Source organism: Diadema antillarum, unplaced genomic scaffold, assembly GCF_040938485.1.
Source record: "Diadema antillarum isolate AM-2024a unplaced genomic scaffold, OU_Dant_1.0 seq00001187_RagTag, whole genome shotgun sequence".
Lineage (NCBI taxonomy): Eukaryota > Metazoa > Echinodermata > Echinoidea > Diadematoida > Diadematidae > Diadema > Diadema antillarum.
The window spans coordinates 413,926-677,065 of NW_027271986.1; the positions used below are offsets into that span (position 1 = coordinate 413,926).

Here is a 263,140-nt window from a genome sequence, read left to right on the forward strand (position 1 = left end):
TTTTTGAACAAAGTGCAGATTTCTTCGACTTGTTACTGACTTATGTTAGGGGTAATATTATTCCCCCTGACTTCTGAAAGAGAAAAGTCGGGTGGTCTTTTGTTATGTGAGAAAGGTGAGAATATCTTGAATTTTCTTTATACTTTCTTTATATAGTTGTACTCATATGACATCACAAGCTATAGTAGTCTTCTCATCCAGCCGTGACTGAGCAGAAACTTCAAAAATTCATAACTTTTTCACGGATTGTCCGATTTTCCTCTAAGTCTCATTGATGTGTTCTACTAATATTGCTGCATTCACTCAACCCATTATTATGACTATGAAGGTGAATTTGTCCTTTAAGGTGCACAGAACCCTTGCGCATCATTGAGAGGGAAAGAGAATAAAAGTGGAGTCAATAGAAACTTTTTTGTATCGCGCCCTCATGAGGAGAAATCAGGAAAACAAGGGAAGAGGAAGAAAAGAGAAAGAAACGTCTTTATTCTGCTATGTGGTACATTGTAATACCATGCTGTTCATAATGACAGAATTGGTTTTGATTTGATTTGATTTTGTTTTTGTATTTATACAAAAATGTAACAGAAACCCAACTGAACAAAGATATTGAGTAATATTTAATCAGGGTGTAAAGGATTGGAGAACTTAATACACATGTGCTCATAGTCATGTCTCCTTTAATGCGACTGGTATAACAGAGAGCGTCCGACAAAACAGATGTATCATTCCTAATTCCTGCCTTGATCATTAATTGAACTTGGAAACATAATACCCCTGCAAACAGCACGTTCCACCGATCACGAGGTCAGAGGTCAAATAGATTTGTCTTTAATGATGCCAAGAGGGCGGGTTGAATGTACTGCCTTCCAGGATGGCATGCGGAGGTAATCATCCGATGAAACATAGAATGGTATCAAATTGCTCAAAACTCATATCACAATTGAGGGGAAATAGGCATCCTCCTTGAGACCAAACTGTTGTTATTTTTTTGTTTTTTTGCATATCTGTTAACACTACGAGTATACTATAATTATGAATACGTATATGTAGATATATATATATATATATATATATATATATATATATATATATATACATGTATATACGTCCTATATATATATACGTCTGCTTCGACCAGGAGCAGACGTATACCCTTGTGTGTGTGTTCTGCTTCAGAAACGGATTTTTAATCTAACATCACATCGCATCCTGGTCTCTGATGAAGAATGCGATGACTAACCTGTTTGGTGTCTTGTTTCTAAAACATGCGCTTGCCTCGCCAGGATAAAGCGTTTTAATGCCATTTTAGGTTTTAATCTCATATATATATATATATATATATATATAATCATATCTCTTCATACCAGACGAATGGACAATTACTGTATGTTAATCACATTGTGATGAAGATCAACATGCTGTGAATTAGACTTTGATATAATACAATACAGCAACCAGGGACAGTGACTGCATTTACCACATAGGCTCCTATAACTTTCGGACATGAGTTCAGTGAAATTCCGCTTGTTTGGTCTGCGTGACTCACATTCTTCTGCAGGTTCCAATTGAAGAGTTTTCCATTCTTGTTAAGTTAAGATATTTGTAATTAAAGCTGCTAAAACAAAGAAAATGAAAAGAAAAAAATTGATACAGAATATTTTAAGTCATAACTTCTAGAATTGTTATGTCACAAGTGAGATATTAGTGTAAAGGTTTAATTTTGCTCTATCTGATGATGGACTCACTTCGAAATGTTTAAAAGTGGCGCTGAGCTCATTTTGCGATAGGATCTTTTCAATTGTATACTACGTAGTTGTTGTGTCTATACTGTCTAAAACAGGTAGGATAAAATATATTTCTTTCCGTATTTCGGAAGAGACGTACATACTACATGTATATCGGTATATTACCACGTGAACTGGATCATGATTTCCAAGATTGAATGAAAAGAGTCTCTAAATTTTCTTTGCGAATGAAACGGCGGATAGACAGACCTCCGAATAAACACACATCTTGCACAGACTGATACAGGCACACGCGCGCGCGCGTGCGCGCACACACACACACACTGACACACAAACTCACACCTAGGCCTATCCAGAAGCAACTAGTACCTGCTAAGCGTGACCCTCACAAACCTCAATGAAATGCACCCGGGAATTAAGCTGTCCTCGATCGGTTATTATGCTTATCATGCTTATGGGGCTCACACCTGTAAATAAAATGGAATGTCCCTGAATGTATCTCAAAATCGTACCAAAGACACTAAAATCAGTGAAGACAAAAATTAATTAAAAATTAGAAATGCAGTTTGGCTTAAAAAAAGAAATAAATAGCTGCAGATATTGAGTATGAATTTCTCTACAAACTGCATTTTGGTTGAAACATGAAAACTTTTCTCATGGAATTCGAAGGGACTATATTTGATTGGGTGCGTGTACACAGAATATGTGAATTTTTTGAGTAAAAAGAATTCGTAGTCTGGCTTTCCGAACCCTTGGACAGAGTTTGGGCAGAAGAACTGCCCTTGGAAATTTGAAGGATGAAAGGATATATCTCACTTTTTCAGGTTAGTGAAGATGAAACACCTCATTTCTCCAATCTATTTTAGAGATTTTTTTTTTTAAATTTTAACACACGTCTCTATGGGCAAATATTTGCCCTTGTGAGCCCTATAAGCCACACGTTCCCAACGCCAGCATTAGTTTATGAAGGGAAATTCAAATTATATTGACAAGAACATGACAGTAACAATTTATGACAATTCAGTGATTATTCCGTTGATTTATTACGACTTCTCTGAGACGGAAAAGCAATACGATAATCTCATTGTTTACTTGAACTAAAAAAACACAACAAAACAATATCTGTACACTGATATCGATTGAAGATAATTTGCAATTTGAAAAAAAAAAGACAAGTACGTAATTGTATAATGACAGAGATTCTCATTACATGCACAGATCTGTAAGTCTAGAAGTTTACCTTAACTAAGCTGGTTGATTGCATAGTCAATAGTTTAAACCTAATAAATAACACAGAAACAAAATATATACATTATTCTATGTTTTCCTAAGTCTCAACTGGATTGTGCTAATCACTGAAAGGCGTAAGTGACAGCAGCACCTGTGGGTGTGTATTACATAGAATACAGCAGTTTAATGATTATGTAGACAGATAAATAATTTGATCATCACCATTACTGATGACAAGAAAAAAAAAGAAAGAAAGAAAAATGCTTAACTCGAGGCTGCTGTCACGATCTCATCTAGGTCGAAGCAGAACAGTGCTGTAGAAACACTTCTTTGTAGCATTTTTTTTTCTGTCCTCTGTCCAGAACATTCTTTTCTACACATACTAGACAGCACTAGCATTAATAAACTACATTTTAGAAGGCTCTACAACAAGTTTTGCACTTAAAACGAGTCATTTGACGTCAGAAAATGATATCAAGTAAAATTCTGAAAGGCACGATGGTTACGTCATACTATGTACATAATACGGAATAGCATCTAAATTGTCTCCTTTCGGCAGTAAAATTGTCAACACTGGCGTGAATTACTAGCAGATTAATTTCCTCGCGAGTTTGTGGCCATTCCATATCTAGCTCAGAGCTCGATGTTTGACATTTGTAAAACGATGGTATTTTGCCAATAGAGGGCGCGAATGTTTCCATTTACACAATTCGGTCAATATATTCTCCCAAATAAACAGTGCCCGATAATAGATAATAAATAATGATAAAGGTCAGAGCTCTTCAGGTGTCAATACCAGGCTTCGCAAAGCCAAGAGGAACAGAAGATAGTTTAGCGAGAGGACTATGTTTCAATCAAACAAGAATATAATTCTATTGTATGGGACTACTTTTTTACAACACATTGCCAACTACCATAGAAGTTTACGATTTCATTTGTCTTTATATGTGCAGCATCTTGATAAATAGTGTAAAATGGCGGCCAAGTTCATGGAAGAACTGAAGATGAAATTCAACTTAATTTTGGTTGAAAAGAAAAACAAGTCTCGTCACCGATCTCTTCCATAATTTATGTTTATCACACAATTAATCTTTGAAAAACTAAGTAAATTCGATTAGAGGGCAATAAAGCAATATATGTCAAATGTGGTGAAGGTGGAAACACAAAAAAGGAAATCATTAAGTATTTGATCTGTCTAAATATGTATGTTCATGAATAGTTATTAGCAGTTGATAATGAGTCAAATACAAAATTAAAACCATAAGTGAATCAAATATAATTCCGTATAGCCAATATGTCTGCTATTTATTGAGCCGGTAGGACAGGCAGCATTTTGCATGATGGTCGATTTCACACGCTTTTATTAATTACATGTAACCCTTGTCAGAAGATCATGAATATTCATTAGATTCTGAAGTTAGAAACACGGGACAGTTTATCAGAAACACGAAGCAAGTGCTGTACAAGCCGCTGCCTGCAAAATATTTTTTGTTAGGAATAATGACTGGTCTTAAAGGTCACCCGAACCCTCAAATGGTTCCTCAGTGAACAGCTTGTTGGGCGAAGTGTTCTCTCCCGGGGAGGACGATGAAACCGACGATGAAATATACTCCTCGAGCTCGCAGTAAGGTTGATAACCGCTCCAGTCACCACATGGCATACATACTCGACGCGAACTGCCGTGGAGGGCGTAATCTGGGTTGCAGTAGTACGTGACTTCGGCACCGTAAGTGAAACCGCCAGTACCGCGTCGCACACCGTTCTGAATATCTCCGGGATCTTGGCAGCCCTGGTTTGCGGTATCTGTAATGGTGAAGCAAGCGAGTTACGAGTTTTAGAAATAATTGCAGGAAAAAAGAGAGATTCTGGGGAAGTAAATGATTATTTTAACAAAGAGGTACTGCAGCTGGCTGCAGCTAAAATGAAATGAAATGAAATGGTATATAACAAGCAGGAATTGCTCGTACATGTCTTTCATTAATTTTTCCAATACTTTCCAACACTATTTCTCTTTGGCATTCTTTTACTTTGATTGAAACTGACACCGCTTTGTTCTATGTTTGTATTTTCCTTTGAATATCCAAGCTAGACATCATTTTTATCATAATTTGTTATGCTTTATGTATTTGCAATCGAAAATAAAAATAAAATGAAAATGAAAAATATTCTAGAGGTTTGCTGCTTCATGTTATGTTTTATCATTTGCTTATTAAGAGAAAGCAATCTAAGTTAAGAAAAGTAAAGATATAGTATTCAAGCAAACTATGGTTACATATTCAAAGATCGATGTTGAACAATTTTCTCCTCCTGATAATTGTACGAAATGCAAACTGTGCAACGTTAGCAGATTCTATCCAGTATTTGGGATTTTTTTTTTTTGTCATATTGTTCTGCTGTAATTCAACTTTTAAAGAAAACAGAAGATGCTGAGATGCTATTTCATTTAAGTACGTGGTACTGAGGGCCAGTGTCTGAATGCAGACGACGTTGAATAACAAGATAATATCTGTGAAGCAGTATCATTTGCCACCACGTCCTTATTCTGTGACGGATGAAAACTGACATACAATGAGAGCGCCGAAGAGGGCAGCAGATAGTATTATCTGTGTGAAAAGTTGAAGCCCGGCTATGTGCAGGTTTATCGATGAGAATTTTGGTCACTTCGACAAAGGGATGCATGTACAAAATGTGACTGTACCTGTGTGTACAGGTAGAGCGATATAGGAAGATGAAAAATGAAAGCATGAATATATATAAGATATCCGATTCATGACTGCGATCTTATTATTGTACAACATCTAACAATAATTCTTAGTACTCGCACTCCCATCAATCAGCAGTGCAATGGATAATTAATGTGAATGTTTACGGACAAGATTTAGCGTGCTGTGCAGTCTGGTGTCTAACTGACTAGCCACTTGAACTTCTGTATAGATGATAAAAATAACTATAGACAATGATAGAGCGGAAGATAGCTAGGTATGTACGCAAAGCTGGATTTTGTTTAAAATTTCTTCGTTTGCGTGTGTACAGTATATCATGTTCGAGCGTTGTATCTTCCATATCTTTCCTGCATGGAAAAAGTCATTTCAATCTAGGTTTAATTTCCAACATCAAATAAATTCTTTTATTTTCTTTGTAATATTCTCCTTTCACATTTCTTCCCCATGTGCAACGGCCGAGGCACCGATAACCTATATAAGAAATGCTTATGGTCTTTAATTATAATCATAAGGCAGTTCGGAGTTCAGCTCATGTACACATTGGTACGAATGACCTCTTTTTTTTCTTTGTTGGTAAGGCACTTCATTCGTTTACAGTGACATTACGCAAAGGCTTGCTCGACGTAACAAGCCCTGATGGAATTCGTCAATCATGTTTAAACTAATGATGAACTTGCGCAGACCAGGTGACCAGAATGATCCGTCAATGAACATTTGGGAAAGCATCAATTTCACTATTTTGCATTGAATATTTCAAATTTTTTCTAGCGATATTACCAAAATCCACCTTTCAAGGATTATCTGAATAATCATTACATTTCAGATGCTTATCTCAGTAAAAAAAAAAAAATTCTGCTCATGCGCAAAGCGGAACCCCAAACTGGCTTCTTTCGTTTAAAGGGCAGGTACAGTTTCGGTTGAGATGGAGCAACAGATTTCTAACGGTTTGGGGGTTTTCCCTTTTTTTTTAAAGAAATATGAAAGAGCATATATATTTTTTAGAGATATTCAGAGTTACTTTATTTGATGAAAATTGGTTTTGAAATGACTGAGACATTCAAAACAAGTAATACTGATAAAAGGTGGGACCTATAGCTTCTATTAAGATCGCTTTGTTTTACTTTGTTTTTTGGATATCTAGGCCATTTCAAAACAGATTTTAATCGAGTAAACTTTCGATTCCTCTTAGAGTTATTATGCTCTTTAACATTTCATGAAAGTCGTTTCTTAGTATCTTGCAAAAGTTAAAGACCGAATCATCACCTCGAACAATAATATATCATGGATCCTTTCAAATTCCCTGCTTGAAAGAGCACAGTGTCTCACAGTGTGTTCACAGTGTGTTCACATAGTCCACTATGCGAAAACGCTCGAATTTAACAGTGTGAAGACGGTTTCACACTGTGGTGCGCATGTGGTTTTCACAGAGTGTGCACATGGTAATGCTGTATTTCACACTGTGAATTGATTACTCACATTACGTTTACCCTGTTAAAACGCTCGAGTCTAACAGTGTGAAGAGATTTCACACTGTGTTGACACTGTGTTTCTCACACTGTGGAACATTGTGTTCTTTCCAGCAGGAAAGTTTGACCGTCCAAACATCAACGAAGGAAGGTTTTGATGGAAGACGACTTACCTGGGACTTTGAAGATGATGTCGGTAACGTCTTCGGTGATGTCGTAGTCGGCGAATTCGCCACTGCATGCGTGGATGATACGCATCCTAGTTAATGTCTGCATGATGGCCAGCGCTGATCCATCCTCTGATGTGGTCAGCTGAAGCTGGTAGTAGAAATTTACTCCCCAGACACTGAAAAGAAAAATATACATGAGTTGAATAATCATATAATATTGACTGATCTTGAGGGAGATACCAGAAAATATTGCCCAAACTGAAAGAATATTGCCCGAGTCGAAGACGAAGGCAATATTCTTTCAGTGCGGGCAATATTAATCTGGTTTCTCCCTCAAGGCTAGTCAATATCATAATCATTACCTATCCTCTAGGTAGATTAGGAAAATATGTGAATACGTCTATACACTATGATACAGATCAAGCCACATTTGACTACCTGTAGATCATCACCAACATGTCGAATAATTGCAAAATTGTTCATCAATGTACATCATTCAACTCCAACCGCAACGATACACGTTGTACATTATGTAGTTGTAACAGGCGAACTTCAAACATCTGAACGTATTTACACTTCGTTTTTGCTTCTGTTTCAATTTGGAGAGTTGTAATAACTGATGGTCAATGTGCAGTTCTTGAGCAGAATGGACTAGTTATTGTTTGACGCGTAGTGCTGCTGGAAGTGATCGACCTTGTACCAGTTGATTTATTGGCGTTCTTCTGTGGTGCGTGTGTCCCAAATTTGTGAATGTCGCCTCTTTGTGATTGACCGGAATGTTTACATGTTTATGGCGAGACCCGGAACGACGCACTAATATCGCCCCCTGACCGCGACGACCGATCAAAATACCAACTACAATTGCCCCGCAAAACTACCTCATATAGGTAATAATCAATGGTTACGGTAATGATGATAATGATAATCATACTACTACAGCAACAACAACAACAACTACTACTACTACTACTACTACTATTGCTACTACCACTACAAATAATAATGATAATGATGATGATGATGATGATGAAGATTATGATGATGATGATGATAATAATAATAACAGTAATAATAATAATCGTCATCATCATCATCATCATCATATAGTGGTCCCAAGACATTTGTTTGTAATAACATCATTTAATAAAGTGGATTTTACCCCGCAAAAACTCGGGACAGCCAAAACAAATAATAAGCGGTGATCTCAATATTTCTATTCTTATGAAAATTAATCTAAGGCCAAATTTACTATAATTACTGTAAATGACAACTAAATATATCAAATTCATGCCAGGTAGGGCCTAAAAGTTGCTTATTCCACTATTCACATATCGGGAAAAAAAAGCACTGAAAAAAGTTCAAGGTCTGGATGATTACTCTGTATTGTATATTGAATCTACACGATGGATGTTCAAACATATCAAAGACACTTACACAACGCTTGTGTTGGGAGCAACAGTGGAGCAGTCTTCAGTGAAGCATGTGTGTACGGTGACTATTTGTGTAACAGGCCAGGGAAAGGCGGCCGCCCACCATGTGAAATGTTCGGTCTGGTACACCCAGACAAGCCCGCCATCAGAGGTCTCCTCGATCGTTCCCATTCCACTCTGTACCCAAAGACCTGTGAGATTAAAGTATTCAGAGAACAAAAAATACAAATAAAAAAAGGATACGAAAATAAGACATGCACCTTCGTTTTAGTCGCCATATCTGCAGGTTTTACAACATTAATTGGATCCAATAATTAACCTTACTGCGACGAACACCGCACTCAAGCGATTTCCATAGCTTTAGTCGATAAGAGCACGGACCTAGCCATCCCGAGGTCTCGGGTTCGAATCCCGGTGGAATCTCTTTGTTCCTTTTTCACAAGCTTTAACTATAATTCCATGTCGAATAGAATGTGTCATGATTCTTTTGCGCTGGCATGAATTTTGTACCAGTGATATGGATGAAAATATGGAACTGAAACGACAGCAAAGAACAATTACATGTTTCTTTAGTTGTTTCGATGGCTCTGAAAACTCACACAGTGTAATCGATATAAAAATCTTTGCTTAAAACTTCGTTTACGTAAATATTATTCTTTTTTTCTCTCTCTAACAAAGGTTAGCCCATTGAGGACAAGCAGATTTCCTTGTAACGACACTTCAAATAGACACCTGTCAAAGCGTGCAGGTCTTTAAAGAGCAATCCCACAATGTAGCCATGTAATGTGAGGGGGGAGGGGGTGGGGGGGGGGGGGAGGCAGGAACAGGGTGTGGTCATGCAGGCCGGAAAGGTTGGCGGAGAACTGAGAGACACACCCTAACTCTGTCCTCGATGGATTGCTATTTAAAGAGAACGCCCTCATTGTTCACTATTTTACACCTCCTAATGTCTCATATACTCAGTTTGAACACCTAGTCTCTGAGACACTGTAATTCCCCGTAGTGTTGATACAAGGTAAATCTGGTTCTAGAAGCACTAGGGTTAAAGGAATTGAAACCTTGTCTTGACGGAAAGCGTCATAAGAGGATTATTTGTTTAACAACAAATGAGAAAACTTACGAATACGAGCCCTAATGTTTGATTATGATGAAATGAGAATTGAATTGAATTGAATTGAATTGAAATGAAATGACTTAAATCAAAATAAATCAAATTGAATCGAATTGAATTGAACTGAATCGAATTGAATTGAACTGAATTGAATTGAATTGAATTGAACTGAATTGAATTGAATTGAACTGAATTGAATTGAATTGAATTGAATTGAAATGAAATGAATTAAATTAAAATAAATCAAATTGAATCGAATTGAATTGAACTGAATCGAATTGAATTGAACTGAATTGAATTGAATTGAACTGAATTGAATTGAATTGAACTGAATTGAATTGAATTGAACTGAAATATCGATAAACTGCGAGTAAGTGTGTTATAAAAATCTTTAAAAGCTTTGGTGGTATCTATTATTTTTGGTAATCTTTAAGAATTACTCTCTGACGCTCTTCAATTCCTTCGAAAAAAAGAAATCTGACCTAAAAAAAAAGATAATTTGGATGATTTTGCAGGGATGATTATGCTACCTATGTAGTGACGCATGGGTTGGAACGGTACCATGATGGTAAAGTCTGTATAGGGAAAACAGCGCTTACTGAAATCTAAAGTAATTAAAATCACGATGAGTACTGATTATCATATTTCTAATTTGTGTTTAATTTTACATTAAATTGAGATATGTCCAAATATGTATTTAATGCGCTTTTAACAAAGTTCAATGTAAATGTGACCAAAAAAAAAGCAAAACAAACTGGTCCTTATAAACGATTGGTCCAACTTTTTTATTAGGATCGCTTTGTTTTGGATATCTCAGTCATTTCAAAACTAAGTTTTTCATCAAATAAACTTTGAATCCCTTTTAGAATTGTATGCTCTTTCATGCTTAATTTTCATATCTGTGCTTTGTAATTATCTCCCAAAAAGTTAAAATCTGAGTCCCCATCTGAACCAAAAACCATACCGTCCATTATGACTATTGTGAGCGATATAAGAAGCTGATGCAAGAAAAAAAAAACAGTTAACGAACAAACAACCAATATACATCTTAAGGTATCTTAATAACGTCATTCTACATGACCTACCAATTGATGGCTTTTAAACATTTGAATTGCTAAACAATTTTACTATGTGACTTTCTCTTCTTATTTGCAACACAATTCTCTCCCTGGTCTTTACATTTCTTTTTCTTTCCTCCTAGATTCTAGCTCAAACCATAACCCATCTGTGACTCTATCGAGAAAGGAAAGCCTAATCGAGAAGATTTTATTTGATCGATCCTTGTAGGTACTCTTCCAGCCTTCTTCAAGGTTCAAGGTTCAAGACACTAACCGATGGCCTCGTCGAAGTACCAGGCAGGCACCTCGTCGCCGACTTGGACTGAGGCGAATCGTTCTGACACGGGAATGCGAATAGTAGCCGCTTCGGTGAGATCCACCTTTGAATTGGACCCGGGCTCTGTGACAGCAATCTCGGCCACTGCCAATGCGGCCAGCTTATCGGCTTCTTCGCCTGGGAAGGTAAAACGAGTGGAGAGTGGCGAAAATGAATGCCTCTCATTAGCACACAAGAAAATAAGATAGATTATTGCATGAAAGTAAAAAAAAAAAAAATCATATTTGAATGAGAAGGATATTGAAGGAATAGCTATGCTCTTAAAGCAGACAGACCAAAAGAAAACGAATTTATATTCTGATTCTTCAATCTTTTAGAACATAATCTCTATGGGAAGTTCAAGATACAATACTAAATCTGGTTCTCGACATAAATACATGTTATAGATCACCAGAAAATTAGCGTGCTGATATTTAATGATACATGAATCAACACTGGGTGAAATCGATCTTCTGCAACTTTACAAGACTCTCGTTATTACGGATTAGTGGTCCCAATTTTCTCTTCTTTTTCATATACTTAATGTTTTCCGTTTTCGTTTATATGCATCTTCGTTTTCATCGTCTTTTCTTCTCCTTCTCTTTCTTCTTTTCCCGTCTTCATCTTATTTTGCTTCATCTTTTTCATTCAGGAAGCGATCACCGCGCGATACTACTGTCGTGCTTACCGTCCCCTGTGTGAACGTTCAATTCCGGTACGCTCTTGGAATTGTCCGGTTCGGACAGGTCGACGGTGAGGACGTCGATAGAGACGGGTCCCTGTGTCATGTTCAGACCACCTGTGAGAGACAGACAACGATTACAGTGAGGAGGAATAATGTGGAGCAGAACAGGAAGAAGAGGTCATAGGTCAGATGACACATTAAATCAAATTTGCAAGAATAATAGGGTATTAAAGATGCATCTTTTATGTTGCATTTTTTTTTGCGTACGGCGTATTTTTTTTTTATATCACAGTGTTTACATGATATTTGATTTACATAATATAAATATCTAATAAATTCTCACTTTTCAATTATAACTGTACTCTTCATCTTATGTTTTCCATCTTTGTGCATTTTCCTTTTTTATTCTTTAATGTTACGTACATACTCTGTGGTTGTTATACGTGTAAGTCAGAGCGTGTTGTTATCTATCAACCAGCTCTGATGTAAAGTCCGCAGGCGCCCTCGGTAAAACATTGGGCAAACTTAAGCATACACTGCTAATAGAAGATTGAATGACTAAACAGATAAATTGATATATGTTATATAAGTTAATCAATGTGCGAATGTGAATTTACGATGAACAATGTAGTATGAATGTCAGGGGAGGGAAAGTTGTCAAAAAAACAATCATAACTGGCGGAATGCGCTAATCAAAGGCCAACATTCTTGAAAAAGTGTGATACCATCCATATATAAGAGGAACTATACAGCAATGAAAATTCAAGAGTGGAAACAGAAACAAATTTGGAGTTAGATACTATGGAATATGACGCAAAAATCACAGTAACTGCTCCAATTTGTCGGTTTGTAGAATTGAAAATGCTACATTCAAGATCTTCTGAAATAATTTGAATTCTATACCTCTTTGGCAGATATCATCATAAATGAGAGTTTCAATTTAGGGACGAAAAAAAAATCTCAGGGCTTGGTAGACTTATGATAATCACATTTAAGAACCATTAAAAGATTTAATCAGCAACAAAACATCATAATACTAAACTTGCCGATTCGATTTCTAGCCATTTACATCATAGTGTTAATATCTTGTATCCATCAATTCATTCAAATAGTGAATTAACAAGACATGTCTAATAAAGGGCAACACAAGAATCTGTAAGAATTAAATTCTCACTCCACCCCCATCTGTCAATAGGAGAAAGCAAAAATTAAGTTTATAAATTTAAATTTACCTGTAGGTATTTCCACTTCGAGGGTTCCAGCGTTGGGGTCAGAAAAAGAGAACGTACGAGTTGTCGGCAGCGGGTATGGGAAGACTACACCGTCGTTGTAGTTCGTTAGGGTCAAGGTTACCAGATTATCTGACGAGGCAAAGAGGTGACATATAAGTCAATCATTCCAAGGACTCAGATGATAGCTGATACTCATGTCGCATCTTAGAATTACGCTTTCTTTACCAGCCAGAAGGAATTAGAGTTCAATCAATAATCCCCATGAAAAGGGCTTCTCAACTTGTTGATTTCGGTTGATTCTTATTACGTTTTTTCGAACATAATATGGAGTTATAACTGAAACTCTTAATGGTACCAGTTTGGTCAATCTATAGAAGGTACAAGACATGAGATAGCAATATCATTCAAAACTCGCTTCGCACTCACGGTACAGTGGCCAAGTATTCTCAATGAGAAGTCCAAAGGATCGAGACCTATCAATGCAATCGTGCCCCTGAGCCAAATCCTTTACCCCTAAATCTTTTCTTTTCAATGGGGAGGTATGAAAGGTTACAACATATGGGAAGTGTGGACATGACTAAGTTTGGTTTTAGGATGTCAGTCAGACGGGGAAAGTGATAAGTGTAGTGTATGTGGGTCATACGAGCCTACCTGCCCGAGTAATAATGTGTTAATTTTTAGAATGCTTTACCATCAAAACATAGAAAAATACCCCACTGTCTTCATCAACATCATTATCTCTTGAGACACTAAAATTTTATCATTAGTAATTTAACGAAGGAGATCAATTTCTCTTTCGTCAGAGATGAACTTTAAACCACTAGAAAGTACTCTATATTTTATGATAATAATTTCATAATTCGAAGCATGGTCTTTAGATCATCCCTTTAAAAATGGTAAGAATTCTTTTTTTTAATCAATCACCATATTTATGTTGCCTTCTATATTTGGATTTTTTTAGCAGACTTTTGGATAGCTGTTGCAATTTCCCTCTTCGTCTCGAATTGAGAAGTTCAATGCTTCCCTTTAATCCTTTGCCCGGGTTCCCCTCCCCCCTCCCAAGTCATCTGTCTGCTCTTACTCATACTTATAGGTTTATAAATCTTTACTTTCAAATGGGGAATTACGATAATAATGATACGTGTAGTACATGTTCATCGTCAGCAAACTGGTTCTAATTCGAGTCCTCTGTATTTAACAATGAATTGTTCATGATGGCTAGCAGGCGTGAAAACGTCCCTCCCCTCCCCCCCCCCCCCCAAAAAAAAAAAAAAAAAAAAAACTGTCATCCTTTGTTGGTACTGATGTCAAGAGTACAGTCTGCGCTCTTCTGATAACTATATGCGTTCACTCCCACTGTCTCGACGGGTGCTTAAGGGATAAGTCTCTCCGCTCAAGATATTGCTAAACCCCTCTTTGAGCAACAAAAGTCTAACATAAATTCGGGAAGGATGGAAAATGGAAAACTGCCAAAATAGAACGTAATCTTTCGAATTTACAACTGAGAAGAGACTGGTAATTCCACTGCGAAGATAGATAGCACGCACCCAGCCATATGACTGTTAGTTCATGAACTTTTGGTTTGAAAGCATCATTTCTTTTGGACAGATGCTGCGTCCTCTCCTATATAAATAGAGCACAGAAACTAAATGTATTAGATTGGAAACTTAATGTATTAGATCGGAATTTAAACGGAATTTAATGTAATTTAAAAGAAATTATAAGGATGGCCATGATGAAAATATAATTCAAACTAGCTTCTATCAATACCGTTACCATTATCGACGATGTAATTGTCATTTTGATTGCGATAATATGAAACAGTAGCAAAAAGGGGAAATCTACTTAACAGATAGATGGACGCAGATATTAGTGCTGCGCAACGTGTTGACAAGGGAGAGTAATATACTAGGTGTGATACCTCAGCTCAATGAGCTGTTCTATGAGGATCGCACTAATCAATGCTTGTAAAAATATCATCCCAGCAATTTGCCTATTGTTACTTCTTTAGCATCTAACAATGTCATTTAATCCACTGGTTTTGTAATGGGAGCCGCGTGTGCCATAAAGCACAACACTGTCAGAATCGAGCTGGTAAAGATAAAATGGAAATTAATGAGAACATCGTTCCTGAATGGAGACCACTTACGAGTTAAAGCTCATAAAATGAATAAGTCAGTTGATATCAACGCCACTCCCCGTTTTTCTTTCTTTTATTTTCTTTATTTCGCTCTAATTCTCTTAGTCTTTCGTCATCTCCGTCCCCCCCGCCAACTTATTTCTCTTGGCGTTTAATTGTGATGATTGTAAAATGACTCACGAGGATAAACTCAACGTTACATGATGCTGGTAGCAACAATATCGATGATAACGATAATAACAATTATGATAATAACAAAAAATGATATCAATAATAATAATAGCAATAGTTATGATAAGAATATCGATAATAATGCTGCTAGTAGTAAAACATAATAATGGCATTCGTTATAAAGATAATAGTGATATCAATAATAATAATAATAATCATGATTATAATTACAATGATAATAATAATAATAACAAAAATAATGTTAATAATAACAATGATAACTTGGTAGAACTTGGACAAATCTTTGACTGCAAATTAGCGTCAACGACATATCATTGCAGTCAAGAATATTCCCCACAATCTAGGCCAAACAGGCACAACAGTCGTACAAGAAATCGAAAACCTCAAGAGAGGGAGAGAGAGATATAAATCTCGAATTGTGAACACTGAACTTTCCCGCCAGTCAAGGGGAATGGAATGCTTAAACGCCATTTGCTTTACACCTTATATGGAATGCCAACTCGGAACTCCCATCTCCATAGTAAGAGTGAGATCAAGAGCTAAGAGGAACTTATCATCGATTAAAGAACAGTCCATATTAGACAATACTCAGCTCTTGAACTTTACTAACATGGGGTTGAGGTCGTAAGAGAGTATTTTAAGAACGTGTTCATTGAAAAACGCAGACGTCCCTCACGAGACAGCAGTAATCCACCAACAGCACGCGCTGCTTTTGTTTCTCTTCTTCGGTACCTTATCTCTGTGCCCTAGTCGGCGTTGCATCTTCACCTATCCGCTGATTACCTATCATAGCATTTTACCACTTATAACGAGTGTCATTAACCTCGTTCGCTGATAACTCATGTTGTGACAGCTTGCCGATTTACATGCATCTTTCATGAGTGATAAAATCTTGGCGTGCATGCTCTTCTGCTCGGCTATTATATCTCTTCTTCTCCACCAATTTAAAGGATGATAGTGGATTTTCCCACGTTGTTTGCATGTGCGTGTGAGATTATTGATTAAAAGCAAGTTTTTTTTGTATTTTTTTTTTGCTCATTTCATCTCTCTCTCTCTCTCTCTCTCTCTCTCTCTCAAAAAAGGAGAAATTTGGATGTCATACAGAGAAAAGTTGTTTGTTTTTGTTTTTTCAAACGAAACTGTGCTAAATTCTATCTCGTACGTGAACAACGCAAATAGACGCGTATCTATACCGTATACGTTAAAGTTCTTATTTTGCAATTATGAACTGGACAGGAGTAATTGATCGTTTCCTTTAAGCCAAACCCAGCACTTGGAGACCGTTTAAGACATCGACAAGCTCGAACCACCATGGAATAACATAAAAACAAAAGACAAACCAAGATTAAATTACGTAATTCTAAAGAAGTCCTGTTGAATGATTTATTATGAGACCGATCTCTTGAGCTATTAATTTTATTACCGTTTCATTACTGAGCGAATTTTACACATAATGTCAGTGGGCTTAGTTCTGGGCCCCATTTTATAAAAGATGTTAGGATGGCAACTCTTGCTGGAATGGCAACTTCCTATAGCAACAGCCAATCAGGTAGCTGGATTTTTGTCGTTGTCATGACAACTGCCATTCCAGCAAGAGTTGCTATCATATCAACTTTTTATGAAACGGGACCCTGATGTGTCTGTCAGTCAGTCTGTCTCTCTATCTATATATTTTACAAACCAGTATCCATGGTATATCTCTCTTTGTTTGTACCTCTGGGTTTGTCTGTCTACCTGTCTCTCTTTTTTTTCTGTCTGTGTCTTTTTGTTTGTTTGACTGTAAATCTCTATCTTCTGAATTTTCGTCCATTATTATGAACATTCAGTGCGCTCTGATCAGGTTTTGTAGACCAAAACCTTTCATGTTTTGTGAGCGTGTTATTCTCCATTTAAATTTAAGTCTTTCTTGCTAACGTATTTTCTTTTATGTACGTTTTCATCTGTCAGTATCTTGATCGAATACATGACTCCCCCCCCCCTTAATGACTGCGATCTACCCCTTTACATACTCTATTCACATGATCCTCCCCCCCCCCCCCCCCCCCACCGTGATTCTACATTAGAAGTGTCTTTTGATTAGTTTGTCTGCCAATGTCGTTTCGCCTTAGTGATGGCGGTGGTAGGGGAAGAGAAAACAATTGTATCTGAGACCATAGAACTAAGCCGAGACTAACTATTATATGACAGGTTGTTGGAATATGGCCCGGGCTGGCTTTATTAATCACATCTTAACGACCCATTCACATCGAGAAGGACATGAAATAGATGCTGATGATTCCGTCGCTGGGAAGCGATCGATCATCAGTGATTGACGATGATTACGAATCATCCATCAGGATGATCCCGCTGAGATGTATTGCGGATTTACTGAATTCCCTCAAGGAGTATCAGCACAGTGTTCGGAGTAATAGGCACCGATGTACGTCATAAACGACGATGGTTATGAAACCATTGCATCATGCATGATATTTCTAAGCTCCCCTTTCAATCTTTCATCACTTATTTTCATATTCATCAATAGTATATCGTGGTGGACGCAGCGTTACAACTTTACTTTCAATTCGTCGATAACTGCACAAATATTTTTCATGGCTTCAGAAATGAATTCTTATTTTTCAAATAAACTCATGGTAATCATTCAACACGGTTTCCTCTCATATCAGACTAGCGTTTAATCGTAACTTATCATTGTGCACTTTTGTTCAATATTCTTTTTTTTTTCAAACGAGCAAGTATAAAGAGGGCAACGGCATCTTTATTTTTAGTATTAATGATCAACCTTTCCCGAAAGATAAAGAAATAATCTTTTCTCGCTGATTTAATGTGTTCGTACCAATTTCCATAAGTACAGCATAATCATATCCCATTTATAATAAATATTTCATCATTTATTCAGGATGAAAGTGTTGATAGCAACAATAATGATAACAATATTAATAGTACTTATAACGGTATAAATATAAAAAACAACGATATTGCTTCGATTAGAATATATTATTGTTATAGCTTGTTTTGTGTATTACCGTTTCATTACGACAAAGAACTTTAAAGGGATGCCATAGTGTTGGTTGGGATCATAGATTCAGCTTTACTGTTTTTTTTACGAGGTACAATGAACCACTTATGAAATGTTAAAGATCATACAATACTACAAAGGGGAATTCAAAGTTTACTTGATGAAAATCAGCTTTGAAATTGCTGAGATAGCCAAAAACAAAGTAAAACAAAACGATCCTTATAAAAGATGGGTCTCACCTTTTATCAGGATCGCTTTGTTTGAAATATCTCAGCCATTTTAAAACCAATTTTTATCGAGTAAAGTTTGAATTCCTCTTAAGATTTGCTCTTTCATATTTCATGAGAGGTTTCTCATTATCTGACAAAAAATGTTGGAAACATAAAGCCCCATCTCCATCAAAACTCTACCATCCCTTTAATAAGACTGTGACTTACTCTCGTTATTGCGGACATCAAATGACGTCGATGTCGTGGGATGACCAGGCTTAGAGGCGACAACGATGATGCTGGCGTCGTTCGGTACTGGAATCTTCGCCACGCCGTTGAGCTGGGTGAAGACTTCGTTGAGGGCAGCATCCCCGCCTTGGCGGATATCGTAGGTACGGATCCTGGCACCAGACACCGGCGCCCCACCGACTTGCTCCAAGACTAGGATAGTGACGTCAACATTCCTTGCTAAAGAACAATAGATACATTGACCAATCGACATCGGTTATTCAATCTTGTTTTAAAAATGATTACATCAAAGTATTGACGATAGTTTGTTAGAGTAGGAAATACAACCTTGCTTTCATGTCACTTCCAGCCACTGTTTCAATCAATACATATTTCTCAACTCAAAATATTTGTTCACTACGACAGTATGAGTATCGGTTACAAGAGTGACTTTATTATTCTTTTTATATATCGTCTTTGATTTTCTTTTTTCATTACAGTGTGTAATCACTGGCGTAACATTACACAGAACAACTTAATAGTTTTATGACGAGTTTGCAGAAATCATCTTTTCGACATTCGAGATTAAGTTCTTAAGTATGAAAGGCAAAATGAGCAGCATTTGCTTTTTGCTTATTAGTTTCCATTAATTATCTGTGTTTTGCGTAATTGAATGTTTTGAATGTTGGGTATGAATGTATTTGCCAAAAGCCAATAGATATTCAATTCTCGTACGATGTGTCTTGGCAAAAGTTAGTTTGAATCAATGAAATGAATTTCGATAGAAAATATCTTCACTTCTCCTTCAATGGAAACTTGGCCGTATCGTGCCATGCGATTAAATAATTTACTTGCGCGGGAATAGTTGAGAAGCCAGTTTACAGCTTATCGTTTAGTACTCCATCTTTAGTGTTCACCCTCCTACCGTTTACAGGTGTCACCCTCTCATACCTTATCTCCACAGATGGTACCACTGGTAATGTCGCATCCCCTTTAACTCCAGATTTAATACCATTGATACCCTTCCGTCACTTACCTCAAGAGTTGACACCACTGGTACCCTCTCATCTCCATTCAAAGACTATTGATACCATTGGTGGTACACTCTTATCTCATAACCTCCATGAAATTGTTGCCCCTGGTGCCCTCTCACCCCCATAAAGAGTTGATACCAGTAGTACCCTCCCATCCCCTCACCTCCAGAGCTGACACAATATTGGTACCATCTCATCCCATTACCACGACTGTGGATACCATTGGGGATACGTTCTTATCCTCTTACCTCCACAATTGTTGCCCTTGGTACCCTCCCACCCCCTTACTTCCAGGGTTGACACCAGTAGTTGCCTACCTCCCATCCCCTTACCTCCAGAGCTGGCACAATTGGTACCTTCTAATTCTCTCTTCCACCTCCCTGTCACAACTGTCGATACCGTTGGGGGATATAGGTTCTTATCCCCCTATACCTCCAAGTTTTTACCAATGGTACCCTGTCATCTCTTTTAATCCCCAGAATTAATACCACTAGAATCCTCCCATCCCTTTACTTCCAGAGCTGATACAATAACGTGGTACCCTCTCATCACCTTACCACAACTGTCGATACCACTGGAGGGTACGCTCTTACCCCCTCCACGTCCGTTGTTAGTGTTGGCACCCTCTCACCAACCGCACCTCCACAGTTGATACCATTGGTACCCTCTTATCCTCTCACATCATTTAAAGATTTCAAATTTGGTATCGTCTTATCGACTTAATGCCCTCCAAAGAATGATGATACCACCATTGGTACCCTAACATTAACCTTAACCTCACACCCTCCCATCTTCACACTTTAAAGCACTGGTACACTCTCAGATCCTCAATTCACAATAAAGGTGGTGTAATTGGTACCCTATCACTCCACCTTACCTTCACAGTTGATACCATCGGTACCCTCGAAGCCAGGGGGGCAAGGACCACACTCGTATCGCTTGGCGGGCTCTCCCGAGTCGTAGTCCAGGGAGTTAACATCGATCCTAATATTCGTACACCTGACTCCTTCGAAACAAGGTTTGTCTGCGCATGTGTCGAGAGCTGCAGTGACCAATAAAGCAATGAAACGATTAATAGGGGGAAAAAACAACCTATGCATTGTTTGCGTTACAATGCACAAAAACAACAAAATGAATTACAGAGTCATGACAACGTTAGTCTCGTCCTTGATTGAAAGAGTTGTTGTTGTTGTTGTTGTTTTTTTATTGTTGTTGTTTTTATTGTTGCTGTTGTTGTTGTTGTCGTCGTCGTCGTCGTCGTCGTTGTTGATGATGTCGTTGTTTGTGATGGGTACCAGCTGAGCAAGACATCCAGTATCTTTATGACCAATTCGGACTCCTACTCTCTACTGGCTTGTCATTAATATCATGAATATGAATGATCATAACATCCGTCGCACTGACTTCAAAGAGTTGAAAGTAGATAGCACGCCATGACATGAAATGGAAATTCGTATTGTCTTCTTTATCAGTATAGTGGCCATGAGTCAACAGCAAATACTTGCAAAATACTAACAAGTTGAGAAATCCCAATGCTCAGAGTTCCCATGATTTATCATAGACGTATTATAAAGCATATCCACATGAATTTTCCCGACATTAAATTGCTGGTGTTCATTTTTGTTGACATTATTTCTATGACGAGGTACAAGAAGGTGCATAGCTTTGACACACAGTCTTTCATTACTTACAAAGTGGTAGACACCGTTCGCCCGTGCCTACGTATCCCGTGTTGCAGACGCAGCGGTATCCTCCAGACAGATTCTGGCAGTAGGCGTTGGCGTCGCACTTGCCTCTGTTGGCGGCACACTCGTTGTCGTCTGCTCGGCAAAGAAGATCAAATCAAAGTCAGTCATAATCAATTAGGATCAATCAAAATTTCTCACGATTTCGTTTCTTCCTGTAATTATCGTATGCTCGATCGGTATCATTGTAAACATCCATTGCCAAAGAAGGAAGCTGTCTGGTACTTGAACACGCGTCACCTACCCATGCTTGCCCGGCACTGGCACTACAAACTGAGCTGAAGCCACTCATTCATTCATTCATTCATTCATTCATTCATTCATTCATTCATTCATTCATTCATTTTTCCTATTTCCAGCAGAAACAGTTAAAAATTTTACAGAACTTGAATGCATGAAATACATCACATTGTATGATGTAGGCCTATTATGTATAAGTTTGCAAAATTTTGCCAGTATACGGGAATTTCATGGCAGTAATAATTACGATGAAGCTAAAAGTAATAATCAATGCCTTACCTCTGTAACATTATCTCTTGGTCTCATTCATAATCGATAAGTGAGATATAATACATTAATGAGCGGGATTTGGGCGAAAAAAAAAACTCTTCGTTCAATAGAAACATCGTATACCTTTACATCTGTCTACCAAAGAAATAAAGAATCACAGATCTGGTACATCGCCCAAAAATGATACTGGAAACAGAATAAATTCATTTTGGCATCCCGGTCAGCTGGACCTTGATCAAAGGGCTTCAAACATCCGGTTCGGCGTCATTTGTTCTCGAGAATTCACAATAACGTAGCATCAAAATAATGCCTACACTCCAATTATCAAAATCTATCCATACGAAACAGAAATTTCACGTATCTCAAATCTTTTCGACAACATTGACATGATTGAAATGATGGTGCTGTGCGATTGGATGAAGCACTTGTAAAATTTACATATCTATGTGCTTGCTCATAACGCTACTTTTTGCCTGTACCTTTTATTCCCCCTCCATTACTGTCCATGACAAATGTTTCGCTATGATATTACTCTACATGACAGATTTCAGATTCCGCAGTGTGAATTCCCCAGAGTCGTGCGAAGAGTCGACCCAGATCGAGTAAAGTGTGCCGGGGTAATAATTTTCCTCTTTCCCTCTTTCTCTTTCTCTTTCTCTCCTCTCTCTCTCTCTTGGCAGCTTATTTGTGTTATCATTTCTTTCGTTGGTGTTGACAAACTTAATTTGCAAGTCAAAACAACAACAGCGGTACTGCAATTTCAAGGAAATGTGCATGAATGGAACTTTGACACGCAATGGTGATTGATAACAAAGATTGAATCCGAAAAAAAAAATCCCCAAGTCTCCCTTAGGATGAAATCTGTATTGCTGCCTGTGTATCACGTAAACCTTAACGTAGATTCTTTCATCAGCTAATTTATGAGTTTGACGCCACGGTCAAAAGCATGCACGTCTTCGTCATCTATTCAGCGTCGAAATCGTCATCATCTTAATCGTCATCATTGTCAACATCATCTTCATGATCATTAGCAGCTTCTTGATGAGGGTCGTTATCATCACCATTCTTACTTCCATCATCACCTTCATCAATATCATCATTATCCTCAAAATCGACATCATCATCATCATCATCATCATTTTCCTCATTATCACCATTATCGACATCATTATCATCATAATCAGCCTCATCATCGACATCATCATCATCATCATCATTGTCATCGACATCGTCATCATCATCTCCATCTTCTTCGTTACCATTTGTACTCTATTCACGTATAGTCATTATCATCTACATCATTATCATGAACACTGACATCATCGATGTCGACTCTGACATCACCACCAAGACACGACACCGCGACACGACATTGCGACACACCTTCACGCAGGCTCAAAACAAATATTCACATCAATAAATCGTGCATCTAATCTTCATGTATACCAAGATTAACACAAAGGATAATATAGGAACCATTCACAAATATGTTTCGAGTTTTCTTTTGTTTCTTCTTGGTATGATAAAGTATTACACACACATGATGTACAACCTCTCTTCGATGAGATCGTCGACAAAGTTGATAAGTGAAACCTCTACTGTCCGTCCCATGTCAATGCACTTTCCTGCGCCCATTAGCGTATGCTTCTAATATTGTAGGTTTGAGTGTTTGACGTATACGCCCTCAATGGCGGGGGCTTCTGCACAAGCTGCTCGAGTGGATGTGAACCTAAACGTTGGCCCGAAGGGGTGACCCTATTTACGTTTTCAAATGAAATCCTGCTGTTCCTATATGAAGACTGTTCTTTGTACATTTAGGGACTTATAGAGACATTAAAGGCTTCCACGTACTAAGAGTCACAACAATAAGAAAGAGAAAGTTTGATTAGTTGTGATGTACAGATATGGGCGAATTATGAAGACACTATGGATGATAAACAGTTATTTACTAAAAGATAAATCAATAACCAGAACGTGAATATCCAATTCCTTAGCCAGTTTCTTGTTCATTACCATACGAATAAGATTTGTCGTCAAATATCAATACATATAACCGGAGGGCCAAACCCCAAAAAGTCGCTTACTTAACGAGTGAGTTGCACTCTCTCTACAAACTAAGTAGACCATGCTTATTTTCAAGTTTTTATTGTAACAAACAACATTCCACTGGTCTACCTCAAAAAATTTGTTGCGAAAGCCTCCAAATCCAAGATGGCGTCCAAGATGGCCGCCATATTTACTAAATTTGTTATTTGAAAGATAGAATTTGAGTGAAACATCAGATTTCAACAAATTTGATGTCATGTGAAAGAGAATAAAATTTTCTACAAGTTGATACCATTTTTGTGGGTTCTTGTGATAATTGGATTGAGATTTTAAGGAAAAAACCTTCATTTTTTGATATTTTTCTGAAAAAAGGAAAATCATGAAAATGCTTGATTCAGCATAAATCAGAGAAAGACTGAAGGATTATCTTGAAACGTTTCAAAAATTTTGTTTGACATATAATTAATATTTGGAGAAAATTAGGGGTCAGCACCGTTTTCGGTTCAGGAGTTATAATGTCTCAAACTTGAAAACTCACTATGTAAAAATGGCCACTTTAGTTGTGACAAGACCTTGTTGGTCGTAAAAAAAAGCCTGCGCGCTCCAAGACTACTACATGCACCACTGCCACTGGCGCTTGTAGCAGTGCCGGTGGTGCGTGTAGTAGTCTTGCAAACGCAGACTTTTTCTTTGACAAACAAGGGTTTGTGCCTGCAAACTAACTTTTCATACCAAGTGGTAGCTCAGGTGACGCTGATTGCTATTATTTCTAAGTAGATTGTTCTGAAGCAGATGAGACGAAGCAAAAAATATCTTTCAAATAGAGGTAGAAGCTTGAAACAACCTTGCTATAGAAAGTTTAAAACAAAATTTGGATCAATCACTCAAAAAATTCAAGATTGCAGGCCTTCAAAGCTGACATAGTGTATTGCGCCAAAGTAAATGTATCATTTCGATTTTGATACAATTTTGTCTGTTTTGCTGTCTATTTATATGGTTTTTATATATTCTGAACATTTTAATGCCATTTCAAACCATGTTAGGTATTTATGGAGACATTTTCAGAATGCATCATGAATATTTCTCTAAAAAGTTAAAAAAAAATAAAATTAAAAATATTTATGAAAACCATGCAGAAATTAACATCTTTCCCATATAATCAATATTTGGGGAAAATTAGAGGTCAGTATTGTATTTGGTTCAGGAGTTATAATGTCTCAAACTTGAAATCCCATTTTACATAATATGTTATTTACACGCATCTGTTCCCAAAGACGTCACAGAGGGTCAAATCCAAGATCGTGCTTACTTTTCGAGTTCCACTCTCTCTATAAACAAGACCATACATAATATTAAGCATACTAAGCAATGTTCCGTAAGTACACCTCAGTAGATTTGTTGCAAAGTACAGATGCGGTCCAACAGGGCCGCCGTTTTATTGAAATTAACATTTCAAACATAAAATTTGATAGAGACATTGGATTGCAACAAATTTGATGTCATATGAAGGAGAGTAAAACTTTCTAAAAGTTGATACCACTTTAGCTGTGTATTGCGATAAATTGGGGGGGGGGTGTTTGCTTCTCTCTTTTTTTTTGGGGGGGGGATCCATATTTTTATATTGTTTTGAAAAAAGGAAGAAATGTAAAAATGCATGATTTAGTATTTATCAAAGAAGAACTGAAGAATTATTTTGAAACCTGCGATTGAGATTGAGATTTACTGAGATTGAGATATAATTCATATTTCTGGAATTACAGGTAATATCATACACTGTTGACAAGTTAACATCTAAAACTTGAAAAAAAAATTATATTTATGCATTATAAATTTTGCTTACAATGTGTTTACATGGTCACATGTAATACTGTAATGGTCTAATGACTTGCAAGTACCTGCAAACTAACTTTTCATGCCAAGTGCTAGGTGACGCTGGTCGCTATTACTGTAGCATTTCATCATAGTAGATTGTTCTGCGGCAGATAAGATTGAACAGAAAGTATATTCCAAAAAGAGATAGGAGCTTAATTTTTGGCACAAATTTTGCCAATGTGTAATATTTAGCGATAAAAATAGTATCCACACAAAATTCAAGATGGCGGTAATTAATCGAGGTTGTCGTTCAAGGCATTATTTACCATTGTGCAAGTAAAACAAAAACCCAGCTTTACTTAATTCCTCAAACTAGTTCTAAACTGTGAGTTAGAGATTAATGTACAAACTTAAATCAGTATAATTAATGCTAAATATTGTTAGATATACTAAATAGATCTGATAAGAATGTTTTTTTATGTCAACAGTTATCATGGTTATGGTTTCTTGAAAAGAAATGGTGATATCTCCGTATGTTTTAGGCTTTATTATAATTTTTTTACATGGTAGAATGTTTTGTATACAACTAACCTGCACATATAAATCGAATGTGATGAACAATACCTTTAGTGTGTTGCGTCAAAGTTAAATCTCAACTTATAACTTATAATTTGATATGCTTTTTTAATCTTCTTATATTGCTGTCTATTACATGTTTCTATGCATCCGAACGATATTGTACTAGTGTAAACCTTATTGAGGGTCTTTTTTTGGGGGGGGGGGGGGTGGAGCTCATTCCAGTGTTTGGGTAAGGCCCAATATTTGATAAAAAAAGAAATGCTTCTGTATCAAAGATATGCTTTTTTACTTGTATGTTACTCTGCTGTTGTAGAAACGTGAATGATGATGGTTTATGTGTAATAATGTCTGATCCGTAGATGTCCTTGAAAGCCCTTCTGATCCGACCCCCCCCCCCAAAAAAAAAAAAAAAATCCAACATGGCGGCAATTTCTCAACTTTGCTCTTAAATGTGTTGTGCGAAATTACTTTTCAGTATATAGTTCGAATAAAATTGTCCAAATTGATTATTCGTGCTGTATATTCACATTTACAAATAAGCATGCTGAAACTGTATTTTCCGTTATCAGATTTTTCTTACATTGTTTTTAGGCTGATTTCATGTGGGTTATAGTGTCACAATTGATCTGAACTTATGCCTTTGGTAGATGCTTTCCTATATTAGATATCAGGATCACTCGAGAGTGAAAATGTTCATTTTCATTCATTTTAGAGTGACCTCGGGGATCACTCGAAGAGTGACGAGTGATCCCTATAAAGGCAGGGCTCGACACTAACGGTGGTCCGGTGGTCCGGGGCCACAAAAAACGCACGTCGGGCCACCAAAATGTCAGAAATGAAGAATTTGGTGGCCTGATCGGGCCACCAAAAAAGGTCGGATATTTGCCTTTGGGCCACCAAATATAAAAGTTAGTGTGAAGCTCTGCCTAAGGTCACTCTAAAATGAGTGAAAATGAACATTTTCACTCAAAAGTCACTCCAATTTTACTCTAAATTCACCGTTTTCTGTTATTCACTCCTCACATCAAGAGTAAAAACTTCCACTCGATTTGTTTTTTTTTCTTTTTGGGAGAGTCGATATCACTGGTTTAAAAAATATGTCCATAAAAACTTAAGACGGTTTAAGATAGCACAACAGACAAATTTGTATCAAAAACGAAATAATACATTTAATTTGGCGCAATACACTATGTCAACTTTGATGGCTGTCATCTTGAGTGTTTTTTTTTTGAGCGGTTGATCTAAATTCTGTCTTAAATATCTATAACAAGATTGGTGCCACGTTTCAAGCTACTACCTCTATTTGAATTTTTTTTTTTTTTTGCTTCATCTCATCTGCTTCAGAACAATCTACTTTGAAATAATAGCGATCAGTATCACCTGAACTACCACTTGGTATGAAAAGTTAGTTTGCAGGCACAAACCCTTGTCTATCAAAGAAAAAGTCTGCATTTGTCAAGACTACTACACGCACCACTGGCACTGCTTCAAGCGCCAGTGTCAGTGGTGCGTGTAGTAGTCTTAGCGCGCGCAGACTTTTTTACGAACAACAAGGTGTTGGTCACAACTAAAGTGGCCATTTTTACATAGTGAGTTTTCAAGTTTGAGACATTATAACTCCTAAACCAAAAATGGTATTGACCCCTAATTTTCTCCAAATATTAATTATATGTCAAACAAAATTCTTGAAACGTTTCAAGATAATCCTTCAGTTTTTCTCTGATTTATGCTGAATCAAGCATTTTCATGATTTTCCTTTTTTCAGAAAAATATCAAAAAATGAAGGTTTTTTCTTTAAAATCTCAATCCATTTATCACAATAACCCACAAAAATGGTATCAACTTGTAGAAAATTTTATTCTCTTTCATATGACATCACATTTGTTGAAATCTGATGTTTCTATCGAATTATATCATTTAAATAACAAATTCAGTAAATATGGCGGCCATCTTGGACGCCATCTTGGATTTGGAGGCTTTCGCAACAAATTTTTTGAGGTAGACCAGTGGAATGTTGTTTGTTACAATAAAAACTTGAAAATAAGCATGGTCTACTTAGTTTGTAGAGAGAGTGCAACTCGACCTCTGTTTTTAGCTTTTGGCCCCCCGGTTAATAAGAAAAGTAGCATTTCATAATGTAAGAAATAGGGGTGTAGAAGATTTCACTGAACTTCATTTTTTCTTATTTGACCACGTGGATTAAATTCTAGTAGACCGAACCTTGCGATTTTTCGTTTGCTGTGGAATTAATAAATACATGTATTGTGGATAAACTGCCTTCGCTGTTGTCGAGTCGTTATCAACAAACTAACTAAGTCGATTGCTGCCGTAGACAGCAATAATCCGCATAACCAATGGTGATCTCCTTTCAGTACATGTCATATTGCAATATCAGTATCATAATGTACGATGTTTGAGGTAATGATAGCGTGTGTGACTCATAGCAATGGAGGAAACACTTTATATCTCTCATCCAGATATTTCCTTCGAGATACAGAGTTCAGTATGGCTCTGGACCAAATTTTGTCAGATGGGTTGGAAGCCCTTTGCGATCTGTTTCAGCAGATTTGTGAGGAAAGCAGTAAGTCAGTATTATTTCCGGTCTGTAAAACGTCTGAGCCAGGTTTAAAGGGGAAATCCATTTCAAATATAACTTAGTCTGATCAGAAAGAGTAAAATATTTCGAGTTCAACGGTAAAACTTTGATCGAAATCGGACGAAAAATATGGAATAAGTTATGACATTTTGAAGTTTCGCAATTTTTTTGGGGAAACAGTTCTTGAACAGTCAATATGAATATGCAGATGGCAAAGAGAGCATGTCATCCCCTCATAACTTACCATATAGTTTGTACGTAAAATTTTAAAATTTCCAGTTTTTCATTCAAACGCAATTATGCCCGAGGCTCAAATCTTCGTATACGTAACTGATCACTATTCTGAAGTTATGCAACCAGGAATAACATCATGTGTCAGACTGCAATGGCAGAAACACTGAATTTTCGTCATTTCTTGTACACGATCAATGGAAAATTGTGTGGGTCAATTAGACATGGTCAACTCACTCATTTGCATATTCATACCCACTGTACAAGAACTGTTTTGCAGAAATTAGCAAAACTTCAAAATGTCATAACTTCCTTATTTTTTCATCCGATTTCAGCCAAAGTTTTACCGTTGAACTCGTAAGATTTTATTCTTTTTTTATCAGACTAACTTATTTTGGAACTGGATTTCCCCTTTAACAGTAGCGTCTTGATCAAGATCATTGCGTCCTTTTCAATACGAGGGCTCCCTCCGCAGCCAGCATAAGCAAGTTTATCATTAATCCTGTTTGGCAAGAGACCAAAAGGTGCCATTATCGAAATTCACTTGTAAACTGTGGTTTTGAGAAGAATATTTTTGTCACAGATTTCACTTTGGCAAGATCGATCTAGTTGCCATGGGAATTATGGGAAGTGTTTACCACATCACTGTTCATGTTGTGTGAGAATATAGCTTGTTTTTTGATATCTTTTGAGGGAACCTTATAAAGAGTCTGATGGCAAAACGAAAAGAAAGGCAACGAAAGGAAAGGTTTTTTATCCTCTATCTGATGACGGACTTACATTCAAAAGCTTAAAAATGACGTTTTACCAATTTTGCAGTCAAATTTTTCTTATCGTAATTGACATATTTTTTTTTCTTTTCGAGATAATTATTTCTGATAGTGTATTTGCAAGAGAAATAGAGTTAGACCTCTAATGGTACATAATTCAATGTTACGATGAAATAGGATCCTGAGTTTTAGCTCTGCTTGCTTTTACCCTTTTCTGATTTTTTTTTCCTGAAATGTTGTTCAACTGAATTCACTGTCAAGTATATTATACTATCAAGACATAGTTCAATCCAGTAAGGAGTCGATTATTCGAAGTTATACTACACAACCTATGGCAGGCATTTCCGATTATCCACCTGGCTGAAAATGTTGAAATGCGGTGCATAAACCGTTTGGGCACGCATTACCCATGTGTATCGAGGAGAATTGAAGCGGATGATGGTCCGAAGGAAATGGATAGGTATCCGATCCGAACTTGAGGCGGATGGTGGCTCACCGACGTGCAGACATTGCGGAAGTGACGGTTATTGCATGACTCACGATCACAGACATACTCACGGATATTTCCCTCGTGCCCGCAAGGTGAATTCCACAGGGCAGGATCGTTACCTTGTGCTTTGTATTGCCGAATGATAACGAACACTTGTAGCTGTCGCAGTGTACAAAGTGTATGGTCATGATTTTGATATGAAAATTGTATCAAATGTATTGCTACAATACATAACTACTCCTCCTGCTGCAACTACAACTACATCTTTATTTTCTTGGGCTGCTGCTACATCTACACCATGAAGTACTACTATTTCTTTACTACTGCTACTACTAATGATAATGATAATAATGATAATAGTAATAGTAATAATAATAATAATAATAACAATAATAATAATGATGATAATAACTATGATAATCATCATAATAATAATGAAAATAATAATAATAATAATAATGATAATAATGATAATGATAACAATCATAATCATAATCATAATCATAATAACTATAATAATCATGATAATAATGCCGCTACTATTTCTACTACTACTACTACTACTTACCTACTACATAACTCGAAACTCGTTGCTAAGCAACACACTACGACAATAACAACAACAACAACTACTACTACTACTACTACTACTACTACTACTACTACTACTACTACTATAATTACTTCCACGCGTGCCTACTATTACTGTTATTGATGCGAATCCAACAGGATAATGCCAACTATGGGTAAATAGATGATATTCACTTAATGACGTGTATCTATTATTCTGCCTTTCGAATGGAGAGCAGAAGTTTGATGCTGGCATCTCGAAATTACGTCTGTACGTTGTTTCTGCATTGTTTTATTTGCTTTGATTTAATTTTTGCATGCGTTTGTTTTTTATGTATTTTCCTTTGCTCTTGTGAAATCAAGATCCATGAAATGTCCATACTACATGGCTTTTTTAATTTCATGCTTCATTACAAAGTCATACTGGAGACAATGTATATAAAGAGGAGAATGGATTTATCTTCACATCAAAGATCATCAAAAAATGAAAAAGAGGCAAAAATCTCTTATAGTTTTTAGATCATCAAATTGCTTAATGGTGCGTCTATACAGCTTAGCATCCCGCCAGACTTTGGAAAGATATCGCCACTGAGTGAAAACCAAAAGTTTTGACGCAAAATTAATCAAATTAATTCTGATTATGACAAAACGACGAGCCCATTATTGACGTGTCGCTAAGTACTCTAGTTGGTTATGTTCAAGAGCCGCGAGTGAGGTAAACGCATCAATCTTTGACATAATTTTTGACATAATCTTTGTTTCTCCGTCATTGGCCAATCGAAAAAAGATGATTAATTTAAATGTCTTCTTGGATTCAAGGGTTGCATGTCGCAGGGGTACTTTTCTGGAGTGTTATAAAAGAGTGGCGTGTCACGAAACTATACTGAAGGGTTTGATCGTAAAACTGGTTGAGCGCCATTATCTAACAATTTTAAGTAAGTCCATCATCAGATAGAGCAAAATAAAAACCTTCCAGCAATACCTTACTTGCTAAATAACAAAGATTTTTTGAAGTTATGATGAAAAAAATCCCATATTTTCTTGCTATTTTCTTTGTTTTATCAGCTTTAATCGTAAATATCTCAAATAAATAAGAATGGAGATTACGCGTTTCGTGACAAAATTCTGTATTTTATGCATTCACTTATAAGCAATCGGATAAAAAATAGTGAACTATAAACAAAAATCTATTCCCCCTTTTCTTTTACTTTTCTCTTTGACAGAAAGGATGCTTACATGGCTGTCGAAATTGCAAGAAATATTACATAAGAAAGATTATTTAGTTTGGTAAGATTCACTCACACGATACGTATGCGTGGTATAACCTCACACAAACGCTGAGACGTATGTGGGCATTAGCCTTGCTCAGAAGGACTGAAATTTGTGCAATTTGACAGTTTTATGATCCGTGTTTTACTACAGCCATTTCCACGGTAAACAAGTTGAAAAATTGGATGAGGATTTTTTTTCTAATTCATGTTATTCCCTGTTTCACAAATATTATTCCTTTTCCCCAGAAGGCCCTATTCATTAGGCCCCCAACCCCCATTTTGGTTTTAAGCGACCTACGTAGAAATCATGGAAGGCTATGATGTTTTGGCTAGACTCTTGCATTCAAATTTCCTTTGTGTGATCCATTAATGACTCCATTTCTGAATAGGTATCCTTGACTGAATTGAGAAATGGTCAATTGATACTAATTTGCTCCCATGAAAACAATTAACCGAATTAGATTTTTTTTTGGATGTCATTATGTATGTATTGAGAGATAAGTTATTAAAGTCATAGCATTAGATCACCGCCGCAGGGTAATTGAATTCCTGTCAATTTAAAGTTGAAAAGTCTCCATGCATTTATCATGCGATTTTTGTTACTTGTCAAGAAAGAAGGGTTTGTTTTGTCTTTGTTTTTGTTTTGGGGGTTACTTTTATATGATAAATAATTGAACAGAGTTTATTTTTTCTGGTTATTCAGTTCTGACATTCAACCTAGACTTTAGAGTGTGAGCCTATTATAAAGAGTCTGTTTCATGTGTCGTCTCATTAAAATACGCACTACTAAGAAGATGGAGTTCATTATAGATACGTACTATAATACCTCCGATGAGAAGATGCTGGAAAGAGAATGAAAATAAGTGAAATGAATTGACTTGACTCGAATTGAAATGTAGTTTATATATCCTATTCAAAGAACATTTGCGCGTATAATCATTGTACACAATTCACTTCGACAAGGGTTACTGAGATTTCCTGACAACATCCAAAATTCAAGCTTTCATTTCTTCTCTTTTTTTTTTCTTTCTTCAGTTTTGCAAATTCTTCTTACAGAGAGAGAGAAAGTTGGGAATAGATTGCACGATAACTGCACGAGTTGAGTTAAAGTTACACTGTTACTGACTGTAAATAATGAAATCTTGATATTACCAGTGAAAATGCAGTTAAAATTTCTCCGAATCACGTACATCTCAGACCACTATTGAGCCGAGTTTAACCTCAGCCTTCGCTGTTCTGAGGATAGTTATTTCAACTTGGTAATTAAGTCCGACCCAGGATTTCCTTGTTATATACGCTGACCCACGCAGTTTAATTTGTGGAGTGAAGGAAATTAGTGTGGTCTTGAAATTTCCGACAGTAATTTCCGAGAAAAGGGAAAACGTCAATATACCTTTCACTGCAAGTTGTAAGAGAGTCTAAGGAGGGAAAGAGAGGAAAAAGCGTGAAAGAAATGTGACTTTCTCAGAAGCTGATATTTTGCCACAAACATGTATTTTTAATCATCATCGAGGTGAATGCTTTACCTTGAAAATGAGTTTGTGTCTATTTTCTTTTATTCATACGAGATAGAAAAGTTAATCCGTCTTGAGCCAATCTGGACTTGACATTCATCGTGTTCATGTGCCTCAAATATATCCAATCTGGACTTGACATTCATGTGCCTCAATTATGTCAATGAAGAATTAGACCATTGATGCTTTTTTTTTTGAGTGAAAGTAAACGAGCACCTATTCATAATATCGATGTTAATGTTGAATAAAAAAGCACACGTCACACATGGTTCTCGTTGCATAGAATTTCGTATCCAATGGCCAGTAATACTTGACTGTGTGCATTTATAAGTATCGTATATAATCACATACACCTGGACATTATGAAAACAGACTTGTAGGTTCTGTGGTAACATGGTATGAATGGTTTCTGTTGAAAGTTTTTGCCTTTTGCTCCATTCTTTAAAGTCAGTAGACTAGTCCTCTTTCTGGTTATGAATTGTAACCGTACAGAGCGCCGCGCTTAATTACTGTTTTGCTTGTTTACATTCTGTCTGTTGTCTGTCTTTGGGGAGGGCGAGCGGTTAATGGGAGCACCAACGGACAGATACCTCTCATACACTGACCTGGACATTGACGTCAAAAACTGCTATTGTGGTTAATTGCGCTTCCTCGGATCCCTCCCGCGGGGAAATGATTCCGGTTCCTTTTCTTTTTGTTAAAACTTTGTAAAGTGTCTATAGAATATCGCGCTTTCAGGGTTTGAGGTAAGTCAAGATGACAGCAATGATATTAATTGACTCTGCCAATAGCGATTAAAGTTACTAAACGTTCGGTTCAAACAGAAATGTAAAGACATTAATTTGGGGTAATGATTAGAAGTATTTAGGCGCTTACATCGAAAGTAAACTTGTTGTGTTGAAGTTGTTATTTTTTTCCTCTCAGTGCTAATTCTATCAACACTTATAATAGTCATTGTGTAACGTACAAATGTATGCATCTGCTCAAACCATATAGCGGATGGTGGAGCAACTTTTTATTCCTCGTCTTGCGTCTTGCGTCATGAATAATAATCATAATGTATCTGTTCACACCTGGTTTAAGTCTTATTTTGGTTTTAGAGTCAGCTATGATAGACGTGCTGATGTAGAGATGGTGTATGTGTTTTGAAAGATGCACGACAAGTGGAGAAATGGAGGAAGGTGTTTCACGGGAAAATTCTGCTGTTATATCACGGGTTTGTGTTTGGGTTGGATAGTCGACGTTCGCATCTGCCGAAGATGGGGGAGGGTGGGACGGGGTGGGGTGGGGGGGGGGGGGGGAGGAGGGTTGTAACCCGCGCGATAGCCTATTAACACTTTAACGTATCAGCATTTGAGTCATGAAAACGGCCTAATTTGCAGAATGTGTAGTGATTTGTTACACATTCTTTTGCATTGTTGAAGTTGTAATTGTACTTGTATCTGTAATTGTACTTGTTATTGCGCTTGTAGTTGCAGTTGTAGTTGTAGTTGTAGTTGCAGTTGTAGTTGTTGTAGTCGTTAGTAGTAGAAGTAGTAGTAGTAGTAGTAGTAGTAGTAGTAGTAGTAGTTGTTGTTGTTGTTGTTGTCGTCGTTGTTGTTCTTATTGTTGTTGTTGTTGTTGTTGTTGTTGTTGTTGTTGTTGTTGTTGTTGTTGTTGTTGTTTTGATTGAGATTGTGTCATGAGTCCCTTTGCTTTGTCTCAAGATTTGCTTCGCCCTTTTTACAGTACTGTGTACCAGTATATGGGGCAGTACGTCGAGCAGTGGATTATGTTCTTACCATAGCAGGCTACATTTTGTCCGTATGGTTTTTAAAATCTGCCTGCTGCCAATTCACATATCTTTTCCGACCACCCACAAATGCACACGTGGTATATAGGCCTACCACGTGATGTTTAGGATGATTATAACTTGCAAGAAAGAAAGTTATCTGTACGACACGAATTGTCAGCAAATCTTCTTTAATTCTCACCCATACAAGTCTGAAAGTTCTATACAACAAACACGCAAAATGAGTATGTATATACATGATGTGTTATAGGCAATCTAAAGAGTTCAGTTTTTATTGTAGTACTTTTCCTTTCATCGTAACATATTCTTATTTCTACAACTTACAGACAAGGATACGTATGAAACGAAATCTCGTTCACTTTTTCGAGGGTAGAGAGAGGCTCTTATAAGGTGTAAGCATACCAATTGGTCTACATTACGGTGGAGAATAACGCATCTTCAATGGAACTTATGATTAGCCCCTTACATGGTGGTTGATAATAATAATAATTGATACAACTGTGTCCTCGGTTAAATCAGAAACATGACACGGTATAACTTTTCTTGTCAAGAAATTGAGATATGTGACAACTGACAACACTCCTCAGTTTGACTGGGGTCATCCCACGAGCCCAACGCCCACGAGTCATACAGCCCATGAGCTCGACATTGAAAAAAAAAGTCCATAAGTCATACAGCCCACGAGTCATACGGCTCACAGCTTTCTGCCCAGTGTTGGACTAGCGGACCTTGTTTGCCTAGTGTCAGACATGTGGGCCTTATTTGATTAGTGTCGAGCTCGTGGGCCGTATAACTCGAGGGCTGTATATGACTCGTGGGTTTCAGACTCATGACGTTCACCCATTTGACTTTAGGGCAACAATGGGTTTAGTTCTTGGTGTCAGCATGGATGTAATGCCGACAAAAAAAATAAAATAAAACACATACTATGTTTCCGGTAAATGAATAAATAACCCTCCTACCTGGTCTACTAACATTTTTCATTATGCAAAAAATATTTTGCCCTCTCTGGTAAGTATAATACTTAGGATGTTATGAATGTTCAGTTAAACTAGATCAAGTTAGCTTTGAAACTGTCCTACAACATAAAGTCGGCACACAAACTATGGTCCATAGTCACTGTATAGTGTTTGATGGGATATATTCATTGACATTTCATTTATCCCACAATGAGAACGTCAACGTTTTATGCATGACAAAAACAATACCACACTATAAACAAGGCATATCACATCGTTTGTACAGATCGAAAAGAGTACGTTTACGTCTTGAACTCGTTTTAACCTTTGAACTTTTGATGCTCCATGACACTTATCAGGCGATTTGGAAATAACACGGCAGAGGTGGTAAAGATATTGCAGACTAGAAAAAAAAAGCATTAAAAACAAAAAGCTGTCACAGCATAAGCTGTTTGTTTTGATGCATCACGTTTTTATATACAACCAAGTATTTATTTTCTCATAAAGGGAACGTACACACAGAAAGCAATTTGTAAAAATTACAACGATTCAAGTTACTGGTCCCTGGCTATTGACTTCCTCAAAATCCCCTTACACCTACAGCTGTGAATGTTTTATCAGGCATGGGGATAATCGTATCAACGGGTATCACAACGTGAATCACGAGGGGAAAAGAACCAAATTAGAGCTATGAGATCTTAAGAAATATCAGATATACGAGTCGCCTGTTACACCTGTCCAAGTCTATGAATTAGATTGGAAATAAGTATTAGAATTAGAGCTTTGAGAACTTGTGGAATATCTTAAGAAAAAATTATATCCCGTTTGTCTGTTACACTTGCCTACGTCTGCTGATTAAATATTGAGATATTTTCTCTGGCAGAATATTGGGAACTTCACGAGCAGTTACCATTCAGCAATAATTGCTAAAAGAAAAACAAATAGAAAAAAAACTGATAACTGTTAACAAGGTAGCAAGCGTTAGAATGCACAAATCAGACAACTCGCGAGAATGGCAGTTTTATAATGATTCGTTGTGAATCTGGAAACATGCTAGAGAACACGAGTTATCCACAGATTCTTGGTGGTGAAATATACTATATAGATTAGCAAATTATCTTGTTAAGTAATTCACAGCGTGTATAAACTCGCGCGCATCAGAATATACAGATATATTGACTTTTTAGAGGTGTAATATAACACTTGAACCCCTCGGGAATTGTATATTCCCTAAGAGATTATATTTTCCCGTAGAACATTGTAGAAAGTAGGGTTGAGTGAAAATATTGTCTCGAGGGGAAAATATAACTCACAAAGGACTGTTAAGTGTCATATAACAGCGATAGGCAAGGCAATATATGTAATATTATGGTCCACATAAATACATATTATTTTATTTTCTCCCCATCGGCAGCCATTCAAATTCCCAAATTGTATTACCTGACGCAACTGCTCGCACTTTAACGATTTTGATCCTCGCTGCATCGGTCACGTGATACATTAAGACCAATCACAGACCGGTATTTATGTAGACCATTTTGATATAAGCAAGTATCAGTCACACGCAATTAACTTTGATATATGTGATCCGTTCTATACTTTGAAGGTATATATCTAACTATCTAACTACAGTAATCAGTACAAAGTGTTTTTATATCAAGCTTCTAATAATGATAACGATTCACCGAAAAAAAAGCACGAGAAAACATATCAACACAGCTCACACAAGCAAGAACTGAAACAATCACTGCAAAAAACAAAAAACAAAAAGAAGCAAATGCTGAGGGCAGGTCAAAAGGTCACAAGGACTGCACATATAACCTATTGCAGGAAACAATAAGGGAGAAACCATTTGGCTTGGCATAGTACCAGTGTCTGTAGACAGTCAAATACAATCTTCTTCCGTTTGTCATGGACTTTATAGAGGAGGAAGCTATTGTCACGTGAAAAGCTGACAGGTGTTCGAGCCAACGACAAGAAAAAAAAAGGTTTGTATACATTCCATGTTGACATATTAAATGAATATGTAGCATTTAAATCTCTATTCTTCTTATGTTCCCGTGTTGAGAATTTCCTTTGGTTTCGATATGACCCTTGCCTATAGGAGAAAACCATTTTTACTTTTCGTGTATTGATGTTAGTCTTAGTAGAACAAAATGCGATATTAAAACTAAACTATCATCACGGAAATTTGCTTCAGATGTTAGCGTTCTGAAATAAATATCACAGACATATAATTTTCCAATATTGCAAATTAATGAAAATCAAACTGAATATACTTGAGTTGCAGTTGAAAACTCTATAATCCATATGTTGGAAACAATGAATCGATACGTTAGAGCGCTCCTAAGGCATTCTACCTGTTAATGTTTAGAGCAGATTTTTTTCATCTTTAGTTTTTTTTTTTTGTTCTCAATTCTCGTGCCTGATACATAATTTCTATGCAATATTTGAGGTATAAGGACCTTTCTTTAGCATGTAAACCATAAGTTGTAAATCGCTGCAAAATCATAAGTTTGCAGGAAATCTATAACTCTACACTTTGTAAAGCAGCTTCCAACATGCACTTTACTTTATATTGAGTACAATCGCTTTGTTTTAGGGGAGAAGTAACGATAACATACGTTCTTCCAAGAAGAAAACGAAATGAACACAAACAGAGATTGAAAGGGTTGCTACCAACAACAAAAAATTAAGCTTTTTTATCACAACACAAAACGATAAAGTTGAGATCAAAGTTGTTGCAGGTGAATAAAACGAAATGTAAAGATAACCGTTAAAGTTTGTACTGATTGCGTGTTTTCCTAAAGAGCGCTAAGAAATCAGAAATCTTGACTCTATCGACGGCTCTCAACAGTAAGACACATGTGTTCCACAGTGTTAAATGTTGAGTCCTTATGACTTTGGGGTTAACGTTCAAACAAGCGAATTTGTCACGGCTGTTATTGTGTTCTACGAAGCGTGCTCGTCGTTAATATCGAGGAAGGCTCAGAGGCCTCCTTCGACCCCCTCGGCCAGGAGCTCGAGGCCGGTTTCTGACCTACCGTGATAGTCGCTATCATTGTCACTTTCACCGACTGAGTGACGTCATTTATCCATTAAAGGAATGCATTAAGAGAAAAAGGGGCAAAGAACAATCATAAAAATTTAGAGATGATGAGTTAGAATCAAACACCACAAGGTCGCCTTTACCACACATGCAACTTGCAATATCATACACGCACAATGAATTACATACACAAGCACTCACACGAAATACACACACATTCATATAAAACCATGCAAACATGCGTATAAAGATCTGTGATTGGCCACACTAAGCTATCTTATTTTGTTTGCAATGGAAATTATGTCTTTCGCGGTCACACTTCGTCAGGTGTTTTTGACGGACAATCTATGGCTTAAAAAGGGATAAATATACTTTGTGGGTCACAAACGATTGGCAAACAGTGTAAGCTTTTCACTTTTTCTTCCACCCTTTTTATTTGCAATTTTTTTTCTAGAGAGTTGTCAGCCATGATTGATATCATAAATTTTTCATGACTGGCACTGTTTTTACTTTATTTCCAGTATCATGTTGTAATTGTGTCAAGAATGCTCCTGACAACACATTTTCACTAGTCAAAACTCCATTATACATATTCCAGCTAAACCCTCTTTGTCACACTAGAAATGTCAAGACACATCGATTATGTGTCTTGTGTTTTGTGTCTTCATCGTAGCTCTTCATATGTATGATTCATCTCTGTCAGCGTAGATTTAGTTGTATGTCTGCTTCCTAGACTCCAATCTCCTCTAATTTCTTCACTAGTGCTAAAAGCATTTATTCCACTGATAACCGAGGCTACCTTGAGGACCATACGACAAGCTGGATAAATTATGCATTAATCCATCAAACGCCAACGATAAAACCATTCTGGATGGGTCGTTAAGGAAACAGTTTATGCGTCGTATCACAAACATCATGCTGGCTTAGCTTGGACAGAAAAGAAAAAAAATAGATATACATACATAGATCATTCTAACCTTAAAAGGATATTGCTAGGTGCTAAATGTATCGAGTTTTGTTGTTCTTTATTACTGTTATTTGGGATGGATTTTTCCCCCTTTGGGCGATAGGGCAAAAATATTTCACCATCAAAAATACAGATTCAAAAAGTAAAACATCATGTCTTCTGTTGTGATTTGATGACATTTCTGACAAAAATACAGTAACAAGTACACATAAGCAAAGTCTTACACACACAAACACACACAGACACACGCACACACACACAAACACACACACACAAACACACACACATACACACACACACACACACAAAATGTGACAAACTGCACGCAAGCACTGTACACACATAAACACATATTTAGGCCTATGTACACGAAGTACATACTTTGTCATAACTCAGATACATTATCACCCAAACTCCCCCACCCACATACTGATAGGTCCGTAGTTTTTACAATCACAGTCCAGCCTTTCCTCCTTAAAGTTTTGTGAAATGAATGCCCCCCCCCCAAAAAAAAAAGAGAATTAATACCTGAAGTCGATTGAAATCACAAAGATCATTTGTCTCATACCGTTGATAGTGAAATTATTTATAACTACGCTCCCCCACCCACTACAAAAAACATTAAAATCACACATGCTCTCACATTAGGATAACAAAGACCATTTTACCAAAAGAGAGATCCCTTTCGATTAAAACCCAGATAAACGCGAAGAGGCAAGCAATAAGTGAAACATTGATGATTGCATAAAGAACGTCGCTTGTGAAGGATTAAGGATAAGATTCGAGAACACTAAGACTGTTGTTTCATAGGAATACCTTGACTTCCTCTTCTTATAATTGGAAGTCATGATATCAAATTCACTTGAAGTATTATCTTTGGGGGAGGAAATATTCTCATTCAGTAAGAAACTAAAATGAGTGTTGTAGTACTTAATATGACGTCATAATAACGTGATCCAAAGAGGTACGAGGAATCCGGTCATTTGAATTCTTGATATTAATGAAACGATTAAGAATTTCGTTATATGTGTCCGATTTTGATATGATTGATGTCAAGCTTTTGTGTGTTTTTTTTATCGAAGCTTTTTTTATATCCCTTTGATTTACATGACATTGATTCGATTTCGGATGATTTCATCGTTAAAAAGTTCCCTTTGCATCACTCATATTCTCACACGAGGTATAAAATGGGCATCAGCACAGTGACTCGCACGCATGCACCCCTCATAGTGGAAGGCTTGGCAAAGTACTACTCACCTACACACGCTAGCTTTCCATTCACGTACTGGAATTTATAACCTTCCTGGCAAAGACACAGATAGTTTCCGTAAGTGTTCGAGCACCGACGTCCCCTCGGACAGTTCGCAGTTCCTTCCGCACATTCATCGATATCTGCATACACAAAGAAAATATTCAGTCTTTAGTTCTTCATACATTTCTTTACCATTCAAATTGACTTCTATATAATCTGTCTCAAATACACTCTCAATGCCAAAATAAACAAGTGCAAAAGTAGATCAAAAGGTAAAATGATACCCATGGTGAATCGTTGAATTAACACAATGCTTTTAGTAGTTAAAAGATACCAGTGAATTATAATCTTATACTTTTCCTAAGAAAAGAAAACATGAAAATATTAATATGATACTTTCTTTACACTATGACTGAACAGCACCTTGACAAAAAGATTTTTACTTGTAAAAAAAAGACCAGAAGCAAATGAAATTTCAGCGTACCGTAATCAAGAAAAATTTTATTGGAATAGGCACGGCGTATAATAGCAGGTATATATCGGCACAGTCTGATTCTAAAGACTAGTGTGATGTCCCTGGAGTCGAGCGAGACAGGTACAGGTGACCAAAATTACCCGTCACGCCCTGCCCGCTTCATCGAATCTTTCCGGCCACAGGGTAATAACGGTATGGTGACCAGGTTAGATCCGGGGTTCAAAGTCAACTTTGTCTCCTTGCCTCGATGCCCTCAGTTGGACAATGTCATGGTGACTAACAAACCTTTTTTTTTTCAGGAAGTAGCCCCTCTGATGTGGGCCTTTAAGTGTTAAAAATATCAGCAGAATTTTATTCACACCTGACATTTTGCAAGACAAGGGTTTGACAATATAGATCAGTGTACCCTCAAAGAACATTACTCATCAACGAGGTTGAAACTTCTTAATCAAGAGAAGATATAACAAATTCTAAAATGACTGCATACACGGGGTCAGACGTTGGTCGCGAGTTGGGTACGTGAACGTCGATCGATTTTTTTTTTTTACCTCATCCTTTTATTTTCTTTTTATCATCAATTTTCCTCCTTAGTGTAGCAATGGAAGGGATACTTCGAATTTCTCTAGATTTATGGAATATACCTTATCCCTCTGCCTTTACCAAACGAAGCTAAGAGTGAACGGCACACCATCAGCCTATAATGTACGGTTTCACCACATTGCCTGGATCTTTTTGCTCGTACTTTTTTTTTTAACACAGTTTTGCTCTCTGTTCAGTATATGATAAAGTGCACAATCTTACGCGACAAATCATTAAGAGGATGCATTCCTACCACCTCATGATAACTAACATAGTAGTTGTTTGTTTAGAAGCCTGGTCGGATGATGTAAATCGATTAATGATACAGGCACTACCGATGAACGTGCTGGAATTATTTCGTTGCTCTCAATTGAACAGATGTGAATACTGACAACGGATATACAATAGACAGCGGGATGACTTGGTGTGTCTTGAGAACCACTACATTCATCTACATCAACCAGACCCTGGGAATTAATAACCGTAGACGAATAAGTCTCGAAGCCTCGGAAATATTTTTTGCGTGATGTCTGACACTGCTCTTCCACACGGCATCCAGAGCGGCGCCTACAGCCGCTGTGCGAATTCGCTTCATCACGACTAACCTGTCGCTAAGCGTCTGGCGGTTTTCATCAGAGTAACAATGAAACCACCTGCTTGTACAAGGATTTAAAGAAGATGAGAAACGCCTACATCAGTCTGCCTCACGAAGACATGTCTGAGCTTCCTTGATTGTTCTTGACATATTCGTGAGTCTGCCTTTGATGGATCATTGTCAACTGATGTTGAATACGAGCGAATATTCACGCGGATCTTCCTCATTACAAATGGTAATTGAGGAGAACATGTCAATTCTCTAACGTGCTGGGCGCCATCATGAGACGACTAATAATCAACTTTATTTCCAAACGCTCTCCGAACGAGACAATTCCACCCACCTTACCATGAGGGTGGAAACTAATACAAAGGATAGCTGCCTAGAATCAAATCATCATATTTTCTCCTTTATCAATTTATTTCATTGTAGTGTTTCAAGGTCTCATGAGCACTGGAATTTCGATGAATTTTATTACCTATGATGTCAAAGACATTATATTCTCATGATTTTTCCCCTGACTGTTTATACCAATAAGAATAAAACAAAATGAGATTCTGCCTGTGGCTGAATGATCAATATGGTTTATATTCATACCATTAAAATCCATCTACAATTATTTCTAGTTCCAAATCAATGGAAAAGACAAATTATGGAAATATTGGTTCCATGGTGGTCAGACGGCCGGGATAGAGTGATATATCATTTAAGAGCGGCATGATCCGCATTCACAAGCCTGATTGCTGTACGGGTATATGGATGAGGGAATAGCAGGCTTTAGGTCACGTTAATGGTCAATAATTCAATCGAACCCCACAGACTCGCTAGATGAGGTTACGTGACGCATAGGTCATGTACGTGGCAGACGCGAGTATCAAAGGACATTTTAGTACACTCACTTAGCTTTGAGTCTTCATGGCATTTGAAAGGACGACTCTATAATCCTTATGCTAAAATTTGAGGAGGAAGAGAAACTCTTTTCTTGTGAAGAGAATACATGTATGAAATCAATTCCGATCTCCGTACAGACAGCATCATACCACCTTCTTTTCTCTAATTTGAAAGTGCAAGACCAAGCCATTAGCCCTCGGTACTAGTCTCTGATACTTCTGCAGCGTTGTTGCAGATGACTGATACTCAATGAGTCTTGCAAAAAACGGGACGTTGTACGTAATAAGTGTCATTAATGGCCCCAAAACGCAGCCGTTTCATGATGATTTGTTTGATAAAATGCTGTTTATAAAAAGTGGATTCGAGAGGTAATGACTGATGCTGCACTCACTTTTATACTGAATCATTGGCTTCCACTGCCTACAATGTCATACTCGTGTGTTGCGTGCCCTAAATGCATCAGCCGTGTACTCTTCGCCATTGAAAACCCCTGGATATCTCATAATGACGTCACCAACTATGTCATGTTGATCACTCGACGTGCAATGGAACAAGATTTCGTTGTATGGAAGGTCTCGCCTTTCACCTCGTGCAGATCTTGTGCCATCCCACTCGAGACAGTTCATTACAAATTGCATACTCATAGGTCCTACCCCGTGGCGTACACTTACGAAACTACTTAACAGAACCTTGAAGAGGTTCTTCTGGCGTTCATTTGTCGTTACGACTGCCCACTTTTAATTCACCAATTTCGACAAATGTTTCGCATATCTGTTGGCTTCAAGAGTTTTGCTTCCGTTCAAATGACTGCACCTCACGTTGACTTTATATACTCTTTTATGATTCGCTTGTGATTGTAGATTCAGTTGCGAATACAAACCAGTAATGTGATTGACTTACATCGAGAAACTTTAGAAGGAATGAGAGATCTTTCACCCCATTTATACAGGGCATTCAGAGCGCCCAAAGAGCGCTCCTGGACCCCTCGAAGCTCTCTACGAGCAGACAATTGGGCCCTCGAGCACTCTAAAATTATATGCATCTCTCGAGACTAGGTTCGGGATCGCTCCTGGGCCCAACTTTGTGCATAAATGTGGTTTTTGACTACAGGAGTGCTCACGAAGCAGGAACCAGATTTAGAGAACCACAGGGTGGCGTGACGCCATGGCATGATATCTGGGGGATGAGTCGGTGAGTTAGCTAGCCCTACCTTCACACATAAGGCCATCTGCGGTTATCCTCAGCCCGTCAGGACAGAAGCAGTTAAAGCCGTCTTCGTACTGTACACAGCCGAAGGCACATCGAGTCGAGTAGCACCTGTCGTCACCTGTACGTGCATGAAACAAGAACAGAGAGAATTGTGGTCGATCAGACAGTGGTGTGTCATTATCATCGGATTCTCAGTAACCACATTAGGTTTGCCCACCGGTGTTCATCGCATCTACATGCTATTATTGTCTATCAACGATATCTGTAACATGAAAATGCATAATCCTTCACCTTAACCTGAATGCTGTTCAGTGGTGCTAAGCTCAATAACACCGGAAGACCTCGGAATATGTGGTCATAATGACCTCTATGGTATCATTTACGAATCATGATGGAAAGTGATGCAATTCCTACAAACACATTTAATCATGAATTTGACATTAGTCTGTTACAGATTATACATCCTTTATCGGTTTCACCATGAAATAGATCGAAGGACAAATCGTGTGTCCGGCATATTATTTTGTGGTTGAACTAATTATCAAAATATACTTTGGTTCTTAGTCAGTTCTGTTGGAGGCTAAATGCTTACAGAATAGGGATTGTTTTTCCAGTCATGACACTGCACATGATACACTAGATAATATATTCCATCTCAAATTAAAATGGCATAAATTGTGGAGTAGAATAACAGCAATCTGTGTTCTCCAAATTATAGCTTTCATAGTGTTGCAGTTTACTAACTTGGAGTGAATTTACGACTTGTCTAGGGGTCGCAGGACAGAATTCAAGCAGCAATGAGAGACGTCATAACAAGTTTTTAATGAAGACATTACAGAAATGATTGAATCTAGCATGCACATCGAAGATGACTTAAAATGACCTAGTGCAGTCCTTCAGAAATCTCTACAAGACTTTTGACATGGTCGCCGTGATGGAATTTGATGAGCAGGAGGGGCGCACGCACGCCCCCTTGGTACCGCTGGCCTAACACGGGTTGCTTACACAGTGACAGAGGCATGAGAGGGAGTCCAATATTGTAAATTTTCAGTCCCTTAGCCCTTAAATGCAACAAATGAATTCTGTTGAGAGGAAAAACCTGAAAGAAATTGTACTCGTTCAGGGGCTCTGAGATGGTTGGAGTGAATGATACCCTGCCCACACCGGAAACGGTTTTTCCGAATAGTTTAGGCCTCTGAACGTTAAAATGACACCCAATCCATTTAAAGGCAAAGAATACGAATTTACAGTCTCCAGCAGAAGGGACAAGATTTTCCCAAGAAGTAAATATTCGATGTTGACGAATTCAATATCTATATTGTTCCCGTTTTGACGAAAACAACAGGTTTGGGGAGCCGTCCACGTACGGTCCACCCACAGGTTCATCCCTGGATCCCCGTTCCGAGGTTCTGACAGAGCCTAATCTTCTCCCTAAGCACCTGGATATCCCACAGCTTCAACGCACCCTCGTGTGCCCCTGTGTCGTTGGCATGATGTGACGTAGTTTGTTGTTGTTGGTGCTGTTGATTTTCTTACAATGTAATGTACCAAATTTAAGTGACAGGTCAAATTCTTGACGTTGACGCTGTTTTCTTTTTTCTTTCCTTCGCGTCAGCTTTCCAATCGCCTAGAGAATGACATCTACAATGTGTCATATGGGCGTTGGTTTAATCTCTTACCCCGAGTCGTTGGAAGAGTAGGGAAGAACGTATGATTATCATTGTTGCTAAAAATGGACGGTTTTTCACAACGACGTTTAGTCGATTAAAGGCAGCGTCACAGTTTAGAGATGAAAGTGATCGTAGAAGTCGAGTAGTCATTAGTTAATTTCCCTAGCTAGTGCCATGGTTTACTCCACCTGAGTTATGATATCGTACTTGCGCCTACGAATTTATTTCTTGAATGTGAAGGCCACACAATGTAAGGAAGACAAACGCATCTTGAATGTTTCATGAAATATATAGTTTTTTAAAGTTTTTCCTTTTTTTAACCTTGCGGCAGAAGTGATCCTTACAGAAAGTGTGCGTCATTTATCGATTTTGCAATTTACCAGTTTCTTTGGAGATTCTGGGACCTCCAGAGGCTTTGAACAGGGTGTTCTGGGTGCTCGAAGGCAATCTGTTAAATTGGCAACGTGGGAAGTTGTTGGTCTAACATAGATGGATATGTTCGCCTAAAATTGCAATTATGAGCAGAAAGCATTAAAACACAGAAACGAATTGATATAAGAATATCATCACGGCGTGTGTGCTTAGGCGTGAGCTAAACTTTTGTTGGCTTGTTTTCTCTCATGTCCATACTGAGCTTGTATATTGATGTTTGGTTGTAATTCCCTTTGTTTGCTTGTTGTTGTTTAAGGTTTTTGTCTAGACCGTACAGCTCATCTGAATTGGTTAAAAATTTGTTTGTGAAGCACTCGAAACATGATTTTATGTGAGCTTTGTGATTTTTATTTTTTTAAAACTTCTATGCCAATTCATTTGGGACTCAGAGCTTGCATTACACGTGAAAGAATCCAATGGAATCAATGAAAGAATCAATCGATTTTTGCTTAGTCACCCAGAGAAGATGATTATGCAAAAGTCGATTTAGTCATATTTCAAACATAAACTTCATTGTTTTGTTCTCATCTATTGTCCATCTTCGAAGTAGGATATACCAGATTAAAACCCCTCTCGCACGCGTCGAGGTATCAACTCCTATGTGGATGATCCTGTTATTCATAGGCTCACATACAGGTACACCCCACGGGAGTCGAGTACTTTCGGCGGCATGACAATCAGAATGCAGTGAACACGATGACTCCTGACATTTAGTGTTCTCTAGAAAAGGGAAGGAGAAGGGTGGATCTCAAGAGAGCAGGCGGTGGTCAACTCTTTTCATCTCTTCCAACACCGACGGTTCTAGTTTCGACTTCCATTCGTCAAAAAAACTCCAATCAGAGGAGTTTTGTCTGGACATGAAGATGACGGAAACAAGAAATGCGAGGCCGTCACGTTTGGGGTTTTATTTGTTTCGTTCACGATTCTTCGTTGCCCTTTATCACTCGATGTGCATCAAAACCCGACCGAGCATTCTTCGTTGCAAGCAGAATCGTTGGGATATTTAATTTGCCCTTGAATGCTCGATCGATAGCTCAATCGATATCTACAGCATGGGTTGCGTGGAGGTGCGATATGCATGCACTTATCCCGTAGATGTGTTATTTGAGTCATGTGTGTAACACCAGTTGCGGGGGGAAAAGGGTGATTTTCAGAATCATCTGGCAATGGTTCTTTCCCTTAGTTAATGTGCGGCATGGTCATAAATACCGGAATATATAATTTCGATGCCTGCATGGATGTAGTCTTTGCAGTAATACTGCAGTGATACTGTTGATACTGATATTCTTTTTCATATAACATATAATCAATCAATTAAGCGTCGTTATATTGACTCTTTATTACTCAAATTTTGCGGAATCATTTTTTTAATGCTCAAGTTTGCTAAAACATGCGCAAATTATATATGTTTTCTACCCTTTTTTTAGGAAAGACTGTTTTAATTGCCAGAATCCGACCATCCCAACATAAGTTTACCTGAATCATTTCCCTACACGTTAACATGATTTCGCCCTTTTATTGAATGGAGAAAATTATGTTTTCACTATCCAATAAAAAAGGCGAAATCCTGTCAAAAACTATACATACGAATATATTTTTCCTCAAACCGCCACTGCTTCTTACCGCAACTAAACTGGATATGGTCGCTTGTGGGGAGAAAAGTGATTCACCGATTTTGTTTTGTTTTATTTTATTTCTGGCCCTGTCTCCAGGTTTAATATTATCAGGCAATTAAAGTATTTCCGAGTCAGTGCCAAGATAATGAATTATAAAGGACCTTTATATGAATACATTCATATCTCACAGGCATGAAACATTGCTTCAAACAGGATATCCTGAGGCTTTACAATTCCTGTGAAACAGTCGCATTGATTTACTACCTTGTCGAATCAACCATGTCAGCCTGAAAGTTAGCTTTCTACATGAGCGATGTCGAGTTTTGCCACGATATTTGTGTTGATCGATTGTCTTGCGGTACAATTCACCTGCTAGTTGAGCCCAGAGCGATGGGGAAACTGTCCAATTAACCCGCTAACCTCTAAACTCTGTTCCCTTCTTACGCTTTATATTTCTGAATAGGATGAAGTGGCTTAACTCCGAACCACCCGCGAGCGGATTTTGCCCCATTTCTGGAAAAACGACGAATTGTGTTTATTACCTGTTTGTGGCCAGAAAATCTGGCGCCATAGATTTCATTCATAGATTTCGGGTTAATTGATCGCTGGTTCTGAACTGTCTGTAGAAAAGAGATGTTCAATGAGTTTGTTTTGTAAATTCTAATGAATAAAATAAATGATGGTTTGTTATTGAATTTTCCTTACCCTATCAGTAGCAAGAAGTCAACAAACAAGTTTCAGTAGGTCGTTCACCCGGTATTTTTTATAGGGGGGGGGGGTCTTTCGTGTTTTCCACGTGTTACTTCGTTCCCACTCCCCCATGTTTTAGTCCAGAAAATGTTAAAGTTTGATTTCTCTGTGTCTGTAATGTCTTCGCACATATCATTCAAACATCTTCAAAATGAATAGTTTAATGCATTTGTGTGGGTTGAAAGGATGTATTGTTTGTTTGCTTGTTTTTTTCGATTAATTGCTTGTATGTTTAGTCACTTTCTCTTAGTGTTGGTATGATGTAACTCTTTTTAAAGGCTAGTCTACAAGTCGAAGTTTTCATCAGTGGTATAGTGAAAAGCAATACCTTACTACAATTTTTTTGTCGATATATCAATAAGTCTCAAATCGATCTGAGTTTAATGACAACGTGTACCTACGGGTGCAAGTGTGCCCATCATTGAGGAGAAGAAAGCCGTGGTCGCAGTAGCAGCGGTAGGATCCTGGCGTGTTCATACAGCGATGTTGACAGGGCCTCACGCTGCACTCATTGTAATCTGGAGAGGATGAGAGAAGAGGACAGAATTGACACTTTATTTCTGTATTTTGTAGATCTGTGGTAATTCACTGCGTAATCCTAAATACCGACTGGAAAGCAAGCTGGCAGAACTGGAATAATGATGATGATGACGACGACGATGATGTTGATGCCGATGACGACTACGACTACGACGTCGACGACAACGACGATGAATACGATGATGAATATAGTGATGATGCTGGGGATGGTGATAATAATAATGATGAATTTGATAATGACGATGATGATGATGATGATGATGATGATGAAGATGATGATGATGATGGCTATGATGATGAAAATGATAATGTTGAACAGCACTTATATAGTGCCATTTATCTATACAGAACATTCAAAGGCGTACAGCTCTCACAACATGTCACATAGTTATTGGTCACAAAGTTCCTGGAAAAGATGGGTCTTTATATCGGCAAGAAGATAATACTTTTGAGTAGGATGGGGAAACGAGGTCTCAACGTATACTGCTGAACTCAAATCAAACATTACGATTACAATTACGATTACGATAACGATTTCGACATGCTGGAGATGATTATCTATAGCTCCTGGATATGAATGTTTTTGAGTATGCGATGTGCACGTATAGTGAGCAGGCTTTGAGAAGTTGAGAAGATCTTGAGTGGACTTTGGATTTGCTTCATTTTCTTGTTTTTCTTCACTTTTTATTAGAAATATCCTGATGTAATTCAGTTGCATTAGGAGATTAGCTTAAAAGCAAAACTAGATGAACCAGATATTCTTTTTGTCTTGAACAATATTTCATTGCTGTATTCTTAAAAGACGGTTACAAATGATAAAAGTAATTATGTACGGAAAATAGATGAAGACTCGCTGTCTGCATGAAATGTCTACAAGCAGCTGATAGCTGCTTTCAGGAAGGTATCCCTGGGAGATTTTGGTGCGTGATATTGAAAACCACAGTTATCTAACCTCTAAAAAGGGCAAATTCAAAAGCAAACAGAAAGAAAAAATACGAGAAGTATAGGAGAATAGCAGAAATCGACTAAATATGAATGAGTCGCGCACATGTTCTCAGTCGTTTAATATGTCATTTGCCAAGAGTGCAAAACTCATTACGTTGTTTTGATTTTAGAACACGCTATGGGATTTGTAGACGCGTGTACGGCGGGAAATCTTTACTCTAAAGGTTATCACTACTTGAATACTGAGAAAACTGGAGGCACCTTGTCGCCTTGTTAGCATCCAATATGGCAATGAACTAAAGTTCAGACTTTTGGACGGATACTTAATCAGCGCTATCGCTTCATCTCGCAAGTCTCGAGACAGCAGTGAAACTGGTGGCCTTTCGAAGCGGTAGACGATACGGTGTAAGTGATTTCTTCCAAAGAGAAATATTGTCTGTCTGTTCACTGTCCGCGGGGACCTGAGATGTTTTCATGTGGTGAAGCCCAGTCAGTCCCGGGGCCTTCTGTCTAGTGTGGGCAGATCTTGATTCAGACTAACATTGAGAACTATGACTTCCTCAGCCCGAATGTGCCCTACTAGCATCACATGATCACGAACTCTCAGTACTTCTTGCGTTGGCGCGTTTCTTGATTCGACATGCCAAACGTGTAGTTCAGCCCCGCGATAAGAATCGATTGTATGCGGATATTCCCATTACTTAATTCCGCGCTTTCTTTTTCGGCTTAGCTACACACTGTCTGAGAACATCTTGTTTTGATTATTCAAGGTTACACGAACGTTCTGTAGGGGAAATTACAAACACGACCGTAGGGGGAAACATTAATTCTCGGCAAAGTTTTTAAGGCCAAGGTCTATTATGGTGGCTGTTCATATGCGGTTGGGGTAGTGAGAGAAAGAGTCGATTGGTAGGGTGCGCAACATCATGAGGACGACATTTCAAATCGTGCCCTTTCCATGGTGGCGTCCTCACTTTCTGACGGATGGCGCCTGGGAGATGTAATCTCGGCCTCCCCCCTTTCCGCCCCCTCTTCGCGTGGAACCAGGAATCGATGTTCCCTTGAGCATCATCAACAGGCTATGGGGAGGAATGCGAGACTTCGGTAGACATAAAAATAGCAACAAGTCTACAACGAAGAATGACTGGTTGCTCCTCTTGTCGCAAACTGAATACACACTCGGATATTTTCACGCTAAAGTTCATTGTTTATGTGTTTACTAGCTATTAAGATTAAGATCATATTCCTCAGACGCAGTTACTAGTATTAGGTTTGTTTGGTAGCCATTCTTTTTTAAGCTAGCATCTTCATATCATCCAATATAATACTCTTAGGTTTAGGTGCAGCTGCTCTGTTCAGAGTCGTCAGCAGAACTTTTTTCTTTGTAATGTTGTGTCAGCTTTTACGCATACACAATCATGATCATACGACAATCATATTATTTTCGTTCATCCGTGAATCAATCCATCAAAGACACAAAACATCCTTTTCAATTCTAAGATCATCTTGTATACAAAAAGGCTTTAGTGTCCTTTATGTAGTGACTGAATGATTATGTGAGTAAGGAAAAAAAAAGATCCCTTGATCTCAAGTCAGCTGGTTAAATTCTCTCCGGAACGTGCAATGAATGCAGGGAAGGCGACTTTTCAATATGAGGATTGCATTTGAAATGCACGCCACGGATTCGTGCCAGCATTACAATGATTACAACGGAGTCCTCCATAAGAACATTATATCTGTTTTGAAAATCTGTACATATTATTTAGATGAGATCATGCCGGGCAGTTTGATGTATAATCCATAACACTGAAATATTCATAACTTTTTTAGGTGATCCGAGAATCCTCTCGGATCACCTTCTGTATCTGTACGGATTCTTTATTCTTCTTCTTTATTTCTGGACAAAAGTTGTGCAGAGGTTAGCTCAGAAAGTCCACTTCCTATCAATGTCAAAATTATACCATATATGTATCATGTCCCAAAAACGACGGGTCAAGTAAAATCGTAGTGATCAGTCGACCGTGACGTCACTATGACGTCATTATATGAAAACACATTTTCAATCATATCTCATTAATGGAATGGAATTTTTCAATAAAATTTACGTCACATTAATTTCACTTCAAGGGAATTCTACTCATATTTTCAAAATTCATCGCATTGTTAAAACGTGCGCGTACGCGCGCGTTGAAATATTTGTATGCTCAAATCGAGCTCAAAATTTTTTTGCACACGTTTCAGACCATTTGGAGCATTTTTTGAAAAATTGAAAAAATCGGACGGACGCGTACGCGCGCGCGCATATACGCACGCACAGCTCATATGCAATAGAAATTTCCCGTTTTTTCACTTTGATCGGATGTCTAAAATGTCAAGAAATATTTCTACCAAGTTTCAAGTCAATCCGACTCAAAATGACGTCATACGGGCCCGTCAAAGTTGAAATTCCGCGCGCGCGTCAATGGCGATATACAGTGCAACAATACCAAAAAACTGCCAATTTTAAATCCGATTTTACTCGTCAGGATGGACGGTGACCCCCCATTTTCTTTACATATTCTGAAAGCTGATGAGTTGTACATGTCATTTCATGGGTTGGCGATGCTGAAAAAATGATTAAAAGGTATCAAATTTCTTAATAAAGTAAAAAAAGTAAATTTTCAAAATGACGTCATCAAATTTCAAGTTCACTCAGGCATATCTCACTTAATCTTTTGTTGATTTCGTCCAAATTTCAATATGTTGTAGCCTAATCAATGGTCTTTCAGTCATATAATAACAACGTTTTGATTGGATGACGGCATCACCTCGTAAAAGGGGATTAAAAGTAACATTGTTAAATTTGACCAGTTTACGTGTTATGTCTATGGGAGTGCAGTTTTTCTGGAAATGAAAATTGACATGACTATCTTTATCGAGCACTAGCTCACTTATGCTTCGGTGAATTTCTCCCAGATTTAAATATGTTGTAGCTGAGACTTTGGGCTATCGTTATGTGCCCTTCATTTTTTCATACAATGTCAGCATTACGTCGAAAAACTTGGTTGAAATTAAAACTTATCTTCGATGTATTGAGATATTTCTTTCTTATTGCAACTTTCTTTGCAATAACTCAAGAAAAACAGCCTCTATCACCCCCATATTTTGCACATGTTTAGTTCGTGTCACGTACATTATTTCATAAAATAACAGCTACTTGATCGGGCACCATCTTGGGTATGTAAATTAGGGTCAAAGTTCATATATGTTTAATCCTGTATCTTGGTGAATACATGTCTTATCTTTACCATATTTTGCACACGCAAAGGCCATGTTACAAGAATCATTTCACAAAATGATCACTTTTTGCTCAGATGCCATCTTGTCTGTGCAAAGTGGGGTCAAAGGTCATATGTACTTTTTTTCTGTATCTTCGTTATGACGTGTTATCTATATGGGAGGGAATTTTTCTAGATGTGAAAATTGACACGACTGTCTTTATCGAGCACTAGCTTACCCTTTGGTGAATTTCTCCCAGATTTTAATATGTTGTAGCTTATTATTTGCTCTTTCTGTTTTGTTCAATCATAATTTTGATTGGGTGACGTCATTACCTCGTAAAAATGGATTGAAAGTAACCTTGTCAAATTTGACCAATTTACGTGTTATCTCTATTGGAGTGGAGTTTATCTGGAAATGAAAATTGACATGACTGTCTGTATCGAGCACTAGCTCACTTACCCTTCGGTAAATTTCTCCCAGATTTTAATAGGTTGTAGCTGAGACTTTGGGCTATCGTCATGTACCCTTAGTTCTTTCATACAATGTCGGGATCATGTTAAAAAACTTGGTTGAAATTAAAGCTTATCTACGATGTATTGAGATATTTCTTTCTTTCTGCAACTTTCTTTGCAATAACTCAAGAAAAACAGCCTCTATCACCCCCATATTTTGCACATGTTTAGTTCGTGTCACGTACATTATTTCATGAAATAACAGCTACTTGATCGGGCACCATCTTGGGTATGTAAATTAGGGTCAAAGTTCATATATGTTTAATCCTGTATCTTGGTGAATACATGTCTTATCTTTACCATATTTTGCACACGCAAAGGCCATGTTACAAGAATCATTTCACAAAATGATCACTTTTTGCTCAGATGCCATCTTGTCTGTGCAAAGTGGGGTCAAAGGTCATATGTACTTTTTTTCTGTATCTTCGTTATGACGTGTTATCTATATGGGAGGGAATTTTTCTAGATGTGAAAATTGACACGATTGTCTTTATCGAGCACTAGCTTACTTACCCTTCGGTGAATTTCTCCCAGATTTTAATATGTTGTAGCTTATTATTTGCTCTTTCTGTTTTGTTCAATCATAATTTTGATTGGGTGACGTTATTACCTCGTAAAAATGGATTGAAAGTAACCTTGTCAAATTTGACCAATTTACGTGTTATCTCTATTGGAGTGGAGTTTATCTGGAAATGAAAATTGACATGACTGTCTGTATCGAGCACTAGCTCACTTACCCTTCGGTAAATTTCTCCCAGATTTTAATAGGTTGTAGCTGAGACTTTGGGCTATCGTCATGTACCCTTAGTTCTTTCATACAATGTCGGGATCATGTTAAAAAACTTGGTTGAAATTAAAGCTTATCTACGATGTATTGAGATATTTCTTTCTTTCTGCAACTTTCTTTGCAATAACTCAAGAAAAACAGCCTCTATCACCCCCATATTTTGCACATGTTTAGTTTGTGTTACGTACATTATTTCATAAAATAACAGCTACTTGATCAGACACCATCTTGGGTATGTAAATTAGGGTCAAAGGTCATAAATGTTTAATCCTGTATCTTGGTGAATACATGTCCTATCTTTCCCATATTTTGCACACGCAAAGACCATGTTATAAGAATCATTTCAAAAAATAACCAATTTTTGCTCAGATGCCATCTTGTCTGTGCAAAGTGGGGTCAAAGGTCAAATATACTTCATTCTGTATCTTCGTTAGTGTATACGGAATTCGGTACCAAAGATGGCAGGTCTTACTCCCTTTTCTAAATGAGAATCCAAACATCACACGGCCAATGTCCCCTAAACGCAGATGAAACATTTATGGTCATGCCTATTGGGATCAGGACGTAAATCATTGATTTCCGAATAGATCGGATCACCTAATTTGTCAGTGTTGACAAATTCCAAGTCTAGTTTTGCTTTCATTTTCCAGGGTTATTTTGGCTCGTGAAAGACATGAAGAATTTTTACCATGAGAGAAATCTGGCAAGAGATGCCTGATGTCAACATTGTAGCTCGCTACTGGTTGGTTTATTGAGGGACTAAATAAGAGTACAAAAATTTATTGTCATGAAACGTTACAAAATGTCAGCTTTTCATTACATTTCAATCTCATACGATATATGCATGATATAGTAAATGATTTCCATATGACAAGGATTTCAATCGATCTGTTTCCCGTATGATAAAAACATTTCAATTGCTCGTAAATAAATAAGTCATGACTTCTAAATTCGTCCTATACATTACATCAGATTGTTCGCCTTGAACTGAATGTCGCATGATGAGTACCAAATGGTTGAATGTGTCAGATAATCACGAGGCAATATCGGCACATGGATAATAAATGTGAATTAGAACCCCTTGGAATACTAACACCCCTGTCTACAATGCTTTGGGGAACACGTATTTCTATTTGCTGGTGTCCATGTACTTGCGAAGAACTTCCCCGCTCCTCGCGACTACGTGACTAGACGGAAAAACGACGAGCGACACATTCCTCGCACGCCGGAGCCCTGATCGACAGCGTTGATGATCGTCGGAAGTGACTCGTAGTTCAAGGATTTGTTAGGAGAGTGATGTGCGCGCCAATCATACCCTAGACGAAGTGTTACCTTTTTTTCCTCCAACGTCACAACTATGTCGCTTGGTACACAGGGACAAAGTAACCCGTTACTCTTTATAGTATAATTATGATATACAGGTGTACCAACATAGCTTACGATAATGGCATTTATACAGCGAGCTGAAATCTCTATTTTAGGCTGGATTTTGTGTGTTAAATGTATAAACGATAAGGTGGGCTGCCCTGGTGTGTGTGGATGAGGTTTATTCAAACATTGCTACCCTCACGCCATCTTCCAAGCCCTACCAAATATTGTATCTTGATTTACAATAACATAAAAGTACCTATTTCAAACGAAACAAGTCAATACGATCCCATCGTCAATGGTTACCTCTTAAGAGTGATCTGATTCATGAGAAGGATTGTCAAAAACAGAATATCCTCGACTAAGTTTAAGAAGAAGGTAAGAAAGATTTTACAATCTGTAATATCGACCATCGGTTTGAAATGTTGGAGGAAGTGGGACGTTGTTCACTATTCCATCAAGCTCTATTCTCGATTTTTTTCGCGTTATTATGACTATAGGACATCGACGAGATCAGTAGCGACTTATATGGAGAGAGGCAGGGGGCAGCAGCGGTTTCCAGATTTTAACTTTCTAAGTTTAAGGATATTACATTACTATAGTTTTGAAGTTGCCGAGACCTACGATTATCGAAACCAACTCAAGTAATCCTGACGTGTTTTCCTGACATTTTGTAAAACCGTACGCTGTCAGGAAACATAGCCTTTTTGGGGTCATTTTTGTTGTTTGCTGTTCGTTTTTTTTTTCTTTGTAAAGCCTTTACAGGTGCATAGTGGGATCCGCAGAATAGTGATGGCATTATGGAATCTGTTGAATTTAAGTGACTACACGCGTGCTATGGGTTGCAGATATTGTAACTTCCAGAAGTCGTTGTATACCGTTTATCTATGTAGAGATCAATGAGCACACGATGTGTGATCTGTGAGTAAGTTTACTGTAAGTGTCGTCATCTGGATTACTGCAAAGAGAAAACCGTGACCTTAGATAAACGTCTTATTAACATTCCCGCCATTGCTAAATCAAGGGAAGGTCTTACGAGTGGAACCTTCATGAATATGTATTTTGATGCAAATCAACCCTGAGATCCCTGACCACGATGGACAACACATCCTTACATAGATACGAAGTTTGCAGAGGGTAATAGATGCATCATTACATTCTTGGTAAATTTAGAAAGGCACGTGGATTATTTCAAACGTTAGACAAACGCCGTCTCGGAACGGACTGCGTCAATCACGAAGCGCGGAAAGGGCTGTGGATTCCTGCCATCTGGTATTGAAGAGAACCAAATATTCTCGCTAGTGAATGACGGATTTGCGCGAACTCCTTAGTTCCATGGGGGCGTGGTCTCGGAAAAAATGGATACAAGTATCTAAAACCACTAAACATATTGACGTCATAAACATAAAAGGTTTCAGAAAACTTTTAGAAATGCTAGACCTAACACTCATTTCTTTTATGATCCTTTTTTTTTTCAGTTGAAAAGTCGTTGCTGTATCATTGTATTTAATTTCAGTCTCTGCAGCATAAAGATTTGCACACCGTCTTTCTCATCCTGTAGTTTGGGGAAGAATCGGCGAATGAATGCGTCTTTTAAATGAAATACAGAAAACCTCGCCTTAGTAACCCTCGCCTGAGTCCAGAATTGACAAAATAAAAAGAAATCAACCCCGGACTGATATAAACGTGTGTAAGTGCAACTGTGTAAGTTGAAATTCACATGAAGTTGAAAAATTGTCTTCAATTTTTGTTTGGACTTCACTTAGGCGATGCTGACCCTGTATGCATCTAGTGCGTAAGTTTCTGAATGCCAAGAAGTGAACCCACACTGTGTGTGAATTGACGGAAGCACAGATCAGAGCAAGAAGGTACCAGGGCGAGCCCCTCTCTGCCACTGGTGTTCCACGGGGGAGGTTAATTCCACTTATTGCTTGGGTTCTTCAGTCACAACGATCGATTCATTTCTCTGACATCTCGAGATCTCCAGTGTCACAGTTTGTGGAAGAGATCACTCCTGCTTTTCATATGGACATCGGACATGTCAAAACAAAGTGGACTTTTCGTGAAACCTGCTCGCCAGAATTCGATCCAGATTATTTCCTGGCTCGCCATGAGGTCAGCTCACTCTTGTTAGACCATCTGGCGTCCAGACGTTTCGTGACATGATGTCCCGCTGAAAGTCATGAGGGTCACTTTTTGGAAGACAGGTAAAAGAGACGAAAAATTACCCTAACCTCACTTTTTCAATCGTTCTTCTCCTCCATTTTCTGATGTTATATGTACATCAGATACACGAGAAATATACGGGGGATGTTCGTCATTTCGAACATTGCCGAAGGTTTGTAATTCCGAAAATGAAATACGATTCCTTATTACAAAGGGTCGTTATTCAGAAGGTTCGTAATTCCGGAAACGAAATAAGGTTCGCAATTCAAATATAGAAAAGAAGCTGCGTATTATCGAATGTTTGGGATAATGAACTTTAACCATGTTATACAGGCCTATTAGCACATTTGTGATAGGCGAGGAGCACAAACAGAATGTTCGGCGAAATAAAATGAACTGTGCTTCACTATCATGGACAGGAAAAAAAGGCATGCGAAGGACCTGGTTGGTTGGCGTACTCATAGAGACAAGGTATATCAAGTTATATGTGACGGTTAAATGGTGAGAAGGGAGGATCAAATCGCCTGAATTATAAATGGCCCATATCTGCCCTTCAACAGGTACGCAGTCCCTCGGCATCACAGCGTGACCTCCGAAATCTTATCGGTGAACTTCCGGTTTTTCCGGTCACGCATTATCGAGCAGAGAGTTAAAGCGTAGTCTGACACGCGATGAAGACCGTGTATATCTTTTTTCCTAGGCTATGCGCGCGGCACCTTCATATCAGTCGTCCTATACTACAGGTTTGAATAAGATCTATTTTCTTGTGTACATTCCAAGCTTTTGAAATCGTATTTGTTTATCTATCCCGTCACCTCTACGATGTGAAACTGATGACCATAGAAATTCGTGGCTGGGCTTTGTGTGAAAATTATGAAGATATAAGTGTCTGCTGACGAATATTGACGTTATTTGAATTAGAATTAAACTCTATGACAATCAAAAATAGAACCCATAATAATTAGATAAAGATAAAATTTTCAACTGTGTTCTATCGAGTCAATGCTTTGTGTCAAAAATAGATAGTAATAGATTGATGATCAACAAAACATTTTATGAGACTTTGCTATTTTTTTTCTCACACGAACGACTATCATAGGGTAGCTGCTTAAGGTTAGAAACATTTAACTTCTATCAAGAAAATTTAATGATTTCGTGATACGAGAGAAACAGCATTTGATTTTTCATTGCTGGGTCGAAACTTGAAAACAAGGTGCTTATCTTAGCCCTGTGACTGACTGTTTGATTCAAGACGTCGTTACGATTTGCAGTAGTTCATTTGACAGTTTTGCTTCCAGGAGTAAATGTTTCAATTGAACTTCACGTCCAATGTACATCAAATATCAAGAAACTGAAGGCTGTCCTTGAAGCGAAGCACAAACCTCTTTCTATGCAAGTAGCTCGTTTGGACTGCGGGGTTACGGAGGATGTAGCTATCAATCAAGGGCACCTCGCGTTGAGGCTGATTTTTCAGGGGAGGAAAAAATCCCATCGCACCCCGATTTGATGTCGCCAATCGAGACGAATGCGAATGATATCCATGGCCTCGAGAAGTGATACTCAACGACGCTCCCCAACTTCCCATCCGCTCCTTCTCTTGCATACTCTACTTCTGATATAATACAGAAGGTTTTATGCGTTTGATGTCTAGAAGACCAATGAACATACTTTTGGCACTGGTTTCAACTTCTAAAATTGTCCTGCTAGGAACATGGTCTATGTTACATAATTGTGTATGTCTACCTTTGCCGTACGCCTGAGTTGTAGATTGCATTGAATGATAGGCATAAAAATAAAATCATAAGTTTATATTTCGGGGAAAATATCAACGAAGGGCGTCAGTACAGAAACATTGATTTCGTTATCGGGGTCTGCGCTATACATATAGGCCAAAACATGGCTAAAAATCTGCAGAAATCACTGTCCAAAACCTGACATTAGACAAAAATCACCTTGAGAAATGTTACTGAGAAATGTTTCTGTTTCTTTTTCATTTTTTTATCGCGAGCAATGTCAGGAGATTTGCCTGAGTTCCATACTGCTGTCAAACAATTATTTGCATGTTTGACAAAAGTATCACAAAACTATAAAGCAAAGTCTATCTATATATCTATCTATCTATATGTATGTCTGTCTGTCTGTCTGTCTATCTATCTATATGTCTGTCTGTCTGTCTACAATCTTATTATACGTAATATCATTACTTTTGGTACAACTCACTAGTACAAGGACAGAACTAAATCGACAAAGTTCAGTTCAGAGTCAAGCTCAAGGCATTACCAGACAATGGGTCTCATGTGGCAGTCTGATTCATTGCACCAGTGAGCTCTGGGGTAACCATGACAACAGGAAGCGGAAAGGGGATGTTTATGGGATGGTTTAAAGGAAGGGAGGGGTGTGGCGGGGAGGGGAGTGCAGTAGGGTACAAGGAAGGGTGAGTGGAAATTAGAATACTTGAGTCATGTTAACTTACCTCCAGCCTTATCGTCAGCGTAGATCGTTAATATAGGAATAAAATGACGAGGGGAGGGGGTGCTCAATTGGAGGAAGGGGAGAAATTTTAGGATCTTGTAAATCTCGCGGTGTTTCAAATTGAAATGCCAGTCTCAAGTAGAATGCGCATTTCCTTTTTCTTACATAACAATTTTACGCAAACAATTCAGTGCGAGAGCTTCATACAACATATTGGGGCTGCTGTATCAGCGAGTATTTGTGATTGAGTGATCAAGAGTTCTGGGGATTTTCTTTTTACACTTGTTCAGTGACTTTGCCGACCCCCGCCTCCTAGTTTACGAGGCCGTAGTCAGTGAATGGATTTTGATGGGTGACTAAGGATGAGCTGATGACGAGAAATTGGGTGGAAATGTAGGACATAATCGAATCATTCATTGATCTGAGGGAAGCTGAGGAGCTGGATGGATGAATGAGGACAATCGGAGTAGTGGTTTTACATCAGCCTTCTTGTTAGCGACGGTGGGGAGGGAGTAAAAATGATTTAGTTCGGGGGGACGCCATATTAGAGGCAAAGTGAGCGAGATCATTCACTGCGCACAACCACAAAGACATTTATTTCTGCGCACAAAATCTACAACTACTTTTCTGCTAGGAACACGAAGGCGTGAGATCACAACATTTGACAGTAAGCATGGTGCCATGGATGGGGAAACTGTCCTTGCTCTTGCTACTGTTGTTGTTGCTGTTGTTTCATGTTGACGTCATTTTTGATGGCCTTAACATGAGGCCCATGGGTTCTTGACTCAGACTGCAGTCTCCTCCGTTTCTCCGTAGTCAGAAGACACCGCGTGTCGTGAGGAAGAAATACAGCCTAATTAACCCAATATCAGGGGTGGTAATGCTTGCTTGTGGCATTGACCATATCAGCAGGTTTGATATCGGGGAATCTAATGGTGTAATAAATTGAGCAGTTAAGATTTCATTTCTGGCATAAAGGAAAGTAAATTATCGGCGTTTTCGTCTTCTATTGACATTACTTTTGGATTTAACGAATTATCAAATATCTGAAATAAGCTGGTAAACATCTCCATTAAAAAGCCCTATTTCTTACTACAACGATTGATTGGGTTTATAGAGAACTTTGTCTCCAGGGTGGCTAATGGCGCATAGAGAGGCAGTTTGAGACTAATGAGATAAATGGGAGAAATAAAAACAGGGCAAGGTAATATGCTACCAAAATTTGACAACATTGAATGCACACAATGGGAGCTGTTAGCGCTTTTCCGAGGGGTGAAGATGGGGTCAGGTCTATCATTGGATTTTCGCTTCAATAGGAATTACTGATCTAACTACAATCTTGACCAACTGTTTCCTACCGCCAACGTAGAGCCAAATGGTCATTAATGCGGGGTACTTCTAAAGACCTTGTGGCATTGAGTAATACTTTTAATACTTTGTTTTGTATATAAGCCAATTTTGGACAGGTGTTGAAAGGTCATGTTATCAATATAAACAAGCATCAGCATGGACCAAAGATAACCATAGAATTGGCATTGGCAAACGAAGTCGGGATCAGAACATTATTTTCAATTCCTCTGAAAGAATGACTGCTCGTAAGAATTGAAATTACTGTTACTGTAGTTAGGGGTTTTCCAGTCAAGTCCTGTTTTATTTTCTCTTCAAATTTCGCTTTCTTTTCACATTTGGTTTTGCCTTTGCCATTTCGTATTATTTTCCGATTGTGTGAAAGCCGCTCGCGGGAATATCAATGAATATCGCTCGAGCTCTGCATGTCGTCTTCAGCACTTTTCCATTCGTGTATATTTCATGGGTAATGTGTGACGATTATTGTTATAATTTGTGAGCATATAAATTATATGGCGACCACAAAAGCATTCAGTATCCTCCCTTCATTGGGTTCGATGGATGGTTGGAATGGTGAGGGCCACTGAAAAGGGAAAGCCATAAACTTCAGGTTCGTTAATCTCAACGTCTACTAGTTGTTCCAACAAGAAACACATTAACTCGATAATTATGCAGTATGTAGGGAAATTACATTAATGTACAACATGAGCAGAGAATATTGCGGTATATTGGTGTGAATGATATTGCCTAGCTGTAAAAAAAAAATGTCAGCCGGCGAACATGAAAATGACTATCTTTGGACCAATTCATGACACAAATCATGACCTAGCATGGGCAAATGATGGGTGTGTCTACTGTAGAGAAGAGAAGGTATCTACCAGTGCATCCGCCAGTCTTACCTTGTGAACATGTTGGCCCTGTCCATCCAGACTCGCATTTGCATCGGTTTGGTCCCACGCACACACCGTGTACACACTCATCTTCACAGATGGCTGCATATAAGAGGGAGAGAACGCAAACAAAATGAGAGATACGATTACAGGAAGGCTCTGGGGTATCACCACATCATAACGATTTCACATAGAGATAGGTATGTGGGTATAAACCCAGGTACTCTAGGTCATTCATTGATGTAATATGATCCGACAGGTTACATGGATTGGATTTACACTGAGTGGCGTCAACAGCAGTCGGCGAGCTTGATGGCGTGATACGTAAGTACATCAGTGCCACGGGAGAACATTTATAATTGACTCAGGTTCGAGCGCAACAACAATTGGACACGCCATTACCGTAGAATTACATTATTTACACATGAGGTACAATGATACCGCAGGACTACATTAACAATACAAACAAGATCATCAATAGTATGGGAGTGCATTAATCATGCATACAGGTGCATCGGTAACGGGCTACAGGAAAACCACTTCTGAAGAAACAGCATAACAGATAGAGTAATGGAAGCAACACCTCGGTAAAGCTTTCAGCGAACTCAACCAACGGATGATGGTAACTTTCTGCCCCGTGGCTCCCTAACTAAACTGCTGCCCTGGAGGTGTCTTCAAGGAACTACGGCGATCATGTGGTTGTGACGTCACAACCAGAGTTTCCCTCGCTTGCTTTATTACACAGAATGCTCCAAAGTTTGGTGTGTTTTTTTCGAGAAACATTAGACAAACTGTCTTTGTTTGCATTATAATTTCCCTCACACAGGGCAAGTGATACCGTCATGCAACGTCCAGAAAGATTTAACGGATCCTTCTTTGCGTGCCGAGTACAAAGTAGAAAAACGGTATAGCTCGTACGTGGACGACGCAAATCAATATGAAATCACAGGATGCCATGCTGATTGATTTTCTGACTAAAGCTTATATCTGATTTCATATTCGATTTGTCAGATTTTGTTTAGATTCCCTAGAATTAGGAAGTGCTGCTTTTCACTCTGGTGAGGAGTAAGAAACACTAATAACTTCGAAAAAAGGGACCAAAGAACACAATCTTACCAGCTACGCCCCTTTTCACTGTAATATATGACAAATATACTGACAAACAGGTGCGAATTTGTTTTCTCGTGAAATGGCCACTTTAAAGCATGGCACCCTGATTTTCTTGTATGAAATTTAGTCATTTTCCCATACTGTTTACTGTGGATTCTTCAGGTCAGGTACTCGGAGTCATGTCGACAATATACATACATAAGTGACCTGTCACAAAAGTGGAAATAGGAAAAAATATAAATATGTATTCGCCAAAAGAAGAGAGGAGATTCCAAATGTAGGGGACATATCTACAAATGATACACTTGTAGCTTTACAAAACCTAAGACAAGCAAAACAGTCATGTACATATCGTACATGTAACCAACCAACTATGCGCGCGCGCGCGGGGGCATGTGTGTGTGAGTGTGTGCATGTAGTGTTAGCTTATAGAGTTAAAGACGACATACAAAACAAGACAATTATAAACATACATATACAACCTATAAAGTATATTTGACTCGGGTGGACAGTCGCCGGGTTTCTAGACTATCAGCCCTGCTAAGTCGATCACACGGGAAGCAACTGACAGTAATCGTTTCCTATTGCTCTCTGTCTATCTCTCTCTCTCTCTCTCTCTCTCTCTCTCTCTCTCACTTTATCTATCTATCTCTCCACCTCCCTCTTTATCTCTCTCCCTCTATATATCTATCTATCTCTATCTCTCTCTTTATATATATCTCTTTCTATCTGTCTATCTCTTTATTCATCTCTGTCTCTGTCTCATCTCTATATATCTTGATCTATCTCTCTCTCTGTATGTATATCTCCCTATTTATCTCTCCTCTTCATCTCTCTCTCTCTATCTCTTTTCCTATAAAACAATCTTGGCAAACATTTATCTATACACCATAGTTGTGATAGCAATGATTAAAATGGTATTTAGTTATGCTAGGGTATATCGTAATTATTGTAATTGCCATTACAATAAAACCGTATCATTTCTTTTTTAATTCTCATCACTACGGACTTAAGTAATAGAATCATTATTGTTTTAACTGGATTGTATCCTCAAGTATTGACAATTACCATTACAGAGAAACCTAATTTTACAACTGCATTTTTGTTTCCATTCTCATCACAGTGGACTTAAAGGACAAGTCCACCTTCATATACATAAGGATTGAGAGAATGCAGCAATATTAGTAGAACACATCGGTGAAAGTTTGAGGAAAATTGGACAATCCGTTCAAAAGTTACGAATATTTTAAGTATCTGTGCAGTCACTGCTGGAAGAGAAGACTACTACAGTGCATGATGTCACATGCGTACAACTATATAAGGAAAATAAAAAGAGAATTTCACAAAACTTCACTTTTTGAATAAAGTGCACATTTCTTCGACATGCTACTGACGTATGATAAGGGTAATATCATTCCCCCTGCCTTCTGAAAGAGAGAAGTCGAGTGCTCTTTTGTTATGCGAGAAAAATGGAAATTTGTTGAATTTTCTTTATTCTTTCTTTATATCGTTGTACTCATGTGACATCACAAGGTATAGTAGTCTTTTCATCCAGCCGTGACTGAGCAGAAACTTCAAAAATTCATAACTTTTTAACGGATTGTCTGATTTTGCTCAAACTCTCACTGATGTGTTCTACTAACATTGCTGCATTCACTCAACCCACATGTCTATGAAGCTGAACTTGTCCTTTAAGTAGCAGAATGATTGTTGTTACTGGTTTCTATCCCCACTTCTGAGGTGAACAGAAAAATCTGTGACATGTGACATGAGATAATTACTTCTACCATCTAGATGAAATGAAGTGATATTTTTCCATCTTTACACCAATGTATATTTCTTTCTTTTTCGGTACAAAAGCTTGAGTGGAAGAAAATTAACGTCAGCGTTCAAAACGCAGTGAACATCCAGATGTTTGGAAGTATGGCTCTATAAGGAGCCTCTATATGAATTCAGAAGGGATTAATAGGAATGTGTTGTTAAAAGAAATGTTATGCGGCTCTTCGCCACAATATGGTAAGTTTGGAACATCTTTTACAGAAAGAAAGGAGTGGTAGAGAGGGAGGATCGACAGAGTTAAAGAAAGAGATAGATAGAAATAGAAAGAGAAAGATATAGAGATAGATAGAAATAGAAAGAGAAAGAGATAGATAGATCAATAAAGAGGGAGGAACTCACATAGAAGCATTTAGCAGGTTTCTATTGTTAACTGTTACATAATTTCAGTGTCTCTAAAATCGAATGCAAACGACTTCAAATCCTTCAACTGCTTTGAAATCAAAGAATGATTCAGGAAGATAATTGCTATGGGAACTGATTTTTGACATGTCCAGGATGACCAGTGTTTTTCTCTATCCTCGTGACCACGCCTGGGTGCTTGCTGATTAATCACACAGGATTTGGCTGGTCAACACGCGGACATAAGGTCCTTCACCCATGGAAGTCACACCAATGGGGTTTACAAACAGCAGAAAAAGAAGCGTCGCGGAGGCAGCAAATTCGACAAAATCGTTCCGGATGAGAGAGCTCACTCCCTGGAGCCCGAGGACACAATTAAATACATCCACTAGTTTGTAATCGCAGTTCAAACTTTGGTTGAGTGTTTCAGACGAAACGCCGTAGGGACAGGTCGCGCGACCGTTGCGTGCACGAACGGAAAGCTATTACTGAAGTGGCGTAAAAGTGTCCTGCGATTGGAGACCTCAAGTCATGTAAAGATTTGTTGCTGTTGTTGTTGCCGCTTCTTTGTTGTTTATGTTCTTGATTATAACTCTAAAGCAATGCAGCAGAAATTACACACTTGAAGCAAGGAGTGTCTTCAGTCAGACGGACGATCCTATCAAGACACGTCATTGAACAAGGGAATACACTTTTACGAACAATCTGACTCAAATCTGACATCACTCATTGGCGGGTGATTGTTCGTCATTTCAAGAGTTTGTTACTCCAAAGATGATAAAGGATCGTTATTCCGAAGGTTCGTTATTCCGAAACACACGCGTTCCTTACATCTTGATGTTCACTTGTTGATTATTCGATATGAAAAAGGGTTCATTAACCCGAACACTTCGTTACTCTGAAGATTCGTTAATCCGAAAATGTTATATGGTCCGTTATTCAGAAGGTACGTTCATCTGAAAATGGATAACAAAAGTGCGTACTAACGAACCTTCAGAAAAACTTTTTTTTTCCCCATTTTCGGATGAACGAATCTTTAGCCTTCGGAAATAACGAAACTGATTTCTTTTTCACATTAGCAAACTTTCCAAATACCGAATCTTATTTCATTTTCCGAGTAACGAACTTTCGGCATAACGAGCCTTCGGAATAACGAACTGTAATCCTGTTGGCAACCTGCTAGTGAGGGTTAATGGATGAGGAAAACTAGATGACTACCGCATTCTAGGCTTCCTCATACCAAGCTGTCTGTGGGTTATGTTATCTTCTGTTCCAGTTTGGCAAGACTTTTAACTAAAAATCGATTAACCCAACCAACACCACTCGACTCTTTTTACTGTTACACCTGTTTAAAGAGACATCTTATATCGTGGAGCAGGACAAATTCTAACTCCCTAAACCTATAGTGTGTGGCCATCTTGTGTATTATTTTTTTCCTGCCTGCTTTCTTCGTTGGTCAGGTTGGAGAACTTTTTTGGAAAGAACAGCGGCTTTCTAACAGTGTGTGTTGTTTGATTTCTGTTTAGCGGGGTATAAAGTCAAATATGAATCCTTACCTCCTTACTGTGTTGAGGTCTAGCTTATAACTTTTTTTTTTTCACTCTGACCTCTGAAAGGTCATTGAGGCCAATTCGTTCTATACAGTAACTTCAAGCCTGCAGACCTCAGGAAACTCAGCAATCAATTGTCATCACTGAATACAGCGTAGTGCGGGGACTGGAGGGAGTTGTGATCAGGACCACTCTCCTGCATGTGTGTCCATAGCCCGTTCACAAGTCGAAACAAGACCCAGTGTTAGCATTTTTTTAGAATAAATTCTTATCTTCTCATATTAATGAAGACACAATCCATCCAGCCACACAAAAAACAACAAAAAACGCAAATACAAATCATCGATTTGCGCGAGTACGTTATGAGTGGCTTATCTTTTCAAAATCGGGCCAAGGGTGTCATATCATAGATTTCTTTGTCCTTTCGACTCATCTAAATCTGTAGGGTTCAAAGTAGAAAATAAGAATATTGAGGATGAGTCTACATAAATGCCAGTCGAAAGGGGTGTGCTTAAGGAGAATCGTAGGGAGGACAGAGGAGAAGAGTACATCGCCCCCCCCCCCCCCCGGAGGTAGTGGTCACATGTTCCCTCAATTCTCTCCCACGGACAATCCCATTTATTTGTTTGTTTGTTTATTTGTTTTTCGGTTGTCTTTACCTATGGCCAGCAGAAAGTGCGATAGGTCTGTCCGCTCGCCCATTCTATGCGCGTAGAAAAGAGCGAATCTCCTGTAAGGGGAGGCGAGCAAGCAAGTAAGAAAATTGGACAGGGGAAGGGAAAATATGCGTTGAGCTAACTCTAGTCGCCTGCGTTCGGCAAGACGCGATATGCCATTCTCCTGCGAGGCGTTAAGCCTGTTTCTGCTCAAACAGCGCTTACGGAGCAAATTACGAAGTGTGCCCGCTAGGCTAATGTAACGGATCCAACCTCAAATTGCTTTAGCTTCCGCCTGTCTGTCACCTTGCAGCTTACTTAATGGATGAATTCCTTCGGGGAAATGCGCCTCGCCAGTTGAGAATTGGCGAAGCTGTGCTCCAGGGTAGGGTTATGCAATAGAAAGGCAAAAGAATTACCAGTGTAAATATTTGCTTTGAATTATTTAGCAGTCACTGTGTACAACGAGGATGCGATGATGTTTAGGTAGCAAAAAACTAAACAGCCGCCTTCACTTAGGCTACGAGTGGTGATAGACGCGTGCTCGAATATTGCCTTTCCTTCAAGAGTACTCCGTAATGTTTCATCATTCCTGCCATTATTTTTATGGGTCGTGGGGGGAAAATGCTTGAAATTAATTTTCAGGTGAGCGCAGAAGAAAGCTCGCACAATTTTACCATCTTTCACACTGGTTTTTCCTCCGTGAAGACGGCAGAGAAAAGTGCACGAAGTTCAGATCTACTGAAGACGAGACATACTTGACGGATTTCCGCTGGGGAGGGCGGAGCGACTTGGGTCAGGCTTTGTTCGCCAGGCTACTAGAAGTGGTTGAATAAGCAAATCTTTGGCTTTCTTTCTTTACTTCAAATCCCATCTATCACTGTTTTGCAAAATTTCGAAGCTTGTCAGTAGTTATTTCCCTTTACCATGTTGTAGATATTTACATCAGAGATTCAATTAAGCATACAGACACAAACAATGTATACAGACACTAACAAATGCACACACAATTGTGATGTATTTTAAATCAATATTAGTGCAAAAATGAGCAAAGAAAATGGGATTCCAATAAATAAATCAATAAAAACTCAAAATCAATATTGTGAAAGCATGATAGTGTTGGAGTCTGTGGGGTAGCATGAGATAAGTGATCAATGTTGGGCAATGGGCTTTTGACACTTTTAGATACACACAGACAAACGCATACAGCTTGTGTGCTTACGCAATCATCTCTCTCTTTCTCTCTCTCTCGAGATGCGATATTGTTTCCTTGAGCAAAACATCACAAATACTTCCGGTCATCAGATGGAAGGTTCAATCATCGCAGAATCTTTTGACGAATTCTAGAAAAGGTGTTAACGGATAATTTTAATGGGTAATAAGAACACAGAACAATGCCTGTCGGTTTCAGTGATAACTACCGCACAAACCAGCCGGAGATGGAGTGAAAACCATACCATATGAACACGCGGATCTCTGCCAATTCCCTCGATACAACCTGCGCTGTTCTCTCAGCAGCTCGCTAACATTCTGCACCTGGTGCCTAGGGCTTGATGTCAAGTCTGTACACACCCCCAAAAAAGGGCAGAAAATGCCTGCAGTATCTACCCTGGTGACGAAACAATAGAGAATCTGTGAGGAACATAAGAGAATTGTCATGGCCTGGCTATATGTTCCCCGCTTTTCATCCGTAAAGTGTATTTGATATGTTCCATCAACTTTACGAGCGTTTTCTGCTGGCAATTTGCCGTAAAGAAACGTTTGATTGTCGTTACCCTCTCAGTTGCGTCTGTCAAGTAGAAAAGAATTGTAAGACACTGCTGTTGTGACATCCTTTTGGCAGATCCATGTGTGTGAGCGCGCGTGTGTGTCTATGCCTGTGTTTACCTGGCAGAGGGGCCTTTTTATCTTGTTGCACTGGACCCCACCACCCCCCCCCCCCCCCCCTGGCATAAACACATGTACATCCTCATTTCGCTGTTACATTGCTGTAATTCGTTACATTCAATCTCCAGTTTTCAATCGCATTACACCACAAGGTCGGGCTACTCGCAATTTAACATGATACGCCCTAACACAGATTATGGTAGGAGATATTTTGCATACAAAGATGCTTCTCGGTGCAATTATTTAGTTCGATATGTTCCATTTGATATTTTTCTAGATACATTAAAAAAATAACTACATGATCATAGAAAATAGGTTTGAATGTATTATACGCAATCCGATAGAATACCCACCCTTTCACTTGCACTCATCAATACACTATCAAGATATTAGTAATACCGATTTTTTTCCCCATTTGAATTCTATTCCGATATGCCCATATTTTTCATTTTCATCTTTTTGTTGTATCTTAAATTTGGTTGGTAATCCTTTTCTTGTGTGTTTAAAGCTAAGCTAGTAATATCTTCTCATATAACCGGTTATGTGTATGTAACTGTATTTATGTGAATGCACTTTATGTACGATGATTTTATTTTTAACCTGTGTGGACCCCTCTGAAAGCCAGCCTTTGGTTGATGAGGGTGTTCCATCACACGATTGGAACATAATTAAATTGAATTTGAGCTGGACGAACACGAAATGCGAAATTCTCGTCGTTTTATTTTCTTCTCCCTGCTCTTGGTCTTCTTCTTCATCTTTACTCTCTTCTTTCTCCTTCTTTGTCTTTTTCCTCTTTGTCAGTTCATTCTCCTTTTTTTTTTCTTCTGTTCCTTCTTCTTCTTCATCTTTCTTCTCCTGTTTCTTCCTTCTTCCTTCTTCTTTCTTTCTTCTTCTATCTTTCTGCTTTTCTTTGAAGGTTTTGACCTTTTGTCAATTTGGCCATCACAGTCATATCGGTCTCCAATGGTTTTCCTTTATGGGTTTGCATCTATTTCGGTTTTCAATCCTGTGATATATCCCCGAATGATACGACTCACTGTCCTTCTGACGATCCCTGCTATTTTTACCACAGTGATATTGAATATTTGTGCTGGAAAGGCAATGATAAAAAGAAGAAAGACACGAATTGCATTGTCTTTCCTCGAGAACAAATTGCTGACATTTTTGTGCTTCTATTCGCAGAGTAATTTATCGATGTCGTAAAAGTTGATAGAATCTTTTACCGAGAAATAGAAAAGGATAGTGGGTGCATTGTAACCTAGAGATAGTACTCAAGTAAAGAAACACTATCTCTGACGTGTAGCATGGCTGGAAAAATTCTTTGTTAAAAACACTCAAATATTTACTCTGTTATCCTTATGTGCAAATAATATTGTAGCCATTATTATTATTATAATTACCTTTATTATCATATATTACTATTATTATTATTACTATTATTATTAACATCATTTATTGGGCATTTCAGACTTCTCTACATAGACACAGCGTGCACAGCATAACACAGCTGCATAGCAGAAATGGAAAAATAGGTCTAAATTGTGACGAATCAACAGGGCTGCCCAGGAGCAAGAATAGGTAAACTTAATTACCATGACTCACAGGTCTTTTATCCGACACCCCGTCAACTATGTCAAAATCTGTACATGAGATTGCATAATATAACACTCATAATGTTAAATGAAAGAAAGATATTATTCAGAGGGGTGAAGGCTCATAATGTTGAAGACTCATAATGTTGTCGAACAATTATTGTTGAAATCTGTACTTTAAATATGACTGATATCTTATTATACTCCGTAACTCGGGCAGCGTAAATCTATAATACGATGCCAATTAAATGACAAACACCAACCTTATTACAAGCAATAGATGACATCATTGAAAATAGAGCCATCCCTTGATTTTCGATTGTCTATATTGGGAAAATAGGATAGCACCACAATAACGCCCCGCCCAGCAAAATTATGCCGAAAATGTCAGGGAACTTTGTTTATTATGTTCAAATTAGAAATGCATCGCAGTCATTTTTCTACACTACGTGAAATAATGTTTTCCCCTTCTGTTGAGAGATTATTTCAAATTTTTACATTGCTCTGCACTACCACGTTTTTGGCATAGAATCGTATGCCATGATACATTACATCATAAAAAATCAACTGGGATTATAAAGACAGTGCATTTTGGCTGAACCATGATTCCGAATTTGATTTCACTCCTATATCGACTTCATCCTAGGGTTGGATGGTGGAACTCAATGAAAATTGGCAGGTATGATCCTGGAGAAGAGAAAACGCCTCGGAAGGATCGATGTACACTTCAGTCAGAGTATAGTATATACTTGCACGGCTTGACATTACCGGTGGCTCAGTGGTCCAGGGCCACTAATCATCGGCGGCGGGCCACCAAATTTCCAAAAAAAAAAAAGGCTATAGCGTCTGGTGGCATTTAATATTTGTACTTTATGGTTATATTTCCGCTTATTTTTGGCCACCACATTTCTTTTTTGTGCCGCTAAATTTTCAGCTTTGTTATTTATGTGGCCCGAGCAGGTCATCTTGCAGAGAAAAAAAAAATAGTAGTGAGCCCTGACTTGAGATCGAATAATAATTGTCAACAATCGTTTCTTCATGACTTATCACTTGTACAGCACCCTGGACCTACGTTCACAGCACACGACACTTATCTCATGACCTGGGAGAGAGTAAACAACCATCATATTAAAGATATAACTGCTTTACTTCATGTCCTCCCGAAACACAGAAGAACAAAAAGTGCTTTAGTCTGATTCACCGGAGATTTTTTTTTTTTTTTTTTGGGGGGGGGGGGATTTCACTACATGTAAAAACGTATTGTTTCCAAAAGTAATCTTTCTATCCAACCAGTTCTATACAGACTCTAGTTATGCTTGCACGATACATTTAACAGAAATGTCCTGGGCTACGTACATTAGCAACCACTAAATATCGTTGATGTCTTTAGTGAATGAAAGAAACACACAAAGTAAAGTAGATATTACCAGCCTCCTGCGAAGCTAGTATGCTAACACCTTTTTTCCTACCAAGATGTAGAAAATATGGTTGTCATTGTCAATAACTCATCGCAATCTTTTATTGTGATATTTCCCCTAGTAACTGACGGAAGTGTTTACATCAAAAACAGCAAAGTTAATCATGCTAAGGAACAACAACAAAAATCCCTCCTTATATCATGAGATGAACGCTGTGAAAATGAACAATGAAATCGTAAACAAAGCGAGAAAGAAAGCATGAGAAAAAAGGGGAGAGCAATTCACTACGAGATGCAAACCTGAAGTGTTTTGTGGTCGATGCACAAGGGAGCGAATCATTAGATCAATAAAATATGTGACAAATCGGAAACAAGCAAAACCGAGGCTCTGTGACACGGCGTGACCCTGAGATGAAATATCGAACGTGACAAGCAGTACGTTGTAAAATGGCAAGGGAGAGCAGGGTGTTTATAATGGCTGTTAATGAACCCATTCACGGGACAACGCCGATTGCATTTACACGAAATTGAACAATAATGTGTGACTAATGTTCACTAATTTTTAATATCCCTCGCGCGGAAGGATACAAAGAGAAACACGTGCGAAGTGCATCACAGCGTTTATAGGACATCCCACGTGTCATTCTTATTTTCATAAATTTATCAGAATTGATGCCTGCCCCACGATGCTTTAAATTATTCCCGATTCTCCCTATTCATATTCAAGCACATCACTTGCCTATGATGTCCCTTTCACCAAATATGATACGTTCGTGGTGTTTTTTCTTCATTTTTTTTTTACTTCTTGGTCAATTTTAAGCAGCTGTTTGAAACAATAACCCACTTCAACAAATGAACTACCCATCGGTCATATTCTCTCATTACATATATCATTATAAGTATTGCAGTACTCTCTCTCTCTCTCTCTCTCTCTCTCTCTCTCTCTCTCTATTTGCACATATTAATGTTTGAATATGTCAAGAGAAAATCTAGTCGGCTCTTGACATAATGCTTTGGATTCAAATATTTCTCAGCCGCCGCCATTCTACGAAAGATGTAAGATGACGTCATCATGTATGACGTTCTACATGGGCTGATGTACACTTAAAAAAGAAAACCAAATTTGTTTCAAGGTTACGAAATAGCAAAGCCAACATTGTGCTCCTATAGAGATGCTTATCCCTGGAAACAAGTAGTTCGTGTCAGTAAAAGTTACTCGGGGGAAGTTGACATAAGCGTGTAAATCTAATACCCGCCTTTTTTCCAAACTCGGCAGTCGCCTCCATTCAATTCAGGGAGAAGCCATCGTGCCAATTTCTCCCACATTGGAGGGAGAACAACGAGTGTGTTGATCTCTCCCCCACACTATCTTGATTTGATCTTCTCTGTGTCCTCTCTCTTGACTTTCCCGCTCGATTCAATTTGGAGAGAAAGTTGGGCAGACATTGAAAAGTTGAGAGGAGTTGCGCATTCGGGACAAGAGAGACTTTCGGACGGGTGGGAGGCGGGGGTTGGGAGGCTAATACTAGCTTGGGGCCTAGAATATTCTTTCCTACAGCTCTAAAATTACAAATTAGTTCAGATACCATTTGCAGAGGCGCACTTTGTACGTATACGCCCAAAATGTCCACATTATTTTACGATGGATGTCACACGTAAACGTCAATGAATACGAAAGTCACAGACATAGTAGATGATGTAGCACCAGAGTAAATATAACAGACAAATGATTAAAGTGCAGTCGAAGTGAGGAGAAATTCTCCGGCTTGCGTGAAAGATGTAAGGCTTACAGATCATGGAATGGCCCATACGTCATCGGATAATGGTTGCAGCAAGAATGACGTTTCACTGCTCTTGTCGTATCATACTTCCTTCTTGCAATCTTTACCGATATCTATTTGAGTTTTCGCTAAGGATTGGCATTGCCAGATAGCATATCTTCATTGACAGGGAGAGAGTGATTTTTTTCTCTCTCTCTCTCTATGCGCTGAATCCAGTCTTTCAAACCTGCAGCATGAAGCGAGGGAATGAATGAATAGTTAAACAAACGTGATCTTGCCAGTAATCCTAAATCTCCCCCCACACTATTTCTCTCTGTCTGTCTGCAATGGTCTGTCTGTCTCTCTCTCTCTCTCTCTCTCTCTCTTTCTCTCTCCCACTCCCTCTTCGTCTTTTTTGCTCTGTATGGAGCCTATTGAGACTGATTGTGTCAATCGAACTCTGTGTATGGTAGAGTACAACTACATGTATCCCTATAAAAGAAATATCGGAGCGTAGATAGTTTCACCTCAAACTCAGATTCTTCCAGAAAAGTTACTTGCAACACGTGACACACCAAGAAACTGAATCCCATAGATTTAAAAACGTAATCATTTCCAAAATCATTTTTCCTCCTGCTATTTTGCATGATATACATGAATGCTATTCCAAAGTAGATATCTTAGAAGGACTCCAGGTTTGGGCCTTCGAAATTGAGCGTCTAAAATTCATCGACGCCCAATATTAATTTCCTTAGACGGCAGCGAAGAAGAAGACGATGTTTAGTCGATCTTTTCTATTCCCTCCGTTGCCTACAGACAAACCCAATTCAACAGCGGCTCTATTCCCAATGGGATGGTGAGTACGAGTTCCTTTTTGGCTGCACTTTGATGAAGCTAGCTACCATCGTATCTGTCAACAAACTGTGCATTGTTATCATTTCATCTGTGGAGCTTGGGTAGCAGCGAATGCAGATCCCGCGGTCGTCCTGCGGGAGACATTGCCGCTCTTCTCCGAAGATGGGAACGAAACCAAACCAGTTAGATCGTCGTCAACATCTCATATTTCGTTGATGTTGCCGTTTTCCCAAGCTCATACGTGGTGTAAAAGTTCGTTTTCGGGTTTTGACGTCATCAAGCCTTCGTAGTTTTTACCTAAGTAAAAATCTATAGCGATAGAAAGAAAAAAAAAGGTTCAAGTTCTCCCTTCTAAGATTCATGAGCATCATTTCCCACTGGGATTTCTGAATCGGGACATGATAAACAACACAATATGCGCGTTGGCGTATTGGTATTAGGATGTAATCCTCCCTTCTTCTTTCGACTTTTCCTCCACTTTATTATCATCACAACGAAGCCAGTGCAGTAAACTAACATCTGGAGCGCAGGAAATATCCGCCAAGTCACATTCTTCTGGAAACATGGTTCGATGAACTATTCAAGCCACCAACATGTCGTCATAACGTTGTTTGAAGTCGATGTCTCATAGTTGGCATGATTTTGTTTGTTTGTTTGTTTGTTTGTTTTTGTGTGCTTGCTTGTTTGTTTGTTTACTAGGTTTTTGGGCGGGAAAAGATGCAGGGGGAATTTGGTTGACGTGATGGATGCTCAACGCTTTATTACTTTACCTGTTTATCAGCAAATTTTCTGCTCGTTAATTATGACGTCATATCCTTCGCTCTGCACGCTGGAGTTAAATGAAAATTTACTTCATCATGAATTCATTTGACCCATATCTTACAGCGTATGTTATCATAGTTCTACCAAGGCTTGTGCAGTGTGTACATAATAATAAACTACTGTTGAGTTTTGGTTTTTTTTTCGTAAAAGAATGCTACCTAGCTTGCGTTTCGGTTCAAATCAAAGTTCAGACCGATCTCCCCAGTGATGGTGATTTATTCCCTGGCCACTTCCCTTTAAGGTCAATGGATGCCAGTCAAGTGTATCAAAATCATGCATGGTATTACACTTGGATCTGTCGGAGTCATGTGGACATGGTTGTCGGCCGTTATCAGCGATGACCGTTCAGTGATGGCTAGTGATGTCCAAAAAATAACTAATCAAGACAGACTTGTTGATTGGGATAAGATTCCTACTTTCTGTTTGTTTCTCTCCTTAATTTGGATGTTCTTGGCACAACCCTCAGGTGCAAAACAGCGTGGGCAGCATCTGCTCCTTGACTTAGCCTTTTGACAAGGCATCGATCGTGGCTGAGGACGAGCATTGCGAGTACCACGAGGCCTTGTCGAAAGGCTACGACTTGGTGTGCCTAGTACTTCCTTGGTGTCATCTACCTACCAACAGATTGACGAAGCTTGTCAGGCCAGTACCCCCCCCCCCCTTCTAAGTAATCAAAAAGGCTTGTCTTTCTTTTGATCAGCTCAACTAATGAGTAAGGAGGCTCGGTTGGTAATGAACATGAATATCTTTGTCAGCTTTATCAGTCAGATCAAACTCTTTTTCGAACGGTGGATCCAGTTTTTGCTATTCTTAAAGGGACGCAGTCCTCACGAAATTTAAAAAAAAATATGTTGTTGTTGGTACCTCCAATGAACTACTTTCATCAAAAACAAACTTTCAAATCACCAAATACGCTCGTACATTTCGATTAAAAAAGTGTGACTCTGCAAATGAGCAAGTCTTGGCGGAGAGTCATACGTCATCGATGCACAACTCTTTCCAGCGGTGTTCTGCTCGTCATCCCTAGTTATTTATAAATACATGTTTACTATTTATTTTTAATTGTATATATAAATAAGCTTGAAATATTTTGTTTGAAATAATAAAACCACATATTGTCATATTTTATGAAAAAATCAGATATGATCATTTTGAACACTTAAATTGGTTTTCTGAGGCACGGCTGTCAACTTGAGAGTAGGGCATCAATGACGTTGCACCTTTTGGCAGGCTCTTACACGATCGCTTGCAGGAATTATTTTTTAAAAATCGCGTACGGAGACAATGTTTGATGTCCACGCGTATAAATTGGTGAAAGGTTATATTTTTTTCTCTTCTTAATTATCAGTACAGTGAAAATCTCAGGACTGCTTCCCTTTAAACGTCATACTACAGCATCCATCATGATAGGATAAGGAAAAAAATGACTTAGTGTATAGAGCTGTTAGTTCATGACCTAGACACTGTAACGGTGTATTGTGCATGGAGGGCGGATGTTGGACCTTTTACAGACAAGGTGGTGGGTGTAACGTTGTGGCTTTCCCCTAGAGTTGATTTTTTCAGCGCTTCGACGCACAACGAAATGAAGCGCGTAATGCGAAACGTATGCAATGCTTAATGATGCGCGTGGTGACTTAATGTGCGTGAATAGTATACTGCCTGGCACTGCGGCAGTACGTGGTAGAGAAAAAAAAAATATGACCACTGGTGTATTAATCTAATCTCCCATTCATGGTAACACTTCACTGTGAGCGTCTGAATGGTTGATCTAGGCACATTCGAAATTTACCGCTGGAATAACGTTTTCAGTTTCCGCACTTTTATCTCCCATTCTTAGATTTACTGCAGATACTAGAAGTGTAATGTTACGCAAAGGTATTTCCATCTCTCCGAATTGTTTTGCTTCTCAAGGTCGACTGGAGACGTTGTGCATGATAAAGTGTAACACAAGATTTTAACAGCTTATTGCATACGTCATCATTGAACATTAAACGTCAAGATCAAACAGCAATCGTTTTGTTCATGAGAAATTGCCTTGAAAGTGTTTCTGAACAGGAAAATTAAGACATAATGGCCTTATAGTCTCGATTCCTTTAAATCGAACTGGCAGGCTTTTTTTTTTTCCGCTGCGTTGCCAATTCCTGATGGGGGCACGTGTCCTTTAGCTGACGTCGGTCACTCTACTGACATCTGATTGACCCTTTAATCGAGCCATTATTATTGTGACGGTATTGACGACGCCAAAACAATGTCAGGTTGAATCATGGACACAGACGTTCAAGCTATGCAACAGCCGATTCGTATCTATGGGACTAAAAGGTTGTCGCTGCCATACTGGGTCAATGTAATTCGTAGAAAATTTGTCACGGATCCAATTTTAGACTCGTCTGCCCCCCCCCCCCCCCCCCCGAAATAGATACTAAATCGTACCCGTACTCACTCGTATACTTACTCATGCTTCCTATCGCTCTCAAATTTGCAAGGAAATATCCTTCTCTTGAACAACATCCTATAATTTGATTTCTTCTGGGCTAAATTATGAAGATGTCTACCAAGTTTTATGACGGTCAACAAGCAAAAATAAACCTATTCATCACCAAATCTTGACTCTGTAAAGTGTTCGTGACCCAAAGCTACCAAATTGAATCTCTCTGAGTATATGGGGTGGCATCGGGCAAGAATCTTGTCATATTGCATGGCGGGCAATATTGATCGAATGCTTCCTGTCACATGACACGTCATCTTGTCATCATTGCGTGCTATATACTTGTATGTAGACCCGAACTGGAGACAAATAATCAGTATCCTACGTGTTTGTGGAACGACAACGGCAAGTCCTTGATTGAAATCTAACCAAATTTTCGCCCTCTCCAAACCAAATCTAATCACACTCTAGTACAGCTCCGACAACTTAGCTACGCTGTTTATTTAGATCCCTCCCCTTCTCCTGTGTTGCCACTATTTTTAAAATGTTCTTCTGCATGACAATAACAGCAGATACCGTGTTGTGAAGCCACATGATGCTGCAGTATGGTATTGAATGGAAAGAGGCATTTCATCACCTTAGGTGATGGTAAACGAAGGTCATGTCCGCGTTCTCAACACATAACAATTCACGTGACATTTGGTAGTCTAAGATGTCTTGTTTTTATCCACACTTTCAACCATACTACATCTTAATTTCTCTACCTAATTAATGTTGAACTGCATTATCTTATTTATTATTATGATTTTTTTAATGCTACGATTTCGAAAGCTTATGTCACATATTATTAAATGCAGTATTGTGATACACGTGCAGTCAAGAAAGCCTTAGAGTTCTCAAAAATCCTGAATATCGAGAAGGAAAGAAGGATGGGGTGCTAAAATCACCAGGAGGTACTGTTACAACCCTATTCAATTATCCACACATGATGATGATGATGGTGATGATGGTGATGATGGTGATGATGGTGGTGATGATGGTGATGATGGTGATGATGGTGATGATGGTGATGATGGTGGTGATGGTGGTGATGGTGGTGATGGTGGTGATGGTAATGATGGTGATGATGGTGATGGTGGTGATGATGGTGATGATGGTGGTGATGATGGTGATGATAGTGATGATGGTGGTGAGGGTGGTGAGGGTGATGATGGTGATGATGGTGATGATGGTGATGATGGTGATGATGGTAATGATGGTGATGATGGTGATGGTGGTGATGATGGTGATGATGGTAACGATGGTGATGATGGTGGCGGTGATGATGGTGATGATGGTGATGGTGGTGGTGGTGATGAAAATGATGATGGCTTCTTGTATAGCGCCGATATCCGCCTTTGAAAGGCGCTCATGGTGCTTTATCTAAACTAGAATGTCTCGACTTCACCTGTTTACTCAATTTATCATAATCATATCGAGACACGATCCTCCAAGTATTATACTGCAAACCCTCATCTACGAACGATGAGTCAACAGATATTATATCTTTGAAGTGGGTATATGAGCAACTGAAGTGGGAGGAATACTGCTATTTTCAACGATGTCTTGCTTTGCATCGTAATTGGTGATAAACGATTAGCATTTCGTCGTAAAATATACGAAACAATTTTGTCGTGAGAAAAATGTTTGCGCTACTCATTTACATGAAACAGCTCTTGTTAAGTATTCGAGCTGACAGTGTGTAGCTGCTTCGTTAATCATCACCCTCTCTTTAATGGCCACAGATAAGAGCCACATCCGGCTCATTGCGTGTTGGGGAGGAATGCTGCCTTAGACGTCGATGCTCTATCGGTCGTTTTGAGTAAATTGGTTGTGACAAGGAGCTCTGTATGGCGGCATAGAAAATTGTATGATGATCGCGTTTGCATCTCCTCAGCAAAAATAGCTTACACGAATGAAGTGTATGTGTATAGTGAGAACGATCACCGGATACATAATTCAGTTCTTCTTTTTCCGCAAAAAGTGTTTCACCTGGTAGCCTGTATCGTAGAGTAACCATGAGTACACCCCAGGGAACTGACGTCCATTATTCAGTAATCTAAACTCGGTACACAAGACAAAACAAGCATGGAACCTTGCAAAATAATGATTTCAACGACAACCTGAATGCAATTGTCAGGGTGTGATTAAGACGCATCTGGGACGGCGTTCATTGTGTCATCTTGTGAAAAGAGGACATAGGTAACCTCTCGCGTTTGAGTCTCAGTGAACCGCGACAATGGATGTAACCTAGTACAGCAAGAGCGTGTAAGGGCACAGTGCCATAATTATAAGGATGGTGACTGGGAACTTGAAAACAGATTCGTAGTAAGAGAGATACATGGAAAGGGATAAAAACATATACGTTCATAATTTCTGTATACCTACAAATGATACTTTCCCTAAATAGGTCACTAAAGCGCCAAACATCACCTTGCCTTCTCCGATCATAACAGTTATTTCTCTGCTCAGTAAAACCCTTATGGTGGTCCCACTTAGATATATATATTTTATTATAAACAGTCATGGGTGAACTTGACTACCTCTTTGCATATCTATATTTTATCCTGTATACCAACTTTACCCGATGCTGCTCAGGGGCCGAAGGGTTAAGATGACCACGACTAAGTTTTAACACAAAATGGGAATGATTGATCTCACCGCCTTACCTTCAGATCGAATAAAAAGAAAAGAAAAGAAATCAACGAATATAACGACCGATCTGGAAGTCTTGCCGTAGGAAAACACTAAGCAGATATCTTTGAGGTCAAGACAACATTAATATCATGACGGCTGAAACCGAACAAACACTTACTAGGGTAACGTGAAACAATCATGTACGCTAACAATCATATGAAACAATATTTCCTGTAAGATCCTATATTCATCCTCCCTGGACGTTTCCCTTCCTATACGACACTATTCCTAAAACCTAACTTTTCCTACAAAATTCCTTTCCTATGAAATACCTTCCTAAAAATACCTTTCTTACAAATACCGTTCCTACAAAATACCTTCCTACAAAATACCTACCCTACAAATACCGTTCCTATAAAATACCTTTCCTACAAAACACATTACCTACAAGTACATTTCCTGCAAAATTCGTTTCCTACAACATAGCTTTCCAACAATATGCCTTTCTTACGCGATATCTTTCCAACAAGATACACTTCTTATTTGATACTGAATATTTCTTTGACAGAATCACTTAAATATGCCACAGGTTTGAGCACAAGTGCACTCTGAAAAATTTGATGCCGGAAAAGAAAAAATGGTTCTATACAGATCCAAAAGAACGTTTGAGACTGGGGGCGCTGGGTACTACACTTCTACGACTGCCGAATATGTTCCAGTTCTGCATCAATGAATTGTGACATAGCCCGGGGCAAAAATGATTTTCTCAAACTTTTGCGATGCTACAATTTTATCCATTTTGTACTGAGATCAACCTGCACCTGTTGAAGGTTGTTGAACCGGATTCCTTCACTCAGCTATCAGACATTACCAGCTGCTGCAGACAAAGCCTCTAAATTCCATATTTTGCAATCCAAACCCCACTGTGATTCGTCTGAATTCCACATCTTCCTAGCGTCCCGTCTGGCTTCAAATGTTCGGGATGTATATATAGATATATGAAGCGGAAATAAGTTTTTTTTTTCGGAGCAGAACGATCTTGTTTCTTTTTCGCTCACGTTTGTCTCGTCTGGCTCTGCCCGCCACGTGGCGAAACTGGCACGAGACAAGGTAAAAACCTATGAGAAAAGTTTACCGAAAATTAAATCAAATGGCAGACGATATCTGTATGAACGTCTCAATTTCTTCGCAGCATGCCTGGGGGCAGAAACACAGATCAGTAATATACCACAATTTTTGTTTCTTTTTTTTTCGTTCTTCTCGTCCCGCTCCTTCTTGGACGTCGTCTTCTTCTTCTTCTTCTTCTTCTTCTTTTCCTTCCTTGAAATGACATTGTGACCCAGTTTCACATATTCTGCGAGGCACATAGAGCTGTGTGGTCTGTATACATGCTCCATCAAGTAACTGTCTGTGGCACCAGAAATTTTCTTTTAGTAGGCGCAACCTTAGACAAGTTGGATACACATAACAAGGAAGCGATCATACAGATTATTTAAGGAGACGAATTCAAGACGTCACTATGAAACAAAACCTCTATTCGGTTAATATTCTGGTTCAAGTATTCATAATTATCTATTGTGAAAAACTAAAACAAAATCTTCTAAATCGAGGTAAGCTTCGTGATAATATCGTTAGAATGGTCAATAAACGAAGATTTAATTATCATCTTAGTGTGATCAGAATAGAATATGGATCTAAAACCAAAAAGAAATGTTGATTTTTTTTTCACTAAGATGACTCTCGACCCTATGAATTTTACTGCCTCAACCCTTTCATCGTTTTGATTGTATGATTGCGATTTGTTTTGTTCACTTGTTTGCTTGTTCGTTCTTTCTTTGTAGCCGAGTGACATCGGGTGATGAGTTAAATTGTGGAGAAACAGTTTTGGACGGTTTCCTGTAGCATATTTCCTCCAGTTAATTCATGATCACCCTCGATATATTTCTCCGAAACGATACGATACAAGAGCATTTGCTCCTTTTAAGATTATTGAAAAGTATAATACGGCATTCAAGATTATTGAAAAGTAGGCCATTATATGGCTTGAAAAATAATAACATTTGCCAGAGATTTGATTAAAAATTTATTTAGTTTCTGGGGGCATAATTATGTGCAATAAAATGCTGACTTCGAATACATATATTACTGCAACATACGACCTGTCGACACCGAGAGTCTGTAAGTGCGCAATCTCGTCATCTCATAACATCGTGTATTATTTTCTCCGGTTGTTCCTTGTTATTTCTAGTTTGCGTCATGTTCCCACTATCACGATTAACGCCACGAGTGAAGTCGATCTTATCAGATCTTCTTAGATCTTGATGTCTGCTAGTCTTGTCAATCGTGTTGATCGTAGGAAAATTTTGGACGGTTCAAAGATTTTCCATTATCAAAACTGTTAATTGTCAATGAACAAATGAGTCTTGATCCTGACATCAGATCGTGTACATGGTATATGTCGATCGTAAGAAAGCGCAATATAGTTTGCTTCCAGTCGTGCTTCCAAATCAGTGATCGGCCCTGGATCAACCTTGGACAAGATAAACACCACACTCTATTGAGACGTGCTGCGATCGCCCACGATCTGTAACGATATGTAACCCTCTGTCGGGTACCGTAGCTCACGACTTGACACGAATAAACCAAGAGCAGATACGAGTTGATACGAGTAGATGCGAGTCAGACGAGTAGTCACGCTTTTACAAATTGTTACGAGTTGTCCCGCCCACATGCACATGCTGAGGACAAAATTGATTGCGCCTCATCTACGCTTAAAGAGAGCACATTTTACTTTCAACGAATGGCTAGTAATTATTGCAGCCTTCGAGGTATGCCACCAAAGGTACCCAAGGATTGAAGGGAACGGGCAGGGTTCTCCCGCCCCTGAGCCTCAACCAATCCTATCAAAGCCGGCACCAGTGGAGGCAGAGGTGGCGGTGGCGACCACCCCACCCAGAAAACCAAGAGAAAGTAAAGAGTAATTACCTTCATTGAGCGAAATGAAGAAATCATTTAGTTTCTTATGAGAAATGAGGTCCTCTATGTCAAACGCGGGTTTCAAGTATGTCATCTGTATGAGGGCGGCCTATAGGTATTACAAAAAAAAAGTAAATAAACTCCCACGATCGCAGCTAAGAACGGCCAATCGTGGCGCTCGTAACGGATTGCACAAAAGTAGAAACCTACATTAAAAATACTAGCCTCAAATTATTATTGACATGATAAAGCTGTCTACGTCTTTTCGCGTTTGTTCATATGTGCTGCTCTTGTCATAACAATCATAACAACCCTCACATGTGATTTAACAAAATTATCACTGCTAGATTTCAATTTCATTCTGTATGCACGTCTCAATTTTGACTACGTTTATCAGTCATTGTGGTTAACGAAATTAATAATTCTTGTCATAGTTAATAGGTTCAGCTACAGTGCACGTCTCTTAGATTCAGAAGTCAACTAGTTGCATGAGTAACGAATGCGTTTGTTGTTCTTGTAGTGATACAGTTTTCCGTCACACAAAATGTTGGCTATTTTCATGAACTAAATCATAATGTCTTGTTCATTCACATTCTCTTATTCATCATTTCTCTTATTCATTTACTTATCTAGAGTGGTCCACAATCTAGAAGTAATGCTTTTTAGTGGACTTCTCAGTTCTCAGTTTTACCCTTCAAACATAGCTTTGTAATTCCAGTATGTGTGCATATCTTTATTAGTTTGTTGATTACCATTGATTGTCATACTTTGTTATGTATAATCATATGCTTATGATTGAATTTTTGATTTACTTTGTGTTACTTTTTTTTGAAAGAAAAATGAGGATGAAATAAATAAAAAATGAAAAAATGAAAAATGAAATCTATCTTTCTATCTATCTTTCTATCTATTTATCTGGGAAAGACAATTCAGTTTCTTCGACCTAATAAAGGGAACAACTGCCAGATACAATGTGGATATGTGATTCAATGCATTCGTCTCTAATCGCTCTCTCTCAAGAATTCAAGTCTTTGGGCGTCAAAACCCTTTAGTGTTTATGACGTAGAGGGAATGCTATCCTTTGATATTTTTTTTTTTGGCATAATTTGTATATTTTGTACAGGGCGGCGAAGTGGCTCAGTCTGTAGCGTATCAGCCTTTCAATCGAACGGCTAGAGTTCGGGTACTGATTCGAATCTATTAAGTGAGTCTTTACTTAGCAAAGTTGTGTGTTATCATGCCAACTGGAAGAGGCAAAAGAGTCTGTCCCTTGGATAGAACAGAAAATGGAGGTCCCGTGTGTGAGAAAGTCAAAACCCATGCACATTCAAGGGATTGGATAGTACTGATTGAGCTAAGGATTCAGCTTTTAACTTTTTGTGAGATACTTATAAAACGTCTTCATGAAATGTTAAAAAGCATACAATTTTAAGAGGAATTCAAATTTTAAAATGGCTGAGATATAAAAAAAAAAACAATCCTAATAAAAGGCATAGGTCCTACCTTTTAGGATAGCTTTGTCTGGATATCTCAGCTATTTCAAAACCAATCTTCATCAAAATATGTAGTAAACTTTAATTTTCTCTTAGAATTATATGCTCTTTCATATTTCATAAGAGATTTATCATTATCTTTAAAAAAAAATCACCACCAAAAACGTCGGAAACCTGAAGCCCCATCTCAACCAATAATCTTTAAAAAAATCCCCGATCATCCATTCATATTGTAAAGAGCAGGATGTATAACTCAATGAAGTGGTCCACCGCAAGTACTCACAACTGGACTCCATGATACGTAGACCATCGATAGTACAGATGAATATAGGCTATCCAGCCATCTTCTCAGATGGAAAAAGAAAACATATTATAAACAAACAAGCACATATTGTTTATTTTGAAAGCAAATGCACTAGAGTCCATACACCTATACATTAAACGAAACATAGTATTACGTCCGATCAGTATACCCAAGTCGCAACCCGCTGCCATGCATTTCTACGGACCAACCTTCTTTTCAAAGTCATCTGTTATAAAGATTGTCATGGAAACGATGGCATTTCCCTTCCTGGGATAAACAAGGGGCGATGTGAAATGAGGTTAAAGGGAGCAAAAACAAAGTGCAAAAGGAAACAACAAAAATTGTAGAGCTCGAATCGGTATTACGTATTGATCTGCTGAAGTGTTTTTGGCCAACAATGTGGAGAATTCATGTGAACAAGGGCAAACACGTGTCTAATTTGAAAGCGGGTTAATTTGAAGGGAGCATGCTTCTGGCCATTCATTGTCATGCAGAATGCTTATCGCCAACAACGGAAGGCTGTAGATTCGCCGGGGCTAGATATAGCAGAAGTTTATGGTTGTAAAGACAGGAAAGGCCTCTTAGAAACAAACACCCCATTGCAGAAAATAGCTTACCGCCACACCGCAGGATGTGTTTCAGTGATAAAGGGACATTGAGCTAATCGAGCGTTCTATTTTTCGAGGGAAGTTTTAACAACTACGACCAATATACAGTCACACAGGGGCAACCAGTACGTTCGTCTGGGCTTCATGATCAGGTTCTACAGAAAACCAGAATCTACCTTAAAAGGGCTACGGATAATAGAAGTATAAAAAATTCATTACAGTATCGTCAGGTGTGTGAGAAAGGTAAACATACTAGGTTGACCCATCTTTATTTGAAGGTCAGGTTTTTGTCTAAATAATTATCCTAGTTAAAATAAACGATCAAACATACACGCACACACACACACGCACACACACACATATCATTTTGAGAGAAGACTTTATATATGAAAGGTTTGTTGATGACTCCTTTCATATCACAGAGTCAGTCAACGCAGTGTCCTACGCTTATAAAGACCTTTAAATAAAGGTCACCTCTGTCAACTGACTGGTTCTTTGCCTTTCTTCTGGTATAGTTTTTTTTTTTTTTTTCATGCTAAATATGCATAATTATTTTTTCTTTCAGGAAGGACGTGCAATAAGCTCGGTCACATCATATACTTGACGTACGGACAGACTTTTAGATCTGTTTAATTTCTTTCATTTTCTTCTGTCTGCCTCAATTTGCACAAATATCTCCTGACGGTGTAACTTCAACTTCGGAAAAGAAAAAGGCCATAACGAAGGATTCGTTACAGTCTCGGCCATACCCGAACCATATGTGGGCCCTTTTGCGTGTTTTGACTGATCTCTTACCTGTAGAGCGCGGTCGTGTATTTTCAATGAAAACACACGTACACAGTCGCTCACTTGTTTCTGCGGCGACCTGCCGAACCTTAATTAAGCCAAGCTGTAGTATGTTTTCTACCCTTGAGCTTCCTCGTTACTGTTGTATCAACCTGTGCTCGACCTACGCTTCATGGTTAACGGTCACGTTGACTTTGACCACAGGAAATGTAAACCATGCAAGAAAAAAATCCCTGAGTAGCCGAGGGTAAAAGTAAAGAGAAAGCGTGAAAATTAAAACATTAGTAAGGTTGTATGCTCAATGGATTGCCGGTCAGTAAACTTAATCAGAATCCAATTTTAATAAGCGTACTTACCAGGTCTGCGGGGAGGGAAACCTGTAATGATCACACAGAAAATATGGAGTGTAATTTAAGCTCACTATTTTTGACATGCTTAGAATTAAGATCTTCTTCTTCTTGTTCTTTAAATTGTGTGTAACCGGACAAATTTAGATTTTTTTAAAGGACAAGTTCACCTTCATAAACATAAGGATGGAGAAAATGCAACAATATTAGTAGAGCACATCAGTGAAAGTTTGAGGAAAATTGGACAATCGATGCAAAAGTTATGAATTTTTTAAATTTTTGTGTTGGAACCGCTGGATGAGGAGACTACTACAGCTTGTGAGTCATATGCGTACAACAGTATAAAGAAAATGTAAAAGAAAATTCAACATATTTTCACTTTTTTCGCATAATAAAAGAGCACTTGACTTGCCTCTTTCTAAAGGCAGGGGGAATAATATTACCCATAACATTTGTCGGTAACGAGGCAGGGGAATGTGTACTTTTTTCAAAAGATGGAATTTTGTGAAATTCTCTTTATATTTTCCTTATATTGTTGTACGCATGTGACATCTAAGTTATTCATACACTGCAGTAGTCTTCTCATCCAGCGGGTACTGCACAAAAACTTCAAAAATTCATAACTTTTGAACGGATTGTCTGATTTTCCTCAAACTTTCACTGATGTGTTCTACTAATATTGCTACATTCTCTCAATCCTTATGTTTATGAAGGTGAACTTGTCCTTTAATAACAAATTCCCAGTAGACCTCATTGAACTGGAAGACATGGATTTTCTCACTGACAGAATCAAAGTAATTCACATACTTTCTCATAAACATGTAGAGGAGTGTAAGGAAATAAAAGAATATGATTCGCATTGATCAATAGTCTACTTGAAAGGTTTTTAAATAAAACGACAACTAAACAAGTCTAAGATTGTCATTTTAATAATAAATCCTCTCATTTGGTTCTGTGTATGGAGACTAGGCCGGTCAGTATGTAGCTTTAATCCGACTGAGAATTAGATGTCGGACTGCCATGTCTTTTCACCCAAGTACTACGTGTTAACAGAAAAACAAAAACAAAAACAAGTCTAGCCCTCGTTCAATGAACCACTTCCTTTCAAGCGTTTCCTCTGTACACAAATTACCATTGACGCGTATGACAGATCGTTAAGAGCTGTCGTAACCACAGTTGATACGTAGTGTTAAAGGAACTATGTAATGCTAACGCATGTTGGCTTGTGTTGCTTCATGATACCTCAACCTTATTTATGTGGCCAAATAAATTTCTAAATGCGTGTTATATGTTTTATAATAATCTTCGACTATTTTTCTTCAGATTCATGATAATGATTTACAAAAGACATTGCAGGGAAACATGCATGCAAGTTACGCTCGGTCTCGGGGAAGGCGCATTCCACTGTCTCTTGTTAATCATATCAGTACCTTAACAATGATAGACAGATGACGTCACTGGCAGAATCTTTGACTGGAGGTGGTTTTTTTTGTGACCGTGTCCAAACAGTGTGAAGAAAAACAATATATAGAAAAAAGAAACTTTGACACATTTAGATATTCCATCGGCCACAAAAGTGATGATCAAGGTATTATGAATCAATACAAGTCAACATAAATTTGCACTGAATAGTTCCTTTAAATCATCCACTATGTCTAGAAAGCTTGGACTTGTTGTGTGGTCTGCACCATCCGTAGCTCACTGACGAACGGAAAGGACTGATATGACCAAAGCAAATCTCACGATTGTTTTACTGTCAAAGAAAAAATTCCCACAGTAGTGGTGGGGGCTTGGTGAAACCAACAACAATGCATTTCATTGTTTGAATCTTCATTGCTGTTTGGCGACTGAAAGCGAAAATAAAACAAATTTCGGCAATCGACCCAAAAGTTTGTTTCCAGGTCAGGTCGGGCTTGGCGTCTGGTGCGGTTTGGTTGGTAGACTCATTGTCAGACCAACGCTGCACCAAATGTGCCAATTATGCAATTATGAATGAGACAAGTCGTATATATCCGGGCCACGTAACATCCCGCTTCTATGGAGAAAAAGAAAAGCTGGAATAATTGCTTGAGGCCAGGAATACATGTCATTGTTTTCAATGGTGTAAGTTTGCTTTCGTCACTTTTTCTAGGAAAAAGAGAATGACTGTTGATTCAATGTGTTTTTACAGTCTGATCAAAGAGGTACCAGCTCCATGGTCTGATAAAGAAAAGTGGTTTTTTTTTTCATTTTCTTCCCCGAAGAGTTATCTGTATAGCTGCACACACAATCATGCCGTCAGACAAACAACCATACAAATCATATAGTTGATGATAAATGACAAAACAGATATAATCGATCTACTGAATGGGTTGTTTGTTATATTGGTTACAGATTTAGGGCGGAAGAATTCCAAGTATTCACATATCGAAAAGGTGGAGGAAACTTTGAAAGCAATGAAGGCCTGAATTGGCTGTATTATGAACTCAAAAGGTGAAGCCTACACACTGAACAACTTGTAGGCTCAAAGACAGAGTCCCAAAGACCCCAAGGTACACACACTCAAGCGCGCATGTACACAACGACATGGGCACTCTAACGCTACAAGTCCTACGCTCCAACGGTAACACATTCATGGGGATTGTATGCTCTCAAAGGCATGTAGGGCATACAATCTAATCTGTCTTAGCGGCCACCTGTCTATAGAAGTCACCTGCCGCATACGGCCACTAAAGAATCCCCCTGAGAAAAGCAATGTTAAAGACTCTGTCTATTATAGCGACCACATGTATTTAACGGCTACTTTTTCATTTCCCCCAGGTTGCCGCTATGGACAGGTTTGATTGTACATGTAACGGCATATACACGTATAAGTATAAAGATGCATACACTCAGAAAGACAGGCATTCAAAGGCATATAAACTCAAAAGCATGGTATACATTTCATAGCATTCAAAATCTTACACGCTCTAAAGGGTAGACAAGGAAAAGATCATAAATTGAAAAGTTATAGGCCTATAAAAATTACCATCTAATATTTCAGGATAGCTGAAAAGATGTCCTTTCCAGGGTAAGACCATGAACTTTAAGTGATTCTTATCATTGTACGTGATGTAATTGATGATCTGATATAAACATATTGCCTGGTGTCACTATTACCTTCACATAGACAGGAAGACGTGTTATTCATTATGAGTCAAACTAATACTTCATCATGCCCATGTGACCTCTGAAAAGCCAATACTGCCTCTGGGACAAGCCTGATATCACGTGACAGGCCTGATATCACGTGACACATCTCCCTAGATATCCACAGTAGGAGGAAATGCCGACAGTTTGCTTGTCGGGACATCCGGGCACTTACGTGTGCACTTGCCGACTTCGTTCCTTTTCCAGCCGTAGCAGCAGTCACGTCGAAAGGCCCCGTAGCGGCAGAGGACGTTCCGGCCCGACGAGGGCTGGTAGGACGAGATGGCGTTGTTCTGTGGCCTCGAGAAGTAGGGTCCTCGGTATCGCTGTGATTGGTGGATGAAACCCCTGAGAGGGAGATGGAACAGGTGGAAGAAAATAATGAAGTGACGTCACAGGACCGTGAACAATCTTTGAGCAACTCACAGAAATTTCTGCCCGTTTGATTTTTTCCCGACTTAGGAAGTTACATTGCAGAATAGTTAGACATATTGAAATATTCCTGGAATATTACTTGAAGCAGAGTGATTGCATTTCTTAACACATGAAAGTACGTACATATTTGATATCATAATCACAATACTGAAACAAACATTAAAAATGCAAAATTTGAAGCGAAAAGGATGAAAACCTGCTCTTCCACGGACTTCTGACAAGAAAATATCTACATTGGTTACCCAAACGAACAACGTGCATGTTTCACAATACATTCATTGAACAGTATAAAGCGTTCGATGTACTAACTTGTCTCCATTTAATAATTAAACACAAAGATGTTTAAAACGTAGATTTAAAAAGTAGGACCGGGAAAGTGTCAAATGAGTTGCGAGTTGCTCTTCCATGCTCTATTACAATTCTATTCCGTTTCCCCCCTAAGGGATACTTATAAGACCCATGTTTCGAAGAGCTGTCATGATATCGTAATTATGCACATTCTCTCTGAGACACTTTGAACAAGTTCCTCTAGCTTGGATTACTAGCACCCCAGAAATGGTCATATTACTTCATAGTGGGTGACACGATCGTGTGTAAGACTTCAAGCTGTCTTCTGCAGAAGTCAGTATCAACCATGTCAACTATACAAAGTTCAAAAAGTCGTTAACTACGTCAGCGACGCAGACGCGTAACCAATCCCTCTTAACAGACCGGAGGACCTCTTCTGTCCCTCGATAGAGCAGTTTCATCTCTATCATTTCATCCTTCCCGTATTGATGAGAGAAAAGTGGATCTGAATTCGCCGCACCGTAAACGGCTAGTCTTTCGCTAATCGACATCATTATGCCGTAATTCAGTCCCTCCGACAGCGATTAGTTGATTACATCAGCAGTCAGGATACAAGCCGCACGGAACATTTTGGTCTCGGTTGCAAGATAATATGCTAAGCAGTACATGACCTAGACTGTTAATATCTTACATCAAGGATGTATTAAGGAATATAAGTCATAATGTGTCTGATGCCGATATTTAAGGTTTGATTAATATTCCTCAATGAGGTTCTGTCATTTGGGTCAATGTCTTGTTATATAGAAAAGAAGACTCCAGCTTTCCAGCCAGGCATGTTTTCGGCTAATCATGCCTTCATGCCGAAAACTGGTTTTCGTGTCAACAGAGGGGAGATATTAAACCAGTTTGCCGAAGTCCAGCAGTGGGGAATTAGATTTGAAAAGTCTGACGTGAGGTTGGTGTAGATGCTATTCACTGATCCACGTCCGCGGTGAAATAGAGACGAAACCTTAGTATCATAACATGGCTGCCGATTTAGAGTGGAAGCTATCCAAAGTGTCCTCAGATCCAGCGATTCTTCAAATCAACTTATTGTTAGCATTGGGTATAAAGATAAACACAACAAGAAATTCCTAATGAAAATTCACCCCCACATTCTACGTAATCAATTCAAACACTAATGGTATTGCCATCAGATTTTATTCTAAAGATAAGAGTTATGTTGAGTGTCGTTTTTCTTGAAGACCTCTTTGATTTTTATTCTCCATCTAAAAGCATCACTTTTGTACTATGTAGTTTGCTAACAGAACCAAAACTTGGTATGACATGTATCTCGTTTCAACATCTGGGGAATGTTTTTTCTTGTATTTTCTCTGAAAATTTTATTCTCCACTCACGGAACCATGGTTTATGCCGGGAAATTACTCTAGAATGAAACAGTCGACATGGCAGGCAGGAAATGCGTCATAAGTCAATAATTACAGGCTTTAGTAAAAAAAAAAAAAAGGATTTCTTTGCAATATGTCAAGAAAATGTCAAGACATGTTTGCCTGTTGAAGTTTCACGCTAGACAGCGAGACATGCACACTCAGAGCTAAACAAGAAAAATTCACACATTGAAATCAAGGAAAGAGAAACCGCTTTAACTACACCTTGGCGTGAAAAAAAAAGGAGACATTTCATTGTAAACGACTGCCCTCGTCACGCTATAATTTCAAGTGCATTTTGTCCAATTCATTCTATCATCTTTACAAGGAATTAAAGTCTGTTGTGAAATAGCTCCTTGCTCTACGTTGTCATCATGCACTCAGTCACTCTTGTCAAGAAAAGAAGAAGATATTTTAAAGCCTTTGCACGCACATCGCTCGCACACACATAATATGCGAGTTTCAGGTCATTTACAAGTGCTTGACTTCACGGATGAGTTGAGCAAGGAAACACATCAGTCCATTATTTGTTTCCTGAACAGTCTCCAGTCGAGATGATAACAGGAAACATTAGAGACGGCCCATTCTCAGCAGTTAATCCTACGAACATTTCCGCTTGAGAAGTTACAAAATTACTTCATATCAGAAATTGTCGTGTTTTTCTTTTGTAACCCTAAAACGAAATAACACATTTTTGTCCTTGTCTATCAGCGCAGCGGTGCTCGGGTACAATATATAAGATTTTTAAGCTGTCTTACACGAAGGGTATAGCATTTATTGTATTGCTTAATTAGAGATATGCGACCACTGCTTTGTTCGATGGATTGTCGATTTCACCTAGTCAATTGTGTTGGATAACTAGAAATAAATTATGAAGGCTAGTTTAGCAATGAAAAAGAGCTTGTGTGTAGTTGTCATGGTGATTTACAGTAAGATTACATTTCTTGATGTAAATGGTGGATGGTGCAATCTATGAAAAAGGTAAATGAAACTTGATTCAACAACAAGTCCGCCTTCTCTGATTAAAATTGGGCTTCTAGCTATCGTTCTATACTTCTTGATACACTCCACGAATTTTCCCCTTGCGCTCTCACTGTGTAAGCTTGTAGAACTTGTAAAATTGATGTCAATCTTCATACTGGCTACTTGGCAAACATGTCTTAAACTATGTCGTAACTTGAGTATATGCTATGATATCAATGCATTGATTGATTGGTACAATATTCTCTCTGCTAGAGGTATACACCGGCTTCATCTCCCAACGCAGCCTTTCTGATAGTCAAGAAATCGATGTTGGAGGATGTGGACCGCAGCCGCCACTTAAATTGTTGGCGTAAAAATTGACCTTCTGTGCCCGTTTCGTGTATTTCTTTATTTCTACAACGCGAGAAATGTATCTGAGCGTGTTAATTTGATTGTGAGCCATTTTTTTTACTTCAACTCAACGTAAGGTTGCTATACGTGAAAATCTCGGCTGGCATATTGTAGAACCGAATGGAGAAGCATTTTATTAGCTGTACAAATAGATATGCAGACACTCTGATAAGGACAGGATTGATGGTGCTTTGTGTGGAGACAAACTGAAAACGACTTGAAATGATACTATCATGTCATTGTCAGTATGAGTGTGCTATGGATGAAAATATACTGTTTAAAAACCTTTATTCCACTATGATTTTTTTTTTCTGTGCGGATGGGGAATTAATTCTAATTGACCTTGCATTCTACCAGTGGAACATCTCAAGATATATATTATTGTCTGTTCTCTCTGGCTCATTGCTTCTATGTAGCTTACGTATATAGTTTTATCACAACAGTCACTCAGCCTTGGACTACATTGCACTTCCCTTAGGATTCTTCACATCTTCTTACAGACATGATCGTTTGAGATTCACCTCAATCCAACTAGTAGAACAAAGAAATTTTACAGTGTTCAGAACTTGATACCAATTCGTATTGCGATGTACAAAGATTTCAGCCGTACACTTTCTTTCTTAAGTATAAAGGCCTCTTTGTTGAGACTTATTAAGGCTCTCCCCCAATCTGAACTACTGATTTGAGTTCAGGAGTCAATTATGAAAGAATTCGCTGCAGATGTTTTCCAATCCGATATGATGTAGATTATGTACAATGTCTACATCTGCTTTTTCCCTGAAACTGATATTTCAGGAAAACTCATTCAAAATCTTATAAATGTCAGGGCATTTGCTTCGTTCGTATGTTTCGGTATTGCGTTTGGAGCAGCCGACATTTCGATCCACAAAGGATACACTCCCTCCAGCCTTCCTCGGGGCACACTAATGAGCATCTACGTTGAACAAAAGATTGAATGTCCGAAAGAAATTGTTCAATATGAAATGATATAAAAAATCAATATCCAGCTTGCAGAAACGTGGCATTTAGGAAACAAAAGGGCATTTTTTTCTGTTCTCCCCCCTCTCTTTTTCTGAAGATTGTCAGAGCTCATTTAATTGTACACATGTCCCTGGGCACCTGACGTTTTGGAAACAAACGTTTCTTCAAAACAAAACAAAACAAAACAAAACATAACAAAACAAAAGAAAACAAAACAACAAAATAGCTGAATCAACCTTGGATGTCCTTTTAAAGATGCGCGTGCCGTTGCTATGGCAACAGATACTCCCATCCTTCCCTAACGTACGTTGAAGCATACCATTAGTTAATGAAACAATTACAAATTCATATATTGACTCAAAATTGTTTCAAAATGGCAATTTCCTTTCGTGACCATCGAAAATCAGCTTTCCGTTTTTAATTATATTCGGGAAGACAATATATGAACTTCCATTAGACACACAAAAAAGTTGATAATGACATAAAAATCTGGCTGGAAGTATACTGGAGTACACTTGAAGCGAAAATAAAACGCAGAGAATTAAAATGCAAAGGTATTTGAAAATAATATCATGTTTATAAATGTATAAATTTACCAGTGTCATCGTCAACGAATCTAACTTATGACGAAAGCAGGAACCTCTAGGAGTGTAGGTCATTATACACAAAATTCCCTGGGCTTGTGATAGCTCGTGATAGCTTACTAACTTGCACTAGTCTCTCACAGGGTATGTAAACGTTGCGATTCCACACTGTGCTTCTTGTAGGTGGCAGCGTACAAGCGAAATATCTGACCAAAAAAAATGAAGAAAAATCTCCGACAAGACCTACAGACACTTGATGGGATGAGGAACAAATTTTCATTTTGCCTAAATGAAAGAAAAGTGTATCACGCTGGATTGGTATCTATGTGAATGAAGATTAATCATTCAGAGTCATGCATATCAGATGACTCAAATGTTTACTTCACAGCGAGCTACTAGTAGAAAGAAACGTGTTGATGTATATAGTCTTTGAGGAAAATTCACAACCAATACCGAAGTTGAACTTCTTTGTCTTGACGAACAAACTATGAGGTTCTCATCACAGAAAATGTAATCAGGAGCGCAAAGATTGATACTCAGCGCAAAATTAGACACCAGCAAAGAAACGCCCCATAATTCATCTCTCCGTTGCCATGGTAACATCGTCTACATGATTTCCCACTTGCTATGCAAGTCAGATGGCAGATTGTCTCCGCGATGTCTCTACAGGAGAAGAAGTCATAAATTTGGACAGTCCAGTGACATAGAGATAGTAGGGTGATGTGATGAAATGCATCAGGTTTATTGAGGACATAAATTCTGTCAGCGCCCGTTTGAGAGACTACAAGTTTGCCAGCGAGTATGAGGCTCGCATTGCGTCAAAAGTGCGCTCGTACTGTGTCATGTGTGCTGAGACATTGATGGTGATTTAAAGGGTATATATCTACCCCTACAAGCAAATACTACTCGAGACGAATCTTAGACTTCATGGCTGTGTTTCAACCTGGTTCACCAGGCAGAATAACTTTCTCATACGTAATGAAGGATACAACAGGACAAAATTTGCGTCCATTATATTTCATTATGAACATTAATTTTGGTGAATAAAGTGCACTATACACTTGGATCACACCCCTAATTCACGAGGCTGTTAGAAAATGATCTATGTCCCTTCTTGTACGCGTTCCCTTTAAAATCCCATCCTTATACTAGAAGGCATGAATGATTGAGTGTGGAAGGGGTACCAATAATGTTAGCATTCCTTTCCCCCCAATTGAAGGAATGTTCTGAGCCACGCCACAGCGATCATACCGTGCGACATTGGACCAGTGTAGCTGCGAGGTCCTCAATGGAATGTTCTTGATATCTTTGGCAGATATGGAAGTACTCTTGAGACGTTCAACCGCCTTGTGTGAGAGAAAGAACGAAAACGAAAGAAAGAAAGATAGGAGGTCTGTAGAGGAGACAGAGTGTCAAAAAAAGAGAACGATAGACAGATAGGAGGATGAAAGAGATAGAAGTGGAGAAAGGACTAGAGACATATAGACATCCTATATAGAATGACAAAGGTGAGTTGGAATAGATGAGAAGGAATAGTTACTAGTACTACACTAACACGTCAACAATACATAATACAGACAAGGTTGATGTATTCCGTCGAGTGTGTACATTTTCTGTATTTTGTCCGTGCTTTTGTGCTTGCATGAACGTGTGTCTACATGATCACTGGTGTGCGTGCCCATGTGCATGTGTGGAATATTCATTGTGTGTGCTCAAAAGAACATAAGCGATACGTTGCATTGGTATGGGGTGGGGGGGGGGGGGGAGGTTAAAACCTGACCCGGAGTGGTTTACAAAACAGAGAGACGAAACCAGAATGAACCGGAAGGAGTTAAAGGGGGAGAAATCAAAGGTCAATGGAAAGAAGGAAGAAAGGAGAAAGATGACTAGAGGAAAGAACTGAGTATAATATGAGGAAATATGATGTGACACTGATGGTAGTGGTGGTGGTGGTGATGATGATGGTGTTCATGATGATGGTGTTGACGATGATGGTGATGATGATGATGATGGTGATGGTGATGACATGAAAGATGAAGATAGATGGAGAAAAAATAAAAAGAAAAGGTGTAGAAGAAGTAAGGGCGAGGACAAATAATAATGCGCTCAATTTCGCTAACAGTATGATGATTGTAGAGGGATAATGAGTACGTCGTAAGAGGAAGGGCTGTTGTCAGTTTGTTTTTCTCGAACCGAGAAATCAGCCATACTGAATAGCGATAAAGCCTAGATTACTCTTGACATCAACTGGGACGAGAATTATCCTCCAAGAGACGATGTCTTTGTCTCGCGCTAAACTGTTCTGACAGACCGCCAGGGACGAGGTGTAAGAAAAGGAAACGAGAGTGAGATTAGTCGGAAGAGAGACGAGTTCCGACGAAGTCTCTGAGATGTGCAGGCGAACTGATCTCAACCCAACGACAGGGAGGGGAGAATCATTCTCTCTTTCTCTTTGTTCAGTACATGAGTGCATATTGCAAGAAACCAGTAATTATTTTCTTTTCATTGATATTTTGAAACACTTTAGCAGACCAGTCAATTACTGCAGACTAGAGGTTGAAAATTCATTTTGATATGCAATAACTGGATACTTACCCTCTTCTTGATAACTTTGATTTCACTATTTTTTTGGGGGGCGGGGGTAGGGGAGGGGCACATTCTCCACTTACAAATATCCACGGTAATTTAATAACATTATGACGTAAATAAATCTAACAAGTCAGACACAAAGGAAAAGAAACTACTCAGAACAAAAGAGGTATCTGAATATTAGGGTATTTTGATTGTAAACAATTCTTATACTTAATCAATGTAACATTAATTTTTGTATAAATAAACCAAAGTGTATGGATATACAAAAACAATATACTGTACATCAACAGACACCATATCTTATCTATAATCATAACTGTGACAAAGATTTGTACGATTTAGAATTGTTGCTAATTTAGAATTTGACAATACTATGCAGTGGACATTTCAGATCTATCCGAAATTCCGGATTTATTCCGCTATTGTGGACACAATGAACTTTTTGGACTGCAGAAATATCTAACGGACATAAATAAACTGACTTACAGTGGAGACAAATTGTTTTGTATTTTCCTCGGATCTTATGACTAAGCCCTGTAGTCTCGGAAGGTGATGATTAAAGTATAATATAGAAATGAGTCTTGTGAGTATTTCCCTTTTTTCGATAGCAAAGATAGTCCGATTACACATTGTGTCATAATTTTTTCCATTAACATGTCATTAGATGGCACGTGACCATTTGCCTCACGCGCGCAATGGACAACCAAGGCTAGTAGATAGATAAAGCGTTTCCCCTTACACAATTGGCGAACCTTGAACGGGACTATCTACGGTATCTTTAGATAGCAGAACAGGAAATTGGTCCAATTGAAAGCAATACGTGCTTCGCTAATTAACGTTTGAGAACATGCAAGATGCCCATAATACAAAGGTGAATGGTGCACGCTTCATGCGACAAAAATAAGATTTTCTTGAGCCGTGGTAATTGGTGGAAATTAAACGTAATATCCCGCGCACATATAAACACAAAGAAAGATGTTATGTTATTAAGATGACACTGCCAAATTAACTGATGAGAATAAACTTGTAACTTGTTCTTTTAACATGATGACGATGAAACATAAGACGTAGCTCCCTTTTATTTTGGGATTACAAGCAATGCCACTCAAAACAAGTACAATAACTATGTCACCTTGGCGGAATCCACTAAGATGTAAGCACTCACTAACTGCGAAGGTTAAGTGCAAGTATATTCTCATTCAAAATACAATGCGACCTATTCTTATCAAACAGTTCCCAATCAGGGCCGTTTGTCCTTTCCTTAATTAAGTTTCCTGATGTAAAAATTGTTGTTAAAATACACATGTAATTTTGTTCTTTCTTATAGCAAAACCTGAACCTCAAAACACACATGCACACACCATATCTTCAGCCCTATATTTGCCAAGGTGTTGCTGTTTTTTCTCACATGCGTGGAAGCAGACTTTGAAAACTGCATGCTGCCTGGAGATACAAAAAAAAGTCTCTCTTGGTAAATTTGTTTCATGACGGAGTGAGGATTTTATCTTCTAGAAGCACTGGTCTTTCCATCAACATCACGAAAAAAAAACCATCAAATGGCTCTGTGAGGAGCTTTTGGCTATTGACCATACAAATTGTCACGACTGCAATGTACGCAGCATTCACGTCACATCACGCAAAAGTCAGTTTCTATTTGAAGAAAAATCATGACTCGGTTTGAATGAAATCGCCTCACATCACTTTATTCTCTTGCTACATGGGTTGGTGAATGTAACACGGGTTTACCACACCTGTCGACTGGCGAGAAACTATGGCGTCGCTTGATTTCTCAAAGGGTTCTCAATAAAGGCTCGTATGCAAAGGCGCTGCATTTGTGTTTGAAATTACTCTATACGCACGTACATAGAATGTAGAGTGCCTGCATTTCAACCCCGAGAGCATCCCTGGGGCATATCTTCTTGGTCAGATAACTATACGGTAGACCTGTTTTGGGACGGGACGTTTATCGTATCTCGATTTGGAAGGGCACTGTGCTATAAAGGTAAACGGTAACTTAACAACATGTTACGAGGTAACACAACCGTTGCCGCGCTACTTTGGGTCATTGTTGGTTCATTTTGTGCGTCGTCTGCAAACACTCGATTACACTGCTCTCCATTGTAGTGCGGTTCCCCTTGCAATTATGTCTTAAATGGTATAGAAGCCGGATTCTCATATCATAGTAAATTGCTGAAAGGCTCAAGCTGTATATATGATCCGAGTGCCTCAGCGTGCCTTGTGGTTCCACTGCGCTCTCCCATTATCCGATATCTGCAACTCAATATCTTTTGATAATAATGGCTCGACCCTGCAATCAAATCACCATTGGACGCATGGACCACGTGTGTGGACCGTTCTCTTGTGGTATTATTCTGTCTGGTTTTGTTTTGAGGCTGGATCTTTGTTTGTTTGTTCTTCCGATATTTGCCCTTGAGAAACGGATATGAGAGATAATTATACCCTCCGGTATATGACTATCAAGTTTGGTTGATTTGTTGACCAGTTTGTTACTTATGCTGGACGATACGTTTATTGGCTGGTACGTTTATTTGTTTGTCTGTCTGTTCCTTCTTTGTGTGTGTGTGTGCGTATTCTTTTTTTTTTTTATTCGGGAGGGGGGAGGGGGTTGGTTCTTTCTTTCATCCACCCTATGAGTGACTGCATTACCAGAGACAAGAAGGTTGTTATTTTTTTCTCTTAGGTAATATTGCCTTGTTGAGGTCTTTATTACATTTTTTTGATGCAAAATGTAGGTGAGTGTGGAAATTATGTCAGATATTGATAAAATCAGCGAGTTTTGATACGTTTATCAAGTTTTCGCGTTCTAAGTAACACACAAGGAGGGAGATCTGTGTCATGTTCCTCCGGTGTGAGTTATACTGCGAGGAAGTCCAAGTGATTGAGCCTGATTGGTACCCACTGCAGATTCAGAGAAGCTTTGGTTGACGACTAACGAATTCTTGCTGATCATTGGACTAATATTGTCCGGTGAACGACAAGGGCGTTGGCTTCCCCTAGAGCAGGCAGAAAAACACCACACCCAGGGGGTGTGCGGTCACCCCTTGATGGGGGTATGTTTGGCTCCAGAGGAAGACGCAATACGTGAGCAGTTTTACTTCTGGCGATTACTTACCGGTATTTCATCCACCAACCAGCAAGACCGACACAAAAGTGGAATAAGTCAGTTCGTTATTAGCTCATGGGCACATGGGTACAAACAGAGAGGTGGTACACCTCCCTGGTACAAATGACCTTTCTTTTTTTCTCAGTTTTTTTTTAGGCGCTTCACTGTTTTCAAAGCGACATGATACATAAGCTTGCCCGACGTATGTATAACAATTTATGGAATTCATGTTTTAACAAAGAATGGCCTTGCGGGTGACAAGAATGGTCTGTCGGCTACTTCTGAATTGGGGAAACATACATTACATTATTTTGCATTGAATATATCAAAAAACTGTTTCTATTGATATTGTCAAATATCAGTGTTACTTCTGTAAGGTGGCTGTGCTGGCAAGCATCATTTAAGAGGAATAAATAATCATTACACCAGAAATGCGAAATTACAAATCAACATGGCTGCTTGTACAAATGACCTATTTCTGGTTACTGCTCTATAGGATTAGGACCTACATGGTTACCCCATTTCCCTGACAGTAAAACGTCTTGTGAACAATGATTTGCTTTGATTTTTACAACTACCATACCGATCCGCGCAGAATGAATGTGTGTAATCCTACTTTTGACTCATTAATTATTTTGACAAGAGTGATGCACAGCCGCGATGAATAATGGAAACCTCGAAAGCTTTGTTGATGTTAATTAGATTAACTTTGCTGCTTTGTCATCAACACCTTTATTGATCCATGTTTGTCATGATTGGTTCAAGCAGAAAGACAGAATCTGACGTCACGTTCTTTTAAAGGCATTATTTACCTTTTGCTGATGAAATAAAAACTCAGCTTTAGTGCTTCAAAATACGTCTTGAAGGTGAATTAGGGATAGAAACAGCCAATGTAAAAATTTGAATCAGTATAATCAATCTTAAGTATTTTCAATTATACAAAATGTGAACAAGAGATATAATGAAAATGATTCTAGACTAAACCGTCTACAGTTATGCTTTAGTGGGGAAAATAGTGATATCTCCTTATATTTTAGGCTTTATTACGAAAGTTTTAAATGGTAGGATGTTTGGGGATATAACTGACCTACCCATATGCATCAAATGTGATATCTTGAACATTTTTAAATCACTGCTCCCAATGGTAAACAGTACCTTTAAAGTGCAATTTCGGCCGTGTAGTCAAAGTAATTTCTTTTTGGCAACATACACTTAAATGACTTAGTTTTACTGGTAGTGCGGTACAATGTCAACATTGTAGATCCCTATTGCCGTTTTATAAACCTTATCACCTGCAGCATACTTGCACAAGGGAGAAAAACAGTGAAGGCAAACCTTGTTAATGCCATTACACCTCATTTTCCTTAATACAGTTATTCACGAGTAGGACACTTTATCATGGTCGGAGGTCGATATGAGTCAGCGAAAAGCACGGTATATCTTCTTTAAACGTTACCTTAGTTGTTGCTACCGCATACGGGAATCTTACGTAGAGAACCGAAGTACCGTCCTTGAACGTACAGCATAATGACATCAGTATGACTGAAAAGACAAGGTTATCTGAACGACCCGGCGTGAGAGAAAAACGCGGCACCCTTTAATCATAACGTGTACTATAGCATCTGATATGTAATCATCTCTACGAGGACGGCGTGTTTGCTAACGGTCGAGAGTAATCATGAGGCCGGGCGGTCTTTAAACAGGCGCCAAAATCCAGGGCAGTCATTGTCACGACTCTCTTGCGAAATTTCTTTCATTTGAATAGACTACAAGGGGAAGTTAGATTCTTTTGCGAGAATTTTGCTTCTACGTTTTCCACAAAATGGGACTCAAATGGTATCCCTTTAAGATAAGGCAGTGAACGGCTCACAGAAAACAAGATTCAAAGATTTCAGTTCCCGAGCTGATTGACAGAATATTACGATTTATAGGTAACCAAGGTCGGGTAAAAGACACACATGAGCTTCCTCCAACCAATATATTGAAATATATCTGAAAGATACTACGACGGTAGCCTAGAATCAGATAAAATGGAGGAATTTATTGTTTGTCCGATGATTACGAAAACTTTTGTAAAATTTGAGATTCACAGATCAGCATGGAGACACTTTCATTAGTTCTGAGAACGTTGAAGTCCATGAGTTGGTGTTTCCCCTTATTTACTATCGGTATTTGTGTCAGATTAATGGCATCAATTCTATTGCTGCTGGTACAGAGAATCAATGCTATTTAGAGCTACTGAGAAAACATTATTACCATGAATATGATCATCGAAGGAAACAGCGTAATTCTCCTGGCGGCATTTTCTCCGGGCATTTCGTTTTCATTGCGGAGCGAAAGCAAATAAAAACCATAGCAGAACGACTTTATGGGGTTAGATATGCTCGAAAAGTATTGCTATCTACTGGGTCTCCAAGAAATCGGTACATTGTATTAGTATTGATAAGTTATTTCTCACTATTGTGCCATTCGAATTTACTCGAATTTAGTCATAAAAAGGCAGAAAGTAACGCAAACATACGCAAATGAATGAGATAAATGTATTTCAATTCACTGCCTGTCTCCAAGAAGAGTTTGGGACCACCGATTTTCAAAAGCGACAGAGCTTTTATCCCTTTCAGCAGCGCCACGGAGGATTGGAGAGTATTTGCTCAAATCTCTACTTAATATTTCTGTGTTTGTTGTCGCTATCCTGAAATATAGCATTGGCGAGGATTACTCCAATTTTATATCCGAGAGTCCACTTGGAACATAAAACTGGGTCAGTCTCATTCGCCATCTTGGTCTAAAAATCCTCCTAGCTGTACTTTCCCCTCTATGACGTGTTCGGCTTCGAGAGGTTACAAGACGATGGCTTGTCTTCCATTCAAAAACCTCAAGGAGCCGGATAATGGCAGAGAGTGGGTACGTTACGACAGAAGAAAAACAGACCATGAACGAGTCTCTCTTCAAGCCTATTGTACGCCTACATACATATCATCATCAACAAATAACCATGGCAACTTGGGAATGTGACGGTCTTATAGGGGGTATCGCTTGTGAAGTATGCATAATAATATTTCTGATCTTAAGTGATGGTGTCGATCTACTTTGTTCGGAGACATCGAGAGATATAACATGCAGAAGAATGTCCACTAAAAGGGTGGAGGTGTTTAATGTTACCCATTCAAACGTTTCGATTTGACGAAAACTCTCCCTCCCTGACTCGTAGGGAATCAGTGCAAAGGGAACATGAGCGCAACAAGTCGAAATGAACAATAGAGTTAAATCAAACTTGGAGTTCACAATTGAATAAGTTCAATCATACCAGTGAAAGAAGAATCAGCATAATGAGTATAGTTAGCTTGGCCACTATACAAAAATGTGAAACAATATCGGATAGAACATGAAAAAGGTAAATCTGATTAAACAAAGCCCGAGTGTGACTGGTGAAGACAGGATGTTCTGATTTCGTATAGAAAGTGACAAATTGTCAGTCAGTATAATATTGCCCTAAATCGGGAAGCCATCCGGGTCAACTTTGATATCATGTCGTAGCAGCAATTTGCGAAAGGTTTGAGAGGTTTTATTGTTGGCCTATACCATACATATGGCTCACTTTTTTGTGGCACGCAAGCAAAAAGAAAACAAAGTTCAAAATGCATTTTGCATGACAACCAAGGATTCCTTATCATGTGTGTTTATAACAAGTAGATGAGTAACTTTACGTCCCTGCATTTGGAGCTATGTAACGCTAACATAATTAGAGGATCATTTTCTAAACCAAGCTGAACATACAATCACCCAATGCTAAATACCACGTTGTGGTGCATTAAGAGTTTTGCTCACGCGAGGCTCTTATTTTCGCATTTGCGCGCAAAAGAATCTAATGGAGCAGGACGGATTGAGTGTTCTTCTTGTCTGCTTTCATGCTGGCATCGAACTCTGCTAAGAGATGGCACGAGGTGATTGTACCGGCTGGCGGATGAACATTTCAAGATCCACGTTCGATTTGCAAACTGACGAATACGAGACATCGGCTGAAGTAATGACAGATCGAGTGAAAACATCTTGAAAATCTTAGCGTCAACTCTATGAGAGTGCAAATAACGCACAAGTCTATCCTTCTGCATGTACTTAGTGAACCCTGAGCCTCTATGCGTCATTCGCATTAAGACAATAACCCCACCCCCAGCATTTCATTCGACATTGCCAGCGTTCAGTGGCCTGTCTTTATTTTTCTTAACTGTTGTCCAGAAAAGATGAAAGTGATTTAAGAACATGATTCATAATTCTGCGATATTTTGAACAAAGATTTGGTACTGATCTTTTAACGTCTATTGTACGTGATGTACATGTTTTAACGGATAGATAGATAGATAAATGAATGAAGTAATGAATAAATAGAAAGATAAATGTATGTAATTAATCATTTAAATAAATAAATAAATGCATAAATACATACACACATAAATAAATAAATTGAAATAAAGAGTAAATACAAATACATGAATCAATTAATAAATAAATACATACACTCATAGATAAGTAAATTGAAATAAAGAGTAGATACAAATACATGAATCAATTAATAAATAAATACATACACACATAGATAAATAAATTGAAATAAAGAGTAAATACAAATACATGAATCAATTAATAGATAAGTATATTACGAAGTTTTGGAAGTGGAGTATGTTTTTATCAGTGTCATTCCATTATTTTCATGCGGAAGTGAATCAAGAAGCTTTTTCATTACACACGATGCTAGTAATCTTGAGACACTGAATGTTCTTCTTGCTGAGAATTGAACTAACAGAGTAGACATTAAGATTAAGGTCTATAGGCCCTAAGCGCAACAATGGCCGATATTGTATCTGGCACGTTTGCATCGTACATTGTCGTATCTACATCTCTTACGTCCAGCTTGTTTATGTTATCTTGGTATATAAAAATTACGAGTAGGTTTGCGGCTCAGATAATGTCATAATGGTTTTGATTTTTTTTTTCGCTGATCTGGAGCTCTGATTTTCTCCTATTTTTAATTCCAAACAGCTCTTTCACAATCTTCTCTTTCTCTCTCCCTCTCTCTCTTCATTGTAAATCCAATGGTTGGTCATTGTAGGCAAAGTAATGCACACTGTACCATTTTTATAAATCGTTTACATAAGTCTAGCCACAGACAGAGTCAATATGAAGCCAGAAAATGGCACATTCTCGTATATAGGCTAAGCCCCATCTCAGTGTTAGGCTTATTCTCCTTAAATAAGGACTCAATCGAAGAGCTACAAAAACACTATTCTTATCAATAATTAAGGGAAAAAACACATATCGGTCAGAGCTTTTTGTTCATCTACAATCAAGGCAATGAGAACATTTCCCGGAGGAGAAAACACTAAGCCCGCAACGCGAAGACGACAAATTTCAGCAAAAGAAATGAAAAACAAGAATTTAGTATATTAGACCAAGTGTCATGCACTCGAAGAGACACGCCCATAAAGGATTTCCCATCGGAGTAAGGGGATAAATTCAGATATTTTCTGAATTCTCTGCAGCAGTAATGTAACCAGAGAAAGTAATATTGCAAATTTCTACGAACAGAATTGTTCTATACTTTTATGTTGAGTAGTCATCATAGTATGATAGCCTCACGCTTGAATAGTAAAGTTGTAGCTATCTATTATCTAGATGACTATCCAACTCGATACCTAGCTATGGAGTAATTTTGTAGCTATTAGTCTTTTTGTTCAGTGAGGTGTTACCATATTACATATTTCAATTCAATTGGTATCAGGCTATAAATAATCAAAATCCTGCAATATTCTAAATTCCTCTTTCTAATCTAGTTGCAATGTATATTTCTAGAAAGCTATAGATGAAGACGAGAGAAATCTAGCACTGAGAATCCGACGATTTATATCAGTTGCTTCAAAGAAAGATACACTGTATCAAGCTTTAACATTTGTCAGAATTCAGGGCCTACTGAATAGAGCGTTACCTGTATTTGACTTATTGCGTCGTCGTTAATGGTGACATTAGAAAGAGGAAGTGTGTATAGCGGCTGAAGAAAAAATAAGATATCGTTTTCATGCTATCTTCATTATTTTACCCTTTCGATTTTCATGGACGATTACGCAGTGTAAATGATAAAACCCTTGTGCTTGATTCCTGAAAAGCTAAAAAAAAAGAAAAAATGAAAGTGGGAAAGGAAAGCAGAGAGAGAGAGAGAGAGAGAGAAAGAAAGACAGGAAGAAAGGTGAGTTGAAGAAAGTAGAATGAATTACTATTGAATACGAAGATCTAAGAAGTATCATTATATACGTGAAGTACAGCGGAAAAGTTTTAAACGATTAAAACGAGAAAAAGAATCATCGCTTTTACGTAATCTCTACACAAATACAGAAGTTGAAATTTCACAATGAGAAGATACATAACCACAAGTTGCCCTTTAAATGGACATGGCACGGGTAGATTTTGGAAGAGCGACTAACAGGGGAACAGAGGAAACGGATTCATCGAAAACTCGTCGACACACTCTGAGCGAGGATAGCCTATAAGGCCCGAGGGATTTGGCGTGAACCTCAAAGCAAGAAAGAACACAAATATTTCCCCAGGATATTTCGACTAACGTTCATCCGCGCTGCGTGGTCAAGTGATAAAAACTAAAGGCATCATGACAAAGTGACATTAAGAACCGTTTCATCTCTCCTTTCTCTCTCTCTTTCTATTTCCTTTTCCCTCTATCTTTTTATTTATCCCTTTTTCTCTTCCTCTCAATTTCTCTCTTGTCAGGCAAGATGGATAGTGAGAACCATTAAACACCCAAGTATTAAGATTACAGTTGGTTTTCACTTTTGCTGCTCCGAGGAGACAACTTGGCCGCAAAATGACATGTTTTTGCAACAATCTTCCATTATTCATCATCCTGCCACAATTATGAAAAATGGGCAGATGTTAGGTAGATCAATGAGACGGCTTGTGTGAAATTATCTCCTTCAATATTTATAAGATGACAAAAGCAGGACGGCTGACGTAACACTTTATCTGTTCCAGTCATATCAAGCCCGCCCTCTCCCGTCATGTTGTTTCAGCGTGTTTTTGTTTACTTCTCTGGCTGCCAGTTAGCTGTTTTTACACTTCTAAGGGCCTCATTACGAGGGCATTTCGTGCAAAATCATTAGAGAGGAAGTACAGGCACACAAAAATGATGGTCACTTGGAGTCATGCTGGAAAAATGCTGGTGATCGGATGTTAAGTATACACACTTGTGTTTGTGATATTCATTACACAGCATTCCTCCTTCACTCTTTATTTTACTTTACTTTACTTTACTTTACGCTACTTTACGTTACTTTAATTTATTTTTTAAACCTTGCCAAAGCGTAAAGAGGTATGTAATAAAGGTATAATTGTAACCGTCAGTAACACTAGCAGTAGTAGTACAGTGTATCAGTATCATTGATATTCATGATTTTACACTGTTCACATTGAAACATGTGAGGGGGGAATGATTTTTTTTTGTTGTTGCTGCACTGACGTTAAGATAGCTGTCCCTTTCTTGTGTCACATTACCAGCCAAGCGTTAACGAGTTGGACGTATTTTAGCGATTCAATTTATTCCACGCAAGGAAGACAAATTTATCTTTAACCACAGCTGCTGCTACTCTCTTCTGTATTTGTAGTTTTTTAATCATGAAAAACTAAAGGCTTCCTTAAAGTTCAGGTTTATATGATATAATTTGTGGGCCAGAATTTATGTTTATCTATTCTTAGTCATGAACATTCTTGATGCCAGGTCTAGGTGGCCAATTAGAGTTTGTAACAAATTGAACTCGAAGACGTACTCGATTCATGATCACGTGTGGAAGATAGCAGAGACGTTAGTGAAGAGAGAGACAGAGATCACTTTTGCACGTGAAATTATGGCAAATATATTTTCACAAATTTGAATCTTGCATTCCATCTGGTAGACGAATTGGAATAAATCAGATGTAAATGAATTAAATAAATCAAAATTGGAATGAAGTAGCTGTAAATGCTTAAATCAAGGAAAAACTAAAAACAAAACCTAGAGGTGGGTCTAGGACAACTTCACGCACATAAAAATGATACCTGATGTTTCCGAAAGGAACTCCTCTAAGTTTCTGCTGGTCGGGATGATGAAAATGGACTTATCTTTCTTCCTCAGATAGTCTTGTAAACTCATGTTTATATTTCTTTTTGGTTTCATTCCGAATCCATCATTCTTTCGTCTGATGCGGTGCCTTTAAGAGCCTTAGGGTGACGTCACAAACACACACAAAAGAGAGAATTGAATGACTAGATAGATGGATAAAAGAAGATTTAATAACAAAGTGAAAATAAATAAACATATAACTATGAACACCAATCAATCATTAATAATTATTCTATCAATAAATATCAGGGCTCGCAGGTGACCAATCAGTAAAACTTTAAGAAAAGTTAGACGACTAACACGAAAACCATGACCCTTCCAATGTCGATAAATCATCTAATATGACATCCTATGCAGAACTCAGATCGTTCGTGTGGTGTCGCCTTTTCCAAAGGGATGTAGAAATATGATGCAAGAAACGTTTCTTGTTGTATTTTATTTTAGTATTTTTTTCCCGCCATGTAGGCAATCAATTCATTCACCGCTTTCACTGAATATGGGAAGCGACGAGTAGAAAGTATTAAAGTGCGCGCCTTGGGCACTAAATGAATCCTTGTAGGTTTCTCTAGGCAAGACAGATGTGTGTTTACACGACCTCTATACACACAAGGTCAGATTGTCCTATGTTTAGCTCATCTCAGCGAAGGGAGAGAGCGTACCACGCTTTTAGAATATGCCTTGGAAAGAATGCTTAGACTTTCACAAGGATTACATCATCGACCTTAACGAACTCGCGCTTTAAACGCACGCGACATCGTCCTCTCATGTCTAGCAATAAGCTGGTAAAAATAAAGACAACAAACAGTTGAAATGAACGACAGATTAATGAGAGTCGGAGGTACAGCGCCCCGTCACCGAGGCCACCCCGCCGGACAAGGGGAGGAAGCGCACACCCGCTCCGTTGATACGTTCATATCCGCAGCAGTATTGCTGATTACTGTTGGTTCGCCCGTAGATAACGTGTGCGTATAGTGCTGCTGTGTGTGGTGGTTGCTGTCACGTCAAGTTGGCGAGACAAGTTTTAGGACAGCGGTAAAGACATTTTCACCACAAGCCCCCTCTGCTCCTCTTCTGATCATTATAAACTACCCCACGAACCACAGCCAGTGTTCTCCTTTCCCGTTCTGGCATCACATCCCCCCCCCCCCCCCCCGTTATCCCTCCACATGTATCCTCCTCTCTCTCCTCTCCGATCCTATCTTCTTTCCGTCTCACTCGCTTCCTCTCTGACTCTTTCTATCTGTCTATCTTCCTTTTCGTCTTATTTTTCCATCTCTTGGTTCTTTCCTCCAAACCTCTTCTGCTCTTTAACCTCCTCCGGTCCTGTATTATCAACGAGAACTCATCTCACATTTCTCATCTTCCCTCTGTCATTCTTGTCATTTTATGGGGGATAGAGGTGCTTATCTGACAAACACCGACAAACGTTTTGCATTGTTTCACCGTGGCGTAACTCGTAAGAAACATCTATCGATGGAGTGTGGATGATAGAGGAAATGAATACAATTGATGCCTTCCAGAAGACAATCTCAAGTTCCCTATCAACGAAATCACAGAGTCCCGGGGACTAAAAGTCATGTTGGTTTGAGGAAGTCGGGACAATCCCAGCGAGTGCTTGCGTGCAGGCATTTGACTTCTCTGAATGTCACGTGATAAGAGTCGTGTGCATCAGTTGACAGCTTTGCGCATGCGCCAGAGTGTTGTCCCCTATTCATGTAGTATTGATGGTTAGAGACAATTGACAGAGTCACTGATTCAAGTTCAGCCCGTAGTGTATACACCTTTGTCTTGGTCATAATTTGTCTGATGTAAGAAAGTGCTTTACCCATCCTTCATTATTCAAACGAAAGTTCAGAGTCACGTATGGCTCGATGAAGGGAGAAAGACGTGGAGGGGGCAGAATGAACATGCACGTGTTCGGCGTGGATGATATCACCAAGGCATTCAGGATCTTACAAGATATCATCTAAAATTGATTTCATGTGCCAAAAATAGACAACAAGTGGAGAACACACGGATGTGAGTACTGTATGTTTCACGTTGACTATTAATATGACGGTACTCACGGAGAAGGAATCGAAAGTTAAGGGATTTACCCTTAAAAATGCCTGTACATGTACAAATTTACCAAGATCGTCTGCGCAGAGGTGACTTTTTCTAAACTCTGACATACTTCCGACGGCAGTGCCAGGCTCATTGCCAAGGTCGCTATGGATTCTCCTCCCCTCGATTCCTAACATCTTTGTCCTTTTTTTTTCCTTTTTGTGGTGTATTTCCACCCGTCAATCGACCCCCTCCTCCTCCTTCGCTCTTTCTCTCGCTGGATCTCTTACTTCTCACCTCCTCACTCGGACTGCTCGCCTTCAATTATTTTCGGAGGTTTGAAATGCAGACATTTACAGCTGCTCATCAAGTATGATTTATGGCAAAGCCAACAAACTTTCTGAATGAATGTCATTCTGACACTAAACATCGAGCTTGTGGTCACCTCGCCGCCTATAGAGACTAAAGTTTGGTAACCTTTCCCTTTACTGTACTGAACCCCCATCATGCCTAGCTGGAAACTGTTTTTATTACGCTCTTTGTGGCCCCAGCACCCTCTCACGATCCCTCCCCTCCCCCAGGCCTTCTCACCCCTCTGTCTTCTCCTTTCCGTCGTCTTCCTTCCATCGCTGCCTAAAGTAATCATTGCTCTAATCATATCTTAGGTTCGCCATACGCTCCCATCCTCACACCCTCTCCCACCCTGAGAGCCCCGCTCCTCATCCCAGCGAGAACGAAGGAGGATGAGGAGAACACCCGCTTGAAGCCAAGGGGAGAAGTATGCGAGAGGGCAAAAGGTATTGGCAGCCTGCTCTCCGACCTCGTGCAATCTATGCCCTGGTTTTAAACACCAAACTCCTTAAGATGGAGATATTCAGCGATAAGACATGATGGTAAAGCAGGCCATCTATACGGTATCGATTTGTAATTGGTGTCGTTTGCCACTCGGAACTCTAAGATGGAATAATTGCCTTTCTTGTATTCTTCTGTCAAATTGTTTGTTCGTATTTGTGTATGTCTGTAAGGACTGGTGTAAGATGTTTTTGAACTCGAATAATCGGAATGATTTCTTCCTTTCATCAAATGCAGAAGAAAATTGTTAAAGTTGGAAACGTTTGAATCGAAAAGAAAAAGGCTTGCCATCTTTCTCAATATTAGTTGCACAAAAGGTTTGCCCTTCCTAGGAAAAGACCTACTTTTGTAACATGTTTGGTTGACGTGAAAATGGTAGAAAATGAAATGATCCGACGTAAACTATTTGTATCCTTCCTAACTTAATGGAGCCTCATTACGAATAATGACAATAACCTTCCCGTTCTATTCGCGGCATGCAGACATGTGAAAGGGAAAAACATGACGGAAAACGAAGAAAGGAGTACATTCGGCTTCCAAGAGAACTTTGTTAAATAATGATATTTACTTAGTAGATTCACATCACTTCAGCTGTCGTTTTGAAAAATTTGGAATAGGGTAAACGCGGGGACAAACGGATACGGTTCAAGTAAACTGTTTTCTCCGTGTCATGTTTTTGCCTATATTTGCACGCCCGCGGCCATTTCAATTTAGATGAAGAACTGAATCTCTATAGATTTTGCTTATCCAGACACGAGCCAGGGTACTCAGAAAATAAAGGTAGGGAATTCAAATCTTATCACACACTTCACATAAAGCTATTTGGTTGATACATTTCGCAGTGTCTTCCTATGAAGAATATTTAACACATCAGCGCGGGTGCACTGTTTCATATTATTATGTTGGTTTGCGCCACCGCTCTCAAGGCCTCCCCAACATTGTTTTGAAACATTCTCCCTAATCATTCGTTAAACTCGAGAAAAAACAAGAACTTGGTATAAAGATGGGATGGTATACATTGTACAATAGAGCATCAAAATATTACATCCAAAGAGACGAAATAACCACATACACACAAAAACAAAAACAAAGGGGAGGTCAATTTTGACTTAAACCAAAAATTTAGGCGTTTACTTCACCAACATAAATGTTTGAGCCACTAAATTTTGAATTATTGTGCTGCTAAAATTGTTGAAATTACTCTCAGCATCAAAAAGCATGTAGTTAATTTCAACATTCGAATACACGGTTTTACGGCATGTTCCTATATCGAGCACAAAGTCATGATAAAGAAAAGATTTGCCTGCATGTTTTCGAAATTCTTCAGTGTCTTTCGCTTGTTGTCGTCAATATTTTTTGAGTGGGGGTCAAAAATTGTCCAGATGCATGGTCAATCTAGCCGTACACCAAGAGCACAGGCTTGTTTTCATAAATTGGGTTTGCTCTCTATTGGCAATTTTGTTCTCTATTGGCAATTTTTGTGAGTGTGTTTGCGTGCGCGCGGGCGGATATAAAAGTATTATAAGAAAGTCCATGTGTGTGTGTGTGTGTGTGTGTGTGTGTGACTCTCAACGTGTGTGAGTGTATGCGCGAGTGTGTGCGCGCGCATGTGTGTGTGTGTGTGTGTGTGTACGTATAAAATTATACTCCAGAAATGTGAAGCTATTACCCAACTTAAGGGCGCCACAAACGCACTAAGATGCGACAGTATAGTCTTAAAAATCTCAAGTTTCTGTGTGCAAAGAGCTTTTCGAAAATTGGGGACGTTCATGTCACTTTTTGACGCAAAATGCGACAGTCTCATGTTTCTATGTCTGGGGAGCTTTTCGAGGGCATGCTAACAAAAACAAGGCTTCCCACTCTGCGCGTTGTCGGACATACATTGCTGTGCTGGATTGGGCGGGAGGAAATTCCATAAACCGATAGGAAATCTATTCAATCAGTCCATATAAGCGTATATTCCCGCGGGGACGTAAACAAAGCTCGCCCTGTTGTTATCTAGATACATTCATGTCAAGAGTATATAGGTTCGTCATCTCCGCCAACGGGCAACGTGGAGTTGATTTGAGTCAAAAAGTTGATAACGTATCTTCAACAACGGTTTTCCGGCACTAGACTGAGCTGATACTCTAAAAAGGCAATTGTCAGACAGTACGGCAAATGATCATTATAAACAGACTGCTTGATATATTGCAGACATCCCTTTTAGATCCATGACAATACATGTATGTCAAATTAAATGCTTGAGGATGAACATAGAAGTGAATACATTCAATTTTGAAGTGGTTTTTAATATAGGGCTATTGACAGCTATTGACATTGCAGATGTAGGTCACTGGAAACGTTTCTATGTCACCGTTCTGTGCTGCTAAATAACGTCATCTCTTGAAATCAAATAAGTTATGTTGTGCTGTCATTAACATACATGATGCATTTTGATAGACCACGCTCCAGAAATATGAAATTATGAAAACTATACAAGTTAGCAGTAGATGAAGTTGAACGTTCGTAAATGACATTCTCTTTTTTCATCTCTCGTCTGTTCAAAGCGTGGTGTCCTGGCTTAATTTCATTTCAGTTTACGTATTCGTTCTGTTCCACAGTCCAATGTAACACAATAATTATATACAGTAGGCCTATACAGTAGGTTGTAGTATAATTCTATTCAGAACAACATTATGATAAGAAAAACACAAGCAAACAAACAAATTATAGGGAAATTACATTTCATTGTGCTGATGCATAAGACGAGACAATGATAAAGAAAGTGGGACAAAACAACCTATTTCAAAAGCAGCGCTTGTGGGAAATAGGGAACTGGGTTCCACAGTTAACAAGATCCAGATATTTAAACTGAGGTAAGTGAGAGAGAGAGAGAAGGGGAGGGGGGGGGGGGAAGAGATTTACCAAGTATTGGTATCATTCCGAATGTGATTACATTACAGGGTTACAGTTGAGTCAAGCATCGGGAAAACACGAACTCGTAACAACAACTTCTTACGATACAAGATGCGGAGTCATTTCCAATCTGACGTTCAGTTCGACACTAAGAAAGGTAAAAACTTGTTAGACTCTGCCTTAAATCTTGGACTTGGGAATAAACATAGGCCTTCATTAATCTAGATAACGTAAGGTTACTTGTTTCCGAAAATGCCACATAACGAGAACACTGTCAACTATTCGTTTCCATTTTTAATAACTGTTACTTGCGTCTCTTCTACATTAGGATTCATCTTTTCACACACATAGTACTATGTACAGAGAGAGAGGGGACACACACACACACATGCTCACACACGTCTTTAGTCGTCTGCTAGACTAGCCTATTGTCGGCCTTTCGTTGTCCGTGAACCTCACATGGGTTGGACTCTTGTCCATCGTTGGGTTGCTGTACAGCCTCGGTGACGCTCAAAGGGGAACTGACAGTACTTGTTGGTGATGCTATTTACGGTGTCGCTAACAACGTTACGACACTCCTGGCAGGACGAGCAAATTTAAATTTGTTGTGCAAGGAAGAAAATCTATATGCCAAACGTGATCCATTCATGGATAAGACGCTTGTTTCGACTTTCCACAAACGCAAGTCCAGAGGAGGGAATAAAGTGTGTGCAAAGTGCGCGGTCGCGTTCAAAAGCTTAGAATTGCAATTGATTAGGAATGCGTGACAACATTTTGGGGCTTTTGTCCCGCCAATACAAGTACAAGTCAGAATGTTCCGGATAAACATTTGTTTAAATCGTTAAGATATAGACCTGCGTAGCCGACAGAGAATTCGCTTGTAGAAATCGATGATCTCGGCGTTTTTGAATGTGTGTGTGTATGTGCGTTTGTGTGGTTTTTTTCTTCTTGTGTTACTGTATTGTAACAGTCGGTAAACTTTAAGTTGTGGGGTCGTCCTTGTAAAAGATCAAAACAAAAGATGAGCATCATTACATGAACGTGCTTTTATCACTTTTAGAATACACATATAGACTTAAACGTTAATGCACTCAAACATGATGTTAACACTTCAGCAAGAATAAAACACTGCCACGCGAAACATACTTGGCTTGTCACTTGGCCAGTGTTGTTCCTTCTGTGATATATCTTAGTCATGCTGGTATGAAAAATTAATTTTATTTCGTTGTCCACGTTTGAAATATCGTTCCTAAAGTAATAGAGTAAAAATTAGAAAAAAAAATTGTAATTCAATTCGGTAGTTTCCTTTCAACGATGACCCCCCCCCCCCCCCAAAAAAAAAAAAAAACAAGAACAAAAACAAACAAAAAATAATAAATAAAAAAACAAGAAACGAAAATATACGGTGTTGTAGAAAATCGGTTTGAGGCTATTCTTGGCCAATTTTAAAGGCAAAAGGGTACTGACTTTTCCTCCAGGGAAAATACTTATCTCTACTGCATATCAACAGCAAGGAGCTCGTCTCCTCGATATATCTCAAGCAAGAAGTTCGTCTCCTCTACGTATCCAGACAAGACTCCCAGACATTTTATTCCAGAAACACGTCCTATCAAGTCGACATCTTGGTCGACTGCAAAGGAAAAGTGTTTATCACCTTTAAGATAAAGGGACGGCTGCTGCTGAGACGCCGTGCTTGGCGTGTTTTCTCCATTTAACCAAGTCCAGGCGGAGACGGGTTTCTAACAAGCCTTCTGGCTGATGTAGTCCGCATCTGCATTTACTCATCTTTCATGAATTTCGGAAGACTTGAACTTTTCCTGAATCGCTAGCCTTGTCACGTGATCGTATTGGAGGTGTCAGACTAAAAAGAAAATGCTATCCCCGGATATAAGCAACGTGACTTTCAACATAGATTTTATATATGAATGCATGAATGCGTGATATCATAGGGTCCGTACATGATTATATTCTTGTATGCATGTATGTATGCATGTATGTATGTATGTAGCCCATGTATGTTTGTTTGCATGCATGTACGTATGGGTGTGTGTAGGACCTGTGTTTATGTATGTATGTATGTATGTATGTATGTATGTATGTCAAATGCATGCACACTGATATGATTTTGATGAAAACAATCTCTACCCAGGGTGGACTCAGTATAATTACTGTTGACCTTGAGGGAGATTGGAACACTGCCCGTTACCATGGATACACATGGGTCTTGTCCCATGCTGTCTGCAGTACGTGTGACTAGGATTCGATCAAAGACCCCCAGGTTTAAGAATTCGGAGCCTTATACCACCTGAATCACAGAACTCCCACGACACTCACATTGACGCCATTAAAAATAAGTAAGGCGTTCAAGATGGGTTACTTTCATATCGGTAGGAGAAGAAGAGTCTCTAAGTCTTTCATCTTAAGACATCCATCTTTAAATAGTTGTCTATTATAGGTGCCCTATTCTATACACTGCTGTGTAGCCCGATATAGCTCGCGCGCCCTGCCTGAAATCATCTTAATTCATGGATGATTCGGCGACGTTTATCGTCATGTTTTTATCATCAACTCATTTTTATCATCTCTTCGTGGAAACGATGAATGCCAAGCAGCTTCCGGCGGAGCGAAACCGATTCGCACAACAAACCTCGGTGCCGAGAAAGGTTAATGTTTAGAATAGCGCAGCCACTAAAGCAGCACGGACTGGAATCCAGGAGGGAAGGCGCAACTTTACGCCCTTTTTATCTCATTAGATACATTACATCGATGATTTTTCCAAGTGGGAATCTGTTAGCGGATAAACAAGAAGTGGGAAGCCTTCAGGAGGGATAGATCATGCTGAACGCCAAATTGATATTCCATGCAAAGACTCAATTTCAGTTACTTAGACGCATTTTGCTTTGAATCAACCGTAATCACCTATTTTAACGTAAAATGTTTGATTCGTGGACCGTAGTTCCAATGGAGAATCATTGACATCGTTATTGGATAGTCTAGAAATTTCTACACCAGTAGGAAAGCTAGATGTGACATAATTCTTCGAGAGGTGATAGCATTTCCAATAAATTTTAAAACACAAAATATATCGACGACAATTAGGGAGCATATGAGCTGCTAAATAGACCCCGATGAATGAAATAAGATATGTTGTGTTGTCTCTGGATCTTCGGTTCGTGTTTATGCGCGATTTCTTGTCACCGGGAACGTCTGGCACAAGGCACCTGGATAAATTCCTTCAAATTCATAGTTTAACCTCCCAGCGGCTGCCAAATTTCCCGCCCCCTGGTGATGAGTTTACGTGGTCATGACAATCAGGGATGGAAGTACTAGGAGGCAGGGGTCCCGGGCAGGTATGTCACCTTGCCAACGGTCTACCGCTTCACCGCATCACCTAGATTCTCTTTTCCTGAGTTTGGCTTTAGCTAGAGGATTGACTACAACGAGTGCAATGGGGTACCAAAGACCAATGAACAAGAAAAAGAGACTGGGTTCGATGAATCGTACAAAAAAAAATGAAAATGTTGGAGAACTTTAACGGTTTATACGTTTTCACGACTCACCGATATCACTCACAATTACATTAAATTGTCAAAACGGGACAAAATGATGATAATAATATCATAATATCCTACACCAGTTTACGCACAAGTTTTCACTATTAATTACTACAACTATTACTATTACTATAAACAAACAGAGACCCTAACATTTATCCTTAATATCATGATTTCTGTAGGTGATGACTTAGCAGCGATCACTGTCAAAATTGGGAGTTGTAATACTTAAATCATAGAAATATTGGTTTCTAATGATTTTAGGGAGAAGCCAGTAAGGGATGAGTGGAAAATTGATAGACACAGTTTACATCGGATGAAACGATGAGAGATGCCAGGTCGAGATAGTCTCCACTCAATGGGTAGGTGCAAATATTTCTTGAAAGCTTTTCAAGGTGTAGAAGAACATTGCTCTAGGAGAGCTAGGTTTGATCAGAAGGAAAGAAAGCTGAGGCCAATTAATGTCTGGTCAAAGTGTTAGCTTACACCCACTACAGTAGACTTGCAATTAACATGTTTTAAGTAGAACAAACTTAAAAGTTAAGTAAAGTGAAGAGAAGTAAAGATATCGAGTATGAGTCTGGTTTCAAGTCTAAGTGCATCGAATCATTTTCATCTCTCGACAACTATCATCATCTCGACTTTATCCAAATATTTTGGAGGGATCGTGAGGCTTTGAGAGTGTCTCGCCGGGTTTCCAGCCCCCTTAAAGCAGGCATTTCCACATCGCAGACAAGTCTGGGCTCCTCTCATTTCGCTGAGTCAGTCGTGGATGATGGCTCCTAATGTATTTTATATCTCAAGGTGCTTATGCGAAGGGAGCAATCTAAAACAAAGTGCTGCTAGGCACAAAAAAAAAATAGTTGGCAGATCAGCCTTTTGAGGCGGGGTATTCCATTAGGGTTATAGCGGGAGTTATATTGGGTTATTCCATGCATTGAAATAAGGTCTTGCGGGTGAATGGCAAAACAAGAGTTTCAGGAGGGGGAAAATTAGTCTTATTAGACGTCACGTAATGAGGGGTGCTACATTAGCTGCTTCTTTATTTCCATTCAACCTTGTACTATTTTGCAGCCCCTTAAAAAAGAGGAGACAGAAAATAAGACATAGGCCTAAAAAAACTTGCAATTTTACGCATCAGTTCAATAGGCCTACATTAAAGACACAACTCAGAGAGACCTGAGAAAAAAAAATGTTTGATTGTATGTTTGTGTGTTTGTTTGTTTTTTCGTTTGTTTTCATTTCCTTTTGTCTGGATAGCCCATATAGGTCCAGTTCAGTCATACTGTATGTACTTGGGGCGGACCACTTACTCCGTGTTGCAATATACATCCTGCTCTTTGCGATGAATGAATGAAAAGGGATTTTCACGTGTGCACGTTATGACCCTCTCGCTCCATTAGTTAACTTTAATATCCCATCCGAGGGACAGTGTTTTTGCCTCTTGTTAGAGGGGATGCCATGATAACAAACAACATCGCTAAGTAATAGGACTCACTGGGACTCGAACCCCCGCCCAAACCTGAGCCATTCGATTGCAAGGCATGCAGCTACGCTCCAGACTGAAACACCTCGCTGCCCTTGTACGGAAAGTAAGAAGACAAATATCAGTCATTAAAAGAAGCAGTGACCTGATATCGTGTCATACACTTGAATATCGTTGTCATCAAGTTTGCAGACGATCGATTAGAAAAAGTAGGCAGACAGGCGGCTCAACATGACAGACAAAGGAGTGAAAGGTAGCTGGCGCTCGTATCAGTCAGTTTTCTAGACGATTCATAATTTTGTCAATAACTGCCCCCTGTAGCTCCTCCAGAGTCCCAGGTAAGTGTTATCAAGAACCTGACCAGAAGACCAGACACAGTTTTTGTCTTACTTCTGGTAATTTGACAGACAGGATACTTCACCACGGCGGTCGTGTCTCTGCGGTCTCAACCTCCGTCACGGTGTTTCCCGCCCAGCTCGATCGTGGCGGGCGATCAGCGCATCGTCTGTCTGTCTGGCCCGACTGCGCGTGGGTGACGTCATTTCGTATGCAGCGCACCTTGACTCGCACTCGCTCGCAGTTTTAGCGAATGACCCAATAACAACAGAAGAAATGAAAATACATCGTATGTCAACGGGACGCAACTGTTTGAAAAGAGACGAGAAGGTTTGTCTGGGTGATTCAACTTTTGGGAGTACGAAGTGACATTGGTACGAATTCGGAGGAAGAGACATGGTACCGTTTTCTCCACTCTTGTGCAATCAATACATACTGTATTTGGGAATTGGATTGGATAAAAGAGTCATTGCTATTTCAGTTTAAAAAGACGCACAATCACTTTTTTTGTTTGCTTGTAGTTTGTAGGATTTTGTAATTCGATGGGCACGTGTAACGATTGGTGCAATCGCACAACAAAAGTTACATATGGTTTCCCTGTCCAGTAACATAACTAGAGATAAGATATCTACGATCTGCAGGAGAAATGCCATGATGTGTGATATCATGGTAAGTTTCCATGTAGGACCGATGTCACGTTTTTCATCAACCGATTATCAAATTATTTTGATTTCGTTTCAAAATACAAATAGGTTATTTTCAAAATTCTATCATATTGTTCATATGCTCCCTTGTGATTTCCGGGATTATCTGCAATGGTGGACTTGATATTTTTTCGTAATCCTTGTTGCTAATTGTCTGGCAGTTCCATTACAGAAAAAAAAAACCGAATTAGGCGCCTATCATCATGAACTAAAATAAGTATCAGCACCTCTATCATAATAAATGTCATAGTTATTACTCTCGTAATCATGATCGCGATCATTGTCGTCATCATCAGAGTCATTTTTTTTTTGGGGGGGAGGGGGTAGTGAGTGTTTCAATGCATGCTGTTTAGATGAAAATTTGATGTGAATCTATGTCAATTTTGTTGGGAATAATACATTTATCATGTTTATGTATTTCATGTGAGTTTGTGTAGGAATTTCGTTTGAGTTTGAAATCCCCCTTTCCTCGTAATTATTAGATTGGAAAAAAAATCACAACAAGATCGCATCCGGATAATAGAGACATCCGGATAAAGGGAGGCCGGATAGAAGAGGTCGGACTGTACTTATATTTATATTGATTAAGGCTTTGACATAACCTAGAATGCAAACTATATACATTCGTTATGATGCGAGCAGGAAGGTGAGAGAGATGCGTTGTCTGCTAAACAGAGATTACATCCTATGCATACTACAGTAACCATCATTGGTTGATTCTCCTCTATCTTCACTCAGCACAATGGTGCAGTATCATGAGCCTTAACTTTCTGAAGCAGTAAAATCGGCATGAAGAGGAAATTCACTCAGTGGTTAAGGTTGGTTAATGTCCTGTTGCTGTGATCGAGAAATTGAGGGTGGGCCAAAGCTCCCCCCCCCCCCCACCCCCTCCATCTCCCCGTCATCCTCTTCTCTTTGTGAAACCATAAACGTCACCATGTGGCTTTGGTTTCCCACACTTCCTCCTCTCTTTTAACTCACCAATGTGAATCAGTTGGAGATTGTCTTTGCCTATCATGCACGACATTCTAAATATAGTGTGCCATAATACCCGAACAATAAGGAATACAGTGTGAATATAAAGTTAGAATTGAAAGAAGAGGTTTAATGTATAAAAAGTGCATAACTTTATCTATACGGAGCATTACTGAACGGGTACAATGTACGTCACCTTAACCTGTTCCATTAGGGAACCTGATGGCCTGTGTATCAAGTCTATGGGGATTTCAGAATCAGTATGGAACGGTTAAATGTATCATTCTCTTTATTCAATTTGATTCGCGAAGGTCGAAGACAGTACTATCAATTGCAAAGGGTATATGGTTGAATTCATGTGTCGTTTAGCGAATGTAATTTGTAATGCTTTTATAGTAACTGTACTCACACAGTCAAAGAGCTGTCACTGGTTGTGACTCAAGGTATCACGCAATTCGCTCCATTGAGTATCACGTCTTGTTAGGTCCACCGTCACTCTCGGAATGTACATGCCAAATCCACCTTAATAAAATCAGTGGATGCTATAGCTGTCAGCCCCTATGGTACGACTACATAGCTCCTTGCAACACTCTTTACCTGTAGAGAAGTTTCACTATGTGACGGAAAACGCATGCTGACTTGTGCTGATTCATGATTATCACCATCCTCATGATCAATGTCAAGCATTTTTTATAATCCACCTTTAATTCTTACTTCTACTATGTAGAAAAAATGCACAGAAATGAGATGTTTTTCGTTAAGGTGTCCAAACCACGCGTATACTTTGTCATGCCAAGTTGTACAGAAATACCTGTTTAGATTACTGGCCTTCATATCTTTTGAATAAAAATGAATAAATACCATTAAAGAAAAAGACGATGGTATGCCTTTGAGTGTGTTTCGAGCCTCTATAGCATTGAACGCATTGCACTCACACTGGTAGGGATTGATTCCGCAAAAAGACATGTCTTCATAGCTTACATCAAGGACAAACAAAAATGTGTGAGTCCAACACCTTGACCTCAATGTTAATCGGGTCATCGTTAGAGGGCGCATGTAATATTCATGACCGCATTATCCCTGACGTCATGGATATAGAGGGTTACACCGATACCCTCCTCCTTGTGGAATCTCTGAGAACAACCTGGAGGATTTTGGGACTTGGTGCCTGATAGGGACAACCAATCCTATTTAAATCACTGAGGATCAACCAAGAAATAAAGGACAAATCTGACAGATGAGTATTCCGGTGATTGCTGAAGTGTGTTGGAACCGTGTTGGATTCCCAGCGTCACAAATTACGCTAGCGATACCTGAATCGCGGTATAAACCTCAGAATTCTAAACAGCTTTCGTATGAGGGCGTTCTGGCATTATGAGCTTATTCCGGCTCTTCCGCAGGGCCAAGGTAGATTGCCAAAATAAAGAGGGCAAAGCAGATATCGATACAAACAACGTTGCACAACATAAATAATTCTCATGCTCAACCGCAAGCCACTGAACGGGTGCCATATCCCAGCGGTTTCTTTAAATCAGTCACAACAAAAGGGTGTCAATACATCCAGGAATAGATGTCAATGCTAAAGCGTTTATGCATTCTGTTTTTTCCCCTCTGACTGTCTCTCAATGAGGATGTGCTACAAGCCTTGAGACATCCAGCAAACTTTGACCTCACACTCTAGTCTCAAACTACCAGACACTTTGTTGGCGGATAGGTGTGTCCGTGGGATGAGATGGTTTTCCGAGAACCACCTCTTGTTTCCATGGGAACCAAACCCGAATGCACTCTGTTAAGCCCACGCGGCTATTTGTCATCCGTAGTTATCATCTATATACGTACATAACTACTGCAAACTGTACTTTTCTCAGTTGCCTGTCATGACGTGCATGTAACGATCAATGGGTCATTGATAACAGATGACATTTTTGATAAAAGGAATGAAATTGAACAGTATGGTAAACTTCAGAATAATCTTTCCAATGTTTCAAGAAGACCAGTCTCAAAGGTCGATCAGGCTTTTCACATCTAGATGTTGAAATTAGACGTCTACATAGAGTCAGACGGGGGAAGTGTACTTTAATAAGAGATATCTCCTTTTTTTCCCCTAAGAGATATTAAATTTTGCCTATCAATATCATAGCGATCATAATTATGATGAAGATGTTCACTAGGGGACAAAAATAGTGATTTGGTATTCCAAGGCAAACCTGAGGAGCATCGATTTGTAGTTGATAAGAGTGCTCTTGAAGGGAGATCAGGGAGATTCTGAGCTCTGGTTCAAATCCTCAAAGGAGCGAAAATCACACGTCAAAATATTTGGAAAATGATGTCCCTCTCGACTCCAGAGACTCCAACCCAAAGTACCTTCTGATCTGGAGATTCTCCCGCCTGAAACCCCTAGCAAACGGGAGACTCAAAGTTGATGTGTGCGAAGCGCGAAATTCCCAGGGTTCTAGATGCTCTCTGGTGCTATCTAAGACTTATTTTTTCAACATATACGATAGAAATATGTAAGAAATTCTTTCCAACGGGAGACAAAGAGCCAGGGCGGGAGAAATTAAATCTCAAACGGGAGAACGGGAGATTTTGCAAAAATGGGTTTTCGGCGGGAGATCTCCCGTCGAAAACGGGAGAGTTGGAGTCTCTGCGACTCTAGTATAAAGTTTGGTAAATAGTCATTAATTAGTAATGATACTGTCAATTCATTCTGAAAGAAGAGTTATGTACACTTGATATTCTATCCCGAATAGACAAGACCATACTTTGTGTTATATTTTTATTCTTACACTGCCTCAACAGAGCATCCCTTGTAGATAGATTATGAGTTTCCCTGCCTCTGTTTACCGAAAAACAAGCCTTCCGCGTTACAGTTATGACAAGGTGAAAGCCATGGCAGACGAAATTCGGGTGTAAGTCGGAAGACACAATTTCCCATTCCTGTCGGTAAGCTCAGGTGGAATCTCTGACACCAGACGGCCATGACAGACTGTATTAGTCGCAGTCGGCTACCTAGCCAGGCTTAGTTCACAACTAGCCGTAGGCACATCTCGTCCTCTCATCTTAATACATCGTTGTCGCATGATTCAAAAATATCGAAAAAAATCCAAGCTACCGTGTTAGTAACTCTGACTGTGCAATGAATGAATGGGAAAGAAAATTAAAGTATAAGCCTATAGCTTTAAATGAGAGGTAAGTATTATGGAAAGAGAGGGACAGATAGAACATGGGAAAGAAGGCGTGGAATTAATATGGATTCCTCCGGTTCTTGTTTCATAAACATACACAAACTAAAAAAAACGCGCACAAGTACGCAAAGTACACATTCCTATGCATTAACCCTTGTATACACACACTTTTATAATAACATGATATCTGGAATCATACATGCATTCGCAAAGCTCGCCTAGGCTTACTCAGGTACATATTATGACCTTGAATATTTAATGCACAAGAAGAGAAGGAGCGGAAGCTAGAGTAATCAGAATGGTGGATGATTTTACGCCTTTCTTAACTTTGTTTGAAAGTGTTGTAGAAATATAAATTTTGGCGAGTCGATCAGACAACGCCGCGACCTTGAATCGAACGTTGCGTGCGTGCGTGAAGTCCCCTCCCACTACCCAGGGTCAAATGCTTCCTCCGTCCCACAGGAAACCATTCATACATACAAAATCGCACGTGCGGGGGCAAAGGAAAAACAAGCCCTCTTTTCTTCTATCGTGGAAAATTTCTCGCCAAGTTCCGACCTCAATGAGTCCACAACACATCCGAAAGACGGACGGAATGCTTCACTTTGGTGAGTCACTGGGTGCCATTGCCATGGAAACAAATATATTCACTGTGGGATGGCGTACGGAAAAGTAGATCAACAAAATAAATGATTTCTGTTCCTGCGCACAGAACACCAACCAGGCTCGGGTCAACAACACCGATATCCTCGCGAATTCTGGAGGTCTTTATAAAAATATAAAAATAAAAAAAGATGGAGGGGTGGTAGAGAACGACGGGGGGGGGGGGATATGATTATACTCTGTGTTTGTCATAAAACGAGTTCCTGCACGAATAATCTTCCTATCATATCAAAGCTCCCTAGATCTCCCCTCTGGACTCCCTCTTATGTCAGCCGGTGGAAGGAGTATGACCGAGGAGGCACTCTCGTACATCCTTGGTCATACGGCAGACATTCATGGAAAAAGGCATGTCTATACGTCATGTAAGCTGAAAATATGCAGCTATCACGATTAGAAGAAGGCACTTTGGGCGAACTATTTCTACCAGCTGAACAACGGGGCGGAAAAAAAAATGTATATCGCTGTGATGCTACGTAATAACAATAATCACCTGTAATTCTTTTTTTTTTTAACTCGATGGTCTACAGATATCATGAGCATAAGCCATTCATTACAGAAAAAAATACCTGATCAATAATACTAATTTGTGTTTGCTTGTGGTTTGTTTAAAAATGAATGTGTTACTATAAAAAGAAAATTGTCAAAAGGCTTTTACTTCATGCCCTTTCACCCAAGCCAATCTCTTTTATTTGCTTAAATCTATATCAGATGATGATTTAGAATAAAACAAAGACCAGATGTTTGATATTGGGTTTTATAGTTTCAGTTCAGATTCTGAAAATTACAGATGGTATAATTGTGCTCATTTACTACGTGTATACTTACCAACCGCAAACAATGGCACCATGTAACACCTTCCAGTATGGTGCTTTTGCATTTAACTGAAAACCTATCTACCTATTTATCGATGTACAGATATACAGATAGAGATAGATAGATAGATAGATAGATAGATAGATAGATAGATAGATAGATAGATAGATAGATAGATAGATAGATAGATAGATAGATAGAGATAGATAGATAGATAGATAGATAGATACATGCATTCATACATACATACATACATACATACATACATACATACATACATACATACATACATGAAGATTTAGATATACTATAAGAAAGAACCATCGGTTACAGGTTATAGGAGTAACAACTTCTATGCGTTTACATATTATGACGCTTGGTAACAAACCTGGGCTTTAGAGCACTTTTGTTATTCGTAGAGTACAGTACACTGCGCTTTGTATAACGTGTCTGTATAGGTTACAAGACGGGAGCGCGAACGAAGCGACATTTATCAACTAAATGCCTAAATTATGTAGGCATACCCTGGCGAATGATAGAGCAGGGTAATTCTATAATCACGGTTTGATAACTCTCATCTACCCCACGGTTCCCCCACCCCACCCCGTCCTCCTCGAGTAGCCTTGAAATTGGTGGAATACTACATTAACCTTTGCACCGTGACACGCATTTCTCCCGACTCTGGTTGTGAATAGACCCTTGATTCTTTCCTTACTGCCTCTTTCTCAGCGACAGAAATCCGACAAATGACCGTTTAACGACCATCATCTATCTCACCAAACGAGCTCCCCCACATATCCGTCTCCACAGCAGCTGGAAGGGGTGTGCTGAGGAAAGACGTCAAACCCATCCTCCATATTCTTTTGTTTGTTTCTTGTCTTTTTTTTTCATTTTCTTCCTATTCTCCTCCTTCTCCTCCTCCTCCTTCTCCTCCTCCTCCTCCTCATTCTTCTTCTTCTTCTTCTTGATATCTTCTTGTCCCTTCTTCTTCACCTTTTGTCATCTTCTACATATTTTTTCTTCCCCTCCTTTTAAACTCGTCACATCTTCCTTCACTATCTCGTTAGTGTCTCGAGTCGCATTCCTTTATTTGCCCTTTCTTTGTATTTTTCACTCTGCTTGAAGTAACAAATGCAAAACGAAACTCTCCTAATTTGCAGGGATCTGCTTTGAAAAAGGAACATCATAAATAAGGATGCGTTGTACGTTGTAATAAGAAGACGTTTTCTAATCATGTGTCAAAATTTGATAGTCAAATTCAAAATCCAATAGTTCGTTGCTGTTTTTTGTGTTGTTGTTTTTTTGGCATAAACGTCCTTGGAAACTTATTGTATCGTATTGTACTTATTGTTCTACTTCTGTATCCTTTATTCACATAATTCCTGAAACAATACCCCCCCCCCGAAAAAAAAAGCAAAGTAGGCCTATCTCTTTTTTGTTGTTGTCGTCTTTCTTTCGATCTTTCTTTTCTTTCTCTCATTGTTTGTTTGTTGTTTATTCTCTATTTCACATTAAAAATATACAAAACGATATACATAAATCATTCATGAATCTTATGAAATATTACAGGAGAAAGATGGATCGCCCATTACAAATTCATTCCATGGGATCCATTGTATACTTTCTGAACTCTAATATCCATACTCGGACTCTTATCAGGTATTCAGCGGGAATTCCCTTCACTCACTATTCGCGCTTCGTCTGTAATACCATTCCCATGTGAGGGAGGAATAAAGTCGCGGGTTTGTTGCCTGAACTTGAATCATTTGACAGATATCATAGAACTATGTCGCGGGGAAGAGAGAGAGCGAGAGAGAAAAAAAAAGAGCAAAACTGAGAAATGTTGCACGCGAGCACATCGTCAAGGCGGAAATCGAAACTTCCGGTCCAACTTGCATTAGTCACGGTGACAGAAAGCCACAGAGAGATACAAAAGGAGAGAGAGAGAGAGAGAGGGGGGGGGGGGGGAGAGAGGGAGGAGGGGGAGAGAGTTAGAGAACCAAAGGGGGAAAAGAATGGGAAGGGTGCCCAGACATTGAACAATATGCGACAGCAGTCATGTATACCAAGTGGTAATCATAACGAACTTGAGATTTCATTTTCATTTCATTTTATTTCTTTAGATTAATTAATTAATTAATTAATTCATTCATTCATTCATTCATTCATTCATTCATTTATTCATTCATTCATTTATGCATGCATTCATTCATTCATTCATTCAAGTCTTATTAAGGGGTTATAAGTATTTAATCCTTCTTTGAACAACATTTCTGTCTGTTTATCTATCTGTCAATCCTTATTAGTCTTTCTCTAATTCCTACCTTCTTCTTTTTTGTTCGTCTTCTCTATTCATAGAATACACCGACTTCTATTTCCACGTATGGTTCAGCTGTTTGACACAACGTGCGGGCCTCAATATGGCACTTAATGGATAGTCTCGGGCAATCACATTTTATACTCGGGCAAGTAAAATGCTGTAAAGCTGACACGGAAAACTGCCGCAGAAGTAGGGACTACTGCCATCAAATTGATTCTACAAAATGATTGGTTCTAGTTGTTATTTTCGTTGCAAATTTGAAAAAAAAATATAATGATTATGTTAGTTATGTACAGTACTTAATATGATTAAATTTTACTAAATATTCATTTTATGGCATAGCATGATAGCATTCACATAATGATATTTTTTATCATGAAAGACGCCTAGAGATCAAAGTATGATACACGTACTACCCATATGCATATGAAATATTTGCATATAAAACATATGCTTATGAAACATATGCATATAAAACATATACATATGAAACATATATGCATATGAAACATATACGCATATGAAACATACACGCATATGAGACATATACATAATTATGCCCCCGCCCCATAGACATGGATTTCCTTCCTCTAACGCTTTACATACAGAGTAATACCTCGTGACGTTCCGGTCTGTACATTCCAAGGAATGCGCGATTCATTGAATCATAACAGATAGAACTTTCAGTAAAGTTGGGTTTAATCATACGCTGAAATACACGAAAAGCCAAGTTAGCGCAGAATATCATAGTAATTATAAAAATGGTGTTATAAATCACACACACACACACACACACACACACATGAGGGTTAAACAAAGAAACAGATAGGACTAGGAGGTGGTCCTACGCACATTTCATAGAAGTTCAAATGCCACTAACAGACGGAGAAATCGTTGAAATTGGGAGGTAGAGTGTTTATATATAACAATAGCATTGGCCTTTATATTGACATCATTCAAGCAAACATCAGACGAGGGGTGATTTTTTACCCCATTCCACCACTCCCCAGGATATTTCCTCCCCATCCCGATCCTCCTTCAGCCCCAGTCAGAGCCAATTTCATGGGAGGAGAGTTCAGCGATTGACCATTAAGGTGTGTCGTTCGTCAAACGGCCCCGCCCAGCGGGTGGTGTCTGTCCGAAAGTCTCGGGGGGGTACGGGAGTGGTATCTGGGTCGCCTCTCAGACAAAGGTACTGTTTGTTTTCACCTGTTTCCATGACTTTCTAAAAAGTGTTGCACTTTTGAAAGCTCTACTTTATTGCAGGCAAGTTGAGCGTGTCTACTGATTGCAAAGATACACCTGGAGTTTGAGAGAAAATGAGAGGCAAACCTAGCTGCCACGGGGCTTACAGAGTCGCAGGAGCTGGACGTAAGACTGAAATATTATCATCTATCTTCGAACCTTTTTGTTTCTTTGTTTGTTTGTTTGTTTGTTCATTTGTTTGTTTGTTTGTTTGTTTGTTTGTTTGTTTGTTTACTTTTAGGTTCAACTGTGCAGATATCATTTCACGTAACCAAGTTGCGTTCTCTTGTCAGATACGAAACTACAAGATCTGCAGAACTTCCATCATAATTATAGATCGTTGTAATTTTGTTGGTTGGTTTGTTTAAATCTGGTCATTCTCGATAATTTGTATGGCAAATTTATGATGAATGTATTCCTAAGAAATCCATGAAAGTAATTTTTGCATCAACATGGTATGTCTCGTGACTGGATGGATGCTGTGGTATGTCAGTGCCTTGGAGTCTGTTTTCTCAATGGCTCATGGAAGGTTGACTAATAACATGTGAAGCAGTGTGATCCCGCGGGCGAATCGTGAAAATTACTACTGGCAGGTTTGCGACCTGAAGCATTTATCATACGTGATCAGACGTTCCAGATCTATTAATATTGCTCCCAAATCTATTTCAATTCCGTCTCATCCCCTGGCTCAGGAAAAGGGGGCTGCACCTGTAACCCCGTGTGATAGGCGGGGATGAAAGCAAACGAAAGCCAGGAGGAAGCTACTAGTTAATTTCATTAAATTAAAAGAGATTTTGGCGGGAGACGGTAACGCGATGGAGAGGATCTGGCGATGGCTGGATGGTGTTGAAAAAGTGTCCTTTTCATTTCCAGTATCAGTGGAAGAAGTCTGGTAAACTTTGATACAGCGAGAGAAATTAGCCATAAGACATGAAATAAGGGATGGAAACGTCACACACACACACACACAACACACACACACACACACACACACACACACACACACACACACACACACACATTCACACACAAAAACAAGACAAGTTTCATGTCGTCTGACAAGACAAATGTTACTAACTGTATAACAAACATTGATTCTGTTTAAGATACCACTAAACGCACGAGCTGTGTATTTCAGCATGTCCTTGGGCCCGTGGTCACTTTCCCACAAGCACGCACTGCTTCATTACCGGCAACGAGAAATAAATCTTAATAAAGTGTTCAAAAAATAATAATAATGAAATATATATATATATATATATATATATATATATATATATATATATATATACAGTATATGTAAATCAAATATGAACATTGGGGAATCTCGATGCACCGAATCTTTTCAATCATTTGTGATTTCATATTTTCCTTTTTTTTGTCATTTATATTCATCTTATTCTCAAACGGCACATTAAACTGATCATTTATAACTCTTTCATTTCAAAGTGGAACCAAACACAAAAGCTTTGAAAATTATGAAATCTGAATATTACGTCATTTGAAATCGAAGGCCATGGTATTCGTCAGGCTATTTGGACGTAAAAACATTTTAGACCTTGTAATTATGAAATTACGCAATGGATATCAGATAAAGCGGCTATGTGTGACCGCTGTATGACCTTTTCTTTACGAGTAACATTCTCCAGGATGCGTATAGAGAAAGCTTGCGAGCATACGGGGACATCTCTCCATTTGGCTGTGAAGATAGCGGCTAAGTGAATCTTTCATTGCAAGCAGGTTTGGCAAGGGACTTTCCAACAATTCTGTCATAATGGTTTGGGGGGGGGGAGCCCCTCAGTGAAACAGATGACATAGTTTACCCGACTGATATCGAGGGTTGCATCCTCTCAGCTCTACCCGGAAAAAGAGGATTTTACAATAAATGACAGTGCAGTATAAATAGATTTAACTCTATTGTGTCTGGGTTTTGTCATAAACTACGATATATATTTTTTCTTTTGTCGGGGGGGGGGGGGGAGGTCGGGGGAGGGGGGAGGGGAGAGGGCTCAAGGAAAACATAACTGTCACTTTGTCATCTAAACTCTAAGCCGCACGACCGATATAACAATGTACTTTGAATGAGTGTATGTTAGCTCAGGTTAATGCTACAAAGTAATTTGTAATGTAGGTTTTAAATAGCCCACTGTTGGTGACTACATAATATCCTGTTTAAGGCGCCAAAACACATGCGCACCGCTACTCTACAGCATCAAGTATCGCGTTAGACTATCTTATATACCGTGCGAATGTGTGCCAAACGCTTGTTTTGAATTCTGATATGTTTCTCTTTGTGTCCACACTAAACTTCAATGACAAATGACCAGAAGACAATTCATACGTGCTTGAAAAGGGAAAATCAATACGGAAAGTCAAGAAATCTCTTTAATACCATGCTGACAACAATGAGGTCCTATAAACTAATCTTTTTGGACATCACTATAGTAACCAAAAAAAAGAGTAAAATATATTGCCTTTTTCTGAAGACTACAAGGGCCTAAAGACCATGGACTTACTCAGTTTGACATTGCTTCACATACTTAGTTTGTGTCTAATAGACATACGCTTAAACCCTTTCCAAAATGAGAATTCAAGGGAAAGGTTATAAGCCAGATCAGCCTGTCTAACGCTCTAATTGCCCATTAGTGCTACCGAGTAGATTTTTGGTTATGGAGCATTTGATCTAGTTCAAAAGCGGGGCAGAAGGCGACCTTTACGAAGTAACACGATTCACTCGTTCAACAGGTGTTGACGATGGTGGTTGGAGATGTTCAACAACTGTCTCATCTTCGCCGCATCAGCGAGTATGGGTATTACGTGTAGATCAGTGGTGGCGCTTTTCACAGGTGACCGGATTTTTGCAATCAACCCTAGCTTAACATGCAAGCCTGTCTCGTTTCAAATGCATGTATGTTGCCAAGCATGAGCCGTGTGGCGAAAACAGCGAGCGGAGAACATGTTTTGCTTCTGAGGTGAAATCAGGAGAGACAGATTGCACGTGAGGGCTTGACTTTGCCGCCGAGGATGTTCGTGTTAACCAATAATACCATTCCTCCTGCGAATGTTCCCCCAAGAGGAGATATCGAGACAAAACATGTGCTTTTCATTTGCACCAACCTAGGTATTAACAGCTCACCGTCACCATTTTCCGCTCTTTTGCCTTCCATCGATTTCAGACAGAAGTTTGAAAAAGAAATCATACAATCAGAAGTATTTGGTTGATGCATACCGGTAGCACGTCATTTGCATGGTTACACAGTTTTTTCTAAAATGTTTACATCAAATGGCTCCACGCATTTGTTGCCGTCAAAGAAAATAATCTCTTCACGAAATGAAGTTAGCTGAATATCTTCATATTTTTACAGATGCATATAAGACATAGGCCTACAGAGAAGATGTTTATACATAAAGCACAAAAACATAACAATCACAAACAGGAAAGGCGTGGATATGTGAGACACAAATGTGTAGCAAAACATTATTCATTTGTACAGGTTGTCGATGAAGTGTATATGAGTGACAAATAGACAAGTTCCTCCAAAGTGTGGACACGTTAAAGCGTTCTTCTGTACCGTTCAATTTCTCGTGTTATAGGAACCCTGGTTCGATGAAACGATAAGTGGACCAACCCAGGGTAGAAAACAAAATTAGGGACAAGTGAAATCGAGTTTACATGGAGGAATGTGGTGAGGATTGCTGCTTGTGCAGACAGTTTCCATCAAAGTGCCATCGTCACCCCCGCTGACATCTTAAATTCAATATGGCGACCAATTTTGGCTGGCAGGGGCAGGAAGATCCATTTTGGAGCGGGAAGATGACGGGAGATCGCCCTACGACAGACAGGAGCTATCACCCTCAAGGCTTCCGTCTTTTTACTCTGCTTCCTCTACCACTTTTTACAAATTCAACTAAAAACATGGATTACAGTTGTGAAGCGCCTGCGTCAAAGACTACAAAATGTATTCTATACTTCATTTACTTGATTGAACAAAGGCAAATTTCTCATAATCCAAATGTGCTCTAACTTGCTCTTTTTCCTGAATGTTTCAATGACAGCATTAAGTGAATGATAATAATCTCAGTCCATACTGTCGCATATTTCCTGTTGTGTTCTGACAGAGATTAGAAGTAGAGCCTGGGTAGAGTCGACGGGGTATCCGTTAAAGCAGCGTGGCATACCCGAGCTTTAAGTCAAGCTATGACATCTTATCATCGCGTAATTCACATGGAAGTTTTCTCTCATTACTCATAATGGTCAATGAACCCTATCAATCATTTAGATCTCTCACGTTAGTTGACCAAGCAAATAGGAGCAGTGTGCAGATGACACAGCTGTATCAGATCGTCGCCATTTTGACGCTAAACAAAAAGACCAACTCCCTTAACCCCCACACTCCAGCACTGAGTGCAAAGTTGAACGACCATACCAAGGTTGTGATATTTCGTCAAAGCGGGATTCTCCATACAGGAAACTGTGTCTGGGTGAGGTTGTAAGATGTGGTCTTTTCAAAGCCGAAATAGCCCGGATATCTCTGTCTAAAGGTTCTCTGATCTTTTATTTCAAAGTCCTGACGGTCGAGACTTGGAACCCCCTCCCACAACGAGTCACACTTGATTTGTTTTGTTATCTTTTGGTTTATAGTTTGTGCCTAACATTCAATGAAAGCATATCGTAATGTTAATTTCCTGCTAAGAAGGTTGGTTTCAACTCTTGATAAATGAGGAAATAATTTACTTCAGAAGAGAACAGTGCACTGAGATCACATTCGTTAATGACATAAACAAAGTACGCCTACAGAGAAAACACTCAGGTAATCGTTTTTTCCATCATCCTAGCCACACAATGACGAATAAAGAAACAAATTAAGGCTAAACTGGCTATGAAAATAACTTTGTTTTTGCTATCCAGCCCTTTAGGCATGACGTCACAATACCGCGGTCAATGTTCGGGCGGAATTACAACCAATAGGGTTCTTGGATCATTAGAAAATGCTTCTTACCCATGCCGTCCCAGTCGACTTCGTTCGTGTAAAGAGCCAATTTTATCATAAATGTTGCATTGACTTTCATGGTACCGTTTTTTTTTTAATTCCCTAGTGCATGGAGGATATTACATTTTTGTGACTTTTACATGGTCTGAAGTTTGAGCTGTCACTCAAACTTCTATGAGCTGTTGACTGTATTGTCTCGATAAGAGATTGTCGTGCTTGAGAGCCTGTTGGTAATCACGCCTTGCACGCGCGCTTTTGATACTGCCTCGTACACACCTGACGTGCTGACTGTAAATCTACATCCCTGCAAACCCTGTTTACTCACGTTCTGTTTGTTTCCAGCATTTCTTTCCTTCCTCTTTTTTTTTCTATCGCTGATCCTCTCGTTCCTTTCCAGTCTATTTTCTTCTTTGCTGGCTAATTAGACATCTCCTGCAGTCCTTCCTGTTTTGGCCCAGCTCACAAGTCTTACTAACTATATGAGCCATGTGCTCACCATACTTCAAATCGTAGGCTTAAAGGAGACACTGGGATGATTTTGCATGGATGACGGAAACTACAAATTTTAATTATTCGAATGCCCATCTGTTTCCTGCGTTTTGTCTCACGGCAGACCTAGTTACTAGTATGTAACAAACATTGTTCAATGTTTTGTAGACATTTCGGAGGTTTGCTGTCACTCAGCAATGCTCAGTGCTGTAGGAAGTCTAAAGGCGAGTGAACTGGTGACAGTTCTTTATTGTATAAATTCTTGCCCGGAATGAGGGAGGGTTGTGTTTAGGAATGCCGAATCCGTCCTCCCTTCCGCCTCCGCCTTTTCTCTAACTTTTGATCAGTTGGGGGAGAGTGAGGGCAGCAGACATTTTTATTGAGATCTACCACGTGACCAAACCGATGACCTCTTTATCTCATCTCAAGACGGACAAGAAATCGATTCACCGATCTTTCTCAAACAAGCCACGACAAAAAGAGACCTAACAATGCAACACTTGATTGTTTTTATTTCTTTCAATCTATCCATATCAGCAAAAGGAAGGGGCAAAATACGTTCTCACGGCATTTTAAGTAGCTTCGAGCACTAGTTGCTCAATCGTCTGTACAAGTTATGAACTACGCTCAATATTTCACTTCAGTCATCTTTAAAATCCATGTGACACGCATACGCCGCTTTAACCGTTATATAAGTAGATTACTAAACGGCCTTCATTCACTTATTCCCCTTTCGTTTGTACCTCATACGTCTGTCTCACCCTCTCCTGGATGTGGCGTCATTCCAAGCACAAACGCGTTTCAGTCCTTTCAATGAGGTATTATAGCCAGAACTCTATCACACCACGTACAGGGGAGCGAGCAATACCAGCTTCGCAGTCACCAAACGGAGCACTATTTTAAGGGGTGCGAGGGATGAGCAGACATGCTTCTGAGGTTATCACAATTTAGCGGCAAAGCTCGAATCACCAGAAGGAGTCCTAAATTGACGTGCGGAGAAAAAAGGGTCAGACGTGGTAGGAAGAATAGGTTGCATTTATGGCCAATTTCGAAGAGTTGCTCACAATTATTGACCCGTTTGACCTCCAGATCGAAGAAACTCAGGACTGAAATCTAGGAAAATCGCGGGTAATTTTTGATGTCTATGGAAATAATACATTTAAGCAAAAGTAATAATTCTTTCTAGGAAAAATAAATTGAGATGGTGCAGTTTACGCATGAGAATCATCACTGCCTTTTGTATATCCAGATAATGATCCGGTCTGCAAAAATATCCGTGTTACACAATGAATCTCAATGAACTTTGGAAAAAATTCTTTATGACTTTTGATTCATCGGAAAGGAGCTAGCAATCAAGCTTGTAATGGTAGAAGTAAAAATATCTAGTAATGATAATTGTACAAAGAGAAGTATGATGGGACCTAAATGAAAGCAAGCTTGTTTGGCTGTAAGCCCCAGATAATCAGTGTTTGTGAAAGAGAAACGGAGAACGAATAGAAGTTCAGACCAGCTGATTTAATGGTACTAAATAAGGGAAGCGGGGTATGCCTATATGATTAAGAAATAAAAGAAAAAATTAAACTATACTAAAATGCAAACCATAATTGTGACTAAGCTATCATTTGTTACCGAAAGAGGACATGATTTACATACAGAACCTACTTAAATATACACTTAATATTGCATTAAAACTATCACAAGGTTGTGTTCAGCAGAACAAAAAAAGTGACATATACAGCTATCTAAGTTGTTGGTTGGTCAAAAAGTTAGCCAGGCTGCATAAGGGGGAGTAGGACCATTGCCATGGTCTTGACATGACCTTGCCGTACAGAGATGGACGTAAGACTAAATACGGTGGCCGCCTCTTGGAGTACCTATATCATGCACAGCTTTTGTACACCCTTAAAAGGTTTCATGTGACTTAAGGTGAGGGGTGTCAGGAAAACACAGCAGTGACCAAAAGGGTTACAGCCAAACAGTCAAAGTATTCGAAAGTCTGCTTGACAACAAGCATCATGTTGCAGACAGACTGGTGCATGGATGCAGTCTTTGTATACGTTTGGCGCCATTCATCTGGTTTCTATGTGAATTGTAACAAAGCAAGTATGAAGAGAAACTCTCTGTCCTCGAAGAAACTGAAGTGTGTCAAATGCATGTTCATCATAACTTTGCTTAAGATGTAAGTAACTATGCATAAGCATCATCCAAAACAGATGAATACAAATGAAAGACTGATTATATATCGGACAATTTTTTTTGCACGGTTTAGATAAGGTAAAAAGCACTCGCGTGACTAATTTCAGAAGAGTCTATGGTACATCAGTGGTGTAAAGATTGTAGGATGACCCACTGGATAAAATGATTATGAATGCATGGGAAGGATCTAAACTCTGCTTTACTCCTTATTTAAAAGCAACTGTCATCGTCGGATTAGTTCCTAAGATCAATGGTCACCATAATGACATAAAAGCATTGAAAGCAGGAGCTCCCCAGGCCTCCGGGTGTGAGGAAATCTTGAATTAGCACATCGTCTGATCCTGTGCCACGGGTGACCATTCTAGTCTTGACCAACGATAATCAACTCTACTCGTCGGACTGGTGAACATTTTATGAGAGCAATTGTGATAGAGAGAGAAGGGGGAGGGGGAAGGGAGAGCGAGTGAGCAATGTTTTGACCCGACAATTATCTGCAAAACAAAATAAATTGAAAATGAAATTAATCTATCGTTCTCGAGGACGATGCGTAAACTATACATAACATTGTTGCAATTGCAACCGTATACCCAAACGTCGTGCTATAATCGATTGGTTTTCTCCCTTTTTCAAGAGGATCAAACCAGGGAAGTGAAAGGGGTATTCCATGCACCGCCCTGGTCAAACAAATGACAAAAACGATTTCCAGATAATTTCCATCAATTTAACTGCGAGAAAGGAAGACAGTCCACTAGAGAAAATGGAAATATAAGTCAGTGGCAATGCCACAACAGTAGAAAGAGGTGCGAAAAGGATATCAACTCTGCATTTCACCTGCACATATTTTCAGCGAGATATGGCTCGGTAATCTAATTTATGCCACTTCATAAACAAACCATGGATTAGTATAGCACAGTTCCCCAAATCTAAAATAACAATTTCCAATTGACAATGGAACAAAAAATCTCAAGGAAATCTATACGGTTGTCTGGTTCCGGTCTGGGTTTGTTCAGACATTCTGCCTCCACTCAAATCTAAAACACATAAATTATAATTACTTCATAATGTGAAAATCCCAGTAGTTAAAAAAAAACACCTTTAAAAGGCATTGATTTGAACTTCTAACCTTCTAACATAAATCCCGAAAATGATTGAAAACAATTCGAGCTCGAGCTTGACGGGCCCGAACGGCGAGAGACAAAGGTCGAGCCAAAGGACCGAGCTGTAATATGTTAGTCCGCTCTCAGTGGTTGTAGACAAGTCTCTGGGGTCACCGATCCGGGTATCGATCCCATTTTCGAGGAGGCTAATCCGGAAAGGCATACATGGGATTAGAGACAGGTCAGACGCCAAATGTGGTTTCTGGGGTTCCGGAAGAACCCGTGCAGCGAGCTCAAGTTCAGTAGCAGGCATCCTTATCCTCGAAGCGCCGGCGACCGGGAATTCCTTCTTCCTTCGACACGACGGCGATTACTGCATGCCAGACACAAAGTTTTCATGGTTTGATATGGCACTTCCTGGAGCTCCTGTATACACATAATAATGGATCAAACAAATCTACTGCTTCTGTGTGCCCTGCCTCTGTAGGGCATGTTTGCACTTTCTCAACGCGAAACGCTGTAGGCCCACTTTCTACAACTCTGTAATAGATATGTAACAAAATGTGAATCGAAGTTCCAGTGAAGCTTCAGAGCGGAAAGAACTTGATCGTAAATATCATGTGGAGAAGGAAGGAACCCCTTTTCGCACAAACATTTAAAATGAAAATCTCTCTGGTTGAAATCAAATCCCTGCGATATAACTCGAAAAGGAAAGCTGTGTCGAACATAAGATATTTATTACCTGGTTTACTTTTAAGATGATATGTAAAAGATTCTTGGATTGGAGCTAAAGAAATATTTTGAACAGCGCTCTCAATATATTCATTTGACAAGGTCAGATTGGCGACTTCAAAAGTCAAATTTCACGTTTCAAAGTCGAGTGAAGACTCCGTGGTACACGTTACGTTTCTACAAGTTGACAAAGGGCGTTTTACTAATATAAAGTTCATCTTGCCAGCAGGAACGTTGTTTGGGAGCCTTGAACTATACTGTTGGTTGTTGTACTTCTAAGTTCCTAATCAGACGCGTCTGCTAAAATTTGCCATACGGAAACAACAGATAAAGGGTGTCGTGGGCAGAGGTTTATGCCGACATTTTGCTCCACTGTTTTGTTGGCAAAGTGGCGAAGGAAACACAAAATTATTCCAGGTGCTCTCCATATGTCCCTTGATTATTTCTGGACTTCTGCTTTGCAGACGAAGTGGGTTACAGGTTGCCACCCATTATGGCGTGCACAGATAAGAGTGGGGGATGAACATACTTTTATGACTTAATAGACTCCTTCGACTGGCGATGTCACATGAAGCGTTTTTCACTTCTGGAGGAGATTTTAGCTGCTTCATACTCAATTTATAATAACGATAAATAAGAGCCTATAGCAAGGAGGAGAACCCTTCAGCCTTTTAGCTCATTATTGCCTTTCTCCCTGACACTCCATCCAACACTTTGCCTTTCATGAGTATTCGAGAGCGAGTGCCTTTCACCTGATTCTTACTATTAATTTTGAGCTGCGAAAAGACGATTTCTTTGAGAATTAATTTGTGTCCTCCGCAACTCTATACAGAGCTTTTTTCTTCGTATTCAGCCATCATCAATAAAGATTGCGTGGCTGGTTGCGTGATCTGAAAGCGTGCTCTTCTGTTGCATTCACCTTGCTTACAACTTCCATCACTATTCACGCATATAGAACAATTGCCTGCATTTGTCCTGCCTAGAAATGTATCTACTTGTTCACGTTTTTGATGCATTCTTCGCAAGACATGAGTTAATCGAGGAAGATTGTACATTGCAATATATCCTGAAGGTGGAGACTTTTTCGATCTTGTTGCGACAGGAACGTATTTTGGATGTGAACTTGAGCTCGGAGTAATGGCTTGAGGTTGGAATTCAAGACATAGGTGCATCAGACGTTTTATCCACCAAGAATCTAGTCTGACGTGTCAAGAATCATCTACAAGGTATTGATTTTACCACCTGAAGACAGAACGAATCTCCCAGGTGGACCAGTGTAGTATTGCTTCCAGACGTCTGTATACCCTTGAGAACAGGACGAATCCGTATGAGCAGAAAACATCCGGTCCAAGACGAAATGGCGTTCTAACCTCTTATTCACGAACTGGTGGCTGCATCCGTTAGTAAACTAACTAGGTGCATCTCCCGGGTGCATCTTTAAGAGTGAGGTTTCATTTCTGCATTATAATGTGGATTATTTGGGAAATGAATGTCTGTATGTCAGACCAGAACGGCTAAGATGTTGATCTCTAGATGACATGAGTCACGGATTAGCGATGGGGGAGACACCTTGCTAAGATCGTCGAGTGAACCTCGCCTGACTCTGAGCAAACACAGCAAGATTGCGGTCTAGGACGAGCATGTAGCAGGTACCTTCAACAACCCCGAGAGACTCAAGTGTTACCATACTTGGCGGAGGTTATAAGTTATTATCCTTCATTGATCCACACAAACATAAGATTAAATGGCGTGGGACTACGTCGATTCAGAGGAAATGAAATTGTAAATTTGTTCGGCAAAATCGTATTTGCTCTGTCCTACTTGAAGCTGGTAGAAAACTATTACTAGTAACTTATCCCCACCACTTTTCTATTCATGAAGTCAACGACGAAAAGGAACTTCACAACACTTCGAGAAAACTTTTCCCAAACTACTAGTGGTTGAAAACATTGGCTAATTCATTGAATAGTGCGCAACAGGCTTCAGAATGGCATCCTTTTTATCGATCCGGAATGTATCTCTGATAGCAATTGTGGCCAAACAATCACTAACTTCTTATCAGCATAAAAATCTAGAGTAGATCGGTGTCATTGGTGACTTCAATTTCAATACCGGATGATCGCAATATTTTTGTGCTATGTGTGCAATGAGCTAGTTTTGTCCATTATCATATCGTAACAACAGTCATAAAGATGACATTTAACATACATGACGTCATTTAACAATGGCATAGGATAAACAATATATTTGATGATGGGAAATAGAAGGAGTGGAATTGGACTTTATAGAGTAGATTCAGACAGATATGTGGTTGTTTATACGTCAAGTACGAACCCATCATCTTCTCTAGCATTCGCTGTCACCGATTCATCTCGTGGAGAGAGAGAGAAGTTATTACAGTAATGCAGTAATCATTACATCTTATCGAGAAGATGGTTATGATAGCCTTGGTTTCACAGTGCTTGAGTTATCTGACACTATCATTCGTGGATAGATAAAAATGAAAGTAATATTATATGTCTAAGCAAAGAATCACAGCAGCAAACAAAGTTATTTCTTAGAAGTAGAAGAATCACGAGCTTGGATGAAGTCTTTAAAATGGAAGGAGAAATTACGCACTCGAAAGAAGTTATGCCTGCAGAGATATTGAAATATTATAATAAATTATTTCATACTCTCAGCCTCAAAGTAAGATGAGTTGACGATAACAGTGAGTAAACCAGAGGTCATCGCACGGTTCTTGTGGGGTCCGCTGCAAGGTTGAGAAATAGAGATTGATAAATTGGATCGTGGTAACGCCTTTGTGGTTCAACCTCAGTTGACGCATATCATATGTTTTACCTTTTATGACTCTCATGCCTGTTGCTCTATTCTTGCCCCGCCATAGGGTGAGTTTTAAGTTTGGAGAAGTTTCATTTACATCGACCTCCAAGCTTTCCCTTCAACACTGCATGCTCAAAAATAAATTAGATTTAAAGACAAATATGCACACAATTATACCCTCGCATCATGCAGACCTTGAGACTATGTGATATGGCTTATTGAAGTTCCAGGAAAAAACAATTTGATCACAATAGACATGATTGAGTCGTATGGTCCAAGACTTTGTTGATATCTCACTGCTCAACAGTAATAATGTGGGGACTTTAATATTGTTGAGGCCCAGATTGAAAATGATGATAACATATATGGCTATGATGTATTATAACAAGGGACTTTATTGATGTCCAGATTGAAAATAATGACGATGATGATGATGATATCGTGTACGGCTATGATATAGTATAACCAAGGACGTTATTATGAGTAAACACGATCATTGATGTCATATCGTGAAATTGACTTTTGATGCGTATCCTAGGCAACGGAGGAGAGTGAGTGGTGTACGGATTGAAGTAAGTTTGACGGCCTGGGATAGGATGATGATGTTCATTAGAAATATGACGTATAACAGCTATGGTGATGATTTATTAAGGGTGATACAGTGGCTGACGAGTTAAAGTGCAGCCGATAGCAACATACTGTAAAACTATCAATTTTTTGATCTTCTACGCCCACGTCATACACTATACCACTCGTGGCTATATACGCATTGATGAAAAACAGTGCCCCTCACCCATCTGCTTACTTTCATCTTAAAACCCAACAAAGCATCAAATTCAATAGACTCTTTAGTTAGGAGCTTCTTATTTACGAAGTTAAAATGAATGTCCTCGCAAATATAAAGGAAACAATAACATCGCGCCTGTAAACAACAACAACAAAGTATGCCTACCTAAAATCATACTCCAGACTCCAGCATCATACATCACCTTGCAAAATGGATGTATAGTAAAACCGTAAATAGACAAAAGATTCCCACATCTCTTCTGGAGTCGGTACTGAGAGTCGGACCTGGTCATTATTTTGACAGTGGTACTGAGCTTGATTGACAAGGTCATCATAGCTACTTATGAGGGATTTCACTGTTTATATGAAGTCTACGTGACAGAAATATGCCCCGAGTGTTTACAAGACTTCACTTGCCCATTTTCATTTCAATCGCCTACCATGCGATGGGTACAAAAAGTGTGTTTATATACCGTCCCCTATTGGCTGGGTCATCTCGCTTTCGAGCTTCTATCTTGCCGCCCGGTGAGAGAATGTCAAGAACGTTTTGTAGGACGCGTTGACTTCCTGCTCTACTCGCTAAGTGATGGACGGAGGCTGGGGCTAAATGCTCGGGGTGGAGTACCCAAAGCTTTGCACTTTCATTAAGTTGTCCCGAGGTCCTTTTTAGCGTAATACACATACACTTACACATATTTAACAGCTATAAGCACACAGGGAAAGTCAGTGAAGAAAGGCTTTTAAAAGGAAAAAATTGACTGGAAGTTTTTTTTTAAAGCTATACTGGTCCCTAATGATCTATCTTTGCTGTCCTTGCTTGTGTTATCACACGCTCATCTCTCAAACATATCTTTTATCTTCCTACAAATTCAAATCTTTTGACCTATCTATATTTTGTTCTCCGACGTCAGTGTGATGACTTCCACCCCCTCATCTTCATGGTAACCTTGGTAACCGCTTCAGGTTTGTCTAATCGCTATAGACTCCAACAAGCCACAGTGTAAAACATGCGTGTCAAAGCAGAGCCTCCTTGCCTTTCCGGTTTCTACATTCGATGTATAATAATGTAAACATGAGCTTTCTGACATGACATGTCATTTCCCCTTGTCATTATTCTTATGCCTTTTATCCGGATGTCATATTACATTTCTGTCTGGTCTTGGATACAAGTGGCATGATTTCATTGACATGTTCCCTTGTACATTGTCTTCTGTTGGTATTAGTTTTGTCTCTTGCTACCTTCAAATCGATAACACATTTCGCACATATCCCAAGTAGATTTTTTTTATTATTATCTTACCATTGCTTTCATACATAATTTAGTCAGTCCTTTCGATGCAACGTCAAAAACATTCCTTTAGGATTCCCGCTCAGACGAAGATCGAGGGTGTCAGTTTGGTACTACTTAATGTAAGATCTACTGGTGTATCAAGTTGGTTCGATCTGTTGTATGCATTTAAAACAAAACGAAAAGACGCCCATCTACTTTCCTCTCACCCTGCCGGTTATGCTCAAGAATTCATCAAACCAAAGACCTTTTTAGAAGTGTTTTCTTTTCCTCCACGGCACGATAGATATGTTTTTGTCACATCGGAATCGGTATCTTCGTCTGATATGTCAAGGTAGGGACCGGTTTGCCTGCGTTAATTCGCTGCATCGAGTCACATCCTTCATGAGTGAAATGCCCGTGGCTGACACCCAAATTAGTCTACCGTCATCAGTCACTTACAAAGCTCTTTCCTCTGTTCATTTCTCACGGTGAATCTCAAATCCATGGTGACATGAACGGACGGTGGAGCAAGCTTCTGTGGTGGGAAATGTTTCAAGACGGGACCTTTCTTAGCACTCAACATTGGAAACAAGAGCGGAAAGATGGCCGATGCCTGATACGACAAGCCTTTAAGAACGTGATCCGTTTCCAAGCGTCTCCTCTCCTACATCATACAACGTTTACCTCGATCCCAGATATGGTGCGAAAGAAAGACTCGTTTGTCACAGTGATCGTATTTTCACCATGAAGATCGATTACTCGTAAACCATGTCGCTATTTTATTTAAGCGATTTACGTCTTCTTACCACTTTTACTGTGAAGTTCAAGCCGATAACCTTACAAATTTAAGTATTGTATAGTATAATTTTTGATTGTGCTATCAAACTTCTATCAAACTGGCGCTATGGGTCAGGTGCGGGTTTTGAAAAGTAAGGTCCAATATCGGCAAAAGAGTTCTTTTTTTTTATCCTTCTTTTTTATTTTAAGTGGAACAAAATCTCTATACAGGAAATCATGTTCCAATACGTCCCTTGCTGATAATCATGTAATTGTCTTGCTGTATAGCAATTTTTCATGTCCCCCCCAAAAAAAAAAAAAAAAAAAAAAATGCTTGCTCCATTTTCCATATACGTATTACAGACAACTCAGCCAGCTACACAGAAAACAAGAACCACATCTCATACCAGTATTTTCCTTGTAGCGTTTTATTCCTGCACCACTGTAACGTGCATATATCTAACACCCGCAATTTATGTAGCGTAGTGCTTTTCTACCGGTTCACTTTATTCACTTTAATTTGACAACTGTTTTGTTGAACGACTCTGCGAAAAAAGACAAACTGTTACCTTTCAATCATATCCGTGTGTCAGATTACTCGCTTCAATGGTACAATCATCGCTTTCGTGACTTTGATCATGGAGCTACAACTGGCTCTATGCTTTGTTCTTGGTAATAGATTCGCACAGCAATGACGGCATATCGCAAACACATTCCCGCAGTATGCCACAGAGATATAATGTCTGATTCATTGGATTTGCTTCGTTTCCCTATTAATCATTGGGACTGAAATGGGGTTGGGTATCCAGACGTTAATAATGGAATATTGACAGTTTGTCATTTCGCTGCTCTCGTCTATCAAATGAACCAAGTTTTTTTCCCCTGGTTGTGGGTAACTGTGGAGCAACTGGCTGCTTCCCTGGAAGTGGGCTAATTTTCGCTTTGACTCATAAAGCGAGGGAAACAGGTTCATTACAAACACCCATTGTTTGAGCGCTCTGCCTGAGTAGCAGATGCGATGCAAGCTCTTGTGGTAATAATGAAGGTATATCCAGCTTCCGTGAATTACCTACATTGGGTGCCAAGTGCGGTGAAAACTCAAGAAACATGAGCACTAGAGCATTTGTTTCTGCATCAGATAATTGTACAGATTTTGTCAGAGTTCAGTCACATGAAAGTATCGAAAATATTTCAAAGAAACACATTCCATCCAATTTATCGTTTTAAAGATCAATCCTCCGTGAACAGTGAAGTGCATAATACCATTATAACTTAAATATTCACTAGGGAAAATATCCGTGTCTCTTTGTAAAGCTAATCGTGAATAATGAACTCCATTAAATAATCATCCATAAAGCACACTGGCAATTGTGGTTTTGGCGAGCTTGATTTTATTAGCAATACAACAAACAGTTAACATTAAATCAACGTACTTAATCATGTCCCTATATAGTTATATTGATCAGAGGAGGAAGTTTGCATTTCTCGCGGATCAAATCGGATGCAGTTCGAGTCGAAATTCGACAGTGGTGATTTTATTTTGTTTTCTTTTTTACCGCATGTGACAGGTGAGGTGCTTTAAATGCTGAGAAAAGATGTATCTTTTTTAACCCTATCAGTACTATGATGTCAAAATTTTGTTGGTTTTGCGCACACACAAGAGTTCGAGTTAATTTGTCGCTTTTTAGGATCTACATGCAAATTTTCTGCCGTACTTAGCGTCTTTGCACTCATGCAAACAAGACGCTGACTATATACGGTCATCAGTCTTGGAATTATCTAACACGATACAAGAAAGTGCCATTGACTTTTGAAGGTATACCAGCCTAATATTTGTGACAGAGTTAAGCTAACTCGCCCCTTTAAGGCCCGAGTGGGGGAACGACTGATGAGGCATGCTGAGCGGGAACCTGACGTTGACCCGAGCGGACAGGGCGCGGCTTCTCGCATGGAAATCTGGGGCTTTGAGAGATGACAAGAAATCCACCCCCACCATCCCAGTCGGAGAGAAACAGACAGACAAATATGACTGTGGAAATATTACATGTCATAAACGTGCACATGGAAACTACGTATGTTCCTTTAGCGAGCAACATTGTCCTACTAGACTGCGTAGAAAGCAAATGTACACAGGACAATCCGGCGACTTCCGTACGGCTTGGCACGCTATGTCAAATGGCTGTGTTTTTTTTTTCTTTGTTCTTGTACAGCGTCGTCCTCTTAGAGAAAAATCCATTTCTATCATTATCCTTGTCACATTAAACAAGTCAGTCAAGTCCATGAGAGATTGTGAGGTCATAGAAAGTGAGATTACCAGGTCCTTTTTTGTAAAGCATTTTAGAAGTAGTCGTTGTTGTTGTTGTTTTTCACCACTTTCCCCTTTACAACAAGATTACCTGTCGTCGAAACGTATGCCAACGCACTTACACACTGTAACTCTGACGCATTTTACACACGCTGCTGACGCGAGACTGACAACATAAATGACAAAATATTCAACCAAAAAGACAAAAAATTGAATGAATCAGAACTTGGTATCTAATCTCCCCACACTGACACTGCCTCCCTCCTTTTTTTTTTGGGGGGGGGGATGGGGGAAGAGGGTCCGTATATTATCATTCATCCGTTGATGTAGCTAAGTAGTTGATGCCTCCTTGATGTAGACAAAGGACAGTTTATCGTCTAGACGCAGAGCCAACAAGTGATGTCTGAAAACCGGCTGGATACCATCATCAGCTGATACCACCGTACGTCATACCTCCACACTACCATCGTCATCGTCATCATCATCATCATCATCATCATCATCATCACCATCATCATCATCATCAGTATCATCACTACATTCCCCCCCCCCCTCTTGTTCTCCCTTTCCCCACACCTTTCCTCCGTTTTTTCACGCTCCATCTAGCCTAGGTATCAACTATCCCCATTCCGTCCTTCCCTGACCTCTAACACGGCCCCTATTTCGCAAAAAAAAAAAAAATCATCTCCGGAAATGATCGACAAAAGTCGGAAAAGGGGATAGAGTAATATCTCGTTTCGATTAGCTACATCCCTCGTGGGAGTAGGAGGCCGATCTTTTTTTTAAAAGCGAGAGATGGTGAGATGTGTTTATACATGATATGACATGACTCCACATCTCGTGTCAGAACGTCTCGTTGGAGTTCGTTTTTGTTTGTCTGTTTGGGTATTTGGGGGGGTTTTTGCTGGCCACAAAATGACGATTGCTCATTCACGAGACATATAAGAGCAGTATTTTACATTCTTTGGTGTGCGCGCCATTCAATCAATGACGAAAAGTTCACTGTGGTCAGACGCTTTGAATACGTAATAAAGCAGTGACATAGGAACAGATTATTGAAAAATGCAAGTAAATCAGAAAAAAAGAGACGTTGAGTAGTCAAGTCTGTTTTGGATAGTGACTATAAATACAGTATACAATGTATTTCTTGATTCGACACACAAGCAAAAGATTGTGTCTAGTTAAGTCACCAGGCTGATATTTGTATATGAAATCAAAACAAAAGCAGAGCTCTTGTTTTCTCTTGTTTTCTTTTTACGTGTTTTAAGTTTTTGGATCTATACTTGAGCCTACCTACACAGTACAGCCCTAACAGTACTTTCTACATACAGTGACCTCATAACCAAGTGCCTTTTTGAACTATAGGATGATCCTACCTCTGCTGCTCTCTGTGATATGTTACTTCTCTTTTTTATCGAATTTTTGACATCGCTTTCCTGTTTGATGTTTTATTTTGAACAATTTCTAGTTTCTTTTGCACACTAACAAACATAGATTAGAATGTCATTGCGAGGGATGGTACGAGGCTTGAGGCAAATTACACACCAATCGCCTACGATCAAAAAATGAGAATGAAAAAAAAAAATCTACTGTCTGTACCACCCCGTCTTACTGGGGAGGATAATGGATGATACTGCCTTCATTACAAAGCTGTGCAAATATGCTATGTGCTCAACGACTGCGGAGGAAACAAATGCAATTGTAAGAAAAGAGACGCGCAGTTTTCCATGTATGATGTATATGTAGATATAATTATGGAAAAACGGAGAGAGAGGGAGCGCTGAAAGTTAGAGTTCACGTCGGCATTTCATGTCTTCAACGAAATCATGCATGGCATCTAACTGCGTTTAATCGAAACGGAGGTAAAAGTGTTCATTATGTTGGTGTTTCCAATCAGCACTAGCAAATTTCCTCGCTCAGTTGGTTACATTTTGATGGCTAGGCATATTCATTTATTTAGAAAAATGACGATGGAAAATATTGTCATCTCCTTGTGTTATATATATCGCATGTCCTGACTATTGTCAAGTCGACAAAAATGTCATTCCTTCATAACGTCTAGAGAACCACCCTCCCCCCCCCCCCCACACACACACACACAAACACACAGACACACACAAAGTTTCTTTACACATTGATACAGAGATGTTACAAAGTTCAAATGACAGGTTTTCAAAGTCTTACTTGCTCATGACTCCTGAGACGACTGCAAGCAAAACGGAAAGAAACAGAATGATCTGCATGATGACTTCTGATCGGCAAGCAATCCAGGAATTTTTTTTCAGCTATTATCCGTAAGAATGAATAGATTGCAGCTCAAAGAGGAGGGGATGGAATCCGAACGCTCCTGTTTCTGACCCTGCTAATTTCTAGAATTGTAGCTTTCCTCGACAGCGATATACAAGGAGAAGACAGAAAGAGTTTCAGCTGAAGTAGGACAGTTGCAAACGAAGGTGGACGAGCGCGGGTAATGGCATCAGATTTAGGGAAGCGTCAACGTCGGCAGCCGCGAAGCGTTGGAGATAGCACGTCCGTCCTTGCAGCCCGGCAAAATGTGACAACGCACCAAACGCAGGAGTCCCTGGCTTTCTACCTTTCTTCACACGCCTACTGTCTCGGGAGCTAGGTTACGTTAAATTTGACGGCCGTCCATCAACGGAGGTCCTACAGATACAGAAATTTATTTCTGTGCTTATTCGCTTGTGGTCCAACCTCTAATCGTCAGCTCTAAGAAAGACGCAACGTTAGATGACCTTAAAACCTGGGTGAGATAGAGAGGGAGAGAGACAAGTAAGAAAGAAAGAAGGCTTTTTTTCTTCGCACTTCGTGCACGGTACGATATGTGCGAGCTCTGATCGTCTGTCATTGGTGGCGAAGCGTGACTCCGTGGCTAGTGCGCAAGCGCGAAATAAGTTCTCTCGGACTCGTCCACTCTAAAAACGGGTGATTTGTTTGTGCCTGAAGTGGATTGCGTTGTGTGAAACACTAGAATAGAGTCAATGTTTGTTATTGTACGACCAACCGGAATTACCATTGACGCCGCTTCTTTTATTACAGTTGAACAAACATTTTGTAGTCTTCAATATTATTGATGACGTCAAGGATGGTGGTTTCACACTACCTGTCAGTGGTAAGACAATTTGCGTTGATTATACATATAGCAGCTGTAACCTAGCAGACTCGGTTCATAATAGTCATGACATTGGGTTGGAATAATTACTGACAATGAAATATACAAAATTAAACGAATGGACATCTGCAAACCCTTACGCATCCACACATACAATACCCCAAGATCATTAGCAAAGCGAACCTTGGTATTAAGACGACTTCTTGAATTCTTTTGAAATGTAAATCAAGGAATTATGATTAAGAAGACAAAAATAAGCTAGCCTCCATGTACTTTCATATAAACTGACTGTAAAGCGTATTTTTGGTTGATTGAACTCTGCGTTAGGAAATTAAAGATTCATGAAGGTAGGAAAAAGAGCCAGTGGACCAATGAAAACATAAGATATTCCTAACACAACCTTGATAACTTTTTTGTTTCATGTTGACTAGAAACTGATGATTCTGTAACTTTTAAGATGGCCTATTACTTCTTATTTCTTAAGCAACATTATCCTAGATATGCTCATCTAGATCTTTCATCTTACATCAAGAGGTCGTTTTCTTTCATTGTCGTTCATCATAATCTTTTTCAATTTCAGTTCCTGTCATTAAAATCGGATAAGTTCAAGAAAGTGATGACTAATTTCATTCATATTTCAAAGACAGCGAAGCATGATTTATGAATACAGCGATTTCCCCTACTGCTGCAAACATTCGCTAGGCATTGAATCACTCGAGTCGAAATCAATTACAGTAATGATGAACTTTGACCCTTGCAGAGGGACTGAATTCTCCCTCGAGAAAAATGTAAAGCCAGGCAGGTGTAATGTATGATGTCATCCGGCATGCAGAAAAACGATTAGGGTAGATGACTCAGAACGCATAGTTTGCGACTAGCACGAACTGATAAATATTTATGGAGCGACAAGAGAGGGACGATGACAAGGAAAAAAATAAGAATCATTGCAAGATTACATTATGAGTTTTGACAAAATGAGGCAAGGTAAGTAACGAATAGCATTGACATGATTGAAGTATGACATCATTTGCCTACTTCTATCATTGTCTATCGAAAACGCAGCGAACGCAGTATCTATAATATGAGCAGATTGGTTTATTTTTGCTTTTTGCAATCAAGGTGTGTGTAGTAATGTTTCCTTCCATCCTTTGTCAAACCACATCGCAAGGCTGTCGAATGCAATGACACAACTGATGTTGATGCGATTATGTGGGGAAGGAAGATTGAGTTATTTTGATTCAATTTCCGTCAATATTTCCTGTTAGTATATCAACAACACATCGCATCAGTGAAATGAAGAGCGCAAACAAGTGCATCCAGTAAGTGATAAACAATAATTATTACCATCACCGACGCCATCAAGGGGAACTGAAACAAAAAAGTAACAAAACTGGATGAAATTGATGAAATAAAGATCAGAATCATATGTGAGATATGAACCAACAAGACATGATTTATGATTTTTTTTTTCTGCTGTTTCTTCTAGTCTGCAATGATGATCTATATACCGCATGTCACTGGCACGCCATTATACCATCACAGCAATTTCCTATCATTTGTCATCCATTGTTTATCGAGACCAATGTACGATGCGTGGGTGTCGAGATCCTGTGCGAGAAAACTAGAACCACAATTTTAAGATCGGTGGTTCAAATCATGCTCCCAGATAGATAACAAAAAAAAAATACAAAATAGAGCATTGAGAATAATTCTTCGAATAAACCCTTATAAAGAGGTTTCAAATCAAGAAATCCATATTTTGATGAACCTTCAAACATTAGAATCCCGACGCAAAGATCATTGTTTCCATGATACATAAGTCCATAAATAATTTTTCTCCACCGTATTTAAATGAGCTGTTTTGATTTTCTTATAATCCATATAATCTTCGTTCTGTTGGTACTCTTGTTCTCCCCAAACCCCAAACTCAAGACTGCCGCAAATCTTTTAATTATAGAGGATCGTATGTTTATATAAGAGTATTCAATTTTCAACTTAAGTGTATCTGTATATGTATTTTTTCTTTTTCTTTTTTCTTTGAAGGGTAGATGTATTATTTTTTGGATTCATTGATTTTACTTATTGCAATTATGGTAATAGTGTTCGCAAAATAACCGAGGTGTAATAATGAATGTCGTTTTTCTTTTGTATAGTGTAGTTTTATGTTGATACAAATTTGTGTGTTAATTTTGGATATACCGAGTGTGTTTTGTTTTGAACCCCTCGGTAGAAAAGCTCCACCATGACGGCGGAGCTGAGTAGTGCCATCCATCCGCAGTTTAATGTACTTTTGTGATGATTTCTTTGTATTATTCAATAAGAAGGTATGTATATAATTCGGAAATAAAATCAGTCAATCAATCAATCAATCAATCAATCAATCAATCAATCAATCAATCAATCAATCAATCAATCAATCAATCAATCAATCAATCAATCAAGTAAACTAGCCCTCCTTGGCAGACGTAACTTTTCTCAGACACAGAAAGCTGACTTCTTGGAATCTTTGAGCAAAGCTGATAGTCAGGTCTGCAGGTTGCAGGCAAATTTCGCCAGTTCAACGTTCAAACGAAGGTATCCAGTAATCATAAACTATGAATTGTGAGGTGCATTGATCGACTTATATGTTAGCGTCGGGAGAAGCAAGTCGGTTATCCGGGCTCTAGTAACATCGGAACATTTTTCATTATTCAGGGGCTGAGAAGTTGTACCTCCATGCTCTCAAAGGACGGGTGCCTGTCAGCTATCTCGAGTGTTATGCCACACCTTGCCCAAGGTAACATTAATAAATGGAGGTCGATCGGACGAACTCCGTGTTAGAGATTTCATTGACATTGGACATTATTAAAGAAAGTTGCCAAATTTAACAATTTTACATTTTCACCGAATAAAAGCAATTTGGGCGAGGATTTAGCAACTAATACCCCCCCCCCCCCCCCCCGTCATCGTTTGCTAGGTTTGTACAGAACTGCAACATTTGGATGCGAAGAATATATCTTTTCATTGATTCCATGTCAAAACGGGAATTTCGGTGAATATTATTTGTGTAATGTTCATTGATAGACTCGTAATTTGACTATGTGGTTGTCACTTTTACTGATTTGCGAAAACATATGCATTACAATTTTTTTATTCTCGGTCAGATTTTGATGAAACATTTTCTGTTACTCTGAGTGTACTCTATTCATTAAAGATAACACGAAAACCTTATGAACTTTCATCGTAACTCCAATCCATAATCCAGATAAGTCAAGGGCATTCTGACGCATTACTGCTGCAATCTCGAAAAGGGAGAGCTTTACGAGTAGTGAACAGCTCTTAGAATGAAAAATACATCACACACGTAGTCTATATAGATCACTGAATCTTTATATTGCTGGTTAGCACACTTGTCTTGATGTTCGCCGCTTTTCTTTGGGCTGTATACTTTCTTAGTGAGTTTTTTCCTCAGCATCAACAAAGCTATACGTATCGACAGACTGAAATCGTCTTTCGGCATCATTTGGTTCCTCTCTGGTTTGTTTAGTGTATCTCTTCTCAAAACAACACGTTTTCTATACATCACATTATGTCTGTTTAATAAGTCAAGCGGGGAAAATATTCTTGGTGCCAGATAATCATCATCAGCTTTAAAAAGAAATTATCTGTATGTATGACAGATTCCTCTGGTGAAGCTAAGGGCAAAACAAATGAACAACTCCGAGCTTTGTTGTGTCAAAAGAGGAAATTATTTGATTGAGTTCCCCACATTCGATATGTTTGTAAAACATGAATAAATATATATCAATATATAATGATAATTTTTGGCCTTCTTGCAATATTTCCAGGACCACGCTGTAATCTCGCCCATGATTCACTATCCAAACGTAAAGACTTATAAAGAAACTGCTTTAAAACATATATAACGTGAAAACAAGACAGTTTCTTTTTGAATTATTTTTTAGATTTTGCGTTTTCTTATCGTGAATATTACCTTGTCAAGTAAAGAGAAAATGATATGAAGAAAGAAAAGTATCCTCATATCTTCCTTTGCTAAAGAGAAGTGCGGAACGACGAGCCTACTCCTGGCAATAGGAGAAAAAAAGTGATTGCGTCAATGTGGTATCAAGAAACAAAGCAGAAAATAATCCTCCTTCATCCTACGAATGAGGCACTTCATTGACTCTCATACAAACCATTACCTCGGGTTTACTCAGCTACCGCTACAAATGGACCGTCTCTATCTAAGAAAGATGGAGGTGGCGTGGATTCCGCTTGACGCCACAAACCCGCCCTGGGCAGCCCGGGCCTCTGGCATTCCCATCAAGCATCTTTGGGCGTCTTGAGGAACGCTTGACTCTCCTCGAATAGTGTAATGAGTCTACATTAAGAAAAGTCGCTTCTTCCCCTCTTCATTCCTAGAAAAAATGCAACACTCTAAATTGTTTCAATGAACCGCATTATCGCCCTCAAGAAAGACGTAGTCACAAATATGTTTGCGAGAGCAAAGAGGCAAACATTGTGCGATGCAGGGGCGCACTATACAGTACATAAACAAACAAAAGTGAAGGCTGCTACTCACGCATTAACCATTTTAGAGTACGGAGGGGAGGAGGCGTGGGATGAGATAGTGATGACGTCAGAGAGATGAGGATAGACGGAGAGAAGGAATGATGACGGGAAGGAGAGAATAATGGATAAGGGATGATGAAGGGAAGAAGACGATGTTTGCATCCAAAAGAACGCTGTCTTACAACAGACACCGGATAATATCACAATTTGATATGTAGATATATTGATTGGAATATAATTATACTTATATTTTCCATGTGTAACTATGATAATGATAATAGTAATAATTATTATTATCATTATCATCATTATTATTACTATCATTATATATATATATATATATATATATATATGTATATATATATGTATATATATATATATGATATCATATATGTATATACATACATAATATACACATAGATATATGTTATACCCTATAGGACCTACATACATATGGAAAAATAAGAAATAGAGATTAATTATAGTGCATAGGCGAATGGATGAGTAGATGAAAATATGATAAATGGATGTACCACAGGACGATAAACGGACAATGCAATGAAAAACTATAAAGAAATTTAGCAGGAAGACAGAGCTATTGTGTAGGCAGATAAGTAGAAAAAGAAAGTATACTAGCTGGTATTACTAGTCTAAAGATACTTCCATCAAGATTTCAGCTAATGATATTTGCACTTTCCGTACAATGAAGAAAATCCTCGATATTATGATTTTAGTTCCCTAGCACTCCCTGACATGCTAATACAAGCATGCTCTGGTCATGTTTTATCAAATGTCTAATTTGTGTATTTATTTGGGAGAGAATAGACTAAAGACACACAGTGCGATAGATAATTATGTATAATAAATTATTATCATTATCATACTGCATCCCATTACATCACATTCATGCCATTTGACAATGTGCTGGCTAGTTAGAATGCACGAGCGAATTTAGAGGGTTAAGACATTAACAAGGGGGAAACTTACATAACTGAGAAGAGAAATGCACTATACTAGAAAGCTATAATGCTGAATAAATCATTTCGTTACCACGCTAAAGCTACCTCATCTCACACTTCCAAATCATATCTTAGCACAAAGCATGATCCCGCATGCACACAGAATCCCTCTACTAATTAGAAATTATTCATATTTTCCCATGTTGCCATTCTTTTTTTATCTTTCAATTTTTTTTTTATTAAACAACATCAAACAAAATTACAGAGATCAAAAACATGATTATACAAATAGAAATAAACAAGAAAAGAAAAAAATAACATTTTTGTATGTTACCATTCTTTTACCACTGCCATTCTTTTAGTCTCATTCCAGTAATGAGCTCAGCTGGTAAAGAAGTTTGTTGGTTTTTTTTTTTTTTTTTTTTTTTTTTTTTTTTTTTTTTTTGCTGTTGTTTTGACAGGAGGGTGAACTAGTTTTTAACAATAGCGCCCTCGTCGGCGCTGCACAGCACCACTGAATAATGTCAAAAATTAGACAGCAGAAGTTAATCTTTCTTCGTCACTGACCAACCAACACTACATCCACACATCCTCTTCAGCCTTAGGGAGTAGGCTTTTTCCCTTGTTGGATTTCCACGGCTCTTTTCACACTTTTCAAGCATCTAATTCTCCGTCTTATAATTGCCCAAAGACAAGATGCGACCTTGGATTACCATCACTGTTATAGACACTCCTCCCTGGAGGCAGCAAACGTCATGAATACTGGTTACTTCGGTTTGAGCTAACCAAGAAGTCCCTTCACTGGTTAACTCGTTAAAGATAGGAACCGTCATTCCTGCATCTTCCTCTGAACTTTCTTCCAGGATCGATATCAACAAGCATATTGAGTTAATTATTGTTTGATTTTTCAATGGTGAGGTTCAATTCCTCGATATAGGGGACTATGTAAAAGTTTTATGCCATTCACTTCAATAACCTTATAGATCTCAGATTCAATTTTGCTGAAATCTATATCATTTTTGTTGATATTCTATCCAATGAGGTCAATCCGAACATGAAAGTATTTACCATTTGCATATGAAACAAAAACTAAGCTTCAGTGCTCCAAAATTGTTCTAAAATAAGAGTTAGGGATGGAAACAATCAATGCAAAAATTGCAATTAGTATAGTAAATGTTCAGTATTGTTAAAATGCGAACAATAGTTATTACGTCGTTCTCAAATAAACCGTCTACAGTTATGGCTTATTTAGAAAAATAGCGGCATTTCCTCATATTTTAGGATTTATTGCAAAATGTTTGTATTATATGGCAGGAGGTTTTGTGATACAACTGGCCTACACATTTTATGCATCAAATGTGATAACTTGAACATTCTAGATCACTGCTTCCGATGGTAAACAATACCTTTAACTGTTTCAGTATACTTCTATATACTTCTACCGTTAATTCAAGTTAATATACGTTCTCCGCATAAAAATGTAGCTCGCACTAAATTGAAAACGAACTTGAAAAATTTACATGCCACTTTCTAGGTGTCCTACGGTTGTGTTCCAATGAAAATCAAACATTTCTTAAGAGGAAAACAGAAGATAAATTATTGAGGTAAGTTATGTCTGCTTTACGAATTCGCCGGAACTCATTTCATTCATACACATGCGCATGTATTCGCACCGTCATACAGATTTAGATATGTGTGAAACGGTTTTACTCAAACTCAAGAGACAAATCAGAACACCTTGAATCATGACACAGTAGGTGTAGGGGGATATACTGGTCAGGGAATCCATACACTTTAATACTGTTAACAATTAAAGGCATACAATCATACACGTGAAGAAACGTCATTAACCCGTTCCATACTGAATTCTGAAATGCCCACAGACTTCATACACATGTCACCAAGTTCCCGTACAGAATGGGTTAACATAATAAATGACGAAGAAGTGCCTGACAACCGATTCATATCATATTATCTTTTTACGTTTTACGACGGTTTTAGATCGGATAGCAAGAGAAACAGACGGGCAAACAGACAGTATAAACACCAAATAAGATCGGAAATTGAGACAACATGTAATCATGGCGTCAAGGATAGCTCACCAATATTAATTTGCTGAATACAGGAGCTAATAATAAAGTCAGAAACTATATCAATGACGTCATTCCTAGCTAATCAAGTTAGCACAAATTGTGTCCTTCAGGCTATCTGAAATGTCACCGTTTCATTTCTATAATATACACCTGTCTACATCTCTTGTTACACTAAATTACATATCATTGCTGGTTGATGAAATTTATGGTATAAGGGGAGCTATCGTCAGCGAGCAGAGCTGGGCTTTACTTTTCTTTCATAATTAACCACTGTGAGGGCGTTTTGCGGCAGAAATTAAGACAAAAAATGAGCAAGGAATCATCCATCAACTGCGCTTAGGGAAAGAATCCACATTCGAATGGAAAGGGTTAAGGTGAACAGAGTCCTTGGCCGTGCCACTGACGGTAATAATTATATCTGTTGTCTGCGGGATGGATCGAGGGATTTCGTTCCATTCCACCAGCATCACTGCACTGTCTGGCTGCTGTGAGCAGTAGTAGAGTAAGCAATGGTAATCGAGTTGTGTGTGTATAATATACAGACATCTGAAGAAATCAGTTTGATGTTACTCAAAACTGCACGCGTGCAACCCAAATTGTACCTCTCAATGAAAACAGAGTAAAAATTTATCTCCATATATTGCCTTCTTTCTTTCTTGTTACTCATAAACGAAAAGTCTTTGGGAGGTAGTTGCGGTGCAAATTTTACCAATAATTGTGTCATATATCTATGAAATTTATTAGGATAATGAATGAGGTGGTAAGTCATTTGAGTATGTATCGTGGGGTTTCGCGAGTTACCGTGAGATTCTGCGCTGCAAATGCTACATATTGCACGGCTTAGGCCAACCGCGCCTTGGGAAACAAAATAATAGACACACAAAAACAAACAAATCTAAAAGGTGCACTGGTGATGTAATTTAAAAATCAACATCCCTTTCGTCCTTGTTATTGATGAAATGGTTCATTGGATTTCACTCGGAGGCACGGACAATGCTGACGGGCACTCGACTGGCGGAAGGCTTCAATAGAGGGCGCGCAATCAATTTTGCAAAGCCACTCTGCACTAGGGAGGCCTTGATCTACATCGTTTAACACCAACTTCTTGGTGGATGATTTGACTGTTTGCTGGCAATCTCTAACTACGAATTTCCGAGAAGAAATTGTTTTGCAGCCAGATGACTAATCGAAGCTGGCAGACGAACTAACGAGCTGAAAATGAGCTGCAGAGTCATCTTCGAATGTGCACATGACTACAACCACAAAGTTAACATACTTCTTCCATTTTAAAGGGAACACAGGTGTGCAAAAGATTTGTAACCGGTTTTGACACCAGTATTTTGTCAACTTCCAAAATATATGATTTCCTTAGCGTATAATAATAATGTGAACATAATACATGTATATTACGTCTACAGTGATTTACAGTCTGTTTAATCATGTCTCATATCGATGGAAAATAAGCGATACATACAGAATAACTGCACAGCGACACATATCTTAACACTGGGCCTAAGCTAGTGTACTAAAAGTACAATTTCCAATCCCGCGAAAAGTTCTCAGGTATCTGAAGTCCTAAAATCTCAGATATGCCTGGAGTATATAAGAAGACCTGTGTAGTCATTTTGGTGCCACGACACGCAGATGAATACAGTCATATACTTTTGACCTGTAACCTTAAGGCTATAGCCTTATGGTTACGGGTCAAATGCATATGATCCGAAGAAGCAATAACACCAACGTAAAAGTCGTTGTTCGGGTCAAATGGGCTATGAGATCGGTAATGACAGAGTATGCATGGTATATAAGTTAGTGCACACTCCGATGACACATGCACAATACAGACTTAATTCCAACAGTCACACATTGAAATCGGACATATATTATTCCAAAGAGCACTAATACAAGATGCTACATATATATATATATATATATGATATACACCGTATACATATATAATATATATCCATTACTAAAAATAATTCCACAGCGTGAAGGTTTTCGATTTTTGAAAGATCCCCCCCCCCCGAAAAAAAGGGGGGAAATTAGTTTGCCTCCGTAATCAGAACTTCGCAGGTCTGCTAACAAATAAGTTAATGACGATTACTAATCTCGAGTCAAAAGGGGCCTGAGCTTTCGATCCTAGCAGAATCTTCGTCAGAGGCAAAATGACAAACTGGCAGGGAAAGCAATCACATATAAGGACTACACACAACAACAACAGTCAGGGGAGGGCTAGGGACAAAGAACAAAGAAAACAAAAGAGGAGGGATGGAGGTCACGGGCAAGGAGCCCAACAGGTAAAGGGAGGGGGATTAGAGCAGGAGGGTGGACAGACAAAAGGCAGAGGAGGGTCAGTGATGATCCCGAGGACCAAGGGGGCAACCTTTGAAGGATAAGGATGAATAGGGAGGCAACATCAAACAAGATGAGGAACAACAGAGGGATAAAGAAAGGAAAACGGTGAAATAGAAGGCGCTTACGGCAAGAGGGGGGGGGGGGAGCTGAGCAAGCAGCGAGCCTTAGCTTGCTGTGCCAAGAAGAGGCAACAAAGTGAGAGTAAGGGTATTACCAGGGAGGTCCTCTCACCTCCCTGGTATTACTAATCTCATAACAAGGAGTTTGATCTCTTTAATCGTCAGTTTTCGAAAGCGCTATAAAACTAATGAAGCATTATAGCAAATTAGCAATTATAGCAACCTTCACTCTTCCGTGTGAAGGCTTTTCGTACTTTGTATACTTTCGATTCACACAGATTTTGTTTAATCAACTTTATCTATTTCCTGTGCCCAGATGCATGACCCTTTCAGTAGAGCTGATCTTTATTCATTCACTTGACAGAAAACTTTACTATATACAAAATAGTAGACCTAACATGCAAAAAAAAAAAAAAATACTAATAAAACAGTACATCCCAGAGAGATACTCTCGACGGGGAAATTGGCCAATCAAGCTTATAGAGTCACGGATAGTTTATAAAAGGGGAAAATAATACAGTGTTAAATTGTAAGGATTATAGCGATATATTATGATTGTGTCTTTTGATTGCAACTCTTTAAACCTATTTTCATTGTACATGTATTTCAAGTGAAGTTTAATTTTTGTATTTCATTGATTCTTTTTACCTTTAACTGTATATAGACCGACGACATACTAGGGGCTGTTGGAAAGTTTCATTTAGCCTGTCCGGCTTTCATGAAAGCCTAGAGCCACAGGGCACCTCAATTTCCGCTGCATATCTCAAAATAGGCGTAAATTACTGAAATATGGTAACTTTTAGTTTATCACATTAGGCAGTGACAAATAACATTCAAATATGGCGGAAGTAGAATCGTGCATCCAGAGATTTTACATAGATTGCAGATTTTCAGGAAAAAGTGGTTTTAATGATAACTTCTCCAGGTGCGAGGTGATATATACCAGCTCAAACATCCTCGAACTTGGAAACACCTCATTTTAGTGGGCACATGTAGCTTTAAGAGCACATTGTACAGCGTGTCAGTCTGTGCGTGTGTGTTTGCGTGTGTGTGCATGTGTGTGATGTGGGTTTGTGCGGAAGCAGAGTGCAACGGAAAGGACAGCTGCGTGAAAATAGCATGTCAACATTGGAATCGGTACAAAGTTGAATTTTGTGGGATTTAGTGATAACAATAATCATCATGGGCGAAACTTGCGGAATTTGGCAAAACGCTTCCACGATGTGCTGTATGGTCATAAGGCATGACCCCGCGGGGAGGACGGGTCAAATAATTATTTCTCGCTGCAATACCCTGGGAACATTAATTCATGTTGCAATACAAATGGGTTTACAAGAAACACCTACAGCATCTTCGACACGATGTTACAAAAATCTGCCATTTAATCGGCCACTGTGACTCCAAAAAGTGAAGTTTTCCTCCTGGATGACACAGAATGCGTCGACTCCGAACCCCCTACTGTCAGAAGCTGCTTTGTAGAGGGCGACCTTTAACACAAACTATTAAAATCTTATGCAACCATGAAGGGCCTACTGACATGACTGGAGGAGACTTCGCTGCGACAGCCCCAAAGCAACTGACCATTCGCCATGACTGGTGCGACTCGAAAGACTCGAAAGAAGACTTGAAAAACATGACGTGGTTTGCGCTCTCACCAAAAAAGGCAACTCCTCAAGGTGACGTCTGAGACGTCTCCAAACAAGGTGATAACTTTAAGATACATCATGGAAGCATCTTCGAGACCAGCTGAAAACTGACAAGTGATGTCTCCGAAAAACAAACATGTGATGAGACCCACGTTTTATTAGGACCACTTTGTTTTAGTGTGCTTATGGATATCTCAGCCATTTCAAACCGATTTCATCAAGTAAACTTTTTAATTCCTCTTAGAACTGTATGCTTTATAATACTTCATAATAATGTACGTGTATAAGTGATTTCTAATTATCTTGCAAAAAGTTGAAACCTGAATCCCCATCTCAACCAAAACTACATCATTACCATCCCTCCCTTCACACTATCACTTCAAATAAATAATTGTCTATTTCTTTTGCAATACAATCCTGCCTTTTCCATTATGTCATCAGTGGACATTGCTAAATGAAGTTACAAGTAAAAAAAGTTCCAGTATTTAGACAAAATATTCCAGTCTTTTTTACCTTGAGGGATGTGACAAAAATTGAATGATGATAATAATGATGCTAATGGCATAATTATCATCATTGTCATCATCATGAACATTATTACCCCTATCTTTCAAGACTAACACACACAGGCAACCAAGCAGATAAAAACAAAATTCAGCGAAGGCAATATGTTGAAAAATTACATAAAGTTATATCAACGAACAAAAGAAATCTCATGGATAATGTCATTCATTTATTACAGAATTAAGGTATGAATATCAATACATTTTTTTTTTTACAGAGTTGACAAGCATGATATCATTATTACCATCTCCTGAACAAAAATTATTATTTTGTTTTCCTCATAATCATGACATCCCCACTTGTTAACATGATTACAGCATAAAACCATGATAAAAAGAAACCAATCTTGATAAAGATATATCAATCCCGAGACACAGAAACATGGTTTCTGCTGGTTAAAAACAGAAAATAGCAAGGACTTTCTCAACTGCACCTGAACAGAATAAAATGTACATCAAAACTTTGTACATTACTATAACTACTACCAGTAGTTGCATGACTTTAAATCAAAAGACTTCTGAATGACTGGATGAAGTTTGTCCGTAGGCAAGTGTACAATGCTCTCTCATGTTAACTGTATCCATGAGGTAGGAATCTGTGAAAATTGTGTATGGCAATACCACTACACATGATAAATAATGGCATGCAGGTGTTATACAATGTATCAGTGACATATACTAATGTTGTCTACATCAAGCAACTTACATGGAACAATTTGAGCATCTTTGACACAATGTTACGGCCATCTGTCACTTAATAATTGGCCAATCTGACTCCAATGAAGTTTCCTTCTCATTGACAAAGAACACACTGACTTGGAGGATAATACACTGCCTGATTCCAGCATCTTTCAACAGGCAAACTATTATGCCATCAGTGACATATACAACCTGTATACCTATCCTCACAAAACACAGAATTGCATAACATTTTCATGAAGCACTGAGTTGTAATGCAGATCTCTCATTGACAAGACAGTTACATGGTAGCATTGTGCCGCAATGACATAGGGATGCCACTGATCAGAAAACAGCAACTACTAAGACTAACTCTTACTTGTGTGGTGGTAAATATTGAAAGCAAATGTCCCACTCATAAAAATAAATATTGAACATGTCCATGCATACAAGAAATAAATACAAGGGTTTGCATGTTTTTCTCCATACAAGTAAAGTATTCATGAATTGCTGTCACTGCAGTGGTTTGCAGTGAGAAATTTACTGATTATGATTGCTAATTTTGCTGTATTTTAATATAACAGTTAAAACTTAATGTTTACAGAATAGAAATGCAAAAACACAAATACTTTTTTGTAGTCCCTTTAAAGGCAACTACCAAACTGGTGGACATTGTCTTAGCTTTAGAAATTCCAATGGTCAAAGTGAAAGCAAGTTGCACCCTTATTCCAAGAAGTATAATGGGTCATACTCATGACATCTTTGCATCACCCATCGCCTGGTACACACCAGCCAGTGATGTGCGAAGCACCTCAGTCTCTGCAAAAGTTTCAGTGAGAGAAGTTGATCACACAGTCTGAACAGAAGTCAATTCCATTGTTAAATGAAAGTTTGCAGTCAGAGAATTCAAAGCCTCCAATTATTATCTACACAACACATCCAAGCAGCAGATTTGTCTAGAACATTGAATGAAGTCTACGTCAGTCGCGCATTACAAGTGTTTTACGCAACTACAAGACATTATACCTAATAGACGAGTTGGGAACAGATGATTCCTTAATCGTGCGAATACATTCAACTAAGTGCATCATCATTACCAATCGTGTTGGGCTGAATGAACTTCATTTGGAGTTGTAGTAATTAAAGGACCCAAAACTCATTTATGCGAGTGCAAGGTGAGGCAGCCACAATTGCCATTGAATTGCTGAATTTGTACACAAAAGTTTCTAAGAATTTTTCAAAGACAACTTGGCTGAATGGAAGTTCATAACTCAAGTGTGGAATAAATCTTTCTATTTCCTTGCTCTCAGGAATGAGGTGAGCTACGTAAAATGTGTATGTTGCCTATTGAGGACTGCTATAGCTCATAGGCCAGGGGCCACAGGTTCACCACATGCATGTGACAACCTATCATAAGCAAGGGTTTGGCAAGAAAAATTTAGTTGTACACTCTGTTATCAAATTCAAGACATGTTTGAGCACTGTTTGTTTGTTGGTTTGTTTGTCTTTAACCCTTTCTGTACCAGGGATTTAGACTGAGTGTACAATGATATGGGGTTCATGTACCAGTATATATTCAAAGCACCCACAAGGTTGATGAAATGTTGTGAAGCAGCTCTTTGTTGCAGACATCACAAAGTGTAGAGTCCACTCTTCTTCAAGTAGTCCTGGTAAAACTGAATGCTCTCTTGGGTGGTCTGGGGCCGGACACTGGACAGGGCTTCGTTGAAATGCCGCATACTGACCGCTTGGATGTCAAAACTCTCCTGCATGGCCGCCAGGGCAGCTTCACGACAGACGGCCACAACCTGCATACAAAGAACGCTTCATGAATGCAAACTATCCATCGAGTCTCCACACAAATTGGGCTAGCAAATAATGCAGAAGAGATATCTTGAATTCATAATTCAGTTTTTCAACTGACCAGCATGTTTACATACTCCATACTGACCTTCCTACTGTTTTCCAGATCAAAAGTTAATTGATGGCGCAAATTGATACAAATGCAACTGTAATCATAATAACAATGGCAGATTTGTGTGAAATAAGACAACTTCAAAAAGTCTGCAAATTTTCTACATGACTGAAAATAGAAAATATTCCAGACCTGTACATTATCTTTAGATATCTGTTGAAAGGCGCATCTGATGGAATAAGATCTTATTTATATTTGACATTGCAAACAAATTTACCTAATTACAGATTTCAGTTTCTCATCACTGATTAAATATTAAGAAAACATTTGGATAAAAGAATGAAAGCCATAAGATTGGAGTCAGGTTAACAGATTTATTTACAATAAAATGTTATTAAAATATCAGCAACTTTGATGCATTATTTAGTTACAATTCTCAAATTAGTGTGCAAATCCTGTCTAAAAATTTTCACCCTAAATATGCCATGAAACCCCACCATCTTCTTCCATCCGCAAATCCCTCACTCTAATACTCTATAATATCCTTGTTCACGACATCTCATTTCTTGTTGCTTTTGATCACCTACTACCCTTCACTCCTTTAATATGTGACAGTGCACCTCAAAACGAACATAAAGTCGCACACACTAATTTTGCCTGAGGACTGAAAATAAGTGAAATGGGTCAACCTAGCCAAACTTGACTTTTTAATATTTTCTGAAAGTGCGGGTCTTCTGTTACATTACGCTAAAATTTGGTATCATAAAACGGGCAGGAAAGTGTGTTTTTTTTAGCAGTTTATCTCGCACATTTTTGGTAGAATAATGTGATATGGTGTGTCTTTAGAATCCCTTTTTCATTTCTGAAAAACCTTGTCCACACTCTTCACTTTCAACTCTAATAACTTTTGAAAGGATAGTGCTACTGCTTTGAAAGTTGGCATTAATTATGGACAGAATGTGTTAACGAGGCATCTTTAATTTCAGTTTAATCTAATAATCCCTTCATTGTTGTTACTCTGGTGGTTTACTTCCTGTTTTTTGTCCTATTCATCGCACAGCCAGCACGGTTTGGTAAAGATTAAGCGCTTTAATAGTCACTGTACTTCAGAGCCTCTTTTCTCAGTTCACACTTTTCCTGAGTTTGTGCTTTCTTTCCGATATTTAGATAGGTTAGGAGAGTCCATTTGATTTAAGTTATACATCATTTTAAAGCTTAAAGTCTGCTCTTTCAGAATATGGTCTTAACTAAAAATTCATGTCTGGCGACTTTTTGTTTGTTTTGAGGTGCAGGGTCACATATGTCCAAACTTATCTTGAGGATATGTTGCCATGGCAACAATATGTATCTATGGACTCGTCTTCCTACCTCAGCACCTGAGTATCCTTCAGTCTGTCTGACTATGGTTGCTAGGCAACAATCTTCACTGACCGGCATCCTCCTGAACTGGATGCGGAGGATCTCTTCTCGGGTGTGGTCATCTGGCAAGGAGACATAGAGGATGCGGTCCAAACGCCCCGGTCTCATCAGAGCCTGTAGAATCAGTTAACAATGATGATAATGAGAACGAAAATACTCTTCATAATCACAGTCACATTCATACCCAAAACTAGTGATAATTTTAATAATAATACACTGCATATGCGCACTACACCAATGTGCCCTTTTAACTGACATTCATACAACTGCTTCAGGTGAAGAATACATCTAAATCAAATTTCTTATACTTTTAATATAGGATGTACTGAGTATAAACATCAACATAGCCAGATAGTGTGACAATTTCTAGCAGACCAAATGCTTGAGAGAATAAAGAGAGATAAAGTTGGGAAAGCATAAATTTCTCAGCACTAAAATTATTTGAGTCAGTAAATGTTTGCTAACATAATATTACTAGTATAATATGAAAATGAAGATTATCACATTTTCCTTCTAGTGAGAAAAGAATCTGTAATTTATCCAGAACGTATCAGGGCAATTACCCCGCGGATAAATACAGTACACTCCCGTTATAACGAACACGGTTATAACAAAATTCCGGTTACAACGAAGTAAAATTGAGGGCCGCAACATTGTCGAAGCTATGTATTTTGATTGTTTATTCATTCGGTTATAACAAAATTTTGTTATAACGAAAGAAAATTGCCAGTCCCCAGGACTTCGTTTTAACGGGAGTCCACTGTTCTGGTTAGTGATAAGATTAGAGTAAAGCTTAGGGTTAGGGTTAGGTGTAGGATTAGAGTTTGGGTTAGGGTTAGGATTAGGATTAGGTTCAGGATTAGGATTAGGGTTATGGTCGGGGGAATGATCTGGGGTAATTGCCCACGGGATAATTGCCCTAGGCCCTATCCAGAAATGCTTTTAAAAAAAGATCTCACCTTATCTATCATGTCGGGACGGTTTGTGGCTGCCACAACTACCACATCCCTCAACCCTTCTACACCATCCAACTCTGTCAACAGTTGGCCCAACACTCGGTCTCCAACACTGCTTCCACCACCAGAACTGCCCAAAGTAGTGAAGAAAGGTAAAGGTCATCATGTGGTTATAGAGGTAAGTAACTTATTCCTAAATTAAGGTTTACTTTAAATATACCCAACAAGTTTTGCTGCAGAAATAATGATCTTCTATCTAAATTATAATTCACTGCATATCATAGTTTGCGAAAAGATAAGATGGAGATTGTTAAACTTATCAAATCTGCCAACAACAGCAACAACAACAACAAAAATCAGAAGAAAATCTGCTGAAATGTGTTTAGAAACTTTTGAAAATCATTCATTGAACAAAAAAAAAAAGACTTAAAAACAATTTGTGATGTCATGTCAGAAAAAATGATATACAAAAAATTTAATGAGGATTTTGCAAAATTTTATTTTACTAGCATAACAAAAGAACAATAGACTTTGCAATAGCCCTTTCACAGAGTGAAATAATATTAACAATGAAATAAGTCAGCAACAAGTCAAGGGAATGTGTATTTTTGATTTAAAAAATTTAATGTTGTGCTTTTCTCTTTATCTTTTCTTTATATCATTGTTCTGAAGTGACATCAGGAACTGTTGTAGTCATCCAGAAAATGGCAGCACCTAAGCTTCAAAAATTCATAACTTTTGAACAGATTGTCTGATATTTCTTTGACTTCTCTGCAGTGTTCTACTACACTGTACAAATAAATATTGTTGCATTCACTCAATCCAAATGTTGCGGGAAACTTCCCCTTTAACCCGTTGAAAACTAGTCCTGAGTATACTCAGGCAGGTGTCTATGGGAAATAAGTGTTGTAGCGATATCTCTCCGTCCTCGACGGGTAATCTTTGTCAGTAAAGACATGAGATTTTACCTTCCTCTCTCTACAGCTATGCCATCGATTTCATCGAAGAAGACAATCGCTGGCGCTGCTGATCTCGCCTTTCTGAACACCTCCCTCACAGCTTGCTCGGACTCACCGACCCACTTACTGAACAGCTCTGGGCCCTGAGGACAGCGAGATAGTTGATTCATTTGGGCAAAATAAAACCCAATGAGTCATAAATTCATCCTTTACAAACAGGCATAAGAATTCAAGAAAGTTTTCATAATATTTACTGAGTGTATTACTCATTCCACTTCATGCATATTTGCAAATTAGCCATGTATTCATTTGATACACTTCCTTTCAACACAATACAACACATCTCCTCTGAACAGAGTCTGCATGGAAGGTCGACATAAATGAGGCTTTTAAACTTCCTACAATACGATAATGATGACCTACTATGATGACAAAAAAAAAAGTGAGAAAATAAAACATACACCAAGGTAGTGGGATAGACAAAGAGATAGAGATAGAGTGTGAGGGAGAGTCAAACAGACCCATGGAAGATTGACAAAGAGAGAGAAAGAGAGAAACACACACATACACACACACACACACACACATAATGATGATGATGATAATGATAATAATAATGATAATAATAATAAAGATAATAATAATAATAATAATAATAATAATAATAATAATAATAATAATAATAACAATAACAATAATAATAATAATAATAATAATAATAATAATAATTTGCTTTTATATAGCACATAATAAAGATTTTCTATGTGCTTTACATACATGAAACTTCCATCTTATAGTTCTACATCAGAAAAGGAAGGGGGTATAACCCTTACTTTAACAGATATGAAGTTTAGTCCGCTCTCTGTAGCCAAAGCCTTAGCGATGAGTGTCTTAGAACACCCAGGTGGACCAAACATGAGGAAGCCCTTTGGTGGAGTCACTCCCAACCTGGCAAAGGATTCTGGGTGTTTGATGGGCCACTCCACGGCCTGACGGAGCTTGAGTTTGATGCTGTCTTGACCACCTATGTCTGACCAGTACACCTGTAGCAAGCAAGCACAATTACGTGAATTTGATCTCTGGAAAAATTAAAATCTACTGTGTCATTTGGAAGGTGCCACAATGAAATGATAATTTGCTGCTGATTATCAAATACAGTTCGACCTCGATTATCCAGCCTCCTTTTATCTGGAAATCTCTATTATCTGGACGCGTTCACGCAGTGAAAAACTTTTTTTTTTCATCCAGAAATTGAGAAAAAACAGTGACCTTAAAATCAATTAAAATTTCTGCAAAACTCACATGATTTACCTACAATATTCCCGACAGAACTAACATAAATTCACACCACATTATCATCGTAAAAGTAAGGGACTACAATTTTGCACAGGCTAGCATAGATTACACTACCATTGCGGGGTACGCTACCTGCCTAGCTGCCAGTGCACTGGGACGGCAGCTTGGACGGCAGCTATAATATTAACTTGTGTCTCCCATATCCGGCCAATTCGTTTTTCCGGATGAGCGCTGGTCCCGACATGGCTGGATAATCGAGGTCGAACTGTAGTTCATTAAAGTGCTACTCAAGTACCTCAGAAATCTTGTCAACCTGACATGAAGTAGTCCGTAATTGTGTTCCCTTCAAACCACTGTCATGATTTGTCTGTAGATGGCATCAAGTATCCATGCCATTCATGTCAAATCTTCAAACTACGTACCTCACACGGAAGTCAAATTGAATGAAAAACTTTGGTTTCACAACAGACTGCCCATAACATGGCATTTTCTATTGCTTGACACTGAACGTTAATTGCCAAGGATCGTTACCTCTAACGTCAAGCCTTGCATGGCACATGAATATACATTTATACCAAACTTTTGTTACAACACATCATTATTCATAAGAGTCTACACTACTTCATATAATTTGCACTCCTTTGAAAACACAAACTCATGACATAGTCACGAAAAACTTGTCCTGTTTTAATGGCTCTATATTAGATTTTGAGCTGAGATATGTCAGAAATTGTAAATGTACAATGTAATTGCTAGTTGCTCCTGGCTTGAGGTACAGTGGACTTCTGTTAAAACAAAGTCCTTGGGACCGGCAGTTTTCTTTCTTTATATCAAAATTTCGTCAAAACCGAACAAATAAACAACAACAAAAATAGAGCAGATGTTGCAGCCTGAATTCTTCCTTTGTTGTAACCGGCATTTCGTTATAATCTGGTTCGTTAGAATGGGAGTACACTGTACTATAGTAGATTTCTGTGTGCAAAGGACTTGGATTCATACCTTTGGTATATCAATTTCGACCTCTCTGAGGGCGCTAGGCTTGACCTGGGTCAAGGCATGAAGAAAGTCCTCCTTGGTTACTGCTCTGCTGGCTGGGATGGCATCTCTGACCTCAACTTGACCCTGGGAACGCAGACGCTCAAAGGCACTCATTGCCGCTGTGAATGATATAAATAAAGCACACATATAGTAATAGCTGATGAGGACCTTTTATATTCATGCACAATATATCACTTGAATAGAACAATCAAATCTACTCTCAAGTAGGACTAAAATAACTTTTGAAGGCATAGGTAATTCATCTGATGTCTAACTTTGGGTCACTTGCAAGGCTGTTACTTTACTCCCTGGTCACCATGTATATAAAAAGGCAAGAGAGTATTGTGCATCATGATGCGCATCCCAGATAGTAACTTTCTCACAGGTGAACAACTTTTAAAGTAACAGATGACTATCTACACAATACCAAACTTCTAGAGATACACATCTGCATTCCCCATCTATCTAGATCTATTGTACTATATTCATTCTATATTTAAACATTTGTGCAAATGCCTGGGCAGGTGATAGCCAAGACTTGGGCAAGTGGTTTGGAAAGATGAGCAAGATCTGAATGAGGCAAAACACACAGACATACACAAAAATAGATACAAAACAAAACAAATACAGGGTATTCTGTCTTACATCTTTCTACACATCCTGGTTCAAAGAATACAAATTCTAACAAGTTTACAACAGTACTGTAATTCATTTTTGGCCCAGACATACACAAAAATTAAAACCAAAACAAATGTAGGGGTATTTCTCCATCTTTCTACACATCCTGGTTCAATGAATTCTAACATGTATTCAACTGTTGTTCATTTTGTCAGAATTTTACTTGTAGCTTGAGATGAGTGATATTACAGCTTGGTATAGGCAAATAATACTATAACAATAAAAATACTGACCTTCCTTACAGACTGCGGCCAAATCTGCTCCCACGTAACCATGGGCACAGTCTGCTATATGTGCAACATCTTCCTCCTTCAGGGCGGTAGATACACTTGCCAGATGTTTGTCCAGAATCTGGAGTTAGTATGATATATAAAAAAATAAAGATGCAATTTCCCAAACAAAGCACATGTTCTTTTACATCACAGCATTAGCTGTACCACCACCACAACTATAAAATCAGAATTATGACAGGTATGGATCATACGAGTCTAGTGGTTTAATCGTCACTAATGTATCATCTATACGGGTAATTCCGTGAAGTTGGGGAACAAAGTGTTACATTTTAGCATAACTCAATACTAATTATGCTATACATATATTCTTTACAGGCTTTACATTTGTATTGAGACCATACATTTTCCTGGAAATTTTGTGCCATTCAGACTCAATTTTGATGAAGTTATTAAAAAAAAAATGTAACAGTGTCGTGTAGCATCGTGACGTGTCCATGTAGCATCGTGATAGTTAAAATCTGGTCCTAAAAGACAAATTAATGCAATTAGCTTGACCAAAATGTGATATAATATGCATAATTACTAGATTAGTCAGATAGCTACATATCTTAACTCTATTTTCCACAGTTTTACTTTTACAAGAAAATTACACAATGTGTCACTATGCTACACGGTGTCCACCAAATGTAACAAAAAAGGACACCGCGTAGCATCGTGATACATTTTGTAATTTTCTTTTAAAATTAAAACTGTGTACAGGAAATTTGAGATATTTAGCTATCTGACTAATCTAGTAAATATGCATATTGCATCAAATTAATTGCCATAATTTGTCCCTTAGTACCAAATGTTAAAATTTCACTATGCTAAATGGACACGTCACGATGATACAGGACACCGTTACATACATTGTATTGTTTAATAACTTCATCAAAATTGAGTCTGAATGGCACAAAATTTCCAGGAAAATGTGTGGCCTCAATGCAAATATAAAGCCTACAAACAATAAATGTATAGCATAATTAATATTGAGTTATGCTGAAATGTATTTTTCAAATATCACGATGCTACATGGACACTGCCCCAACTTCATGGAATTACCCATACACATTCATCCTGACAATATCTTTATAATAAGCCTTATGTAAAATGTTAACATATCAATGCGACATATTTAGAAGTTAAACAAAATGAATACAAGATGCTTCATGTTTCATCCACCAAGAAATACATTGCTCTTCTTAAGTAGTTGAGGACAGTTCGATTTTGCTGTAACATGCATTTCCCATAGACACCTGCCCGAGTATACTCGGGACTCGTCCTCAACAGATTAATGACCAATGCTCACATTTGATAACATAATCATTGCAATAACACATCATCAGGTCTCCTGTGATTGTCAATGAAGTCATTGAATATACCTGTTTTCTTTCTCGTGCATTGGGGACGCTAATCTCGATCTCGCGGTCAAATCGGCCTGGTCTTCGCAGCGCTGGGTCAATAGAATCGGGGCGACTTGTAGCACCCAGCACCAGGACATGACCCCGGGAAAGCCCACACTACCAGCAAGGCAAAGATCAATCACATGTATGGAAAATCATAGTAAATAGGGTCTGCCATAATCAAGTTTAGTTTACTGAATAAGCTGTCAGGACCAACAGCTACATTTTTGTTATCTCAGATCATCCATGAGGTATGTTTTGATCATCAGCCATTCACACAGCTGGAGTGAAGCCAGTTTCCTTTGAATATCTGACATATGATTAAAACTTTAAAGTTACTTGAAATATGTCAAAAATTGTCTAAAGTAGCGAGACCTGTTGGTCTTATTAGCAGCCTTACTGATATGGCTTGATGGATACATATCTTTTGATCTAATATACACAGCATAGATTGTACTTGTGCATTTGTCTGGAAATAAGAAAACATATGAAAATAAGGTGGAAAATATTAATTTCTTATTAGGAATTTACTTCAAATATACATGTGGATTTTAAAGTGAATGCAGAAATATTAGTGGTACACACCAGTGAAATTTGAGGGAAATTGGACAATCTGTCCAGAAGATATGAAAGTTTTTAATCTATGTGCTGTCATTGCTGGATAAGACTACAACAATTCATGATTTACAGTAGGGCAACAATACCAAAAAAAATTAAAAGAATTCCACAAAATGTCATTTTTATCAAAGTGCATATTCCTTTGACTTGTTACTGAAATATTACCCCTGCCTTCTGAAGGAGGTTACTATTTCATCACGCTAGAAAAATAAGAACATCTAATTCTCCTTTAACTTTATTTTTTTAATTTCTAATTTTCAATTTTTTAGTGGCACACTCTGAGGGACACTGAAAAAAGTTCACGTAGCATTGTTGTGACAGGAAATTAATATTCAAAATAATATTTTCATGGCATCTCTGAAAATGTCATACAATCTAGGTTGTGTATGACCTCAAACAACATTACCCCCAAGGCTTGCATAGCTAGCTTCGTAAACTACTTTCAGCAAAACATGATGATTTCTGTATCTTTTGCTCTGCCCTCTCTTTCTCTTATTCATCTCAGGAGAAAGATATGCAGAGGACGGGGCAAAAAAAAAAAAATATTCAATTAATCATCTCTTGTCCCAAGGTGTAAGCTTTGATAGTACAAACTGTGGTGGATAGGTATGTTGACTATCACTGTCACCATTATCATTGTTTTTCTGTTATCATTACCATTTGTAGTATTATCACTAATATTGTCATCATCTTCATCAATGTAGCTATTATCATCGTTACCTTTGTTACTGCCCCTATCTTTACAGCTTCTATTGGACTTCTACCATCAGACTACTGCTAATACTACTATCACCATTACCCCCACCTCCACCACAGCAAGAACAACAACAACAACTAGTACTACTACTAGTACTACTACTACTGCTACTTCTAAATTCTACTACTACTACGGTGGTGGATCCAGGCGAGGGTGCACCGGGCGTGCGGCAGCCCCCCCCCCCCCCCCCCTTTATTCTATGTTAAAAGAAATAAAAAGAAAAAAAATTGGGGGTTGGGTGCGTGCGCCCCCCCCCCCCCCCCCATAATTTTGTAAAGCGCCCCCTCTTTACGGAATTCCTGGATCCTCCCCTGTACTATTACTACTGCTACTACTACTACTTACTACTACTACTACTACTACTTACTATTACTATTACTACTACTACTACTTCTACTACTACCACTACTACCCCTACTACTACTACTACTACTAAATACTACTACTACCACTACTACTACTACTACTACTAAATACTACTGCTACTACTACTACTACTACTACTACTACTACTACTACTACTACTAAATACTACTACTACTACTACTACTACTACTACTACTACTACTACTACTACTATTACTACTACTACTACTAACACGACTAATGCCACAAGTACCGCTACTTCTCCTACCAAGCCATCCATGAGAGTGAGTACCATGGAGACCACACGTTTCTCCAGCTCACTGTGGACACGCTCCCGTCGAGGACACAAGGCATCCAACTCATCGATGAGGATCAGGCTCGGAGCATTCTCTGTGGCTTCGGTGAAGAGCGCCCTCAACCTTGACTCAGACTCGCCATAGTACCTTGGGGGAAAAAACAGAAGCAATGGCAGAATTGAAGCTTGGCAGGCTGACTTCTTATACTAGGCATAGCAAATACCCATTGGGCTTCTTTACATTGAGAGAACGTAGCATGGACAAAATATATTTCAAATCACCATTATATCAATTTAAATCATTCTCATCAAATCTTCTTACATAACTTACATAAAAACTGTAAAAGAATGTGTGTTGTTAACCTTTTTCCTCCTCAAATACCCTGGAAGGTGAGTCAAGAAAGTAATTAGTAGTTTAAGAGTTGGCTATAAAGGCCTTGCATGTACACCTATCTACATCCCCTGTAAGTCACTGATCACCCTGTAAGCACTGCTACTAGCAGTTACAAAAATTTTACATATCTATCTTGGAAGGTTTTTGCGCTAAATTTTATGGAAAAATATCGCTTTGAGAACAGTATTTACACAAGGAAATCTGGTCGCAATTTAACCATAACTCTGTGACAATACCAAACACTCTCTCCTAAAACACTGTGGGATGATTCATATCATATCTCTTTGTGTATGGTATACTCCCACATGGTAAAACATAAAGGCCCTCTATTCAACAATGTAATGGAGTTTGAAACCTCCTTCCATTGCACGAGTAAAGAACATACACTGTTTACTCATACTTAGTACAACATCTCGGACATCATCACATGTAGTCCACTCCAATTCTTGAATTCAGTACAGAAACTGCTACCATTTTAGCAGGAAAGACAAATGGGCAGCACAATACAGATAGTCATTCATGAAACTGATCAATTGAAGCCATCGACAGTAAAATGAGAGACTGAATGCAGGCTTGTAACTGATTTAGTGTGCAAAAGGTATGCTTACTGTCATGTCAGAGGTGTGCTGGTGTAAAAGCTACGATTTGATACCGAGTTTAAAATGGGAGTCAATCTACGTTGGTGACACTGGCAGTGCACTGTCCATTTTTGCTCAAACAAAAGGTATCTTTGATTGCGTATATGTCACATGATGAGCATAGACGAATCGAATAGCTAAAATCTTTTAGGTGTCAAATATTGAGCATTGTGGATCCAGGAATTCTGTAAAGGGGAGGCGCCTTTACAATCTTAAAGGGGGGCGCATACGCCCCCATTTTTTCTTTATATTTCTTTCGTTTAAAAAATAACAATAAAGAGGGGGCGTGCTCCCGGTGCGCCCCCCTCTGGATCCGCCACTGTTGAGGATATCATGTTTGCATCTGTGTTGGTTAATTGGCTCACCTACTGAGAACCTCTGGCCCGTTGATGACCACTGTGTGGACTCCAGTCTCACATGCCACAGCACGAGCCAGCATGGTCTTCCCCACCCCTGGGGGACCATACAGCAACACTCCCCTGGGTGGGGGAATACCTAAAAGTGACCCCCAAAAAGTGTAAAAATATGATACTTTTAAGTAGAATCCATGTTACAAATTTCATAAGTGAAGTAATGCTCATAAATTGTCTTGTACCATCACTTTCTGCCAAGATACAATGATAAGGCTTCTGTCAAGCTTCAGCATAAGCAAAATCAAACTTGCCACTTAAGTTTCAGTGAACATTGACTGAGTTTAGTGAGATAGTGAACTCCACATTTTTTTGTAGTCATCATTTAACATTAATTTCTTTGTGGCAACGTTGTATGTGTGCAGTACTCAACCTGACATCACTTACACAAACTTATAAGAATTTTCTCACAAGTGGCATTACTCAATTCTTTACAACTATTCTACCTGTCTTATGCATACATCAATGAGACACCGTGATTACTTCAAGTTGTCAGATACTGTCATTATTTCCTTTATGCAAAATCACTGATTTGCTGAGAAAATACAGATGATTGCCAGGATTACCAAGAGAGACGAAAACGTCTGGATTCTTGAGAGGCATCTGTACCATGTCCCTGATGGATTTCAGCTGTCTCTCAATACCTCCCATCATGTCAAAGGTCACACGACTTCCAAGCTTGGCAGCCATCTTGTCTTCTTTTCTATCTGCTCCCTCTTTAGCCGGGGAGATTATTGAGATTTCTGTTGTTTTTGTGACTCTGTAGATACCACTCTCTTCTGGCAAACTCTGGCTTATTGACAGATTCCTGTGTTTGGCAAACTTTTGTTCATCATCATCACAAGACAATTTTGAACTCCTCTTGGGAGTTGAAGATGCCACGACGCTACTCGTCTCTGACAAACTTAGTGATGTGAATTGATTTTCAAGTTCACTGGAAGATTGTAGGGCAGAGCAGTCACTTGTTACCATGCCAACGATAATGCTTGGGTCAGTGATGTCTGTCACACTGTCCATTTCAGGAATCTTCAAAGGTTCCATGCTCTTGTCTGCATCCAACTGTTCATCTTCAGTAATTGAGCAAGTGGATATGTCAGTTCTCCCGAGGCATGAGCTAACATTGTGAGAGCTGTGAAGCTTTGATTGGTCAGCACTTGTCATGCTGAGGGATGACTGGTCATCACAGTCCACTCTCTGGGTCAAAAGGTCTGGATTTGAGGGTCCCTTGCTTGTCAGGGTTGTGACCTCTTCCACTTCTAGCACAACTGGCTTGCCATAGTAAGAGACACTCAGGACACACTCGCACATGATGTGTTTACTGACTAGACTGCGAGCTAGATAGTTCTTGAAGTCAGCAGATTCTGTCAACGTTGATTCTTCATTGGCACTGTGAATGTAAAGCACAACATGAAATCTGATTAGATGTTATTGTTAAAGGAAATGCACACCTGTAATCAGAACTTCTGTAATGAAGGTGTTGTTTATTACTTTCTTGTGTATTTTTTAAAATACCTTTTAATCCACCAAACTGCTGAATTTCTCCTTTGTTTTCATTCTGATGGCTGTCAGTAGACTGTTGGGCAAATTGAAACTGATTACAGACAGAGTTAATGGGTAACTACTGTTTGTACATTGTATACTTTCAGGCAAACAATAAATAATGCCTGCATAAAGTAATCGCATGAAAAATAAATCACATAAAAATGCAATGATTAGCTATGTTCATGATAATCAAACAATACAAGATAATCTGATTTTTGTCATACATCTCATATCTCATTGCACAGAATTGTCACAGCTAAACATTTCTATACAGACCCAAGGAAGATGACTTGTTTTTATCAAAACACTATGCCTCCACAGTTTGCTCTTGACAGTAAACTCTGCAAAAAGTATGGATGCAAATTGAATTTCTTACAAGACTATAAAGCAAAGTTGAGGAAAGAAAACAACGAACAAACTTTGATGAAATGAATCATGGAATGATGCACTAACATAACAGCAAGTGATTTTGTCATTTGTCTACAAATGTCACTGATCAGAAACTTCTTTTCAGTTACACACCGAATGGACAACTTTGCAGCGGCAGCAACCCCAACACTGCCATGTATTCCTTCCACTCTCAGCAGCTCTGTATCCTTCCAGCTACAGATCTCCCGTAGCCTGGGATGAACGCCAATGGATGCTGGAGGAAACCCCTTGACAGGCCAGGCCAGGCAGATGGACTTGGGTCCATCCTGCTGGCCAGATGTCACAATGGTAGGCTGACCAATACAGAGTTCACACAAGGTCATGGTCTCTGGGTTTAGCTGGATGACATCAGATTTGGCAGATAGGGGTAGTTTAGTCACACCTTCAAAAGAAAGCAAAGATTAGACATTTCATAATTTTGACTCAAAATGTCCTAAAATCATCACATCAACCCTCACATTTTAATACAATGCATACTTTTTTAAAACATCCATTGATACCTTGTGGAGAATAACCAGCGACTTGTTACCGCGCCCCACGCACGATTTACCTTTCTACCAACCACTTTACAGTAACACATGACACATTGCACTCTACCGTTTCATTAGCCCAACCAGACGCTGTATGTACGCTGTGTCGCGACGTACCTACGTACAGCAACTGGGCTGTGTATAGTAACCGTTTCATCTAATAAAGTTACACTGAGCATGCTAATGGGTGACAACTCAACAATAAATTTGACAAATTATTGGTCTGATGAGTGTAAAGAAATGACATTTCCAACCAGTCTATACAACACTTTACACTTATTACAGCTACAGGGCACACCACTGACACTGTGAATTGACAAGATGTTTGATCAATCATTTGACACTGACATGATTTGATATATTTACTACAACAATTTCTACATCAATCATTGAATTTGAAATAAATTTAGGCCTACTAGACGGTCTATTACTATGTGAGTCAGTCCAGGTAGCCTGTGTAAGAGGCAATCAGCAGAATCACAGAACTCAGCAAACAGAACTAGCGACTGAAATGTTGGTGTTAGAAAAAAAAAATGAAGGTAAAATTTAAATTTAACCTACCTTTGTCTACCTGCGGTAAGGTCTCTCCCAGTAAGACACGATTGGAAATAACTGATATCCGAGCCTTCCTGGCGGCATCTAGCACATAATTTACGTTTTTCACCACCGTTGCCGGCTCCACATTATTCTGATTTTCTGTCGTAACCAACTTTCTGAAGTTTTCAACGTCCTTGGTTTGAATGAAAACATCGACATCACCTTTGCGGATACTCTGCCACACGCTTCTTTGCTGGCCATGCTGACCTTTCTTTTTGCTTGACATTTTCCTTCGATTAATTCAGTCGTTTAGACTGCAGTGCGACAGTGCGTAATCTTCAAGAATGAAGCAGCACTCCAACAGAAGAAGAAGAAGTATCGTACATGAGCTCGCTTGACAGAGAGATGGAATACAAGCCCATTCTGAGTGCCCAGATTATCACCAGCCCGCTAGCTAGCTAGCTAGCTACTAGAACAGGTACAACTACTGGCCTGGTGAAAGACAGCTTGCGGGGCGGCACCGGCGCGGCGCTGTGTGGATCATCGATGGAGTCGCGTACCTCCAAGCCACTGCTCCACACACATCGCACATGCAGCATGCACAACGTGCATAATGTATGGAATGCCGCCAGAGTCGAGCTTGGTCTGTGATAAGCTGAATGTGAAAAAACATAAAATCGGGCTTCGCAATTTATAAGAATAAGTTTTGAAACTTCAAATTACTTTCAAGTTTATTCATTTCCACTAAAGCGAAAACAATACCTTCATTAAGAATAAAAATTAATTGTTTAATAACAAAAAACAAAGAATTTGAAAATGGGAAGAATGAGGTGGTTCATAAAATCGACAGTTCTCCTTCGCAAAAAAAAATAATGATAAAAAAAATTAAAAAAAGAAGAATTAAAATGCTGCAGCAATGTTGCATGCAAGAAGAATATACAACCGGCGCCACGTTTTCAAAAGTAAGGGGGGGGGGGGGTGCACTTCCTGGTTTCATCAGCTAACAAGCAAAAAAAAAAAAAAAAAGAAAAGAAAAGAAAAGGCCTTCAGGGCAACTTATGGTGCCACTTCCGGGTTTCTTCAGCTGACAAGCGAAAAAAAAAAAGGTCTTCAGCTCAAAACAAAGGCCTCACCGCGCTCACACCTCAAGGTTTCATTCTATCTCTAGTGCCACTTCCGGGGTAAAAAAAAAAGTGGGGGGGGGGGGGCGAGGTGTTGACACCCTATGTATTCCTATGTATGGTGCAAAAAAAAAAGTGGGGGGGGGGCGAGCCCGCCCCCCCCCCCCCCCCACCGGTTCCACTGGCCATGGAATAAAGGCAGATAAAGGATAATGAAAGTACCCTTAATAAGTATCGTATTGGGGATATTGAATATACAGAGTATGTATATGCAGGAGAAGGTGGGATGGGATAATGCTAATCCATTTACCTGCGATCAGATCTATCTCTAAATTAGAAAATGATCTATTTTTATTATGAGTTAAAATGACAATTTAATACTTATCAATGATGCAGTAGCCAGCTTGGCTTCACTCCGGGGTCAAAGTATGGAACAAAACTCCTTTATTATCATTGCCTGATTTCTGTATTTCTTCGCATGAATTTCCACACTTTGATGGAGAATTTATTATATTGAATCAACATATTTCTGTTTTAAAAAAAAAAAACTAATTTGATGAAAATGGACTTAGCTCCGTTTGGACTGGAATTCTTCGCATAATTAGGCCTTGAGCAATTATGTATACACTTTACATAGATGAGCTGCAGTACCGGTTATGCATCTTCAAAGTCAATTTATCATCAATGTAAGGCCTGAAATCTTAATAAATCAAATCTTTTCAGCATTAACTAATAGAAAACTGTATGTCCATTTCCAAGCATTACTGTTTCTCTATTACTGAAAAACCTTTGGTTTCACAGATAGTTTATTTACACGAATGCAATAAGCAAGAAGTCAATACACCGAGCTCTTGGCTTTACTCCGGGGTCAAAGTGGATTTTGTTTTGGAACAAAACTCCTTTATCATTGCCTGGTTTCTGTATTTCTTCGCATGGATTTAGCACTGTTTGGAATGGAACTCTTTTCATAATTATGCAATTATGTACACTTTACATAGATGAGCTGCAGTACCGGGTATGCATCTTCCAAGTCAATTTATCGTCAGTGTAAGGCCTGAAATTTTAATAAATCAAACCTTTTAAGCATTAACTAATAAAAAACTGTATTTCCATTTACAAGCATTACTGTTTCTTTATATTACTGAAAAAAAACACCTTTGGTTTCACAAATAGTTTATTCACACGAATGCAATAAGTTAATAAACCGAACTCTTTATTAACTGTTTTGAAAATAATTTCTATAAGTTTCTGTGAAGACAGAATATCTTCTGCAAATGATAATAACAACAACAAAAGAACATGTTATATCTCCGAGGATTTTGAAAAATAATTTACTTGTAAATTAAAAGTAAGGGACCCAAAAGGGAACCTTGAGGTATTTTACATGTGACCATGGTGACAGATAAGACTATACTTCTCAAAGTATTTCATCAAGCTGCAAAAAAAAAAAAAAAAATGCACAGGTTGAGTGTGCTGCAGAGTGGTCACACTCTCAGGTTTTCACAATGTTGTGCAACACGAGTATATTCAAGAGTGCGCTACATCTCCATAATGCACTTTTCTCTGTGCATGTATAACAATGTTCAAATCGTGAATTATGTCATTATTGTTTGCATTTTCATAGCTTTGTCTTTAATTTTAATCATTGAATCATTATTACTTGCATAACATACAATCATGACCAGCCTCTTTTCATTCAACTTTGTCATATTGTATTGTTGTCGCATCTATCTGTGTATGTATGTTTTATTCAGTAAAAATAAATGATGAATTAATCAATTAGTATAATCATTAAGCCTTGTGTTTGGATTTAGGTTCTGTGAAAACCTGTGGAATACATTATGGGAAGTCGGCATTCAATAAATCAACTTCTACACATTTTGGATATCGGAGAATGCGTGGTATATGTACGGTATAAAACCACACACAAGACATACTGGCACACACATAAGATCTACACACAGTCACTGCCACATGAACTTGACTGCATATATAGGATGGCTATGAATGGAATCACAATCTCAGTACATGTTGAAAAAAGACAACAAAGTCCTTACATGGCCACGCTTAATTAAGTCGCTGAATGAAGGCCGTTCCCCATCGAAGCTCTACTGTAAAAGGGTATCAGTCATTAACCATACAACCCCTGTCTGTCTACAATGTCAATAAAATTTTGAGGGTAGGAAGGGGGTTGATACTACTATACTACTACTATACTACTACTAGTAGTTTTACTTCTACTATACAACAACTACTACAACAACAACAACTACTACTACTACTACTACTATACCAAAGTAGTAGTAGTAGTAGTAGTAGTAGTAGTAGTAGTAGTAGTAGTAGTAGTAGTAGTAGTAGTAGTAAAGAGTATATAGTGGCAACAGCAGCAGCAGTCGTATTAAGTAGTGGTAAGATGTAAAGTATAGTACTGGTAAATAAATTGGTTGCTACGGGATCCTGTTATGACCTGTAGCCTACACAGCATAGGACGAGGATTTGAGGATCTTGACTTAAATGAGTTGCCATGCTTGTGGTTTTTAAGTTGACTTCCTCCGCAATATCAATTGCTGCAGCAAAAGTTGTTTGTGAAGAAGTATTAGTTGGGCATTTTATTCACAAAGACAAAGTTGCGATAAGAGTTAGACTGGCAACATCTCATCAATCAGATAAGTCATATACAAACTGTAAGTAGACCTCTACTCAGGACTAGCTAATGCAAATTGGCAACATCCCTTGATGAATTCTACGCATTCAAATTTAAACAGTAGCAATGGCAAAATGAGTAATACTGCCCCAAACCTATATAGTTATTCGAAAATAGAGAAAACTAAAAAGCTATTCTCTTGGAGATGAAATCCTATGAAGTGATGTATAACTTGTGAACCAAAATTCCTTAAATATCAGGATTATTATATAAACGCAAAAAACAATTTACTTTCATGTATATATTTTTTCCTATATTCTTTGTTTATAGTTCTATAGATGTAGCTTTAAGGATCAATCCTGAATTTTGAAATGTATTTCAAAATTTCGTGGGGGCACTGTGGCATAGTGGATAAGACTCCCGACTCCCGATCGGAGGACCCGAGTTCGAATCCCGCCCAGTGCTTACGTCCTTGGACAAGATGTTTTACCCGCTGTGTCCCTCTCGACCCAAGTGTATAAATGGGTACCTGGCAACGCTAGGGTAATAATACTAGCAGGGCCCTCTGGTAGAGCAGTGGCAACACTGAAGATGCTACCCTAGGTAAATAAGACCTTATTATTATTATTATCATTATTATTATTATTATTATTATTATTATTATTATTATTATTATCATCATTATTATTATTATTGTTATTATTATTATTATTATTATTATTATTATTATTATTATTATTATTATTATTATCATTATCATTATTATTATTTGGTTTTAGTAAGAGGTAAACAGAAAATAATGTAGGCCCTACTGTTTATACACTGTAGCTCAAAAGAAATGCTAATTAGAGAGCCTTTTGCAGACAAAAAATGAATAGTCTCTGCTATCTACTGAGTAATCCTTTACTTTATTTGTTACATTATAGTCAAGTAGTTTGATCCACAATGTATGAATAGCGAAACAAAACTGAAACAGTCTACTTTTGCCCTCTTCAAAGTTTGGCTGGTGATTAAAAAAGTTTTGATATTTTTGTTCATTGTGTAGTGTGTTGTTTGATTATTTTGATCGTTGTTATGGTTGCAATACAAACAAAAAAATTGGTATATAATACATATATCTTTCTGAGTGAGTTGTGAGTACAGTTATAGGATCATAAAGGATATTATTTTCTTACTGAAACGATTTGCACTACGATGATACTACAGACTATAACTCACGTTATTCTGCATGAGCAGCATGCCAGTTGACAGAGGAATTAGAACTATCTTGAGATGTCAGTGGCAAATGGAGCAGGTGCTAATCACCATAAATACCCTTGAAGACATCACTGTAGAGCATTTAGCGAGGAGACTCAAGAACTGCCAAGTGTTGTCTGTGCAGTCATATAAAGCGAGTTACTAAGAATAACGAGCCAAATTAGAGCAGCTCTCATCAGTGTATGTTTAGCACAGAAGACATGGAAATGTTTACCAAAAAAAAAAAGAAGAACTGTACAAGGATAGATGAAGCGTGAAGGGATGGTGATTAAAATCGAATTCTCTCTGTTATAGAACAACCATCAAGGCAAAGACGTTGGTACAGTACACTCCCGTTATAACGAACATGATCTTAACTAAATTCCCGTTACAATGGAGTAAAAATTCAGGTCCAAAATGATCATCTATATATCTTTTTAGTTTATTTATTCATTTATAATGAAATTTCGATATAATGAAAGAAAACTGCCAGTCCCCAGGAGTCACTCGTGGCGGTGACGTGTCTCAGTTTAGCTCAGTTCAATTCCTGGTCAAAATGTAATCAAGCTAAATGCAGTGGCGGATCCAGAGTGGGGCGCAACCGGCACACGCCCCCCCTTTATTTTTCGTTAAAAACAAAAGAAATAAAAAGAAAAAATGAAATGAAACCCGGAAGTGGCACCAGAAATATTAGTCACGCCTCCCCCCCCCCCCCTCCCTTTACAGAATTCCTGGATCCGCCCCTGAAATGGGTTGGTCAAATACCAGTCAGTGATTTAAAGACGAACACGGTTATTTGACTGTTGACCATTTTATCAACATTGTACACCAGCAGAATATTTTGATGTGTTCCCTTATGTCATTTTTTTTTTCATATGAGCATTTGGAAAAAGATAGCAAATATTTGGAACAGAATTGATAGTACAAATATTTGTATTCTATGCAACACTCTAAACCAAGCAACAGAGGGATTTGAGGAAGAAGTATGTAATAAAGTGGGATACTGCGCATAATACAGTGACGCACAAAAGCCCTGCTGTGCATGCTGTGCTGGACTAGTTGGTGATGATGATGATGTGAATATGCTAACTTTAGCCAAAGCCCAAATATAAATGTAGATTAAGTGAGAGCAGCAATATTAGTAGAACACATCTGTGAAAATTTGAGGAAAATTGAACAATCTGTTTTAAAGTTGTGAATTTTTAAAGTTTCTGTGCTGTCACATCTGAATAAGGAGACTGCTACACTTCTTGACATAGAAAGAAAATATGTGTATAAGGATTCCACAAAATGTCACTTTCATGAAAAGTACACTTTCCGTCGACTTGTTACTGAATTATCTTACGTATAAAACCATTCCTCCTGCTTTCTGAAAGAGATAAGTCAAGTGGTCTGTCTTTATGCTAGAAAAGTGAAAATACATGTATGTTTAATTTTTCTTTATATATATTTTATTATAATGTCCATATTAATGGCATAAAGTGAAGTAGTCTCCTTATCAAGTGATGACAGTGCAGAACTATAAGAATTCATCTTTTTTTAAATTGATTGTCCAATTTTCCTCAAACTATCACTGACGTGTTTTACTAATATTGCTGCTTTGTCTCAATTCACATCTAAATTTGGGTTTTGGTTTCCTTTGAAGAAATAATCAATGCTCTTAAGAGTATCATGACTAACCCATAACAGAGGATGTTATTAAGAATAAGAAAATGTCTCAAGATCAGGGTTTGAAGTGCAATTTTGGAGAGCATTTGAGGATCTTCAGACTTTGTCTCAGACTTTAATACAATCTTCCTAAACAACACTTCAAGAAATGATTTCTATTTGTTCCCTCTGATGCAAGTCATTATCTCCTTCATCTTTTAGCCACTGACTAATTGTTACCTTTATTTCACCATTGTGTGGGGCCCAATGCATCTGCACACCTGCCATTCTTCAACCAAAGGAAGCAACAAAAGTAGTATTTCTAACACAAGCAAACCCTCTCTGTCATTTTCAGTCAGCATCATTGCAATGTAACATAGTTGACATTGTGATTATCTCTCCTGACAGGTGGATATATTATGTGGACAAAGCTTGGCATCTCCAAGTAACACATGTCATTATCAAGACACTCGGCAACAAATATTTGATTCGTTACTTACCTCCTTTTGCTATAGAATGTATACATAGCTGTATGAGTGCATGTGTGTGTGTGTGTGTGTGTGTGTGTGGAAGAGAGTCTGTAGAAGTGATTCAAAGCATGTGGTGTGGTGTATTACTCTGATTGACAAAAGGGCACTATCTTCAGTATGTCCTAAAATTAATCACTGAGAAACTATCAAAGGTTAGTGCTCGCATGTAATTCCAAGATATTATTATGGTGTTTGTGTCTTTGGTCTTGTCCAATGCTCATTCCATGTGTTATGAAGCAAACACAAAAAAAGGACTCTGAATCTTGTCAATGAATCCATCTAACAAAAAGTCAACTTTGTGTTTAAAATTTGCACTTGTTTCCTCCTGAAATGGAACACATATGTACAATTATGTCAGATTATCAGTAGAATTCCGTTATCATTATCATTATCATCATCATCATCATCATCATCATCATCATCATCATCATCATCATCATCATCATTACTCAAACCTCCTTAACATAATACATGCATGTATAGGCCTAGCTTGATATTCCTGCTGGCCAGGGTTCTCTTCCTAAAACAATATGACTCTTGTTATGATTTCTAGCTACAAGACATCTGAACAGGGCTGACTGAGGGTAAAATTCAGTCTTGTGATCTGCTTACTCAAAGGGGATGGTAATATGACTTTCGGGACAACACATTCTATGAGCATATACTACTCAATGAGATGGGCCAATTTCAGTGACATCATAGTTTCATCTCACATTACATGGAAGATTAGATCATTTTTGTATGCATGATGGAGTTACTTGTTGTTTATACCATGGACCTGCTGTTGTAGGTCCATGTTTATACATCTCATACAGTATCTGGATTGGTTTAAGGTAATATGATACAAGCTGGAGACACAAACAGACATATCAGCTTCTGTGGTGTGTAGTCCCCAAGACACAAGACAAAACACAACACAAACTGTTTAAATCAGAACTTCAACTGAAGTGTATACAGAACATGAAAATGCAAGAGGATAATTTCCAATCAGTGAGCATATGTGACCCGCTACAACAAAAGGATCCTGAAGTCGCTGACGGGTGAGCCGAGAAAATCAAGTTTGAAGTGAGATCACCAAAATCTGTCAAAACGTTGGGATTTCTGTTTTTACATAATTTTGTAGTCTAATGTATCTTCTATCATCTGGCGAAATTTCGAAGCAAAATGATCAGTGGAAAGGCCTGAAAATAGCATTTTTCTGGGCCATGCTTGGCTCGCCCGTCAGTGACTTTAGGATCCTTTTGTTGTAGCGGGTCACATATTGTGTGCCTAGTATTTATGATGTGAAACTTCCTTCCACAGGCAGGTCCTTTACATTTATTACAGTGCACTCCTGTTATAATGAACACTATCATAATGGAATTCTCCTTACAACAAGTAAAAATTCATGTCCTATAATTATCATCACATATATCTTTGTGTACTTTACTGTTTGGCTATAACGAAATTTTGATACAGCAAAAACAAACGAAGACAAAGAAACAAACAAAAAACAAAAACACACAAAACAACACAAAAAAATACCAGTCCCTAGGACTTTGTTATAACAGGAGTGCACTTTATAAAGAAATATGTAGAGAAATGTAAAAGATAAGGGCAGAAAAGCAACACAACAGAACTGCATAATTATATCGTCAGCCTTATTCCAAAAGGGCCTTAAAGAACTTCCCCTGTTATGCCAAGGGCACTTATAGTGTAAGAAGTCTATAGTGTAAAGGGCCTTTTGGCATAACAGTGGAAGAGGTTTAAGGCCCTTCTGGCATAAGACCAATGATATTATAACAAACTGACTCACTCTGACTGCTATACTACAGACACATAAGAAGACAAGATGGATGACAGATTTCAAATCATACAGGTATTTTTATTCTTCTTTAAAAATGATTTGTGACTTCTTTCTGTTGACATATGTTTGTATTATGAATCAATACATATGTACACCCTGTCTCAATCTATAGTACAAATTGTAAGTTAGCCGTCTGCAATCGTGTTGCAATTTAGCTGTATAAATGTGATCCAAAAATACTGACAAATTGTTATTTCACAAATATGCTACAGATCATTTAGACACTGGTTAGGATGTGGTGTGACATAGCATAATAAGGTGAGCCCTGTGGCATAGAAAACTAACTCTCAATAGCAACTTACTACAACTGCAACTGCCAGAGAGAGAGAGGCAATTTGCTTCTAGAATATGAGATGTTACCATGGTAATTGCTTCTGCAATAAGTTACACACAATGTAATAGTATGTTCTCTAGGCAACAGGGTGACAGCATATTTCCCCCCTTTGACAGATATGAATATACAGGTCTTCATAGATATTGTGTTATATATGATAAACTCTCAATTGTGCAGTGATACATATATATAGCATGATTTTCTGTTACTTTTTGTCCTAGTTAAATATATCTATCTGTGTTAGTATACATGTTTGTATAGACAATATCAAGCTCACATATATAAATTGCATTCATTAAAATTATGTTTATGAATAGTCTTATCTAAAAATCAAATGTACATATTTATACAATGCTAGCCCCGCATTAAAATTTACACACATCACACTGACACATTGTCAGGTTGCCCCACATACAGAAATGTACAAGTTACACTCTTAACATGGATTAGTCATTCATTCATTCAAAGTTCATTCACACTCACACATTCCAGGGTACAATATAGTTTTAAGTACCTACACACAGAAGCGCTGGTAACACAGTGTTTGTGTACTACATGTAGCATACTTTGCATTGGATTAAAAAACACAAACTAGTGCTCCATACTTTGCTTCACAATCCTTTCAGTTCAAAGAGAGCGAAACAAAAAATGTTGATTTTTGATAGAAAACGAACACAGGCCAAGACAAGTTTAAGCCTCTACTAAGATTACGATGTTCAAAAGTGTTGATTATGCAAAGTCATGCACATTTTGTATCATATGGACTGCCGAAACCACACAAAATTACCCCCCCCCCCCCCAAAAAAAAAAAAAAAAAAGGTGTTGCCTAATATTTCTACAAAAAGTTTGCAGAGAACTTCAGAGTATGTGGTGCTAGACAATAGCGGCACGCATTTTTTTTTTCTCTTGGGTTTATATCTGATTCTTGTCAGTAAATACGTTGAAAACAAAAAGATCCCAGTCTCAATTTTAGCATGTAAATCTCAGATGCACACCAACTATCTTCTCCATCTGATTGTAATATAGAACTTATCTTCATTTCCTGACATCTCATATCTCTACCACTGGGCATTACAGATCAGCGTATGAACTGATGTTATAAAATTCATTTAATTTCTTAATGTGATGCATCAAAACATACAGAAATCTGACTTCATCTGACTGGATTTCCCCTATAACCCATTCATTGGCAAAGAAATATTCCATCTGCTATAAAATATGAAAAATGAAATGTGATGTCCATTAATCAGGCATCAAATGGAGAAATTCAAAATGCAAAATATCATTTCCATTAAAGCATGAAAAAGAAACCAATCAAGTCATAGCTGCTGACTAACCAGTCTTTTTTTCCACTTTCTTTACACCACAAAATGCTTTCGTATTCCATTTACACCAAATCTGACAAAAATGAAAACTCATTCTGATTGTATAAAGATAAATCTTTCTTCTTTGATGCTATATGAACATGTCAAAATTTCTTCCTATATTTGGCTGAATCCATCTTCCTTAGAACTGATTGATTGAACTTATATACACACAGCGTACTCAAAGAATTATCTTTACAGCATTACTGCAAGCTTGTGCTATTGTGAAGCCTTACAATAAATGCAAGCATATCAACAATAAGAAATCAAAATCAAATCACTGAGAGACTATTGTGGAATATCCTGCTTTTACAAGAATATATAAGATAAAATGAGGTTGGCACTAATTTGCGAAAGCTAGACAGTCAAGTAACAAGCAAAGATCATCTATGATTGTACTAAAAAAACTATATTGTACCATGAAAATAGATTTGCTACCTTCTAAACCATCCAGACACATGTGGTAATTCTTCATCTGGGGTTGCGTTTATCAACTCACTTCTGGCATAGAATCAAGGTTTCCAAACAACTTTCAGGGAGGTTTGAGCAGATAATGAAATGCAAAGCTGTTTTGATCATGGGGTTTGAAGCGCCTTCCAGAAATGCCAAAAAAAATGCAATTGCAAATGCGTTTGAGTCAGATACATGCTTCTGTGGGGATGATAAATGCAAAGTCATTCTGAAATGCGTTCATAGCTTAGACCTTCCCACTCTAACTACATGATCTTTGGCCCTTGGGTCGAACAGTGCAATGAAGCTGCACAGTGAGAAGGCCTTCCTTTCAACTCGCTGTAGAGATGATAGACGTACCAACTCGAGAAACGCGATCAGAAAGGCCTTTGCAAACACGTTTTGATAGTGGGTAATGAAGTTTCAAACACGGGGAAAGATGATAAATGCAGCCACTGTCAATGCCTGCGACACACAGCTTGTCACTGTAATTATACAAGGCAAACACACATAAAGTATATAAGTGTATTCACTAACCTTGAAGAGCTCTTGCTTCTTACAGTGTGAAAATTCTACACAAGAAGACAGCGCACACAATCCTTGAATAAGCAACAACAAATAATCTCTATGCATCATTACACAAGCACTGACCTGCAAAAAAGGCAGCATCAAAAGGTACAAATGAAAAAAGCACTCACACATGCAAAATGTGAAATGACAGCTTGTCACAAAAGAATTACATCAGGCAATATTACCTACAACATAAAACAAAGGATGGTAAGAGACATACCAGGCACACTTAACTTTGCCTTCAACTACAGGTGTATGTGCTTTACCGCAACTTTTTTTTGTGACTTTCAATGAAAAGTGTTCACATCAATTCACTCAATTGCTATTAAAAGTCTTCAGGTATATCAACTGGAATGCACCGAGTTCTGCTCTCTTTTTTTCCCCCTCATGTGCAATGTAGCTTGAAAAACAAACACATGAAAAATTATGCTAATCATATTAAATAAGATATTACTACAGGTTGCCGTGGAACAAAGGTTCTCTTTTAGAGTGAGACGAGCACAAAGAAAGATGGGAACAGGCACGATGGTCTAGTCGGTAGCAAATTTCACACAAGACAGGTTTAGGAATACCACAGAGGTAAAGACGGGCAGTAGTGTCCCCCTGAATGTTGAGTGTCTAAAGGCTAGCACCACCTCAAACCCCCTCTCAGTGATGCAGAATGATACAGAAAACTGGTCTTGACTTAAGCCCATCAGTCCAATGTCCATTCACCTTTACATGACACACATCTCCACTCTGGCCAGTACATGGACAGGAGTTGCCGTGGCTATATAACGTTCAGTATAATGAGGAGAAAAGTCCAGCCATTATTCTGACGCACGGATGTAGCTCTTGGCCTTTCCTGGATTTCTTTCCTGAGGCGTCTCCATCTCTTGTGGCATCCTCAAGTCACGTTTCTCTCCTAGTTTTCTCTCCCTGCTCTGTGGAGCATCAGTAAAGCATCATACGGGCGGAGAGGCAGGGAGATACTCCCCCAGGAGACTGTAGAATCGTGACATTACCATCTAGAACATCACTGCTTGAATGGGCGATGCAAAACCAGCTTTGTTGCCATGGAGACGTAATTTCCCACATCAATCTGTATCTGATGACATCATGTGAGCTCCACAGCAACATGTTACTGGTACATGGACATCTCTCAGGCATTCAAAGTGTCTAACAAATGACTACAAAACTATAACAAATGTTAAATGGATGGCATACAGAATAGTATCTTCTTTTTTGTTTACACAGGAAAGACGATCAGATTAATGAATTCTTAAACAACAAACTAAAAGGATGCCTTTATGGCAGTCAAATATCATCTCAAGATAAAAAAGGAAAACTACACACAGAAGTTACTGATCTACTTTTGATTGGCAAACTGAATCTTCAAGCCTTTAAGCATGGTCACTCCTGAAATCCATGAACAATGAGGATAATCTACAGCACTTGAATTAAAGACATTTCTGTTTCCTAAATCATCAATGGTGTACTTATTGTATAATGTTTTTCTTTTTTTCCCACAAAATACAATCTTGAATGAGACTGATCAATTTGTCACTCACTTATACCCTTAGTCACTAAGAAAGAGACTTAGGCAGCTAAATGATGATCAACCTATACAGTTGAGAGATTATGTTGATTAGATTCTATTTGGACTAAAATATCCAGCAGATGAACATATTGTGTTAGAATGTGTCAAAACTAGACAATGGACTACAACCAACATGCTTGATTTTTTTTTTTCAACTACATGAATATTACATTCAAAGCATGTAATGACTAATCCAAATTTGGGGGCCTTCAAAAAATGCATTGACGCAAATACGCAATCAAAACGTAAAAATTTACGGACATACGGGATCTGGAATCAACTAAATGTGAACAAATATACACATATGCAGTAACTTCAAAAATATCAACACAAACAAAGCAAAGGAAAAAGAATAAAATTCATCAAAATGATTGATTTCACAAATTCTCTCAGATAGGCCATACAGCAAACCCTTGCATAATTCGCCATGAATACTCGATACCTTGAATGAATATATGTAGTCATGTCTGCTAAGATGGCTGGAACCATGGAGTGGAATTAAGCATGGTTCTTGTGGTAATGATGTAACGTCCTGGAAACAGAACTACACTACACGTCCATGGTGGACTTGTCATCCACTGTTTTTAGTCTTTAGTGGTTCGGTATATTTCTCTCTGCCCAAAGTGGAAAAGGCTCTTCCCACGACGCATTGCCGCTCTCAGAGAATTATGCAACAATTGCTCTCCTCCGTCTTTCCTCGGTTTCTTTGTCCTGGATAGTAGAAAGGAGAGAGGCAGAAAGACACAGACAGAGAATGAGACAGAGTTATAGAAAGAAAGAGAGAGAGAGATAACATGACAGTCTCTATCACACAAAACTTTTGAATGAGGAAAAAGGAGCAAAAGATATCAATCATACCAAAGCACTAAAACAGAAACCACAAGACAAGATAACTTGTTGCCTACCCAGCAGAAGGGCGTACGACTTGCGCATTCAACAATCATATGAAGGAGCTCTTTTAAATCTCTGGAACTATTGTATGTCCAAAACTAAATTTCGATTTTAGGTCAAAATTTCAAGTTGGGGCCCTTTTGACGGGCAGGTGACAATGTGCTCTCTAAATCTGAAAAAGACAAACAAAAACAAAACAAAAACAAAACCAGCCTAAAAATGCATTGATGCAGTCACTACCATGTTCACACAACTTGGCGATCAGTTTGCAATAGATGAGGTATCACAGCGTGAGCCAATGCATTACTTTGTCAAGTCTTACATCATTTCACAAGATAGGCCATATGCATGCAAAAGTACAATATGAAACTTTCATTAATTATGGTCACTTGATTCTGGGATGAAATATTTTCCCTTCCACTTTGTGTGTAATGTGCATGACAATACACTGTAGGTAGGGATACCCCACACTGCTGACATGTCCTCCTATTTCTATTTATTCACCTTGACTGACCATACACCATGAATTCTATTCAAACTGATTTGCCCAATCTACATGGATACATACACCTGGTGATAAGTTACATGTGGGTAATTCCATGAAGTTGCGGCAGTGTCTGATGTAGCATCGTGATATTTGAAAAATTAATACATTTCAGCATAACTCAATATTAATTATGCCATACATTTATTGTTTGTAGGCTTTACATTTGCATTGAGGCCACACATTTTCTTGGAAATTTTGTGCCATTCAGACTCAATTTTGATGAAGTTATTAAACAATATGTAACGGTGTCCTGTAGCATCGTGACGTGTCCATGTAGCATCGTGATATTTTAAAATTTGGTCCTAAGAGACAAATTATGGCAATTAGCTTGACCAAAATTTGATGCAATATGCATATTTACTAGATTAGTCAGATAGCTAAATATCTCAAATTTCCTGTACACAGTTTTAATTTTAAAAGAAAATTACAAAATGTATCACGATGCTACGCGGTGTCCTTTTTTGTGACATTTGGTGGACACCGCGTAGCATAGTGACACATTGTGTAATTTTCTTGTAAAAGTAAAACTGTGGAAAGGAGAGTTAAGATATTTAGCTATCTGACTAATCGAGTAATTATGCATATTATATCAAATTTTGGTCAAGCTAATTGCATTAATTTGTCTTTTAGGACCAGATTTTAACTATCACGATGCTACATGGACACGTCACGATGCTACAGGACACCGTTACATTTTTTTAAAATAACTTCATCAAAATTGAGTCTGAATGGCACAAAATTTCCAGGAAAATGTATGGTCTCAATACAAATGTAAAGCCTATAAACAATATATGTATAGCATAATTAGTATTGAGTTATGCTAAAATGTCACATTTTGTGCACCAACTTCATGGAATTACCCATAGATGTAATAATTTGACAATAGTTTTAAGACAGACATATATAGACAAAATGACCAAGTGCAAATCCCACGGGGCAAAGTTAGTCCAATGTGCATTGCTTCATATTAACAAGGAAAAGTAGAAATTACGCGGTGCATAACATATGTCCCCGCCGGAAGTAGCATTTTGTAACAAAATGTGCAATATAGGTAAAAAATCAAGGTCAAAGGTCAAAGAAGTCAAAGGTCAAAATTCTGTGTAGAAGTTTTGAAGCCCTCACCTAGTGCCATCACATAAAGCAAATGGAATCGAAATTGGGTTAGAAATGGCGAAGGAGTAGCATTTTGTAGCCAATGTACAATATAGGTCAAAAATCAAGGTCAAAGGTCAAAGAAGACAAAGGTCAAAATTCTGTGTAGAAGTTTTGAAGCCCTCACCTAGTGCTATCACATAAAGCAAACGGAATCGAAATCGGGTTAGAAATGGCGAAGGAGTAGCATTCTGTAGCAAAATGCACAATATAGGTCAAAAATCAAGGTCAAAGGTCAAAGAAGTCAAAGGTCAAAATTCTGTGTAGAAGTTTTGAAGCCCTCAACTAGTGCCATCATATAAAGCAAACGGAATCGAAATCGGGTTAAAAATGGCGAAGGAGTAGCATTTCGTAGCAAAATGTACAATATAGGTCAAAAATCAAGGTCAAAGGTCAAAGAAGTCAAAGGTCAAAATTCTGTGTAGAAGTTTTGAAGCCCTCACCTAGTGCCATCACATAAAGCAAACGGAATCGAAATTGGGTTAGAAATGGCGAAGGAGTAGCATTTTGTAGCAAAATGTACAATATAGGTCAAAAAATCAAGGTCAAAGGTCAAAGAAGTCAAAGGTCAAAATTCTGTGTAGAAGTTTTGAAGCCCTCACCTAGTGCCATCACATAAAGCAAACGGAATCGAAATCGGGTTAGAAATGGCGAAGGAGTAGCATTTTGTAGCAAAATGTACAATATAGGTCAAAGGTCAAGGTCAAAGGTCACGACTGAAATTCTGTGTAGAAGTTTCAAAGCTCCCATGTAGTGCTATCATATAAAGCAAACAGAATCAAAATTGGCTCATAAATGACAGAGAAGTAGCAAATTGAAGATTTTGATCGCACACGGACGCACACAAGGACACACGGACGGACGGACGGACGGACACACGGACACACACACGTACAGAGCCCGTTTCATAGTCCCCTGCTCGAACTCGTTCGGCAGGGACAAAAAGCATACCCAGAATGAACAACAATGGTGTTTCTCAAAGAAAAGCAACTTTCTCACACATTTTTATTATCTCATGTATTTAATGTGCTTTGATTAGGTACATTGTATACCAAGATTGACTGCTTTTTTGCTTGCTCATTTCCACCTCTTCCTGCATGTCTTTGTTTGGATTATCAGGTTGGAGTTTGCTGATCTGTGGGGTGTTGCAAGAAGGTTGCAATCAATTGCAAATAATTGCTAATTTTGAAACAACCATGCTGATTGGCTCAGGGTCTGCCCTTTTAAGAAGACATGCATGCAGCAATGATTTTGATTGGCCAGTAACAATCAGTTGCAACTTGCAATCGATTGCAACTTTCTTGCAACACCCCACTGGTTGGATTTTGTCATACAGCATACAATGTTGTATTATACGCATACATTGTACTTTAAGTGAAAATCTACTCTGCATTACAGTTGACTTCTATTGAATAAGCAAGAGAGCTCAACATAGGAATGATAATCACAACATACCTTCACATTTAGAATTTGGAAGAAAGTCATGGAATTTTTTTTACACTTCAAAATTAAGAAAGGTACATGTAATACAGTGTATAAATCTGTCATTTTTATGCAAATGAGACGAGATAATAATGTCATAATGTCTCCTACTTGCTTGCACACAAATTTCCAGTGGATTTCAGTGTCTGAATAGGCGTTTTCACATCAGCCCGATAAAAATCCAAGCTCGAGATATTTTTCGCGATTGCGAATTAGCGCGCTATTTCATTTCTTATTCACATCAGCCCGAAGAGAATGAGCCTGATTTTTTTTCGAGCTAATTCGACAGCTGAGTATGTGCAAACAGCATCAGTAATGTGTGTGCCCTCTCAAAAATTCCTCATGATTTGTGTGCAGTTTGCCTCGATCGATCAGGTCACACACGCTAGGCATGATGGGATGCATCGCGCTAATTTCTCGAGTCGTTTTCACATTATCAAATAGCGCGCTACTATCCCGCTATTTCAGAAATTTCCCGAGTTGGACCTGAGAAATTTTCTCGAACAGAGCGATACAATTAGCGCGCTAATTTGTGTTCTCATTATTAAATAGCGCGCTATTTCGTGATCGGGTTAATTTCCCCAGTCAGAAAATAGCGCGCTATTTCGAAACATCGGGCTGATGTGAAAACGCCTAATCTGAACTCACAGTAGACATGTGCTTAAAGGGAATCCAAACCCAAAGAGCAATGTGGATTGAGTGAAAGCAGCAACATTGGGAGAACACATTAGTGAAAGTAAGAAAATATAAAGAAAATTCCACAAAAATTCACTTTATCTAGTATAATGAAAGAGCACTTGATTAACCGCTTTCAGAAAGCAGAGGGAATAATTTCTACCCTTAAAGGTAGGGAATCCCATTTGCATGCCTTAAATGAAGAGTTGTATAAATACAGTGGTATGTTGAAGACAGTATCATTTTAGAAACTCCCATAAAGTATTGAAAGTGGAAGGTAACATTTAGTACATTTTTATTGACCGTTAGATTTTGAATTGAATTTTTTTCGGGGCTCACCGTAAATTCCAGTACATTACTAGGCTACCTTTGCAGTCCCATGCACTGCATGTGTGTCCATCATGTATATTTTGTGAAGAAAGTTCATCAAAACTTACAAACATTTCTATATATCTTGCCACACACTCTATATTATGTTCTTACATCAGCTCTTATACTTTTAGATTTGTGTTTAGAGATAAAAAATACAGAAGACTGCAACAAAAAGGCTTAAGTGTGGCTGACACACAGAACTACTTAGTAGTTGAGTTTTGTGCATTATTCAAATTGTAGATAACTGTTGACTTCCAAATTTCTCAGCAGTGGCCTAAACAAATCCCCTGAGGTTCATATTTAATGTTTTGCTGCTTTTTGGGAGGTCTGTAAAAGGTATCCCCTACCTTTAATGTCAGTATCAAGTTGATGGAATGTGTAATTTTCATGAAAAATGAATTCCGCAGGCCCTGTATCATATCATGGTTTTCATTTCTGTGTTTATAAATACTTGTTATATCAGGTTTAAATGGCATGTCATTTACAATGTACTATTATAATTCACAGAATAAAAAAAAAAATCAGGCATAAGTTTTTGTTTCATTCAGTACATGGATTTAATTTAATTTAAAATTTCTTATTTTATCATTACAATTGTATGTGCTCCAGCTTAAATACAAGGTTCTAAATATGGGTTAGTCATGCCATGACTGTTCTTGCAAGTAATTAAATGCATTTTGTCAAAATACGAACCCTGCTAAAGCTCTATGTTTGTAATTGCCAGTAACTCTGTCTACTGGAGCATCATATACCACCAGCAAAAATCATAATTCGGTGAAACCATTACAATACATATCGTGTACAAAGGGCATTTATAAACAGGTGATACGTATGACTATTTGAAAAGGCACAATGACCAGAAGTAATGGCAATGCATGTTCAAAAAAAAAAAATTGATTAAAGCAGGGACAACCTTCCCTGAATATGTGAATCTTGTAATTGTGACACACTTTCCGCTATCAAAAGAACATACTTTAGCCTGGAATCAGCATTCCAGACATTGTAAACCATATATTGTTTACTTCACATATGATCCGGATATTACATGCCATACCAGCACCTGTACAAAAATGTCAATGCAAAACAATGCTTCATGAATAGTATATCTGGTGCTCGGCATCTAGAGATAGCTCTCTGACCCAATGACCACACTGGTTCTTATCATGACACAAAATGTCATGTGATTCTGTGTCAGGATCTGCTTAAACGTATTTACACCTACGCTAAAAGTAGGTTGACATATTCTCTCAGAGCAAACTTTGAATGCCACATTTCCAGGCTACAATTTGATTTTCCCTTCAAGGTAACTTGATGTATAAAGCAATATCCCATTGTACACTGTAAGTATTTTTGACCTTGTAGAGCTACTACACTGCCATTTAATCAGCTCATAAAGAACATACACTCCAGTGCTCGAGCACACAACACACAGTACACAGTATACTTTATGATGCTGTTCAATACAGTATTTCACTGCTCACCACTATCTGGCAATACTATGTATTAGAGTGTGTGTGTGTGTGTGTGTGTGTGTGTGTGTGTGTGGTAGGGGTTATATAGCAACTCACTTTTAACTAGGTCAAACAGAAGAAACATGATATTGTTTTACAAAATATTTCACCCACTAAAAAGCATCATCTGACTTTAATGTATGTTCAGCCACAATAACAAAGCTCTGCAGGCAGGTCATGATAATAGTGATTAAAACTAGCATCCAATGAAATTTACCCCCACTGCTTCTAATGGTGGCATACAGTGCTAATCCAGAAAGCAGGACCCCATTTTTAATATCAAAAGATATAATCCCTTAAAAAATTTCCTTATCCCACAGGCTGCCATAGACTTATGATAGAAATCAACTATATAATCAATTATAACTCTTCATAAAACAGGGCCCCTGATATCCATTTATTTTTATTTGATTTGATTTTACTATCATTTTTTTTTTACAGTTACTCCACTAGTTACTGCTCCAAATTTTTGGCTAAATATCCCATTTTAATACACACATGACAAACTCTTCTCTTTGATATGTGGCAAATGAAGTTTACTACACATCTTTCTCTTCTTTTCTTTTCTTTTTCTTTCACCTTTGTTTACCATGGGAAGTGTAGTCTAGGTGGTTATTCCTTTTGTTTTGTAATGTGCATTTAAGCTTTGAAAGAGACAATTTTATCAAATCACATTCATTATTAAGAAGATTCTCATGCATGGACAGCCCTTGGGGGTAATTATCATTTAATGTCTTTATTACATTACCTTGTGAGTTGGGTTCTGGTAGAGTTTCCCTGGCCATTATATGCATCGCTGTCGTTTTACCTAAAGGTAACTGTAGAGCTACAATGAAGGAAACATGAAAAACGGTTTTAAGAAATTGCATAGAGAAGCAACAGATAAAACAAACAAAACAAACAATGCTGTGAATGTGGAATTCTATTTTGCAATGTTAGAAATTATCACAAATTTTTCATGAATTACTGCAAAAATGATAGCATGCAGGTTTGGGATTTTGATGAATTTGTTCGTAACCAATCTACCTGAAGTTGGCCCAGTGCAATAAATCTGTCAGGCAAAAGTTTCCAATTTCATAACTAGAGTATACATAACTGTTACATCACATGTTGACTTTGTCTTCAGAGTATGCCCCATGGTGTAAGACTGCGAACTTTATGACTTAAAGCCTTACCCTAATCTCCTCAATCAAAGTACTACAAGACCAAGAAGCATCTGATATAACACACTCAAGACATACTTCAAACTCATTCACTACTGAGAAAATGTTAAGTAAATGATGCCTGATGCTGGTACAATGTAAACTATTTTCTGCATTGTGAAATATCCCACAGATAGGCAATGGTGTAAAGCACTATTCAAAGTGCAACTGCACATATGCACACACACAAACACACACACACACACACACACACACACACACACACACACACATAGAATCAAAAGTAGATCTCTTTTCACCCGTTCCTAACTTTTAACCATTTTGTCGCTCACATACGTGTATACTGTGCTTTATCATGCAAAGCCTAAGTCGTAACTGTGCGACAAGAGGAATGAAACCTTGGCTGTACTGGTTAGCAGCAATTCCTGTCTCTTGTTCTTGACATTTCAAAGTGTCTTCCCCCGACAATGCCCTGTTGACACACAAAGCTTTAATCCTTGTCAACCGCCTACGACTTTAACATAACATCATATACAATGTACTTACGCATGTGATTTGTGGATCACTGGATCACACAATGTACAAGTAGATTCTAGTATCTACCGTATCTCCTGGGCCCCCATTTCATAAAAGATGTTAGGATGGCAACTCTTGCTGGAATGGCAACTTCCAATAGCAACAGCCAATCAGGAAGCTGGATTTGTGTCATTACCATGACAATTGCCATTCCAGCAAGAGTTGCTATCATATCACCTTTTTATGAAATGGGGCCCTGGTTTAACTCAACTAAGATCTCAATACTGAATAGGGCTGCAGTGTGAAATTCACTATGGGATGAATGCCAACAAAGTAGAGTTGTGGAGGAAGGACCAATATATTAGAACCTGTCTCTTTTGTCTCTAGACAGACATAAAATTTTAGATCTCTCCACATTCAGAGGGAAGTAGTAGCATACAGTCTCACAGACAGAAAGAAGGGAACAAGACATGGTAAGATATAAAGAAATCAGAAGAGCTACATGTAGAAGAAAGATAGGTAGAAAAAAAACCAGAAAACATGAAAAGATGAATAAAAGGCAAATAGAGCACGGAAGGGCATCGGGAAGAAAACATTTCTCAACTAGAAATGTCGCTACAGCGACTGGTTATACCCCCACCAAACAACATTTCATAAGCTTTGGTCAAAACAACATTTCATAAGCTTTGGTCAAAAAACTGAGGAAGTAGTTAAATCCGCAAGATCTTTCCTTGATCTTCTGCCATTAATATGCCGTTACCATGGCAACGTACTTTCGGGTACTGTCGAAAAATTCGTCTTGCACATCTACAACCAAAGGCACACATCTGTACCAAGTTTCATGGAAATTGGGCAAAAACTGAGGAAGTAGTTTGCAACACAAAATTTTCCATCATTTTGGCTCATAATATGTGAGCTGTTACCATGGCAACATACTTTTTGTCACTGCCAAGAAATGTGTCATGCTGACCTATATCCTAAGACAAACATTCAATATGAATTCCATGAGAATTGGAAGAACACTGATGAAGCAGTTTTGCCATGAAGCATTTTGCCCTATATTTTACCAATAACATGCCGTTACCATGGCAACGCACTTTTTGCCACTGCGGAAATATGTGTCTTGCACATTAACATATTCAGATGAACATCTGTACCTAATTTCATAAAAATTGATCAAAAACTGTGGGAGGAGTTCGCGACGCAAGATTTGTACCCATTTTTGCCCATAATATGCCGTTACCATGGCAACGTACTTTTGGGTACTGTCAAAAAATACGTCTTGCACATCTACAACCCAAGGCACACATCTGTGCCAAGTTTTATGGGAATCGGTTGAAAACTGAGGAAGTAGTTCGCGACGCAATATTTGCAACGGACCGACCGCCCGACCGACCGCCCGACCGCCCGCCCGCCCGACCGACTGCCCGACCGACCGCCCAACCGACCGTCCGCTGATTCCTATATACCCCCTTCAAACTTCGTTTGGCGGGGGTATAATAAACAGGAAAGGAAAGGAGAAAGAAGTAAAAGAAATGCCAACAAGAGAGAGGGGAAGGGATGAAGGAGAAAAGAAAGAAGTGGAGGAAGAGAGATGGAAGAAGGAAGGATGAGGAAGAGGGAAAAGAAAAGGAATTGATGATGATGAGAGTGAGAGAAGTGAAAGTATGTGACAAAGAAAGAGAAAGACAAGATATCAAACATATGGGTCTTCCCCGCCCCCAACAGATTGCTGTAGGAAATGACTGTACACAATACCCAACTCACACAGACACCCCATTTTGCTCCATTGGTCACTGTGGCTGCACATATCATTCTTCACACATCCATACTCTTAAAATGATACTGGAAACTGAATCACACACATGTATGAAATTACCAATGTCACTGGAAATAGTAGGGCATAACATCTACAAGCAGAAAATCAATAATTCCAGTTTTTTATAGTCAATTCATCTGACTACACATATTCCAGTTATTGTATGTCAGGGCATCTACACTACAATTTAAAGGGACATTCCAGACGATTTTCATAATTTCACATCATGTAGTACATAAATCAACAACTCCATGTACACATAGAATTGTAGAATTTAGTGTGGTTCTTGAGCACAGAATCAATACTTTGAAAAACCTTAAACAAATTACACTTAACAAGGATAATGACATAGGAGGTTCACATATTTCAGAAATGTAGCAGTGTAATTCCATTACAATACCGCTTGCTTGCGAGTTCACCTGTGAATAATCTATGCATGCCCTCTTCTTTTGTTCTGCTTCCTTGAGCCCCAACTCATGCATTCTTATGGTGACTCTGCCATGTCATCATCCTTGTTCATAGCAATTTGTTCTAAATTTTGAAAATATTCTTATTCTTCATCCCAATTATCAAAAATTCTGAAACTCTGTCCTCAGTATAACTAATCTATACTTGTTAAAATGAAAAAATCTGAAAATCATCCGGAGGTCTCCTTTAATGCACATTCTGGCTCTTGGTAAAGATCGATAATGCAGCGCATGAAGACCGCCAGTTTCAAGCAGAGTAGTAGTGTTCATCATTCAATCATCCATCAGAGGAAATCCTCACAGCTCTTCCAAGGTGTGTAAATAGAATAGATGGCATTGCTCAATATAGAGCACATCACCAAAGATACCTCACTGGTTCTTGAATGCCGTTCTGTCTGGAGTGTACAATATGTACTAAATCAGTGCCCAATGATTCTCTTGTTAACTTTTGGATCATTTCCATATTAATATCCAATAACCACTTCCCATGTTGGGCCTCAAATATCCTGGAACAGTGGATTTGATCTGACATACAGCTAAGAACACACAGAGCCCATATACTGTACTACAAATGTTTCACTCATTAATTATAACCACAAATGACTGCATCATTCAAACTGTGCCACGTCAAGGAGATGAATGGTTGAGGAAATAAAAATATATGGAATTACCTCCTAATGAAACATTCCCGTGGATAAATCTGCCTTGATATATCAGTCGTAGTATATGCGGCGAGTGCACTCTATGGCTCTCCCAATCTGAGGAGGAAAAGTTAAAAAAAATAACAACAACAACAAAAAACACAAATTTTTAATCAATAAAAATACAAATATAAGCACACAAAAATTGGAGCAATTTGACTGCACAGAGGGCAGTCTCTGCACTCCCTCCTGCTCCCTCCACTGACCTCGACCTTTGATCTTTAGGACAAGTTACACCTCTAATTCTATCTTCTCACATGAATTAATAGGACACTTGGACTCAGTAAAGTCTATCATGGAGGTTTTCTTCTAAACCCCAACTTAACATGATATGCGCCAGATGGACAGACAAACCTACAAGATATTCACACAGACAAAATGGTCAACAAAACGACTGCAATCCAAATACCAAAAATATTTTGTGCTCGTTAAGATGGACAGAAATATCCCACTAATTGCCAATCGTGATAATTTGTCACCAAACTGTGCGAGTCTGAATTCTGCCAGAACGGTGACCCTCGCCCTAGTGATCTGCGCTGCTGTGAAGTGCGTTTTGAATGATCGGGAAAAGAAAATCAAGATATTTTGCTCTGATACAAATAGCATCCAAACACTCGACTGTGAAGCAAAATATCACGATAATTCCAAAATAATTGCAAGATGTCTTGATCCTGATTCTGGTCACACTATTTAGCGGAATAAAATCCAAACAGGCAAAGATCTCCATATCTAGATCCCGTTAATTTGCATCAGTCCTGCAAATGCCTCTGGCATAATTGGAAGCATGAAAATAGAAACAACTTGGCAAATTCCTGCATTGTTGTTCTCGGAATTAGCAGCTAAATGTGCAGTTTACATGTGGAGGAGCAACAATATTTTCACAAGAAATATACCCAATCCAAAATACCCTATTATGAGATACATACAATATCTGCCAAATGATTACTTAGAAGTCACTGAAATCACATTCACTTAAAGATAATATGTGACTGTGCACCTCAAAACGAACATAAAGTCGTACACACTGATTTTGCGTGAGGACTGAAAATAAGTGAAATGGGTCAACCTAGCCGAACTTGACTTTTTCATATTTTCTGAAAGAGCGGGTCTTCTTTTACATTATGCTAAAATTTGGTATCATAAAACGGGCAGGAAAGTGTGTTTTTTTAGCAGTTTATCTCGAAACATTTTTGGTAGAATAGTGTGATTAGGTGTGTCTTTAGAATCCCTTTTTCATTTCTGAAAAACCTTGTCCACACTCTTCACTTTCAACTCTAATAACTTTTGAAAGGATAGTGCTACTGCTTTGAAAGTTAGCATTAATTATGGACAGAATGTGTTAATGAGGCATGCTTAATTTCAGTTTAATCTGATAATACCTTCATTGTTGTTACTCTGGTGGTTTACTTCCTGTTTTTTGTCCCATTCATCGCACAGCCAGCACGGTATGGTAAAGATTAAGCGCTTGAATAGACACTGTGCTTCAGAGCCTCTTTTCTCAGTTCACACTTTTCCTGAGTTTGTGCTTTCTTTCCAATATTAAGATAGGTTAGGAGAGTCCATCTGATTTGAGTTATACATCATTTTAAAGCTTAAAGTCTGCTCATTCAGAATATGGTCTTAATTAAAAATTCATGTCTGGCGACTTTTTGTTTGTTTTGAGGTGCAGGGTCACATATAAAGTTTTGGTACCTCAAAAGTTCCCTGAGTTTCCTTGTCTTAGTTTGTGTTTCAGGTTAAAGTACCTTTCATATACAATTTTTAACCAACACTGTGAGACTTACTCGCCCCAAAGTGCTCTCATGTCTTAGTAATCATGCAATAATGGTTTCGTACAAGAGCAGAGCGGGCTCTGAAAAATTCGAACGAGCCGTTAGTTTGACTCGACGCGGTACCGCGACAATCAATACACACGTATTGTACGAAACCATTATTGCATGATTACTATTATACTAAGACATGAGAGCACTTTGGGGCGAGTAAGTCTCACAGTGTTAGTTATATGAAAGGTACTTTAACCTGAAACACAAACTAAGACAAGGAAACTCAGGGAAACTTTTGAGGTACCAAAATTTTATATTATCTTTAATATTCAAAGAAACACTTTGAAAGATATTTCTTACCCTTGCACCTAACCCACTTTATACTATATAGGAAGAGGAAGGAAACTGACAAGGGCAAGAGGGACAAGGGAAAAGGTTCCATACATTGAGGTCATTATTGAGGTCATTATTGAGGTCATCATTGAGGTCAGTATGTGCAAGGTTTGATCAGCTTTTGCACAAATGTCAAAAAGGAGGTCAAATTTCTATGGCAACTACCAAAACAAAAGTTATCAAATCAAACTGAAACATGTTATGGTGACAGCATCGAAAGCCATATTCTTATAGATATTTGATAAAAGAAAAAACAAATGCTCTGCCAAACAACAGCAATATAATAAATGTAAATGAGGTATGGGGTATATCGTTTACAATAAAATCTTAGTCTGTCTTTAAAGGTCCAGTTTACCTTTGGGAGCAGTGATTTCAAAAATGTTCAAGATATCACATTTGATGCGTATGTGTAGGTCTGTTGTATCATAAAACATCCTACCACATGAAATATTTGCAATAAAACCTAAAATATAAGGAGATGTCAGGGTTTTTCTCAATAAACCGTAACTGTATACGGTTTAGTCTAGAAACATTTTTATTATGACTATTGTTCACATTTTGTGTATTTCACAACACTTAACATCAATTATACAGATTCAAATTTTGACAGTGGTTGTTTCTATCCCTAACTCACATTTTAGAACTATTTTAAAGCACTAATGCTGGGTTTTTGTTTCATCTGCAAATGGTGAATTATGCCTTTAAGGTCCCATGTATCAATGCTTCAATCTTAATGAATGAAGGAAAACTTGTAAAACTTTTTCATACAGATTACAGTCAATATCTACCACTTTAAGAAAAGAATAGTCTCTATACAGAGAAACACAACAATGTAAGTCTAAATATAACACAAAGCAGAGATGAAATGTCCACTAATTCTTCCAATGATATCCGCTAATGAGTTGAACTCTAAAGTGATTACCTGTAGGCCAGTTGTCAAAGACATACTGCGCTACGTCTGCTGCGGTGTCCTCAGGCACAAAATTGAATTCTTTGTTCTTGCCATTCATTGGGTGTATTAACCTCAAGGTTATCTGCATGAGAGAAGGAAAGAGCAAGACATTGATTGCATCAGTGCTGGGCATACAAACTTCAGGGGTGCCCTGGTTGCAATGAACTCCAGTCTTTGATACAATGGGGACACTATGAATCCTGGAATCAACAAACACATCACAGCAAACATCAGGGACGGTAAAAACATCAAATACAACAGTGTTTGGTTTCTAAAATTGTACAATCAACATCATAATCCGCATGCACTGTGTCTCTACAGCTGTATATTCAGACGTTCAGTGAAAGATTTCAAATATTTTTTTTTTTCCAGGAACCTTCTAATGATTATATTCAACTCCTGTTTATATTCAACTCCTGTTGAACTGATTTCCATGATATACCTTATAATACATACTTGAAAATGCACTGCCAACAATATTTTGATAAAAATAATCATAAGAAAAATAAAATATTTATATACACTGTACTACAACATTGTACATACATTAAAATATAGTCCTACATGTATGTTTAAACATCACTGATAAATGCACCAATACAACATTTTGGGACCAACCTACTGGTATACTGACCTACATTCATCTCAAAACATGCTTTTGCATGTATGTGAACTGCATTTAATTGAATTGGAATTGAATGGTAAGTGAACTGAACTGAACTGGACTGGAATGGAATGAAGGAAAATGAATTGAATTGAATCGCACAATTGCACATTCACAAGGTATGACCACTGTTCTGTGCATGGGTGTACTTTTTCAGTCAATTTCTGTTGGTAGCATTCTGAAAAACAGATTCAACTACTGTAGGTCCCCTCTACGTTCTCATTCTACTTGAACTTCTTGAAACACTGTCCATCACAAACACTAGCTTCTGGCTACTTTGTAGAGACAACCTTGAGTTTGGTCAATATTTGGAGACTATCTGATGTCCGACAGATGACTCACACAATGTAGGATCAAGTGTCCTGCGCTCGAAATAGTGACTTCCCTCCAAGATAGCACACTACATTTTTGTACACTTGCACCAGTAGAATCCACATCACTACTTGTACGTCACTTGTGCAAAAATCAGGTGTACAATTAAATTCTATTGTACATGATGGAGTATGGTGTAGCAATAGGCTTGACACATGTTCAGCTGACCCTTTAATTATAATTCTTTCATGTGCTTATTTGGGCATTAACTAGGATTCTAAACACGTGGCTGATGAGACAAACAAGCGTCATAAATGCCAGGTGATAGCCAACAGAATCTCACTGGATGACATGAAAATTGAGATCTTTCACATCTGATACAATGTATGAGCAAAACTTTCTTCACATTTTTGTCCGATATAATACATAATTTCTTTGTAATGTCTTGTTCCTCTTATTCCTTGGGGCACTTTATCTGAATCTCTCAAATAATCCACGAACACTTCTACAGGAGACAAATACACTAGTAGTAATCAAATGTATTCAAAAACTAATACAGCACATTTCATCCTCACTGCAACAACCCCTATTATATGCTTACCAATCCTGGGTTGTTTGGTTGTCATTTTTTCCATTTTTCACACTAGCCATTAATCTCTCGCGTGAAGCTACTTAAAAAATCCATCAACTTGCAATGTACTAACTCGTTGAGGACACACTGATTTTGCTACAACATGCATTTCCCACAGACACCTGACCTGCCTGAGTACATGTATACTCTGGACTCGTCCTCAACGGGTTAAAAAGTAAAGTTATCATTATTTAGTATCAATGCCAGGACACAATTTGTCCCTCACAAAGACAAACACATGAAAGCCAGCCATACAATGTATGAATATTTCAAACAGAATGTGAAAGCCAGCCATATGAATGTTTCAAGCAGTATACGGAGTACACCACATGAACACAAGGACCAACGTGTTCAGATATGACAACTACTGAGCATCTGCCTAATTAGCTAACATTCTCAAAAATATCAAATGCTTGTAGAAACATACAAAATCAACAAAGCCGAGAGGCCAACAGAAAAGGAGAGGATGAAGATCTTGAGAACCTCCCACACATGCAAACCTTTAACAAATGAAGGCAATGACCAAGCTGGTTGCTATGACAACGGATGTCCTCCAGACTAGCTAGTGAGTGGACAGCTCTCAACATTAGTATATTTAATGAGTCTCCTTCGTCCTTTTCTCTCTTAGTCTCCATGATTAATAAATTTATATTGTATACTAATGATGTGTATATTTTTTTTAAAATATCTTGTATACCTGCAACATCTCATAAACAACAGAGTGTGGTTGGAAATGACAAATTCAAGCATTGTCAAGTTTTCCCAAAATTCCCTTAAAAACCACATGAATCCTCCACATGGCCACAGTGTAGTCCAAGTGGTAAAAAGTGCTGAAATTACACAGCAAATCATGACAATCCCCTTGATTTTCCACAATTCTCAACACTCCATTTGCATCAACACTTTTGCTGTAATTTCAGCAAAACTTGGTAAGTGCATCTCGGAGGGTACTTACTTCTGGAGTACTGATATCAGCAGAACAAGTTTTGCTGTAATTACAGCAAATCTCTTGGACCGTTGCAGATGCACAGTGAACACCATGCAGGTGGGGGTTTTTCCTTGCACACTTTTTTTTTTTGGTCATTTATGTGTTGAAAATAATTGCATTTGGAACAGACTCCTGAATGTATTAAAAGAGACTTAAAGGAAACCAAAACCCAACAAGAAATGTGGATTGAGTGAAAGCAGCAACACTTGTCGAACACATCAGTGAAAGTTTGAGGAAAATCAGAAAATCTGGTGCGAGTGATGAGTTTTTAAAATTGTTGGTGTTGGAACCCCTGGATGAGGAGACTACTAAAGGATATGATGTCATGCGTGGACAACAATATGAAGAAACTGTAAAGGGAATTCCACAAAAAGTCATTTCTCATGAAAATTACTTATTCTATCAACTTGATACTGATATATTAAAGCATGTATATACATTATATTAAGGGTAGTAATTATTCTCCCCTGCTTCCTGAAAGCGTTTAGTCAAGTGCTCTTTCATTATGCTAGAAAAGTGAGTTTTTGTGTAATTCCCTATATTTTCTTTATAGTTGTCCACACATGACATCATAGCCTCAAGTAGACTCCTCATCCAGCGGTTCCAACACCATGTTCTCAAAGGTCTATAGGTCACATATTTATATGTATTTATATTCCAGATGATCACAATTAATGCACATGATCAGCAAGATAGTGTGTCCACTAGATGTTATGGGACCACTACTTTAATTCCATATCAGATCTGCCAGTAGTCATGTCGCCAAGTCACAACCAGCACCTTTTTGGATTCTAACACTCAATTCCAGAATCCAACAGAAATTTCACACCTTTGCATTTGGAAATTCTTTACAATGTTTTACTGTCAGTCTGATGAAAGTATCATTCCAGTATCATCCAGTGAAACACCATTAGCCATGGTTCCTCTAAAGTCCCATCCTGCTCTTGACACCATTGTACCAACTGCTCATGCTCATTCTGTGTGAATGAGATGAACTGTACAACTGACGGCTTCCATGTCACCATGATATCTTCTTCGTCAGCAATACAGTATTGCCATAGTATGCTGGTTAATTGATGAGTAGCAATACGTCTTGTGGAGTGGCATACATCTCAAAGAAAACGAAGTATACAGATTTCCATATCTGCTAACGCAGGCATGAGGTAGCGCCACATTATTAGTTAACCAGTACTTCACTGTCAATTTTGGCAGGCCAGAATGAGGTATTTTCTCCAGTAAATTTGTCTTCAAAGTCACAACTCCACATAACCAATACTCTGTACTTGTATCTATATGTGGGAACAGGATTGTACTACAAAGTGTAGTCTGCCCAGTTTGGCTGCTATGCATTTGACTACATCAACTTGCACAGTCTACATCCAAGTTCAAGTAGAAAGGCCTACTGTGTAGTTACACAGGGATTAGCTCCTCCACAAACAATCCCTATAAGGATGCAAACATTTTCCTGTTGAAGCAACTACACCTAAAATGCAAGGCCTGGCCTCAGCTAATCCAAACAGTCAACACACACTTCATAATATGTTGGATAGGCCTACATGTATTAAAAGTGTATGTGAAAAGTGTAGTTACAGTGAAGGCCGGGTACTCTCTTGCATTCTGTGTTGTGTGTGTTTTATAATGAGCAGGGAGGTGAGGCATGTGTCTCACCTGCCTTGTGCAAGAGGACAATATTAGTTTCCAACTATATCACCCTAAAGTGTTACTTAAATAATATATGAAAAATATACAAAAGAATAATAAATGCTCCTTGAAACTTTGTTGTTGTCCAAGTAAATGATGTAATATAGAATAGAACATTTCTAAACAGCTCCAAAAATCTGTTGAAAATTGTGTTTACCGGTATTTGTAGCATTTCTAAACTAAGTTTAACAAAATTACCTTGGACATACAAAACTATTCTTTATAGCATTTTTGTTGGTCTATGTTGCACACACTGTACACTAATGTGAAAACTTCAGCTATAAAATGCAACTTTCAATAGAAAAGTAGGGCTGCTATCTTTTCTAACCAATGATAAGCTATTCAGATGAACAACAGCATAGATGCCAAGTTCAAAAAAATTTCATGAGTGAGATTTTCATGACTCAGCATCTCGGGGAGCGTGCATGTGCATGAGCAAGGGAGCAAAGTGACTGAACAAGGGGAGGATGTTGAAGGAGGGTGTCTGCCCTCCCACGGTAGGGAGCTTTTTCAATTTTTAGCTGGTCCATACTTAAGTGAATATTTCTTACTTATTTTGAAATACAAAAGGTAAATATGCCTTCAATTGCAGCTCTCACTTTAATCCTTTAAGCTATGCTCCCAATGTGTGAGAAAAATGGGTGTCATGCGTGAGATTGTGAGACAGACCCGAAATGCTTGAGTCTCACTCACACTGCGTGAGACTTGGTAGCTCTGCAACAGCAAAGTTTCAATGAGCATTCATTATTTGATTTTCATATGTATCTGCGTGTGTTACGCCAAAATTTTTATTTTATCGGCAAAAATTTTACTACATTGCTTCTTTGAAGCAATTTTGGGACAAAGTTATCTCTCATTCAAGTGTTCTACAAAAAGTTTGTATGATATTGGGGTATATAATGCATTGTGGAAAATAAAGGGACATCCCTGTAGTACTAGTGTTTACTGTGAAAGTGCCCATATAGATTTGGCTCAAAAAATATCAAGAGAACATGTCTTTAAAGGGATAGTACAGTTTTGGTGGAGGTGAGAATTGGGCTTTTAAATTTTTGCGAGATACCAAGAAAACACTTATGAAATAGTACAGAGCATACCATTTTAAGAGGAATTCAAAGTTTACTTGATGGAAATCGGGTTTGGAATGACGGAAACATCCAAAAACAAGGTAAAACAAAGCGATCGTGTGAAAGTGTGGGTCCCACACTTTATTAGAATCGCTCTTTTTGGATATCTCAGCTATTTCAAAACCAATTTTCATCAAATAAACGTTGAATTCCTCATAAAATTACATGCTCTTTCATATTTCATTAGAGGTTTTTCATTATCTCACCAAAAAATGTTAGAAATCTGAAGTTAGGTCTCAACCGAAACTGTACAATCCCTTTAAGCTTGTCTTGTATCAAAATAATTAGTTGATATACTATTGGTACATATACATGTATGTATAATTCCCTCCAAACTATACCAAACTAAGGCCTGCTGTCAATGATGACAAGATGTAAAAACGTGCTGACCTGAGTACATACACAGGTATATAATGAGAAAACATGACTTAAGATGATTACATAGCTTGAAATTTAAATTGCTTGATCATCATTAGTGTGGTCATGGATAATATTCCTCATTAATATCTGACAGCTTACCTTAGCACCAACCATATCATAATTATGGTCATTTTCTTGCAAATGTCATGGTAGTAAAGATAAACACATATTTTTTTCATAGACTCTTCACTGGGAATAGTCTTTTACTGTGAGAAATATGAGTCTAAACTACAGTTGTACATTAAGCAAATATCTACGGGCTTTTATTTCTACATCATAAACATTCTTTCCTGATTGGTTTGACTGCATTTCAGTTGTTACATAAGATTTCAATCATCTCTAGCGATAATAATAATATTCCACAATGAGGTGAATGACATATGTGTGCACGCTACATTTTGCACTGTTGCCTTCTAATGGACTGGTTTGTGAAGCAATCATACCAGATGCCTGTACTTTTGATGGCTACATGTATAGCTACTCCATGAATATGCTGTTTTCATTTTCTTTGTACATCAGTCTTAGCAAGTACAGTCAGGTTCATTCTGTGCAGTTTAAGCCAAGATCAAACAAACTTGCCAACTTCAAGGACAATAGCTGAGGCAGGAGGGAAGTTTGATTTAACCCTGATTGTGCAAACACCAGTCTCCTGCCATATAGATGTACAGTGTATATTCAGCTCTCTTTCATTAGCTCATGGAACAAGACCAAACTTTCTGGAATGCTTCATATAGTACTGAACGTGCTATGTGGGGAGGTATTTGGCTGCTGTCTGCTCAAACTGCAAAGGCCCATCAGGTGAGACCACAGTAATAGTGAATGATAAATGTGTAATTGCTTTTATCAGTGTCAGGCAACAGTATTTCTATCTGAATGAAGCAAGAATGTTCATGTTGTTAGCTGACATTTTACTTTTTGCATACCTCTTTGAACTAGTTTTGTTGCATGCAGAATCACACACATTGTATTGTACCTTGTTACCTCCACCAAAGTGGGAGGTTATGTTTTCATTATCGTTGGTTTGTTTGTCCGTGTGCAAAATAACTCAAAAAGTAGTTGACGGATTTGGATGAAATTTGCAGGAAAAGTTGAGAATGACACGAGTAACAAACAATTAACTTTTGGTAGTGATCCGAGAATTTTGGAAAATTTATGAAGGATTTTGATATTTTGGCAGGTACATGTAGGGTCAATGAACTTGGGAGTTCAGGCTACGCATATTTGAGGTTTGCATGCGTGCACTAAAGTGCGTGCTCTAGTTTCTGCTAGGGCAAGGTGCACCTTGCTTCTGAAGGTTTAAGACGTTACAAAAGCTTCTATATCGTGAAATCGGGCGACTTTCAGCATACTATAAACACTTGAACAGCATGCTATAAGTATGTATGGGTGGAAATCGGGGGCCCGTTGCATAAAAGTTACTATGGTGATAACTTTGCCATCCAATGGTAACCACCATGGCAACAATACTCAACAGCCAATCACAATCAAGAATTCCATGGAAGTTACCATTGTATGGCAAAGTTATCATCATTGTAACTTTTATGCAACAAACCCCAGTTATCTCTATGGAAGAACAAGATCAGTGATGGAAAAGGGCTGCATGCTTGGTGGAGGTCTGCGCTCTCAGAGTGCTTCTCTAGTTAAATTTGTTATTGAATTACAATGTAATGTGTTCATATCCATTCAATTTCCAGGTTGAGTAACGAACTTCTATGAATTTTTGAATGATTTGGAAATATATAGTGTGCACAAGCCTCAATGATGGAGCGTATCACTTTCAGCACCAACATGAAGTTAGATTATATTTGTCTCCTAGACTCAGTTTTTCTTCATTCAAAAGCATTTTTTTTTTTTTTTTTTTTTTTTTTTTTGACCCTGGGGGGGGGGGGGTGAATTCAAATCGATTAAATGGATAATAATGAAGATCTGCATTTCCAATGCATTGATAACGAGTGCTACTGTATTCTATTACACAGAAATATAGTTGAAATGTAGTTTGAAAAAAGAGTACAATTTATTTAGCATAACATTGATTTTTTTTTTCCTGTTGTTGTCAAAATGAGATGAAAAATATGGAATGAATGGCATTTTAATCCTATTCCCACCGGGGGGAGGCATTTTGCCCCCCCCCCCCCCCCCCCCCCCTTGACGTTTCGCATGATCATTCCGCAACGCATGATGCTCTCACTGCAACATTTTATAACTTTTTACTTTCAAGTATCACATAACTTTTGAGACCAAATTTGTCGCTCTCGGACATACCGTTTTGAAGCCACCCTGTACGCTCCTTTGAAAAATATTTGTTGATCCAAAAATTGCTCTAAAACATGATTTTGTGTACAAATCCAATGTAGATTGTGTTTTTGCATTTAATTCATACAAAAATAAATATTTTTACTTCAATGGCTGACAAAACTTAATTTTAGGCTGATAATGCTTTAAAAAGTTTCTGCAACAAATTTTGACAAAAAACAACAAAGAAATATATAAGACATTCAATAAACAATAACATTCGAAAGAAGTAATTGTTAAGCCAAAATTTTTGCTTCAATATTATTGTTAAGGATATTGAAAATAGTATGTTTGAACACCTAACATTTTTTTATTTGTGTGCAAAAAAAAATTGCATGAATTAGCATTTATTAATATAAGATGCATGAATCAAAATGTGAAAAATCAAACTATACAGTCTTGTAGATTACATTGGCCTCTACCTTTTCAATGAAGGCATGACGGTAACTGACGTTACGTAACTGACGTTACGCTTACATTTGCCATAGGGTTTACACATGGAAAATCATGATTAGGAATAGTTTTGTGATATTTTATAATTCTGACCTTTCAGAGTGATTTGTTTGATATGGAATCATAGCTTGGTTCACCAATTACAAATACCCAAATGAAATGAAACATTAGTCCATTTTCTTTGTGTTTAATGAAAACTTAAAGGGAAACATGTCAGTAACTGACGTTACGTAACTGACGTTACACATATTTTTGCTATGGGGTTTACAAAGAACTAACTTATTTAACAGGTTATTATACTGCTGCAGTATACCAGTAACAATCCGAGGCATTTACTTAGCAACAAATTAAAACAAAATCTAAAGGCACAAATGGGGTGGGGCCCTTAGGGGGCAAGCTCCCCCCCCCCCCCATGCCATAGCATAGTTGAGCAAAAATAATGTAAATGCACCAGAGGATATTTCTTGACATTTGTCTTAAGATTGAAATTTTTTTTCAACAGTTATGATTACACAGACCATTTAGATTCAGCAGTTCCAAGTATCTAATATTGACATAACTAAGGGGTTTTTTTTTTTTTGGTTTTTTTTATATGAACAGGAAAGTTTCTATCTAGAGTACCCCACCCATAATGCCCTGCAGTACTACACAAAACACAGATATTTTTGTGTGTGAAAAAAAACACATATCTTTCAGGTCATGGGGAAAAACACATACAAATAAAAGTATTTAAGTGAAATCCACTGTGATATATTCTTTCTTCTTTTCTTTATTTTACTCCTTCTCCCTCAAGGCATTGTTAGGGCCACAAATAACAAAATGATCTCCATTATCAATAATGATTTATATGATTAGTGTTACACTTTTAATTTTTTTTTTTTTTTGGTCAAAGGGGCATTTGTTTATTCCTTGCTTGAAGGAATGTAATTGTTTTTCTTTTCCTTTTCACTGGTATATCAAGGCTTGCAAATACATCCCAGATACCAAGAAATAGGACTTTGCAATGAAAGAATTTTAAGATCAATATAAACGAATCTTCCTGTTCATAATTATCATGTATTACACAAATGTCCCTGCATGAATGAAATAAAGTAATCAACAAATATGAACAGTTTTTTTATTTTACTCTAGAATCACCTCTCACTTTGAGCAACATTATTGTTAAACGTTGAGCAACATCAGTGTTAGTTTCAAACAGTAATGACAGTACATGCCTTATGTCAGGCCTACTTATGTACCATTTCAAGATGTGCCATATTAACTAAACCAAACATATAAGTGCAAGCGAAGAAATATATCTCTTCCTGCATTTGCATTGAGGTAGAAACTTCACTAAGCTTCCAGAAAAAAAAAAGAAAAATGCTAGCAAAAGTAGTCATTAGTAAAGATTATGAAACTGTTGGTATACAGCTGTACACAAGCTTTTTAATAGAAAAAGGTGGTTACCATGCAACCACATAATTGATTAGGCCTACAAATTTGGTAGCTTTATCGTCCCGTAGGACTGTGAATGTACTGTATAGTAATTTGAGTGCATTATATATTGCATGTGGTAAACCTAAACTTCCAGATGATTTAACATTAAACTTGTGCTGAACCGAAAATCAAAAGCTCAAGCCCCCTCCACCAAAAAAATATAAATAAATAAATAAGATAAAATGAACCACAAAAAATGTATCCATGGACATACAGTGTACCATGGTGATGACATCATTCCCTATCAAAGGGATTGCTGCTCTTTGTTGATAACCTTTGACTTCCCAGGTGTATTGAATGGCCTAAAGTCAAAAAATTTGCCTAAGTTATAATTACTGTCATGGTAACTGACGTTACATACTGGTATATGACGTTTCGGTAACTGACGTTACACATTTTGATGTGTTCATTTGACTCTCCAGTATGCCAAGTATCCTTATTTTCTGGTATTGAAAGGAAGGCATACGGGCATACATTAGAAATCCTATGTTACATTAGTGCAAATTTTTTCGAGGATCACGTGATCCACAACTGAGATCTGAAGTGGGGCCAAAAAGTCCCCCCCCCCCCCCCCCGATGGTTTTAAGTCCCTCAAAAAACCAGGCTGGTGTAGGGTTAAAGTTCTTGAACAGTCAATAATGAATATGCAAACAATGAAGTGATGTTGCCATTATACCCTCTCAACTTGCCATACAATTCAAATTTTGAATTTTCAGTTATTCATTCAAAGGCAAACATGCATCAGTCTAAAATCCTGATATATCGACCTGATCATTGAAGTTATTTAACCAGGAATAACATCACTTCAATAACAGAAAATTGAATCTTATCATTTCTTTGGACATGATCAATAGAGAATTGTAAGGTTATGACAACATCAGCTCACTCATTTGCATATTCATGTCAAATACATGTATGAAAATGCATTAAAACTGTTCTGCAGTCAACAGTTCTGCTTTCAAATGTTTGAAAACTGTTCTGCAAAAATTAGCAAAACTTCACAATTTCATAACTCCCCTATTTCACTACTTATCCAATTCTGATAAAAAATTCTCACTGTTGTCCTCCCAAGTTTTTACTCTTATCATACTATACAGGCTGATTTTACTGAGCATGTGAACCATTTGCAAAGGATGTAAATGTCAAAAAATGGCAAAGTCCAACATTCTGAAATTTTCACTTTCATTTTTTATTTGTTGCGACAATGGCACTGAAAATAATTCTCATCACGAGTAACACACAGCTAAACATTTGTAAGTAGAAAAGCACTCTGAGAGTGCAGACCTCCATCAAGCAGCTACTTTCCACCGTGATCTTGCTCTTCCACAGAGATCAGTGATTTCCGTCCACTGAAAAATCGCCCGATTTCACAATATAGAAGCTTTTGTAACGTCGTAAACCCTCAGATGCGCAACGCGCCTTGCCCTAGCAGAGATCAGAGTGCGCACTTAAGTGCCTGCATGCAAACCTCAAATACGCGCAGCCTGAACTCCCAAGTTCATTGACCCTTCCTGCCAAAATATCAAAAATCCTTTATAAATTCTCCCAAAATTCTTGGATCACTACAAAAAGTTAATCGTTTATTACTTGTGTCGTTCTCAACCTTTCCTGCAAGTTAATCCGTTAATCCCAATCCCAATATGTTAACTACTTTTTGAGTTATTTTGCGCATGGACAAACCAACTACGTAACAAACAAACCAACGGTAATGAAAACATAACCTCCTCCCGTGGCGGAGGTAATAATGCCTCAAAAGGTATGCGAATAATTTGCAGATATTTTGTGAATGATCAGAAAAACGTCACAGATTTTGCTATTAACATACGCAAGATATTCTAAAAAACTGTTGTGTTCCATATGGAAGTTCACAAAAATTTCCAGAGCATTATGCACGTCTTGTGGAAGTTATATATGTACACATATGACAAGGCTTTAACACCCTTTTTCAGAGCAAATTATGAGCAGATCACAAACAAATGTGCAAGTGCACAAGAAATTGTCCTATTTTTTTTGTTTTATTTTAAATCAAAAACTAAAATTGGACACCCACAAATATTTCACAACACTTTCAATCCCCTGCTTAGGTTTTGCAATCATTTGGAAACTATTAAAAATGTGAATGTTGAAGTTTGCTAGTTTTTCATCCACATCCTTTGCCAGGTTTACAAGCTCTAAAATCAGCTTGAACCTGGAATGGAATTCCTGCTTAATAGCAAATGTTACAAAACAGTGTAACAAGGCACCAATATGTGATATGTGGTAGACTTACCATTATTGTGTAGGACTTAAAGATTTGAATAGAAATAATATTGTAATTAATTAAGGGTACTTGTAGAAAAATTCTTGTACAATTAGGAATCTAAGGAGCAAGCATTTTGTATTTTGTTTGTTTACCACTTTGTCTCTGGCATTAGAGCAATGTTAAGCTTTAAGGGAAGAAAATGAAAATGAAAATTAATGTAAAAATATGTTGCAGTACATTATTGTAAGCTTTACTGTACAGAGCAGCACACTGTTGCTTTGTGAAAGAATACATGTTGCAGTTTTTGCAGAACTCTCCTCCGTACAAATTTTAACTCTTCTCATTTGTTCATTTCATTTCTAGGGTATCAGTTTGATGGATTCCAGCTTCACACAACATCACCAACAAGCAGCATCAGTCCAAAGTTAGATGTAAATCCAGGAGATAATGGTCGCACCTTCAAGTATCTGGTACTAGTAGTTTAACAGATGCATCAGTTATCACAGAATGCATACTAGTGTGCCACATGATTTAGGGTAGTACAGATCATTATAACATAAGAGTAAAAAAATCTATATGGACATATGGGTTGAGTGAATGCAGCAAAATAAGATATTTCAATTTAAGTAGAACATATCAGTGAGAGTTAGAGGAAAATCGGACAATCCGTTCAAAAGTTATGAATTTTGAAGTTTCTGCTCAGCCACAGCTGGATGAAAAAACGATAGCTTGTGATGTCTCATGTGTACAATGATATAAAGAAAGAATAAAGAAAATTCAACATATTCCCATTTTTCTCGCATAACACAAGAACACTCAACTTCTCTCTTTCAGAAGACAGGGGGAATAATATTACCCTTAACATACTTCAGTAACAGGTCGATTAAAAGCGCACTTTATTCAAAAAGTCAAGTTTTGTGAAATTCTTTTTTATTTTCCTTCAGTCGTTGTATGCAAGTGACATCATATACCAACACTGTAGCAGTACACATCCAGCAGTGACTGCGCAGATACTTAAAAATTTTTAGAACTTTTAAACGGATTGTCTGATTTTCCTCAAACTTTGTGTTCTACTAATACTGCTGCATTCTCTCAATCCTTATGTACATGAAGGTGGACTTGTCCTTAATATTTGCCTTATCACAGAATGACACAAAGTGTGATTTATAAATCCAAGGAGGTTAAAAAGAATGGAGTCACAACCATCTTATATCCTTTGCCAGATGTTCGATGCTGCCACTCAAAAATATTTAAAGCATGTGCCAAACTGGGTCTGCCGCACAGTTTGGAATACAATGGACTTGTGTCTCATTAGGCATTTTCACATCAGCCCGATAAAAATCCAAGCTCGAGATATTTTTCGCAGAAAATAGTCAGCAAATAGCGCGCTATTTCGAAACATCGGGCTGATGTGAAAACGCCTATTGTATCACCAGCCACTCTCTGGGGAAGGTGTGTACATCTTTGTGATGGTAATTACTTTTTGCTATCCCTTCTTATTAAAGACAGGTGATATAATTATGATGGTTAAGACACAGGGATGCGCAAATAGAAATTCAAAAAAAAAAAGGAAATAAAGATGAAAATTACCAGCCTGCACAAGTGTCATCGAAACCAGACATAAAACTTTTTGTGAACATGAAACAGCGATTTCTAACGCCATGCCCTAAATCCTATTACACTGTACTTGGTCTCGTATTATGAAGAGTTAGAATTGATTACAAAATTGACTTCTATCATAGAAGTCTGTGGCAGCAATTTAAAATCAATTATATCTTTTGATTAAACAGGGTCCTAGACTATTTTGAACCATGGAGATACAAAGGTAGATGTACAAGACACCGTTTTTGTTAGTATCGCATAATGCGTTGCCATGGCAACGGCAAATTTTCATTAAAAATTATTGATTGAACTACTCTCATTTTTTGAGCAATTAACCTCAAAAGTGGCATGTGTAACTCCTATCAAAAGAAGATGTGCAAGACACTTTCTTCATTGGTATCGCCTGGTGCATTGCCATGACAACAGCAAATAAAAAAAAAAAAATTACAGAATGTTGTGGATGGAACTACTCTTTCATTTTTTGAGTAATTGACCCCAAATTTGGCATGTATGACCACTTTCAAAGGAAGATGTGCAAACGCTTTTTGTTAGTGTTGCATAATGCATTGCCATGGCAACAGCAAATTTTGACAAAATCTTATACATTGTGGTTGATCAAACTACTTTATCAGTTTTACAGCAATTCAGTTCAAATTTGGGATATAAGATGCCGTCAATGTACGGTGTAGTTGTGCAAGATGCCATTTATGTATGTGTGAACAAATATGTTGCCATGGCAACAGCAGTTTTTTGTACCAATCATACAAAAAAAGTGGATTAATCTAACTCCCTGTGTTTTTGGAGTACTTGATTTGAATTTTGGCACATATGTGACGACTACTGTGTAGAAGTGCAGAACACATCTTCTATCTAGACGTTTATCAATATGTTGCCTTGGTAACAGCATTTTTTCACTAAAAAGCATACCTTTATATGCTTTTTAGCTAATTCCCTAAATCTTTGAGCATTTAGCTTGAAATTTAGCCCATGTGACTGCTATGATGTGAAAACTTTATCTTTGGTTATTGTTGAATGATGCATTGCCATGGTAACAGCATATTTTGAATGAAAATCATCCAAAATTACTGTGGATTCAGTCAACTTCCTCAGTCTTTGAGCACTTGGCTTGAAATTTTGCATATGTGACCACTATAGTACGTAGATATGTAAACTTAATCTTTCATCATTGTTGAGCTATGCGTTGCCATGCTAATATCTTTTCATTAAAAAGCATACAAAAATACTGTGGATTCAGCCAACTCCCTCAATCTTTTAGCATTTAGCTTGAAATTTGGCCCATGTGACCACTATGGTATGTACAAAATGTGGATGTGCAAACTTAATTTTTTGCCATTGTTGAACGATGAATTGCCACGGTAACAGCATATCTTGAATAAAAGTCCTACGAAAATACTGTGGAAACAGTTAACTTCCCTAGTCTTAGAGCATTTAGCTGAAATTTGGCACATGTGACTGCTGTAGTACAAAATGTGCAAATTTAATCTTTTGTCATTGTTGAACTATGCATTACTATGGTAACAATTTTTTCCCCTATAAAGCATACAAAATATTGTGGATTCAGCTTACTCCTTCAGTCTTTGAGCATTTAGATTGAAATTTGGCACATGTGACTGCCATGCTACACAGATGTGCAAACTCAATCTTTGGTCATTGTTGAACAATGTGATGCCAATGGTAACAACATGATATTTTCAATGGAAATCACGCAAAAATACTGTGGAAACCTCCCTGAGTCTTGAATATTAAGGTTGAAATTTGACACATGTGACCGCTATGTGGTGTAGATGTGTGAACTTACAGGTGTTTTAAAGGTGAGTAAAATAATATTTCTACAGGGTCATTGGCACCTCCACGCCTTCAATCGTCCCTGATGTTGGGGACTTAATAATTTCATGAAATTTTACATGCAAAAATAGATAAATAAATGAATAAAATGAATACAAACACTTAAAATATGAGAAAGAGCAAACAAACCATTTGCAAAGCTCATCAAATATTGTTGAAAGAAAAAAGAAATGTATCCATTTTCTTCCATTTTGATTTATTTTTGAGTGGGTCCCTTTTGTGTTTTACTGTTTTTTCTATAAGTTTGTTGAATAAGCCTCATAATCATGTGAAAGTATAAAAACAGCTATTTATCTCTATTTAGAAAGACTTACCACCTTTCTGAGAAGGAAACTTTTGTGAGGTCATTTTTTGTCTTGTTTTATGTGTTCAATCAATCAATGGGAGCAGTTTTATAAAATTTTTACAATTATTATTCATAAGGCCTGACTGTTAGTCAATGAAGCTATTTAAAAGTAAACAATATGACAAAATCATTTTGAATGAAATTGTATATGTCTTTTATTTATCCTAAGTTTGTATCATCTGAGCAATTCATATCCAAGATGCCATAATGATTGTAGTGTTTTTGAAATGATGAGAAAGCACATGCAGCATCCTAGTATTTGGCATGAGTTCTGCCTGTAAATGTACATATGTATATTGCCTAGATTTAACAAAGCTGTCAGTATTCTTCTTTTCTGATAAAGCATTTTTCTTTTTCTTGTATGAATTCCCATGCGTATTACAAACGCTACATATCAAGTACCAAACTGTAACACCCCCCCCCCAAAAAAAAAAAATATGGAAATAAAGAAATGTATTTCAACGATAAACACAAATCTCACTATATCATTTATAATTATTTGGTATCTGTTGATAGATGTACATGTACTGAGCTATGCTTTGTGGTGTAAAGAGGAAATAGAATGAAAGAAAAAAAAAATGAGTTGATGAGTGACTTGTCTTACTTCTGTCAGCTATATCATGGAGAATGAAAGCCTAAACATGTTTGAAATCCATCATATGAGACAAAGTCATCGCATTTAGTTGACAATTTACATACTAATATTGTCAATTTCAACAAACCATGACATATGCATAAAAAAAAAAATCATAAACATGATTAGGTCCTACAATATGCACTCCAGCATCTTTCCAAAGGCCTATATAATTTTGCTGAAATTACAGCAAAATTTGGTCTGCATGACCTGCACATACATCATGTTTCCTGAGCATGTGTGATGGTCCAAGAGATTTGCTGTAATTACAGCAAAACTTGTTCTGCTGATATCAGTACTCCAGAAGTATAGTACCCTCCTAGATGCACTCACCAAGTTTTGCTGAAATTGCAGCAAAACTGATGATGCAAGTGAATTGTTGAGAATTGTGGAAAATCAAGGGGATTGTCATGTTTTGCTGTGTAATTTCAGCACTTTTCACCTCTTGGACTAACCTGTAGCCATGTGGAGGATTCATGTGGTTTTTAAGGGGATTTTGGGAAAACTTGACAATGCTTGAATTTGTCATTTCCAACCACACTCTGTTAAACTGATTGTATACTTGAAATACACAAATCTGTAGCATTTCATGTTGTATGTCCTTCAACTGTTATTACTATAATGAATTATGAAAGATTTTTTTTTAACCATGTAAAAACATTTATCCATATATTAATGAATGTTCTTTGCAATACCACTATAGGTTTTATACACATCTAACCAGAAAAAAAAAAGGACTGACCTTGTCACGCAAAGTAGAAAAACTGTCAGACAGTCTTGCTGTGTCAATACAGCAATTGTATAATCATAACAAATACAAATTACCACTACTACTGCTTATTAATGATAATCCTCACTGTACCTGTACATTGTAGTCATCATCATCATTATTATTCATAACTGCCGTTGGTATGCCAGGTCCTTGAATGATGCTACGCCACAAAGCTTATTCTTCCGATCTAATCTCCAAAGGGCTATTAAGTATACAACCTACATGCAGTTGTCAGTTTGACTGTCATTCACCTTATTCAAAACATTTACTTTGAGGACAAAATTCTCTCTCACAAAAATTAAGCGATTCTGTAATAACAGGAATATCATATTATTGACTACAGACAATAGTTCTTGTCTTTAAATACTTTTAGCCACTGTCAATAATAAGGTGTCAAGAGTTGTGACAGGTTGTACTAAGGATATAATCAAACCTATCCTGCAAATCAGTTTGTTGCCATAACAAGAAATGCTTGCCTACTAACCTCACTTACCACAAGACTGTCAAGACATGATTTCCTGAACCCCATCACTTAATTTGGCAATGAATTAGGGAGGGAGTTGGGGCTCCTAAACAAAAATGTAATGTTTCTCCATTCTCAACAGGCTTCTACACATATTTTGGTCAAAGTACTACTTCAACAGCCCCTTTCCCCCCATTTTGACATCGCATTTCTCGCATGAATTCCATAATTTTCTCTGCGTGACTAGCATTATGCATTTTATGTGTGTGTTTGCTGTTTTTTATTAGACCACTGTTTTCTTCTTTTTCACAGAAAAAAAAAGAAGGTAGAAGATGCACTTACATCATATTTACTGAAACCTAATTGTTAAAATGTAGGAACTACTTTCTCACAAGCTTCTGCTGTGCCAGCTGGTGACAACTCGTAAAACACGTCAGCATAAAAGTCTTTTTAGGAAAGAGCTTTTGTCAGCAAATCTTACATGTACTTCACTTTTTCCTACATCACTAATCCAAATTATATTTGCACAATCTTTACCTCTGCCAAGGGAGGAGGTTATGTTTTCGTTACCGTTGGTTTATTCATTAGTTAGTTCGTTAGTTAGGTAGTTTGTCTGTGCGCAAAATAACTCAAAAAGTAGTGAACGGATTGGAATGAAACTTGCAGGAAAGGTTGAAAATGACACAAGTACATGTACCAAACGATTAACTTTTGGCAGTGATCCGAGAATTTTGGGGGAATTTATGAAGGATTTTTGACATTTTGGCAGGTAGGGTCAATGAACTTGGGAATTCAGGCTGTGCGCATTTGAGGTTTGCCTGCGCGCACTAAAGTGCGTGCTCTAGTTTCTGCTGGGGTGAAACGCGCCGTGCAGCTGAGGGTTTATGACGTAACAAAGGCTTCTATATTGGGCAATCTGGCAAGTTTCAGCACACAATGCAGTACGTATGGGTGGAAATCACTGATATCTCTACGGAAGAACAAGATCAGTGGTGTAAATGATTTGCATGCTTGGAGGAGGTCTGCGCTCTTAGAGTGCTTCTCTAGTTTGTCATAAAATGTAGTCTAATAAATTCATATTTTCCCGCAAATGCTCAAAAATGCAATCAGCAACTTTTCTATTGTTTCCAATGCCTCAAGATGTCATCTGAATTTAAAGTGTACTAGTAAACTTGATCAATCCCGGTACACAATCACAAATAGCTCTTTTCAAAACAAATTTTGCCATAAGAACAATTCCTTTGCACATTAAATATGACGTGAGATTTATGGTGCTCACAAGCTGTTTATGGAATACGGTAACAATGTGCAAATATGCATGAGTGTGATAAATTTCTGTATACTGTAGTAAAAGTAGGTAGAGATTAAGCATAAATGTCATCAATTTCAATAAGAGTGATCAATCATTTTCTTCCTACACATATGACTGAGTGATATAATGATAAAATGTGATATTCTATGGGGGGGGGGGGGGGGTGTTCATCCAAACAAAAAGCCATGAAATTTACTGCACTGTGCTGATTATTAGATTGATGTTCATTACTCATGTGTGGGATATGGTCTGTTTCAAAATAAACCTTTAGGTCCCTAAAATATTGGGCAAAAACCCAGCACATACCTATGGTGTACCCGTTTCCACATTTTTAAGTTGCCAATTGACATTATAAAATGGGTTCAAGAATGTAGCCAATTGGAAGCGCTGAAATGAGTCACGTGTGAGTGCATTATTTTCTTCAGGTATGCACTAAGAAGAGTCTCTCTTCCACCTCCCTGGCCTGACGTACGTCACAATGTTTACACTAGCAGTGCGCACTCAATCAGTTGTTACAAGTGCGTCACGCGCTACACTGTACTATACGCGCTGTCAATCCTGTAAACAACTTCTAGTTCGGGCCGCGGGCTGCCACAACAGGCGGCGGCCTTTCTTGTGCATAACAGTACGTGGCGTACGTATACTCTTATACGTACGTACAGTACTTATGTGCGGGATTTCCGAGTGCGACGTGCGTAAATGTTTGGGACGAACATCTTCGGACATCTTGACTTTTGAGCGAGTGCTACATGTAGCTGACTGGTATTGACCCACAAAGGTACGTGAATAATGCTGTTAGTTTTCGACCCATTTTATAAAACAAATGATGCACAGGATTATTTCGTGGCGTTAGTGAAGGTGCGGCTCACTCTCGAGTATTGACAACGGTTGCAAACATGCACTCGGCTGCGCCTCGTGCATGTCGCACCATTGTCAATACTCTCGAGCGCGCCGCACCTTCACTAACACACTCTATCCTGTGCATCATTTGTATATTAATTCATATCCACCTATCATCTTCTGCGTACCGCTAAACAAAGCTTGTACATACATGTACATGTCTTTGAATCTGAGTGTGTATGGAACTTTTGTCTGCACAATACCCAATGTGCAATTGCTACTGGCACTGCATTGATCTGCAAATCCATTGAATTGAAAGGAAGTATCTAGATGAGGCCAACTACACTTGGAGAATAACTTGAAAGGATCGTCTTCATAAAGTAGGTCAATCGAGAAGAGGGTAAGAAAAATGAAATATCCTATTGAAGGCTATACATTGCCAGGACAACAATGAGAAGGGGCAAATTGTGGCATTCATTACAATTACTCAGTCACAGAATGGGCAATGGGCTGTGTGATGTGCCCCTCAGTATGCAACAACGAACTATCTAAAAAGAGCAAGTTTTGTATACATTCAATGCCTGTTAAATACCCCTATATGCTTGTAGAAGCATACTGTATCCATTTACACTCCAACAAGCATGAATAGGCAAAACTCACACACAGTCAGAGTTGATATCATTCAGCGACAAGTGCTGTAAGCATGGATAGCTTTATGACTAATATGGAAATTTTCTCAAGTTTTGCACATTCTCATCACAAAAACAAGACATATGAACACACAGATATGTTTGGAGATATCAAATACCTGTACTGTACAAATATTCTCATCTAGAAAATTACATTTGAAATGATGTGACCTCTGATAGATTAAGTTACGTACTTAAAGTGTACCAATACCCTTGAAATCAAATTGTACCAATACCCTTGAAATCAAATTCATGTACAATTAGAATACACAAAAACAGACATAATTCACCTGTGATAGCACCTGAAAGCATACATATTTCAATAAATAATATCATATCTTTATAACATTTTGGCACTTGTGCTCTACGCTTTTAAATTCTGCTCCATAGGCACTGGTACTGAGGTGTGCGCCTTCTAGCTATACATGCACATTTTTACAGATGATATCGAGATTTCATGTTGATCGGTAAGCTGATCATGCGCACGGATTGCATATCACTATCGTTCAAGATGTATTTTGAAAAAAAAATATCAATAGCGCAATCATTCAATTGAAAGAATTGGGTGATTGATGAGTCTATAAATCTATTTCAAATCTATTGCAAATCATTTTTACTTTTGTTTACTCTTTAGAATTTACATATAAACCCCAACAAATAAAAATCAGTGACAAAAATTCTAATATTTTGCCGACCGCATGTCGCATATAAACTATATTCTACAAATTGTAACAAAAATAAAGTGTATTGGTACACTTTAGCCATTGAATGCTTTCAACATTATTTCATTTTCTCTCTCAACAGAAAAAAACAAATGGCAGGAAAGTGGCCTTTAACTTCTACAACTGATGGAGAAACATATCTTCAGTGCATGTTGGTTGGCAACTGCCGAGTATGACAGCTTACTGTAAGAACAGCTGTATGGTGGTTTTACAGTTACTGACTTTTAAAATCTGTCACTTGTTTCATTGCAGACATGTCTATCTGTAAAGGGAAGCCATGTTGGTCTATTACTTTGGCTGACACACATAACATACCTTTTTTTCTTGTTGTTGTCATGAAAGAAGTTTCATTCAGCAGTGCACTGTTGAATATCTTCAAATTATTTCTGTTAGATTACAATGTAACTCTCGCAGTCTAGCTAAAAATTAGAGGTCAAAACCCTCGTTTACAAAGGATATTGAGGGTCATTGTGGGAATCTTGAAGTGACATAAACTTGTTAGCTTGACATCATGAGTCATACACATCACATGCATTAAAATTGTCTAGTCATTGTTGATTACTGTGGCAATACATGTTACATTCCAAGTTAAAAAGTGTGACAGGTTGGGAAGGTGGCTGGAGGATGCCTTATTTGTGTATTCACAATCAACAGTCACAGGATTTGTTTTTGTTTGTTTGTTTGTTTGTTTTTGTTTTTTGCTTTTGTTGTTGCTTAATTTCCCACCAGACAATTCAACTATTGTATACCCATTACAGTCAAATCTGCCTTAGCGGCTATCTGTCTATTAGTGACCACCTACCATATGCGGCCATATTTGTCGTCGCACCAGTCATTCATAGGCAAAGTCCAGTGATCGCCACTGCTGCATTCATCACTCATACACCATTGTAGTCGCAATAATGCACTAGTGTAGAATTTTCTTCATGACTGTACACATGCTAGTGTGCAACAAATTGATAAACACCGGCATTGTTTGAAGCATGAAACACCCATGTGCTTACATACTATATCATCGTACATGTATGCAATGCACACAAAAGTCAGATAACCTGTCTATAGCGGCCACCTGTCTATAACGGCCACTTTTTTCATCTCCCTTGGGTGGCAGCTTTATAGACAGGTTTAATAGACTGTATATCTACAGATGGTTTTACTTTCATAAATTTTGCAATTCAACAGCTACTCAGTATTAAAACATAAAATACTGTTTACCATCACCAAAGTGGGGATGTTTTCTCATGTGGTTCTCTCAATTTCTTTAAGAAATTTTAGTGAAAATTGAGTGAGCGGCAGAAAAGAGACAAACGATTATGTACCAAAGTTAGCCTTGCATCTGTATAGAATGACATGCATGGGGTATTGATCATTGATGAATAAGCACACTTCAGTACTGGTGTATACAGTAGTCCTCACACACTGACAAATAGGTTCTAATTCTGCAATAAGAATTTTTGCTCAAATAATTCTGTAACAGATACACTGAAGCATGTTTACGAGCCAGTCTACTATAGCCCAATCAATCAAGATGTGATACCATATTGTAAATTCAAGATTCCAAAATTGCATTCATATATCCTTGGTGAGGGATTAGGATGAGATTTCAGCATTGCTGCCATATCCAGCAGATTGAAAAACGTAATACTGGAAAGAAAAAAAAAAACAAAATGTGTCACTAATTCTCTTGAAAGCAAGAATGTCATGCTTTGGTTCAAAATGGGTTTATCAAGTACCCGCTATCTCAAATGGGGAAAAAAATTCAGGACCACGCTTTATTACTTTGGCTGAAGATCAAACAAAATATCACGTTTAATGAAATAACAGCAGGCTGCTCTGCTCAAACACAAAAACAAAAATCCTGCCAGAATGCTCTTGTTTTTATATTGATTTTGTGGTGATTTTGTTGACTTTATTGAACACATTTCCCTTGTGCTCGAGGATAAGCAAATTACATCCCTCATAATTCTTTCTCTTGCAGGGTTGAGAGGAAAGCGTCTGTTAAAAAAGAAAGACTTGAAATAAAAATGGATTCCCACAAAGCCTAAAGATGTGATTCACATTAATCCCCCTCTTAGTTGAATATCTGAACGTGCCTGCTGAACTCCACACTGTTGATATACAAATCTCCCTATACATACTTTACAAATACTGCCATGACAAAACTGCAAGATATAGTACGAGGTCATACATGTATATTGGTGGCTTATTTACAATTTTACTCAAAATTACACTGAAATATTTTCGATTCATTTTGATGCAATGCCAAATTCTAAGATTTTGTTACTTTTTCTTTAACCCACAGAGGACTAGCTGATACTGCTACAACACACATTTTCCTGAGACACCTGCCTGAGTATACTTGGGACTCGTCTTCAATGGGTTAAAGGACAAGTTCACCTTCATAAACATAAGGATTGAGAGAATGTAGCAATATTAGTAGAACACATCATTGAAAGTTTGAGGAAAATCGGACAATCCGTTCAAAAGTTATGAATTTTTGAAGTTTTTGTGCAGTAACCGCTGGATGAGAAGACTACTGCAGTGTGTGAATAACTTAGATGTCACATGCGTACAACAATATAAGGAAAATATAAAGAGAATTTCACAAAATTTCATCTTATGAAAAAAGTTCACATTCCCCCGACTCGTTACCGACAAATGTTATGGGTAACATTATTCCCCCTGCCTTTAGAAAGAGCCAAGTCAAGTGCTTTTTTATTATGTGAAAAAAGTGAAAATATGTTAAATTTTCTTTATATTTTCTTTATACTGTTGTACGCATATGACTCACAAGCTGTAGTAGTCTCCTCATCCAGTGGTTCCAACACAAAAATTTTAAAAATTCATAACTTTTGCATCGATTGTCCAATTTTCCTCAAACTTTCACTGATGTGTTCTACTAATATTGTTGCATTCTCTCAATCCTTATGTTTATGAAGGTGAACTTGTCCTTTAATATCAAAGTGCATAGAAACATGAGAGACCGAGTTGTTAGGATGGAGCTCAGACACAATCCTGTTGTTGGTATGTACGCACACATCTGACACTGGACTTTGTTCGGAGATACAGGAACATGTGTTTACTCAGCCTATTTACGACTGAGGGATAATTGTGTGTACTATGGGGCAAGTCCAAGATAAGGTCCCCTCAGAAGGCAAAATTTCATCTTTGCTCAATATTGACATGTTTGGTATCATTTTGAAGCTTATGAGTTGAAGTTTTGATTTCCATGGAGGAAAAAATTATATTACGTAAATTTATGCAAATTTCAAGGGCTTCATTTGCATAAATGTGAAACACAGCGTTACGTATGGGACATTTATAAAAATTCATATTAATTCAAAGGAAAGCAAATGATATTTGATTAATATGTGGACATAAGAAGTTCATCAAATAGTTTAACTTGGTATGACAATTTAGGGATTATGCAAATGATTATGGGCAATTCCACGGTAACTCGCGTTACAAATAATGGGTACATTTTTGGGATAATGTGCCAATATCTTTGTAATTGGTAGGATCTACAAGTTACTTTTTTCATCATGGGTTAAGTAGACATACACCAACTAAATGAATCCAAAAAGAAAAATAAAGGACAAACATGTTGGGATTCTTGAATCATTTAATTTCGGTAACTCGCGTTACACAAAAAGGACATGGTCAATTCTATGAAGACCTCTTTTTGGAAAGTCTCCTCATACTAGACAATCTTAATAAAAGTTTTCCTACCTTGAATTGACAGTGGGTTAGGACTCATAAATTAACAATATCAAAGTTGAGTAACAATGACCTGGAAAAATGTAGGGAGCCTTTATTTCGGTAACTCGCGTTACGGTAACTCGTGTTACATTATGTCCAGTAACACAGGGTGACACAAATTGATGACATACAATTGTTCTGATGGCACTGAATCTTGTGTTGAATAATCTGAGAGATGCTTATTTGTGTAGATAGTAAAACGAATAAATGTTAAACAAATATTTTACTAATAAACCCAATAGAAGAGTGTGTTTAAGACTAATAAGAGCTTCACTCCTCATAGAGACCTTGAATATGTTTGAACTTATATACTAGATGATATAGGTGTATTATTACATTGTAAGTTTCAGAGTGTAAAGATGAAAAATGTTGAAAGTCTTTTTAAAACAAAACATAAAAGTATCAAACCCTATATACAAGTTTACGAAACAGCTTACAATCTTTCAAAAATTCAAATCCTATCTTTGTGAGGAGTGAAAACTAGTACATTTCTTTGCAACTGATTGACAAAAAGACCAGTTCGTAATTCCACTTTGTGCATGAACAAAAAAAGATCATTTGTACGAACAGGCATTTTGGTTTGTAAATTCACTGACATTAAGCATCTGTGATGCGATGATTATTCATGCGATCCTTATCTAAATGATGCTTGCCAGCACATCCACCTGACAGCAAGAATGGTATTTTGCAATATAAACGGAAATAAGCTGTCACTGCATTCAATACAAAACAATGAAATGGATGCCTGCTAAATTATAAACTGATGTGAGTATTCTGATCCCCTGATCTAAATGCAAGTTCATTCTTTTTTTGAACAGAAGTTCCATAAATTGTTATGTCATGCAAGCTTATGCATTATGCTGCTTTGAAAACAAGTGAAGTGCCGAACCAACTGAGAAAAAAGAAAGGTCATTTGTACCAATGTGTACATGAGCTACAGTGTATACGAACTGGCTTATTACCCTACATCGACGTAAATAAGCACTGAATTGATCAGTGTTTTAGCAGTAGCCATGATAAAAAAGTCATGGGCGTACATACTCAAGCAGTATTCAAACTTACGACCTCCTGATCACCGGACAGGTGTCATCTCCACTAGACCACCATGCTTTCGCCCGACAGCAAGTGCTGGTTCTAATCCTTATAACATGCAGTGGGAACTGCGTAATTATTCAAATTCATGAAATTCTTCCGTTGAGATGTTTTCATTGCAACTGATTGACAAATTGCCCTACATCAACGTTAATAAGCTCACTGAATTGATCAGTGTTTTATTAGTAGCCATGATAAAAAATCATGGGCATACATACTTGAGCAGGATTCGAACCCACAACCTCCTGATCTCCGGACAGGTGTCATCTTCAGTAGACCACCGAACAAGGATTAGAACCAACACTTGCTGTGCTTTATAGCATTCTGTAATAAAAATTCTGTAATACTGATGCAGGAAATTCAAAAGATAAATCTAATGGTCTCATTCACTGCTGGATACATGTACAGTATGCAGTGAAAGCCAGGCTAGACTCTTCAATGTGGCATGTGATCAGTGACCTTGATGCTAATCACAGTTTATTATGTTGCCCTCCTTTGTTTCAGTCCAGTATAGTGTGTATAGCACTGCATTTGATTGTTTTCACCACAATCTAGCTTAATTAAGTGCTAAAATTTGCTTATGTTGGGGGAAACTTGTGTTTATAGTTGGTAACTCGCGTTACATGCCGGTAACTCGCGTTACATGGTAACTCGCGTTACACTTTTCATTGACATTTTTTAATGTGATAACAGTGTTTATTGAAGTCAACATCCTGTGTACAGTATCAGGGTGTGATGAATTTAGAAAATTATGATTCCCAACAAATTACCTCCACTGCTTCCTTCAGAATGAAAAATATTTCTTGTTTCGGTAACTCGCGTTACATGGCTCAAGGGCTGAACTTTCATGTGGTGATTAGAATTTTTTGAAGGTGGCATAAAAATTTCCTCATGGGAGACTGAAGTAGAACCAATTTGCTTCTTTAAAATAAATTAATTGAAGTGCTAGCAGAATTTTTCTATTAAAAAAAATTATATCAAGTTAAGCATGCATTTTAGCAATTTGGATGACTGAAAAATTGTCTTCAACATTTGTAGCTGTTTCTCGGGAAATATTTGACCGATTGATATAATTCTTTGAGTTTCTTTAACTTCAATATATGGGTAATACATAATGAGTAATTCTTTTGCAATATGATAAAGTTGAAATTTTTGTGCCATGTCCACATTCCCATGGAATTGCCCTTATGCAAATTGGCTCGTGTCCTATCATGAGATGTCCCATACGTAACAAATTGAGGTCATTTTTTTAGGTTTTTTCTGAAATTGCTAAGGTTATATTAATGCCCTTTTGGAAAGTTCTAATTTATCGTTTAGAGAAATTAAATACCATAGAAAAAAGAAAAAAACAGTAAAAGGAATATTTTTTATTAGGCATTGAAATAATGTTACGTATGGGACAAATGCGTTACGTATGGGACATCCTCATACATAATGCATGTGAATGCATGTAGCTAGCTGGGAAGGTCTCTCAGTACACAAATGGTGAATCATCCTGAAGAAAGCATCCCAACATTGTAGCTACTTTTGAGTTATAGACACTTTAAACAATACATGTACTTGACTGAACAATTTTCAGAAAGGGGGAGGGGAAAATGGCAAAATACACAATGAAAAATCAGCATTAAAGGGATGGTATAGTTTTTTTTTTGTAGAAATGGGGATTCAGTTTTCAACATTTAGTGAAATGATTGGAAACCAATTATATGAATTACTAAAAGCATACAATCCTAAGACTTGAGGAATTCAAAGTTTAGTGATGGAGATCCAATTTGGAATGGTTGTGATATAAATATATAAAAAAAATTAAGTAAAATGATTTTTTTTTTAATTGCAAGTGATACACAAATTGTCCTTATTCAGGTTTCAATAATAGCCACGACAAAATTCATGGGTATACATACTGAGGTGTGGCTCGAATCAATGACCTGACTGCTAGACAGACATCATATATCTACTCGATCACTGGGGTTCCACGCAGCAGGTATTGCTTATTTATAAAAATTAATATTTCTTGTGTCAAGTTGTTTTTATTGAAACAAAATGGCAAACTGCCCTTCATCAATGGAAGTAAACACTTTAAACTATTCAATTTTTCAGTAGTAACTATCCTGATAAAAATAGGGCATACATACTCAGGTTGGTCATAAAAATATAGAATATGATTGAATATGATTATGATGGTAAATATTTGGGGAACATTGTTCCCTTGTCAATCTGGATCAGTATTTGAGTAATTTCAACTGATTCCATTTCAATATTTATGCAAAAATTATTTTGCAAAATACCCATAAACATGTCTCTCCACACACTAAACGAATGGGGGACAAAGGGCATGCATACTCAGATTGGTCATAAAAATATAAAAATATGATTGAATATGATTAGGATGGTGAATATTTGGGGAATATTGTTTCCTTGACAATCTGGATCAGTATTTGAGTAGTTTCAACTGATTTTACTTCAATAATTATGCAAAATACCCATAAACATGGTTCTTCACACACTAAATGAATGGGGGACAAACTGTCCCATACGTAACTGTCCCATACGAAACACGTCATGTCTGTCTTTAATTAGAACCTGTAATTAGAGCTTTTTGCCTAATGATACGAAACTTACCTGTGATAATCTTGAGTGTTGTGACTTTCATCACAGTGAGTTACAAGTTGTAGAATGAAATACTTTCAGAGAGTTTTGAGGTTGAAAAAAATGTTCAAAAAAACAAAATTTTTCTGGTCCCATACGTAACGGCACATATTTTCTCTTCTAGAATATAATTGTGAAGGTCATTTTTCTCCATTTTTTGCATGATAATACTTCTCCAAGATATCAATCACCATGATAAAGTTTAATATGATCAAAAGCCATTAACACTATTTTTCAGGTCATAAAAGTCTCTGAATGTCCCATACGTAACGCGCGTGTTATCTTGGACTTGCCCTATGACAGATACAGCCTGTCTCTTTAATTCTAATTATATCCAATATAAAAAGCCCATGATCCTGCATCTTAATATCAGATTCCTTTTTGTTATAAAACCTTCATTTCTTTTTAATAGAGTAGGACCCATTTTATATCCCACATATATGAGATGATACACATCAATTAGATTTAAAGTGCCAGGAACAGAGACTATATAAGCTCCATAATGCAACTGCTGATTTAAAATAGGGCCAAAAAGAAAGAATAAAATAAAGTTCTTGTGTAATCACATTTAACAAAAGTTATCATTTTCTCTTGAATCTTTAATTACCATGTCTGTAAACAATCGACTAATTCATACTCTGTACTTTCTTTGGCTACAGATCAAAAAAAAAAAAAAATGTTGAAATACTTTTATAAGTGCGATGCCTTTTGAACCACTGTCTCACTTTTCTTCTGACATTGCAAAACTACCATATTGATGTAGTTGAACTCTTTCCTTATTTTCCACCATTTATACTCCAGTTTATCAGCAGGCCTCAGATGCATTTTAGGGTGTATATCAATTGATCACACTAAGTGTTTGCATAAAGAAGATAGCCATGAGCATGCAAAACACAAATAAGTATGACAGTACCAAAGTCCACATTCAGATACCTACACTGTTGTGTACTTGTCATATGTTTGACAGTATGACTTACATTGTAGTGTAATTTAAGCTGTTTAGGAAAAAAGAAGAAAGCATTCAAGATTTAAAAGTAGCGTGTCACATTCACACTTGGATGTTCTAATACTCCCCCCCCCCAAAAAAAAACAAAAACCAAACAAACAAACCAACAAACAAACAAACAAACAAACAAAAACAAAGACTTTGTCCCAATTGCAGATTACTCTTAACACAAAATGACTTGCTGCACAAGGAACACAGCTTGTCAAGTCCACACATTGCACACACACACACACAAAAAAAAGGCCTTTAAGATTTTGGGGACTTCACAGGGTATGTTAGTAAAGAGGCGAGAGTGCACATGACACCAGCAGAGTAATCCCAAAATGCATTAAAAACAATATTTAGTATTTCACATTATCTTGCATTCATTAAATTTTCTGAATCTTCTTGACTTTATCATGCCCCCACCCCCACTCATACACCACAACATGCCAATGTGTGTGGGACTGTGTGTGCTTTCATGCGCAGGCTAGCAAGGGTAGGGTAGAACAGTTGTATGGAAAAAAATGTGGGGTGGGGGGACATAAGGAAGTCTGTCCTCTGATTCTTTGTATTATTTCCTGAATTGCTCTTTGTTGGTCCCTGAGTCATAATTGCATGACCAAGAAGCATGATTTGGTTTTTGTCACGAGAGCATACCATGTACCTACAATTATTACTAGAATTTGTTACAATTTCAACTCAATTTGTTACAATTTAATGAGTGCAGTTCTTGTAAGCATTCTAATATCACTGGAAAATATGTTCATGTCTGAAGATTACTCCAACTGAACACTTTAACCAAAATATTTTTGAATAAAAATGAGCAGAGAAAAATTTGATTCTACTGGGATTCAAACAGGAGACCTCCGCCCCAGATTAGGGAGCTTTAGATTTTAGACGCGCGGACGTTCAAAGGAAAAAAACATGATCTGAGCTGGCGCAGTAGCACGCGTAAAGTCAATCTATTTTTAGCTTGCGTCGCCTGAGTTGTTTACTACGCGTACTGGGCTATTTTCACGTCCGCACAGTTTGCGACGTAGAGAGCTTCTTCATGCACTGATCATATGGGGGTGCGATTTTATTTGACGTATAAACTGTCGCAACTTTGCACAGTGATTTTTTGTTACACACAGATGTCCACTATCCATGATGAAAAGAAGAAAAAATCCTGTCTGTTTTTTTCTTCAAAAATCGAGTTTTAATCAACCGATGCAGAGCGCCCATCAAAACACGGGCGCCGTGTTCGCACAATGCCAGACTGCCGCACCTAGTGGCCTGATCCGTCTAAATATTTTCGGTGCTTTTTTCTGCGGCTCGCACATCTCCGCGCGCGAATCAGCCTCGTGAAGCTGAAGTCTGACATCTTTTCACACAAACTCGCAACGAGAAAAATGAAATAGTACTAACCTGATCTTGTACATATATTCCGAATTACTATTCCACACTGATAGAGTAGGTGGGTACTCCAGTTTGTTAGCAAACTAATCACTTTGTAGGTAGGTAGCGGACAGCGCGGAATTGACGAAGGAAGTGAACTCGTCATACCTACAAAGTGATTAGTTTGCTAACAAACTGGAGTACCCACCTACTCTATCAGTGTGGAATAGTAATTCGGAATATATGTACAAGATCAGGTTAGTACTGATTTCATTTTTCTCGTTGCGAATTTGTGTGGAAAGATGTCAGACTTCACTTCAGCTTCACGAGGCTGATTCGCGCGCGGAGATGTGCGAGCCGCAGAAAAAAGCACCGAAAATATTTAGACGGATCAGGCCGCTAGGTGCGGCAGTCTGGCATTGTGCGAACACGTTGGCGCCCGTGTTTTGATGGGCGCTCTGCATCGGTTGATTAAAACTCAATTTTTGAAGAAAAAAACAGACAGGATTTTTTCTTCTTTTCATCATGGATAGTGGACATGTGTGTGTAACAAAAAATCACTGTGCAAAGTTGCGACAATTTATACGTCAGATGTGAGATGAAAAAGAAGTGAATAGGGGTCCTCGTGAGGACTTCCCCCCGGGGTCAGTATGAGGAACCCCGGGGTCCTCATGAGGCGGGGGCAGTCCTCATACGCGGGGGCGGTCCTCATGAGCGGGTTTCCCGGACTGACAATTATCCTTCTGCTCTGGTGACACTGCACTAAGTTAGTAATAGTATACCTAGCACTGTGTAGCAGTGTTAGTACAATATGGTGTCACTTTACATCAGTTAACTTAGGTAGGCCTAACATTAGACTAAGTTTACAGTGTTCCAATATTCTTAATCTTACATTTAATCTTACTGCTATAAAAAAAATACTGGCTTCTTCACTCATGACAATGGCAATGCCGCCGTGTGGCTTGTTGGTCTCAGAAGCCATACTCACCCTGTCACTCTTATTTATGCTTCCCATTGCGTTTTATGGCACTCAACGCTGGAAGTATGAGAGAATTTCGGCGTATGTGATCATACAATCAAAACAGCTTTGATTGTTTCGAGCTGTTGGTAAAGTCTGCTCTGGTTCAACAGTGATCAACCAGCAACCGGCGCTTCGCTACGTTTTGTGTACGGTCGTACGTACGATGCTATTCCATCTCCAAGCGTTACGCTGTACACTACAAGTCTACACGAACAATGAAACGTCTCTTGAAACTTGACGAAAGTCGAGAAGCAATCGCGGTGGTGAAACTTCTCTCAACTCCCCTTTCGACAGCGTTGAGAACTTCTTCGGCTCATCTAAAATGTGTCATCTGTGATGTCAGTGATGACAGTGACAAACTTACGCCATTTCAAAGGGCATAATTACGTTCTGTCACCGAAGTTGTCGACACTTTACCATAAACAAACAGCTGAGTTTTCCTGATCCTCCGTTGCGCGATCTCATAGCGCTTCGCTCGCACGCTCCGCCGCCAGCGCAGTGGTAAACCCGTACATGCTAGCTATGCTAAGAGTATGCTGCGCTCGCTCCTGTGTCTGTGCGTCGTCCCAATTTGTGTCTTTAATTTTTTTTTCCCTCGACCGCAAAATGGCGAACGCCCTCACGAGTGATGCATTATGGGACAAGAAATTACGTCAGTGTAAAAGTCCAAATGCGTGATGTTTGGTTTGTTGATTGCCACGGTTTTTACTGAAAACATTACTCAGCAGTTGTCGATAATTTTACTCTAAACCATGGGAATTTTATTTTTACTCAAGCCGGAAAAAATGAAGGATTGTTTGCCTATACTTCATCATATAATGTGTGTACAATGTATCTATTAGCCATGGCTGTGTCCATTTTCCAAGGCAAAGTTTAAGTTTGAGCGCAACAGGTTCCATGACAGGACTATAAACAAATCTAAAGACTATAAAGGATATGAGTTGACCCCACTTCATAAAGTTAATTTTTCGATGTAGTTGGCTTAGTACGCCATGATCCAAGCGTGCTTTTACAAATATACCAAAATCGTAAAAGTGATGCATATGACCCAGGGATGGCTGAACCGGGGGGGGGGGGGGGGGCACTTTTTTTTTTTTGCACCGTCACATCGATAGGAATACATGTACGACAGTATACGATAGTATAGCACATATTACAAGGTGTCACCACTTTGCCCCCCCCCCCCCCACACACACACACACTTTTTTTTTTTTTTTTTTTTTTTTACCCAGGAAGTGCGTAAATGACATTAGAAAGAAATATAGAAACCTTGAAGTGTGAGCGCGGTAAGGGTTTTTGCGCTGAATACCTTTTTTTTTTTTTTTTAAGTTTTGATTGTTAGCTCATGAAACCCGGAAGTGCCCCCCCCCACACACACACACACAAACTTATGAAAACGTGGCGCCGGTGGTGTGACCTACAATATCATCAATTTATTACCTGAAAGGTATCGTGTAAAATCAACCTATTGTGTCACGTAAAATGCCCGTTTAGCAGCTGCAGCTATGCCAAATTTATGAAGAATAAGGCTGCGTTCACATAGAAGTATACTACGTGTATTCGGGTATTCGGTGCTCGTTTTCGAGGGCACGCAAATAGCTTGAATCGAACGATAGGATTTCCTAACACCGGTTCACATATAAGAGGGCACTATTCGAAAATCCCGAATAGCTGCGAATAGTATAGCATAGTGGGAATCGAGCTTGTTCGATTTTCTTGCAGCGTATACCACCTCTCGCGTATGAAATGATGACAATTTTGGTCTGGATTTGCCCTTTAGCAAAAATAAGCGTGTAGACTGACATTCAGATGCAGTGTAGAAATTGTTAATTAAGATTGCTGGGATGTAGGAGGAAGAAATCCTCACTGCATGCAGGGGCGGATCCAGGAATTCTGTAAGGGGGGGGGGGCGTGACTAATATTTCTGGTGCCACTTCTGGGTTTCATTTCATTGTTTTTCTTTTTATTTCTTTTGTTTTTTTACGAAAAATAAAGGGGGGGCGTGCGCCGGTTGCGCCCCCCTCTGGATCCGCCACTGGCATGGGATGGGGAGTTGATGGTGCGGGTGATGGTGTACTGGGTGCCCGAATAGCGAATAGCGAATAGCGAATAGCGAATACCGTTACTTCTATGTGAACACAGCCTAATGCATGTGAATTCTAATGTCGTACGACATAGAATTTATTCACATGCATTGCCGCCTTCAGTCAACGTTGACTGAAGGCACGTTATATTCTATTTTAAAGAGGATGACAACATATTTGTAAAGCTATATGAGTGTGTTCCCAAAATTGTGATATTGGCGACAATCCTATAAGATGGCTATTTTTATCATGCTCCTTCAATTTAAGTGTCAACTTGTTCTGAGCACAAAATTTGTGAGTGTTTTGGAACAAAAACAAACTAAAAATCCTACGGATCAAGCTATAGGCCTATAAATGGTAGATAAAGTTCTGTACGGTTTTCAAAGTGGAAATCAATTGATATATACAAAATGATTAGAGAATTCTGTGACGATCCGCATAGAACTAAATCATTAAGTTTGATTCTAAATTCATTAAATTCATTGAGTTTGATTTAAAAATTCATTAAATTCATTGAGTTTCACTAAAAAAACACATACATTCCGATTTTAGTGAATCAGTTCCTCTGATTCTACTTTCGATGATTCAAGCAAACTTTCAGTGGGGTGAAACTTCATTAAATTCACTGAGTATAATACCAAGCAAACTGACCGCTAGAGATTTCACTGAAATTGATTGATTAGTCAACTGACATGAAATAAATATTTATTGAATTGAGAGTCTCTTGTGTTGTAGAAAGAAAATAGTGGTCACAATTACGTATACAAATTATTGTTCTGCACGCATTTTTTTTTTTTTTTTGGGGGGGGGGGGTAAATGTTCGTATTTTTAAATGAAATAAAAAACAACTTCAATGCATCTAAGGAAATAACAGTTAATTGCAGAGTTGTAATCTAAATACCATGACCAGGGTGTTGTATGTGTTTGATAAAAAAACTTCACAAATTTGATGGTTTGAGAAAACTTTAATGATGTGGCATAGCCATAATAATGATTAAAGTCGTGTTATGACTTTAAAACATCCAACAATCTTGAAGACCGACTGGTAAGGATTGGTTCCGATTTTAACTATTTTACATAGCATGCATACAAAAAAAAACAGTTTCCATGAAATATTAAATATGGACATCACTCGATCGGTCAATCAGTCACGAGCATAGATTAAATTGGCAAATTATGTAATGACGTCATTGCTTCAAGAGGTCACTCACTGAGCTGCTTTATCATGACAACTAGTCGTTATATAGTACAAAAAGGTCAATGGGAGGCGTCATTCTTTTAACGAACTCAATACAAACTATATAACCATCTATAGCGTCTGTTCTGAAATAACTTGATGACCTCGTAAGTATACACTAACGAGAATATTCTCATTTGCTAAACTAATTTCTGTATCATGCGTATACACGACACATAATCATCATAGAGTGCATGGCAAGGAGCAGATTTTTGTAGGGTGAGGTAAAACAGTACATGTATATTAATCTTCAATGTATTGTAAGCACGTTAACAATATTGCAATATAGATAGAGATCCTTTATGAACACAATATGGGTCAGACGCAAAATACACTGTATTCTAGATTACTGTCTCGCTGTTCGCATTGAATATATACAATCAGAAAAATGTACAGGAGAAAACATGGCAGGTCCTAAATGAAGATTAAAATTTTGTGACAGGGACAACGATATTCCCATGATTGATTCACTTACGCATGCACACCGAGATTCCGTTATGGAGAATCAAGACATCATTGAAAGTTATCATTTGTTTTTGTGTGTTCTTTCTGATTTAAGCCTAAACTGTGGAACTGGCCACAACATGTTCATTTCATCTTAAAGGTCGCGGTCCTGTTTATACCTTTGGGAACATGCAGGAAAAAAATCAAGATATCACATTTGATGCGTATGTGTAGGCAGGGCTGCCAACTCTCACGCAATCAGCGTGAGACTCACGCAATTCAACCAATTTTGACTGTCTCACTCTGATAAACGAAATCTCACGCTAAACCCCCAAAATGGAATGTAAAAAAAATAAATATATCTCTAAATTCTCTGATATTCCGAATATCGATATGCCCAAGCCCAAAGTTTCGAGATTTTCCCGCGCGGGTGTAAAGCTTAACCAATAATAATCGTTTTCGGTTCGCGCGCAAAGACGAGCTATTGGATTACGATTGGTTTCTACCATACCGCGTGAGCGTAGCTTGTACTTATGGCAAATTACAGTATGTATAGCAATGACGTGTGCTTTACATCGCTTGACGTACTGTGTACATACTAGTACGTACTAGTACATACTAGTACGTACGTTCGTACGGCCGCACAGCAGGCCGCCATGCGCTAGCCAGGAGGTTGCTCCGCTCCCACTGGCGTAGTCAGGGGGGGGGGGGGGCGACGGGGGCGGTCGCCCCCCCGTAAGATTTGGACCGGGGATTTGGGAGGCGGAAAAAAAATGCGTGTATACTGTATATGCATGCACATGAAGCGGGTCTCCTTTGCAACCTTTCATCAAATAAGATATTTTTTTTAATATTTCACTCAAAGTGTGAACCAGATCGTTGAATTTCAATTCAAAATATGCAAAATCTCTCGTGCTTGGGAGGGGGTATCCCCCTCCCAAACCCTCCCCCTCTGTGCCTCTTTCCCTAGCCAAGTACACTTTTTAGATTTACAAAAAATTCTGAATAATTCTGAGTGCACAAGACTTATCACTTATATTCCGAAAACTGAAGGTTCCCTCATGTATCTTCAGGGGAATTTCCCCTTTTAATCGACCCTTTCCTCCCTCAGCCCCCCCCCCCAAAAAAAATCAGGTTTTTTTTTGTGATTTCTCAAATGTTGATTCCATCAAATATGCGTATACGAGATATCTCAATTTCAACCTTAAAAAGATAAAAGCTCCATCGGAAGGGAAGGGTGGAGATAACACTCGCCCACGCCTTCTCCCTGCTCGCCCCCCCCCCCCCCCGGCCATGCAAAGAAGTAGACTGTGGCTATACCCAGATCGCTTTATTTCAATTCTAAAAACGCAAAAGCTCCGCGAGCGGGAAGGGGAATCCCCTTCCCCTAAGCTCTATACCTCACTAGACTTTATACATACGCACAGATGGTGCACATTCGGAATAAGAGCTAAATTCCGTGATTTTAACACTTCGATGAAAAAGTATTGCACCAAAAATTTGCACCAGATCGCTGAATTTCAGGTCTGAAAACGCAAAATCACCTTCGTGTGGGAGGGGATATGCCCCTATCTACACCCTCGTGTGCATGCTTTTTCTGTTTGATTGCTGAACAGACAGCGTTCATGATATTCAGTGTAAGAATTAATACAAGAAGACTAGTGTATCTAAATTATACCATTTTATAGGCAAATTGTTCAATAATAATCTACACTAAAATATACTGCAACCTTAAACAAGTGGGACTGTTTCAACTCGTTAAAACACGCAAAAACATGCATCAAATTGCACCATTTGCAACATCAAAATGCAAAAAGTTCTCGCCGTGGGAGGGGGGACACCCTCCCCTACCCCCTCGCTCGCTCCGCTCGCTCTGGTTCAGTCGCGTTCATGATATTCAGTGAGGAGAATTAATACAAGAAGTGTATCTAAATTATACCATTTTATAGGCAAATTGTTCAATAATAATCTACACTAAAATATACTGCTACCTTAAACAAGTGGGACTGTTTCACGTCGATGAAACACGCAAAAACATGCATCAAATTGCACCATTTGCAAAATCAAAATGCAAAAAGTTCTTACCGTGGGAGGGGGGACACCCCCCTCCCACACCCTCCCCTCCCCCTCGCTCGCTCCGCTCGCTCGGGTTCAGTCGTGTTCATAATATTCAGTGAAAAGAATTAATACAAGAAGTGTATTTGAATGATACCATTTTATAGGCAAATTGTTCAATAATAATCTACACTAAAATATACTGCTACCTTAAACAAGTGGGACTGTTTCACGTCGATAAAACGCGCAAAAACATGCATCAAATTGCACCATTTGCAACATCAAAATGCAAAAAGTTCTTACTGTGGGAGGGGGACACCCCCCTCCCACACCCTCCCCTACCCCCTCGCTCGCTCCGCTCGCTCGGGTTCAGTCGCGTTCATTATATTCAGTGAAAAGAATTAATACAAGACGTGTATCTAAATCATACCATTTTATAGGCAAATTGTTCAATAATAATCTACATCAAAATAAACTGCTACCATAAACAAGTGGGACTGTTTCACGTCGATAAACGCGCAAAAACATGCATCAAATTGCACCATTTACAACATCCAAATGCAAAAAGTTCTTACCGTGGGAGGGGGGACACCTCCCTCCCACACCCTCCCCCCCCCCCCTCGCTCGCTCCGCTCGCTCGGGCTCGGTTGCTTCGCTCCCTCGCAGACTAACCGCCCCCCCCCCCTAACATGAAATCCTGGCTACGCTGTTGTCCGCTCCCTCGCTCGTGCAGTGTCTCACGCCAAACTCTAACTCAAGGTTGGCAGCCCTGGTGTAGGTCTGTTGTATCACAAAACATCGTACCATACAACATTTTCGCAATGAAGCCTAAAACATAAGGAGATATCAGTATTTTTCTCAATATACCATAACTAGACGGTTTAGTCTGGAAACATATTTAGAACTTGAACTATTGTTCACATTTTGTGTATCTAACAATACTTATTACATCGATTACACGTATTCAAAGTTTTACAGTGGTTGTTTCTATCCCTAACTCACATTTTATAACTATTCTAAAGCACTAATACTGGAATTTTGTTTCATCTGCAAATGGTAAACTTTACATGCTTTTAATAAAAGTCATATCGTGCTATGAACATACACGCATTGATTTAAAAGACCTCTAGTTCCGTTTCGTTTTCTTTTTATATTCTATTTCCAACACAGTAGGTTAAACTTTTGAACACACATTACTAATGATACAGGGAATGCAACGAAGGAACAGAAACAAAGAGGAAAGGTATAAGTTAGCATGGCGAAAGAATGACAGGAGGAGGAGGAGGAGGAGGAGGAGGAGGAGACTCGGTGAGGACAGAGAAAAGGAAGAAGGAAGAGGAAGATGATGGGTCAAAACCATGGATATCCGTGAGGCACGAGGCAATTATAAAGCTCCCCAAAATATGAAAGGATCGAGTGTAAAGTAGTTTTAATTGGTTCACAATTGATAAACCGTACGACTGAAAGACTGCTGGCCGTGTCATTTGTAGGCCCTATATTGGTGGTAAACATTCATGTCGATGTAATATTAGTCTGAATGAAGACAGTTATGAAGTATGCTAAAATGATGTGTCAACCTCTAGCTTTAATATTTGGGACTAGTGCTCATGGTTTCGTAAAGTAGAGTCACCGGTGCAAAAGCCTTCCCATCCACCGATCAACATCTACCTGCAGAGTTATCCCAATAACCTACGGCTCAATCCCGGAAATGAAAACTGTCTAGAGAGCTTGTAATGTATCTATTCAGGATTGAAATTGCACCATCATCTGACAAAAAGGGCCGCACCACAGACTGTGACCCAAAATGTCAACTGCACTCTCTCCGGAGGAGTATCGATAACATGGTAATGTGGTATCGTAATCGAAATGGAAGCAGCCAATCGGGTGCCGAGAGACGGTATGGTAGTGCAGAATCGTTTCGAAGGAAACTGAGCGCTTGTTTGCAAACATATTGCTGACCAAAAAACGTCATCTTTTTCCACACCTGTTCGTCTGATCCGAGAGTGACATGGTAATTATTATTTATTGTATGATTTAGATATGATATTTGTCAGTTTCATCATAACCCGACTTCAGTTTGCGGTAGTAATCTAGTTAAAAAGCTAACGCTCAGCAGATAATAGTCCCACATATTCAAATCTACGTGAGATCATCTTTGTGCATCAATAGAAGCCTTTTAAAATCTTCTTCTTCTTCTTCTTCCAAGTTAGTGCACCCCTCTTGCAGAGTATTGTTGCACTTGTACCAATACCCTGGAAATCAAATTCGTGTACAGCTAGAATACACAAAAAACAACTATAATTCACCTATGATAGTCCCTGAAAGCATAAATAATTTGATGTAGCTCCAGGGCCGCAGGCTACATGTAGGCGTTTACGCATTTTAACATGACTGTGATTCAATCTGTGTTATCACTGATGCAGTGTGAATTCGTGTAGATTCTAAGTTCTGCTCAGCGCAGCAGTCGCAGCCTCTAACAGTTAAGTCTTAACGTCAGAGTGTAAGCATCGGTACTGTGATGTGTGTGGGTTCTAGGTACATACATGTATACGCGTACTTCTTCAGGAATGATATTGATATTGAGATTCCATGTTGGCCGGTTAGCTGATCGCGCGTACATTGCATGCATCCATTATCACTTTTTATTGTTCTAGACATGTTTGGAAAAAAAAAAATTGATAGCGAGATCGTTCGACGATTCAAAAAATTGGGTGATCAACTAGTCTATTTCAAGTCATTTTGTTTTTGAGTAGTTTGTTAAAGGTAGGGAATCCCATTTGCATGCCTTAAATGAAGAGTTGTATAAATACAGTGGTATGTTGAAGAGAGTATCATTTTAGAAACTCCCATAAAGTATTGAAAGTGGAAGGTAACATTTAGTACATTTTTTTGACGGTTAGATTTTGAATTGAATTTTTTTCGGGGCTCACCGTAAATTCCAGTACATTACTAGGCTACCTTTGCAGACCCATGCACCGCATGTGTGTCCATCATGTATATTTTGTGAAGAAAGTTCATCAACACTTACAAACAGTTCTATATACATTCTTGCCACACACTCTATATGTTATTACATCAGCTTTTGTACTTTTAGATTTGTGTTTATAGATAACAAATACAGAAGACTGCAACAAAAAGGCTTAAGTGTGGCTGACACACAGAACTACTGAGTAGTTGGGTTTTGTGCATCATTCAAATTTTAGATAACTGTTGACTTCCAAATTTCTAAGCAGTCTTCTCTGCGCATCACACAGTCTGTAATGCCAGGGTGCATGCATATGTGCTTCTTTATGACATCACAAAAGAAGTTTGCTAAAGCCGTCATCCCCCTCAGCCAAGTCATGAGCCGAACTGTGATCGGACCACTGACTACAGTGGATCGGACTTCTTCGGACTCGGGGGGGAAATGGGTCCAAGCGTAAGCGCTAAAGAGGAGTTGATAGCGTAGGTCTCTATAGGAAACTTGCGCTGTGCGCCCACGTATGCATTCGACTAAACCACCGTGTCCATGTGCCTTTAATAAGCACAGCCTGCCTGCACTGCATGGGACACTCGCTAGTCCCCTTGGTGCTATAATCAGAGTGATGGATCCTGTAAGTATTGAAGTAAGAGTTCAAGTAGAAGTATATCACTCTCAGATAGCATGCATACACTGAAGAGATGGCCCTTTGATACACCAATATCTGTGTTGTATACAATATACTTCCAGTTTGTACTTAGAAAGGTGTAAGAAGCAAGATAGAGTGACAGAGACTCAATTTAATTTTGTTTTGTTTTGTTTCTGATTGAATTTTCATGTTCAAACAAAATGAAGTGTTGCAAGTATATATGTGCTCTGCATGACCCAGCACTGAGAGAGGGGCTCTTTGCTTTTTGATGTTTTAAGAAAGAGGACATTGCAAATTTTAAGGAAGTTGCTCAGGTATGGTTGATATGGTATATTAATATGGTATATGGTATATTTTTAAAAGCATGACTGCAATGTAAAGACTGTGTTGTTGACTTTTATCTTGACAGACAAGTCGATACAACAAGACCACCTTGGGTGGAGCCCAGCGGAAGAAGACAGGCCCCAAGCCAGAGCTGACTGAGGAACAGAAGCAGGAAATACAGGAGGCTTTTGACCTTTTTGACACAGAGGGCACGGGAACTATTGATGCCAAGGAACTCAAGGTAAGATTGCTCACATCGTAATACTATGACCCACTTCTCACTGCACATTCACTTACTCAGAGAGTGTGCTAAAGATGTTATTCATTCACTCAAATTTATTTCTCTCTGACTTTTGAATTTTACTCTGACATATATGAGAGTGAGAAGAAAACATCATTGTAGGAGATGCTGCCTTTCAAACTATATGTACAAACAAAACAATTTTGTCGATATAACTTTTTGGCTACTGTTTGCTCAACAGTGCTTAGTAAGCACTGTCATTTTTTCTTATTTGGGCAAAATGTAGTATTATGTGTCAACAATGAATAGCTTGTCTGTCAGTCTGTTTGTTTTGGCACATGATGAAGTCAGTTTCAGAGATCTTCCTCATTTCGCTGTTTTTAGGTTGCTACAAAAGTTCTGAAGATTGTGGGCCTTTAGGATAACATGCATAAAAAGGACTTTCTGTATCTCTCTGTCTTCCTATGTACAATGCATTATTTTGCTATTAGAGGGTTGTTGTTGTTGTTGTTGTTGTTATTTTGTTTTTTATAGCCAGGGCATACCAGCCATGTTCACATGCAGGAATTTGTTTTACATTACATCTTTCTGTCTGCCTCTCATTGCTAGGTTGCTATGAGGGCTCTAGGTTTTGAGCCTAAGAAGGAGGAGATCAAGAAGATGATTCAGGATATTGACAAGGAGGGATCAGGGACCATCGACTTCAATGACTTCCTCCATCTAATGACAGCAAAGATGGTGAGTGAACATTTAGAAAGGAAGAGTTATGAGTGCTGCCAAACAGTCAACATGTCCATGCACATGTCCTGTAATTGCTATAATGCTTAATCTGCAATTTACACTTTACATTTCTATTCTTCCTTGTTATCTGGTGTCTTTATCATCATGTTCATACTTGTATTATAACTAATTTTGACAATATTTCATGGGGATGGTGCACAACAATCATAAAAATGTATTTTCTTTGACAGAGATGCTTCAAATACACTGATGATTCTCATCATCTCACAATAAAGGGACAATGTGCTATTTTCTTGCTGTTTTTTTTTTTTTTTTTTTTTGAGATACACCATCTAGGGAGTATGCCACTGTTTGCTGCAGTGTAAAACATGTACTTTAAAAAAATTGATTAAGGCATAGCATGTGTGATGTCGATCTGTTAGATCATATATGGGTCAGTCTATGGGGTTGGGTCATCCTTTGTGACATATACTAGAACTAAAAATCTGCAGTTTGTTGACCCAACCCGATGATCTGACCCATATCAGAACATAATGTTCATAACATATATCAAGCAGAGTCATGAGGAAAATGCTTTATTTGACAGATTTTTTGGTCATCATAGTTCATGTATGAAACAAGTAAAGAATTATAATAATACTTCATATTTCAAGTACCCTCCTTGATTAACCCACATATTTTGTTGGATCCTTTCTTGAATCTCCTTTAAACTATCGTAGAGTGAGAAGGATTCCAAGGAGGAGATTTTGAAAGCTTTCAAACTCTTTGATGATGACGAGACGGGGAAGATTTCCTTCAAGAACCTCAAGAGGGTTGCCAAGGAGCTTGGAGAGAACTTGACAGATGAAGAGTTACAGGTCAGTTCGTCTCTACTCTTCTTTCAACCAACTAAATGACATTTTGCTTTCTTGTTTCTTTTCTAGAGTCACAAGGGGCGCTCGCATATAAAAGCGGGGCCAATTGAACGACCTGCCGCCATCAGCAAAGTGGTCGAGTAGTCAAGCATTCGCAAGGGTACCCCACGTTTCTGGTAGTCAACCTCTTTCGTGCGCGCATGCCACTGTTCAATTTGCCCCGTTTTCATTTGTACGCACTGAATGGTGAGGGCTTACTCTATTACAGAATAAAACCTCTTTGTACGCAATGGGCACCGTAGATCGAAAAACTCATAAGAGGGTTGGCCAAACTCTGTAATAGAGGGCTCTGGGAAGTAAAGGGCAAGAGCCCAACAAGTAGGGGAGAGGATTAAAGTAGGAGGATGGACAGACAAAGGGCAGAGGAGGGATCATTGATGACCCCCAGGGTTTAAGGGGGACATTCTAAAAAAGATAAGGATAAATAGGGAGGCAACATCAAAAAGAGTGATAGTGTCTGTCCACCCTCCTACTTTAATACCCTCCCTGACTTGTTGGGCTCCTTGCCCTTTACTTCCAATCCGTCCCTTTTGTTTTCTCTGTTGTGTGTTTCTAGCCCTCCCCTGACTGTTCTTGTCTTTGCTTTGTGATTGCTTTCCCTGTCATTTTGCCTCTGACAAAGATTTTGCTAGGATTGAAAGCTCAGGTCCCTTTTGACTCCATTTTAATCCATTGGCTCACCATTATTGGATAAGCAGTTTCCAGCAGCTTTTCTCTTTTTTTTTTTGCCTACTTTTATTTTTTTCTGCGTAGTCTCCTACTTCTTAAATCTTGGATAGTATCTTTAGTGTAAGAAGTGATCAGCATCTGGTCATTGTCACTATCCCAACTTTTTCAAGGTACCCATTTTTACACCTAGGGTGCAATTGAAATTTTGATTAAATTTCATGTCCAAGACTGTTTGCTCTAGGCAGAATTCTCACTCAGATTTTATGGTTCATGGATTCAAAGCATTATGCTGCGTTTTCACCGTGTTCCCGCAGACCACGGCTGTCATGTTTCAGGCCAACGTAAACAAAAGAGGATGGCTGGAGGGGGGATAGGGTGGACAAACATGATTGCCGTGGATTGTCAAAAAATTTGCCACAGAAGTCTCAGTACTAACATGATAAGGCCTTGTAGGCCGTAATAAAATGGGGTGAAGGCAACAAAAAATATGACAGCACGTAATATGCCATAACAGAACTTGGAGGCTCTCCATACTGGGACTTGACGGGAAATATTGAGTAGTCTATCCTGACCAGAAGCTGTAAGGATGGTGTGTGAGAGCTACATGTTCACCAGAGTGAGGACTGGAATGAACAAGACTAAAATATGGAGGGGAAAAAAACAGCTACCCAAGGTGCATTATGTTTTGAGCGAATGGGGCTGCTTTGGCTGCTTGGAACATTGTGTAAGTGTAGCATTACTGATGTACCACAGTACTTCCACTTTGTTTACTTTTTCTTTAATAATGTCTTGTATCCCTGCTTGCCTTAGTGCTTTTTCTTTGTGTTCATTTTCATATTTCTTCTCTCTATACTTCCTCCTTACTTTATTTCTACACTGCTCTTGCTGTCTTTCTTTCTTCCTTTCTTGTTTCTCTTTCTGCCTGTCCTTAACTTTGTTTTGTCCCTAGTATTGTTACGTTATCGTCACCCACGTATTCATCTGAGTTGCTTTACAATTCCTTGCACTGTGTTTTCATCCTGCTTGTCAATTGTTCCATTTTGTCATGATATTTTGTTATTGCTTTGTGTTTTTTCTTCTCTCTCCAGGAAATGATTGACGAGGCAGATCGTGATGGAGATGGCGAAATCAACGAGCAGGAATTCCTGAGAATAATGAAGAAGACAAGTTTATATTAACCAGTCAGAGAGAGCATATTACAGCTGTATGTGTATTCCTATGTTCTGCAGTGTATATTATTTGTAAATACGTCGAACACGCTTTTGGAGACCCAAGAAGACACTGTACATGTAATCAGTGTGCAGGAGTAGACCAGTCGCTAGATGAGCTGCAAAGAGGGTTTTAGGACACAGGAAAGATAGTGGGGTAGGTAGAATTCCAGCAAGGATTCAGTGTTGCAAAGTGGACATTTGTCTTATGGACTTGTTCTCTGTGTGTGTGATAATTTTTTTTTCATTATCATTGTTTGCTCACACAGCACTGATAATTCACAATGAATTGATGTCTTTTAGTATTATGTTGCAGTGTACATATATACTTTGATTGTACCCTGCCTAATGCAATACAGCTTCGATTGAATTGCCAGTAGTGCAAGGGGAAAAAAACCCAACAAACTTACTGGGGGAGAGTTTTCATCTTCCTTTAACACGCATTTACACTCTATACTTAAATCATACCCTTGCAGAGGAGATGTGGTAGTTTTAACATATAAGCTACATTACTGTGTAGCTATGGTATGGCATTACAAAGTATTGTTGTGTTTATGTGTGTATGTTTGTTTGAAGTACAGCCTTCTTTCAGGTACACACCAAGTTGTACCCCACCCAGCAGGGCACTGCATGCACACAGTTTTCAGCATCAGATAGAAGCTGTGATAAAACATATGCGCTAGAGCTGTGGTACACATCATTTGAGCATTTCACCTTGAGAAAAGAGGCAGGATTTCATTACAACACACAATTGTTATGATATTTGATTTTCTCCTGCTGTTAAGGCCTGTCAAAAACTGCAAAGTGACAGTCTATTCCTTGTTTATACACACTGATATCAATATGGCTGGGTAACAATGTGGCACCATTTGATAGGTTGGCTATCATACAAAATTAGACTTTATAAAGGATACTAGTGATTGTGGAGGTCAGCCCCGGGGATGTCAAAAAGGTTCTTCCCTGAATGCTTCCAGAATGTTTGAATGTCACAAGAAATAGTCTCACTCATCTTATCAATATCCCATGGTGTTTTGTGGTACTTCTCCATACAGATGTACTGTAAAAGTGGATGTTTTCGCGTGAGATGTTTTTCAAGCTCAGCCGAGTACTAAGATGAATTTCGCATGTTTTTACTTCTACGGAATTAAGACACTACATACATGTAGTAGTACATAGAACAAGAAAATATGTTCGTGTTCTTTTATTTTTGTGTTGGTTTCTGGTCACACAAAATGCACGAAAATTTCCACACCATGAAAATGTCCACTGCTAAAGTAGGTCTATAGATATCCCCATCTATGCTCGTAGTACAGTTGTATACATGTGAATAATACACCCTATCAGCTCTAATATATTCATGAATATTACCTTTACCATTCAGAACCGCATTTCTTGTGAATACATGTATGTGTATAGATGGACTTTTCCTTTTCATTTCATTGTAAATACATTGTGTACATATTGCCATGTTTGTTTATCCATTTCTTTTGTGTGAACCATTTCATCCCTCAGTACATTCCATCGCAAGTACTAAAATGTGATGTGATGCTTGACATGTATTCATGTGTGTAAAATTTGTTTCATTATTAAACACGTCAGATGAGTACAAATAAATGTCTGTAAACCAGATACCCAAGTGTCTGTTACTGTACTAGACAAGTTTATGGTTAAGAAGTGGACTGTGTAAGAGCTTCCATCGGGGATATTGTAGTGTTACACTCCAGGCAGCTTTGAATGCATTTCACATTTCACACCAGTGGACAGTGGACAGGTGCATGTTTGAGTGCGTTTATGTGTGTGAGAGTGTGTGTGTGTCTGTCTGTTTGTCTGTGATTGTGTGTATATGTGCCGTGTTTGAAAAACTGCTCGGACCATTTGACAGCAATAACCATACACACAAATCAACAAATATTCCAAATACCAATGAAAATAAAGTCTTTATTGGATACTCTCTTTGTATCACAACTTTTCTATCAATGAATCACTGTTCAGTAAAATTCTTTGATAGACGAGTATCAGTAACTCATTAAAGACGACAATGCATTTTTGCAAATGCTAAAACAAACACAAAGAAGTTAGGATGGACAATGAAACAAGTGAATAGATACCTATTGAACATTTGCAGCACATGTTAATTAAGTAAGCACATAAGTATGACATACATGGTCAACCTAAAAGTTGAAAAATTGGCTAAGTCAGACAAAGGTTTTCCAATAGATGGATATACACCTGTGTTTAGTATATGGTGTTAGTCAAAATTCATATAAGTTGAAGGATTTACCCTGGTCACTATGAATTCAACTTAGGCAACATTGACTGTAAATATGACTTCTTTTTTTTTCTTGCCCACACATTACTCTTACGGTCTTCAATCTCCATGAGAAAATAAATGGTGATTTCCTTTTTCAGCTGTGGCAAAAGGGCACACAAGAAGCACAAACAAAATTGGAGTTAAAGACACTCAGTCGTGGCGAGTGGTTTGTGCGGCACGGAGACGAACGCAACACGCTGCCTCCCCCATTCTGTATCAAATGTAGTGACCCCCGAATGAGAATAGCGCTGGCTCAATGGGTCAGCGAAAATACGGTAGGCTACAAGAGAGCTCCCTGTGCTTATCTCCTAACCCAAAATGGCTGTCCCGAGAGCTTCCGAATGGACGCACACTCTCAGTGCGCATGCGCATGAAGAGAGGCCAAAAGAGCCACGCGTCTTCTGGCCTCTCTCCTCCAATCACCGCAGCTCGCGGTGACAATATTTGTGTACGATGCGTACACACACACGCACACACACACACACACACACACACGCCGCAGCGTCTTCTGGCCTCTCTCCTCCAATCACCGCAGCTCGCGGTGACAATGTTTGTGTATGATGCGTACACACACACGCACACACACACACTTGTCTCAGTGGTAGCATTGTCCCACACGTTTATGGATATAGCACCGAGTCTGCCATTGCGCAATTGCACGCACAAACTTCGGTCGTTCGGAGTTTACGTACCATTAGGGATGGCGATCGGCTGCCTTTAAGCCTGCCTTGCAGAACAATGAAGATGTGACAACTTTTTGGCATATGACTGCATGATCCAATCTACACTGTTCACCAGTCTATCTTTAAAAAAGTCCAAAGATGCATGTAGATTTCAGAGACATGCAATGGAGAACTTAAAATTTCAGGACAGTAAAATTTCAATTTCAAGATGAGAGGTACCCATCAGCTCAGGGCATCTGTCCTGCTTGTAAGTGAAAGACACTGATGTTAAGTAAGAGCCTACATGATGATATTCTCTTTGCAGATGATAGTATACAACAAACCCTGCTTGATGTACTGTAAAACGAGGAATTTTCGCGTGCACTTTAATTTCGCAAATTTCGCGAGCGCCAAGATTTGCGAAATTAAAATGCACGCGAAAGTCCTTGTTTACACTATTATGCATTGAACGACAGAGGCACTTCGCGAAAATTTCATGCCACGAAAAAGGCTGTCAGCTCCAATTCACGAAAAATTCGTGCCGCGAACATATCATGTTTTACAGTACCCTAAATGACGTCTAAGAAGAATAAAGAAAAATGTGTGATCATAATATGGGCATGAAACCATTTCTAGATAAACACGTACCTACATGCGATGGCTTCAGCAGCAAACATTGCTCTGTCATAAATGGTTCCTCTCAGTTTTGACTTCCCAAAATGAAACTGCACAGCTGAATTAGCAATGGCTTCTTTCCAGATCTTGGTGAATTCAAAGTTGACGCACAGGAGTAATCCTCCATATCTGCAAAACTAAGCAGCTCTTCTTGAAGAAATGGGAATAATCTCATCACTTCGACTTAGAAATACTTCTACAGACTATTGGCTCTCACGCTGGAAGGAGAAGGGAAGACTTTCGCTAGCCATTTTTGTATGCCACTAACCAGGCTAATGATATACATGTATCATGGTATGACACTATGTTACAGTGCACTCCCGTTATACAAAGTCCTTGGACATTTTTTTTCTTTTGCTATATGAAAATTGTGTTAAAGATGCATAGATGATAAATTTTGGACCTGAATTTTCACTTCACTGTAACAAGAATTTTGTTAATCGTGTTCACTATAAGGGGAGTGCACTGTAACAACATACATGCAAGAACATTTTCTGACATAACTTTAATAAAAATGTTTTACAACACATCTGTCATTTTGCTTTGAATATGAACTGAATCAATCTCTCAAACATGATTGTGCCATTGTTGTTGTCTTCACGGGAAAATTCACCCCAGTCTTCTGAGAATCAATACAGAAAAAAGCACAAGGAAAAAGATACAAAAATAGATTGCATTTTTTAGAAATACCATAAAGAAAGACTGCAAAACTAAAATCTTCCATAAACACTAGTTACACTACCAGCATCCTACACATTTTCACCATGATTTCATCGCACTCTTTGGCTGTATGGAGAGGTGTTCAAATAACACTTTTTCACAGGTCATGCCAAGATTAATTTCAACAAAACCTCTGACTTTCCACTATATCTGTTGTAAACTTCAGCCTACATTTATTTCAATGCGCATTCTACCAACATCACTCTCATGAAATGCAGAGCTACCAAGTCTCACGCATTCTGTGTGAGACTCAAGCATTTAGGGGCCATCTCACGATCTCAGGCATGGCACCCATTTTTCTCAAGCTTCGGGCGAAGTCTGCAACTTGGGCCTATAATAATGAGCAAAGCTCAAAAGATTAAAGTGATAGTTGTAATTGAAGGTATATTTCCCTTTTGTCTTTCAAAATAAGTGAAAAAAGTCACTTAAGTATGCACCTGATCGCACCAGTAAGAGCTAAAAATCGAAAAAGCTACAGGGGGAAAAAACCCCTCCCACACTGTCGCTCTTGCGCACATTCGCTCGCCGAGATGCTGAGTCATGAAAATCTCACTCATAAAAATTTTTTGAACTTGGCATCCCTGGAAATGCAATTTACAAAGATTGAAATAAAGTTGTACTTAAAGTCTGTTCTTATCAATCCATGAATCCTGGTCTACAATGCCATGTTTAACAGTTGTTTTACAAACATAAAGGACAGTAGACAGACACTTTTAATCCCTGCTCTGCTTCGTTCCCTGATTGGCATGCCCAATAGAGGGCTGTGTATGCCTAAAGTGGCACAGATGTTTGGAAACTATCTGGTAAAAATTGTCAATGAATAGATTACCTAATCCCCCTAATCCCTCTTATGTCACTATGGACTTCCTGTGGAGCAATCAAAGGCACAGTGCCACACCCCAGTGGGCTCATTAACTTTCACAACTAGGTCAAGTTTGGATAGAGAGCTGAATACTGATGGAAAAGCTTGGCAAGCTTAACTTGTTCCTTCCTCAATTATTTGAGTGCCTTTATTGCCCCCAAACAAGATTCTTTTTGCCTGTGGACAGAGAATGGACAGGTTGATAGTTCACCTGTGCAAAAGCAGTCAAGTGGTAAATGCATCCCCTTTCTAAGGTTAACTTCATGTGCCTTTGAACAATGAAAATTTCGATCAGGTGTGAGGTATGAATAGGATGTGCTCTGATGGGCTCACAGACTCTTTTGTTCTACACAAAACCAGGCACCTGAATGGGATGACTGGGGACAGCGAACACAGAAATCTACTGAGGTCAGCTTTGATCACTATTAATGTACATGTTCATACGAGTTTTATAGTAGAGCGACATTGTGACTCAATTTGCTTACATATAAATGTGTATTCACTTCTCCCATAACCTATATCAAGATATCTCTCCAAACTGACCACAGAACTCGTGCACTGTTAACCCTTTGATATATTAAAGTACGCTTCAGCTAGCACATTGTAACAGCCAGTCAATCAAATGACATTTCACATGAAAAATGTTATTCTTTGCCTTGAGCCTTGAATGCCTTGAACATTTAATCAGAGTGGTGAATGGCGCTATAGAAATTTATGTATTATTATTCATTGACCACAACTGAAAACTAGCTATGATGCACATTTGATGCATGGCATATACTATATAAACATTCTGAAGGTTTGATTTGTAGCACAGCAACTACTGGTAAATGAAAACATTGCGTGGACTCTACATGTACCTAGTCAATTCCTCTGATAACAGCAAAGCCAAAGAAGAGATAATAATATCACTGGCAGGT

The 263,140-nt window shown here is 38.4% G+C and overlaps 4 protein-coding genes across 5 annotated transcripts; 1 reads left to right on the forward strand and 3 right to left on the reverse strand.

Annotated features, from left to right (window-relative positions):
• Nucleotides 1–4,459: 4,459 nt before the first annotated feature.
• LOC139744536 (uncharacterized) lies at nt 4,460–153,527 on the reverse strand. The gene is made up of 15 exons (XM_071654966.1): nt 152,941–153,527; nt 93,429–93,601; nt 64,653–64,745; nt 50,757–50,873; nt 45,889–46,005; nt 42,144–42,278; nt 21,677–21,805; nt 20,863–21,027; nt 18,952–19,191; nt 13,167–13,295; nt 11,938–12,048; nt 11,208–11,387; nt 8,769–8,955; nt 7,338–7,510; nt 4,460–4,778 (listed from the first exon to the last, which is right to left on the reverse strand). The coding sequence occupies exons 1-15, from the start codon at nt 152,997–152,999 to the stop codon at nt 4,486–4,488; spliced, it is 2,301 nt and encodes a 766-aa protein (XP_071511067.1). The 5' UTR covers nt 153,000–153,527; the 3' UTR covers nt 4,460–4,485.
• A 14,957-nt stretch (nt 153,528–168,484) lies between these two features.
• LOC139744547 (ATPase family gene 2 protein homolog A-like) lies at nt 168,485–183,591 on the reverse strand. Its single transcript, XM_071654978.1, has 13 exons — nt 183,330–183,591; nt 182,332–182,620; nt 180,834–181,654; nt 180,223–180,352; nt 178,790–178,973; nt 176,769–176,906; nt 175,348–175,465; nt 174,398–174,555; nt 172,936–173,145; nt 172,112–172,245; nt 171,147–171,273; nt 170,137–170,301; nt 168,485–168,661 (listed from the first exon to the last, which is right to left on the reverse strand). Exons 1-13 carry the CDS (start codon nt 183,589–183,591, stop codon nt 168,485–168,487), a joined length of 2,913 nt encoding a protein of 970 aa, XP_071511079.1.
• An 11,422-nt stretch (nt 183,592–195,013) lies between these two features.
• Nucleotides 195,014–243,474, reverse strand: LOC139744537 (ubiquitin-like protein 3). Of its 2 annotated transcripts, XM_071654968.1 has the most exons (5): nt 243,433–243,474; nt 211,001–211,112; nt 207,893–207,979; nt 204,005–204,082; nt 195,014–197,337 (listed from the first exon to the last, which is right to left on the reverse strand). In XM_071654968.1, the coding sequence occupies exons 1-5, from the start codon at nt 243,457–243,459 to the stop codon at nt 197,285–197,287; spliced, it is 357 nt and encodes a 118-aa protein (XP_071511069.1). In that variant the 5' UTR covers nt 243,460–243,474; the 3' UTR covers nt 195,014–197,284. The 2 variants fall into 2 exon arrangements, with proteins under 2 accessions (XP_071511069.1, XP_071511068.1); XM_071654967.1 differs by lacking the exon at nt 243,433–243,474 and having other exon boundaries at nt 211,001–211,169.
• Nucleotides 243,475–251,190: 7,716 nt separating this feature from the next.
• Nucleotides 251,191–257,453, forward strand: LOC139744538 (uncharacterized). The gene is made up of 5 exons (XM_071654970.1): nt 251,191–251,296; nt 253,303–253,458; nt 254,068–254,196; nt 254,919–255,056; nt 256,871–257,453. Exons 1-5 carry the CDS (start codon nt 251,294–251,296, stop codon nt 256,958–256,960), a joined length of 516 nt encoding a protein of 171 aa, XP_071511071.1. The 5' UTR covers nt 251,191–251,293; the 3' UTR covers nt 256,961–257,453.
• Nucleotides 257,454–263,140: the final 5,687 nt, after the last annotated feature.

Coding starts and splice junctions, on each gene's coding strand:
- LOC139744547 (XM_071654978.1), bottom strand. CDS start 183,591: ATGTCAAGCAAAAAGAAAGGTCAGCATGGCCAGCAAAGAAGCGTGTGG. Junction 176,907..178,789: donor TGGATGGCTTGGTAGGAGAA/GTAGCGGTACTT, acceptor CCTTGCTGGTAG/TGTGGGCTTTCCCGGGGTCA. Junction 173,146..174,397: donor TCGAAATTGATATACCAAAG/GTATGAATCCAA, acceptor TGCTTGCTACAG/GTGTACTGGTCAGACATAGG.
- LOC139744536 (XM_071654966.1), bottom strand. CDS start 152,999: ATGCAGATCATTCTGTTTCTTTCCGTTTTGCTTGCAGTCGTCTCAGGA. Junction 46,006..50,756: donor TGATGGGCACACTTGCACCC/GTAGGTACACGT, acceptor ATGCACGTACAG/GTGACGACAGGTGCTACTCG. Junction 42,279..45,888: donor AGATGGCCTTATGTGTGAAG/GTAGGGCTAGCT, acceptor TTGTGTATGCAG/ATATCGATGAATGTGCGGAA.
- LOC139744538 (XM_071654970.1), top strand. Junction 253,459..254,067: donor TTGATGCCAAGGAACTCAAG/GTAAGATTGCTC, acceptor TCTCATTGCTAG/GTTGCTATGAGGGCTCTAGG. Junction 254,197..254,918: donor ATCTAATGACAGCAAAGATG/GTGAGTGAACAT, acceptor AAACTATCGTAG/AGTGAGAAGGATTCCAAGGA.
- LOC139744537 (XM_071654967.1), bottom strand. CDS start 211,163: ATGCCCAGCACTGATGCAATCAATGTCTTGCTCTTTCCTTCTCTCATG. Junction 207,980..211,000: donor CTTTGACAACTGGCCTACAG/GTAATCACTTTA, acceptor TTTCCTCCTCAG/ATTGGGAGAGCCATAGAGTG. Junction 204,083..207,892: donor CGGGAATGTTTCATTAGGAG/GTAATTCCATAT, acceptor CCTTCATTGTAG/CTCTACAGTTACCTTTAGGT.